We start from the raw sequence: 250,929 nt of genomic DNA on the forward strand, positions 1-250,929 counted from the left end.
TTTAATTACATTTTGGAACTAAGCATTCATCATAGATAGATTCTTAAGCAGCAAATCAGTATATTAGAATGATTTCTGAAGGATCATGCGACACTGAAGACTGGAGTAATGATGCTGAAAATTCAGCTTTGCATCACAGAAATAAATTACATGTTAAAATATATTAAAATAAGTTATTTTAAACTGTAATAATATTTCACAATATTAACGTTTTTACTACAGTTTGATCAAATGCATGCAGCCTTTGTGAGCATAAGAGACTTTTTTTTTTCAAAAACATTTCGAAATCTTACTAACCCCAAACATTTGAATGATACAGAGAGAGAGAGCAGATAGAAGGAAGGAATGAAGATGGTAGAGTAAAAAAGGAAGAAAAGGTGTAAGACATTGTACCGATGTTTTTTCCTCACTAAGAGCAGAGTACCCCGGGTTGCTCACTCTCTACCTTACTGCATATTCCTGTTCACCTGACATTAGGCTCCAGCTCAGTCCCAAAAGCAGCCTGCACCCCGCTGGGTCCATTCCATTAGATACTCCCTACACACTTTGTCTGTCATACTAAAAGCCAAGCCTGGGGAGTAAGGAGAGGTTAAAAGGTACGAAATGAGCCTCAGCCCGAATGAGCGAGTGGTTTAGGAAGCTGATTGCTCTGATCCGATTGGGCAGATGGTTGAATTGTGGTATCTCTCATCTCGCTCTACAGTATATGGTTAGATTGGATGATGAGGTTCAGGTCATTGTCTTTACTCTGAATGTAAGTCATTATGAGTCCATTTAGTTATTTCCTATTGTTATGGAGGTAATTAGCCTCCCTCAGTGTACCTGACTGCAACTAAAGGAAAATCCCATCAATGTCTAAAACCTGCTCTTTTTTTTAGGTGAAAAATCAATGTAGTGAAATTTTAAGCCCTGCTTTCTTTATTAGACTAATGGACATTCACACCTAATAAAAGGACTTTTCAGAAATCAAACATTTTAAACAGACAGAAATTCTGAAATGAGATGATGTTGATTTGCGTGTTTGTGGTGACAGTGCATAGTGCAAAATCAGTGATTAACATCCACTCAGTTCTTCAGAGTCCTTCTTCTGTGCTTCCATATTCTTCTGCTTCAACATCTCCACTGGTCAGAGCAATGAACCGAAGCATGGTGCCAAGGAAAAGACAGGAAGTAGGCTGAGAATGTTTTGCTTTTTATTTATTTACTTTTTGAAAGATGGAGAACTATGTAGATTCTTTCAGCAACCAAAAGCAATTTCCTCACGTAACATCAATACAGCAATGCTTTTCTCTCAACAGCGCTTTTCAAAGGACCTTGTGGATTGTTAAAAAGATAGTCATCTTGATTGCATCAGTGTTCTTAAAGTAACTTTAAGAATAAAACACAAATTAAAAGAACCGTTTTTTATTTGAATATATTTTAAAAATTAATTTATTCCTGATTTATTTTTTCCAGTGTCACATGATTTAAAACACATGTCTCCTTAAGTCAATGCCATTCATTTTCTTATCACAAACAGTACAGGACAAGTTACATTGTGAAGATGGTAAACATGTCTAACCATATAAATACTGATATTTGTCTAACTTCAACATCCATCTTCACATTTGAGCGCAGTGGTTAGATTCCTCCACTCATGCAGTACAGCACCTGGTGAATCACATGGGTGACAGAGAGGTCAGGGTCGGCTGTAGACAGAGGATTTTGTGTGGAGATGAAGGTGACTGTCTCTCACACAAAGACAAATACTGCTTTCCCTGTAAAACAGGCATATGAAATGGTTTTGCAGCCAGCCAAACTTCCTGAATCCTCTTCTATGGAGAGATGCCAAACCACAGAAGAGAGAATACGGGAAGCCAAGAAGAAGAGAAAGAAAGTGCTGAAAGAGAAAGATATTGAGACAGGTGAGGAGTGAAGAGAGACAGAGACTGTGTGTGTTTGGGTCTCTAAATTGTGTTATTCTGAGGTTGCACTTTCAAAGCTCCCGTAGCTTAATAGAGTTTACAGTTATAATTCATCTAGACATGAATTTTGTCAGATTTTTTTCCTACTTGCATCACTTAAGAAAATCTCTCTCTCTCTCTCTCTCTATGTATATATGTGTGTGTGTGTGTGCTTGAGATCTCTTCTGAACATTTAGAAGCATGGGATCACTAAAAGTCAGAAGGTGAAAGCTAAACTCTCCATTTGCACTGTATAATCTAATTGCTGTATAGAAGAAACAATAGAGATATTAATATAATCTCATGTGATGCTACTGTGTGTAAACACAGCACCAGTGTGTGACAAAAAAATAATGAGAATAAAAAGAACAGACATATCAGCTCTTCTAAAGAAAATCATAGGCTTAATGTTTCTGTCTGGATCCAGAGTTTTCAAACAGAGGGTCCCTTCAACTTCTCCAGGGGGTCTGTGAAGAACATTATCTTTAAAACATGCAGAATTTTGGAACATTTGACTTTCATAATACAGAGTTTCTGAGAAAATCTGGCCTGATAGACTGAAGACAGTTAAAAATGCTGTTCTGCATGGATTTGCTGTAGGTGATAAGGTAGCCTATATTTTGATGCATTAGAGCTGACAAGTAAATTAATAAACAAGTAACATCCAACAGGCTGTAAAAGTCTTTTCAACTGTATCGATATTTAAATAACACGAATATGAATAGCCTATTAGTGTCTGAACATTAAAAGTCAAGAATATGAAATGGCCATAAAAAAATAATAGCCGAAGTTTGAGAAATCTTCCACCGCCTGAAACACGTTGATTACCGAGAACGGAGGGCAGCCGCACGCAGAGTTCAATTAGTCAACCAATTAGCGCTGGTCCGAGCGCGGCGGGTGCGCGGCTCAGTGTGACCGACAGGTCTCGCCGAGCAGCCGTTACAGCGCTAGCGTCCGTAGCAAGCTTGATTTCTGGGGTTCCGGTGGGCAGTCAGGATGTTATTATCGAGGTCTGGAGTCAGCGGCTTAAAGTGGCGACCGTGGTTTAGATTCGAGACGCACGCAGCGCAGCGGTGAGGTGAGCGCGAGATCAACACCATTTATAGCGTGCGACAAATGTGGACTCTCGCGCACGCAGGGTGGGTCCAATGCCGCGTGACTTCTAAGAACAAAAGCACGGGTCAAATCTGCATTTAAAACACGTCATTTCTGAAAGTGGATTAGCCGTGATCTCTCATAAATTCATCGAGTTGTGTTATTTGTGTAAGCTAATAAAATCCCATAGGTGGGTCTTATAAAACATGTCCAGGTCACATACAGTCTTTCTTGGCATGTATGGTTTCACGAAGAACCGTTAACACCCATGGAACGTTTCAATTGCACAAAAGGTTCTTTAAAATGAAAAAAGGTTCTTTAGATGTTTATTTAAATATTCTAAAATGTTTTTTTTTTTAAGAACTGTCCACTGAAAGGTCCTTTGGGGAACCAAAAATGGTTCTTCTACATCACTGCGATTTTTTTTTTTTTTTCCAAAAGGAGGTTTTGGCAGTGATGCAGTGAAGAACCATTTCTTTAGTTCCCAACAAAACCTTTCAGTGAACAGTAATTAAAAGAACCTTTTTTTCTTAGTGTGAAGATTTCATAATCTAAAGAAACATTTTCCACATTTCCCACCTTTTTTTGCAATGTAGAGGTTCCATTATGGATGTTCTTCATGGAACCATCCATGCTAAAAAAAGAACGCTTAAATATTCCACATCAAATACTAAAAACAAATTAAGACTATTAGTGCCATAAAGATTATTTTAATGATAATTAATTATATTTTATTTTTTAGTTCTGTTTAATAAGCTACAGTAAAACATTCCAAAATTCTTGTCTTAAAAGACTTAATTTCTTAAAAGAAAAAAAAATCTTTCTTTTTTCTTTCATTTTGTGCCATTACTTTTTAAAATTTTTGTTTTATTAGATTCATGCCTTCGCTAACTTAAATATCAATATATTATTGCAGGCTAACAGGTGAATTTTATCTAGTGTTTTAACTACAAAACAACCAGTAGCAAAACAAACGGCTTTAAAACATGTGTACACACACTACTTTCAGAGTGCACTACTTTTTCTCCAACATGGCAGCTGACTCAATGGGAAAACAAAGGTCAGAACTTTTAGGAAATGTCACTCATTTCGTCTCATGCCACTTAGTGGCCTGTTTGGCAGGAGGGGGCTTGGCCTGCTCCCGGTCACTGGGGGCAACGGAATAATGAATCACCACGGCAGCGAGGCTCTGCTCTGCCTGAAAGCATGGAGGCAGCCGGAGCAGCACGGCGGGACACTATTGTAGCTCGGCCTGCACTATAGGCAAACCAAGCAGGCAGGAGGTCTGGAAATAGTTACAGTCAAATAGAGGCATACTGATCAAGAATACAAGAGGTCTGCTATCCCCACGGGCTAGAAGAGGGTTTTCTTTTGCTTTCCTCATCCCTCCCTCCCTCTCTCTCCTGGCCCCCCGATCAGATAAAACATACTGTAACAGCACTTAGTCTTTGGCAAATTGCCGATTGTCACAAATTTTAGAGATGTCAGTCATTGTATTGAGGCGGAAGCTTAAGCTTGCTGTTATACTGAGGCGGGTGACTGCTAGTGTATGGACGTGTATTAGTATTGCAGTAGTTCTGGTGTGGTGAAACAGTCAGTGGAGCAGTGACAATGATAGGGGAGCTGGGTTGTGCCAGTTCAGTGCTCTTACTGCCCCAGGTGAGGGCAGACTGATCAGATGATTATTTCTGAAGGGGTAAACAGCGTCTGAAATAGAGCTGCCGCAATTACCTGAGTTTCAGGTAATCAAGGTAGAGCTGAATAAAGGGCGCAGTCTGCGGTCTTCCACCTCGCCTCAGACTCCATTACCTGTTCTCTTTCAGACAGCATAATAAGAGCAGAGTAACCCTAACCAGACCCTCGGCAGGTAAATCTGGTTGTCTGTCAAGTTCATTGTGTGAAGCAGCACAGATATGGTTCCACTAGTCTGAAACAAGACTCCAGGTTTGGGGTTTTAAGAATCAAAGAGCTTCCAGATTGAGACTTGACCCCAGATCAGGGATAAACTGTCACTTGTGTGTCTGTGTCTGTGTGTGTGTGTGTGTGTGTGTGTGTGACCTGAACATCCCTTTAAAGCTTCATGATTGCAAATCCCTCTAAGTGTCTGTGTATTATGTGCATATACACTAACAGTGAAAAGTTTGGAATAATTATGATTTTTACTGCTTTTGAAAGACATCTCTTAAGCTTTTCAAGGGTGGGTGCATTTACAGTAATACAGTAATATTGTGAAATATTTACATACAGTCTTCAGTGTCATGTGATTCTTCAGAAATCATTCTAATGTGCTGATTTGGTGCTCAATTGTTATCACTTATTATTGGTGCTCAATTATTAACAATGGTTCTTTAAAACTTGTGTATCATGATTTCCACAAAGGTGGAATGCGACACTAAAGACTGGATTAATGTCTGCTGAAAATGTAGCTTTGCCATCGAATAATTTTAAATTGTAATAATACTTTACAATATTACTGTTTCCACTGCATTTTTTATTAAATAAATGCAGCCTTGGAGAGAATAGGAGACTTCTTTCAAAACCATTAAAAAAAGGTTATTATTACACACTTTTAGCCAGTAGTGTTTATTATTTATTTTTTATATTTCTTCTGATGCTTCTCTCAAGGTTGGAAACATTGAGGATGGACCTCAAGGATAACTGCTATTTACCTTTATTATTCCTTGGTCATGCACACTCTTTTAACACTCTTCCCTTTTCCTCTATTCCATTTGCCTTTGTTGTCTAATTTTTTCGATGGTCTTGAAAAGTTATCAAGCTTCCCTCATCTGCTCCAGTTCTGCTTAATCCCCACCCAAACCGTTTTTGCAATGCTTACCAATTGGATGCAAAAACAACGACTTATACTTCACCCGAAACACATTTAAAACATCATATTTCATCAGTTCAATCACTATTTTTAGTGTTTTACAGTATGCATGTTGGTTCATTTTAGTTAGGTCTTGAACATTTTTCACTGCTTAAACATTAGCGAGAAGAACTATAGCAGCATCTAGATTTAACTAGCACATCCTCTTATTTCCCTTAAATTATGCTTAATACCTTAAATTTGTAGATTGAACTAATTCACTAAATATGACTAATTTGGCACGAATCTGTTTTTTTTATCCAAAAATCTGGATCAGCTTGTGGGTTTGAATCTACAACCATTTTGTTAGTAGAACTTTAATCGTTAGGCTACATCAGGTCAGTTTAGATTAATTTCACTTTTCACAATATTGGCAGTGTGTCTGTGTGTGTGTCTTGTTCTCAACATGCATGTGGTTAAGTAAATCCAAGCTGAAGATTTACATATACTGTAGAAACCCATGAAAAATTCAATAAACATGCACACAACTACACCCACACAAATACTTACGGGCGTAATGCCCATTGGCCACAGTGGGGTGTGTGCCACCCTAAACTCCATTCCAACCAAGAAAGCACCAAATGGCACATACACAAGAGGAAGACTTTGACTTCATCTCATGATTAAGAGGTTATTATGTGCTAATGAACTGCCCCATGGGGCAACAGAATGTTCTGGCTGTTTTTTTGTACCCTCACCCCCTGGCACTTCATGGGAAGCATCACAGAATTACACACTAGGCATCATAAATTGGGCTAATTTACAGCCTTTTTATTTTTTGGCAGCTCTGACCAACCAAAGCCAAGAGCCAGAAGAGGTGAGGTTTTACCCACCGGCCAAAAGCAAATTGCAGTCAATTGCAAATGGTGGAAGGGTGATAGAGAAATAGAGTGAGAGAGAGAGAGCACTTAAAAAATGGTGAACAGAAAACTTACAAATATAACTTCAGGTTGCCCTTTGGTCAGCACTAAAAAAAGGCTGACATCCTTTAATTGCATATTTTGTGAAAATAATTACTTGATTTTATGCTCTAACCCTTACCAATAAATAAATAAATAAAGCTTTAGTAAAGCTATTTTGTGTGAATATGCGTATCTATAGCACGATTTACACCCAGAAACTGACTTTTTGCGTGCATATAATACGCACCTACCCCAGACCCCTAAGCCTACCAATTGCGTATCATATGCACGCCAGAGTCCATTTCTTTGTATACATAGTACGCCAAATAGAAACAGAAAATCGTGCTACTGAAACGCGCATTCATGAGATCGGGTTAGTACATTTAAAATAAGTGGAAGCGAATGACACCGGAAGCCACGCACATTCAAGTTACAAATGGCCCGCGCCCGCTCTTATGTTAAAAATAAGGTGGACACTGATAGGTGGAAAGAGTTGAAACAGTGTCTGTCTGTCCTGAATCACCGTTTGAGCTGATATTTGAAATATGTATATTCTGGTCACTCTGTATAATATTCTGCTGCTAGACTAAAAACATATTAGTAGCCTAGCAGACCAATGCTGTAAAGTAAAAGCTGGTGTAAGAAATCGTTTGTTGGATGTTTGACACATTTGTAAGCCACACCTTTCAGCATGTTGGATTTCAGCACCTGGACAGCTCCAGGCGCGCACTTACTGAATATTGGTCGGTATGACATTAAGTTTCGTTTTGCTTTAATCTTTTGCACTTTTCACATTTATGTATATTTAAATCTTTCCATTTGCTTATAAGCTCAAGTGTTTCAGATGCCTGTTTAGTTGAGACCTTTTAGGCTTCTGCTCGCGAATGCAAAACAGTATCCTGGGTAACTACAGAGATGCAGCTGCGCGCGGAAAGCTGTGAAATCCAAAGAACAATTGAGAGCACTGTTCGCCATCTTCTCGCCTTCTCCGGGCTATTTGCATAGTCCGTTCTGGTTGACTGGCTGCCATAGACCGTCCGGGAGACCTCTTTTGTCCGTTAATCAGCAAGTGACAGTAGGGTGACAACTCTCAGGTGACGGATCTCCCTTTGAGGAACGTGATGTAGAGGAGACATCGAGAGATTCCAATGATCCAGTGATCGCTCTCGGTTCATGTCGACACTTATGTGACTATCTAATTCTGCTCTGAAAACGTTTTAAAATCAATCGATATTTAAACCCACACGCACATAATTGTGGACATAAATGGCATTCTTAAGGATAGCAGTATACACTGCTGTCAGCTCTTGAAAAGTAGGGTAGATGCAAAATAATTAGCCTATAGACGTGAGGCTATTTAGACCTTGGCTTGCGGTTTAAAAAATCCATCATATTTTGAACTAAGGATGTCTGAGATAATTAAAAAAGATATGTATTTATTAAATCTAGTTATATAAAACACGTGCGACAAGTTCTAAAAATGTTATCTTTCTCAAAATTTCCAAACATATTTTTCAAGGTCAAATATTTTTGAATCACGAATAACCAAAAGTTTTCTTGGGTTACTCGATTTGATCTGATCAAAACGTAGTCCACTTTTTCTTATAGAGTAGAAATACATGACCTTCACACAGTAATTAAGACTTTTAATGATATTTATTTATTCTTGTCACATAATATTAAAATGGTTTCCTGCATGTTGGTTATACGCCACACGGACAAAGGTTTTTCCAATTAGACCTATTATTTATTTCTAAAACAAAAACTATTTTTATTTCAAGAATTCCACCATTATTTCAAGATTTTATCATTAACAGTCTCAGGAAAACTATTCCTAAAAAAATGATTACCTTTAAACTTATTTTAATTCGGATGTGTATTCAAATAATTCCTAATTCCAAAAAACGTTAACAAAGCAGCCAATGCTACAATGCTCTTTCTCCAATAGGCTATTGTAAGTCTCCCAATAAGAGAGAGAGAGAGAGAAAAAAAACGTTTATTTCAGAAATGGTAAATATTTAGTACTTAAGCGCCTCAGATGGACATCTCAAAGTCTTATTGGGTGAGGCTGTTTTGGGTGTTCACAACTTTCAACTTCATCCGCGAATGTTCCAACCAGGAACTTACCCTCTCGTGCACCTGCATCGCCTCTCATTGCCTTCAGGAATTCGCTGATGCTTGTAATCAGCTTTGTAAGGCCAATGAGTGCACGGATGAGCGACACTTCCCAACGGCACAGTGAGTCGCGCAGGCCCGCTGAATGACAGTCAGCGTGGGGCGCCGTTCCAAAGCCGCCACGTTGCCAAATTCCAACAGAGTCTCTCACAATCACTTCGCCGCAGGCCCCCGCACAGGCGGACACTGGTAACAGGGGAAAGTAAGAGTGTGTGCATGCGGGAAAAGAGACCGAGAGAAAGAGATAACTCGCTAAAAATGTCTGGGCTTCCCAAATGCGCTGAGCAGAACTTTAGTCGCACGTAGCAGCCCACTTAATCTCTACTGCACGTTTCCTATACGCGCATCGAAGAACGTAAATGCGTTCGTAAATTAACCAGAGCCTCGGACCACTCGTAAACCCATTACGTACTTAGAGGGATCCTTCTCCTTGCCTTCAATTTGTCAGAAACAAAGACACACTTAATAAATTATGCATTTAGCTCATTTTTCAGTCATTGCAACCTGCAAAGCCAATTTACACTGTACGAGTTGGTTAAACAAACCCATATTTAGACTATAAGATAAACGAAAGTATTATGTAGACCGGCTTTATTGAGATAGGCCTATTATATATTACCTAACAAAGGAAATTTGAGTGAGAGTGTGTTAAATGCCATCATCATCTTTCTCCCCGATGTCAGGTTTAGATCATGACAATCTCATGTTGTATATATTTGAGGGAACTTCCAAGTGTATAGTGCTTAGGTCTCAATGATCTTTATGAATGCACATGCACGAAGAATTTATATGGACACATTTAGTATGGCGTAAAGAAAGATTATCTTAAAAAGCAGCAATAGCAACTATTCACATACAGTAAACAGCACATTGGTTTGACAAACACGAAGATGTTTTGATAAAGCAGACGAAAATCAATACACTTTTGTTTCTGGTTATCTAAACGTGAGAGAATAATGTTGGAAAGAAAGCTGTCCCCTAAAATATAATATTTCGTGGAACGTGTTAGCACAGTTTTCAGGTTTTATTCAGTAAACATTTAACCACGTCTGAAACGACTGTAGCGCATAACGTCTCGTGCCTCTTGGAGGGTTTGTGGATTAGGAAAAAAGACCGCGAGATTGTTAAACATGTCAACGTGTAATTGCACGATAAGGCCCGCGCAAGGAATTTATTGGCCCAGTTGCTGTTTCTATTCCCCGCTAATCTGGCGCCGCACATTCGTCCTCTGCAATCTGTCTCCGTAATCTTCCGTAGCAGAACGGCAACCAGCTTTTTTTCTGAGGAGGCAAGAAAATATGCAGGGGTATGATAAACCCGATGCTAATTAGGAACATTTAGGACAGTGAGTGCAAAGGATCGCCGGTTTTACAAATGACAAAATACAAGCCCATTTTGACAATTTCACTTTAGAACATGGTGGTGTAAATGTGATAAAGGTCTGTTATAGATTTATTGGTGAGATTTGCGGATGTATTCTTTTTCTTCTGCCAGGAAACGGTGGAGGTGAATAGGGTGAGGTTTGCCAGTCTGCTGGACGGGTGCCCATACTGGGCTCACTCTTTTTGTTTCTGAATGCAAATCCGCGTTGCTATGAACAGCAATGTTGTGTATTGCCCTATGCTTGTGATGCGAGAACAGGGCTTAATGTATAAAAATAGCATTTATTTAAAATTGCATAAGGGAAAATGTGTATAAAAAGTATGTTTTACGCCTTAACCGTAAATTAAACGGATAAAAAAAACATGCAAATTAATGTTTCGCAAATAGGCTAGATGTCTTTCTTTAAAATAAGCGAGTTTCGTTATTTGTTCGTAAACTAACCTGTTTTTGCTAAAGACATTCATGTGAAACTTCGTCGACATTCTCACGGTCTTCTGCGAAGTAAAAAAAAAAAAAAAAGAGGTTCAAAGACCTCCCTGAATCCTGCTACTTGTTGCGAGAAAGCTCCCGCGTCACGTCACTCTTCCGGTGGGTGTCATTGTAAAGAATGAGACTTGTCGCTGACCCGGGGGTTCAGCTTTTAGGGTTGTTTAATCCTCCTCTCTCCCTGACACAAAACACTCTCTGCCACGCACTCTGCATTCATCTTAATCCCACTGACACCCCACGGAGGATACGACCAACATTTGCTTGACGGCCCACCAGTGATTCAATTATAAGAAAATTAGGTTGTCAAAAAAAAAAAAGCCAGAAGGCGAAAAAACTGAATTCTTCATAAACTGCATATCAAAAGTGGAAATAAACTAACATTTTTAATTCCATTCATGGGTTTAGAACGCAATTATTCCATATCCGGTAAATATAGTCATGAGTGGCTCGCGGGTTACCCAGGCGGATTTAATTGAAGTGGAGCGGATTTAAAGCATATGTCTGCACAATCCGGGGCTCACGGGGAAAAAAACAGGGGTTGGTCCATTGAACAATGAATAATGTAGTTCGCTCTCTATTTGCTGTTCGTCGTTTTTCATTGGATACTCTTTATTTTGAGAGGTCTTGAACTTTGACCTCCATCATATGCATCAGGACACAGCAACAACGTCACGGAAGTCTTCCTAAATTAAGAAAAGTACGGAAGGTTTCATTGCTGTAAAATAGCTTTGTAAGCTTTACCGCGATTAAAGCAGCTGATCACGCTTAACAAAAATAGTGGCATCAAATAAATAGTAATTATCCAACGATCTGAAGTAGTTTCATTTAGACAGACATAACCACGAGCTTCAAGCCTGAGTGGAGAGCTCACAAGTGTCTAAAACTCATTTAAAGAGACCATCACTCAAGTAAAATATTTTATATATTAGGCTTTCTTCCCGATTACTGTAAATGTTCCTTCATTTCTTTAAAAACGTTAAATGTCTAATCTAAATAATTTGCTAGAGTAAATGTTATAGCAATGTCATAATGTGATTTAAAAAAATAATAATAAAAACGTGATTTATAATAGTAATAATAATTATTATTATTATTAGGCCCTATTATAACAATATATCCGTAAAGTGTCTTATAAAATGTCAGTTTTCTTTTAGACTTAACTGATAGGATTTTCAGCAGATCTGACATAGATATTTCAGTTTCTATATTGGTTATATTTTTATATTTTATTTCGGACTGGCTTCATGCTAAAATACGTATTTATATTTACACCTATATAATTAAAATAATCATCTGCTCCAAAAATTTGTTCTTGCACACTGTTCTGTCCCAATGTATTAAAAAAAAAAAGACTTAAATTAGATGAAAGAGACATATAAAGGTTTTCACACTGGAACATGAACTGTTTCCATCTGCTTAATCGCGAGTCCCATGGGATGAAAAGCAAAACAACACAGCAAACTAACTTTCCAGAATCAGAGCAAAAGCAGTGAAATTTATTCTCACATCAACGCAAAACGTTTTCCTTTTATCCTGGCAAATCCGAATTATATTTACAAATGTGTATCAATCTTTCTCTGTAATATATTCACAATGTACAAGGAAAAATACAACAAACAAATAAGGAATAGTTCAAATACAGTAACTCACGTGTTGACAAATCAAAGTGGGATCGAGAAATCTTAGAAAACTTTAAAAACGTTGTCATTTGACTATATTTTACACTGTAACACCCACTCTTTTTCATGTCTTAAACAGTCTCTCTCACTAGCTTTCTCTCTCTCTCTCTCTCACAAACACACACACACACACACACAAAAGAAGAATTAATCCCTCGCAAATGTGTAAAGCTCACGCATAATGTGTAATTTCGGACAAATTATTCAGACAACATCCCTTCAGTTTAAGTATTATATTTAAATAATATCACCTTCAAAATTTACAAGAACAGACATTCTGTACAAAAAAGGTAGTTATGCTCTAAAAGAGGTAAATATTTGGTTATTTGAGTCTGAATGCGAAATCTGTTCATATGTGTGTCAGTGGAACGGTTCCGTTTACGCTCGTCGCGGAACTTTGATAGTGCTGCGGCACAGCGTGAAGTCTGCTCTGAACTGACGGGTCCCCTGCCTCCGCCGCCGGTAAATACATGCTTATCATCTCTCGCAAGTCTCCGGGACAAGGGGCTCGAGAGTGAGCTGTAACGGGAGGACTTACGCTCGGTTCCGATTTCACCAGCGAGCCCAGCGTGCCGATGGCCCCAGACGAAGCCACGCTGGAGTTTTGGTGTTGCGCGTAGGATATTCCCCCATAGGCTGATGGAGAGGCGCTCATGTAGCTTTGAGAGTTTGAGATGGGGCTGTACTGGAGAGCCGTCATTTCGTAGCGGTGCATAGGCTGGGGATTGTGTGGATGGTGGTGGTGGCCGTGGTGGTGATGCGCTCCGGCGCCTGGGTGCTGGCTGTAGGCGAGCTGAGCCTCCTGCATCATCGCGGCTGCAGCCGCGGCCGAGTACGCGCCGTTGGTCCAGCCGTTCATGTGCGCGTAGCTCGCCGCGGTTCCGCCGCCGTGACCCACCGGACTCTCCAACCTCTGGCCGACCCCCGCCGCACCCATTCCCAGCCCCACGCCGCCTCCGCCACCGGATCCGGCGAGCAGGCCACCCGCCAAAGAGTACTTGTCCTTCTTGAGCAGCGTCTTGGTCTTCCTCCGGGGTCGGTACTTGTAATCCGGATGCTCCTTCATGTGCATGGCGCGCAGTCTCTTCGCCTCGTCAATGAAGGGTCGCTTTTCCGCCTCGGACATGACTTTCCACTCCGCTCCGAGGCGCTTGCTGATCTCCGAGTTGTGCATCTTTGGGTTCTCCTGAGCCATTTTTCTGCGCTGACCCCGAGACCACACCATAAACGCGTTCATGGGTCTCTTGACGCGGTCTTGGTTAACTTTGCTGCCGCCGTTGGGTCCCGTGTGGCCCGTGTTTGTGTTAGTCTGGGGTCCCGGGGAATGCAAGTCCGTTTCCATCATCATGCTATACATTCACCTGGCTTTAACTAACTCAGCTCACACACAGAAACATTCACGCGTCCCCGTTCCCTGGCAGGCACACACGTGCAGAACCTCTTAATAACAAAAGAGGCCACTGGAACAGGATCGGTACAATCCAGACAGAGGATAGAGAGTAACTTTACGGCTGCTCGTCTCCCTTTGTTTTATTCTAACTTCCTCTCGGGGTGATTTTCACATCCAGTGCAGAATTGTCTTTGAGCTACTTTCGGCGGTGGGCTTGAAAAGTTAGTGGGAGAGCGGCCATGTGATGCGCGTTGACAGGGAATAAATGAGTGAGAGAGAGCCAATGGCGTTTGAGGACGGGGCAGATTTGCATATGGCTCGCGGTCAGGTGACGCAGCGCGCGCGCTACAGGCGCAGCTGAAGGGTCTTTCTGCGGCGCGCGGAAGGTAAACAGTTGGCTACAAACCACTGCTGACAAATGTTATTTGGGGTAAATGATCTCCAAATGATCATTTTCGCTGGAATAAACAATAAATCAGTGATTTTTTCCCGCGGAATTATTTGCCCCTTTTGAAACGCCGGAGCCTGGACTTTAAACAAGCAATGATTTTTATTGTCAAGTAGCATATATGGTTTTCTATCGGAAAAAAATATCGTTAAATAAAACACAGTAATTAAATTGATAAACCGTTTCAGTCATTTTAACCATGACAACACGTAAAAGTTTATTCATTAAAAAGTCCCAAATAGGAAAGAGATAAATGTCTCAGCAAACAGACGTCTTTATAGTATATTTTATATATAAATTTGTCCTCACACAGTTTCTCGGTATCTTTTCCAGTGTTTATCACAGTTTTCCAGTATTTATCACAAGTCCCTTTGAATAAATTGATGCCACAGGTGTTTTACTGTTGTGACGGTTGCTAAGAAACAGGTGCCTCACACCCAGTGCATGTACCATGTGTGCCCTTTTGTCATCAAGTGCAAAGTGGGGAACAGCTAAAATTGTTAGTGTGCAAAAAAAAAAAAAAAAAAACAGGTAATCGGTGTAACTTGCCATATTCTTTTCCAACACTGGAGTCAGCGCTTTTTTCATTGGTATCTGAAACGTTGTCTTACTGCAATATCACAAGTATGAAGTCTGAATTCATCCCAATTCATTAAACAATAACTATAAATCATGAAAAAAAAAAAAAATCCTCTATTCGATTCGACATTACTGGACAACAAGGTGACAAGATCGCCCACATTAATGAAGCCCATTTTATAAGCATTACACGTACTAAAACGCTCATTGCGCTTGTTTTGACTTGACTGTCAACAAAAGGTGCAGATAAAAAAGGCAAAATATAGTCACATCGTTCTCTACATTAATTTACAGACTGTGATCGCCGTCTACTGGACGCAAACATACGAAACCCCCAACAAGTTCCCTTTTCGTTGTACTGATTTTACAGTTTAATCACACTTTATACGTTCGAGTTTTCCTAGATAATTTATACAATAGTTATGGAAAATCAAAGGATCACAGAGAAACTTGGAAAACGTTGTGAGGTTCTTCAGAAACCCCGTTCAAACGTGAAAAGGTGCATGATATTGAACGGAGGCGTTGAGGGGGTTGCCGGCGCATCGCTCAGATTTCACAGAAGAGTTGCTCAGAATATCTCCATTAATTGTGAGCTGAGGCGAAAAATAAATATCGCGGAGTTAATGTGTTAATCATCATACCCATCAGAGAAAGTGGAAAAGGCGTTGCCATTTACTCAGTTATGCGTATTTGTAGGATTACACAACTGGTTTAACAATGGTCTCCAGATACTGACCATTTAAATCAATAAATGAAGGACTACCTGTAAGTGTCCATCGAAAAAGTGTGACTCAGGTCCAGATAAAATGAAAACATAAATTAGACTTTGTGTCTTATATATATATATATATATATATATATATATATATATATATATAAAAGAAAGAAAAGAAAAAATAAATTGAACACAACAGAATTATTATTGATTGATTATTAATTTAATAATGATCATTGCAATGCACATCAGATTTTCTACTTGTGTAATGATTTATTTTGAATCAGGATTGAGAACAACTGATATAGGAAGAACACAAAGTGTGAAGAGAAAACCTATGTAGAAATAGATAAATGCTAAATGAAATGATCATGGAAATCACACTATAAGCTTAGTGAACTGCAAGATGCCTCTACCCTGATCTGAGCTTCACAGCACTAAAATCCTCGTGTGTTGGTCTGTGCTCCAAAAGCTCAGTAAGTGGCGTTGCTCCGTTATGTCCCGACTGCAAAGTGAATTAGAGAGTCTCTTGAACTTGTGAGAGCGAGCAGGGTTTAAAAATGGTCAACATCTGTCAGGTGCGCCTGTTCTTGCTCTCCACCGCATTTTAAACATAATTGGACAGGAAGGGAGGGGAAACTCGAGCAAGGGCTGCGTGGGGGGAGAAGGGGCTGTCTCATGCACATATTTCCAGCTTCATTTTCAATTTTCAGACTTATTCCCGTATGATTTACACGTTGACACTGACACTCTGAGTGGAAGAGGAGGATAAAGGGATGGGGGGATGATAAGGTTGTGCTCAGGAAAAGAAGCATCTATTTTACACAATATCACAATCTCAGTTCATATTTATACAGGTTGTCCAGAAGATTTCCTAAATGCACGAGGGACTATCCTAGTACAAAACTACCGGAGTCCATAATAAAGCATAGAGGAAATGTGTATTAATCTCTAAACAGCAGTGAAGGAAGCCAAATACACTGAGGTAGACACTATATTACTCCATCTTAATCAGATTCTTTCACATAGTGCAAATAAGACTGGAGCACATTAGTGCTAATGGGTAATTATGTGTTTTCAGCAATAGTGCATGAGCTCAAATGTACCAAATCAATGCCTTGAGAGGTGGGTTTCATACTTACATATACTGTGAGATGCTCCTCTATGCTGCTTTAATGTTTATAACAATGCACCAGGTATAAGGATACCTGCTTACACTGTAAAAAAAAAGAAAAAGAAAAGTTGACCTAATGCTCACAACTTGTAGTTTACTCAGCTTAAAATGTGATTTCCATTATTCTTTATTTCAGCTTCCTTGCACTTTTTGTGTTCTTCTTATATCACTGGCTCTTCTCTAAATCTAAAGATCTCATTGATTTACATTACAAGCTATCAGAAGTTGATTGTGCTTTTAGGCTGTATAAATATCAGAAACTGCTCCAAATTGCATACTTTTGCATATTCTCACTATTTGATACTCAAAAAAAAAAGTGTCTTTCACACACATTCATGTCATATGACTTATTGAGATCATGACTTTATCCAGTGGAATGAAGAAGAAAAAAAAAACATTAAGAATGTTTTAACCATTTTTGTCCATACAATGGCAGTCAATGGGGTCCAAAACAAAGTAAAGAAATGCATACAGTTTTGGAACAACATGAGAGTGAGTAAACGATGATGGGTGAACTGTCCCTTTAAGAATTTAATTAATTAGTTATCATAAGCCATACATATGCTAAATGTGTTATAGAACATGACTCTTAGGGGGTACAACAGGATAAACAAATCAAGGGAAAAGATGGAAAGACGTTAAAACACACACATACTCAGTGTTGCTTACGGACTGGCCTTGAGACCAAATTAGCAGCTCATCAGAAGATCAAAGGTTGTGCAGATGAACACACACACACACACAGAGACTATGATCACTGTATGGTTTTCAGCCTGCATGCACACATCTCCCTGCTGTTAGCACAGGAATCTCTAAGCCCACAGTCATCTCCCACCACAGCCGGCTTCACAGGATCAGCTGAAGCTTCTAGAAACAACATGTTAGCGCGCCACGGGGGCTAATGGTATCAAAGGCATTCTTTTTACAGCAGATGGCTTGCTTAAGCTACCCGTCACAGCTGCTGTCAGCTCTACTGTATGGGCGGAAGGTAAAATCCCAACGCCTCAACTATAGTTAATAGTTCACCACATGGTGTCGGATACATGCCATGGCATAGCTGCATGAGCGCTTTAAGGATCTTTGAAAACCATAAAGAAAAATAACATAACATCGTAAGATGATGTTCAGTGGCCTCTATGAGAATATAATTTGCACACATGGAACGAATGGGTTCATATTCAGTGGCAGCACTCCAGCAGCGAGACATGTTGTTTGAGTAAAATCAGTTGTGTTTTAAGACTGATCTTGTAAAAGGGATCATTCAGTATGAGGAATGTGATGAATAGAGCATTCAAGGAATAGTTCACCCAAAAATGAAAACTTGCTGAATCCAAGGGATGTTAGATGAGTTTGTTTCTTCATCACAACAGATTTGGAGAAATTGTGCATTACATCACTTGCTCACCAATGGATCCTCTGCAGTGAATGGGTGCCGTCAGAATGAGAGTCCAAACAGCTGATAAAAACCTCACAATAATACAAAAGTAATCCACATGACTCCAGTCCAACAATTAACATCACATGAAGTGAAAAGCTGCATGTTTGTAAGAAACAAATCCATCATTAAGATGTTTTAATGTTAAAGCAGCTTCTGGCCAAAATCTTTCACAACACTTACTCCAGTGGAAAAAGTCCATCCTCTGTTGTCCTATCACATCAAAATACACCAACAAAATCTTTGTTTAGAACTGTTTTCGACTGTTTTCAACCTGTAAACGATGCTTAATCTGTGCAAATTTCTGATGAGATTACTTTTTCCCTGGAGAAAGCGTTATTATGGATATTTTAGGTTTGGTTTTAAGTTAAAAACGTCTTGATGGATTTGTTTGTTAAACACATGGCTTTTCATTTCACAAGATGTTAACTGATGGACTGGAGTCATGTGGATTTTTTGTGGATTCTTGTGATGTTTTTATCAGCTGTTGGACTCTCATTCTGACGGCACCCATTCACTGCAGAGGATCCATTGGAGAGCAAGTGATGTGATGATACATTTCTCCAAATCTGTTCCAATGAAGAAACAAACTCATTTACATCCATAAAAACATCAGACAAGAAGTTTGTGGTTTATGGATTATATTCCAAGTCTTCTAAGGCCATATAATGCGGCTTGGACTTGTGCTATAAATTGTGCTATAAATGACTCCTTTGGTGCTCCACCGAAGAAAGAAAATCAGTTGGGTTTAAAAGAAATGAGTATAAATAAATGATCAGTTTCTGGGTGAACTAGTCAGCCGACTTTGCAAATACACATTTGGTGTGGATAACGGAAGGTAATACGAAATGACTGATTAGTAAATTTATCCCAACAGAATGAACACATGAATACAAGAACACTACACAGATATTGCCACAACTATTTAAAATAACGTCTCATACTAGCAACAGTATGTTAACAGTAAAACTTAACATTGTGCAACATAAGTTTGTAGGCCTTGAGACAATTTACACAGTTTACATCTGTGGTTACGTAACATCTATGTTCAGATAGTAACCTAAGAACAATTTCTTTAATTGATCATGTCATTATTAAGGTTCTTTGGAATAATTGGAAAAATGCTTACTTTTCCGGGACAAAATGTCTACAATAATCCAGCACAAAAAGCCATTCAATAATTCACCAAGACATCAAATCTGTAAATCTATTTAAACAATTTTCTATTCTTCTTCACTCACCACTATTATTGATACCAATGAGCATAATGAGCAGTCAGCAGATTTCACTCAGGTTACTGTGTTAATGTCTACACTTACTGTATTCAACAATGTCAGCTTGCACCCAATTATGCCCAGGCATCACATGGTTCATTAGAGGGTTATGATGGTGTCATTCCAATGGGTGTTTGACAAAGCACAAGTGTCTTCATACAGGGGTTTTGTGGCTCACGCAGTAAAATAAAGAAAAGAACAGGCTTTTTGCTCTGCACAGTGGTTGCCATGCACCGGTAAAGAGAAAGAAAGGTATCTTTGGTTAACCACTTTGCAGCTGGGCCTTGTTAGCTGATGTACTTTCGTACGTTTTTGCCACTGGATGGGGTTCCAAAGGTGGATTAGAAATGAAATAAGGACTGCATTGTGTTGAGTTTTAGGGTTAAATGTCTGTAAACTTAACAGATAATGTCCTGCCAGAAAATTACAAGTACCTTCCGTTTTTTACAGCTTTCTTTCTTACAGTGGTCTGAATATACTCGCATTTGAATTGAAATGTATCTGGAGGTGAGAAGTAGCAGTGTTTCTTCAGTAGCAAACATCAAAGACGCCTCAGATCAATACCCCACTTCTCACAGCCATAGCGTGTTATTACCCATAATCCCTCTGTAATCCATGTACAAGGGTCACCCATCCTTGTCCAAATAGCTACAATCTCATTACGCCTCAAATAAAACTTTCCTATTTATCTACAGATTTCAAATGAAACTAATAAGGCTCTAATATACCCCTCACACCCCCTCCTTCTCTCTCCCCTCTCTCTGCCTTTCCAAAACCCTAATTATATTTCTCCCTATCTGAAAGCAATCAGTGATTGTGTGTGCCACGGTACGAAACGTGCTGACAATACCAGCCAATGGCGCAAGTGCCAGTGCAGCTGGACTAATTAAATTAAATGTGATGCTGCCCTGCCACTGCGCTGCTCAGTGAGAGAGAAAAGAGCCAGAGCAATAATGAGTACTGTAGTCGAGCAGGGAGGAGGGAGATATTGTACTGGAGTCCGGACACTTGCAGTGATTTTGAGATGTGCTTGGTAAAGTACCTTAGTAATATGCATGTATGATTTTGTTGTTGTCGTTGTTTCAGAAATGTATAGAAAAAATTTGCAGCATCGTATGTACTCTCTGTGTATGTGTATATATACAGAGAGAGAGAGAGAGAGATTTTCAATGCCCATTTATCTTAATGGTGACCCTTATTGGATTCTCATTACTATAAAAGAGTAACTTTTTATTTCAATCAGCAAACATTATTTGCAGTTTAACAAATACTACAATGATATACAGTTACTTCAAAAATATACACTACCGTTCAAAAGTTTGAGGGAAATAAGCTTTTTTCTTTCTTTTTCTTTTATAAATGAATACTTTTATTCAGTAAGAACACATTAACCCCTGGTTTCATAGACAAGGCTTAAGCCTAGTCCAAGACTAAAATGTATGTCTGGGCTATTTCAACTGTGAGTGATTTTAAAATGTGTCAGATTCATTGTTTTACAAAAAAAACAAGGCAAAAAATCCACACACCAAACGAAATGCAAAGTTCAAGGTCCTTTAAACAAGAGTTTAGATTTACATAGAGGTGACAACAAAAACTAAAGTGACTGTGCACACACAAACAAAAAGGCAAACGTTTCAGTCCAGATTCATTGTTTTGCCACAAGATGCACACCAGTAATGTTTTTATCTAAGGCATATTTTAAATATCCTAATTGAACTATGGCCAAATCCTGGCTTGACCTAAGCCCTGTCTGTGAAACCAGGCCTAAATTGATTAAATGTAACAGCAAAGATATTTATAATGTTACGGAAGATTTCTATATCAAATGAATGTTGTTGTTTTTTTACTTTTTAAGAATCCTGAAAAAAAAGGATCACTGTAAAAATATTTAAGTAGCACGACTGTTTTCAACATTTATATTAATAATAAATGTTTCTTGAGCAGAAAATCAACATATCAGAATGATTTCTGAAGGATCATGTGACAACTGGAATAATAATGCTGAAAACTTTCCAAAGAATATTAAAATTATTTAAAATAGTAATATTTCACAAATCACAAATTTAACTTGATGCACATAAGAGACTTTCAAAACCCCAAACTTTTGAACGGTTGTGTATTTCTATCATTATCATTCTTCTTATTATTATTATTTTATTATTATTATATTTGGTAGGTGAGTTATTTGTCATGTGCTTAAGTGACAAGAAAATAACACCATAATGCAACAAAAATCTTACAATTTCATGTTCATATTAATATATTCTTCATTTCAGTTTTTACCAACGTCCACCCTATAAATTAAAAACTCTCTAAAAATAAACAATGCATATAAAAGTCATTAGACAAAATGAAAGCAAAAAAACAAAAAAACAAATCAAAGCTAAACTTGTTTTTTGAGAGACCCCTGCTGAGAAGGAAAAAACCCAGCTAGACTATTAAACTATGATGAAACGCGGGCGGCAGCGGCGGTGGAATCTGGTAAACGTGTGTAAAGCTGCTAATCTTATTTAACCCTGCCCTGTAAACCCTGCAAATTGGACCTGACATGCTAACAACACTTGTAAAACAATCCTTAGCCTCAAATGTCAGACCTCAGAGGGAGCCCCTGACCTCAGCTCAGTCTCTCTCTATTACTCTCTCTTACTCATTTTCTCTTCTGCTCGTTCTCTGTATCTTTCAAGCATTTTGTACACTTGCCAAAGTCTCCCTCGCTCGAAAGCTCTCCCCTACCTGCCACCTCTCCCTACATCTTGAGCATTTGACCCTCAGTCCTCCCTCTCTTTTCTTCCCTACCAGCTGGAGTGGAACTTTCAGTGGACCTCTTTCTTTTCTCTTTCGGCAGAAAGGGCAGGGAGGAGACAACTAGACCCCCCGTCTGATGCTAGTTTGGGCCCTGATCGGATCCCAGCGGGGCTAAGTGTGAGCCGCTCAGCGGGACGGACCCTCTTCAAACTCTCCACCTCTTCCTTTTCCTCTTTTTAGTCTCCAGACATCGTAAATGAGGTCATCTCTCCTGGTCCATCCAGGCTGATGCCCAACGGTGCTCAAAGCCAACCTCTCACTACCTGGCCTTTCCTTCCCTTTGTTTTGTCTCTCTCAGAGGCTGTCCATTAGTCCCTTTAGTGTCTCTTTATCTCTCTACCTGTCCCTCTCTCTCTCTCTCTTCATAAATGATTTCCTATGTTACCACAACTAGGTGTAGAATCAAATGTAGAAAACGACCAGTAGATTTGAACAGTCCACTTGCATTTGATTAACAAGAGACTGTATTTATAAAAATTAGGCTTTGATAATACTAAATTAAGAAATGTAATAATATTTAAAACTTTAAATACAAATCCAGTCTAATCACAGATAATAATTGAACGCTGAATGCACTCTTAAAAATAAAGGTTCTTTACTGGCAAAGGTTCGATGAGGAAACTTTAACATCCATGGAACCTTTCCATTCCAAAAAAGGTTCCTTACACTGCCAGAAAAAAAAGGTACAAAAAGCTGTCACTGGGACAGCACCCCTTCAAAAGGTACTAATATATGTACCCTTTAGAGGTAAATAAGGTAAAAAAAGGTGTACCTTATGAAAAGATACTACCTTAGTGACAGTTTTTGAACCATTTTTTTTCTGAAAGTCTACAGTGGTAAAAGTTTTTTTTTTACCAAAAATGGTTCTTCAGTGGCATCACTGTGAAAACCCCGTTTGGGGTAAAAAACTTTTATTTTTAAGAGAGTACAGCCTCAACTAAAACCACATATCTCTGTACAGCTCAAGTTACATGACATCAAAACGCAAACAGTTATTCATAATTCATAAGCAGTTACTCCTAAAAATGAAGGTTGTGTGTTTAGGGGATCACTTCTAAGCTCCACTTGCACCTGTTGCTTCTACAACTGTATTCAAAAAAGAGAAACCATTGAAGGATGAAGAAAAAAGTTTGAGCCCACAATAAACTGGCTAACAGCTCCTATAAACAAAATCACATACACCTTGAAGTAGGGGTGTGCGATATATATCGTCTGCGTTAATATCATAATTGTTGTTTTAACGATGTGCAATTTGACATTATCGAGTATTTTGCAAAAACCAAACAAAACATCTATGGAGTGCACGCTTACATTACGTGATGAAGTCTAGACTAGTGCGCATGCGCATTTAGAGTGTGTTCTTTCACTGCATGATTCAGTCTAATTAAATGCATTAAGAATGATCACAAAAGTGTGTGTGTATATATATATATATATATATATATATATATATATATAATTTCATATAGTTAAAATCACAGGAAGAGTGCTGTTTTTTTCTTCAAAAATAAGCATGATATTAGCGTGATATTGATTTTATACAACAGTTCAATAAACTTACGTTTTAGACACCATATTGCCTGTTTTTGCTCTATTTCGCCAACAAAAATAATTCCAAACACAGCTACAGCACTGTTTTACGTCTCTGAGCAACATGACGGTGTTTCGTTCCTGAATGAATCAACCGTTTAAATGATTCGGTTCAATCGCAATGACACTTGTTAACATTGACTTGCTGCCACCTACTGGCGGATTTAATTTCACATTTAAAGTATCTTTTCATTTTTTAAATAATTTCAAATATCAGTATTCAATGTTTTATGTTTAAAATATCAAAACATTATGCATTTGTAACTGCAGGTTAAAGCACTCCATGTCCCCATGAGCTGCATTAAACAGTGTGTAAATACATCTAAATGCCACTTCAGGTGCAACTTCTGCAAAGATTAATTTTGTTGATACTGGTTTCATTTGTTTGGTAACAGCCTAAATGTCTTATTATTCTAATTGACTGATTAAATGTAACAATTTGACTCAACAGATGCACACTTTTAGAAAAAGTGGCTTTATTAAAGGTAAAATTGCCCATAAAAGGTAAAAATCAATTTAAACTTATATGAGAAGATTAATTTCTATCACTGATGTGAACTGACCACACAGAATATGAAGAATATCAAACACTGCAGCTGTCTATGATAGTCAGATATCAGCACAATAACACACTCAGCAAAATATTGTCTAATTATCGTTATCAAAAAAATCCCCCAAAAATTTCGAGATCTTTTTTTTTCAATATTGCACACCCCTACCTTGAAGACTGAAATCTTAAACACAAAGAAATTCCAGCACAATTCTCACAAAAACATCACCATAGCATAAACACTTCCTGTATTTCGTAACATTTGCATAAAACCGAGTCTGACAGTAACTCTCCCTCTTCCTCTGTCATGGCTGCCATGCACTTTTCTCCTGATATTTCTTCTTCCTTCTGAAAAGCCGGTTCACAATTAACCTATCCCCAGAAGAGGTCTTCAGATAAACCCCTTTTGTCCCCCCTACAACTGCCCCAGCATCCCACGACCCACCTCGGGGGAAAAAAAATCCATGCCCCGTACCTGCTGCCCTTTTGAGGAGGGGGGCCGGAGGAAGGAGAGAGCTCCTTTGTCCTTCTCCCCATCTCCACTGGAGACAGAGGGGTGGGTGGGGACCCTTCGCTACCCCCCATCCACTCCTCATCCTCCGCTTCGTCTCAAACCGTTTCAGCCTGAAGAACCACGAGCGAGGTGGAGTAAAGCCTAGCGAGGTGCGCTCTCTCCCAGCATGCACGCCTGCCTCGCTCCCCTGGTCCTCGCAAACTAGGCTGGTTCAGTCCGGGCCCCAGCCTCTTTAGGCAATGGAGTGGTTTATTTAATTTGCCGCTATAATGGAGAACTCTGAATGAGCGGCTGGGGAAAAACCGGTGAGAGAGAAGAGAGAATGCGGGGCGGGCGCGAAGCAAAAGAAAAAAAGAAAGAAAGAGAGCTAGACGAGTGAAAGAAAAGAGAGAGAGAGAGAAAACAAAAGCTAAAACCTACCACTATTTTGATTCACCCATCCCTTTTTTTAAAAATTACTTCCAAAGTGTGATATCTATTGTACGGGGAATAATGCGGAACAATGCAAGCGGGGGTCTTGGCAATATTCAAAGGGGCTTATTCAGAGCAGGGCCGGTGGCTGGCTGTACATTCAGGCCCAGAACACTCCCATACAAGCTTGTTCGGTGGGCACTATAGCGCTCATTGTGAGGGCAGTGTAAACAAAAAGGCGCCCCAGAGCACGGTGGGATGTGGGAAAAAGAGAGCAGCTTTATTCCCCAGAGGTCCTGCATTATTACGGGGTTAGGACATGTTGGTTTTGTCTGGTGTAGGTCCGACCCCTTGCAGTCACAGCGGCATTGGACTGCAAGAGTATTTAAACGGAGTCACAGGAGGGAAACCTTTCAGAGGGTTTGTGGTTGGTTTGGGCTAAAATCTAGACTCTACATCTGTATATGTTGAAATTTGAACAGATTAATGGGTTTTTGCAAAACTTCTGGAAAACAACCTGTAACAGTTAGGATCCATTTGTTGATATAAACTAACAGTGAAAAATATTTATTACTTCTTTATTAATCTTAGTTAATGTTAATTATAACAATTACTGATACATTATTTGAATCACAAGTGGTGTCTATTAAGAATATTTAAGATTTAGACCTGAGCTTATTAACAGTGAAGTGTTTTTAGCATAAACGTCCACAAATATACATTTCAAGAGATATTTCACAAGCAGCAAATTAGGAGTTTATTGAGACAAAAGTCGTATGGTTTGTTAATAGCAAGAATTGGACCTTAAAATAATGTGTGACCATCATTTACAATGACGTCTTTTTTTTAAAGAGTCGTGGAAAAAAAGTTTTCTAAATCTGTATGAGTTTCTTTCTTCTGCCGAACACAAAAGAAAAAGATATTTTGAAGAATGCTAGTAACCAAACCGTTGATGGTAGCCATTATCTCCATGGTCTGAACAAAATACTATGGCTACCATCAACTGTTTGGTTACCAACATTCTTCAAAATATCTTCTTTCGTGGTCAATAAGAAAGGTTTGGGACGAGTAAATGACAGAATTTTTATTTTTGGGTTAACTATCCCTTTAAGTGTTTATTTTATTATTTGTGTTTCTAGATATCTTTGGCCGTTTCCTCAGAATATGTTTTTTTCATGCACTGAGCCAGAAATCTCTACTTCAGCAGCAGTTACAAACATAACTTTCCAGGTTTATTCCTAACTATATTCTGAAGGTTTTTACAGAGGGGTTTGTTCTTACATCATTCTCCTGGTTTTGGACTTTTGACAGTATTTTCTGATTCGTGGATTCATGGATTTCCAAAATGCCCTCTGTAAAAACCTAAACTTTTAATGTCAACCAAATGAAACAAAAATGTTGAACCTGGCCAATGTTCAGATTTCTGTGTATGAATGTTAGTGCACATATATAATGCCTAATTTGCATAATTGAACATACCATTTCAGAAAAAAAACGTATAATACAAAACAACTGTCTTTATGCACTGTGAATAATCAACTGAAGAAGAACGGTGATATAGTTATTAGTTAAAACGATATCTATTAGTTAAAAAACTAATCACGTGTCTTGCCTTAACTAATAAACAGTAACAAATCCATTGCTTGTTGTTAGTTAGTTAATGAACAATAAATAATGGGGCTTTATTATAAAGTGTTACCAACCTAAATCAAATGCAGAGGAATGACTAAAGTTCAAAAGAAGTCAAAGGAAGATTCATAATTGTAACAGTCAGACTGTGGCTTTTTTGTGCAGCCTGAAAGGCTGGAGCTCCTGATTACAGCCTGTTTCCACAGATAGACTCTTCTCCATTCACGTGGACTGACACACACGGCTCTCTGAGACCTCACTGAGACTGTGTGTCTCATTCATACGACTCCACCTGAGAGACACGCTCGGTGTTTACACAAGATTATATTCCCCATGCTCAACACATATACAAACACACACACGCCAGCCAATGCGAGGGCTAAACAAACAGCCCCTATGTACATAGAGGAGCAGACATATCATTATGCCACATAATAGAGACGGGCCTTGAATATCAGAAGTCTGTCTGTCTGGGATGTCAATCAAAACAACTTACACGAGAGCTGAATGTTTACAGGCACTCTATAGCTTCTGTTTAGATAGATATTTATATCTAAATATACATATTAGATTTATAAAGAATTATACATAAAAAGATTCAAATGCTGATTTAAAAGAAGGATCAAGAAAACACTGTTTTGGGGAAGTTGCAAAATTAAGAGAAATAATAAATTCTAGTTTCAAAAACTAGATTGTTGAACATTTCTGCATTTTCAAAACATAGTGTAACATAAGACAAATTTATAGAAGAAATTTTCTGGACTTTCATTGCCACTTATTATCATTGTTGAAAACAGTATTTTGTTGCTTAATGCTTTCGTGAAAACTGATACGCTACCATTCAAAAGATTTTTTTAGCGATATTATTCAACAACGAAGCAGTAAATTTAATTAAATATTCATAATATTACAAAAGAATTCTATTTGAAATAAATATTTTTTTAACTTTATGTTCATCAAAGAATATGTTTATAATATTGTGATAACTGTTTATAATATTGATGATGTTTTTATGTGTTTATTGAGCATCAAATCAGCATATTATAATGATTTTTGAAGGATCATGTGACACTGAAGACTGAAATCACAGGAGTAATACAAATTTTAAATATATTCAAATAGAAAACACTTCTTTTTCATTTCTAATAATATTTCATAATATCACTGTTTTACTGTATTTTTGATCAAATAAATGCAGTCTTGGTGAGCAAAAGAGATATTCAAAAATCTTATGCTACAAACTCTTGAACAGCAGTAGTGTACATATTAACTGAAAAAATAAAATAATAACATATTTGAACAGAGAGCTCGTTAACGAATCTTGTGCATGGCCTTAAACACAATAGGTTGCTCATTCTGCTGAAAAAGGGCTGACCAGAGCCAAAGAATAGCCAGGATGTTTCCCTCCTACAGAATGGATTACGCAGGCAGTTCTATACAGGTTTCCAGCAGGCATTAGAACCAGAGCCTGCTCTCCAATAAAGAGAACAAAACATAGCGTGTGTCACAGTGCTGTCACAGCACACAGAAAGACAAACAGACAGACACAGAGAAAGTTCTTTGTCAGTCATCAGAATAGAGAATTCAACACTAAAAAAACAAAAATAAACGAGAATACTGGAATTTACCGGTGAGTTAAAAATGAAAAACCTATGGGTCAAGTTGATGCTCTCTCTCTCTCATACATACAGACAGACACATGCTGGATTATACTAGACAACTGTCAAGCCAAAGATGTTTTGTTCAGTTTTTTAGATTATTGTAAGTCAACGAAAAATGTCATGGACATTAGGTTTACAACAGCAACCCTGCCAAAGATGTGTCTAGTTTTTTGGGGTTTTTTGTGCCAAATTTTTAAACTGCTGAGAAAAGTTCAATTAAAATTTTCACAAAAGTTATTTGTATTACCCAACAGAATCCTGCATTCATATCTGGTGACTGCCTCAAATATTGTCTGTAGCCATTGAATTTCTACGATTCTCAGTGCCTCGCGCCTTGCCTGCGACAAAACAATTTCAGCCTTTTTTTTAAAGTTGGGTCAGAATAATGCTGTTTCATCCTGTGATTTTTAAGCACTGCTTAATTAGTCCTCCTTCCCTGCTGCTCCTTGCTCGCAGTTAATTAACTTGAAGGCGCGAGTAATTAGCTGGAGGCGCTGAGTGATTCACGCGCTGTCCCTCCTATTAAACGCCTCGCGAGAGCAGCATGCGAGCCTCACATGTGACAGAGTACAGCGTGAGATGTACAATGATAGAGGACAAACTCAGAATTTGCAACAATAAACTTGTGACACTGTCACACAAGACATGCAAATTTATAATGTTTCACTCCGACTTGCTCACACACACCTGTTTGGACAACACACTTGTAACTATTTCATGTTTTGGCAAATTGGTGGCTAATTTGTATGACCTGTTTAAGCCCCACTCACAGACTAGGCCTGTATCCGAATATGCAGACTTGTAGGTGAAAAACAGTATGTGAAAGAGTAGTATATCTGAATTTACAGTAGGTAAAAATATAGATTTTGGACCCCCAAAATCTGTTTCTGTCTAACAAATGGCAAGTACTTTTATTAGATGATATGCATATATGTACAACTTGCAGAGCAGGGATATAGAGTATGTGTGAGACAGACACTGTTTGTGTGTAAGAGAGATAATGCTGAGAGAATAGGGTCGTAATGGGGTCTCTATTCACAGTCTTTGAAGGTAAAACTGTGCTGTTATGGCATCAGAGGGTGAAGAGGAAGCAAAGGCTATAATCACTACAATTACCCACCACTCTCACCTAGACCAGCACTTCTCAGCTCGCACTTAAATACAGTCACTCACTCACTCACTCACTCACCCTCTCTGTCTTGTCATTCCGAAACACTCTTTACACACAATTTTGAACTAAAAGGTACCAGTTTCGCAAGTTCAAATCTTGTGAAACTGACATTTAGCAAAATAGAGGTTGTCTCGCTTAAAACGACCAGCAGAAATTGATAATGGGGAGCTGATAAATAAGAAACAGACACTCAAAAAAAAAAAAGAAAAAAAAGATGCTGCATACAGTGTTACATGCTATTGAAAACTAAGAGTAAACTGCAAAAAAAATACATATTCAATAACAACAGCAATAATAACAACATATTCAGTGGAGATGATTATCTTTATTAAAATCATACAGTAAATGAATGCTGTCATATTGGAACCTTACTTCTCCTATACACTGTAAAAAAAAAAAAAAGTTTAGCCAACTTAAAATTTTAAGGTAACCAGCTTCAGCAGATTTTTGAGCTTGCTGAACTTATTTTTGTGGGAGATTCTCAAATTTTTGTTGTATAAACTTAAAACGACAAGTTGAGAAAACTCAAAAATCTGCTGAAGCTGGTTGCCTTAAAATTTTAAGTTGGCTCAACTTTTTTTTTACAGTGTATCAGTAACACTGTACCTCTAACTGTACCTCATACTGAACCTGCTGATCGGTAAATGCGTTCTTGAAGGTCCAGGAAGGGATCAACAGTTTCACTCAATAGTTGAACACCACAGCCAATTTCAATTACACACCTATTAAATATCCGTTAAGCACTTTATTTCCACTCCAACACACCAAGTTTATATGTGACAGGAATAAGGTAAATAATGGGGCTGGAATGGGATTTATATACACATTTAAATTATACAGTTACGTTAAATAGATAAGCTTTTTGTCTTCTTCATCTGATGAAGCAGACACCGTTACATGCAGACATGGATGAAGTGTTACAATCTAAAAACACAGACAGTGATGACTTGCGCAGATAGTTGCATCGATCTTCAGTCTGCTGGTATTTCTGAAAGATTTCATCGCATCTGGAGGGAAAGCAGACAGTTTGATGTAAATGACAGATGATGTTTGGATTGAGTTTGACGTGTTTTCATGGAGATGGTTCTACAGGAAGTTCTACAGGAGCAATAGAAGGTGTTCCATGAATTTAAACCAAGTAAACATATTTTGGAATTAATATTTCAATTAAGGTAGGCTAATGGTTTAAAATAAGTCAAATAATTACTAACTATTAACACAGTCAAATAGGTCCCCCTTCATATTTAACTTGTTGGCAATTTAAATTTTTAGCACAACTATAGTACTTCTACAGTGAATATAAATCGTATGCTGTTTTTCTAAACACTTGGGTCCAGTTTCATACATTTTTTTCATCTCCAGTACTGTCAAGGAAAACATGGGACACAGGAAAAGGCATAGTATCCCTCACAATATAATATTTCATGAACCCTCCAGGATCAACGTTCCCCACCCCTGGTCTCGGCACAATGGATTACATCTCCTTCCAATGTCACGGACTGTGAAAGAACGCTTTGTTTCCCGTGTTCTCTCTTCAACATCTTCAACAGATGAGAACGGTATCTGTTCAATAATACAAAGCTATCGTACAGCATCAGAAGACTTCAAATATAGCACTTGATTTGTATGTACTTCTTATTTAGATATTTTTTAGTGGTGTAACAGTATACAAACATGACAGTTCGGTTTGGTTTCAGTACAGCAGGGGGAAAAACTAAACATAAAATTGCTTCATTTTCATTAAACAGTGGTTTACTGAACAAATTGCTTTCTTTAAATAAATTCAATCATAATAAAAATTTTCTTAGGGATAAAAATCTACCTCAGCTTATGTAGAGAGGCCTTTTACATTACTATAAGGTTACAGTTAACAACAGAGCCCAAACTTATTTAATTACTGTTTAATTTTAAACATAATAATCAACACTCAACTTAAAGAATTGTATGCAAACACGTAAATTGCACATAATGCAGTTTTTAAATGAAACAGTGGCTGTCATAACCTGTTTCGTAGCAGATTTATTTAAAGATAAATAATTAAGACACCACTAACAGGTAAAGTAACATATAATGAGTATATAGTCTAATATTTTGTGAAATTCTCTTCTTTAGATTTCATTTACTAACGAGCTAACAAACTAACGAGCTGTGGACACTGATGACTTGCTTGCCTCAGGTAAATGAAATGCTACGTGACATTTTGTTTTGATGTCATTCCGTGGTTGAAACACTGATTGAGTGATTACATGAGACATGAGATGTTCATTCATGTTTATTTCGCGTTAAAACTAGTAGTAAAGAGGAAGGGATGAGCGCACTTTGCACTGCTGTTGAACCGAGGCATTTATACAGCGATCTGTCGCGCCAAATCAAAAAGCTCCAAAACAGCATGCATTGTTTGAATTTCCTCAAAAAATGGACATAATTGAAAGATGAGACTTTGTTTCTTATCAAAAGTAACCATATAATACTGGAAGTTTCCAATGAAGTTGTGCACTCGTGCAGTGGGTAAAACAATGCTGTATTTGTTGTACACATGCGTACCGAACCAAAAGACACACTGAAAATGTTCGTCAGGCTACGAATACGTGTACCGTTACACCCCTAATATTTTAAGTGTTTTAAGTGTTCACATAAGTGTTTTTTGGTTCATTTTGAAACACGAGTTCCAGGAAATTTTCCTTGACATTCAATTCTCTGAATTCTTGCGTCATCATACACTCCACCATCTCTTCTTCCATCCTCCCTTTTATCTGCCACGCTCACCTTCTCCTCCGCTGTGTCTTACACAGTTCACACTTTGTCTCTCCAGTATTCTTTCTCTCTTAGCCCCTCTGCCACTCCAGGTTCACTCTCATCTCTTTCAAGGTCTGCAAGCACAATAGCCAAACAACATTAGCATTTTCTCCCTGACGTGCGTTTAACATTGTGCGAGGGAATGAGCGCCGCTTCTCTAGGCCACTAACCTTGCTATGCAAGGCTAATTATAGTCTTCACAATTAGCACGCTAATGCTAGTCGCAGCATGAATGTCATTCACCTTTGATAAAGTCCCGGCCTTGCGGCTACCCGCTTGTGAGCCAGTGCATTATCCCATATTATCCGTTCAAGCCATTTGAAGTTAATGAGCTTTGATTTATGTGGAATTCGATGTAAAAGGGATTTGGTAACCTGGTCAAGCAGGCTTGCCAAGTATGCCAGTGTAGACCTCCACTACTGGAGGCCCACCAGTCTGGGTCTGTCTCCAAATTCTGAAAAAGCACTCCACATATCAAAATTACAATCAAATGAAATTTCTGGGACCATCAGATAAGCACCACAGAGGGAAAAATTGGACTTCCTTTTGTGAGGAGAGATACCACACATGCACATCACACTCCTAAATGGGACCAGCTTTGACAATGGCATTACAAACTGGATGACAGTTGTGACCTAAACTATGACAGATAAAGGATTGATGGGCAAACCAAGTTATGTCTTGCTCCCTACGGGCTAATCTGTGTGAAACTGATTCAGTTAACCCTCTGTCAGCTGGACATTAGCTCAACACAACACAGCAGATTAGTGTTTCTCCCATACATCACACTTATCCAGAGACGAAAGTAGTTGAGTGCTTTGTAGTAACCTATTACTGTCTGGTCGGAAAACTGCTTTTCAGATTCCTGTGTTTTCTGTTATCTTTTTAAGCCTGTTAACTATATTTTTGCCAGCTGCTGAGGCCACAATGCCTTTTCATACCAAGAGCCAGTTAACATTCACACAAATTCTACAGAGCTGCTCCAATAACAGCTGTTCTCCTTAAAATTCAGTTAGACAATTCAGTTAACGTTTAAGTCATGGCAGACAAAATGCAACAATGGACTAACAACTGTTTGTATGGTTTCAATATTTTTTTTATATTATTCTTAACTTTTAATAATATATATTACTTTAATAGTACTATTATATTTTTCATTGTTATTGTACATATATGTATATGGTATGAAGAAATCACTTTTACTCAAGTGAGGATGCATTAAATTGAGTAAAGAAATTCTCAATGTTACAAAAGAGACCTATTTCAAATAAATGCTGTTCTTTTGAACTGTTTATTCATCAAAGAATCCTGAAATCAATTTCAGTTTCCACAAAAATATTAAGTAGAATTACAATATTCAACATTGATAATAATAAGTGTTTCTTGAGTAGCAGATCAGCAGGATCATTTGACAAGTCTGCAATAATTCAAAGAAATTCAGATAAAATTCAGCTTTGCATCACAGGAAAAAAAAAATCTGATTTTAATATATTTAAATAAAATAGAGTTATTTTAAATTGCAATAATATTTCACAATATTACTCTTAAATGTATTTTTGTATCAGCCTTGGTGAGCATAAGAGGCTTTTTTCAAAAACATAAAAATCTTACTGATCTCAAATTTTGAACTGTACTGTATAACATACATTTGAATAATTTCACTGTACATAATACATATTGATATTAAATTCTGTTTTAAAAGTTTATAGATAGATAGATCACAGTTCTAAAAGACAAACCCCACCTCTGATGTGACCTTCATTAAATGCAGAAATATAAGACGCTGGGAAAAAACATGGGTAAACAAATATTTCAGCTGCCCGAGAAACATCACAACTTTGCCTCCCCAGAGTGCAATCTGCTGACAAACAACTCTCTCATTTTGCAGAACATTTTAATTAGACAAGGGCTCTCTGGATGTAAAGAGAGGGTTATGTAAATCCAGTACGACTACAATGCTGTTAAATCAATTTCATTAAACAGTGGCACAGCAGCTGTACCTCTGAGGTCCTGCCTGATCTACCACAGTGCGGGACTGAAAAAACAGTGTGGCCTCGGAGGGACAAATGCAATCTCATGCAGTCCTAAAGCATCTCAACTTGAACTGCAGAAAATAATTGCTCGCCTTACAGTTTTATAAAAATAAAAAAAAAACAGCTTTAACTTATAAAACAAAAGGTTTAATCAATGAGACTTTCGCCCGATGTTTGATGTAAAAAAACCTAATTACAAATGACTCGTATTAGTGTCTGACAGGGTCAGCAGGCGGGTGTCCTCTTGCCCCTCTAATACGCCTCTCCACGCTTTCCCCCTGTTGCTCGCACTCCTCCGCAGATGTTTTCAGACATATTAAAACAGCATCAGTAAATCTGCCGAGCGGCCACCCTCGATCCTGCCGACACCACGAGTCGTTTCATCACCTCGCCTGTAATGAAACGACGGGCCAACGGAATCCGCTCAGCACGGCATTAATCAGAGTTTTCCTACTCCATGTGAAATATCAGACCTCTCCTGACAAAGGCCCCCCTCTGCATGAACAAGCCGATCATTATCTGCTCCTGTAGGAAATTAAATACGGGGCCCTCCGTCTGTAATATGCGGATATGCAGATTGGCAGACGGAATGGAGGGACGAAACTGGCCAACGCCAGGGCGACTTGATTAATATGCGCGGTATGAATACGAAATCAGACAGCATGTCTCATGTTGTTGGGGGGTGGTGGGGGCAGCAAGACGACGACACCCACATTAAAATGTCACCACTGTGGCCGCACTCACATGCTGATTTGGATGAAGAAGCTAAAATATTGCCTTTAAAAGGGCACGGGGGGGGGGGGGGGTGATTAAAAGAGCCTTGTTTGATTGTTTTAAGATGACGGGGGTCATGGTGAGATGATTTAACCCCTCTATTGTCTTCAGGTCAGTTTTGGCCCGAGCTCTAAATATCTAAATACCACAGTTTTGGTGTTTGGAACCAGGCTTTGTGAAATCTAAACAAACACAGTAAAACCAAACTTTACAACAAAGTACTATTAGTTAACTTAAGTAAATGCACTAACTAATATTAACTAACAATGAGCAATACCTTTGTTAACATTAGTTAGTAAAAAAAATACTTTTCATTGTTAGTTCATGCTAGCTCAGGTTCATTAAACAACTTTTGATATTAATAATGCATTACACTGTAAAAAGTGATAAGTTGACTTAACTTAAAAAAATTGAGGAAACCCGTTGCCTTAACATTTTGAAGTAAATGATAATTAAAAAAATAAGTTAAGTGAATTGTCAAGTTCACTTAACTTTTTTTTTAAATTATCATTTATTAATAATAACAACAGGTTTCCTCAATTTTTTTAAGTTAAGTCAACATCACTTTTTACAGTGTAGTAAATGTTAAAATTAACATTAACTATAAGATTAATAAATGCAAAAATTATTGAAAGGTGAGTTATTTTCTGTTAGCAATTTGCCAATCAGTATTTAATAGAAATGACATTTAAGTTTAAAAAAAAAATCTATTTGCACATATAATATATAATGATTTTTTTATTATAATAATTTCTAGAGCCCCAGAAAGGGTCTTCAAGGGAAAATTGAACCCTAACTGAATTTCTTAAATTTTTTCACGTGACAAATTTGACAAGCATCACAGGTTAGAACAATATGAGAAGTAAAAATAAGATTAACAGTTTGACAAGTGAACAGCTTCCATCAGGAAAGAAGTAGAAACAAACCAAAATGAATCATCGTATGGTGATGTGAAAATCTGAACTGTAAGCGATATGCATGTAATGTTCGAGAAGAAAACAAAAAAAAAAGATAAATTCATGAGACACTTCCCTTGTTTTTCTCTTGTACTAATCCTCTGCCCCCTCACATTGGGAGAGAGGAGCCAGAGTGATTTTGTATGAGAGGCCATTTCTCTCGTATTGTTATTAATAAGGACCTGCACTGACACCTTCGCCAGGCCTGATTGTGGGGCTCATCTGCATTGTATAGCGAAATAGGGGGGATTCTGCAATATTACCAAAGCTGTAATTTCCTGCAATATCATTTCACATTCGTCCTCTTTTCTAGTCTTTTTCCACCGCTTCTCTTCTGGCCATTTCTACCCTGTTGGAGTGTAATTAAGAGTCCTGACCCTGTGACCTCCTGGTTTTAACAAGCCATTTGGAAAATGCTCTGAAAAAGCAGATCTTTAACAAAATATCTCTCCCCCATCTCTCTCAGGGGGTTCAGCGATAGAATAACATGATTAATTCAGTAATTGTATGGCAGGCAGTAGTTGTATTTCTCTATCTGAGTGCTGGTTTTTCTCTTTCTGAGAGGATGATTACATGAGGAAGGGATGTCCCATGTTATCGGTTCTTCTGAACAAACTATCTGCCGGGGGCATGATTATATTATTCCAGCTCATACGTGAGCCACAAAACTCACAAATGTCAGAAAAGATGGGGGAAGAAAATAAAAAGCCAGAGGAAAGTAAAGGCATATAATGAACAATACTAGTATGTTTTTTTCTTCTTCTGCAGAAGACAAAAGAACACATTTCAAATACTCTTTCCGTGCATTTATAATACAATAAAAATCAAAATTACTATAAAAGCACCATAAAAGTGATTTGTACAGATTTGTTTCACATATTCTGAAACCACATGGTAATTTATTTCAGCAACCAACTGAAATGTAAGTTATTACGCAGAAGAAACACTAAAATCCCTATAGAGATGTAAATATTTGCTCAAATCTTTTCAGTGAATCATTTCATCCAGTGAGCAAATGACTGAATTTTCAATATTTGGGTGAACTACTTACACTAAACTCTGTCTTAACATCACAAAGAAACCATTCATCTAAACTAAAATCATGCTTATTATAAATCTAGAGATTTTAGTGTCTTTAAAAAAGCCTTTTACATTTTTACTACATAAGTAAAAAAAATAAAAATAAAAAAACCCCCACTGTACTACTAACTAATTTTGCATGTAATACCCACTTTTAAAGAATGACGAGCGCTGTCTTGGATGATTCTGCCAGTGCTGTGTTAGGACACCGGAGGCTGGCGTCAGGCAGAGTAAGCTGAGCAAGCAGCAGTGCGGAAGACAGCCTCTCTGGCATTCTGTGTTTTTAAAAAAGGGATTGAGGCAGAGACTTCCCTTATGACAACACGCTGACACCTCAAACGTCAATGCCAAAAACATGCACTAACTCTCTGTTCCTTTGCCCGTGTTTTGTAAAGCTAGCCTTTGTTTGATTGATGCACAGTACAAAAAAGGTACAAATGTGATTGCTGGGGCCATAACCTTTCAAAAGATACTAATATGTAGCATTTTGATACTAATATGTACTCTTAAGATACTAATATGCACCTTTTAAGGGTAAATAAGGTACAAAGGTACACCATTTAAAAAGACTCAGCCTCATTGACAGCTTTTGTCACTGACATGTTACCCAAATTTTTGGGCCATGAATATTCAGACTTGTGGAAAAATCATTTTTTTTTACACTACATTTATAAATATACTGTTGGGTTGAGTAACTTTTTTTAATTAGTTCTGCAAGGATGCATTAAATTGATCAAAAGTGACATTAAAGACATTATGTTACAAAGGATTGCAATTTCATATAAATGCTGTTCTTTTGAACTTTCCATTAATCAAAGAATCCTGAAGAAAAAAAAAACACACAAAAATATTAAGCAGACCAACTGTTTTCAACAATTATAATAATAAGAAATGTTTCTTGAGCAGCAAATCAGCATATTAGAATGATGGAGTAATGATGCTGAAAATTCAGCTTCAGAAAAACGGACTAAATATTTGAATATTTCAAATATTACTGTTTTTTTTAACTGTATTTTTGCTCAAATAAATGATGCCTTCACCTGCACAAGAGACTTTTTTTAAAAACCCTAACCCCAAACCTTTAAATGTTAGTGTATATATAGCGGTAATATAAAAATAATGAATAATGAGTCATATGCAAGGGATAATCCACAGCTAATTGGATGGACAGGTGGATGCATTTGAAGTAATATAGAGAGAGAAAGAGAGATTGTGCGTGTGTAAATGACCTGTGTCTGTGCAGCGTCTCTCTCTCCTAATAGTGAAGCTGTGAGTTTAATTACTTCAAAAACAGTGAAGTTTCCCCTCACTGCAGAGAAATACAATGTTTCTGTGCTCCTGAATGTTTATTTGTATGTGTGTGTGCTTCAATGAAAGCAGTGCATTAATATAGAACAGTGATTAAACTGACTGGAACTACCTGTGCATTAAACAGTTTTACAGCCAATCAGAATCGAGTTTTCTGATAGATCATGGTATTAATCAGTATAAATCAGGGGTGTTTGCACTGACATCCGCACCTGCAGATGGAAGATGGAAGATTTGAAATTACATTCTCATAGGGATGTGTGATATGATGATTTTTGATCGTGGACGATAAAAATGTCTCCACGATCTGCTTTGAAGAAATATCGTAGTATCGCGCCACAGCACACATTCTCTCAGCTGCAGTTTTGGCGCCTCCGTCTTTATATACTGTACCACGCCACATACATTCAGTGTTCACTCAGCGGTAGAGTTACTCTCACAGGACACTGCACTTACTCGCAATCAAAAGTACGTTATTTGCATATGCTTTAAAGCCTTTCATTCAGGTTTAAAACAACTTTTGAGTGAGTAAATGATAAAAATAAGTAGTATAAAAATAAAACACTATGACAGAATTAACAGACAGATGACAGAAGTTTTATTTTTGGGTGAACTATTCCTTTAATGTTAATAAAACAACAAAACACAATGAGAAAAATCACTCACTACTCTTGACTGAAAAACTTTAATAGAGTTGATTTAATAGGAATCAATCTATTTAGTGTTTTATTTTTATATTTTTTCATTAAATTTCTTGAATGCTCCTGCAGTACACCTATTGTAGCCTACCTGAAAATAAAACACTGTTTGTTTTATTTGTATATTATGTGTATTTGTAATGTGTATATTTGTTCTTGTTTTTTAATAACAAATCTTCGGCCATTCTTCAATATCCGCCATTCTTTTTTTATATATTGTTACCTTGAAAGGCTTTGTCTTTATAATAGTGAAATTAGTCTGACTGTAATAAAATCGTGAATCGTGATATGATATTTTTGCCATATCGCCCACCCCTACATTCTCATTGAAAACATATTTGCAATACATTACCACTCAAGACATTAAACTAAAGAAAGTTTTGTCATTAGTTTCAAGACATTTTAGCAATTAACAGCCAAATTCATTAAGATTATGAATTATAGGAATATTCATTTTGGTTCTCAAGATGACAATCAGATGCTGTAATCAGATGTATCTCGAGAGGATATCTCCATCACACCAGTCACCAATCCATCTTTATCTAGATTTATAGCAGTGTGTCGTTATGGCAATTGTAAACAGAATTGAACCCCATCCGATATCACATACTGTAACTCTTTGATGTGTGAGGCCTGCTTTGTCTTTCACAGTGCTCGAGTGATAAGCCTTCCTTCCAGCCAACATGCACTATAGACGCTTGCAGCTAGGACTCCCTATTAATGAGCACGCTTGTTTGGCTATGATAAGGAGCAGGCTGTGATCTAGTGGGCACAGCAGTGAGCAGTGTATGTATCTCTGTGTGTCAAAGGAACATGAGCTCATGCCTCCCAAGGCAAAGCACACTGCATGTTATTCCCACTCAACATACACAGATACACACACATTTACTGATCTTTATATAAAAACTAGTGCTGTCAAAATTAGCGCATTAACACAGGTGATTATTTTTTCCATTTTAACAGCGTTAAAATGATTTAATGCCGGGGCGGAGCTGGGGTGCTCGCCCCACTCACAGCTGTTGATTCCGTCTCTTTTTTCTTGTTAAGAATTACGTTTATTATTATGTACACCAGTCAAAAGGTTTTGAACAGTAGAGTTTTAATGGTTTTTTTAAAAGAAGTCTCTTCTGCTTTCCAAGCCTGCATTTATTTGATCCAGAGTACAGCAAAAACAGTAAAATTTTGAAATATTTTTACTATTTAAAATAACTGTTATCTATATTTGAATATATTTTAAAATGTAATTTATTTCTGTGATTTTCAAAGCTGATTTTTTTAGCATTATTACTCCAGTCACATGATCCTTCAGATATCATTCAAATATTCAGATTTGCTGCTCAAATTTTTAATCAATAATTTTATTATTATTATTATGTTGAAAACAGCTGAGTCTAATTTTTCAGGTTTCTTTGATGAATAGAAAGTTCAGAAGAACAGTATTTATCTGAAATAGAAATCTTTTTTAACATTATAAATGTCTTTATCATCACTTTTGATCAATTTAAAACATCCTTGCTAAATAAAAAAATTATACTGACTCTAGATGCTTTTGAACGGTATATTGTATAATGTTGCAAAAAGCTTTTTTTAATTTCAGATAAGTGCTGATCTTTGGATCTTTCTATTCATCAAAGAATCCTGAAAAAAAATGTACTCAACTGTTTTAAATATTGATAATAATAATAATAATAATAATAAGATGAAGAAATGTTTCTTGATCAGCAATTTAGCATATTAAAATGATTTCTGAAGGATCATGTGACACTGAAGACTGGAGTAATGATGCTAAACATTTAGCTTTGATCACTGAAATAAATTACATTTTAAAATACTGTATATTCAAATAGAAAGCAGTTCAAAGAACAAAAGAAAAAAGAGAAAATCAATAACTTTTGTAGCTTTAAGGATTCATCTACACTAAAAAAAATGGTGCTAAATAGCACTAAAAGTGTTTCTTTGACTCGTAATCATGGGGGAACCACTTTTAGTGCTATTTAGCACCTATCTTTAAAGGTGCTATGTAGAACCATAAGAGGTGCCATATAGCACTTTATTGCTTCAACAAAAATTATGCTCAACGGTTCTTTGGCTTTTTATCATAGGGGAACCTCTTTTGGTACTATATGGCACATATTCTTAAAGATAAGAAGCTTATTAGCACATTTGTCAAAATGTGTTACACAGAACCGTTAGAGGTGTCATATATGACTACCATAGATGAGCCAATATGCTTCTAAATGACACTTTTACTTAAGATGAATGATAACTAATCATTTCTTACCAAATTGCAGCTTTAAAGATTCAAATTCCTGTACTAAATGCTTACTGAGAAACAAAATACATCACACTTTCAAAACCTTTTAATTTATTTCTTTCAGCAGCAAATAAAATGAGTGCTGGCAAGCCAGGGAATATACATATACAACATCACAATATACGGGGAGTTGTTGTTTTATACACATACAAAATAATGCAACAAGCTTGAAATATGTACATTTTTGAAGAAGAGAGAGTCCTGGTTTACATAGACTATATATAGGCTACTGTAGAACTGTAATCAGGTAACTTTTTCGCCTACGGTCTTAGGCCTAGTTCTTAACTTCATTTGGAAAATCTAGTCTTTTTAACTGAAAATTAATAATACACAACCATGTGCAAACTAATGCCGAGTTCACACTGCACGATTTTCAAACTCATCGGATCGCGGTTGTTTTCACACTCACCGCGTGACTATCTGGGGTAGCATTCAGTCGCTGCTGTGTTCACATTGCACAACGGATCGGCGACAGGGGCTTTCACATTGCATGACTTTACAATAGGAAGAATTGCCGGCAACTCTGTCTGATCCGCAAACTACGTTTCACACCAAAACACACACGAGAAGTGATAAGGAAATAACGCGAGGACCTGCGTGCGTTCTCGCGCGAGACTGGAATTATTAAAAATATATAGCTCGCAAATTGTCTGTGCGCTGATTTCCAGCTACAAGGAGAAAAAGAAAAACAGATTATGCAGGAGGGAGATGCAGAGAACAGGGATTGTGTGTTCTGCAAAGAGAGGTGGAGGTAAATGATAATTTTGCAGTAACTGATATGCTGATATGTAACCGTTATGACCCCTTGACTCTAGGGGTCAAACAACTAAAAATCAAGTCAAAAATCTTGGGGTGATTCTGGAGACAGACCTTAGTTTCAGTAGTCATGTCAAAGCAGTAACTAAATCAGCATATTATCATCTCAAAAACATTGCAAGAATTAGATGTTTTGTGTCCAGTCAAGACTTGGAGAAACTTGTTCATGCCTTTATCACCAGCAGAGTGGATTATTGTAATGGTCTCCTTCCAAAGAAGACCATTAGACAGCTGCAGCTCATCCAGAACGCTGCTGCCAGGATTCTGACTAGAACCAGAAAATCTGAGCATATCACACCAGTCCTCAGGTCCTTACACTGGCTTCTAGTTACATTTAGGATTGAATTTAAAGTACTTTTACTCATTTACAAATCACTCAATGGCCTAGGACCTAAATACATTGCAGATATGCTCACTGAATATAAACCTAACAGACCACTCAGATCATTAGGATCGAGTCAGTCAGAAATACCAAGGGTTCACACAAAACAAGGGGAGTCCGCTTTTAGCTATTATGCTGCCCGCAGTTGGAACCAGCTTCCAGATGAGATCAGATGTGCTAAAACATTAGCCACATTTAAATCCAGACTCAAAACTCATCTGTTTAGCTGTGCATTTGTCAAATGAGCACTGTGCTACGTCCGAACTGATTGCACTATGTATAATCATTTTCTATTCTTAACTGTTTTAAATTCTTTTAAAAATAAATTTTTATATCTTGTTTTTATTATAATTTTTTTTTAATTCCTTGTTTTTATTGTTGTGACTTTTTTTTAATGACTTTTTCACTTCCTTTTATGTAATTGGCTGCAGGTCATCGCCGATGTAGGCTAGTCAGAAATCATTGCACACAGCGTGATTGTGAATTGCCGACAGCTCCAGATATTTAGCATGCCAAATATTTCACGGGCGTCGGCAATGCATCGGCGATTCCCTCAGACCGCGTCTTTGATAATTCACACTGCGCGATTGTCACTCGCATGAACGAGCACCGATTTGCCTCCGATTTCGGGCATTTGTTGGCGATTTATCAAAACCTGTAGGAGTGAAAAATCGTGCTAAAATCGTGCAGTGTGAATAGTTCACTAGTATAGTATCTTTCAAGTATAAATAGTATCTTTCACTCTTTCACTGTCAACAGTGTACTAACATTTCTTTTTTTGTTATCAACTTTTTATTGTTTTTTTGTTTGTTTTTTTTACACACATCACAACATCTATTCAAAACAACAACGACAAAAAAAAAAAAACAGTCAATACTTTAAAGAGTCCAGTCAAAAGGAAGAGAGAGAGGGAGGGATAAAAGAAAAAAACAAAACAAGTCATTCCTTTATATAATCAAGTATGTTAAAGGAAAAACCCTGCCCAGCATCAATAGTAGAGGGCTTGGCCCCATTAATTCGCGCTGTTGTACATTCACAAGTCACTATTTTCAGGAGGCTATGAATCCAATATGTTTTTGCACACATGTGCAGTGTAAACCAGTTCTGTATTATTGTCTTCTTCGCAGCCGTAAAACCAGCAAACAACATTCTCTTTTGTATTAAGCTTATACAGAGACCAGAATCAAGAAGACACAAACCTGGGTTAACAAAGCAATCAATTTGTAGTAAGGAGGATAAAACCAGGTTTACATGTGTCCATAGATTAATGACGATAGGACACTCCCAAAACATATGAAGAAAAGTACCTGATGATGCAGTATTACATACAGTATATAGCAGTTCAAATTTGGTTGTAGTTTCATTTTGAATCTTTTGTAAGGAGTTATGTATGCTCTATGACTCTATGACCAAGTTTTCAGATGTTAAGCTGAGGTTAGACCACACTTTCTCCCAGTCGACAGACAAATCAAGGTCAGATAATTCCCGATGCCAAATAGATTGAATAGAAAGAGGTTTTGTAATGCAATCAATAATTTTATTATATATTAAGGAAACAGATGGCCGACCAGAAGATGGTGCGATCCAGAATTTGTTGGTCCACATTAACACTGACGTGGTCTCACAGATCCAAAAAGAGCTTATGTTAAGAGGAAGGCAAAGGAGGAAAGACATGTATTAAAATATAGTCATAACTCATACAATTAAATAAGGAGGCAATTAACACACTACTGTACTGAGCATTTTGGCCAGTATGAAACACAAGAACTCAGAGAGAGTCTCCTCTGTGCTATGTTTGGACACAAAATTGTCCGATAGCATTTTAACAGCGCCATCCTTTCTTTGAGGAGCTCTACGTTTGGTCTAAGCTTCTCTGTTTCCTCCATTACACGCAGATGTTCCCTGATGCTTTGTTAATTGTCTCCAGCATCAACCTATTGGGGTAGTTAAATTGTCAAAAATCTTTAGTCGAGGGCAGCCCTACCAGAAAGAGTCCAGACTTCTAATTATTATTAGGCAAATAACAAATATTAATGATCAAAAAGTTATGCATGATAATCAATAATCTTAAATATGGAAATGTGGCTTAGCCATGTCTGTTGTATGTGTCCTAAAAATGTTAACAAGAGCTCTTTTCATCCAACTTGACAATGTACATAATTATATTTCCCCCCATTTCAAATTCTTATTATCCAATGAAAGGTTAGATTTTTGTGAATTTTTAAAATAAAACATCAAAAGGATTAACAATGCAGATTAATTTTCACAGCCTTCTTTGATCATATTTACCAAGGGTGCCGACATTTTTGGCCATGACTGTAAGTCATGTGTCATATCTTATGAGGTGACAAAATCGAAAATAGCACTCAAATCCAATAAATCGACACATCCAAAAAACTTAATTTACAAGCTTCACGATATGGTATGATATGATATGATATTTGGGCACAAGACATGCAAGTTTACAATGGTTTGATTTGTCAATATGATGTTACAAAAAGCATTGTAAATGAGGTATAACACTTACTTTAGGTCTCTTGTTGATAATTGTAACTTCTTTGCCGTGAATCAAAGCAAATGTCTCTCTGAGAAATGTTGAGGAGCGCACATCACATAAATGTCTTTATAAAACAATATGATGTTATAAATACATATTGTGAATGAGGTAAACCACTTACTTTTGGTGTTTTCCAAAAAGTCCAAAAACATCTGTCTTGTCAGTATCACGTCAAAGAAAATTATGTCTATGAGAAAGGTTTAAGACTGCACAGCACAAAAATATCGTTATAAAATAATATAACATCATAAAATACATACTGTATGTAAATGAGACTAAACACTTACTTTCAGTGTTCTCTGTTAAAACCTCCGTGTCTGCACCGCGAGTCAAAGGAAATGTCTTCTGAGAGAAAAGTTTCGCACCTTTAAATGCGCACAGCATATAAATATCACTATAAATCAATATGTTATAAAATACATATTGTAGATGAGATAAAACACTTACTTTCAGTGTTTTCCTGTTAAAAAGCAACCTCCTCGTCAACTCCGCACCGCAAGCCGCACACACAGCACATAAATATCGTTCTAAAACAATGTAATGTTATAACATTAATACTGTGTGAATAACATAAAACATTTCATCTCTGTATTTTCCGGCCTCGTTTGCTCCGCATCGCGATTCGTGGGTCAAAGAAAATGGCAACGGTGAGAAAAGTTTCAGCCCGTTTAGGCGCGCAAAGTACATAAATGTCCCTGATGTAACACCTTCGTCTTGTTTAATGGCGAATAACTCCTTAAGAGCATTATCGCCACCTATTGTACTGGAAGTCAAATTAAACTTACATAGGTGATGGGTCTGAAATTTGAGGGGGAAAAAACAAACTTGTGGATAATTCAACACCAGAGCTTTAACTCTTTACTGATTTTACTTTTATATGGTATGTGTAAATGAGTTACAGAGACATTTTATTTTGTGTGTGTTCATTAAAAAAAACAAAAAAAAGATTGTGTGTGTCTGTTTGTGTGTGTATGTGTGTTTATATATATATATATATATATATATATATATATATATATTAGGGCTGTCAATCGGTATTTTAATCGGCGATTAATCGCATGATTGCATGAGTTAACTCGTGATTAATCGCAACTTAATTGCACATTTTTATTTGTTCAAAATGTACCTTAAATTAATAATTTTCAAGTTTTTAATACTCTAATCAACATGGGCATGGACAAATATGGATGCTTTATGCAAATGTATGTTTATTATTATTGAAACCATAGTCAACATTGAAGAGTAGACATGTTTCAAAGATCATAGATGTTTTTCAAAGAACTTGTTCATGTCTATTAGACACATGAAAAAAGAAATTCCAGGTTCCCATTACTTCTCTTTCTTTGCGCTGAGCAATTTACTTACACAAACCCGTTTACATTACAGGGCAGCTCACTTCTCCTGAAAATGCAAAATGTACATTTATTATTTATTATTAGATTTGTTTGCCTCTCTGTGCCCACATACTGTATTTTGATGCAGCTAAATTCTCAATAAATCTCAATCTTTTCATTGGTATATTTTACTGTTTCTGTTGTCAGACAACGGAATGAATATGAAATAGTGACTGAAACGCGACCCATTAAGACTTCGCTACATAAGCAGCTCTCCATTCCAAGATGTTAATCTGCACAAAAATCCTGATAATCGAGCCGTCGTCTGATAAAATCAAATAGGCTACACATAAGATAATGACAATAGCTGTGCTGTGATTTCGGCTATACTTGCATGTAAAATTAGAGAAGCAATATAATATCTTTGTTTAACTGAAAGCCTCCGCTGCTCGCTGAACAGAGCAGACACACAGAGAGAGAAAGAGAGGGGTGTGCGCGCGCACTGGGACAGCAAGACCTCGTGCTCGCGCGGCAGTACCGGCAAGGGGGGTATGAAATGTTTTTCTCAAATACACATTGGACACAATTATTGGCACCCCTAGAAATTCTTATGAGTAAAATATCTCTGAAGTATATTCCCGTTCATATTCACAATTTTGAGCACTCCAGGGTGATTATGAACATGAAATTATCCAGCCATGGCTTCCTGTTTCACAGAAATATAAATAGGAGGGAAAACAAAGCCCAAATTCCCTTAATCATCCATCACAATGAGAAAAACCAAAGAATATATTTCTGATGTGCAGCAAAAGATAATCGAGCCTCACAAATTAGTGAAGTGGCTTTAAGAAAAGAGCTAGAGCAGTGAAAATTCCCATTTCCACCATCAGGGCAATAATTAAGAATTTCCAATCAACATAAAATGTTATGTATCTGCCTGGAAGAGGACGTGTGTCTATATCGTCCTAATGCACGGTGAGGAGGAGCGTTTGAGTGGCTAAAGACTCTCCAAGGACCACAGCTGGAGAATTGCAGAAAATAGTTGAGTCTCGGTGTCATAAAACCTTAAAAAAAAAAAAAAGTGTCAAACCCCTACATCACTAAATGTTGTTTCGGAGGGTTTCAAGAAAAATTATCCTTGCTCATCCAAAAACAAACTCCAGCATATTCAGTTATTAGACACGACTGGAACTTCAAATGGGACTGGCTTCTATGGTCAGATGAAACAAAAAAATTAGCTTTTTAGCAGCAAACACTCAAGAAGAGTTTGGTGAACACAGGGATAAAAAGTACCCCATGTGTACAATTAAATATACTGCTGTATTTTTGATGTTGTGAGTCTATATTTCTGTAGCCTGACTACGTCAGACTTCGTACTTCCGCTCAGTTTCATTTCGCTTCTGTACTCAGTCTGATATAGCAAACAATCTCCCAGTTTATCTCCGGCTCCGCAGCAGCCGGGCCAACCAACGAACAGAGGGCGGGCTGAGAGCCGTGACGTAGATGCTAAGCGCTGAATTTAAGATTGTAGTTTAGATGAGGGAACTCTAAAACGACAGCGGACATGGGGACACAGGAGACATTCGCTCTGTTGTGGAAAATATTCCCGGGATTTGCCAACTGAAGCCCGAACAAGAAGAGTGTTTGGTTCACATTTTGAATGGAGGTGATGTTGTGGCCCTACTCCCGACAGGTTTTGGGAAAAGTTTAATTTATCAACTGTTACCAATCGTCAGCGAGAAACTGGGGAGGCCAAAGTCCAGCAAGGCGATAATTGTGGATGCGTAGATTTACTTCACATAATCTGCAAAAGTCATTCACAGCCATCTTCACTCCAGTATTTCGCTCGATGGTTTTGTTTTCGCCGCATGCCTGTGTTTACAGCGGAAGTTCAAGCCGGCTGAGCCGTTATGTGATTGGCTTACGGGTACACCAATGATTTTAAACGTCAGACAAGCACCCCCCACAGTAAAGTAAATGCTTGTCAATTATGCCCTTCCAGACTCTGTCTACGAAGCAAAGCAAAGTAGCAGAGTTTGGTATTACCAGGCTAATATTTCTGCTGGAGGTCCTGGACATCTTGTTTAGACACATGGCATCATGGATTCTATCAAATATCAACAGATAAAAAATCAATAAGTGACTGACTCTGTTAGAAATCTTATAATGGACCATGTTTGGATCTTCCAGCCGTACAATAATCCAAACACAAACCTCAAAAACAACACAAAAATGGGTCACTGAGCACAAAACCAAGCTTCTGCTGGCCATTCCAGTCCTCTGACCTGAACCCTGTAGAAAATGAGTGATGAACTGAAGAGAAGAAGCACCAACATGGAGCTGTGAATCTAAAGGGTCTGGAGTGATTCTGGATGAAGGAATGGTCTCTGATCTCTTGTCAGGTGTTCTCTAACCTCATCAGGCATTATAGGAGAACATTTAGAGCTGTTAAACTGGCAAATGGAGGTTTCAAAAAGTATTGAATAAAAGGGTGCCGTTAATTGTGGCCAATGTGTATTAGAGAAAAACATTTATTTCATAATGATATTTATCCCCATTTTAAATTCTTATTATCCAATGAAAGGTTAGATTTTTCTAAATAAAAGATCAAAAGGATTAACAATGCAGATTAATTTTCACAGCCTTCTTTGATCATATTTACCAAGGGTGCCAATATTTTTGGCCATGACTGTATATATATATATATATATATATATATATATATATATATATATATATTATAAATTATAATCTGATGTACAATTAGTAAATTAAGTTTAATTTACTGCAATTACAAAATTTGGAGTATAATGAAGTGAGGTGTGGGCAAGTATAGTAACCCATACTTAGAATATGTGTTCTGCATTAATCCCATCCAAGTGCAAACACAGTTAAAAAACTGTGGCTGGCTTAATGGCTTCTTTATGTACAGCAGTGGTGCTATATAGCACCTCAACCTCCCCAAAGAACCGCTGAAGAATCACTGAAGAACCTTTTTTTTTTTTTTAAGAGTGTATATTTAATTTTGAATTTAGTGTTTGATAACTTTATTCAATTTCTGTATATTTCCTACCTGCTGAAGGGCACAGGTATAGCTAAATGTGACATTTATTATAATGGGTTTATCTGAAGATTGTTTTAAGTTCACTTAAATTAGTTGTTATTTTTTAAAGTGTAATAAATGTTCAGATTGATAGCTCTCAATTATACTGCATGGTTGAATGGCTATAGCCTAGTGAATGGCTAAATATTAGGGGGTAAAGAACAATTTCTTAGAGGCATCAGTAGTAATTGGTATCAGTACTGGCCTTTTGTCATAAAGACGCCACTAAACAAAAGGGAAATATATTTTATCAATAGTTTTTTAAGAATTAAGATATCCGAAAATACCCCTAAGAGACTTTGTTCCATGTATTTGTCAAAAATGTACTGTAATTGTCAAATGTTAGAGATATATATATATATATATATATATATATATATATAATACAAAACATTTTACATTGTAATTATAATATTATTACTGTTTTTCATTGAATTTCTGCTTAAATAAATGCAGCCTTGGCTTATTTCAGAAACATAATAGATTCATTTATCTGTAAGGGAATAAATGAGAAAATTTTTTCCATAAGCGGTCAGTCTGGAACTACAGGTATGGGTGTTTATAGGGCAATTACTGAGAAAATATGCTTTTATCTTAAGCATAAAACTATAATGTTCAGTCTTCTCCCTAGCGCTCCAGAAAATACAAAAGAATAAAAAAAGTAAATAAAATACAAATAAAAAACAAAAGATGAAAATGAAATGCATGAGCCATTTTCCATTTTCTGCGATGTGAGGTATTCTTTCTCTCTCCCTCGGCATCAGGCACGACGCCCCTCTTTTCTGACGGCTACTTGAGTCTGAATGCACTGTTATTATAGGCATTATATGAAATTGGGTGTTTTATGTGAAGGCGGATTATGGATCAATAACGGTGGTGGATGTGGTTGGGATAACTGGCCACTGTCATTTCTGCTCTATTGCTGCTGTCAGGGCTGATTTATAAAGTATGTGTGTTTGTATGTGTCCTGCTTCTTTCATTTATTCCACATCACTCACTTGAATGGTTGTTGCAGTGTGTCTCAATTTACCCTGGAAAAAAACCTGATTTGCAAGACGTAAATGCACCTACATGAGAAGGGACAATCTACATGTGCTCATAGAGGTAAGGAGAGTGATTGCCCGTGTGTGTGTGTGTGTGTGTGTGGAGGAAACATGAAAGTGAGTTTATGCACAGAATTTCTTGATTCCTAGGAGACATCATTCAAAAACATTAAGAAAGTGAAAATGGAATTTCCATTTTTGCGATTAAATGCCATAGAATTTCAGCATAATTAAAAGCATAGAATGCATACATCATTTTTTTCTGGACTTTTATATATTTCCTGTGGAACAGCATACAGGTAATAGATTTTATTTTTTACATTGTTCATTAGTTATCTAAATCCACTATCTATGTGTAATTGAATACATTCAATGTTAAATACCATACTCAGATTTATACTTGGTATTTGATGAACTTGTCATATATGCAAGGACACAATTGTAATGGCTCGTGGATCAATCCTCGCTAAGTTTGAACCTGAAATATTTCTTTACCTGTTACATGAAACCACTTTCAACAACAAAAGCAGCCATTTCACATTTACGTTCAAAAGGATGCAGTAATATCACTGGTTTCTTAATAATCTCATTAGTAGGAAATATTTGATCATAGTATTTTTATTACATTATTTTATGCCACTGTATTGTGGCATAACATTCTGGATACTGTCACAGTATATTCAAATCATAGTGTAGTTAATTCATATTTTGTCAAACCAATGTATGAAATTCAATAAAAAAATTAACTTAATTATGATTCTTTTTTTCATCATAAACAAAACAGTAGAATCTGTCCATATCTTATATGAATAAACCACATAGGGTTTTTTCTACAGTAAATTTCTACAGTAAAAAAAGTCCAAATATCTCATGTAAAATGCCACAGTGACCTGCATAATGAGTGAGTCTAAATGAGTCATTTAACAGGTCTGTTTAACGTGCATCTGTGTCTGTGTCAACGAGATGGGCAGATGGTGTGAGAGAGACCTGTGATAAACTACTGTTAAAAATGTCCATACATTTAAATAAACTTAAATAAGATTTGAAATAGTGTGAAGTGAAATCCTCCATCCTTCTCTCCTTCCAAGAGGAGTTCTGCCCCCCAGTGGCACAAACAGACAAAGGTAAGCTCCAGGTCTATGTGGAGCCTACAGAAGAAAATGCTTGTTCAGAAAGAAACTAAAATGTACATGATTCAGGCAAATGTGGGGTGTTTAAAACTTTGCCCAGATTTGTATTCTTTGATACTAACAGAATTCAACAATTTTCTGTTGTTGTTTTTTTTTCCCCCCAGAATGAAATTTTTGAAATTGTAATTAAAACAAACGTTAATTAAGTAGGTTTTACAAGAAAATAAATGTTTTGTCTTTCTAATTCAAAACCTACCATTTAATTCAAATTGTTACTTTCCGAGCCAACAGTTTTAAAGTAAATCCTACATCATTTTTTTTTTTTTTAGCACAACACAAGCTGTTATCACCATGCAAAACGGAAGATATGTGCAACCTCTTTACAACCTATTTAGTATCAACATTATTATCCCTACAACACAATGACCGAACGCTTCTGTTTTCAGAGGTTTTTATAAACATTATGAAATCCTGGATAGTTTACTCACTGATTAAAATGTTTAATGTTATCAACAGCAGCAATGATACCAAACTCACCAAAACCACCGAACACTATAGAAATGCATCTTGTTTTTCATGCAGCACAGCATTTAAAAAAAAAAAACATGCTAAAAACAGTTTGAATTTATCAATTAAAATGCGAGAATGAAAGAAAAGCAAAGTTGTGGCTTGATGTGGCTTCTGGAAGGAGCAGCGCATAAATTGCTGTTGAAATAAAGGGGAAGGCTTCTCTTTCTCTGGCTATGTCACTTTTACATAAGACCAAAATATAGGGGAACAATAGCAGCAATTCTTCTCTGAGTATATCGAGCCTGGTTGCCGCTTCCCGTTCGTTTCAGTCTAACAAATAGGAAACAACTAAATTATATGGCACACGAGGACAGTAGCGCCCATAATTTCAGGATCGACAAACCCTGCAATAGAATTACCCAAATTACCAGCACATGAACAGTGTGAAGTGGCGCAATCCTTTGATGTTACTGACACTGCTGACTGCACAAACGTCCAACTGCCCTGGATATTCTCTCTCTCTCTCTCTCTCTCTCTTGCTCTCTTCCCCTCCCTCGCTCGCTCAGTCTCTCAGTGCTGCACTGGTACCATCACTTTCATCTCCTAACCGCTCTCATTTTACATCTTTTAGAATCCATATCTTAATAACAGAGGTTGAATTCCAAATGATGCAGCTATTTTATGATGACATTAAGAATATTACAAGTCAGCCAAGATGGGTTTGACTGAAGTGTTTACCAGTTATTTAAATGAAGATATAAACTAAAACAATTAACTAAATGGTCATTCAAAGTGATCAAATGGAAAAATTAATTTAACTTTTAAAAAATATTTGAATTATATTTTTTCCCCCCTTTTCAACATTTATTTCCTTTTTGTAAACCAGGGCAATTATGGTGATGAATACTACTAGATTCTAAAAAAAGAAAGCTGGATGTTAGTATACAAAAAATAAAAAATTTATATATTTCAGCATTAGGATTTTCTGTAATAATAATTAATAATTACCTAAATCTATTTACAGTACATTTACATGCATCAATACAGTAACATCAAAACTATATTACTGCTCTATCTGCTGCAGCCCATTATATTTGGCTTTTAAGAGTACTACACTAGCAATTTTACACTTATTCCATATTAAAGTAATTTTGTGCATGATTTAAATGGAGCAATCCTGACCAAACTGAAAGTAGCAGGTATGTGATACTAATGCATTTGAGAAGTGTTTTAGTCAGTCAGATGGATTTCTAAATGTACTATGATTATTCATAATGAGACTTTATAAGAGATATTTTTTGCTTTAAAAATACCTTATAGATATACTTTTAAAAATCCTGCAAGGACAGTATATTTAATAGAACATTTTAAAATTCAGAGGGATGCTTTCTAAAGACATGCATAAATGCATTTTCATTACATTTGATTTTGGGACAACGGCGTTCCAAAAAATCTTGGCCTGCACCTGCAAAATACCTCCGTATATACAAATCAAGCTCAACAGACAACAATGGGAGCACAGCGCCTTTTATGAGCCGGAGTATCTCCTAGAGCAGCGACGCCTGGTTTCTTTTGAGGAAACGCCGCTGTGTAAACAATAACAGCTTGAAACAGCGAGGATTTCTGTTCAGCGCTCGCGGCTACTGCAGATATGCTCTCGCATCCTCCTACGGCAAGAGGGAGGGAAGTTTTAAATGACAAACATAGACAATAGAGGAGCATGAGAAAACAAATTAACCTGTCAGCCCCTAAACAACACGTCAGAACGCCACACTTGACATGTGATACTAATCTTTTCAGTCCCTGTGGGTGAAACAACAACAACAAATAAAATAAAATACAGAAGACATGATTCTCTTCTGGTGCTTTTTTGTGAGACATTGTGTCATATGCATAAAAGAGAGGATTGTGTGCTTCTGATGAGGATGTTTAGGGCTGTGGATGCTGGCGTGGACAGTGTTCTTACAGCTGAGCACTCGTTTCAAGAGTCCACAGATCAGCTTTCTTAAATGTCTTCAAATATGCAGGTAAAATAATCAATTTTCTTATCATTTATAAACACTGTTTTTATGCTTCAGGTTAAGAAAACAAACCACAGCAAATCGCTTCAACGCCAAAATGCAACTCTCAGCCAAAATCGCTTTGCACATGCTGTTATACTGGTGTGTTTTATTTAGGATGCTGGTGTTGAGTCAGAATCTAAATTCCATTGCTTGTGTTTTCAAAGGCTTAAGCGAATCTTCCCATTTCACTCCTCCGTCTTAAGACAAATGAAACATTTAAAGACGTCCCTTCTTAGAAAAGCAGACGCTGTAAGATTCTGATCAGAGGAAGAGAGAGCGCATAATGATAACACTGCTATCTTTTAGTCATTTCCGTCACGTAAACCCTGCCCCCATCTCACAATAAATATAAAGGGTCGCTTCAAGACAGCTGAAATTTAAGTAATTATCCGTGCATCAGATTATGGGTCAAACCCACTCGCTCTTAATCTTGCTTTGTTTCAGAGCACTTTCACTCACAGGTCACTTTTTATTCTGTCGGGCTACGTATTAACCAGAAATTCACTTTAGTTTCGCTTTTTTATAGAGGACTAGATGTCACACAGGGAAGTTGTCGACTTGGTCACTAAGGTTGTATCTCAAAAATCAAATGACTTATTCCCTAACAGTGTTTATATGTTGAATTCAAGCATTTAGTTATTAAAATGATAAAATTCTAAACGAATATGTTAAAATATAAATATTAAATCAGAATAAATTTCAAGAATTAAGAATCAAGAATTCAAGAATCCTCCAAACTCCACAAAACGTTTACGAATGAGCAATACATTTGTTACAGCATGTATTAGTTAAAACATCATGTTAGCTAATATTAAAAGATACAGCTTTTGATTTGAATAATGTATTAGTAAATGTTAACAAATGCAACCTTATTTTTAACTGTTATTAAGCCAGTATAATATAGGCAGATTTGAACCTAACAGACAAGCATATTTTTCATAAATATCACAAAAGTGGAGAGTTGTCGTGTTTTACATGCCGTAATTTTAATTTGATCTATTTATTACAATTTTTTTTTTTTTTGTTACTTTTATATTCTTCGTGAATTGTTTTGTATCATAAGAGTTTTACTGTTTAATATATAGACAGACTGTTTAATGGCAGGTCCTCTTGCATGTGACAGATTACATGGGGCATGTTGTCACAAACAAGCGATCAATGAACTATATATTCAATAGCTTTTTCTGTAACCATGTCATGTGTTTCTATATAGAATGAACTATTTAACATGAGAAATATTCACCCAAGTAAAACGTGTGACGACTAGGCCTGGTTTCTTTTCTTTATTTATATTAGGGACTTTTAAATTATTTTCTTTCGATGGAAACTCGAGCAGCATTTTTGCCACCTAATTAACCCAGATGCACCACATTAATGAGTTCTCTCTGGTGGCCTACCTTCTTTAAAGGGAGAAGCCTTGCCTGCGATCTCCACAGGGCCAAACCATCAGGACATTGTCAGGGCAAACAATAGCCTTATCTGGCTCCTATTCAAGCCACCTGATTAGCTGAGAAAAAGGGGAAGAGAAAGAAAAGGCCATGTCCTTGCCCAGAAGCTGTAAATGTCAGCAAAAGGCCAGGAGACCCACCGCTTCTTTATATACGTTAGCATATTTTACAGACGGTCAGTGGCACGAGGAGCTCTACCGCTATACGGACAACACACAGCTCTCCAGTGGTTCTCAATTGGCTTTATGTCAGGACCCAGATTTTGTATGGGATATCAAGTGGTGACCCATTCCAGTACCTAAACTGTTTATCATGCAAAAGACTGTACTGTATTCATATTGGACAATACTAGAATTAATTCAGTGGTAATTCATTTGTAAACTTTGTGCACATATTAATCAATTATTTTTATTAAAACCAAATCTATTGACCCAGTTTGGTCTGATTCATGCAGGGTTTTGTGAAAAGATTGACTGAAAACAATTGAACAAAAGAATTGAACATCGCTGAAATGCATAATTACTTATGTTTCCACCAAGGAATAAAAAAGGTAATTGTGATGTTATATCTCACAATTCTGAATTTATCTTGCAAGAATTTATTTGTATTTTTTAATCCCATGGTAGAATCAATGGTAGAAGGAACCATAATTATTAACAAGATAAGTTGAATTACCATTTTAGTTTGAAAATGTCTGGAAAATGGATATTTAGATTTTTTTTCATGCTTTTGTCAGAGAATAATTACTTTGCAAAAAAAAAATATATATATATATATATATATATATAATAAAAAAGGCAGGTTCAGCACAAATTATCTTTGCTGCAAATGAACTTGTATTTGATGCAGTTTTGCTCATAGTTTTAAATGATAAAAGCATGTGAAGCAACCTGTCCATGCTTGCACCTGTTTATTTCAATTAACTACTAACAAGTAACAGATACATTTGCATCAAAATACCACAGATTTTAATGGAAAGCTGAGCCTTTGATATCAACTACAAAAGCTATCTCCTTCCTTTAAGTCTGTTTAATAATGCACAATTATATGACTTTTAGAAGACCCTTCAGCCATTTGTAGGTTGCAATCCACCAGTTAAAACCCCCTGCCACACCAAGGCTTGAAAAAGACTGACTATCATACAGAAATCAGTGACTGAGAGTGAAGAAGCAAATTTAATGCAGAACAATTAGAACACATTACACTGAAAATGAATTTATTAATGTGCGTTCATACTTTAAGTGGTTTAACAAATCAAATTTTATTTTAAAAGGTTTTATGTGATTTCCAACCATTAACAGGTTACGTAAAAGTGTACACTGGTAAGTACTTTGTTAGAAAGAGTAGGTGTAACAGCTGAAGACAATCGAAACGGTATACTTTATTAACAGAATTAACTGTAGAAAAAAAAAGAGTGAGTGACCTGCATTAACCCATGACAGAGTGATCATCCCTTCCTATGATGGAACCTCAATTAACATAACAATTTAGGATAACAGGCCATTAGTAGGACACGAATTAGGGGATTATTAGCAGCTAATTTTCCACCAATTTAGCACATTAGAGTGTAATTAGAAGGCACTGGAGTTGTTCTAACTCGTCTGGAGGGAATTTCTGTACTGAGTTATGAGAGCAATAGGTCAGCACTTAAAGTCTCCAAGAGATGAATACAGTGTAGGTGTGACCCTATTGAAGTGGACTTAACAGTCAGCAACTTACTATTCCTACTTCCTCAGAATAAAAACGAAAGTAAATCCATCCAAAACCCCATCAAATCATGTTAGTGTCCTAACCTTTTACACATTTAGACTCAGAAAGTGGTATTTGTGTTTAGCTACAGCTGCTGTAACTCCAGGTTTCCACTGCCAAGCTCAAAGCTTCAATTCTCTGCACACTACATCCATTCACCGCCTAGTTAGCAGCTCAATTACTAGCGCTAGACTGAATTCCCAAGCTAAAGATGGGCCACCCACAAACCAGCAGCTAACAAAGACATCTCTGTCTGCCCCGTCCTCCCGGCATGAACCCCCTCGAGTGGACAGTCAACATTGGACGCCCCACAGAGATCATTCAAGCGCGGAGGACTCGCTACACGCTATACCATTAATTATTCCGCCAGATTAGAGAGACAATTATTATTGCACTTGTGCTAATTAGAAATAATTTGAAGCATTTGTAAATTAGTCCTTACAACCGCCGACGGACTGAAGAAACTCATTAATAAGACTAACGTAAAACAGGAGGGCTACCTGTTAACCACTGCTGGGCTCAGCACATTAAATAGCTATGCTGTAGAAAATAAGATTAAAATGTGTTATGGTGAGTATATGCAGTACTACCTGAGGACAGGGCTTTTGGAAGTTTGCAAAGTCAATGCAGTAAACTTATAAAATGCAGTAACAGTGTCAACATTGCAAGTGAGAAAAACCGGCTTCAAGGATTTCCAAATGATTTTTGATTGATTTGATAATCACATTTCTCTTTATAGATTAGCATAGTAGATCCACAGCAACTGATTTCAGTTATAACTTGACAACAATGCAGATTTGTCTTTGCAAGGCAGTACAGTCAAGCTACTGTTGACTACAATATGCTATAAACAACAAAAGTAGCTAACAACATTGCTATAGTATAATGATATAATTGATCAGAGCTGTACTTTCTGGTACAAAAAAAACAACAAAAAAAAACATACAAAAAGAAATACTAGAAATACTAGAAATAAACTCTAATTTACATATATGAGTTAAAAACACTGACAAACAGCAACAGTTAACTAAATGTTTTTCTATAGAGGTCTTCTGATTGCTAAATCATATTTTTGAATTGGGTCATTTGAACCAATTCAATACTTGACAGGTGATCTGACCAATCATATGGCAATTCCGCTAGTTTGTCCAACAAACAAATCAGACAGGAGAGTAATTAATGTTAGTGGACTTGAACTTGAAAATGGTGTGTATTGACATCTTTCCACAGTTGAAACGATACCTTCTGATGTTCATTCATGTTTCTTTCATGCTATAACTAGTAAAGAGGAAAAGATGATCGTTCACGTGCCGCTTGAAATGAGGTAATACAGTGATCTGTCATGACACATTAACTAAATGTTTTTTAAAAAACAAAACTAGCCCAATCGTGTTTCGGCGGGGATCCTCAGTAAAATTCGCATTCCAGGGGCTAAATATCACATTATTGGGGTCGGTTCGACCCGCGGCAACAGTGTAAAGTAGCCCAATTCCGCGGGAAAACTGCGGATTTGGCAACACCGGTAAAGGGTATTCACGGCAACCCGTCAAAATAAAAGTTTGGTTTAACTTGGAAGACACTGCGACAGAAATATATTAATATTGTTCAGCAGAATGTACATGCTGCTACTACTAGGCTGCTATTAAAATTATTAAAATTTTATTTTTTTAAGTAATGATCACACAACATTTCTTCCATGTTTTAATTTTAATAGTGAACCCCCTTTGTTTGCCAAAATAAATAAATAAAGTTTGATTTTCAATAATTTAAAGATAAATTAAATTAATGTTTTATGCCTTCATTTGAAAACCAGATACACAGAATTTCTGAGGAAAAAGAAAACATTTCATAAGGCTATTTTTGAATAAACTAAGAATAAATTTGAATAAACTAAGTTGCTTTTATGCATTCAAATAATTAGACATACTACAACAGAATTTAATAACAATAAAATATATGGTGAAAGAAAATAAAACACCCACTTATGAAAGTGGATAAAGATTTTCAATTTCTTGAAGTCTTTAACAACCTAGAATAAAAGAATAGAAATGATGATTCTGTCTGAGCTATGCATTTTAAATTGAACGCATTAGTGTAAATGTAGCCTAACAGATGTGTAAACTGAAAACTATTTTAACTTTATTAAAACTATTTGCACTGATTTATTGTGTTGAATATATTTTGTTCCTTTGTGCAGTGGCTCAGGAGATGAGGCTTTGAGTCTGTTTAAATGTCAACAAGCTGAAAAAATAAAACCAAAGTTTTTTGAGATAATATAATCTTGTTAAAACTGATTTCATAAAATTGGAATCGAAAAAAGTATCGTTCAGGAACCGGTATCGAACTCAAGGTATCGGTATCGGTATCGGTATATTTTGAACGATACCCAGCCCTAGTAGCTTGTTAATAGAAAAGATTCACTGTGGAAAACAGATGATCTACTATGAGTAGTTACAAGATTCACTCAAAAACAAAATTCCTGTCATTATTAACTCACCCTCATGTCATTCTAAACCTGTATGACTTTCTTTCTTTTTGCATTATTTTATATTATTATTTATTACAGGCTTGGTCTTATTTGCCGTTTTATAGCAAGATCTGGCAACATGGAGTCAAGCCGTAGCTCCTTTCCTGTGTTTTCTTGCACCATAACTCTAATACATGTTTAAATACATCATTAGTTGATCAGTTCTGTTCACATGGAGTAGAATTTCAGCAAATGCGGTTGTCACTACTGTAATTTACTAAACTGTGTGTGTACTGAATTGACAACCAAATTTAGCTGCAGTGTGAACATGGCTATAGTCCAAGGCAAAAATTATGATCATACACCAACCAGTTTTCTGTGAAATCTGTCAACTCTGACGGCCCAAAACCTGTAAACTGGCTCTCACTTTAGAGAACAAACGTCACCTCCTCCAGATTTCAAATCGGGGCAAATATCTGGGAATTTTTTGTGCAGTCTATTCCAGCATTAAAACTATTTTCACAAATGGTCAGATTGCTTGGTCTGAACCCAAGTTGGTTCCACCGCCCTCACTCTGTATAGCAAGAGATGTGAAGAATTTGACCTGAACTGCTTGGAACTTGTTTACTTGAAAACAATCAGCTACAAGAAATGCATTATACTATAATGATAAAGATTCACTTCTGCAATTTACGATTGGATTGCTTTAAAACTAACTGCGAACTGTACTTGGATGCATGCCAGCAAACCTTTCCTGGGTTTGGACAACTGCTTTCAGTCAAACCCAGCGAATCAAAACGAAAACGAACGGCACCAAAAGCTCTAGTGTGAAAGCACCATAAGACACTGTCTTTGTTTTGCAGCTTTTTAGCCCAGGCACTCTAGTTGTTCTCTGAATGAGGTAAGATTTCTTCTTTCTAAGCAGGATGTGAAGCAGGTGGCATGATCCCAAACGGTTTCTAACATACGGAAGGACTCTTAAACCTTTTCCACTGTATTCAGAGCCCAGCTGCCAATCACGGAATAGATTCTGGGTGCAGAGTGGCTGCTGAAGGGGCTTGAAGAAAAGAAGGGGGGGGGGGGCCTAGAGGAAAACCCTAGCAAGGCTGGAGATTTCTTTAGTAGCGTCCTTTATTACTACAAAAGGACTATGATTAGCGTGGCTACAATAAGGGCGGTCAGGAGAAGCATACCAATTAGGTTACTGTGAGCACTTTTGGTCGCAATTGCTATGGAAACCAGCCCCACTATCTCACAAACACACGCACACACCGCCTAAACACATCTCACATACACTCTTTGTGTAATTATTCAAGAGGAGGGTAGAGTGGTAAAATCAGAAGCTTGCAGTGTTGCCAAGCTCATAAACATAAGGGATATCAGACAGGAAATATTCAGTCAGTTGCATCTGTAGAAAAAACACAACCATGGAAACATTGTCAAGGTCAAGGTTCATCTTATAAGGGTCAAATATGAGAAAAGACCTTCTATAAATTATTTCATCATTAACTTTAGAATCAGCTGTTACCATGATTTTGGAAAACTTAAGTCAGTATTAACTTCAAAATGGTCACAATTATTATATTTTCTTAATGCATGAATTTAGCCTTGAACAAAAGAGTTATTTGTGAATGTGCGTGATTTAAAAATGCAAAAAAATAATTATAAATATAGCTGCAAGCAGCGATTACCGGGGTACAAGCACATTAAGGCATTTAAGGACATCAGTAAAGAGACATTACATAATATTTAGCCAGCCTGTAAACAGCTAAATCAGTGAGTAAAAACAGCATTTTTGGCAATTCCAGGTAATTTACCACACAAATATGACGTTTATTAACTGTCATGGCAGTTATAGCACCACCTATGATCCGATCTCCATGAAACTTTGCATGATTATTAAGAATCATCTAACACGTGTTTTTATCAAGTTTCGTAATTTTCGAGTTTTCATTTAGGTTTTATAGGCTTTTATCCCTTTTCTAAATGACCCCGTTAAAGGAAACCAAAGGACAAAATTCAACATTTTTTTGATAATTATTGATGTAGAGAGTCCAACGAATATTACTGCAGTGGTTTGATCGACTTCGCAAAAGAAGGTTTTTAATATATTTGTGCAAATTTAATGAACGATTTGATTACCAGCAATGGTTCTTGAGGCAAAGTTGCTCATTATGAGGAGATCTATCAAATGATATGCATATTGTGTGGATGTGTGAAACACCACGTGATTACTGATCCATAAAACTCGTTAGCGCCAACTAGTGGCAGATTTCTTTAAGAATTCTTACAGACCTTTAGGTCCATGAGTCGAACATGCCCATCGAGTTACATTCCGATCGACCTCTGTTAACCTTGTCAAATAGGTGCTCAAACTTAATTGGCCAATAGCAGCCATGTTTTTTGAGATACGCCAATGACCTCATACACACTTATGGCACATTGGACAAAGACACTGCACACCAATTTTCAGCTCAATTGGACTAATGCTTGCATAGTTACAGCTGTTTTTATATTTTTTTCCGTTTTATAGTGCCACCAAGTGGAACAGCTGCACAATTTTTTTTATTTAACCGAAGATTGAGCGCGTACACATGTGTGCCAAGTTTGGTGAAGATATCTCATTCCGTTCATGAGTTATAGTCATTTTAGTAAAAGTGGCCTTGCCCCTTACGAACTGTTTGGCATTCCTATGCGACGGTAAGTGGAAATTTAACCTTTTTTTTTTTTGATAATTATTGATATTCCTTGTCCATAGAATATTTCTGCACTGGTTTGGTTCCGATCGGGCAAAAAACCTAGGACTAGTTTGCAAAAGTAGGTTTTGGACAAATTTCAATATGGCGTAAAAATTTGCATAACGGAAATGAAATCGGAGATAGCCAATGATATAAGACACTTGAGTCTACGACAAACAGTCTAGGAGTTATGAGTGATTTCGCGTTTTTGTTCGCTGTAGCGCTCCCTATTGTCCGATTGGGGTGAGACTTTGATAGGTTCTCCCCAAATTGAGCTCTATCATTTGGCCAAATTTGAAGTTTCTAGTCCTTACAGTTTGTTCTGCACGATCAGTTTTATGGCAGAAAAAAATAAAAATAAAAATCCTAACAATTACAATAGGGTTTCAAAGCACTACGTGCTTGAACCCCTAATAATGTTACTTAAGCCTTGCGGGCTACTAGTTTGTATTTACCAATAGCCATATATCTAGAATTTATTCATAATTTGATCAAATTTGCATTCAAAATGTCACTGTTACAATACGTAACACTAACTTTTCACCATTCAAACAATTCGTATAGGACAAAACCAAGTCCTAGTGAAAAATAAATATACTAAAATGTATTTGAAAAACATTTATTTTATGCTAAGTATACTAAAAATACATTTACATATTTATGTACCTAATTAAAATACCCTGCAATTGTACTTTTGGTATACTAAAAGAATTTTATTATACTTAAAGTTTGCTAAACAACTAATTTTATGCATAATGCACATTTAATGTGTGGAAGTAGTGCTGAAGTCAAATTAAAAACATACTGGAGTAAATAAAGTTTAATTATAACTTTTATATCAGTAATGAAATGTTAATAGATTTGATCTATATTTAGTATGAAATAAGTGTATTTTAAATATATTACTTTTTTACTATAGGGAGCCCATCCAACATCTTTTCCCACCGAATGCAGTCAATGCACTGTCAAATATTTCAGATTATGGAAGTAAAATGGGCTGCAAACAGCAAATTTACGCTGACTTTAAATGACCCACATAAATTAATGTCATGGTACACCACTGTTCAGCACAGCCTCAGTTGAACGGTGTAAAGCCTTGTAATTATTGGTCAAGACTCCACTATTAGGAATATTTAAATCTCATTATTAGCATACAGGCGGGGTTTGACTGATTAATGCAGAGAGGAATTTTGTGTGCTATAATAAACAAACCCCTATTTCTCTCTCTCTTTTTTCTTTTGCTCCATCACCCCTTTGTGTTCTCAAAAAGGTGAAATGCTGAGCTAACATTGGTACTCCGTCACCTCACTATTAGTATCCCGTTTAATCACTTTAATTAATTTTCAGCCTCACAGTGGTAAACTAATCAAGTAGATGCCAAAAACAATGACAACCCTTTGAAGGATCACACTGAAGGACCAGTATTCCATTATATCAACGCTGAAGACAACATGTGCAGGGCAGACAGGGAATATAAAAAATACAACACCTAAATGATTTTAACAGTTTTTAAAAAAGTGTAAATATGTTTTATAATCTATTGTGTACAAAATAAATTCAGTTTTTAATCCATTTTTTGTCTTTTGTATTTTTTAACATTACTTAAAGTTTTGATTGAAACATATTTTTTTGGAAAAAAGCCTTACTGCATTTTGGGTTAATGTAAAACAACTTTCCCTTAATCGTGAAAATACAGCGACTAACATCATCATCTTCATCAAACACTGAATCCTAACTCCAGGATGCAGGTGGATTAAGGATTTTGGTCCATAATCTCTGGGCACTCCGGCTGTTAAACGGATGCATGCTTGGGCTTTGTGTGGTGAATATATTTAGCTCTCTGAATTTCATTCACTGCTGCTCCAAAAGCATCGATTCCTCCCTCTTCACCACCCTCAGCTGACTGCATTAGTGCCAGCACAAATAATACAGTTTTACCCTCCTCAGGGCAAAAGATTAAACCCTTCCACTCCTCAGAGGATCGGAACCATACACACTTCACAACACACACACACACACATACACACACACACCAAATAAAAGACAAAAACACACATTGCATCAGCAACATACTAGATATTTATACTCAAACACTGCCAGATTCACACATGCACACCACAAACAATTACACTTGATTCAGAAACAATTAAATTCACAGGGAGAATTTTCTCCAAACCTCACACTCAGTAAGTACTCAAGAATATTGTTAGAAACTGCAATTTACTCTAACTAATCATTTGTTTAATTTACCAAGAAATGGAGCGTTCAAGCCTCGTCAAAGTTTGGATTTGACCAAGATTTCACTAAGGTTGGCTTTACAGAGTGAAGTAATGGGCTTACTTGAGCTTGGCTGATCATGAGTTTAATTTTAGGTTACATAAAATCATGATCCAACTAGTCAGTGGAGACTAAAAGAAAGTTCTCTGAAAATTAAATCTAAGTCTGTTTTAATAAATAATATGTTGGTGACTGACTGATAACCAATTGAAAGTTTGACCCCCATAGGGACAATCCATGAAGTGACTAAAAATATAAAGAAAAGACATTAAAAATACAACTTAAACCTAACGTCATTCCATTTATGACAAATAAATATTTGATTATATTCCTCAAACCATGTTGTTCCAAAAAATACAGTTCACCCAAAAAATTTAATTCTGTCATTAATTACCTCATGTCGTTCCAAACCCATAAGACCTTCATTCATCTTCAGAGCACAAATTTTCTTTGTGCACAAAAAGTATTCTCATAGCTTCATAACATTACGGTTGAACAACTGATGTCACATGGACTATTTTAATGATGTCCTTACTACCTTTCTGGGCCTTGAACGTGATAGTTGCATTGCTGTCTATGGAGGGTCCGAAAGCTCTCAGATTTCATTAAAAATACTGGTTTGTAACAACATGCGGGTGAGCAATAAGTGACAGAATTTTCAATTTTGGGTGAACTATCCCTTTAACAATCACTGTACCATTTAGATTTCCATCCTATTTTCCCAACTGATGTATTCTTAACAGCAGAAAACGGTAAATAATTAAACACTTAGTTCATTTGATTACTCACAATGGCTTCCTTCAGAAGACAGTTGTTTAGTCTGGTCAGCTGGCTCACACTCATTCTGATTGAGAGGGTTCAACTTTGGAAATTGTGAACACTTGAACATATTTGCTTATAGTACAGCTGAAGTTTTATGAATAGTTATGTGAGAAACACTAAATGATATCTCAAGATTACAACAACACAGCTCAGCAATACATACCGATCAAACCCATTTAAAAAGCATACAACATTCTTTGAAGATGTACTTTAAAGTGAGTTCATTGCAAAAAAGGGTTCTGTCTGCATTTACTTTCTGCCTTTCTGTAACACAATAGTTTCAGTTATTTTATGTTGCTTTTTTATTTGAGCTTGACAGGCCCTTGACAGACATGTTCATTGTATGAACAACTAAACTAAACTTCTCCTTTTGTGTGTCAGGAGAGAAAGTCATAGGGGTTTGGTAGAACATGAGGGTGAGTAAATGTTCATTTTTGTCCCAATTATCCCTTTAATAATATTTACTGAATTTACTGAACCTGAGCACAAGAGAACTGTGAAAGTTGAGCGGGTGACAAAACTGTTCCCAGTGCCTCAGAATCACACATGGAATCATAATTTCTTTTCCATCACTCACATTTCTGAGAGCAAAACTCCCTTCATTATTTAATAGCTTTGTGAATTTGGCCCTAATTGTGCTGATGAGGCGGGGAGGAGAGACATCTCTCGATTGATTGCTGAGGATCAAAACAATGCTAATTGGGTTTCTGTAGAGTCTTTGATCATAATTCAATTGAGTGGTCGTCATTAATTTAATGAGAATGAGTCTGACTGTGACTGGAATTACAGCTGACAGTTTGATGAAGATGAGGATGATGAAGGGGGCAAAAGAAAGAAAGAGTGTGAGAAAGACGAGGTGTGCTGCAAAAGTGCTTGAATTTCTATTTTGCTTGACAAATAAAAATTTACTTGTTGGCTTTCCCCATTTATACAGAGAGATGCTTCTAAGGATATACATTGTCTGTTTACAAATTACTTTCACTTAAATGTGAAGTGTGCAATGCAGCATTTAAACAAAACTTCAAAGATAACAATATACGAGAACTGCAAACCATTTATTTTGCCAATTTTTCAGCAACAACTTGGTAATTGTGGTAAATGAGCTGTAAACATTACATTACATCTGCTTATCCACAAATTATATTCAAAAATTACCGTTCACACAGGCGGCTACAGAAGTTTGTTTCTGCCTCAGAGTAAAACATAAAACAGGTATTCAAAATAATGAGAAATAAAGTTGCAATTACAAGCAATAAAGTCATTTTGTGAGATATGAAGTCACATTGTAAGATACAGTTGCGCCTGAGAGACATAAAGTTGCGATTTATGAGGTAAAAAAGTCACAATTGAAAGAAACAATGTCACAACTGTGAGATATAAAGTCAAAATAAGAAGTCAAGTTGCAGCTAAAAGCTATAAAATGAAATTATATGAAGTCACACTGAGAAAAATATGTGCAACTGTGAGATATAAAGGCACGATTATGAAATACAAAGCTCTCAATTATGAGATCTATTCACAATGTGCCAAAGGAAATATTATGAGAAATAAAATTATAATTACAAGCAATAAAGCCATATTTTGAGATATGAAGTCACATTGTGAGATACAAAGTTGCAACTGAGAGTCGCAATTACGGGAAATAATGTCACACTGTGAGATTTAAAGTCGCATGCACTGAGAAACAAAGTCAAACTTATGAGAAATACAGTTGCAATTAAGCAATTCATATTTTAAAAATTCATATTTTAAGGTACGAAGTCACATTATGAGATACAAAGTTGCAACTGTGAGATATAAATGCGTGATTACAAGGTATAAAAGTCGTAATTGCAAGAAAAAAAATTGTAAATCCTAAATTTATTTGTTTTTTCTTTACTCTGAGGTGGAAACAGGCTTTGTACAGCACTGTCTGTTTAATTGAATTATCTGACCTTCTTCTAATTGAATGTTTAAATCTAGAACCACAGCAAACAACAAAACAACAAGAAAGTAAGTGGTCTTGCTGCATGGGAAATCTGTAAATGACAAATCCCCAGACGACATTACATCAAAACAACCCTGAATCCAAGAGAAAGTGATCCAGACTGTGTTTACCTCTGATACTGTCTGTTTATCTCCCTCTATTCCCTAATCTGGATATAAACAAGAGTCATGCAAAGTACTTAATAAAGGAGTTGGCTTGCTCCAATATGACAGGCCAAACTAATAGGATTTAATGACAGTCCATTTACATGTCAGTTTGTGATGTTGTGAAAGAATGAGAGGGATAGGGTTGGGGGGGAAGGGAGGAGCGAACGGGGATATTCTGGGCTGCTTTTGACGCTGACAAACGTAATTACATTAGACGGGTTGCGTCTTGGCGGAGTGTTGCAGCATGTATCTGTTTTTAAAAAGAGGGAGCCTCTTTACTCTGGATCTTGTCAAGTCTCATCTCTTGCATCTATCCTCTTAGGTAGAGAGAGCTCATCCGCTTTTGTGCACGTCTCACTCTCCCGCCCGCCCGCCCGCTCGCGCACACACCGCTAAGGCCGAACGCCAATTGGCTTCCATTTCTCGATTAGCTTTGATGTCGAAGACGCAGCTCATCTCCAAATGCTTCCATTACTGGTATCACATTAAAGAGCGAGTTCAGCGACGGATCTGAGCGTGATACACTTTCATGTGCATTCTCTTCATGTGGAATACTTCACCTCTCTCACCGCCACGTGTAATTTCACATCTCTTAGCGTACGCCATCCCTGCTGCTCTGGAGACTCGGTTCAAATGGAGCAAGTATACTGTGCTTGAGATGAGTGTGGAAGATTGTAAAAGCTGAGCTTCAGAGTCTGGCTGGAGAGCAGAGAGAGAGAAAGAAATGTGATTGGAAAAAAAAAAGAAAAGTCTAGATCATAAGACCTTCAACAGGGCTTTCTGATGATTAAATATGCAGATTCCCAGACAACTGCAACTACAACCTTGTCGTTCGTGTTTATTGTGCCTCAACATCACAGACTGAGCTTATCCTGTCAGGGTTTAGCTGGATGATACGGCGCTGTTCTACACTATCTGATTCTAAAAGCATCTTTCTGCATTGACAGTCATTCAAATTTACTTGAGCATTCCGTTGAGTAGTTTGAATTTGAACAGTTTTTTGAATAAGTGCAGAATAAGAGTTTTGTCTCATTTTTAAACCGATATGAAATTTGAAATCATACACTGGTTAAACAATAGGAATGTATTGATAATATTTAATAATCATTTATCTGTAATTAAATCTTCGGATTCTATTTAAAGTAAAAGGCAAGAAATAAAAAATAATCAATCGGCAGGACACGGTGGCTGCCACTGCTGTGGAGTATCTTTGTCACTAAAATCATAATTAAATACATTATTTCAAAATCGCATTTCCATAACAAATGCAGAAATGTGTTGCTGTGTCTCCAGCACTTTAATTAATTGACTTTTTAAACAGCTGAATTTCTCAGCAAATCATAGATTGCAAAAGTTTAAGACTCATCTATAATTTATCAACAAGACTTTCAAAAACACATCTGATAATCTGGCTCAAATACAGCAAAATTAAAAAGAGGTGTAATAAAGAGAGAGATGAATGATTCTGTCAGACAGGCAGACTATTTTGATTGGGAATATAAAGCCACATTTTTGACAAAGTGCTTCCAGACATCTGACATTAACACAACATGAAGGAGTACTGTCTGAGATTGCCATTAAAAAACACTAGTTTCTGGGCATTAAGAATGTACGCTATGATTCTGTATGTTTTTTCAGTTGTTTGTTTATTTTGTATTTGTAGCACTTTTATTCAGCAAGGATGTGTAAAGACTTTTACATTATTACAAATAATCTATATTGCAAATCCATGCTGTTCTTTTGAACTTCCTGTTCACCAAAGGACACTGGAAAATGTATAATGGTTTCCACAAAATATTAATCAGTTGTTTTCAACTTAATAATACAAAATCTCTTGATCGACAAATCAGCATATTAGAATGATTTCTGAAGGATCATGTGACACTGAAGACTGGAGTAATGGTGCTGAAAATTCAGCTTTGCCATCACAGAAATAAACAATGCTATCTCACGGCAAATTCATACGTATTTTACGAGAAATAGAGAAATATTCCCCTCTCAGCATAACATAACATTTATTGTTTTCCATCTCTCCTTCCCTCTTTTTAATTTCCATCACATGTTCTGTAATATAACCTTGATGAGTATACGTTAAAGGCCCTAAACTAATAGCGCTCCTAATACTGGAAAACGGAATTAGACTTGATCGCTCTAATATCATGACGAACATTCCCTCCTCCACCGTCTGTCAATTTTCCTCTGTCCGCTGTGATCGCTAAATTGTCGTTTAGAAGACAAGAAGGGGCTCTAGGGACGGCACAAAAGAAGCGTGGAGCTGACCAGCGCTCAGGTGGAATTGAATTGGAAATCTTCCACAGGGTTGTTAGCATAACAAAAGGCCTTGTTGCTTTAGACAAAAGCAGGCGGTTTAATGTAAAAAAAAATCAATCTCTCGGAGGAGGGAGGTATTGTGCAGGCAGACGTACAGGTGTTCTTCTACCGCTCCTTAATCAAAAGTGTCAAAACAAAGTTGGAAAGTTATCTTTCCTCATGCCAGCAGAAGTGGCATGTGTGCATGTGCAAAAGTGTTTGTCTATTGTTAGAAAGCACACAAGCTGGGTATAGGCACTAATCTGAACACCCAGGGGAATGTATGAATATACATTATGAATGTATAAACAGGAACTAAAAAGCAGCTTCAGCAAGGGCAGAAACTCTAGGGTTTTTCACCTTTTATAAAAAATGACTCTGTGGAATGGATTCGTAACACAGCTAAGTGTTAACAGCTGTGGTATATGCGCAACAGAGTGCCAATTTTTTCAGTGGCCTTGGGAAAGGCGTCATCGTTTTTTCAGTTTCCTCTATATGCATTTTAAAAACATTTTCAATAAAAGGTTGAATGAAGGCCTTCAGCAAAATAAAACAACTCTAAGATAAATCCCACTACCACATTTGATTCAAAAGCAAATAGAACAACAGTCTTTACTGCATATACAAAGCATGAAAAAACTTCATCAGCAAAGAAGAATACTGTGTGAAAATTGAAAGTGAATGACAGAAACTGTCGTTCACTAAGAAGGATTGTGTCCAAACAACAATAAGCTTTCCATTGATTTATGGTTTGTTAGGACAGTAGGACAATATTTGGCCGAGATACAACTATTTGAAAATCTGGAATCTGAGGGTGCAAAAAAATCAAAATATTGAGAAAATCGCCTTTAAAGTTGTCCAAATGAAGTTCTTAGCAATGCATATTACCAATCAAAAATGAAGTTTTGATATATTTACGGTAGGAAATTTACAAAATATCTTCATGGAACATGATCTTTACTTAATGTCCTATTGATTTTTGGCATAAAAGAAAAATCAATAATTTTGACCCATTCAATGTATTTTTGGCTATTGCTACAAATATACCCGTGCAACTTAAAACTGGTTTTGTGGTCCAGGGTCACATATCACGATATGAGTAACTTTATTTCACAGTAACAATATATCACGATATAGTTATTTTGACTAGCATAGAAATTTTAATAGCATAGAAATGTCATAATTCTTGTCACCAGTATATAGAACTCAAGCAAACAAGTAAACCGTCAGTGATTAAATAAGAATAAGAAACTAAAGCAATAGGACAGAAAAAAACTACAGTAGAACAAATAAATAAGAAATGTTACATATATTTTATAAAGTAATCAAATGTATAAAAACAGACAGACAGCGGGAATGTTAGACTGCTGTCACTTTAAGAGCTGCCCAGATCCAATATACTGTTACACATGTGTTTTCTTTCTCGGCTATTTGCTTTCAATTAAGACCTAAATTATGAGGAAACTTACAAAGATGGGCATTTTGACACAAAGTGTGTGTATTTAATCATTCAAGGCCTATAAAGCGGCAAAGATAACTCAATACTCCCGCGATCTATGAGCACCATCTTCACGTGAGCACGCTCAGAAACAGTCACTCAGACAGCGTGCGCATATAGCGAAATGTGTCCTCTTTCGCAGCTGATTGCATTTCAGTGGTTTAAAATCACTTGTTTTAAAACCGTAATGCTTAAAAACATGTGCAAACTTGAAGTTTTTGTGATCGCGTCTACTGGTATTATTGCCCACCCCAATGGAATCTGTATTTAAGGGCAAATGTTGGTTAAAAAAAAAAAAAATTGAGGGGAATGTAAAACATTAAATCACATGCACACAATACAAATATTGGGAAATCAAAGATGGAAAAAAGTAAGCAAGTGATCACTTTATGTAAAAAAATAAATCACTTCATGTAAAAAAAAATAATAAAATGTGCAAGGTTAAGAGGAAAATAATTATGTACATGAAAAAAACATCTTAATCATCCAATTTCACTTCAATCAAAATATACAGAGAATTTTTTGTCTCAAATAAAATAATTTAAAATAAAATTAAAAAAATTCTAAGGGGCATGTGAGCCTTGAATCACCATGCAGCTAATAATACAAATATGATGAAATCTAAGATGGGGAAAAGTTAGAGGAAGAAAATGAACGTCAAGTGGAAATTCCAGCGAGAGATCTGCACTTAAAGGTGTTTGTGAAGATAAGGTGAGTCTTCATTTATCAGCTCACACCCAGCTACGTATTATCATAAAAGTGATTTAAAGGCTCACTAATCCCCTCAAGTTAATGAACATCTTCATTTTTCCCAGCCAGGGAGAGAGGAAGTCGCTGGTGTTAATGCGTGTGTCTATCCACCAGGTCTGGCAAGCCGTCCCGGTGGGATTGTGTTGTGTGTGTGTGATACCCAGAGAATATGATGGGTAATTTTCCAAATTACGCCCTATCGTTCATCCCCATTCACGTTCCCACATTCAGTGCATCACCCTTTGCTATTGTCCCCACAGCCACACATGGATAATTTACCAGTGTTTATGGGCATTAACCTGCACACAAAAAGCTGACTATTCATGGTTTCCACCATCTATAATGCTTAACCACACCATAAATAGTTTGCTGGAAATCATTGTCGCTCCCAACTTCTTATAAAGTGTCGGAAAGCGTTAAATGCTAATGCTTTTGTGTTGAATCAAGCAAGAAGGTGAAGTTAACCGCCCTAGGGTCCCTCCTCCCATTCTGGCCACCCAGTCAGCTGTGTAGGAACCAATGCCCCCTTATTCTCTGGGGAAGTGACCCGTGGGGACTCCATATGCAAACCAGTTGATTAAAAAACAGTTAGCGAGACACTCAGCCAGAACGGTATGCAGCAGGATGGAGAGGGGTTGACGTGGAAACGGGTGTCAAATGACTCCATACCACAAATGTTTCATATCTCCTTACAGCTTAAAAGAATTTTAGCTGACTGATTAATGGGCCTGATGAAAATTTAATGATTTGGTATGATGACACTTTCTGAGCAAGTTGCAGCTTCACACAAGGGCTCCATAAACTTTAGGAAGGTCTAAATCCGAGGGATAATTCACCCAAAAATGAAAATTCTCCCATAATTTACTCTTATGTGATTTAAAACTTTCATGTAATAGCTGTTATTGTTCAAAAAGAAGATCAATAGTGCCCAAAACAACCCTGTACCCCATTGACTTTCATTGTTTGGACCAAAAACAAAAAAATATATTATTTTGTGTACCATAAAATGTAATGTTTGGGTCTCTATCTCTATCTAAACTGTATCTATTCTATATTTTTGTATATACTGTTAATACTTCAGCTACAACGGTAAAACTGCTCATTTTCAAAGTTTTTATTTATAGAAGCTAGGAGTGGCAATATTAAAATACTTAAATAAAATTATTATAAATAAGTCAAATTAATTCTATAATAAATTATATTAAAAATCCCAATAAATGAATGTTCTTCATGGTTTACACTTTTTATCACCAATGATTTTAAATTGATTTACATAGTTTGAAGTTTTAAAAATTATTTTAGTAACACTTTACAATAAGGTGTCATTTGTTAACATTAGTTAATGTATTAACTAACATGAACAAACGATAAACAATGCATTTATTACACTATTTATTATTCATTTGTTAATGTTAGTTAATGAAAATACAGTTTAGTTCACAGTGCATTAACTAATGCTAACAAACACAACTTGATTAACATTAACTAAGATTAATAAATGCTGTAGAAGTATTGTTCATTAGTTCATGTTTACTAATGTTGTTAACTAATGTTAACTAATGAACCTTATTGTAAAGTGTTACCATTATTTTTTACAAAAAAAAAGCATAAATAAATTATTAATTTTTAATAATAATAATAATAATAATAAATTATTAATATAAAGAAGTATTTTCAAATCACACGTTTAAAATTCCTCATATAGTATATTCAGGTTGTCCAAGATCGCGAGAAGCCTGTTTATTAAATAAAAAGTTTAGCTATTAAGGAAACATTAATTTGAATCAATTTAAGCCATCTTCTGGCACCCTTGTGAGTTACTAAAGTTCTTTAAACTTTAAAACACTATATCTCATTCATAATATTTGGCATGTGTCCCTCACTTGTCTTGCTTTCTCTAAAACTGCACCAAATGACCTATCAAACGAATTGATTTTTTTTCTTCCATTATTTTCCATCATATCAAAATAGGTGTATAACGCATATCACTAATATAGGGCATAATAATTCCCCACTTGAGATTCTGAAGCCACAGTGTTTGGATGACCATCCTGGTGTAGGGATTTGTAATTGCGTTGACTGGAACATTCAGTGGATTTTCAGGGTTTTAGCTTGGAATGATGAATGGCATTCCAGAATTCGTTGGCAAGGGCCCTTGCGCCATGTAAAAATAAACTTGGCTTGGGTGATGCAGGCTGGATTAAGGATTAGGTTTAATTGTTCATTTATGCCATGTAAAGTTGGAGAACCTTCAGCTCCGGCGACAAACACTTCACACGCCCAGGTTTACGGTTTCAAAGATCCCAACGTGAAAGATTCACATACAAACCGAGATTATCTTGTCACTTTGATTTGGTAAACCAAGTGAGGTTTAAAGATAGCCCCGCCAATTTGGATTCACGGATTACAATTTGATTTAATTAGAAGTACAGCGAAAACTGCGATTTAAACATCGAGAAAATGATTTAAAGTGTTTGCCGTCAAGAACAATGTCACCTTGCGTGCAGTATTAGCGAAATCTGTCCTTCAAATCCAGCAAAGCCTGCTCGGCGTGGTAGGCTATCTTTTGCTAGTGTGTAACCAGCGTCCTTGTCCAACTCAAACAAAGAAACAGACTGGCAGTACGGCCCTCTTTTGACATGATTCTTATGGAATCCATACTTCAAGGCCCATGCTTCATCATTGTAAACATACACAAAAGAATCACATCATACATTGGAGCTGCAAAATATAGCAGGCTTTCAACCTCAATTACCTCCTCAGGGTTTTTGACAGGGCCAGAGAACGAGAATCAATCGCTAATAAATTAACCGTGTTGTCTCACACAAAGACGGACCGTTTTTGACATGACAGAGGCCTCATTGGTTCGCCAACAGCTGTGGATGACAAGGGTGACTTTGCATTGGTCTCTATGTCCATCAAGAGCAGATGGCAAGCCACTTCTTAATTCAGTCTCATCTAAACTCTGATGCTGTGCATATAAATCAGGTTTCTGCCATCAAATAACTTACTTTACCTGGTTTAGCAGGTAAAGATCTTAATCCATGTCGGTCTAAACCATGTGACTTTCTTTCTTCCAAAGAACACAAAACAATCTGTATGGTTCCTTTGCTTATGAACTTTCAGCTTGAACGCATCAGTTCCCATTCATTGTGATTGCATGTAAGAAATAAACTAGTGTGGGTTTGAAAAGACCTGAGGGTAAGTAAATAAATGTCAGTTTTCATTTTTGGGAGAACTAATCCTCTATGGTAATCTCAATATCACCTGTTGAGAGAGGCCTCTCATAATATTGTAGAATGATATGCAAACAGAGTATAAATCACTTAATACGCAATGTTTCCCTGAAGACTATGCATTAATTGAGGGACAAGTAAATATTGACAAAGGGAAGAGCGGTCACGCCATCTCTCTTTCCTTGTTCCTCTCGCTCTGCTTTCTCTGTCTGTTTCTCTCGGCATTGGATAATCGGATGCTGACTCCACTCACATATTCCCTGGCAGGTGTGTGTGTTAAAGACAAATAGTGGTCTCTCCAAATGAGGTTCCAGCAAATGCTAAACAAACAGACCTCAGAGCACAGCATGGACAAGGCCTCCCGTTCACAATCAAACAAATATACAAGAAGAAGAGGATGCAAAGCTCTTCTTTCAAAATGTACTTAAAACGTCTTGCAATTATTTTCAAATTCTATCCTAATATGAAAGAAACTCTGAATTCGTGTTGGCTTATTTTTGGTTGAATTCATTTATTTTTTGCGAATTTAATTTATTTAGTGAAGTTGACATTATTTTCAGTTTAGGCCCACTTGAAAATTTAATTAAAGATTTAGATTTTCAATAAAATAATAAAATAAAGATGCATGACTTGTGTTGCTTAAAATTGCATGTTTTTAAAAGGACATTCACTAAAAAAAAAAGCATTTTTTCAGCATTATTAACTAAGAATCTTTCAATACAGTGAGTTGGTGACACTGGCTGACCAACATGGTACGGCCTTTCCAGTGAAACCAGTCGACCAAGTAAGTCTTGATGGTTAGGTTACAGTGAAAAACTACCACCACATGAGCATCCCAGCGTGGTGATGATTATCTATGAGATGTTATGAGTGTAATTTAGCTGTTCTCAATGGAAAAGGCACGACTAAGGAAGATAACTTTTAAAAAGACATATCCCCACCTAAAGCCATCCCCGAAAAAAAACAAAAAAAAAACAGAGACCAAGAAAGTGAAGGAGAAAGATACACAGAGATGACATTCCTCTTCATCACCTTTGATCTGTTAGTTCTCAAAGATCAGAGGGTAAAAGGTGTCAGATCAATCCCTCCTGTTGTAATAGAGCGCAGCAGAAACATGCTATTTTAGAGAGGGTTGACCACAAACCCAGAAAAAAGTAATTTACTCTGGGAGAAGAAAGATCAAAAAATGGGTGTGAACTCATCCGTGTCACAGAACTGGATTTTTTGTACCAGTATGTCTGAAAAAACCAACATGCATAAAGCAACATGCGTATGAAGAGTGTATGGTGCATAAAAATATAGAGAAAGCAAAAGCATGGAGAGAGTCTGTGATTGAACCACTCAGTAATAATAGGTTTCCCAATGACTAAATGCCAAAGCCGATTTGTTTCTGTCTCTCATTGCAGTGTGTTTGTATCTGTGCTGTTGATGCCTGGCATTTCCCAGCATTCTGTTTGTGATAATCAGTGCAATGGCACCAGCCAAAACGACCACAAACACACAAAGCCAAATAGAAAAATTACATATCAGGCTGAAAAAATTCAACCACGCATGACTGCCACCAAATATAGGCTATTAGTGAGAATATGTGTGTGTATGGACGTATGAGCAAATGTGAATGGTGAGAAATGAAGCATGCTTCCACATCATGTCTATTTATGAATGAATGGTTATTCTGTGCATCAAGATGAAATAATTGTACAAAACACACCTCCGAAGACAGAAATGTAGTTGTGATAAGTGAAAATTAGATGTATTAAACTTTTGCAAGACATTTAGAAAGCTAGAAAAGATTTCTATTTCAAATAAATAGTTCTACAAAACTATTAAGCAGCACAACTGTGTTCCACATTGATAATGACAAGAATTGTTTCTCAAGCAGCAAATCAGCATATTACAATGATTTCTGAAGGATCATGTTACACTGAAGACTGAGTAATGATGCTGGAAATTCAGCTTTGCCATCATAGGAATAAATTTAATTTGAATATATATAAAAAAAATAAACTTTTATTAAATCATAATAATATTTCACAATATTACTGTATTAAAATTATTAATGCAAAATATTACTGCATTTTTGTTTTAGATGGGTTTTGGCCACTTTTCAGCTAGTCAGACAAGTTAGCCAACAAGCTAAGCCACCTGAAAACCAGCACAGACATTTTGGGGGACAAGCTTAACCTAACTAAAACCAGCTTAAACCATTTTAGGCTGGATTTAAGATGGGTATATTCACGATAGAGCAACTGCAGTTTATGAAAATGCTGTTTTCAAAAATAATGCTTGTGTGTGATGTTGTGCAAGACACAAATGAAATTAGCCTTTAGCTCTTAGCTTTTCAAAGCTTTGTGTTTTTATGTTATTAATGTGCACATGAAACTACTCTGCCTCTAGCTAGCAGCTCTTAAATAAGTGCTAGTACATTAATTAGCCTGATGAAACACACTTTCAAATGGGTTCTGACACACAAGAGCACCACTGACCCTTCTGACTGTTGCCTTAGGCCTCATCAGCCATCTTTCTGAGACACACACACAAAATACCCCACCTCCGCCCTGGCATCATGCCATCCATATGCCCCAGGGGCTGCTGGGAGCTTAGCGATACTAAACACAGACGGAGCAAACAAAACACTGGCACCAGGTGGCGAGACCCGCGCTGATCCTGGATCAGCTCACTTTACCAAAACATTCTCTTGCCTTTAACCATAAAAACACAAGCTGACTTCAGAACAGCTTTAAAAACAGTAGTCTTCTCTTTCTTACCCAGCTGCAGCAGCTATTATACAGCATATTGAGTCATCAGCGTATTGCCGCTATGCTCTGGAAAGACAGAGAGGGCTCTGGGGAGGCACTGAAAGAGAGAGAGGCCTTCAAATGCTGATTATTTACCTCCTAATTGAAACGCTGATGGAGGGATGCCGATCTCCTCCTTCCCTGGAGCGTCTGCCCTAGTGATAGCTGGATAATTGATTTCAGTGAACGCAGGTTAAATGTGACACACGGGGGTTTTAATGAAAATCTGGAGACCGCAAGTCATTTATCATCTGCTGGTGAGAAAAAAAAAAATTGTGAGGAAAAGGAGGTGCAGGCTGTTGACAGTTTGGAGAGGATGAATGAAACAGTTTGAGGTTTTAGGGAAGCAAAAGAGGAAAGTAAAATGCACACAATTTTAAAAGTATGTACATATAAGGAACTTTAAGTTATACAACGATGTACAGAAATCAATGACATGACCATATGACCATCAATTGAGAACTGAAAAATTATCTTATCTGTAAAAGTGTGTTCATTTCTGAACTCAAATTTATTTTAATATTTTGTGGGTGTGGGGCTTACTAGTAACGATGTTATTATACAACATGTTTAAATAATTTTAATAAATAAATAAATAAAATCGACGTTGGCTGCATAATGTTTATATTTTATTTCTTGCAGTAAAGTGATTTGTTAAAATATTATTTCTATTTTGTCCACCAAATCAAAGTTAGGATGGCGTAACCAAGGTTATGGTTGAAAACCATAAAACAGAAACAGATTACAGAGAATATTGATAATAACAATAATGATCCACAAGAAAACATTATATTAATTTTCTATTTAAAAAGTTTAAAATACATTTTAAGTACTGTATGTTTGAAAACTTTTATTACTTGATGGTTACACCACCTTACATTTTTAAATCAAATTAAAACATTTAAAAAAAAATGTATGAGTACAAATATGTATTGGCACATTTTTAACTGTGCAATCATAATTAGCATGTCAACTTCTTGCGTTTATTAGAGGTTTAGAACCACTCACAGCTGCTTCACTCCTTTTAAAAACATGCAATTACTACGTATACATTTACACTCATTTAAACTACATTGACAGAGACAACAATGGTGATAACCAATAAATGAGCCTCTGTCCAGTCATTGTGCCACGGCATCACATATTTACAACAAACATGCACTGGCTCAGCTATCATGCCTTGCATGTGAACAGCACATGAATAATTATTGCATTTATCTTGAGAAATTCTGTATTTTTCTGTTCACTGTTTCTAATGTGAATAAAAGACACATTGAAAAAATAGACATACAATCCAGAAGGCCTTGAATTAATGAAAAGGTCCTTTACCTTCCTTTAGTTCATCGCTCTACCCCCTCCCTCTCTCTTTTCATTACATTAATTTTACATTAAAAATTTCAAGTGAAAGTGTCCTTCTTTTGGTTTTTAATGCACCAACACAACCAAAGATTCATTAAGATTTGACCAGTGGAATTTATGTTTTTCAATTTAAATAGTTTTTCATACATCTACCCTCAATGTTAGAGGTAGATAAATGAATGCCCTCAAAAATGTATTCAAGGGCAGTTACATTTTTTATCTCAACTGCTATATACTGAGTATCTAATGGATCTGCTATTTGAACTGTAAATGCAGGAATAAAAAAATAAAAAAATAAAAGTTTAAATCGACTTTATCTCATTTAGTTTTAAGTACTTATATGGATATGAATCCAAATATTTCTAAACCGAATTCTTTAATATATTAATGTATGCATTGGTAAACAGAATGTCAGTTCATTTTATGCAATGCAAAAGTGTCCATGAAGAGTTTGTAATTCATGAACTACGCATTTTACAATCGTAGAATATTTCAAAATGTAAAGAGATAAAAAGGATGAGAGATATGAAATAGAGCAAGAGAGAGAGAGTGTGAGCTGAGTCTCACAGATGGACTCATATTACACTGGATTGCCTGTGCTTCCATCAGGACACCTTAATTGGTGTGCAGCCTGCAGGGTTGCACTTGAAGTCTTTAAATTGTCCATTTTTTCTATTGGGGTCATGTTAAAGTGCACCCCCAGGCAAATGGGCAGGATGTCAATGGTTCCACGGCACAAGCCTGCTGTCTCGTTGCCTCTTGATAGACTTGCAATTACACACTGCATCGCTCACTGTCATTTCATGCCCTTTTACTCATTACTACATCATCCTTCACCGAATCATCATTAGTTAGTATGACTGCTGATTTCACCTCAGTTCTTCAATGACTGATTCCACAACCTGTTAGTGAGGATGCTTGAATATATAACTGTGAAAAACAAACAAACAAACAAACAAACAAAAGTAGAAACATCTTAATGGTGGAATAAATCATCGTTCTGTGTGTTTTAGTCATTACATGGCCTTGTTTCATTGTGTGTGTTCTGGACAATGACCCCCTGCGCAATCAATGGCCGCACCATTACCCATGATTCAGTTGCCTGCTGCCCCTGTGAAATCTGCATAATGGCTAGTCACAGTATGACAAAGGAAGTGTTGACCCCTCTCCATGGTTCTCACCCCTTTTGACCAAAGAATTTCCATGACTTTTCCAGTTGCTTATTAAATAAGGATTAAGTAAATAAATAATATTTTTGGGCCAATTAAAGTGCCCCTATTTTGGATTTTTGAAAATTACCTTTCATGCAGTGTGTTACAGCTCTAAGTGAATGAAAACATCCTGCAAAGTTTTAAATCTCAAAGTGCACCGTGTATAAAGTTATTGCCTCTCAAAAGAAAGAATCGACTCTTGAAACGAGTCATTTTTAAAACGAATCCCAAGCCGTTTCATGTTGATGTCAATATGAAACATTAGCATATTGCCTGCCCACTTTTTGCGCATGCAGACCTGGGAAAACTTGATTTTCACGTTGGTCCGAATGAAAATGCAAATTCATTCTTTGCCACTAGGTGCCGCTTTTGGAGCGGTAAAAGCTCACAAACACTGCTTAAATGTAATCGACCAATCATCACAGATTAGCGACACGCAAAGGAGGGGTTAGGAAAAATTCATCGAGCGAATCGTTTGGGAGTCGTTGAGCAAATAAGGTCAAAATAAATGTATATTATAAGAAAATGAAAGTGTTTTTTGACCTTGCATGCATGTCAACCTGTTGTTGGGGACTCCCAAAACCAAAATATGAACCTTTCATAAGCAATAATAGGGGCACTTTAAGTATTTTAGAGCTGAACATACCTAAATAAATAAATAAATATTAATCAAAACAAAAATGGTATGTACTATGGATTTTTAAAGATTTAATTAATTTCCATTACTTTTCTAGACCTGGAAATCACAATTAAAAATGTATTCATTTATTCAAGAGTTTATATCTCTTGCTCTCTCAAGCTATGACACATGACAATTTTTTATATTTTCTTCAACCAACATTGCCTGATACATCAATGCATACTTCATGATTTGCAGTCTCTTCATTGACACTTTTGCATTGCATTAAATGAACTGACATTCTGTTTATTAGTGCGTACATTTATTTTAAAAATTTGGTAGAAATATTTAGATTTATATCCATATAAGTCCTTAAAAGTAAATGAGATACAGTAGATTTAAACATTTTTTATTCCTGCATTTACAGTTCAAATATCAGATCCATTAGATATATAGCAGTTAAGATTTAAAAATGCATGCCCTTGAATGCATTTTTAAGGAAATTCATTTCTCTTCCTCTAATGTTGAGGGTAGAAGTATGAAAACAATTTGAATTGAAAAACTTATTAGAAATGATCAATGCTGATTAACAAATCAATAGATTATTTATCATTTATGAGAAGTTATTTATTATAATTTATGTTTGATTTTTGTGTGTGGCATTGACGGAAATCTAAACCGGGCTTTATGTGAACCAAGTTGAAATTTGCTGCTATCAAGCATCAGCAGGTGACAAACGTAGCCTTTCCGTATCCCTCACCATGATGCTGTGAGTAACAGTAATAAACATGGAATATTTAGCCAGTCCTCAGTGTTTGTACAACTGCCCCAGGTTGCCAGATCTCCATTAGCATATTTGGGCTTTGGTCTTTGTTTTACTTTGACCTGTATAATAAATGTCACATCCACAACACAACAAATCAAACGTTTGTTAATTTCCCTGGCTTTCCTCTGCAGCTGCGGGCTCCCATTGTGCCACCAGTTTTTAATTAATGTGATAAGTAATACTTGCAAGGCAGCAATGTGCTTTTTTTCTCCTCTTTTGCTTTTTAATTGGGTGGGCTGAGAGGAAGGAGGGGACACAAGGAGGGCTGAGGAGGGGGGCTCCGAGCAGTTTTTAGAAAGTAAACAAGAGTAAATCTAAGCCATCGAATGTTGTCCTTTTACCTGAGGAGGTAGAGATACGAAGACAATGAGGCTGACATGATTTCCTGTGGTATTGTGTAAACTGATACGCTTAGAATTATGTCTCATAATCTAGAGGCGTTTAAACAAGGGCTCAAAATGCTTACAAAGAGCACGGAAGCTCAGTCACAAACACACACATACACGCACACACACACACACACACACACATACACTCGCAGTCTTGAAGAGACAGCTGACATTTTCCCTCCCCTAAGAGGCTCTCTCCACAATACTCATCCTCATTGGATTTTATACACACACACACACACACACACACGGTTTGGCATATTTCACTCTGCACTTACTTTATGTAGCTTTGAAGGTTCTAAAGCGATTCTCAAGGGCAGAAAATGCACATACGCATGCATATATACAATTCATCTATCTGTCAGAGTAAAATAGGAATAATGATGATAAAATCCATTTAAAAACTTACATTTAATCTATGTTTAAATCAGTGGTCCTCAGCCTTTTTGACTCAAAGCTGCCCCATTATCCAACACAATATTCAAAGGCCCCCAATCAAGGTAAGGTATTTCTACTTTGACAAAGCTTTTTTTTTTTTTTTTTTTTTTTTACTTTGTTAATTAACAGAAACTGGGAGTGTTTATATATTAATAATCCACTATTCATTTTGCAATCTCAGAAATTAAAATAAAAAAAAAAAAAACCTTATTAACATTACTTATTGAGGGAGGACAAAAGTGTACAACCTTGTTTTAGCAATTCAATTTTAAAATCTAATTTAGTATCTAATATCTAATTATTTTAATTTCTAATAACATTAATATAAATTATGAAAATATATTAATTTAAATCATTTTAAGTCATTTTCTGACCCTGTTGGCAGTTTGCTGAGGGCCCCGGCTCCCTGGTTGAGAACCACTGGTTTAAATAATGAGGTAAAAGGTAGTGCCCTCTGGAGGCGAGTAAGAAATGTTTACTTCAGAAAAACCTCATGTCCTCTTAGACCAATGAAGCTGTTTTTATCAAACCCAAACGGTGATCTTGATTTCACCAAGTGCAACATGATCCGTGTTGATCCTGGAACAACATTCCAATCAACCAATCAGAATTGAAGGATACGTTTGAAGGAAATGACAATTTTAGCCTTTTCAACCAGAGTTAGGTGCTTCTACACCCTTGTTATTCAACCATCATTTCCCTCTGATTTTAAGGATAAATTATGGGTAGGGATAGGGTTAGGTCTATATCTTTGGACAATAATGTTGATCAAGGTCTTACTTGGCAAAATCACGATGACCAACAAAAATACTGAAGAATACTTCCTCAATGCACTATAATAGAGATAGAGGAAAAATAAAACAGAAACTAAATACATTATACAGCCCATATATATTTGGTGGTACGTTAAATAAACTGGTCCACTGTTTGAGTCCTGTTGAGAGCTCCTCTGTAATAACAGAAAAATGCCTCACCAAGAGTCACTCTATAGCTGGAATCACCACTTCTGACTAACAACGGCAATTATCAAACTCTACACAAACTACCACCGATCTCTCTTCAGGTAGGGTTAGAAACAAGTGTCACCCACTTATCAGGAGGGCTGTTGATCACAACCACAAACCATTGAAGAGGAAGAGGAGGACTCACCCAAACAACAGACCAGTGCTACAGAACTATACTGTAGGACCCATGCATTGGAAAGCCCAAACAATACAGGGGGAAAATCAGATTCGGTGGAATGGGTTTAAATGTGGTATAAATGTGTTAAATAGTGCCTGCGCTCATATTGGAAGATGAAAGCATAATCCAATTAGCCTAAATATTTAACAGATAAACATGCAAAGGACAGGGGATGTGGAGACCTTTTTGAATGACAGGCCTCTCGATTTTACACAAATCAAGTTCTGCAGACACATGTTAACTATGAAGTTCTGCTAGCGACAAGTCATTAAAAAACACCCAGTGAAACCTTATGTAATAATAATAATAGTCATAATAATATGTGACCCTCTTTTTCTAACCTCAACAGCACGTGAATGTAGCCAGTAACTATAGTAAATATTTAGCATAAATATCAAAGATTGCAACGCCCATAAGTCTTCTTACGCATATTTAATAACTGTTAAATCTTAATTAACGGACAGCGGCTTAAAAGCAACTGAGGAGCACCTGAGGAGGAAGACGGCGACTGGACAGGAAAATAATCTCTGTCTGAGAGTATTACCGGTGTTGATGAAACACAACGTGTGTATGTCGTGCACAGGAACTCTGGTATTGTACACTGTGTCCTTCACTTTACAGATAAATACTTTGAAACATTCAGACCTCAAACATTTTTACAGCTTAGCAGAAACAGACGAAATGCAGCTTTTACTGAGAGAAAATAGTTAAGGCTCAGTCACAACAAGAACGATAACTATAAAGATTATAACTATATTAGCATCCACACCAATGCACGATAATGTTCAGTTTATTTAAGCACACACTGCAATTGTTATCTGCCACTTTAAATATCAAATCGCTATAAAAGTCGCTATACTTTTTTCTGTAGCGCTATACAATACAGTGTCGCAGAGATAATAGCAGGAGCAATAATAGAAACTCAACTAGAGACAGTTCAGATTCTGCTGTAAAGCAGCTTTAAAAGACAATAGCGTCATCAAGTCAGTTCAGTGTTGGTTCAGTTCAGATCAATAACAGTGTGTAATGCTCAAGCTCTTTAAAGCAGGATGGATTCTGATTGGCTGTCAGTGTTTTTATCATTCATCAGCTGGAAAAAAGTTTTTTATTGTTTTTATTACCATTACTTTCATTGTATTTTTTGTTTTGTTTTGTCACTTTTTTTATTGTGTGTATTAATATGTTGGCTAGGGCCGTCACAAACAATTATTTTGGCAATAGAGTAATTGGTCAATTATTCTGATGATTAATCAAGTAATCAGATAATTATAATAAATTTTTGCAGTAATAAAAATAGACCTAGGCCTTTAAAATCACTGTAATTTCTTGAATATGTGGACATCTAAATGTGTAAACTCAGAGCGAGGGTGTAAACTTTTATTTTTAAATCGAGATGAACAGTTAGCATATTAAGAAATATATCGATGTATTCTCCTGTGTTTGCATAGCTTTATAAAGGATTTTCCTTACAAATCTGATGAAACGGCGCAAGTTGCACTCCCAGATGAATATTATAATAAACCCAAACTCACAGCAATATTCAGAGATGGAGTTTGAGACGCTCCACACATGTAAATGATAACAGTTTGTGTAGAGCAGCATTTACTGTGAATGGAGCCGCTCTGACACGCACATACGTAACCGACACACATGTAAAAAACTAATTAAAGCGCACATATTTAACCTGCATCACATATATTTACTTAATTGAATCGTAGCGTTTGTGAATTCCCAATAGCATTATGCTTCATTATGATTTTTAAATGGGATTAATATATCTTGCAGCCTTGGAAAACGGTCTAATAATGCGTTTCATGGATTCTCGTCCATGGAATGCGCCACTTTCGGCATTTTGCCAGTTATCGACATTTTAAATCGAGTACTCGAATTGAATCCAGGAATCGTGACAGCCTTAATGTTGGCATTATACTAGAATTTTGAGACTGAAATTTTGAATTTTGAATTTTGATTACACACAACTCAATATAGTTCAGTTTACACAGCACAGGTTTACAAAAGAAGCAGTTCTTTCATAAAAAGTGATTGTCACTCTGTGTGATTGTAAGCCTATGATACAGAACTGACACCTGTATTCTGCTGCTGTGTGAACGTGGCCTCAGAGCAATCTTATTGACAGCTCTCGTGCGAAAAACGTCTCATTCGTACAATTACAGCCGGCTCTGAAGCACTATCACATAGCATCTTTTAGCAGTCAGCAGATTGTCTGCCGACCCACCAATAATCAGCTCGGTCTATTCCATCTCTCCTCTTCAGACCCCATTGCCCTGGTGCGGCCACATCAATGGCAGGATCAGACTGCCGCGCTAATCACCACTGTCAGGATGAAAGAGGCAAGGTTAATGTCCTCTGACAGAGGCATGTACACCAGCGATCTTGATAAGAAAGAGGCTAGTATTATTGCCCCAAGGCTGCCCATTTCCTAGTCATGGATGGGGTATTGTGGAAGACAATCGATGTCACAGAGCCCTGGTCATGTGTCTTGTTCGTAACATGTATATCATGCCCTTCAGATCAGCCATTGAGGAAACGGTGAGATATACGGCTAGGGGTTGGGTCAAAGAAAGACAGAAATAACAGTGCTTTGTATCGCTGCCAAGACCTCTTCAGATTTATGATGCCCAATTACAAAGGAGTGTGCGGCCACCTATTTTCCATTAGCCTATCAAAATCTTTAGTGCTTGTTTGTGAATAGGTTATCAAGGCTTTCAGAGGAGACAATGAATTTATAGCCCCCTCGCATTCCTCAAAGTGAGACATTTAATACTGGGCCTTTGAAATGCATGTCTCTCTTTCCTATGTTGCACACACACACACACACACACATACTTAGAAGGACAGGTAATGTGCATTAGATGCCAAGCTTAATTATTTCAATTAAACCAGCAATGCAACCTTTAACTTTATCATTTGAGCTTCTATTCTCAGGCGAGCAAGGGAATAATTTGGGTTTTGTTTTTTGATCATTGCTTTTCAATGATTCTTACCACTGATGGGCTTTAGAGCCACAACCAACAGTTAAATCTAACCCTTTTAAACAAAGACTATCAGCCACTTAATCTGTTTTTCATTTCCTCTACCCCGTCTCAAGAGTAAGAATTGTTCTTGGCGACTGCAGTAGCGGATCTAACAGTCCATCCCGCTAAAAGAAGTCAAGCTGATCTTATTCTGTCATGTTTGCTGGCAAGTTGCCCTTGGTCTATGACAGCTAAATAACACAGCGGAGGAAAATAACCCAGAGAAGCGGCACCTGCTTCAGTGAGACAGATCCAGAGGGAGCAGAGCTTTACAATACAGTATGAACACGGTTTTCCAAGTTTCTTTATACGCTTTACTTTAAGATGTGCATTTTAGTTTAATGTCAAGAATAATATGTGACCCTGGACCACAAAACCAGTCTTAAGTGTCAATTTTTTGAAATTGAGATTTATACATTATCTGAAAGCTGAATAAATAAGCTTTCCATTGATTTGTTAGGATCAGACAATATTTGGCCGAGATACAACTATTTGAAAATCTGGAATCTGAGGGTGCAAAAAAATCTAAATATTGAGAAAATCGCCTTTAAAGTTGTCCAAATGAAGTTCTTAGCTATGCATATTACTAATCAAAAATGACGTTTTTATATATTTACAGTAAGAAATTGACAAAATATCTTCATGGAACATGATCTTTACTTAATATTCTAATGATTTTTGGCATAAAAGAAAAATCGATAATTTTGACCCATACAATGTATTTTTGGCTATTGCTACAAATATACCCCAGCGACTTAAGACTGGTTTTGTGGTCCAGGGTCACATATTAGTTTTCAAAAGAGAATCATTTACACACGTTTTCCAAACATATAATATAATAACATTTAAAATTGTAAATAATTGTGAAACATGTAAAGTTGTAAATAAAACAAAGATTATTGGAGTACATTTTAAAAGTAAATACTCTTTCAGAATTTCTACTTCAAAATTTCACATTTAATATAATATGACACTTTCCAATATTTTGTAATTATTTGTAGAATTTACTAGCAATTTCTGTGTGAAAAGGATTTTTTTCAGTGTAGTGAATTTTGGAGACCTAACTAAACAAGTGAAAACAAAAATACATTTTGGGGTTGATTAATAGTGACTAACTTTCAAGCAAAAATTACAAGAAATCAGAAACATTAGGTTGTTTTAAAAAACACATTTTGTCTAATTAATAAACAAATATAATATGTAGCAGGCCAAAACAAATCACACACATATAAATCTAAGTTTTCAAAAATAAATAAATAATTATTATATATATAATATGAGATAAAACTAGTGACTATAATAAGCCTTTGACATATAGATACCTGTCCCTCTTGCATTCACAAAATTGGGGGTGGGGCTGTACTTTTAAGCAGGAAGTGGAGGGGGGTGAAAAGGCAGAAGTGGGCACCAGTGGCTGTCATGGCAACCGATGGTGGAGTTTGGGGCATGCTGTGTCACGGCCATTTCTCCGACACGGTTTAAGAGGCTCAGTGGTTGGTCACATCTCAGTTTTAGGAGTTTCTTTCGTTCTCCTCTCCATTGTCCCTTTCTAACTGCCACGTGTTGTCAGGCAATCAAAAACCGAACAGGGAAAAGAGCCGAGATGGTGCAGGAATTCACAGGCGGTTCACAGACGGCACTTAAACTTTAGCAGGCCCGTCCATTCCTGCCTGTTTTAACCCTTCCAGTAAACCCATGGGGTGGATGTGGAAAACCCACACGGATCAGCTAATTGTGCTAGATCTATAGATAGGCTGTCCGCGGGGATAATTGTGCTAAAAGTACTGTGCTGTTTGCTCCCGCTATGGTCCGCTATGAAAGCACCTTTTTGCACATGCAATTCAAGCCAGAGCGTCTGTCGAAAACAAATACGCTCGGGTCGCATTGTGTCAGGGTTTCACCCACAGTAATAAAAACGTCTGACTCTGCTAGACAGCACCGGATGGCAGCAGTGGCATCGGACCAGTTGGAGACTTGTTTACAGTAATCTGTTTACAGCTCTTGCATTTGCGCACAATGTATAAAATAGTAGGACGTCTGATGGCAGCCAATTCTGCAGCATTCAATGGAGCGCTGCACGCGCTTCCCGCGCCTGTACTTTTTGTGCTGCATGTCACAATAGACGCCATGTAGCGCGTGCTGCAGTTAGTCGTGGTATTATTAGCATTGCATTTCAAATCTGCGCAGTGAGGTTCTGGTTATTTATTTGACTTTCTGTCTGCATGGGCCCATATAGAGCCCTGCTGCCAAATATTGAATTATTGATGGTGTACATACATGGTCTGCTTTAAACAGCCAATATCACCAAGAAGGAATTCTGCACAAGTGACAATTCCTGAGGAACATTCTAACAAAATTGTAATGTCTCTACACACAAGTTATTTTTTCAAAACAGCAGTCTATGTGGGATAAACACCGACTTTTTGGGTTCCCTGCAATGGTCTCCTTCTGGCTTGCTGAGTAGTGGTCTGGAACACTTAACTTTAAGTCAATTTTTAACTTTTAGTAATTTTGACTGCATTGGCTGAACTGAAGCTTAAGCTGGATGATGGCACTATCGCCTTCTGTAAATCTGCTTTACAACTGAATCACATCTTGCAACATCGACACTGGGATTTAACTGAACTGAATCAACACTGAACTGACTCAGGCTGAATAACAACATTGCTGCCTATTGTAGAACTGCCTATAGTTGCCTGATCAATTAACTTCACACTATTATTGATCTGAACCAACTTGAGCTAAGCTATGGCACTATTGTCTTATAATGCTGCTTTACAGCAGAATCTGAAGAACTGAGTTTCCATAATTGTTCTGCTATTTCCATTTATTTCTGCAAAACTGCTTTGGCACAATCTGTATTGTATAATGCACTATAGAAATAAAGATGACTTGACATGATTAAACAAAATGCATTCAATGACTACATCTTTCAAATTACAGGAATTCTTTTCTCAGTCAGGCACAAAGACCAAAACTCTATGTAACTAAATGGCTAATATGCATGTTTACTAAGATCCAAAACTAACAAAATACAAAAAGTCACCAACTTTCTACATTTCTACAGTAATACCATCTTGAAATATGTTGCAAATCTAAAAACAATTTGATGTAGTCTTTCAATTTCATTATGATCTTTACAAAAGGGGACAAATTATTAATAATTATTTTGTACTGTAATGTTGATATGGACCATATACTACAGTTAATTCAAACAATTTTTTTTTTTTACAAAAGAAAACACTGTGTAATGCTACCCGTTGTTACTGTTTTTAGGTCATTGTTTTATGAGTGACAAAGTATGTGTGTTGGTTGAAAACCTTTGCTATTGTTATGGAAGAATGACTTGCTGTGAGATGTATAAAGTGTTTGGTAGTTTTACAGTTTTTCTCAATCGATTTGACACTTTTCTCCAATGCAATGTACTTGTTCTCAAAACAATTAGCACAGCCACCCAAACACAAAATTATCTTAACCAAACAGTTCAACTTTACTGCAAAATGAAGCACTGCAATTTTTTTTCTAGTAATGCATTTATTAAAAGTAAATATTAACATTAAATCTATAGGTTTGTTCTCTAATGATTATAAAACATAGGCAGCTGTAGATGCACAAATACACTAATGAAAATACATGTTTATTGCAATTTTTCAACAGGGAGTTTTGTTTTATATATTTATATATATATATATATATATATATATATTGTGTACAGTGGGGGGATGATTTGACCCCCTGCTGATTTTGTACGTTTGCCCACTGACAAAGAAATGATCAGTCTATAATTTTAATGGTAGGTTTATTTGAACAGTGAGAGACAGAATAACAACAAAAAAATCAAGAAAAACGTATTTCAAAAAAGTTATAAATTGATTTGCATTTTAATGGGTGAAAAAAGTATTTGAATCAATCAGCAAGATTTCTGGCTCCCAGGTGTCTTTTATACAGGTAAGGAGCTGAGATTAGAGCACTCTCTTAAAGGGAGTAATCTCAGCTTGGTACCTGTGTAAAAGCAATCAATCAATCAGATTCCAAACTCTCCACCATGGCCAAGACCAAAGAGCTGTCCAAGGATGTCAGGGACAAGATTGTAGACCTACACAAGGCTGGAATGGGCTACAAAACCATCACCAAGCAGTTTGGTGAGAAGGTGACAACAGTTGGTGCGATTATTCACAAATGGAAGAAACACAAAAATACTGTCTATCTCCCTCGGACTGGGGCTCCATGCAAGATCTCATCTCATGGAGTTTCAATGATCATGAGAACGGTGAGGAATCAGCCCAGATCTACTCGGGATGATCTTGTCAATGATCTCAAGGCAGCTGGGACCATAGTCACCAAGAAAACAATTGGTAACACAGTATGCCGTAAAGGACTGGGAGAAAGTGTTGTGGTCAGATGAGACCAAAATCCAGCTCTTTGGTATCAACTCAACTCGCCGTGTTTGGAGGAGGAGGAAAGCTGCCTATGACCCCAAGAACACCATCCCCACCTTCAAACATGGAGGTGGAAACATTATGCTTTGGGGGTGTTTTTCTGCTAAGGGGACAGGACAACTGTACCGCATCAAAGGGACAATGGACGGGGCCATGTACCGTCAGGGCCAGGGCATTGAAAATGGGTCGTGGATGGGTATTCCAGCATGACAATGACCCAAAACACACGGCCAAGGCAACAAAGGAGTGTCTCAAGAAGAAGCACATTAAGGTCCTGGAGTGGCTTTGCCAGTCTCCAGACCTCAATCCCATAGAAAATCTGTGGAGGGAGCTGAAGGTTCGAGTTGCCAAACATCAGCCTCGAAACCTTAATGACTTGGAGAGGATCTGCAAAGAGGAGTGGGACAAAATCCCCCCTCGAGATGTGTGCAAACCTGGTGACCAGCTACAAGAAACATATGACCTCTGTGATTGCCAACAAGGGTTTTGCCACCAAGTACTAAGTCATGTTTTGTGAAGGGGTCAAATACTTATTTGACTCATTAAAATGCAAATCAACTTATAACTTTTTTGAAATGTGTTTTTCTGGATTTTTTTGTTGTTGTTATTCTGTCTCTCACTGTTAAAATAAACCATTAAAATAACAGACTGATCATTTCTTTGTCAGTGGGCAAATGTACAAAATCAGCAGGGGATCAAATAATTTTTTCCCCCACTGTATATCTAAACAAGCAAACAAACAAAAAAGTTGTAAAATGTCAAAAATAGTTCTCCAACTCCTATCACCCATCTGAAAAACGAATTGCCCCTTTAAACTTAAAATCTGTCTGTGCCAACTTCAGCAGCAAGAACTGCAAACAAACTTTTCAGATAACTACAGATAAGTCTTTTACAGCACAGTGGATATATATATATATATATATATATATATATATATATATATATATATCCTTTTATTATTATTTAGCAATTGTGATAAATGTGTAAATGATCAGGAAAACTGCATTTCCTGTGTTGAGTGTATGATTACCTGAGTAGTTATCAGTTTAGAGCCAATCGAAAATATACCATGTTCATTTGACAGAATGACAAATTACAGAGTTTTGTGCACTTTGTTTTTAGAAAATTATTTGCATGATTTGTCATTTGTATGAAATGAATGAAAACGTACAATCTGTTTAGGAAAATTACAAAGTGTTCAGATCACTGTGCTAACTGTTTTGAGAACAGTGAGTTTGGAGAAATGCGTCAAATCGATTGAGAAAAACTGTAAAGCATCTTGGACATGAAATTGACTTCTTTGCCAGGCTACTAAGCTACTACTCTCTGTGTTGAGAGTTTTGTAAAAGTGACCTATAAGCATTGAGAAATGTGTCCAAGCGATATAAACACCAGTTCTGCTGTCGGCTCTCAGCTGAAGGAATATTTGACAGAGCAAAGGCGCCCTCTTCTGGTTGGAAGACATGACGGTTTTTACAGGTTGTGACTGAAGACGAACACACCTTGTTGTCCACAGTCTGTCACACATAAAATGTTGACTAAAACACCAACACCCGATAGTACTATGGTTTCTTTTATTCTTTTATTCTCTACTGTTTAGAATTCACATGCTACACGGTCCACGTTTATACTGCAGTACGAAATTATTCATAAATTGTCCACTTTCATATAAATGGTAGTGAAAATGAAAGACTAACACTCGTGTTCAGCTACATCTAATTGTTTTGATAGTATTTCATTTTTTGGATTTGGAATATATTGTAATAGGCCTATAGCACTACTTTATAGAAAATTGGTGTCTTCTTCAGTTTTCAGTTTTTTTTTATTGTATTAGGTTTTGAACTTATAGAGCATGTAATCGTGTAGAGTGCGAGAAAAGTGAGAGAAGATTTCATTGAATGCACTGAATTCATGAAAGCAATGGAAAATGATCCACCGTTTGCCCACACAGACCGCTGTTGTGCTCACTGTGTGAAGAGTTTTGAAAAAGTGACCTATGTATTGAGAAATGGATCCCAGCAATCACATAAAACTGTAATGAACAAGGCAAACATTTACCCCTAGTGTGTGATAGTGCTTTGTGAGATCAGCCATTGAACTTTCAGAGCATAAACGTTGGTTTTGGCAACATGCTAAAACAGTCTTAAAAGGCTATTCTGATATTTTTAATGTTGTTATTAAATTGACCTTTTGAACTACTGATCTTCAGGTTTGCTTGCTTGTGCTTACTGAAAACACAACAGGATAAGTGTTTATATAAGTGTAGGCTATATATAATATTTGCTTATATACAGAACCAACAAGGATGAAAAAAAATCTGATTTGATTTAATTAACTACAAATATTTAATATTTAGCATTAAATTATAAAAAGAAGGCCTCAAGAGATTCAGTCTCTTTTTAAATATTTTCTCCTAATTCTGTCCTGATACTGAATATTAAACAGATGATTCCAGGCACACAACATTCATATCATGGAGGATACTGCCATCTTCTGGTCATTCGCTTAAGTCAAGTGCAGCAGTGCTTTACAGTTCATGAGGCTTTGAAACATTTAAATCTCATCCTTAAATTGAATAGATTTTGGGGGAAAGTTTTTATTATAACAAATCTCACTTAAAAAGGAGTTTAAGTATTATTAAAATGTTTATGTAATGTGTTTTGTTAAACCTCTTGCAGAGTTGACTTTTTAAATCTTGGCATATTCAATTTAAACACGTAATTAATTAATTTATAGATAGATAGATAGATAGATAGATAGATAGATAGATAGATAGATAGATAGATAGATAGATAGATAGATAGATAGATAGATAGATAGATAGATAGATGTTGTGTTCAATTCAGTGCCGTTACTTTAGAATTGTTTGTGAAATTTATTAGCAATTCCAGAGTGAAAATTATTTCTAGACTTTTTTTGTGTGTGTGTGTGTAGCCTATATGATCTGGTGAAGAGCACAGAAGTCCTGGATTGATTATATAAAATGAGCTGCAGTTGCACCAGATCAAACCAACAACCCTCTGACCACTTCTGCAGGCATTGCTCAGATGTCATTACTCCATGTATGTTTGCTGTAGAAGATTCACTGAACTATGTGATGCTCTGTTTACTTGCTGCCATTGCTATAAAATGTACCCACAAATGTCAATTTTCTTCTCACAACCACCCTCTCTCTCACGTCCACTGCTTCACACATGCATTTTCTCCATTCTCTCTGGGACAAGTGAAAAGATTACCTCTCTAATCCGTTTACACAGTCTCATCTGAGTATTTTGTTCCTTTTTCTTCTCTTTCATTCCCCACTGCCTGGACTTTTCTGTCTCTGTCCTTCTGTCTAATTCTGTTTTCCTCATCCCTACAACTTCCTGAGTCCTGACAAACACTGATCCTATTATAAAATGGAAACAAATGATCAGACAGCCCTGTCTAGAAACCAACGCTTTTTTTCTACTAAAAGGCCTGTCTTAAGAGAGTTCAGAACCAAAGCCATGATGGAAACCAGCTATTAAAGTAAAACAGAATGAAGCATTCCCATCAGATGTCACATCTGTTTGTAGGGTTTCTCTCAAACTGACTCTCACTTTGAGTTATTCACATTATTCACAGAGTCAAAAAAAAAAGAAAGCTGATGATTGTCATCCTTTGAATAGGCCACTTACCTCAAAATACACCTATGTGCCAATCTTTGCTCAATGAGGACTGTTGTATGAAACAGAGGTCTATTTGTAAATCTCATTTTAGAGATTACAAGTGCAAAATTTGGTCCAACATTCAGGTGTGATGTTTAATTGATGGAGAAAACCCTACACACTGCACATCACATTTTTGGAGATAAATATCAAACGCAAAGTCTGCAAATAACTCAAAACATAAGAACATTTTAAGGATAATTTGTTGCATTAATCATTTCCCTAATTGAAAAATGTATTTTGAAGTTTCTCATTTTATTATTAGTAAAAAATATATATATATCAACGTAAAAAAAAAAAAAAAAAATGAAAAGTACATCTGGGAAAATTAAATAAAGGAAACATTAAAAAAACATAAATACAGTGAGAAATGTGTAAAATGCTTCTTGTTATATGAGTTGTGTTAGTGGTTCACTAATACAGCAATGACAATTCTAGTCTAATCTAATCCGACAATTAATATCACTAGAGCATGTAATTAGAATAAAGAGTGTTATTTAATACAAATGAAAGATGCATGCACAACTGACACTATATATGTCCTACTTAAAATGCATTGCAAATAGATTGCATATGAAAGCATTTAGTCTAAAATAAGATCACAGAGCTTTCCATGCATGCATGTCAGACTGAACAGTGCAGCAAGTGAATCAGACTGGCCACCTGAACTTCCTCAGCATGACTTTTTCAAGCACCAAACAGAGTTAAGCCAAGGACAAGCCAAAACAGTTTGACATATTATATCACAGCAGCACAGAGAAAGATCAATTAGTTTTTGCAATATGCGTCTTTTCTGAAGTTACTGGTTTTATAATTGCAGCCCAGGATTCTGTTTGCGTTGTCAGACAGAATTGCTCATGAACTTCAGAGACGCGTAAACAGCTGTCAAAATCAGTTTCTACTCACCACTGGTCTCCGCAGAGATGAAGAAACTTTCTCATCTTCCCTTCCCAGGTGATCTGAAAAGTAAAATGTCTTGTCTGGAACATTATCCCACAGAAATGAACCTTCATTCCAGCGAATACATCCAATGTCCAAGTTTGCATGTTTTTATGAAGACCACTGATGCTCCACGCTGCCTCCAATCCAGCACTGAGCTCCTCTGCAGGTAATTCAGAGTTCATATGCCTCTCATTCGTTTTGAAGACCAACTACCTCCAGTCTCTGGTACTCCTGTCAAATACCAAAAGCCAGTGACAATGAAGTTATGGAGAGAGAGAAAGAGAGAGAGAGAGAGACTGTGAAAGAGAGAAAATGACAGTGTGAGACAGAACGAGAGAGGAGGTGACACAGAGTAACATCAGTTATTGCTCTGGCAGTAGTTGAGACGCATATAAGCCAAACCTCTGTAGCCCTGTATTCGCTGCCACACTGCCTCTCTTTCTCTCTCTCTCCTGTTCCTTCCTTTTCTCTGAGAGCATGAATATGTTATTATGCTCACAAAAGACTTACGTATTGTTTATGAATTACCAGCCTTCCAGTCAACAAAGGCTATTTTCATAAGAAACCTCCATTTCATTTCAGCTTCAATTTGATTACCAGCTAAAGAATAGAAGCCCTTCGGCCAAACCCCCAGCGGCTCCCCTCTGTTCTCCCTGGTTTTATTCATGCCCATTGAAAGACCTTTATTGCTTTCCTTTCATACTGACAGAGGGAAAAGCTTTTAGAGTAAACCATTGACAAAAAAATATTGCACAGCTATTTTGCACAATAACCAAATGAAAGACAGCACCGGTGTATGCAATGTGCCCTAGCTGCTCTACTTTCTTTCTGTTTTCTTTATATATTTCGATATTTTTAAAGCAGAAGAATGGGGAATGAATGGCAGTTTGTTCAGAGTGAGCAGATAAGGCATCTTGCAGTCCCACAGAACATGTCATTTTGAAATGATCACTAGTCTACTTATTGAATGGTCCAGGGCAGAGCGCAGGAGTTTGGCGTAGGGCAGCAGGTTTTGGAGCTGGTGAGTTAAGCTGTCTTGCTATGGAGAGTGTAGAAACAATTAACAATTGGTCCTTGGTGTTTTGGAACACAAATATTTGGTCCAAAAATAATTTTATTTATTCAAAGAACATTTTAATTAAAATTCCATAAAATATTTTTTTTCCTACCTACTGTTAAGATTAACCATCTAAAGAACCTTATGTGCAATGGAAAGGTTCCATGTTAAAGATTCCGTTACTTTACATTAGATTGCATTTAACGTTAAAGCAAGTACGTTTTTTACCTTGAAATAACAGTTTCAAAATCATTCTGGTGGTACATTGACTTCTAATAAAGCAAATGGCTTGCATTTCTTTACCACGCTCCCCATAAATATACCTTCTTGGACTGGGAATATGTCAATTTGAAGAAGAGCGGGTACGAAATTCCGCGAAAATGGCGGACTGCTTTACGGCAGCAACAAATATACATGAACTGCAATCCAAACAGTGATATATTTACGACAATGAATTCCACACACTTAACTGTAGGGGGCTTCAAAATCGAAAAATGCACAAAACTACATACAGATGCTTTAATAATGAGTAATACATTTGTTACGATAATAATAGGTAAATAATAAATGACATCAGGACATGCAGTGTTTGTACAGCTTAGTGAGGAAAAAACAAACAAAAACAAAAACACTGAAATTCATCTCCATCTGTCACAATTCTGTCTTTATATTTACCCTCATGTAGGCTAATTCCAAACCTGCATCATTTTTTTATTCTATGAAACACAAATGGAGATGTTCTGAAGAATGTTCACGCTGCTCTTTTCCGTAAAATGAAATTTATTTGTTGCACACAAAGCTATTGTTTGACTTCAGAATACAGCTCTTGAGTCAAATGAACTACTTTTGATGATCTGTCTCCATTCACTTTCATTGTATGGAAAAGAGAAGTGCAAATAGCAATTTCGCTTAACATCTCACTTTGTAATCCATGGCAGAAAATCAAATAAGTTCGGAACAACAGAGGTTTGACCAAACGTCCCTAAAAATCACCTCAGTCTTTCCTCAAAACCTCATGTGTGTGTGTGCATTGGACTCTGTATAGCCTTTCTCCTCTGTGTAAGTGTTAACGAAAACCAAGCGAAACACGTAAGACAGCAGTCAAGGCTAAATCCGACGTTTGTTCCAGACACAAGAGACAGGAGCGAGCACAAAGGTGTTCTTCATTTACCTGCCTGTCGTTAAGAAAAATGGACTGTGTGCCGAGTTATCGCACCGTTTGATCTCTGCGTTAAAAGATGAATTAGATGCTCTTTTATGTGTTTTATGAGTCTTTGTATTTATGTAAGAATATTCAGCAGTAGACAAAGGTGACTGATCCATTATTCATCCCTGTGCTAAGGCAGGTCTGGCAGTTTGAAAAGAGGCTGACATTTGAGCTTTTCCACCAACATCTGCAAAATTATATCCTTTCCATTGTAAGTCAATGAGGGGCAGTCAGTCCCCATAAAATAATGAAATTTGGCCTGTCACTTTCATAAAGGTGAAAGTATACGACCTCATGCGGTATAAATGGAAAGGAGACAGAGCTTTTGTCTTTCATCCAGTGTTGTTCAGTCAAATTGAATTTAAACAGTATTCTTAGTCAAGCAAGAATATAAAGTAGGTCATGCTACATAATCAACTTTTTAACCTGTGCTTGACATATTTAAACATGACTGGGAACAAATAAAGATTTTTTGGGTTTGTTCTTGTTCATTTAATACAAAATTAAGCAATTAACTCATATGAAAATAATTTCTGAAGGACCATGTGACAAAATATACTAAAAAAAACAGTTATCAATTATTTTTGATCAAATAAATGCAGCTGTAGTGAGCATAAGAGACTTCTTTCAAAAGCTAAACTTTTGAACGATGGCACACCCAGCAAAGCCTTGTTTTCATTCACACAATATTACATATGTAATATCACATCGTGACCAGTTTTTGGTGAGTTAAGGAAATTAATTGCCGGCTACTAATTACATCTTTAACAGTGTAATTAGATTACTTAATTACTCTCTCTAAATTATTATATTTACTAATTACTACATTTTTATGTTAAAACAATGTTTTATATGGAACTGTTCTATAGTCTATACAGTATTTAATGTGATTAAGTGTAATTAAATGGCAGAAAAAATAAGTGTAATCACTTTTGCAAGAGAAACTTAATCAATTACTTAGAAATGCATTACAACCAACGCTGAAGGTTGTGACAAGCATAATTACTTACATTATAGACTTGTGTGAATAGAAATTGAAGTGAAGTATGAAGATACCATGTGTGGAAATCGTCTTTAGTCCATTCATGACTGTCGAACAGTCCATGTACAGTCAGTGTAGCTGGAAATGTGATTTTGTTAACACAATTAAAACTTTTGAGACAGCACAGAGCAGCTCAATCAAGTGACATTTAACATTTTCTGTCTCTCTGTACCGTTCTCTAGGCTTTGTCCTTATGTAAATGTGTCCTAAACGTCAGTCTTTCTCAAAATGTCAAAGTCGCCTCAGTTCCTACACAAAAGAACAACCTGCCTCCTTCTGCACGAGCCTCAGCCAGTGATTAAATCTCCCACAATGCCTTGCTGTCCCTGAGGATTGTGAGTCTTTGGAAGCGTTTGGTGCAAGTCATTGTTTGCCATAATAGGGTTGAGGTGGAGGTAGCGATGTTGGAAAACAGATGTGAGACACACACAAGAAGGTTTGCCACACCTGAACCGCAGCCTCGTGGGTTGAGATATTACTGTGCCAGCATCTCTAACAAAACAAACAATGCTACACGAATGAGCAATCCAGTGACATTTTCATCATAATCCAGATAGTCTTTCATACAACTCGAAGAAATAAAAGAAACAGCATCAGGCCAGGAATTTAGATTGCCAATGAATATTGATTTTGGTTGAAGAGAGAGTACAGAAATACTGTATTTTGTGTCATTGCTTGATATGGAAAGGAGGAGAAACATTTGAACACCCATCACATTACTAGTTTACACTAAACACAAAAACAGTCCAAAATCCACCCACTTCTCTCGAGTTGCAGCCTGTTTGTTCGGCAGCTTCCATCTGCATCTGTTGCCATCTCAGTCCCGGATTACACAGACAATGAGAACCAAACAATGGAGGAATTAACAGGAAGACGGTTTGGCTTGTGTCACGTCTGAACGGGGCAGTGTATATGGGGCTTGGGCCAGATTTTATACATAAACAGCTTAAGTGTGTGAAATAACAGTGGTATATCAATCGACTAGCAGCATGTTTAATCTTTTGATTAAGATTTACATTGAATTTCATTTGAGACAGCAATTACTATTGAGGCCAAGTACAAGCTACAAGACAGAAATGTGTCACACTGATATTATGTTGTACTAAGTGAACAATTCACAGATTTATTGAGTGTGTAACAGCAAAATGTTGTTTTACTATGTTTTGTACTACATAAGACTTTAAAAGACTTTTAGGGTTGTTTGTGTGTCTTATTGTAAATTAACATGTTCAACCCAATTCACATCCTCATTGTTTGTGTAAATTATGTCATTTGATAATAGACCCTACTGTTAAAAAGTTTTATTTTTTAAAGAAATTGATACTTTTATTTAGCCATGTTACATTAATTTGTAGTATTGTTGATATTGTCATCATACAAGGACAGATCTGGCAACAGAAGAATGAATTTAACGATGCAAGAGAGGAATGAGACAAACACAAATCCCATTCGAAGAGTCACAGTAAGAATTTTTATTTATTCAATTCAATCAGCAAGAAAGAGAGCGTAAGACAGAGTGCGCTTTGGGAAGAGAAAGTAGATGAGGTTATCTGGAAATTTCACAATACACAGTCATTTAGCAATAGACAATATTTCATTTAAATACATAAATTAGACAGACAACATAGAAGACTCTTAATCTGTCAGTTTCTAACCACAGATTCAGTGTTAATTTAAAATCACTCTTGCATACATTTTTCTTAAAAAGGATCTTTGAAATGCTGACAGAGCTAGAAATGCTGACAAAATTCTGGAAATCTCCTTTTTTTCCAAAAAGGCACATTTCTGAGCATTAAATACAATAAAGGATTATTTCTGTACATAACAAAAAAGGTCTGTGAATGCACAATTAGTGTAGAGGATCATAATAAAAGTAAAAAAAAAGATACAAGCTGCAAGGTGCAAAAGAGCAACCGGACGAAATTAAAACTGAGGTTATTGTAAAAACAACTTTGAAATGACACCCCCAAAAAAAATCTCTAAAAAAAGACTAGTTCCCACAGAAATGTCTCTAGTATTGTATTGCAAGGTTTTCCATTGGAAAAATCCTGTTGAATGTCATCACTTATTGAACATATTGGCTAATGATTGAAAATGTCAAAGGACGCAGGCAGTGATGCAGGCCTGGCAACATTTGTAGGTACAGTGTGTCTATCATCCCTGAGACTCCCAGTTTTAGACTAGGAACCAATGACATCTGTGACGGTGAGCTAAATGGTCAAACTGCAATTTATTTTGGCAGCTTTGCCAGACCACACCTGATCCTGTAGAGACGTTTCTGATAGATGATGTCCAGGTTCAATACATTTCTTTATCATATCTGAAAATGAACTAGATACTTGGCACTGGCAAACAAAAAAGGCTTAAAAAGGATCAGGATTAAAAGGCGTAATACTGTGACTGCAGGGATCAAGTCCAGTTTTGTCACAATATTTACAAGTATTTTTGGTCAGGAGTTAAGACTGATACTACACTCAACACACAATTATCAGATGCAGTTTTCATAAATGTACAGATGGGCTCACAAATTCGTCTCATCCCAGGATGGGTCGTTCATACTCTTTAACACTTTCCTGACAATCTTCTCCAGCTCTTTCCGTGCCTTTTGTTCTTCCTCAAGAGTGCGCTTCATTCTCTTGTTGTCCTGGTGATGCAAAATCAGAGAATCCGGGTCACGGCACCAGATTTTTAATTTAAACAATACAGCAACATATTAAGTATAAACAATGTGGCATGTGCAGTGGCGGTTCTACATTGAATTACTCTCCGGGCGAGACCCCCTCTGAGCGCCCCCCACCCATCCAAGAAAAAAATAAAAATAAAAATTTTTGCACAAACAGCCATGTTTTACTATAACAATATAAGTGTAAGACAAGCTTATATTTCTCAATTGCACAAATCATTCAACAGAACATTTGAAAAACACAATTCTGCACAAAACAGTATAAGTTATCAGAACTTAAATAAATATACTCTATATACATAAAAGTAGCAAAAATATGTACAATCAGAATGTTTCACAATCAGGCTTTGACCTTTTTCTCTCCATCGCTGCGTTTATTTGGCACTCGACAATCAACAGATTTCCCATTCCCCAACACTGTCACTCACGACCAGAAGTCAAGACTAAACCAATTCACCTCCACATAATCGTTTTGTATTACCTATTTGTATTAGCCATTTCACACAATTCAGAAAAAACAAAAACATGCAAATTATAGGCCTGTGTTTTAATATTATGAATGAAATGTGCGTTATTCGGAAGAAAGTAAAGGTGTGACTTTAGCCCACTAAGTGGATCAAAATCATCGTCGCTGTATGTGGATACCCGGAGCTGTATGATACATCTTCGTACTTTTATAGAAACAGGAATAAAAAGGATCTTGCTTGGTGTGTTACTTTGTGCACAACATATTAAATCATAATTTACAGCCTATTTGTTACATAAAAATAATATTATTATTATTAATATGTTAAGACTAGAATAGGCTACTTATGGCAAACATTTGTACATTCATTCTAATCGTATCCTATTGCAAATACACTCACAATAGTATAGTAAAAAATAGTTATTTGTGATTGGACCAGTATACTGTAGTGTAATGAGAGGAGCCGCCTGGCAGAAGCCCCTCCTTGACACGAATTCGCGTCTGTTGTGAAGCAAATTTCAGGCGCGAATGAAGAGAGTAAACTCAAAATGTTCAAGCGTCCAACTACGCGCGAATAGCGCGATTTATTCGCGCAAGTCGCGTCTGGTGTGAACGCACAGTCACACAGCTTCTGTGCACGGCACCTTCTCAGCAAGCAGGGGCGCCAATTTGCAAATCCCCACACATTTATATGAATAGAAGACGGCTTAGCGGCGCAGATGATTTATTTATTTATTTATTTTTTTTTTCAAGTGCTTGTGCCGCCCCCCACGTGTCATGAAAAAATGCCGCCCCGGGCGGCTGCCCGGTTCGCCCATGCCTAAAACCGCCACTGGGCATGTGGACTAACCTGCTTAAGTTCTTGAACCTCATCCCTTAAGGCATAAACTGTATCCACCAGACTCCTGTAAAGGACATCCAGATGAAATCATCATGAACAACTACTGAGATGTTAAAGGGATAGTTCACCTTCAGCTGGTCCAAGCTGACTTGCATAGTGCTTTTTTCCATACTATGGAAGTCAATGGGGACCAGCAACTGGAGATGAACTCTCTCTTCAAACATTTTTTTTTAAATTCGCAATATCATAAGATTAATCATGATAAATAAATGCATAAACTGACAGCCCTAATAATAAATAGTAAATAAATAGGTGAATCAGATGCAGAAATCTGAGATCTAACCTTTCTTCGATTACAGTTTGGCCATTGCTCTTTGTCTCTTCCACAATGATTTTCTCCTCTTCAGGAAAAAGCATATGTGGCCCTGACTCCTTCCTTGATCCTGAAAAAAATGTAACATTGTTAATGGAGTAAAAATGGGACAATAACATGTTGAACAACTCACTTAAAGGTTATGTAATTCATACCAGTATTATTTCAGTATAATTGAGATACTATTATAGGTTTTATTAATATTTTTAATTATTTTTTTTATTTTCATGTTTACTTTGGTTAATATGTTAATAATTTTGTTGTGTATTTTTGTCATTTTTAGTATGTTTTGTCAATATATATATATATATATATATATATATTTTTTTTATTTTTATTTCAGTTTTAGTTAACTATAATAATCCTGAATTGTACAGAAACAAAATTTTAGGATGGTGTATTATTAAATGTGACTGTGTCTGTCCTATGAAAGCCATGGAGCAAAAGCACTGAAAACATCTTTCTTGCTTGTTCATGTCCATCCATGTCTTCAATATGTTCACGACCTTACACGTTAACTTCAAAAACTATATGCTTGCCACTTTCAATGCAAACAAAATGTATATACGAGCAGCAGCTCTTACGGGACATAGAACCCATTCTGTTAGTGTGAGTTATCCATATACTGTCATAGTCCGAGTCTTCAGATTGATCAGAGGAGGGAAATCCGCTGCTACGGCAACCCACAGCATCCACACACGATTGGTCAACATCAGCCAGCACATGATTATGCATCAAATCAGTGCCCTGCCATGCTAATTAGGGATGGGGATCAAACCAATCATATTGGAGAGGACGGGTGGGTTAAGAGGATGGACCAAACCAAGAGGAGTAAAGTGAGGGAGAGCCCAAGATGCCCAAAAAATTATATGTATAAATGACAGAATGAAAAAAATAAAATAAAAATAGTGGGACAACACAAGAGAGAAATGGATGAAAGAGAAATGAATGGAAGGAAAGAAGGAAGAGGAAAAGAGACAAATATTCATGTTAAAAAGAGCAGAAAATATTAAAAGAGTGATCAACGCAGTGGTTAAGAGTTTAGTCAACGTATATATATTATATAGCTAATGCCAATAAAATGCAGTAAAGATGTTGCAGTACGTCACAGACATATGTAAAAATGTTTGACAGAGACTTCAGGACAGATGAAGGCGTTTTGTAGGACTCAAAATATGGGCCTCATATTCCAAACACTACTCTTTTAAAGTTTAGGGTCAGTAAGATTTTTAATGTTTTTGAAAGAAGTCTCTTTCGTTCAAAAAGGCTGCATTTATTTGATCAAATACAGTAAAAACAGTAATATTGTAAAATATTACAATTTAAAATAACTCTTCTATTTGAATATATTTTAAAATGTAATTTATTCCAAAGCTGAATTTTTAGCATATAGAATTTTTTCTTTTTACTCCAGTCTTCAGTGTCACACGATCCTTCAGAAATCATTCTAAAATGCTTATTTGCTGCTCATTAAACATTGCCTATTATTATCAATGTTGAAAACAGTTGTGCTGCTTGATAGTTTTGTCGAAACAGTGATACATTTTTCAGGATTCACTGATTAATAGAAAATAAATTGTTTTTTAATTTGTGACAATGTAAAAGCCTTTGCACTTTCTTTCAAAGAAATCATACTGACCCGAAGCTTTCAAACCATGCAGTGTATTTTAGAAAGACCTTGGGGGAAAAAAATCTGTCAAAACTGCCAGTATTATGTGGGATCCACAGTTATATTGTCCTCACTCATTTACATGGATAAATCCCATCACAGAGTCTGGGACTGAAGCGGGATTTGAAAATAGCAAAGCAAATGAAAATCACAAGAAAATACATAAAGGTGTAGAGAGTACATACTTGAGTTTAGTGTTTGCCGTGTTTTAGCGCTTGTGCAGTATGCTTCAATCACTTTCAGGATCTGAGCATCCTCCTCCAGAGCTACGGTACCTGATGGAAAACAAGATGCCAGGGGTAAGGAAACATTGTAAGAATATAATAAAGTCACCATGTTTTATTACAAACAGTAAACACAGGAGCAATACATGTGATGAGTTTGTAACAAATACATCACATGCATATGTAGAAAGTAACAGAACTTTAATAAACTTCAATAAATCATTAGTGTCATACTTTTTCTCACAGCAAATTCCTCATCAGATGGCTTCCTCTCAGGTTTTCGTTTGGGCAGAAGCTTCTTCATACTTTTGGGACTTTTACTGAGATCCTGAAGGACATAAGAAAATTAGACACAAATAACCAAATTGAGTCTCATAGATAAGTTTATTTAATGCAGTGATTCTTCTTCTAGAGATGCTATTAATGTGTCAACATACAGTGGAAGTGTAACATGATACCTCTTTGTAACACAATGCCGCTGAGGGTTTTAGGGGTGGTGCAGGTCGGAGACAGCTGAGACTCCAGGGCTTCTGGGTTTTGGGGGGTTCGAGGGGCCCCCACATCATACCGCTGTGAGGGGTTCCTAGTGAAGAGAGGTGAGGAAGAGTGTGGTAGACTGGAGATCCACTCACACCTCGACTCTCTGAGTGTCTGGACGGGGTGAGAGGGTGAGACGGCAGCTGAACGGGAAGGAGACGAGAGACGGTGAGTGACACTGAATATCAGTCATTTTTAATATAGATATATCACAGACTCTTTTTGAAAGATGTTAATACTTTTATGCAGCAAGGACACATTAAATTGATTTTAATTATTTTTATTTAATAATATTACTGTTTTTACTGAATTTTTGAGCAGCACGATTTTCTTTCAAATTGTACTGACCCCAAACTTGAATGGTAGTGTATGTGTTTCTCACCGTATGGCAGGGAACATTCTGTGGTTTCAAGCTGCTGGTTGAAGTGCGTTTGGTTTGCCGGTGTAGATGATCCACCCAGTCCTGAAGATCTTGCTGGTTATTACAGATCACCTGGATCCGCTCGATCATATTTCCTGCACACACACACACACATTATTACTGCTCAAGCATATGTATTCTCAATATCTAGCAGTAATAACATTTGACATGAGGGCAACTGGGTGGGAGACTCACCAGATATTTCAAAAGCATTTTTTGTGGCGTCACTGTCCTCTATTTTATTTAAAGTCATTCCAGTCAGAGGCAGCTTCCCCTGTGTACGACAATCAACCAATCAGCTGTCAGCATTTTAGAGCGTTATTAATACAAGAACAACCAAACAAACAGCTGAGATCCATTCTGTGGTCATTCTAATAGAGTAGTGTAATAATAGAGTAATATGAAGTAATAATAGAATAATATGGAGCATGAAATTCACCCCTTTAAGGATTTTACTGCTCAGTTTTCAAAACATGAAATAATATATAATATAATAATAATAATATAAAACATGTAAAATGTACAGTATGTAATCAGTGACAGTGTGCAAGCAGCATCTACGTTTAACACAATTGTGCATTTTCGGTAATATTTATATTGTCACCCTTTGCTTTGTGCATGAGTGTGGGGGTGGTTTAGACTTCAGTAATTATACAAAAAAAAAAAAAAAAAACCTACAAACTGAAGGTAATCATATGCTTAATACCTACATACTAGTTACATATATACATAATGATTGTTGGTGGGTTTTCACTGCAACACACAAACATAAATAATGTAACCAAAAACATTACTACAATATTGGGAAAAACATCAACAAAGTCATTTTTGCTACAAAAAAAAACAAAAAAAAAAACAGAAAAAGTAGTGCAGTGAAACACTGATGGGACTGGAGAATGTATTTATACTACAGTGAAGACTTACCTGGTAGATGAAACCACTCATTCGAGGACTAGCAGACAACATGAGAAGTACATGAGGAAACAGCAAAAGGTATCGCTCATTCTTCTCCTGATGAAGCAGAATATTACAGATTTCATTTCAATTTCAGAAGATTTCATTTTTAAATGTATCATTTTAAAGTACACTAAATTCAAAACCAGTAAATTAAAATCTAAGACACAACATGTATAATAAAAATAACAAAAGATTGCTCTTTTTTTAACCAGGGGTCCATGGAGAACATTCTTGAAATTTTACATTTCTAACTATAAATTAATGCAAATTTAGCTTTTATTTTTAAATACTGGAAGTCCCTGATGGTTGGTTAAGTGCTGTAAACCACTGGACTATTTGGTAACGTTCACCTCAGCGCCGTGGTTCTGGATGAGGACTTGAGACATGTAGAGGACAGAGCCAAGGGTCTTAATGCCCTCCCCTTCCCAGCCCCGAATAGACTCCATCAGAATCTGCAGCTCAAGTTCCTTCCTCTTCCTCACTTCCTGACACTGCGCCTGAAGACACAACAACAAACACGCACAAATAAGCCCAGCATCCCATTCTGAAACATAACGTAACTCAGTCAAACAGCTCATCATCATTTCACACATCGTTCATATATACCAGTCACGTGAAAACAAAGAAAATCAATGATGTTGACCTATAATACTCACTGAGAGACTTTTAAATACTGTCATGCTCTTCTGAATGTCTGGATAATCTGGATGAAGCGCCTGAGCAGAACAAAGGAAGAATGGTATACTATATAAACACACACTGATATAGAGAGAGATTTTGTTTCAATTCACAACCAGAATACTTACACTACCATTAAATATTTGATGCCAGTAAGATTTTTTTAAAGGAAATTAATCATTTAATTCATAAAGGAGGCATTAAATTGCTTAAAAGTGACAGTAAAGACATTTATAATGCAATTATAACAAAACATTTCTATTTCTACTGTTCTGAACTTTTTGAACTTTCTATTCACCAAAGAATCCTGAAATTATCATGGTTGCAACAAAACTATTAAGCAGCACAACTGTTTTGAACATTGATAATAATAATGAAAACCAAATCACCATATTAGAATGATTTCTGAAGGATCATGTGACACTGAAAACTGGAGCAGTTTGTCATCACATGAATAATTTACATTTTAAAATGTATTAAAACAGAATAGCCTTGGTGAGCATTAGAGACTTCTTTCAAAATCATAAAAAATTCTGAAAAACCACCCCCAAGCTTTTGAATGGTAGTGTATATTTTGAGAAAGAGAGCGGTTGGGTACCTCCATGTGGCGCTCCATCTCTTTCAGTAGTGTGGGGTATTTCTCCAGTCTCAGGAAGGGTTTGCTCAGGCCCGTGGTGAGTGTGAGGATCCCTGGGCTGTTTGCACCTTTACTTTCCATAAACTCTCCTAATTCCTCACTGAAACATACACACAAACAAACAGACGCTGATAGACGGTGTTTCTGAAGCTTAATGGTTAAGAATGAATGAAAAAGCATCTGCCCAATGTCAACTGTCTATGCACTGTGTTTATTGTGTTGTTACGCACCTGTGTTGTGTGAGAATGTCAACCGCAGATGGATGGTTGGAGCAGTAGGTCACATACAGACTCCTCATCTGAGGAACGAGGGACAGGAAGAAGCCTCCTATTCTCTGCTGACTCTCTGGAACTCTGCACACAACACACACCAATTCATTTAGAAATTTACTAAAAATAAATAAATAAATAAATAAATGTTACAGTTGAACAGAGCTAAAACAAATCGCACACATCTTGAACGTCTAAAGTGTAAATCCAGATAAGAACTACAGTGCATTATTGGCAGCTGCCACTAGATGTCAAACTGTGAGCGAGTGAGTGAATGAAAAAAACAGGATGGGACTCTTACTTGACGCTTTCCTCCAGTGAATGCACCAGTGTCTGCTGAAATGAGCTGATCTCCTCTAGATTTCCCATGATGTGACTGATATCTGAGACGCTGAGCCTAGAAAGAGAGAGGGATGGGTACTGAACTACTATTATCTCTATGTTATGCTAGACTCTGGGCTTGTGCTCTTACCTGTCAGTGGGCTGTAATGCTCTCAGATACGATGAGAGGAGCGTCTGCAGCTCTTTACAGTACTCTGTCTCGGTTTGTACAATATTCTGAACCACCTGTGCATTTGACAAAAATGAACAACAGTTATGCATGTATGACAACTTAAAAGAATAATTTGCCATTTTAAACATTATTATTCGTTTTATTAGTATTAGTTTGCAACGGTGTAATGATATAACCGAACACACCAGACTCTGTGTTGTTTAAATGTCATGCATCTATATTGAATCATAGTTAGCATAAATGACATAGAACACAGTCTGAAATGCCTAAAGTCTCTTATTATCACACATACTCAACATTTAACAACCAGACAGTTAAAGAATACAGAATATGATGCAAATAGGAGAAGCACAGTGCTTTTGACCTGTTAGTTTTCCAAGCGCAAAGTGACTAGAATCTAGGGTCTGTTTTAATGTGTTCATTATCCTTGAGGACAAAACACTGCAGGCATACAGGAAAAGTGCTAGAGATGACAGAACTGGGCCAGTCCTTGCATGTCCTGATAAACTCGGATTTCAGTCTAACTTAAGATTTAAAGATGTCCCTGGTTGAACAAGGCTAGCTGAATACATCTTAGCAGCTAAAACCTCAAAATGCAACAATAAATCTTCAATCTGTCCTCAAACAGACAGCAGATGAACCTTGAAATGCAGCCATTACCTGGAAAAGCATATCAGTCATGTGGTTAATCTATTGGATCTTGTAAAAATGGCGGTGTGTGGGGCTGCTGGAAGTTTAGAAATTTAACGCTCAAGATTTTTTTCTGCCGGCCAAGTCCATTAAATAAATATTTTAATTTTAAAATTTAAGTGTTGAAAATGTACTTTTTTATATATTTATATTTTATACAAACACAAATATGGAGTTCAGAGGCCACTGGAAATATTATTTACAAAGCTCAAAATAAGTATTTTTTAATCCTGCTGTTCCGGTTGGTTAAATAAATACAATTAATTTTTTAATTTTATTTGTAGAAATTTATTTTTATAAATGTAATTTTTTTTTTTACATAAATATTAATTTTAGAAAACAAAATAAATCAATACTAATATTCCCCCATCAATTTACAGAATTATAAAGCAATTATAAAATTCTTCAGAGCTTTCTGAAGCGATCTGCTTCCACATATTTAAGGTTTGAAGACAGATCAATAACTAAAAATACAAGAAATACATTTTTATGGATACAGGATAGGTCTCATTTTAACAGTCTATACTTGAAAATGCAAACTTTTTTCCCCCTCCAGAATTAGCCAGGACCAAGAACAAAGTTTGTCTGTAAACACATGTATGCAAGCACCCCTGACATGAACAACAACCCTGGACGTCTGGACAGCCTGACAGTTACAGCCATTTCAAACTGTGTCCTTAAATTGAATGGGTCTCCTCCCCTAAAGCTGCTGTAAAAGACTGAACCCTGCCTGACCTCAAACTAGCGTCCTCCCTAAAACACACACACACACACTCTTCATCTTCAGCCGGTCTTCAGAGGAGTATAGGGTCAGTTACTGCACATTCTCATCAAACATGACACATAACCAACACAGACGCACAGACAGCGCAGGGCCCCAGGCACAGCTGTCCCCCGAGTCAATGAGATGGAAAAGATGACCTATATTATGGCACGACTGAGAGACAAACACACGCACACCAGTGAGAACAGATAACCAAATACAGACATTCATAACACATTTACATAAAAATATGCAAATACAGTCCCAGACACACACATTCCCTGTCAACAACTCTAAAAATACAAATGTTTGTTTTTCTATCATGGCGGGGACTTTATTGACTTCTACTGTTTTTATACTGAGCTAATGATATAATGATTTCTATCTCCTGCCCCTAAAGCCAACCTTCACAGACCTTTCTGCATTTTCATTAAGATTGTTTGTTTACCAAGCCGTTTTCCTCGAGCACAATGTAGGTGACTTCAATTTTAATATCCTTGTGGGGACATATGATCCACACAATGAAGGCAAAACCTGACCCACACAAACACATTAAATCAAACCCAAACCCGGAGCAGCATCTGCTGGTGGGTGTTTAAACTTGGATTATTAACTCTTAAGTAAATCTAGTTTGGCGAGGCTTTTAAACCCAGATTAAAACCTTATGACTGTAAATACAAGGATTAGTCCAAGGCTAAGTCTGAGAAAACCGGACACAGCGCTGCGTTATAAAAACCCTTACACAAATTGAATATCCTTGCAATGCACGTTTTAACCTCGATGTTACTCAAAAAAGAAAACGAGTGGCATTGCATTATCTTTAGCTGTGTGAACTGGTTCATGGATGCGTCTCGTCTACATTATCGTTTAAAAGTTTGGAGTCTATAAGATTTTTTATTTTTTTTAATGCATTTTAAAGTTAACTGCAAAAATACAGAAAAAAAAACAGTAAAAATGTTTGAAATGTTTTGTGGAAACCATGATACATTTTTGTCATGATGAACAACAAAAACTTTTATTATATTGCAAATGTTTTTACTGGTCACTTTTGCTTAATTTAGTGCATCCTTGCTGAATAAAAGTATTAATTTCTTTTCTTTTAAAATATCTTACAGCCCTACACTTCTGAATGGTAGCGTATATATTGACTTTGTAATAGGCCTATTGCTCTTTATGAGATTTACATTTTGTATTCACGCAAGTTGAATGTGCTCTTCATAGTTAAGTCTAAAATAACACGTTGAAAATTACAAAAATCGCAGTGTTTCATAACCCTCTAAAATGATTCATAATGCTGCTATCAAAATCACTCCTAACATCTTAAACCTTAGTCTTATCTGTCAAGTATAGGCAGGGTTGGTGGTGTGTGCTTGCTTGTTTGGTTAGGGAAATATCTGTGCAATTCAAACTCCCCAGAGGCACCACTTCCATCCCACGCACATCATAAATAATCAACGCGCTCCATGTGGGAGGTGTTACATGCCACTAACGCAACACTCCAGCACATCTCTCTTACCACATTATAGTACGTCTTGCAGTAGTTAGTGGTCTCAAAGCCTTTGGGTGGACTCTTCAGCGTTCCAGACTTAGGTGACACAGGTTTGTCTGCAGGAGAGAGCAAAAACAGAACAAAAGGTAAGGAGGTCACCTTAGACCAACATCTGGAAACATTTTGTTTCTGTTATTGCATATTGAAGTACATCTCTCCTGCAGTGAGCAGTCAGGACAGCAATATTAGATTTAGATACCTAGAGGGGGAGATCTGTGTTTACAGGAAAACATTATATTACTTCTTCAGCACGAAGACGGTTTGAACATTTCACTTAGCTCAATCCATTACGGTTCATTTACACTAACATCAGCAACGTAATGTGTGAACATCCTGGAATCATCAAAATGGAACATTTCTCGTCATGCTTTTCTACAAGAAAACATTCAGTTCATTGATTAAAACCATTACTCTCCACTTTTGTTCCTTCCCTTCCCTAAGTTCTCTCAGAGTTCAACACCGCAAACCAAACCAATCATTAGCGGTGCTTACTGAGCTAAGCATCATATTTAGGATTAGAGATTTGAAATAATCTAGTTTTAAAAGGAATAATTCACCCAAAAGTGTCATCATATTCACTCTCATGTTAATCCAAAAGTGTATCACTTTCTTTCTTCCTCTCCTTTTGCACACAACTGAAGTAAGTCACACAAGGTTTGAAGTAAATGAGAGAGTTTTCATTTTTAAATAAACTATCCCTTTAATCGTGTAATCTGAGCTCAAAGAAAACAATGCATCACAAACCCTACACTCTTCCCATCTTCCTAACTGCAGAGATGACGCATGAAATCAATATACTATTAATGTCTACTACAAGTAACGTTGGGCATGCATTTAACACAAGTAAATCCTATAAAAGAGTCTGGATCGCTAAGTGCTCAGAGAGTGGGATAAACTTGAGTGTGGAGCCATATTCAGAGGAAAGGGGGAGCGCTGTCTTCTGGCTGCTGCACTTCCTGTCTTTGTTGTTGGATGGTGTTTCCTTCCTGTTAAGCCCTGGATGTTCAAGCTCTGATGTCATCCTAAATGATTTCCATTCAAAGCTGGGTCGAATACACATTAGGGTCGTTTCCCCACACATGAGAGGGAAGCATCTGTTTGGCATCATGGGGTGTATATGCTATTTATGTTTGGACTGCAGAACAAGGGTCAGGGGTTGTGTTTATACTACAACGTGCATACAGTGAGATAAGGCTACGAAAAGCTGGTTATTTCAAATATACACTACCGTTTAAAAGTTTAGGTTCAGTAAGATAAAAAAAAAATACAAATAAAAATTAATACTTTTATTCAGTAAGGATGCATTAAACTGGTCAAAACTGACAGGCAGAATGTTACAAAAACATTTCAATTTCAAATAAATGCTGTTCTTCATACTTTCTATTTATCAAAGAATCCTAAAAAATGTATTATGGTTTACACAAAAATACTAAGCAGCACAACTGTTTTCAACATTGATAATAATAAGAAATGTTTCTTGAGCACCAAATCAGCACATTAGGATCACTTGAAAGGATCACAATGATGCTGAAAATTCAGCTTTGCATCACAGGAATAAATTATACCTTAAAATATATTCAAATAGAATACAGAACAACTCATTTTACATTGTAATAATATTGCCAATATTACTGTTTTTACTATATTTTGGGTCAAATGGTAACACTTTACAATAAGGCGTCATTTGTTAACATTAGTTAATGTATTAATTAACATGAACGAACAATGAACACTACATTTATTATACTCTTTATTAATCTTTGTTAATGTTAGTTAATATAAATACAGTTGTTCATTGTTTGTTCATGTTAGTTCACAGTGCATTAACTAATGTTAACAAACAAAACTTGTGATTTTAATAATGCATTAGTAAATGCTGAAATGAACATTAACTAAGATTAATAAAATGTTGTAGAAACATTGTTCATTCTTAGTTCATGTTAACTAATGTTGTTAACTAATGAACCTTATTGTAAAGTGTTACCGGTCAAATGAATGCCTTGGTGAGCATTTTTTTAAAGCCTTTTTATTAATTTATTTTTTTTTGGTGGCATGAAAATGTTTAAAGGGAAAATTAAAATTAAGTACTAGATTAGCAGATTTTCTTAAAAAACTAAACGAACACAAGGTTTTGTCATTACAAACAGTGTCTTCAGATGAAGTGTCCTAGCATTTACTCTTTTAATTCTTAGTTTGCAGCACCTGGTCCTGTACTCAAGCTGGGTTGAATAAGTGCACATTTTTCCCCTGTAAGCCTGTAATGGTCATATAATCCAGAGAACTGCCATTCAGTTCTCTTTTGGCACATTTTCATTAAGCCTGTAAGTCCTCTTTTAATCGCCTTTTTAATGGACCCGGGCAGATTTGACATTCTCATAGTGCCACAGTGCCTCGTAGGCTTTTTTAAAAAATATTTTAAGCGGTCTAAAGTGTTGACAGCCTAACATGCAGCTGCCACAGCAATTTTCTGATCTATACACATACTCAGCAGGTCTTTTATGAAAATATTATGGCAACACTAGGGCACAGAAGAAAGTCATCAGGTAAACGGGGTCTACAAAACATCTCTTCTGCTTTTCTTGGCAGTCTATGAGAGGAGCATGAGTAAGACCAAACCCTTTAGTTCACTTTGCTTGTCTGGTCCTGCAAGATCGGTTCTCTTCCTACAAGAGTCTGTCAGGGTTTAACTTCTGCAGCTACATTTTTCAAGGTTTAAAGTGGCAAATACTAACCAGAGCCTTTGATCTCTTTGACATAGTTGCTAGGAAACCAGCCGGTTTTGCCGTTGAGAGACCCCTCCCACCAGCCGCCCTCTTCCTGCCGTGTCACCTGGATGATATCTCCCTTATTGAAGGACAGCTCATCCTCATTGGTCTGCTGGAAGTTAAACCGCGATTTCACCAGCACCTGAGGGGCACTGTTTTCAGACATGTCCTACAGAGAAAGACAGAAAAAACACAGAGAGAATTTGTTCCAGCTTCTCTTTCATATTTGTCTGAGGACTCAAATTACAGGTGTGCCAAGTAGTTTTTGAACTCAGAAAGGTTTTACACACAAAGAACTGAATAGTACCTTTGACAATTATTCTTAAAATCACTTCAGTCTGTTTTCCAGTGGTTTAAAAGAAGCCATTTTATTCTACATCAGGGTGTTGAGTGATTGTGATGCTCACCAGACTGCGGTACTGGTTGTACTTGAGTCTGGATGATCTCCTCTGAGTGGACGAACAGTTGATCGAGTCAAAGGACTTGATCCGCAGAGAAGACGAGTGACGAGAACACACAGAATTACTCTCACCACCGGACTCTACAACCAGAAAACACTCATCAACAAATCAGACATTTGCTCCAAGTACACACATTTACTCAGCTATCTGAATTGGGACATTTCATTCTATTGGCTTCATATACAGCTAGACATAGATACTATAACCTAAGCCTAATCTTAAATGGATAAGTCATCCAAAAATGAAAAACTTGATAAACACAAAAGAAGATATTTTGAAGAATGTTGGGAAACAAACAGTTGTTTGTCAAAGATGACTGACAATTAGGGCTGCAACAATTAGTCGACACTATCTACAATAAAAAATTGTCTACAAATATTTTTGTTGTCGAGTAGTCGTTTGTACGTTGGCCGAGTGATCTCAACGCGCTGCAACTTCAGAAAACACATGCAAATAGAAAAAGCACCAGCAAATCAAGAAAACATCTTCATCAGTTTGACAGCAGGTGCTGCAAATGCTCACAACACAAACAAATTAAAAAAAACGCACTGCAAATGCTCACAAGAATTTTATTCGCAGCATGTTTCTTTATTTGGTTGTGTTGTGAGTATTTGCAGCGCGTGTGTTGTCGAAGTTGTTTTCTTAATTTGCAGGTGTTTTTTCTACTTGCAGCGTGTTGAGCTCTCTCAGCCACCGTACGTTTGATCTCACATGGCCTAATGTAAGAGCCTGCAGTAATGCGGTTTGACCAGCAGTGTGGCTCTGTAGCGCAAGGCTGTAATTCAGCTCTCCTGGATGCAATTCAAGAGAAGACAACAGCGCTTCAGAGCAAACGCTGCCGAATGAACCTGAAGCTGTTGAGCGGTGTTTGGATGAATATGTAAATATATACTGTGCGCTTTCCTCTCAGTAACGAAATAAACACAACAAAAACTGACAGCGGTGTGAAAGCAGCAGTTAATAACGCATCTGATTACAGCGATGTGGATGTTTGCACGAGCTCTGCAGTAAAGTCCAGTCACGTCACGTGTATTTATATAGTACTTTATGCAATAGATAGCCTTAAATCAAGCAGCTTTACAGTATTAAACATGAAAAACCAGAGTCAGTGTCGATTTCAGTTTGAATTACAACTTGATTTTCTGTTATAATGCAGCTCTCCAGTGTGGAGCTAGCTAGTGATAAAATATTTTTATTAATGAAAAAAAAAAAAATTACAAAAAAAAATATATATATATATCATTAAAGTGATAGTTTGGTTTGCAAAGATCTAAGTTTGATCTAGCTAAGGACTGTTTTGATTATCATAACCCTATAAGGTATTTTAAGAGAGATTATTTTGTGAATAAAACGTCTTATCGCTTACCTTTATTTTGTTTCTTATCCATATGACTTACAAAAGGAGACGTTAGGCAGAATGATGTGTCATTCAGTTACTTTTTCATATAGCTAATTACATGGTGAATGAGAGAGTTTCTCTGCCGGTCATCCATTTTGTGTGCCAAATATATATATTTGCATAAATTAATTGTATAATAATTGTAATTACATAATGACTTTCAAAAGCTGAAGTGATTACCGTTATATATTTGTTAAAATATGCATAACTCAACATTTTAACTAATTGCAAAAGCTGAATAATCAGTCAATGTCTACCGATTAATCAGTGAAATAACCGACGATTAGTCGATTAATCTATTTTAATAATCATTAGATTAATCGATTATCAAAATCGTTTGTTGCAGCCCTACTGACAATTAGCATACAGTTTGGATTGGCGGTATGGTTCTGTTCTGGGCAAGAACTCCCTGCGCATCCATGCAGCCTAGCATGGATGAGAGCAGGGAGAGTAGCAATAACCCCCCAGGGTAAACAGAACAGAACCAACATAAAATGTATTGCAGATATCATTAAAGTTCAATAATTTAATGTAACATTTTAGAGATTAGTCTGATTCAAAGGAGACTCAGAAAGCTGAATCCTGACTGACAGAGGAGGAGTTGGGGATGGAGGAGGGTAATTAGCTATTGAGCAACGTGAAGCTGGTGATAATACTGATGGACCTTATGAGTGCTGTGATTGGTGTCGCATCCCTATAGGTAGATTTGCTGGTAGCCACTGACTTACATGGTATAAAAATATTTAGAAGTCAATGGCTACCAGCAACATTTACATTTATTCATTTAGTGGATGCTTTTATCCAAAACGACTCACAATTGAGGAATACTGTTCAGTTACCAACATTCTTTTGTGGTCAACAGAAGAAAGAAAATCATACAGGTTTGGAACAAGTGGAGGGTGAGCAAATGATGACAAGATTTTCATTTTTGGGTGAACTATCACTTTTAAAATAAAAATATTTACAAAAAAAAAAGCATTTATTTTATATATCAGTGCTGTTTTTACAAATGATGACATCCCCCAAAAGGAGGCTTCAGGCAATTGACCCTTCGCAAAAGCTTAAATGAGCAATCATAACGCCAAATCCGCCATCTTGTCCAACAAACAAATCAGACAGGAGAGTAGATTAACTTTGGTGGACTTAAACTTGAAAATGGTGTGTACTGATGTCTTTCCGCGGTTGAAATAAATACCTTCTAATGTGTGTTCATGTTCATTTCGTGCTTTAAGTAAATATGAAAAGACGATCGGTTCATGTGTACCGCTTGAAATGAGGCACTACAGCGATCTGTCACGACACATTAAAGCAGCCCTATTATGGATTTTGGAAAATGATCTTTCATGCAGTGTGTTACAGCTCTAAGTGAATGAAAACATCCTGCAGTTTTAAATCTCAAAGTGCACCGTGTATAAAGTTATTTTCTCTCAAAAGAAATATTTGACTCTAAATCATTGAAACGAGTCGTTTTTAAAACGAATCCCAAGCCGTTTCATGTTGACATCAACCTGAAACATTAGCATATTGCCCATCCATTTTTGCACGCACAGACCTGAGAAAACCAAAATATGAACCTTTCATAACCCGTTATAGGGGCACTTTAAAGAGCCACAAAACAGTATTTATTGTTTGAATTTCTTTAAAAAATTTAAAAATGTATGTTTCATACCAAAAATAACCTGCTCTGTCTCGTCTGTCAGCATGTTGTCAGTTTCCTCTTTACTCCGCGATATATTTTTTACTCCATGAGAGCATGTGTAGTGTGAGAGCGGACGTAGCAACAGTAACTAAGGAGGGTGTGGTTTTACAAAGGGTCAATTATGTCAGGTTTAGCTCACTTCTGAGTAAATACTGTACTCAAGACAAATACAACTAGACCATGCTGGTAATAAACTAAATGCCTCTTTATGATCCTGTCAGACAGCACTGATAATACAGGTGTTTCAGATGTATCTCACCTGAAGTTGCTTTGTTGAGTGCAACCAAACAATTCAAGACCTTGGAGAAGTTCTGGCCCTGAAGCAAGTCATTGGCCTCAAATACCTGCAGAGGGACAAAAACAGAGACATGCATGAGCTCAAATATAAAGTGAGGAAAAAAAAATTGGATCTGCTACTCTCAGATAATCCTATACAAAAAGAAATTGCATTTTAGATTAGCATGTTTGATGCACAAGATCATAAATCATAAACCCTGATGCCTTAAGTGCAGTGGGTTCACAAGTCCCAAAAGGATAAATACTGTTTTTCAATCTGCAATACAAGATGGACTTGATTCATAACATACCATTCAAAGGTTTAGGGTCAAAAAGGTTTTTTTTAAGTACATGTAATTAATTATTATTGTAATTAATCATGTATGAAACTGATTAAAAGTGACAGTAAAGATTTTCAGGGCCAGATTTACTAAACAGGGCAAATTAGCATGAGAGCGCAATTCCAAAACAGTGCCGATGGGTGTGGAAATTTCTGTGGGTGACTTACTGACATTGAGCAAATTAAATATTGACCAATGCAATATAATATAATATAATATAATTAAATAAGCAGAGCTGATGCTAACCAGTTTCGGGTGATCTACTTACGACACAGGCGCAAAATAGTTTAAGATATGCTTTTTTGGGCATTAAATAATGGCGCAAATACCAGTAATTTGACGAGTACAAACGTTACTAAATCACATTGAGTGATTCATTTTAATACTCTCCTCCCATAAATTTTGCATCTGAAAGGGAAGCTCCCTACATATACAAATGCATATTCAATAAGGTCAGGCGCAAAAATAACTGTGTCCACACCTTTTCAGCGCTAATTCTTCATTGCGCATCTTCAGTAAATCCTGACAGTACTATTTTAAGGGCAAAAAATGTTTTGCGCTGTCACAAGCTGTTAGTAAATCTGGCCCTTAAAAATATTACAAAATAACTGCTGTTCTTTTAAACTTTCTATTCAAAAAAATTTAAAAATGCATCATGATTTCCACCAAAATATTAAGTAACAACTGTTTTCAACATTAATAATAATAAGAAATGTGTCAAATCAACATATTTAAATGTATGCATTGAAATGAAATGCATCAAGGGATCAAAATATGATGAGGGATGCGGACTCAAGCATTAAACATGGTGAAAGGTCTATATATTAAACCTGGATGGACAATTTCGGCAGAGGATGGATTGTAACTCAAGTCTAAATATGCAAATCCAGAGGCCATATGCAAAACAGCAGAACAGTAACAACCATTCATAAAAATATGGACATATTCTGCAGAATAAGCAACATTAGAGAGACTCTTGCACTAGGGTGAATTTGGCCAGATTTCTAGTCACAGAAACCTACAGAAATTTATGATGATCACAGATTCTCTATAAAATGAGTCTGCTTCACTGAGGGAATATCAGAAAGTAGTTTTGCTACGCTTGGGCAATGTTGTGTTTGTGTGTGTGGGTTTCTGGCTCTCAGACTCCCTGCTGCTCTCTAGGCCATCTGGACACATAAGCTCATCCCAAGTAAACCCAAACTGGCCTGATCTGACACCAGCTTAATTTGAACTCTTCAAACGATACAGGCAATGAGATAGAGTAAAGTGGTCCTGGATTTGTGTCTACACACCAAATGTCTCATGGTGGATCAGCTCATTTGCATTCATGATGATTATAATTTAGGAAACCATATATTTTGGGGAAATCAACATATAAATGGTTTACTTCTTGTTTCTCTGCACAGTTAGGAAGCAGGCTATTTTAACATTTAAAAAATGTGTCATTTTTGGAATGGTGTTTGCTATTTGCCATTTTACTGCCAAAACGAAGTATTTTCAAGCAAAACACTTGATTTTATCATGTATTCGGGAAGTAAGCTGTGAATGTCATGTTGTCTTAAAAGTAACCTATTATTTCTCATGCATACATACATACATACATTATAGAGAAATTGTGTTTATTTTTCATAAATAAATACACTTACATTACTGTTAAAAAGTTTAAGGTTGGTAAGATATTTCATTTTAAAAATAAATACTTTTATTTAGCAAGGACTCATTAAATTGATCCATAAAGGCATTTATAATCTTACAAAAGATTTCTATTTCAGATAAATGCCGTTCTTTTTGAACGTTCTATTCACCTAAATAAATAAATAATCCTGAAAATGTATCAGTGTTCCCCCAAAAAACCACAACTGTTTTTCACAATCATAAAAAAAGCTTCTTGAGCACAAAATCAGCATATTATAACGATTTCTGAAAAATCATGTGACACTGAAGACTAGAATTTGACATTTTTGCCCCATGGAAACGTAGCAATCTAAAAACCGTCAACAATGATTTTGAATTGATCAGGAACTGATGAAAGCAACTTTCTCCTTTCAGTGAATTAAGAGCACTGTGTTTATTTGCTCCAATGTACCTCTCAAAAAAGAGACACAAAGACATTTCATTAATATTCAGTACTTGATACAGGCCTAAAGTCCAGTCCTCAACACTCAAGCACCACCAACAATCATCACACACATCTAAGTCTACATTACATCATCTGCCATCACTGTAGTGGAATTAAATTCCCTCCTGCTCTCTCTCTTTAAACCAGTCATCCGAACATGCCATTTGAAAAAGCAGTTTTAGTGTGGAGTGCCTCTCTTCATTCTGGCCTGTGCCAAACCACAGCACCATTAATGAGCTGGCAGCTCTGCCCATTCAAACACACAACTCCATTCACCACAATAGAGGGCTTGTCTGAACCTCTCACAGCTGGCCAGAAGAACCGAAGACACTGGCACTCCTGAAACTCACAAACACACACACACACACACAGAACCGTAACCGTCCTACACAACAGAACTCATATAGAGCAACAAATGCCTCACAGAGCAACATACGCACACAGCACCCCTGTGGGCAGAGAGATCTCAGTTACACCATCATCCTGCCAAACGTTAAAAAGCACAGAACTGTTTGTGAAGAAAAATCACTCTCAGATTTCCCAAAAACACGCAAAAGTGACAAAAAATGTGACATTCAAAAATTAAAAACAGCTTTTACTGACAGAACAGCAGTTGTTGAGAAAAGCGTCCCTTTCAAAATAACATGCTGGTATCACATTAGATCTGAATGCAGTTCATTACACAGCCAGCGCTAGACTTTAGAGATTGCAGTAAATCAAAGGTCATGTGACAATTCATTGCACTATAACGTGAATAATTTATGGCTGCATACTGTGCAGTCTATTGCATGCTTTTTCCAAGAATCAACATGCAATTGCCTGTACAGACATATTGTTGATATCTGCAGGAAAAATGGGCAGAGCTGGATCTGAACACAAAATTTAGCCATAAAAGTAGGTTTAACAATAACACTGGCTCTAACGCCAATAAAAACACTGTGTGGGTGAGGGATCTGATTCAATCTCACACCAACACCTATTGGACTTGCGTGGAGACGGAGCTGCCAGAACACCATGTTTACAAACATATGAACTGTTAATAGCATATCAACAGTGTAAAGAAACTGTTACAATGCACTGCCGTTTTCAGAAAAGAAATTTTCTTGATAAACAAGTCTGGACGACTCTGAATGAATTTTACCTGGCGTTGAGAATTGTCAGGTGCAACGCCTGTTAACAACTGGCTACACCCTATAAATTACTGAAGTGAAAGTGTTTATTATGAAACGCTACACTAAATATCGGACATTCATGATTGTAATTCAGTAGTCGCCGTTTACAAATAACTTCACCAAGATCATGGTTCCCTTGCCATGTAAACTATATATTTTATGGCACAGCAGCTCCATTTAGAAGTTTGGGTCACACTTTATATTAGGTGGCCTTAACTACTATGTACATGCATCAAAAAATAAGTACAATGCACTTATTGTGTTCATATTGTATTGCAAAACACTTTTGCTGCTATTGAGGTGGGATACGGGGTCCCACTTTATATTAGGTGGCCTTAACTTCTATGTACTTACATTTAAATTAATCCTTTGGTACAATGCACTTATTGTGTACATACATGTTTTTACATTGTACTTATATTTTTAAAAATACCTATATGTAGTTACATACGTAATTAATTTCTGTAATTACATTTATAATTACACTGTTGACCCATCCCTTACACCTTAACCCACCCTTAAACCTACCCATACCACCAAACCTGTCCCTAACCTTACCCGTATACCACCTCAATAGCAGCAAAAGTGTTTTGCAATACAATATGAACACAATAAGTACATTGTACTTATTTTTTGATGCAAGTACATAGTAGTTAAGGCCACCTAATATAAAGTGGGACCGAAGTTTAATATACAAGTAAACCCAACGTTATCCATGTGGCACGTACATTCAGTATTCTCAGGTAAACCACTGTATACTACATAGCAAATCTCAACAGCTTGATTGCTTGTATTGTTGCAAAATGTAACCTATATTATCAACCAGCAACCAGCTAATTTGGTAAATGTGATTACAAGGCGTTAAGATATTATAAGCATCATGATTTTCTGTGAAGCTGCTTTGAAACAATGTGTATTGTGAAAAAGCAGTATAAAAATAAAATGCATGACTTACACACACATCATTTTCAGTTTAAGGCCCACATTCTGCTTTATTCTAGAAAAGACGCTTATTGGAATACATTGGAATAATATTCTGAATAAACTAAAATATATAGCCTACGTGTATATTCTTTTCCTGAAATACTTGCTCTTGGCATTTACGTCACATTTGTGTGTAATTTTGTACAGTCACGTTTCACTTAATTCTCATCCTTAGTGATTGATTGCATAATACAGTCATCAAGGCTCTTATAAATTGATTATTGATGGTGATATCGTGCCTTTAAAAGTTTTTATATTAAAATCTGTTTTCCACAGCTTGCCTTTTCCCTGTCTGTAAACATAAAATATACAGCAAGCTACCTGGACATCTACAAATGAGACATTGCAGAAAGAACAATAAAGCAATGTTGCATTAATCATTTAAGAAATTGTCATGGTAGAACAAGTCAAGATGCAGCAATAACACTCAATGCCATTGTTTCCAATGTAATAATAATAATAACTCAAAAAACCAAAACACACAGGATTAGTCTGTTCCCAACTCCAGCTGAGACTCAGTCTGGCGACCTGGTTTGCCTTCAAACCACACAAACAAGCCACTGAATCAGTGATCAGAAATATGAACGAGCATGCAAATGAAATGAACGACTAAAACAGGCGCTCAAAGATCATGCAGCACTCACCTCGATGTGATATAATGCACAGCCTTTCACAAACTCTCTGATATTACTCAGACACTCGTCTTTCCTCGGGTCCTGGTGGATCTGAAAATAAAGCGAACAGATAAATCCTCTTCCGAGCCGTATTTTTGAGCACGTTGGTCAAAGAATAAACAAAAACTTATGCGAATATGCCATTTGTTTATGTTACGGCTCATCGCCCCGTTCCTGCAAAAAGCCACTTATTCTTCATAGGGAAGTTGGCGGAGGAATAGCGGAAATGACGTGAGCTAATAGCTTGCGGTTGGGTTCAGAGAGAGGGGCATGCTGGCACAGGCAAACACTACCTGAGCTGTCCGAGCAAAGTCTAACATCTTCACGAAATGTTGTTTATACAGTAGAGCCTGTCAATGACACTGTGCATTGATCGCAGCATTCCGCTTTTCACAGTCTGTTTAGCATCAGACATTTTTATGAAAACAAATCAGCATCGATGATTTCGGACCATATTGTATTGCCTATAATAAATTAGAATCACTGATCTATATATTAGAATACATTCTACTACGCTGTCTGTCGAGACTGTGGTTGATAAAATGTTTATGAATTATTAATTAAATACATCCACCTTGTCGTTTATATCAAAGCGTATGTGGATATAAAAAAATTAACAAAAATAATACTTAACTCTATACATTTACAAATAAACACCCTACCTGCAAAGACTAAATAAATAAACAATTCAATGTTGTGTTGAAATGTGCTCAAATTCAATTACTCTGCTCTATTAGCAGATTTCTATTTATAATTAAAATGGTACTTTTTAGTTATAATTATAAAATAGTACTTTTTAATTATAAAAAGTAATGTAACACCGCTAGTAGAAATATTTCCAGTGATGAGAGGTTCAATTCATTTCCGCGAATCGGTTATTTCGAACAGTTCTGTTCGTTCCAATGAACCGGTTAAAAAACAACAACAACAACAACGGACCATCCGTCCCATGATGAGGAATATTTAGTTTGATTATTCACTGTAATTTAAAGTGTCCCGATTCAATCAGTGCAGCCACGATTCGGCTCATAAAAACGGAATTTAAGAAGAATTTGTTATTTATTCATTCACCAGTTTTTGGCTCATTATTGCGGTTCGGTTCAAAGAGTCCGATTCGCGAATGAATCATTCAGACAGGTGCTCCACTGATTCACTAAAAAGATCCAACCCTAAAACACTCCGTTCACAAACCGGACATCGTCGTTTCCTCTCTTTCTCTACAGTCAATGGCGGTCGACTCATACAGACGAATTAATTTTCCACGGTTAATTTCCGTTTATATATTTATGTACGGTCCCACATTCTGATCACTTTTCATTACGATTATTATTAAAAAAAAACACTCTTGCCCCGTCACCGCAGATTATACGAGATTTCCTCTACATAATTTCCTTTCACTCACAGTTAAATGAAATTAAGCTAAAAACCAAAAGGTAAAGAAAAACAGTATGTTAATCATGTACACACTGGTTAGCGCGCTCAGCGAACACAGAAGGCGCGCGCGGAGACGAATACAAAGGTCCTGTGTCCCCGATTCACAAAAACACCAGTGCTTTTGTGTCATTTATGTACTCTGTTATAGAACTGCTCGAGCTTATTGACCAACAGCTTACCGTGTGAACCGAACCGGGTCGCAGCCGCTCCAGCAATTTACACAAAACCACTCCATCTCTGAGAGATGCCTGTAAAAAGCCTTCAGGGTCCGATAGCGTCTTTTTGGGTGATTCCAGGACACCCAGCGTTATTAACCATGTGATGGTCTGTTCAGCCGAATTCATGGCCTCATATGCGTCTAAAGCTCAATAATCCATAAGCAAACGAGCATGCAGGCTTTGTGAAATGACAGATATCCTGAGCGGTGCACAGCGGCGGCGGCGGCAGGATGTTCGGAGCGAGGGCTCTGGTCCCTCCTTTTCCCTGGATGTTAGGGATGACGATTTGTTTAGGGTTATCTGGCAGGTCCGGTTTCTCTCTCCTCTTCTTTCATCTGGCAGGATGTCAGCTAGTGTTCAACCAAAATCAACAGCCTGCAATTGTTTCCCTTCACATGACACCCAATTCACGCCGCTCGGGTCACTGAATACTTTAAAGACTAAAGAAACAAACGCATTGCCATGTTAGGCGTTTAGCAGCCCTAGACTGGATACGAAAGACAATATTAGGTCGTATGTTATTAGTGAATCTAATATATTTAACATCACACGTCCACAGCTAGAGAAAAACAAACTATTTGAGGAAAATCTTGAGGAAAAAGTCAACTTGCATGATCTACAGACTAGACGCATCCATGAAAGCCTACACTTTGTTATGAGCGCGAGCAATGAGTCTCAATTTATTCAAAGAAAAAAAGGCGCTGATGCTAAATACTATTCCATTGAAATCCAAATGTACCCCCCTAGCGCCCCCTGCCGCTCCTAAAACCCCACAGATCAATGAAATGCATAAATACACTTTTTTCCCACAACGTTTGGTCACTGACTAGAATTCATTGTATTTCACATAAAAAAAAAACACATTTAAGAACCTTTAGGATTTTCATAAATCACATTTTCTCTGAAATTCTAATGTAATATAGCAATAAATAAATGAATCAATATACTACTAATATACATTCTATGTGCTGCAATGAAGTACTGAAAACCATTCTGTCAATACAATTTTTAATGATTAAAACCAGCATAAATTTAATCGCCTACAACTAAAACTACTATGTTGTATACTTAATTTCAGTCATTTTTTCCCCACACCAGAGTGATACAGATGAGTTTCCCCACATTATAACTGGCTGTTGACATTTAAGCAAAACTCAAAAATGGTCTCCTTTTCTTTACACAAAATATACTGCCTATTTCTTCTTTTGTAATATGAAGCGGTGTATTTACCATCACCAAAACTTAAGAAAGAACAACATCTATAAATAGGCCATCTCTTTATTGTTGATTTTCACGTGTCAATTTCTTTGATATTTCATATTCAAAATGAGGAAGGGAAGGGCCTTTCATCCAAGTTCACACACTCCGGGTGAAGGTGTCAGTGGGCACAAATTAAACCCGAGAGAAGGAGAGAGAGTCTGTTTCTGGCTGGGATAAGTTTTAAAAAGGACAATTTAAGAACTGCACTCCAGAAAGGAAAGAAAAAAGCAGGGCAAATGAAAATACTGTTAAGGTAAATGTTTTTTTCATATCTAAAATCCTGGCGAAAACTCCAGCAGTCATTCACGAAAGCCACGCTGACTTCACTTTTTGATGTAAATCTAAGGTCAGGCCTCAAGCAGCTCAAGTTTAATCCAGCCATACGGTGAACTTTGAGGAGAAAACCATGAAATGAAAGAAAAATAAAGTGGATTGATCAAGAGAGAACAGGCACGTTTGGAATAATTGAAAAGGTTGTCTAACATTTTCTAACATTTGTCACTGTTTAAAACAGTGGTAGTAGTTTCAGTTTCTCACAGAAAAACTTTTTTCCTTGCTTTTTTTTTTTTTTTTTGTCAGCAACACTCCCCACCACCCAAAAAGAGTTGGAGAGGAAAAGAGGAGTGTTGTGAGTTTTCGCCCATGCACAGGAGAAACTAGTCCTCGATACGGGACTGTGCTAGGCTGTGTCGGAGTACAAATGTCCTTAAATGTATGAGCAACACTGATGACTCCAGAATCACACGTGACCTTGAGGAGTGTACAACGTATAGCGTTTGTATGTGTGCACGGGGGGCGTTTGAGATCTAACGTCAGTCAGTCATAGTCACTGGTGTGTTCAGATGATTTCAAAGGTTTTCTTCAGTTCCATGATTAATTGCCAGTCTGATTTCTGCATCTCATCTCTGAACCAGTTCTTCAGAGCATCAATTGACTGACGGGTGATCTACAAGAGATAAAGGAAGGCATTTGAGTCATATTTGGATGGCATTTAAATATATGCTTTAACATTTGTATTAGGTTTTTTCCAACAAACTAGGCATCCTGTGAGCTCCAGTGGCTTTATTTCAGGATGCAGGGAGAGAGTATACCTTGCTAACAATGATGTCCACAGCTTCAAAGTGTCGGCCGTACATCTTGGGTGATTCTCCAGGAATTGGCTCTATTTTCACACAGATCTCCTGTCCTTTCTTAGCGCTATCTACAGACTTGTGATTCATTTCAATACTGGTCACAATGCCAATATCTACAAACTAAGAGAAAGAGAGAGAAAAGGTGGAGCAAATTAAATGCAAACAATACCAGTTTTTCCCATAAACTGTTCAAATGTAGGGGCAAAGAGTTGTTCTGCTTCTTTCATTGTTGATCTTAAAGTGTGCACTCTCTACATGTCTTACCCCTTTGCTGGGCACACACAGCGGAGTGCCCGTCCTCAGTACTCCAGCGTCCACAGTGATACCCATGACTATGGGATCTCTGGAGTTGAAGATGAACTGGGGCAATATACGCAGCTTACAGGGGAACACAGCTATGTGTCTGAAAAAGAGAGAAACTTTCAGATATTCAGACTGCAAACATTCAGGAGAAATGACCTGTTTCTCAAACAAACCACTGTAAACAAAGCCTTAAAGAATTTAGTCTTGTTTGTGACGTAAAATGACTCAATAGCCCAAAATGTTTTGGCTCAGGTGAGTTAATGATGAATTGTACACCATTCAAAAGTTTGGGGTTGGTTTTTGAAAGAATTCTCTAATTCACACCAAGGCTGCATTTATTTGATCCAAAATGCAGCAAAACAATATTGTAAAGTAATATTGTAAAACATTACAACTTGTTTTCTATTTGAATATATTTTAAAATGAAATTTATTCCTGTGACGCAAAGCTGAATATTCAGCACCGTTACTCCATTCTTCAGTGTCACATGATCCTTCAGAAATCATTCTAATTTCCTTATTTTCTGCTCAAGATTATCAATGTTGAAAACAATTGCTGTTTACATTTTTTTTTATACAAACTGACATTTTTCAGGATTCTGAAAACATTATAACGTCTTTACTGTCACTTTTGAATAATTCCGTGTTGAAAAAACATTCATTTCTAATATTTTTAGTATTTTCTAGTATTTTTTTTTAGGTTTCAACTTTTGAACGGTAGTGAATGTCAATGATGAAAAACAGAGGTGGATGAGGGCAGTAGATAACGCACTTGAATTCATCCTGTTTCTGTTTCTTGTAGTCTTCTCTGTATTTGGTGAAGGCGTCAAACAGATGGTAGATGATCTCAGCGCTGAAAATGCGCACACCGAGGCTGTCGGCCAGATCCTGAGAATCTCGCTCTATTTTCACATCAAAAGCCAGGATCACTGCATACCTATAGGATGAGAGAGCGAAAGATTAGGATAACAATCTCACAAGAGGAGATATATTATGTATCAATCAGAATACATACTGTGGATCATGCTCCAACATAGTGGAAGCTTTCATGACGTCCTTCTTGTGGACAGGACCAATGTTGATGCCAGCATACTGAGAGACGGAGAGAAAATTTAAGTGGGGATACAAACACCTGAAACACTACAGCTGATAAATGAAATGCTGATTATAAATATATTGCATATCATTTAATTCTTCAAAATATATGTGACCCTGGACCACAAAACCAGTCTTAAGTCTTAAATTTATATGTATCATCTGAAAGCTGAATAAATAAGCTTTCCATTGATGTATGGTTTGTTAGGATCTGACAATATTTGGCTGAGATACAACTATTTGAAAATCTGGAATCTGAGGGTGCAAAAAAATCTAAATATTGAGAAAATCGCCTTTAAAGTGGTCCAAATGAATTCTTAGCAATGCATATTACTAATAAAAAAACAACGTTTTGATATATTTACAGTAGTAAATTTACAAAATATCTTCATGGAATATGATCTTTACTTAATATACAAATTTTTGGCATAAAAGAAAAATCTATAATTTTGACCCATACAATGTATTTTTGGCTATTGCTACAAATATACCTCAGCGACTTAAAACTGGTTTTGTGGTCCAGGGTCAAATATAAAAAAATAAAATAAAAAAAAAAGTACAATCTAATTAAAAACTGACCAATATTTGTGCACTATGTATTTTTATGGAAAATGCTACCATTAAACTTGACTGGAATCAATAGTGAATCTGTGCTACATGTGGGGAGAGCTATTTGTGCTTCACACAGAGATGCCGAGATTTGTGGTGTCTCTTTCAGAGTAGCTCATAAATATAATTTCTTCAATTGTAGTTGACCGATATAGATTTTTGAAGGCTGAGATGCATAACAGTAGTTGAAAATAAATCTATTTTACATAATGTTTACTAAATTAGAAATAAATAATTTGAAAATTAATTAAAAATAATTTGAAGTGGATTAAAAAAAAAAAAAAAAAGTAGTAAACTTTAGATGGCAACTTCTTGATTCCATAATTCTATTATAATATTTGTCGAAAAAAAAAAAAGCACACCAATACAAATGGTATAAGCACTGTAATAATTTATTAAACAAAACTGTTAAACTAAAGCTAATGAGTAAACTAATGAAGATGTAGAATGGGAGGTCCATGCACTCAGACACTGGTTTTTTCAGTGCTGTCAAAATAAAAGTCCCACTTCTAACACATCAGCCAAACAGAAAAACTCAATTAGCCAGTGCTTATAAACAATGTTCCCTCTAATTTTTTTTTCTTGCTGAGCAAAACTTGGGCGGACATTTCGGCCATCTGAGCAAAAACATTGTTTACACCAGACCTGTACAGCGCGCACACAAAAAATGTGCTATTTATATTGGATTTGACTCTTGATGCAACTAAATGTACATTTTAGGTTACCTGAGAAAACATTTTTTACAGTATAATACACTGCCAGTCAAAGGTTTGGGATCACTAAAGTTTTTTGAGGAAGGTTCTTATGCTCATCAAGGCTGTATCTGTTTCGGGGGTGGGGAACGTTGATCCTGGAGGGCTGGTGTCCCTGCAGAGTTTAGCTCCAACCCTAATCAAACACACCTGAAGCAGCTAATCAAGGTCTTCAGGATGCAGTTAAGCTGGCTGCACACTAGACAATTTTAAAACCATGGGAGACCACAGACGTGAAGACAGTTCAACTGATTTTTAGCCTTATAATCCTCTGAACGCGCACACTAGATGATTCGAGTAGACCGCGAGATCACACACTTGAAGACTGTAGGAACGCTTTCACAGTGACACGAGATCTCACTGACACTCGCGAGATCAAATGTGACTAGAGAAGAAAAACAAATAGAAGACAATCAACGTTGTCAGCTGGCTCTCCAGACGCACGTTCTGTTTCACAATGAAAAACAAAGTATAGAAAAGAATATAGGTGATATTCTCTGCTTTCATGTCATGTTTGTGGCGGCCAAGTTTCAGCTGTAGAAGCACGCAACATCCGGTAGGTGATGCTTGCTTGCTCTCATTGGCTATCGTGGGTATTTGCGTCGTGTTGAGCTATTTCGTCCGCAACCATTAAAGTATTTGGTTTCTACAGCGACTCATTTGGCACACATCATTCTCTTTCTATGAAACCTGTAAACCGGTTTACTCGAGCATTGCAGTTCTTTTTTTTTTTTTTTAAGTTATATTTATGGGCGTTTTCTGCCTTTATTGGGACAGGACAGTAGAGAACTGACAGGAAAGCATTGGGTGGAGAGAGAGGGGGGCAGGATCGGCAAAGGACCACGAGGCTATTGGCGCCGACCGAGCATTGCAATTCTTTCATTTTTACTAGAATACAATCAAATGGCTTTCCCAACTGAATTTTTGCGTGAGCGCGGCACATTATTTCTTCTGCACGATCAAGGTGGAAGAAGTGCGCGGCCGTGCGTGTGCGCAGCTTAGAGGAAACATTGCTTATAAACTTAAAAATAGTGGCTGATATATCTATACGTCAATAATAGATTATAAAATGGGTTTTATGAGAGTGTGTGTGTGAGTGTCTGAAAGCTTACAGGCACTTTGGATGTACGCAAGAACTCCAGCAGAGCTTCCAGAGAGCCGAGTGTGGAGGCCTGCACATACACACCCTTCTCCTCTAGCTTTATGGCATTCAGAGTCTGTTTCAGCTCCCGGATCAACTCATCCTAGAAACAACCAACATCACCAATGTAGCAATAAGATTAACTGTTAATTCTGACTTTTGATTGATTAATGTAAGAGTGAGAAAAGGACGGAAAGACAAAGAAAAGCAGAATGTTCTTAGAGAGAGGGAGATGACTGATTGGTTTGTAATGTAACAGTTACCTTCAGCACTGGAATTTCATCCTCTTTATGAGCGACGAGGAGAGGCAGACCTGCCAGAGTCTTCTCCAGGTCTTTTCCCAGGATCTTGACTCCTTGAGCCGTACATACTTCTTTATGCTTCTCATACTGATTCTGTACCCAGAGAGCAGAAAAACATAAGTGAGTTACAAACAAGCTCAGAGTTTTATTGCAACACAGCGGATATGGCAAACTAAACATATAATTGTGCATAAGACCTTCACTCGGAGCTCTTTCAGGGGTGGTGGGAGGAGCAACCCTCTGATCTGGGTGATGATTGGTCCGTCCACACCTGGGACGATAATAGTCTCGCCTTCCCGCAGACAACCATTGATCAGGATGACGTCTATCGTCGTACCCATTCCAGGTAGAGCTTTTACCTAAGATATAGAAGATGGACAGCAGAGGTTATATTACAGCTGGGCTCCATGGGAAGAAAAAAATCCCAAACTATTGTGATTAAACATACTAAACCAGACTGTCATGATTCATTTAAGCTTGTTCTCTTACCTCCATGACCTGTGCCCGAAGTTCATCACAATGAGCCAGTCGGCGAGCCAGCATGGTCTGAGTGAGCTCAACCAGCAGGGCGATGAGGTTCCCCATCCCATCACCCGAGTGGGCCGAGGTGGGAACCAGGGACACAAATGTACGAGGGTCTTTGTTCTCGTAGAACAGGGCAGCGTTAAGTCCCTGAAGGTTGAACAAGATAGCACTTGTATGTAAAACTCAACAGTAAATGGGACGGTACTGTACAAGATTATGACAACAGACCTGCTGCGCAAACTCCACGATGACAGCTTTAGCCCTCTCATCAAACTCATCCTTGGTGTTTTTCTTCTGCTTCTTCAGTGTGGCCACCACGTCTGTGTCTGGACTCTTCTTCCAGTCGTACAGACGGTCAATCTGAGAAAAAAAACACATCAGTATTTAAAAAAAAATACTTGCTGCAATCATCAGTATCAGTATTCGGTAGTCAGTATCTGGTACCTTGTTAAGTGCTACTATGAAGGGGCATTTCTTCTCCTTCAGCAGGTTGATGGACTCGATCGTCTGTGGCTCTAAACCGTGCATGATATCCACCACCAGGATGGCAATGTCACACAGAGAACTACCCCTGTTCCTCAGATTACTGAAGGGTGGAGAAGAGTGCCATTAAACATACAAACACTATAAAAACAGAGTTTAAAAATCCATGGTTTAGTGCTTGACTGATATGGGTTTTCTACAGTATCTACACATTTTATAAACTTTATAACAGGCAAGTTAACGTTTAATACAAATTTTCATATAAAAAATAAATAACCATTAATAATAATTTTTGGAATTGTTAAAATTTGTTCAAGCAGTCTCTTAAGCTTACCAAGGCTGCATTTATTTGATCAAAAATACAGTAAAACAGTCATATTTATTAAATCATTTTTAGTCAATTTAATGTATTCTTGCTGAATTAAAGAGTTTTTTTTCTTTCATTAAAAAAAACTTAAAATGGTAGTGTATAAAATCTGTCTATTATCACAAAAATAAACTGCACGGTGTGTACCTGAAGGACTCGTGTCCAGGTGTGTCAATAATGAGCATGCCAGGAACCTTCACATTGTCCTTTTCAAACTAATGCAAATACACAAACACATGCCTTAATAACCTTGAAGAATCCCATGGGAAAACAGAATGAGACAATGTGCAAATGTGCATTACAGAAAGATACATACATTTTTCACCATCTTGATTTGTTCTAATATGGTTTCCAGGGGCACATTAGTGGCTCCGATCTGCTGTGTGATACCACCAGCCTCACCATCCTGAACATGTGTGTGTCTCAGCTGACAGACAGAAGAAAACAATATTTAAAAAAACCACACAGGTGCTGAAGTCCACATCAGGCACTTTGAAACGCACCTTATCCAAGATTTTGGTCTTCCCTGTGTCTACATGACCCAGTACACAAACCACAGGAGCTCGGAGCTTGTCCTGATTAATGTTCTTCAGGTTTTCTTGCCTTCGTTTCTAAACACAAAGAAAAACAGTTGATTCCGCTTTGTTTACTAAAATGTGTGTATATGTATGTATATATATTATATATGCATATGCGCAAAAGACAGTATGCGTACCTCTATGCGTCTCTTGGCCTTGTCATAAAGTTTCTCCTCTTTGCTTCGGTCATCGTCCGAATCGCTCTCGCTGCTCGACTCTGAACTCGGCTCTTTTCCTGCTTTATTTGTGGTCATCTTGTTTCTGCTGTCTTTGTTGTCCTCCTCATCCTCACTCTCCTCCTCTCCTTCCTCCTCTTCTTCCTCCTCTTCGTCTTCATCCTCCTCGTCATCATCCTCTTCTTCCTCACTGCCGTTCTCTTGGTCTTCAGCATGTTTGTGTGTTTCCTTCACCTCGATGTGAACCTTCTTCATCTCTGTGAACGCACAACAAACCACCACCAAATTACTTCATGATTTTAAAAGACATGCATCTGTGGCAAAGCATGCTTTACACTCACCTTTGTCCTCATCGCTGACCATGGCCTCCCAATCGTCCAGATCAGCAGCCTCTGCTTTTGGCTCCTTAACTGTTACAATGAAAATGTTACAATTTAGAGTTAGCTATCATCCTTGTTTACAGCTACAAATCATGAACAGACAAATCCTTATCCATGATCAGCTTTATAAGTCTATAGAAGCATTTTCACTTATTTACTTTTTTGACAATAAGCCATATAATTTGTAGGGCCCTATTATTTAGGTAAAGCAGAAAATGTGGCCAGAATTGTGGAATCCTGGCATTAAAATGGAATTTAGTGTATTGTGTGCAATGTCACAGAATTGGATCATTTTTGGATGAATAAATCAAAAGTAGATCTTAGATTCACATTGACATCTGTAATTAAACCGCTCATCAGCATGTCAAAAACTCAAAGAAACTCAAAGGTTTTTACAACAGACCGTCTGCCAACTTGAAATTGATGAAATATTACTATTGTACAGTAAATGTACATCAAAAAGTAGTAGTAATCATAACAGCAATAAAAATAAGCAATATTTTAGACATTTAATATGCATTTACGCTCAAGATTTGATAAAGTCAAGTTTTGTTGTGCAGCATTGCATATGACAAAATAATGACTAACGTTTCCTAATGGCTCAATTGTAATTATGATGTTAACTTGGAAATCCAGGAAAAAGGGACCTAAATTTGAGAAATTAAAGTAATTACCTTGCTCTGCTTCAGGTTTTTCCACTTCCATCTCTGTCGTGATTGGCTGAGGAGTCTCTGATGTGGGTGATGCCACTTCTGAAGTTTCTAATATAAGCAATGAAAATGTTAGGATGTCTTTAACCATCCTTGACTACTACAGGCAAATACACAGAGAAAGAAACAGGTCGGGTTCTAACCTTCAGGAGTTTGTGCGGTTGGCTTCTTTTTTCTCTTATCAGAGTAAACAGGCTTCTTCTTTGGCATCGCATCTTTGGATGGCACTTCAACACCTGAGAGGAAGCCAATGACACCATCAGCTCTAAAAATATTTACCATTTCTTTCATCAAAGCTGCTGTCAGTCATGTTCTCACCCTGAGCCTGCAGCGCTCGCAGCGTGGCTTCTGCTCTGGCTCGAGCCTCTTTCTGGGCCTTGGTAAGGAGCTTTCCCTCCTTCTTTAGCCTTTCTTTTCTCTCCTTGTCCTTTTGTTTCTTCTTCTCTTTCCTCTCGGCCTCTAGACGCTCCTGTGGATGACGGTTTCAGAGATGAAGGAACGATAACGATTTTGACAGCATGAGCTTGAATGACTGAGTCTTTCCACTGACCTGCTCCTGTCTCTGAGCCTCCAGCTCCTCCAGCCGTCGCTGTCTCTCCTCCTCTTCTCTTTTGGCTCGTTCCTCCTCCTCCTTCATTTTGGCCAGAGCCTCTTGCATTGCTTTCACTGTTGCTTTGCTGGGACCCTTTTTCTTCTCCTCCTTCACAACTTTCTTCTTCTTGTCCTTTTTCTTTTTGTCCCCCTCAGCCTCCTCTGTACAAAAACAGAGGAACATAAATTGGAGAATAAGCGTAGGACTTTCTGATGTATTGAATATTCACAATCATGCTGCTTTATATAGTGTGTTTGACTCATTTTTTTGTTTTTAGCACCCCTTGCCTCATGAGTATTAGAGCTTTAAGACTTCAGTAACATAAATGGCATTACAATTGGTAAGTTTGAATAATTTCCATGAAACAGTTAATTCAAAATTCTGTGATTCAAACAATCATGCCAAATTATTAAAGAAAGAGGAATAAATATTTACAAAATCGTGTCTGCGAGTTTGAATAAATGTTTTCCTTCATTTTAGAAAATACATGAATACATAAATATCAAAAGAGACACACACTAACATTCAACAGTTTGGGGTCAGTAGGGTTCTTTAATGTTTTTAAAGCAGTCTCTTATGCTCAGGCTGCATTTATTTGATAAAAAGAATAACATTAAGAAAAACTGTTACTACTTAAAATATCTCATTTTTAAAAATGCAATTTATTCCTTTGATTGTAAAGCTGAATTTTCAACATCATTACTCCAGTCTTCAGTGTCACATGATCTGTCAGAAATCATTCTAATATACTGATTTACTGCTCAAGAAACATTTCTTCTTATTCAAAACAGTTGTGCTGATCATATTTTAGTGAAACTAACATTTATTTGAGATAGAAATCTTATAGAGATAAAGAGATTGCTTATGGAGATTGTCATTGCTGTCCATTTTAATGCATTCTTGCAGAATAATAATAATAATAAAAGTTAAAAAAACAGCCACTGTCCTCTCAAGAGTGTTTATGTATGTGTATATGTACACTACCGTTTAAAGGGCAATGTACTGTGGACAATCTGACCTTCTCCCTGGACATCAGCTCCATCCTGCTCCACTGAAGCCTCTGCCTCTTCTGTTGAAGGTGTGGTAGCAGGTTTCCCGGTCTCCTTCTTTAAGGTCTCCTCTTCTTTCTCTTTCTTAGCTCTCTGCTTGGCCTTCTCCTCCTCTTTCTTCTTCTTCTCCCTCTCTTTTTTCTCTGCTTTCTTCTGCGCAGCTGTCTTCACCTTGAAGGCCGATTCTTCTCCTTCGTCTTCCTCACTGTCTGGTTTGGCTTTGGCTTTACTTTTCTTCTTTTTGCGTGCAGCTTGAGAATCATCATCTGATTCATCGTTGTCACCTGCTTCTTCACCCTTCTTCGCATCACCATCTTCATTGTCCTCCGATTCAGATGCACCCTTTCGGCCACCTTTCTTATTAGGCTTAGGTTTCTGCTGTGACCGCGAGCCCTCGTCCTCAGAGTCTGAAGCAGCAGCAGCAGGAGCGGGAGCCGCCACCGTCTCGCTGTCTTTTGCTCTGCGCTCGTTTTCCATGTCGTTCTGACCCTGATCTTCATCACCTTCCTCATCCTCTAGATTTGCCTTTTTACCCTTCTTGGCCTTCTTCTTGTCCGCTTTACTCAGAGCGGGCTCAGGTTCAGCGTCCACTACAGAATCGGATTTCTAAGACATGGAGAAAACACATGATGAAATTGCTGTCGATGGCACATGACTCAGCTTGTAAAATTGGCACTATCAGAAGAGAGAGCAAAACAAAAGACAATGCATGCTGACCGTGATTATCATCAGTTTATGTTAATGAAGAATACCTTTTCCTCTTCTTTAGATTTTCCTCCTTGGTTTTCTATTGACAGTGCCTCCAGTTCTTTCTGGATGTCATCCTCACTGCAAGTAAAAGAGATCATCATTAATTCCCGCACACTAACATTCATGTTCAAAAGTTTAATGTCAGTAAGATTAATTAAATTAATTAATAGTTTTAGCCCACAAGGATGTATTAAACTTAGTGCTGTCAAACAATGAATTGCAGCCAAAATAAAAGTCTTTGTTTATATATATACACACACACACATATACTATGTAAACAAAAACTTTTATTTTGGATGCGATTAATCATTTGACAGCACTAATTAAACTATTTAAAAGTGACAGTGAACATTTAAAATGTTATAAAAATCCTATAAAAAGGCTGTCCTTTTAGACCTTTTATTCATTAAAGAAACCTGAGAAAATGTGTCACAGTTTCCACAAAAATATCAAGCAGCACAACTGCTTAAAACATTGATGATGATAATAATAATAATAAAGAAATGTGTCTCGAGTAGCAAATCAGCATATTTAAATGTTTGTTGTAGGATCATGTGACACTGGAGACTGGAGTAATGATGCTTAAAATTCAGCTTTGCATCACAGAGATAAATAACATTTTAAAATGTATTACAGTATATTAAAAATAGTTATTTTTAGTGGAAACAATATTGTTTTTTTCTGTATGTATTTTTGATCAAATAGCAGCTTTGATGAGCATAAGAGACTTCTTTCAAAAACATTTAAAATCTTACCGACCCCAAACTTTTGAGCAGCACTGTATAGCAAGAGAAAATCTCTTTAGGCTTATTAACTGTGTCAGTGTTGGAGGAAAGAAGTAAGACCTACTCAAAGTCATCTTTCTTTACTTTCTTTTTCTTGCTCTTTGATTTGCTCTGCTCCTTGCCTGCTCCTGCACCTTCAATTTCAGCTGCAAGCGCGTCGATGTCAACTCCGTCGTCTTTGGCACTATGAAAAGCAGTAAAGAATACATTACATTTTTTACTGCTGAACTTTTTTAAAAACATATTTGCCATATTACAACCACTACATTGAGTTATACTCATAAACTGGGCCATTAGGTTTTTTTTTTTTTTTTTTTTTTACAGCACATTTAGATTTGAGGTCATCTACATGCTAGTGTACTTCCAAAAGTTGACTAAATTTTAATTACAAGTGACAAAATTACAGTTTTCTACTTCCAGGACAATGCACTAACAATGAGGACACATCTTGCATCACCAATTTTTCTCGAATCAAATGTACTCAAAAGACAACAAATATTTGATGAAATCTGGATAACATACATGTACAGTGCAGTAAAACAATTAACCTGAGAAAACACAGACCACCAGAAATGATTAACTAAACAACCAGCCAGGAAAACACTCACCTGTTACCAGAGATTTACAAACAACAACAGGATTACTGACTAAACGTGGCATTTTCACTAAAAGGACTTCCATTATTCAGTAGTGGTGTAGGATAATACATTTTTATGACAAACTAGCATTACAGCAGCAGCACAGATTACATATTACATCCCTAAACACCACTCTAGATAACCAATGAAAGCACACAGCAATATTTGCAACAATATATAAACAAAAACTGATAATACTAAACACCTAAGCTCATATACCTTACCAATCAAGTCAAACACAGCAATGATGAGGAAATGAACTTGTGCTGCTTATATAGTGGAGCATAAAGCCCTTCTTGCATGCTTGTTGCATCAGAAAGGGGAAATCACAGTCATCACGGGGCAGATCCCTCGCACACATAAACCTGCTGCCCTCAGCAAACACAGAACAGGTGATGAAACATCAGTTAATGCAAAGATGGACAAATTACTTGAATGAATGGAGAGGAGATGCAGGAATGTTTAATAAAAGGTGCATCTCAATAAATTAGAATGTTGTGGAAAAGTTCATTTATTTCAGTAATTCAACTCAAATTGTGAAATTTGTGTATTAAATAAATTCAATGCACACAGACTGAAGTAGTTTAAGTCTTTGGTTCTTTTAATTGTGATGATTTTGGCTCACATTTAACAAAACCCCAATTCACTTTCTCAACTAATTAGAATATGGTGACATGCCGATCAGCTAATCAACTCAAAACACCTGCAAAGGTTTCCTGAGCCTTCAAAATGGTCTCTCAGTTTGGTTCACTAGGCTACACAATCATGGGGAAGACTGCTGATCTGACAGTTGTCCAGAAGACAATCATTGACACCCTTCACAAGGAGGGTAAGCCACAAACATTCATTGCCAAAGAAGCTGGCTGTTCACAGAGTGCTGTATCCAAGCATGTTAACAGAAAGTTGAGTGGAAGGAAAAGTGTGGAAGAAAAAGACCAACCGAGAGAACCGCAGCCTTATGAGGATTGTCAAGCAAAATAGATTCAAGAATTTGGGTGAACTTCACAAGGAATGGACTGAGGCTGGGGTCAAGGCATCAAGAGCCACCACACACAGACGTGTCAAGGAATTTGGCTACAGTTGTCATATTCCTCTTGTTAAGCCACTCCTGAACCACAGACAACGTCAGAGGCGTCTTACCTGGGCTAAGGAGAAGAAGAACTGGACTGTTGCCCAGTGGTCCAAAGTCCTCTTTTCAGATGAGAGCAAGTTTTGTATTTCATTTGGAAACCAAGCTTTTTAAAGATGCTGATTTCATTTTCCAGCAGGATTTGGCACCTGCCCACACTGCCAAAAGCACCAAAAGTTGGTTAAATGACCATGGTGTTGGTGTGCTTGACTGGCCAGCAAACTCACCAGACCTGAACCCCAGAGAGAATCTATGGGGTATTGTCAAGAGGAAAATGAGAAACAAGAGACCAAAAAATGCAGATGAGCTGAAGGCCACTGTCAAAGAAACCTGGGCTTCCATACCACCTCAGCAGTGCCACAAACTGATCACCTCCATGCAACGCCGAATTGAGGCAGTAATTAAAGTAAAAGGAGCCCCTACCAAGTATTGAGTACATATACAGTAAATGAACATGCTTTCCAGAAGGCCAACAATTCACTAAAAATGTTTTTTTTTTTATTGGTCTTATGAAGTATTCTAATTTGTTGAGATGGTGAATTGGTGGGTTTTTGTTAAATGTGAGCCAAAATCATCACAATTAAAAGAACCAAAGACTTAAACTACTTCAGTCTGTGTGCATTGAATTTATTTAATACACGAGTTTCACAATTTGTGTTGAATTACTGAAATAAATTAACTTTTCCACGATATTCTAATTTATTGAGATGCACCTGTATGTTTTAGCATACCACTGTTCTTTGACACAATGTAAAGCCTTTATTCCAAAGGGCAGCAATGGTCTTTAAGTAACAGGTAATCTTGTTATGATGCTACACTCAATAATTCATGGCTGGATCGCATGACATCTTTTGAGATTATGGGAACAGGAAATGACATGGCAACCAGCACTTAAGGGTTAGCACAGGTTAACACCCTCATTAGGACGATAATCAACTTAACCATCTCCCAAAAGACCAAGAATCTGCTCAGCATCAGACCCAGACAGATTTAGCCATTCAAGCGACTGAGTTCAGAGAGGGAAAGAAAAACACATCAAACCAGGTGAAACTACTGTCCCACATTGGCCAGTATTACAGCAAAACCTAAAATCTACGTATTAAATTCAACCTAATAAACTAAAAACAAACCAAACCTTACAGAAGAAAATTTCTTTAACTAAACAAGTGGAACATAAAAGCAGACAATCAATCACTTTCAAGGTACAGATTTTTATATAATAATTATAATTAGGTACTGAATAACTTAACCCAATCTGAACCAGATCAAAAACAAGGTAAAAAAAATGATTCGCCAAAATAACTATGCCAAGTTTTACTCTTACCAGAAAAAGTATTTATATATGGATAATATATATGTACGTACACACACACACACACACACACATATATACATATATATATATATATATATATATATGTATGTGTGTGTGTGTGTGTATACACATATATAAAAAGAGAGAGAGACCCATTACTTAGCCTATGTCATCAACGAAACGTCAATAACTTCCCTAATTCCAGCCAAATATACTATATCAATTTACAAAATTCATGTAGTATCACACAGACAAGTACATTTTAGAAATTCCAGCAACCCTGACAGAACTCACACACAGTACAACTGAAAATTATAAATACAACCTGGACTGAATGATCAATAATCATAAGCCCTCAATATTGTCTAAGTTTGACAGGTGCAATTTAACATTTAACAATTACATCCCTTGATCTCAGTGGGACAGTTCATCTCGCCCAACTTCTGGTGACAGACTGCCACGGTCCTGGAAGAATTTGAATATTTTCACAAGCCGAGATTTGTGACTCTCACCGTTTCTACATGACCAAAGGTCGATGGCATCCCACAGAAGAGCGTTTTACTGAAGACAATGCGCCGAGCAGCACAATGGAAACGGATGAGGTTGCACTGCCAGGCGAGAAATTAGATACCGCGTGTAATACACAACTGCCCTTAAAAACTAAGGTCTTCTGTGCTCGGACAGCGTCTGATATGACAGCAGACCTGAAGTACAACTAATCTAACAGTAACAGCTGCTGGATCTAGACTCAGGGGGGCTAGCAAGACCTGCTCGTTTCTCATTTTAAAGCCGCCAACGCGAAAAATACGCAATGCTCATAATAAATGACCCAGTCAGCCCGGTGTCTAGACTTGCATCATTAAATGTCAGTGATCAGCTGATGATATTGCTCTGGTTAAACGGTCAGTATCGTGATGAGAAAGACAGGCCTAGTTACAGCGGCACATGAACTCATGTCCATCAGAAGCTAGCCAGGTGGCTAACAGTGTGTCTCTTCTCGCATTAACCTGTTAAGATTGTAAACAGCACAGTCTTTCTGCTGTTAACGGAGTCCGTGTTACGCATTCGCGAGTGTCCTAACTTACCCGTCATCTCCCTTATTTTTCTGTTTCTTTCCCATTATGTCTGTATGGCTGTAACCTCCTCGTTGCGGTGCAGTGTAGTCTGTGTTAGCACTTCAAGTTAGTCGTGCTCGCATTGCGCATGCGCACTTGACAATGAGTAATAGCGTACCGCGGCCTCAGCGCAGATCTTTAGCGCACATGGATAACGTTAGTCTATACAGTTACATATAAGAGAAAAGATGCAGTTTGAATGGCATTTTAGGGTGTTTGAGTGAAATATAATATCGTTTCTGTTGCTTCTTTTTAAATAAACCGCACAAACGACAAAGAAAAACCATATTTTTTCAAATATGAAGTAGGCCATCCATATGAAATACTAGTCCGTGTTAAACTGCGCTTTTACGTCAGGAAGAGCGCGACAAGAGCGCTGCGCATCGCAACCATGTCACCAGCTAAAAACCATACGATTCATATTTTTGAATAATTTTGTACACACACATACATGTATGTATATATAATTTACATATGTAACCCTGGACCACAAAACCAGTCATAAGGGTCAATTTTTCGAAATTGAGATTTATACATCATCTGAAAGCTGAAGCTTTCCATTGGGCTGAGATATAACTATTTGAAAATCTGGAATCTGAGGGTGCAAAAATAAATAAATAATAATAATAATAATAAAATATTGAGAAAATCGCCTTTAAAGTTGTCCAGATTAAGTTCTTAGCAATGCATATTACTAATCAAAAATTAAGTTTTGATGTATTTATGGTAGGAAATTTACAAAATATCTTCATGGAACATGAACTTTTCTTAATATCCTAATGATTTCTGGCATAAAAGAAAAATCGATAATTTTGACCCATACAGTGTATTGTTGGCTATTGCTACAAATATACAGGTGTTGGGAAGGTTACTTTGGAAATGTAACAGATTACAAGTTACCCTACTTAAAATGTAATAAGTAGTGTAACTTTTCAATTACTTTATTAAAGTAATGTAACTGATTACATTTGATTACTTTTCTAAATTTCTAATGTTTTCAACTGTTAATCATTTTCAAACATGTAAACCAGGCAGGGTTAACCTTACAGTAGTACTCAACACTGATAACTATCAGATTTTCAAAATCCTTCATCACTTCATCAAGGAGACATTGGATGTAAAATAAAATCTTCATTTGCATGCAAATGTGTCTTAGCAGTGTGTGGACACAACCACCCTGCAATGATAAAAATGCACTCCATTTTTTTTAATCCCCAAAAACCTAAACAGTCTCAATTATCAAGCCATTTTGATTTTGGAGTGAATACCTTCAGGACCACGATTGAGGTGAAGCCCTTGAGCAAGGCACCAAACCCAATATGGCTGCCCACTGCTCCGGGTGTGTGTTTACGGTGTGTGTGTTCACTGCTGTGTGTGTGCACTTGGATGGGTTAAATGCAGAGCACAAATTCTGAGTAGGGGTCAACATACTTGGCCACAAGTCACTTCACTTTCATTAAATTCGTTTATGTCTGGCTGCGTAAATCATTTTACCCCAGACTGCTTTCTGAATGAGGGACAATTCAAGGCAGGTTTTGTTAAAAAGTTAAAACTCAAGGATGGATCAATACCCATTGTTCATGATCCAGCTGCACCTCCAGAAGTAAGTCTCACACTTTTTCTTTTTTTTTTTGGATTATTTGCAAATCACATTTGCTCTTCCACAGAAGAGAGGGGCGGGGTGAGCAGAGCTCATTAGCATGTAAAGAAATATGCACCGAAACGAGTCGCTGTGAACAGAGCTGTTTTTGACAAGGTAAGAGGGGTGTTGTTTTACACGACCACTGATATCATTTCAAGAAGACCCTAAAGAACCATACCAACTTGTGGAAAATGGGCATCCGATGTTCCCTCTGAAGCACAGCCACCACAAAATCAGACTTACTTTAAAATAATTCTGAGGTTAAATACAGATTTAAAATCATAAAAATAGTTTAATAGCTATGATACTGTTATGATACATAGCTATGACAGGAAACACTGGAATCTAACAATGCCTTAGAAAAAAATAAAGCATACATAAACCCATATAGGAAATAAAAGAGTTATCGGATAAGCATGTTATAAACTTCTGAAACATCGGTGTTTCATCTTTTAGAGCAGTCACTGCAATTTATTAAAGAAATTAAATCTATATGTGGGAGTGTGTGTGAAAAAATCAGATGTAACCGCTTTGTAATTCTTAACGTTTTCATAAGTAACTGTAATTTAATTGCACATTTCTTCTTAGTAACTGATTACAATTACTTTTATTTTGTAATTAAATTACGTAATTACATTACATGTAACTAATTACTCCTCAACACTGGGGGTCACATATTCAATCTAGATAGATAGATAGACAATCAATTTTGAGGGATATTAATATTTAATTAACAACTATAATATTTAATTAATATTATTAACAACATAAAGCAATATATTTATATTAAAATACAAAGCAATATTTTAATATAATTTATCATGAAAATAATCTTTATATAATTGCTCTATTAATATTTGCAAGTATTTAATGGTTTAAATTACTTATATGTGAATTATGTCTACAGTAATGTCTTAAAATTTCAAAGTATTTCAAAAGTTTCATCGGAATTAGTAACATTATTTGAGTTTTTCATATCAAATCTCTATAAACTGTGACTATGCAGGAGACCACTTTAAAGATTTTGAAATTAAGTATCACACAATGTTCATTTCTGAGTTTTATTCACATCACTGAAACCACACCAGCACACAATCTATGAATCTTCTCAGCAACATCCGCAGTCATTGAAACGGTTCTCATGAACGCCGCCACCAGCACTGCGGTTTCATTCGGACAGTATTTGCTGCCGTTCAGAGCTGATGTAAACTCATTCACCATCTCTGAAGGAAGCCAGCCTTCTGGGATTTCCATAGCACATTGTTCTACAGCACCATTTTTGATGTCCATACCAAGCTTAATAGTCACATCATCCACCACTAAAGAAGTGCAAACACTGAATTTTGGAGTTCTGCCATAAATCCACTCCCACATCTGCAGATCCTGTGCCATCTTATGAATGCCGGGCATGAGAGCTTCATGAGTGGGGTCTACTGTGATGACTGGGCCGTCAAAGCCAAATTCATTATTGTACTGGGAAGCAATAGCATCCATGATAGTGTTAGAGTCAAGAGTGGGATCCACATCCAAAAGGTTCTTGACAGCGGAAGGAACGCTTGGGGTAGCATTGCTTTTGATAACTTCAGAAGTGTTACTCTTCAGGACGGAGGACAATATTGAACGGTCAACAGAACACAATAATGTACAGTGATGATAAGCACAGGTTCTGCCTAATTTCGCAGCAGTGCCTGATATTTTGTAATGGCCATTTATCAAAATATCAAATCTGTCTGTCGCTGCGACATCTAGATCGGGTCTCAGTGCTTTTAATGCGCTAGTAACGACTCTGAGGTTTCTGTGACGGTCGTATTTCTTCTTGGAGGTGAAGAAGGTCATGTTGATGTTTCCAAAATCATGGAAAACCGTCCCACCTCCACTGCGACGCCTCGCTAGCGGGATTCCCAAGCGTCTCATCAAGGGCAGGTTACACTCCTGCCAGGGGTTTTGATGCCTGCCTATGACAACCACGGGTGCGTTTCTCCATAATAACAGCATGCTTCTGTTTTGCAGATCGACGTGATCGTGAATCCAGTCTTCTAAGGCCAGGTTCTCAAATATACCAGTTGAAGCAGATTTTAGGATGATACCAGCCTTTCCCATCTCATCGAAGAAGGCTGACAAAGTGCTTTTGAGGCGAACTGACCCAGAGAGGACGCATGCCCTGTTTGACAGTCTGAAAATCATCGCTGACTTTTAAACTCTCCAAAAGTCTGCAAGGCACGAATACACCACAGATTATTAATTTCTGCGGCGTGTGGACAATAATGCACATGGGAAACCTATCTGCACAGTTTAGGCACTGTTTCTCCCACGCATGCAGCAGCGGACCTTTAACGTTGACAACCGGGTCGACAGGATCCCGTTTCCTGTCAAAGCATAATAAAAGTCCTGCACGAAGCAAAGTCGAATTTTAAATATATGCAATGTTAAGATGTATAAAAAAATGACATGTTCTTTACGCAGGCGTTTGATCTCTTGTTTTTCAAAGTGCTGTTCAAACGTGTTGGTCAAGTGTGTGTGTGTGTGTGTGTGTGTGTGTGTGTCTCACTCTAATTTTAATTAATTTTACTTAATAATATTATAATACTTTTACATTTGGAATCACAATAGAACCCTCAAATGCTAAAAAAAAGAGAGAAAAAAAGTGCTTGTTCACATTTGGTGTCTGTCTCACTGTAAGCAGTCTGTATATTTAAAGACCACCACTAGGTGGTACTAGATAATTTCTCATGCATTATACAGTTCGACGGCTGTAATGTGATCAAGATCCACGTTACTTCTCTCCAAGTAGTTAATGATTAAGATTCAGAATGAGATTAGGAAATTACTAAATTCAATCAGCATGAAAGAATTTTGTTAAATGATGCTCATTTTGATCAGTAAACTCTCCAGCTTACCCAAGTTAATATCTGACTATTCAGAGAATTTTATCTACCTTGAAACAAACTGCTCTTATCTAAGCTCGGTTCCTGGCATAGATCAGAGTTAGTGATATGTACCTTAAATTTAGATTTTGATTTGCTTACGCTTGCTTAAATGTAGGCACTAGCGACTTTGACCTTATTACTTCACAAAGTGTTGAAATATTGTATATTAGTTAACCCATGTGGTGTGGTTTGTATAGTCAAAAAAAAACTGCCTAATAAAAATCGTTTATCACTTCTTACATTTTCTTTTCAGGTGTTTCTGCAAAGACTAAATCATAAAACATATCAGTAGGCTAAAAACTAAGAAGAACGTTTGGTAAATAACAATGTGGGAGGGAATCAGTGAAAGTCATTTTCCTCCATTCTGATTGGTCGGTTTGTCATCCCTGATTGGTTGTTGCACTGACTGGGCGGAGCCTACGCAGAGCTCTGAACGGATGTTTCCGGTTTGCCCGTTGTTTGACAGATCGGGACGGACCGTCGCTTTCAGGTATGGTTATAAACCAAACATCACGCACAACTGACTGGTTCTCCGGATTATGTGAGAGAAGAGTGTATATACAGTGTTAGTTTACCGTGAGAGCTTCCCGGTGGAGGTCGCAGATGGTGCGCTGTGTTGATCCGCCGAGGTCACCGCACAGCATCACTTTACACAGCTCTGAATGCGGACAGAAAACATCAAGACCTCGCGGCTGAGTCATGGCTTTCAATAACACACACATATCTGCGATCAGTTTATTAGCGCTCGTTGGTTTAGCTGTCATCGAGGGCTTGTTTGCTGACATGTTTGAACCCATGATCAGCTGGTGAGACACATCCATGTGATGCTGTTTCATTACTCCATCATCTGAGGATGTGTTCTGCGTTTCATATCACATGCTGGTGAGCATAAATGATGTTTCACGGATTCTGGCTTCTCGGGTATATTATGCTATAGCAGCATGTGGCCTACAGCATGTGATAGTCTTCGGGAGATGCAAAGATCTGTATGCTGGACGAGCGAGCACTTTTAACGAATAGGAGACAATTTAGTGTCCCATTACTGAGCAGAGGTGCTAATTCCATTAGCTGTTCATTTACTATTAGACAAAGTATTTATAAAATTAATGTAGCGTGAAACGTTGCTAGTTTTAAAGACACCAATGTTAAAATGGTGGTTTGCGTTCATCCCACCTTAGAGAGCTTGACTGTATCTGTTAATTAAAATCATACAGAATTGTCACAATTTTGCCATAATAGGTTGAATTGATGTTTAATTAATTAATAATTAATTACTAAACTGATTTGAATGACAAAAACATGAGTCCCGCTAAAAATGTTTTTGAAATATTGTGTATATCGTGAAATTTGGCGTATCATTCGAAATTATTATTATTATTATTTATTTATTTTTTATGGCTAGAAAAACAGTTAACAACTATATTTAGGCATTTGCCAAATTTTAACTTATAAAAATTAGTGATGCACCGAAATTATTGTTTTACAGAGACACCAAAGTCAAAATTATCATTTCTTTTTAACTGATAAACCAAAATAAAATGTGGGTAATTGGGAGACTGGACTCTTACGCTGTTCAGGGTGTCATGTACAGCTGAACACATTTTGCATATCTCTACTCTGGCATTATTTGTGGTCATGGTGAAGTGTGTACAAGCTGCTGTTATGTTTTTACCTGTTGTAGCTTATACACCTTGTGTAGACAAAATATACTCTGACACAGTCAAAACACTTTATTAGAGTAGCATTCATTTTTCAGTCAGTGGTTTTGGCCCTCCGAACTATCTTGGCTGAAACTGGAAAATCATTTTTTTTCTCACTGTTTCGGCTGAACATTTTAGGTTACCAAAATCATTCAAGGTTAAAGGGATAGTTCACCTCACCCAAAAATGAAAATTCTGTCATCATTTACTCACCCTTCTTCTTTCTTCTGCTGAATATCATAAAAGAAGATATTTTGAAGAATGTGGGTAACCAAAAATTTGTCGGTCCCCACTTTGAATGGAAAAAAAAAAATACAATAGAAGTCAATGGGATCAGAAACTTTTTGGTTACCAACATTCTTCAAAATATCTTCATTGTGTTCAGCAGAAGAGAGAAAGGCATATAATTCTGGGTGATACATGATGATGGAATTTTCATTTTTGGGTGGACTATCCCTTTAAGCACCTCCTTTCACTGACTATTTATGGAAAAGAAAGAGTTTCAAGAACTATTTTGTAAGTAGAAGCAGTTGTTCCCATCAAAGTCATGCTTGAGTTTACGCATGAGTCATCTCTATCGCGCAGCAAAATCTGTATGCATAGAATTTGAAATTAAGGATGTTCACATTGTGTTTAGTCCGTCAGTCACACTTCTTGACCACTGAACATGTCTAATATCGTAACGGTCTCATCGTTGCAGCTTTTACGGTTCTTATTGAATTATGGAGTGTTGTATTTGTCAGTTGGGGGCTTTAAAACAAAACTGTGTCTGTAATTGTGTATGTGGCTGTCTTTTCTTCTTCTCTCATGCTTAAGGGTGCATAGTAAGAGCATTGTTAAACGAGGACAATGGCTATTAGAAGGTGCCCATTAGTGAGTAACGAATACTGGCGTTTCAGCTTTTCTTTCTCTTCCCCCTGTCATTATCGCCCAGTGGCTTTCATTCCCTCTCTTGTTATTCTATAAATACATCAACAATAAATCTCTCATAGTTGGCTTATATCTCCAGCCATTACCAGTGCATTTTATACACACTCAGAATCAGATGTGGATGAATCTGTGATCATCTCAGTAATCTGATCCTCTCTCTCCACCCCCAACGATTTCAGTTGTTAGCCTCTGGACGCTGTGATGTCATCAGTGAATGGCTTTAGATAGACTCAGTTTTTTAGGTGTAGATGGGAGGTGATCATGTGTTTTTGTCGGAGGTTGTGTTTATGTGTGTGCTGAACGTGAAGGGCTTGTGTTGTTTGCTGCAGAGGTCAGCAAAATCAGCATGTGTGTGGTTCAGTGTACATGCAGTCTGCTCGTGTAACCCTGGATGTCAAAGGAACAATGAAGTTATCAGTATACAAATCACTCACACTGTACAGCCATATGTGTGTGCTTTATTGAGCGTCTGTCAGGGATGATGACATCAGTTTGGGGAGGGCTTGTGATTGGATAGATTCCTCTGCTGATTGTGATGTTTGACCGACCTGTTTTTGAGCACTGTTTACATTAACATTACTATTATGAAAATAATGTTTACATATACTCTGTTTGCTGCCAAATGCAGTGAATCATTTCTGGCAGCAAACGTTTTTTTTTTTTTAATACTGGCTGTACTTGTTTGTGTGTGTTTGTATGGTACACATTAAGGTACTGAATGTTATTTTGTGTTATTTTATAGCTATTTATAGCTTTTATTTGTATATTTTTAGTTTTCATTTTAATTTCAGTTTAGGTTTTAGTAACTGTGTTAAATTGTGTTCAGCTATTTAATAAATGTGCTTTTGTCATTCAGTTTTAATTTGAGTAATTTTAGTAATTAAAGTGTAGTTGCCAAGGCAACATTTCTAATTATCATTTAAGATTTTTAAGTTTAAGTTTTTCATCTTATAGTTAGTTATTTTAATTTGAGCTTTATTTCAATAAATAAAAGACTAGGATAAAGTTGTAACAATAACAGCACTGTAAAATGGTTTATACATAATTAAAAATATTAATGACACATTTTTATTAAAGAAATATGTTTTATAAACAAATTACGTGGTATACTGTAGTTATTATTACTACATTGTGTATTTTAGCGTGGCTGAAAAGCTGTACTGTTCAGTCGTCATCTATGATCTGGTTAGGGCCCTATGAAATCGGTTTAATTTTTTCCCAAATTCCGTTTAAATTTTTCTGGATTCCGTTTTTCCACTTTCATTTTTGTGGACTAGACTGTTTTAATGGTTAAATTAAATTTTATTATTCAAAAGCATGTATATTTAATTGAAATCATGAAATGTATTTAACTGCAATTTATTAAAAAAATTACATTTTTAAGGCCCAATGAAAAGTGTTTTATTTTTTTTTCTCAAATTCTGTTTCATTAATTTTCTGAGTTACATTTTAATGGTTTCATTTAATTTGAATCAACTCTAATTGTTTTTATACAAAATAATGTATTATTATTTCAGAAATACTGTATTTACATTATTCTGCTAAATAAATTCTGGAAAAATAATTTTCTGGTAAATATTCCTTTAAAAATAATGTTTAATAATAACTTTATTAGCAGTAGTAATACTATCATTACATTAAGTAATGTATTTCTGTCACAGTTTCTTCAAGTTAAACCAAACTTTTATTCTGACTGGTTGCTGTGAAGAGCTTTAAGTTCTGTTTGTATATGATATGATGATAGTTTTTCTCAAAATAAATGGACAAATGCTCATGAAGCGACTCTCAGAGCAGTTCTAGAGATCATGTTCATATACTGAGGCGGCAGAGACTGAAATCACCGCAAGCGTCACGCACGCTTCAGCATGTGTGTGTAGAAAACGAAACCGCGCGTCTGTTTCATTCATTCACACAGAAACACGCAGAACATGCAAGATTCATATCTAAATAGTATTTTTGCAGCTTAACATTCACAGACACTAGTCCATATCGCGTTTTGATTTAAGTGTGCTACTACTTTTGATTCATCTATCCAAAATTTGGCAAATTCGGTGACATTCCGTGTTATACAGTAAATTCTGTTTTTATGACTGGAATCCGCGATTCCATCTGTGTTTTCCGCATCACTATTATAATAAAATGCATCCAGCTGATTCCTGTAATGTGCATGGACATAAATTGAATATGTTCATTCATAGCAAGCTTCTTCTTTTTTTTTTTTGTAGCATGCAGTGATTCTTATTGAATGTGTGTGTGATGCTGATCTGTGCATGTTGCAGCACCTGTTGTTGATGGCCCAGCTGTGTGTTGAGGTAGAATGGGACAGAGCACATCGGGCCCAGAGTCCGCAGAACCTCCACAGGTGAGCAGAACCACCTAATGCTTTACCTCACACACACATACACAAACCTGAACGCTCTCAGTCTGAGCGTTCACATGTTTCAACGTGAGTGCAATTTTGACTCCAAATTACACTGTGGCCCAATTCACGTTTGTGATTAATGTTCTCATTTACATATTCACACGGTTAGTACAGCACACAACAAGCGAGCTGCCTGTTTTGATAACAGTTTGTCGACCTGTGGAAAAGTCTGCTGTAAATCCTTTCCATTGTCTACTAAGTGCATGAATATTTATTGAGGCATTTATGAAAGGTTGTGTGTTGTTTAACCTTTCACAACTATAAAATGTTTCTCAGTCCTGCGTTAAAAAAGACAGTAACCCATAGAGAAGTATAGTGGGAAAATCCCTTAAGTTTTAACTAAGACTCTTTGCTGAATCTCCTTATTCGCTGACACAGATAAGCAGCTGCACTGCTTTCCCATCATGCACCTTGCAACTCATTTACATTCCTCCAGAAACCCCGCCCCTGCGTTCACCAATCAGTTAATTCGTCAATATCAGCAGCTATTCACTTTTGTTTTACCACCTTCTCTTCTCTCTTCTCTTACAAATCTTCTTTGTGTAGGTCATTGACAGCTGTGTTTTGTAGTTGGGCAGATTGTCTGCAGCTAATCTGATCATGTGACTTGTTTAGAAAGGTTTGTTGGTGTGATCTGTAATGCTGAACAGAGCAGTTGTTTGCTCTGTCAAGATGGGCAACGTGAGAGTTTAGTTAGAAGATGCAGCTAGATGCCATGGAGTAATCATGCAGAATTGCACAAATTCATATCTCGGTCCAAAGATTACAAATCGCAAGGCCGTATTTGTTTACGACACATCTGAATGTTGGACTGTCCATGCATTTTTCAGTCCATAAACAGTTTATATTAAGGTTTGATAAAAGTGCACTAAAATCTTTGGATAAAAGTTCATGAAATTAACAGTAATTTTTGGAAAATATGATTCAAATAATGTATATCCACATATGGCGGGTCTCTGTCATGTTGAGATCACACTACTTTATCTCTGAAACCCCAAATATGTAGTGCACCTTTAAGACAATGTGCAGATACTCCTGTAATGCAAATGTAAGTGACATTTGAGAGAGGTTTTAATCTAAATACACCCTGAATTCAAAAATTTGATGTTGTGATAAACTCAGAGGATGTGTAAACATCTACGTGTTTATGTGGTTTCCACCAGAGATACTGAAGATATGCCACCACTTCTGTTTTCAAGTACTTCTTCATTTTCAAGAATGTTGCACTCAGTGCATGCAATTCTTGAAATTGGCGAATAAAGCTCATTCTGAAGTTAAATTTCATCATTCCAAAAAAATTAAAAATTAAATAAACATCTTAATCATTACTGCAAAAACATTTACTGCTCAGTAGTATTTTTGATTATTTATAATAAAAAATAACTAAACATTCTCAAATCAAGGTTTACCTGAGAAGAAAAATTATTTAAGGTATTAAGTCTTCTAAATAAATGTCAAAATTAAGTGAGTTAAACAAGACTTTGTATCTTATGTCATTTTTTCTCAAGTAAATGTATCTTGTTTTAAAGATGTTGAGATATTTTACTAAAAACGGGACAAAAATGCTTTTAGAAAAAAAATGATATTTAAAATAAAAATAAAAAGTCTGTCATCTTTTACTAGGTTAGTTTTTCCAAACCTAGATATTTTTTACAGGAAAACAAGACAAACCTCTTAAGAAAATTATTTTCCAGTGCATTTATCGTGTCTGTGTAAGATTCATTATTATTTCATTTATAACTGATTCTCCATTTAGCACACTAAGCTACTATAGAAACAGTTCTGCTATTCATTTTAGAAACACTATGGGCTTTATTAACACTGCTTTATAGAAAATAAATGAGCTGAGAAAGAGAGAAGGAAGGAATGAGTGAGTAGGAGAGTGACAGAGTGGGAATGCTTGAAGGAATGAAGGCACAATGGAGAGAGAGGAAAGGTTTACAGAATTATGGGACAGAATAAAATGGTTGTGCTCCAGTAACAAATGCGTTTATCTTTTGCATATTTCTCTTCCTGTCCTTCACTTTTTCATTATTTCTTAGTTCCTGTGCCAGATCTATAGTCTTTTTTTCCCTCATGTTCTCATTTTTAACCCCAGTGTTGTGTTCTCATATCAAAGCTGGCTATATTAACATCCTGTGTGTTTTGTAGCTGGACAGATTTGGAAACATCAAGAGTTTAGTGGAGGATCAGCTGCAGACCAGCATGGTCAGTAAACTCTCATTTAACACTGTTACACTGAATCATAGCCTTTGCAGAATTGTGCAAATGTTTCATTTTTAATTATGAATTACAAATAAACATGATATTTGGAGTATTTTCGAAACATTAGATGATATGAATCAATTTCAGTGTCTGACATGTCACATTTAGACATTTGTATACAACAATATTGTGAAAATATTACTAAAATAAAACTGTTTTCTATTTTAATGTATTGTAAAATGTCATTTATACATGTGATGCAAAGCTGAATTTTCAGCTTCATTACTTCAGTCTTCGGTGTCACATGATCCTTCAGAAATCATTCTAATATGCTGATTTGTTGATCAAGAGATTTTGTATTATTATCAAAGTTGAAAACAGTTGTGCTGCTTAATATTTTTGTGGAAACTGTGATATATTTTTTCAGGATTTGAAAAAGTTCAAAAGAACAGCATTCAAATCTTATGTAACTTTATGAATGTCTTTACTGTCACTTTTGATCAATGTAATTTGCCCTTGCTGAATAAAAGTATTCATTTCTTTCAAAAGGAAAATGGTAAAATATCTTTTGAACCACAGTGTGTGTATATATATTAAATTAACTTTAATTTTTCAAATTTTCAAATTCAAATTTAAATTCATTACTTATTTTTAATGTAAATAAATGTTGCCATTATTTAAAATTCAAATCTGTTTTGAATGTTGCCCAACCTTGGCTTCATGACTCATCCTTTCACTCATACTCATGGATCTCACACTGGAACAAACTGATACAAACATTTTCCTGATTTCTCACTGTCTTGTTTCTGTACAGGTGGTGGGAATTATAATTGGCGCAGGAGTCGTTATCGTCCTCATCGCTGTCCTCATATTTTTTGTCCTGCGCAGGATGCAGCTCCGCAGTTAGTTCTCCAAAAATCATTTGTGAAATGAATGTTTCTTGCATTACTTTTTTCAATGTGAAATGATCAAGTAATCTAAATTTATAATAACGAAGTGCTGCTAATACTCTCTGTGTTCTCCTTAGACATTAGAGAATATTTAGAGAACATATAGACGCATTGTTCCCTTTAATTTATTCTTTGAATTTTCTTTTAGTCTTAAAATGTCTTAAATTTACCTTAATAAAACTTGCAGAAATTAATATATATATATAAAATTATTTGATCCCCTGCTGATTTTGTATGTTTGCCCACTGACAAAGAAATGATCAGTCTGTTATTTTAATGGTTTATTTTAACAGTGAGAGACAGAATAACAACAACAACAAAAAAAAAATCCAGAAAAACGCTTTCAAAAATGTTATGAATTGATTTGCATTTTAATGAGTGAAATAAGTATTTGACCTCTTCTCAAAACATGACTTAGTAATTGGTGGCAAAACCCTTGTTGGCAATCACAGAGGCCAGACATTTCTTTGTCAGTGGGCAAACGTACAAAATCAGCAGGGGATCAAATAATTTTTTTCCCCACTGTACATATTGTGTATATATACTGTGTAAATATATATTTGCTTGTTTTGTTTTTTTCCTCTCAGAACTTGAGGCCCAGGAAGCCCCGAAGTATCGTTTTCGTAAAAGAGACAAAGTCTTGTTTTATGGGAGGAAGATTATGAGGAAGGTGTCTCAGTCCACCTCTTCGTTAGTGGGCTCCGCTTCTTCCTCCAGGCCCCGCCTCAAAAAGAAACAGAAGATGCTGAATATTGCCAAAAAGTACGTTTCTGTAATGCCATTATGTGGTCATATTCACTGGCTCAGATGATAACAGTTTGTTTCTCAGGATCCTGCGCTTTAAGAAGGAAGTGCCCACTCTGCAGATGAAGGAACCTCCTCCGTCAGTGCTGGAGGCAGATCTCACAGAGTTTGACGTGGCCAATTCTCACCTGCCATCTGAGGTGCTCTACATGCTGAAGAATGTGCGGTACGCTCCCATCGTTTCTGAATTGATTCACATCGAGAGTGAAATGAAAGAGAACTTGACCACTCCCATGCGTTATGGAATGTAAAATATGATATATAATGTATGTTTTTGGTCTGGCGTGTCTCCTGCAGTGTGTTGGGTCACTTCGAGAAGCCGTTGTTTCTGGAGCTGTGTAAGCACATGGTGTTTCTGCAGTTCCAGCAGGGCGAATATGTCTTCAGACCCGGTCAGCCTGATAGCAGCATATATGTGGTACAGGATGGCAAGCTGGAGTTGTGTCTTACTGGACAGGTGTGTGAATCACTCATCCAATTTTATTTTAGTATCATTGAGGCACTATTATAGATGTTTTGAATTAGTTTTTATATTTTCTGTTTTCATTTTAAAAGGTTAGTTCACCAAAAAATGAAAATTCTGTCATTATTACTCACCCTCATGTCGTTCCAAACCTGTAAGACCTTCGTTCATCTTCGGAACACAAATTAAGATATTTTTGATGAAATCCAAGAGCTCTCTGACCCTCTCATAGACAGCAAGGATCCTTACACGATCAAGGCTCAGAAACGTAGCAAGGAGATCGTTAAAATAATCCATGTGACATCAGTGGTTCAACCATAATTTTACAAAGCTATGAGATTACTTTTTGTGCGCAAAGAAAACAAAAATAACGACTTTTTTCAACAATTCGTCTCCTCCGCGTCATCCTATAGCGCCATTTTGGAGAGTATCACGTATGTATTTACGCAGATACCTTGTTTACCACTGTTGTCACATGGACTATTTTCTAAGATATAAGATAGATATGTTTCTAAACCTTGATCGTGTTAGGCTCCTTGCTGTCTAGGGGAGGGTCAGAGAGCTCTTCGGAATGCATCAAAAATATCTTCATTTGTGTTCCGAAGATGAACGAAGGTCTTATAGGTTTGGAATGAAATGAGGGTAAGTAATTAATGACAGAATTTTCATTTTTGGGTGAACTAACCCTTCAATTTTAGTTAAAGTTTTAGTAATAAATGAAAATGGGAAATGCTTCCTTGGCAACTGCCAAAATTTGAAGCAACATTATTTTTTGATGGCTTTAGTTTTATTTAACGATAATAACCCTGGACTCGCCTCTCTCTCTCATAAGGATGGAAAGGATGGAGTGGTCAAAGAGGTTTACCCTGGAGACAGTGTTCACAGTCTGCTTAGCATCCTTGATGTCATCACAGTGAGTCACACCCACAATTCCATTCTCTGTGCGCTCATGCTGTTTAACAGCACAGGAAACCCAATTACTTAAGACAATGTTACGCAACATTTGTTTGCTTCTCATTATCTTTTCCTTTTCTCTGTTCCCATTCCTTATCCTGTACTTGTTCCTGTATTTTGTTCTCTTTCCTGTTTCTGTTTCTTCCACTTTTTCTTCCCTTTTCTTAGAAAATCCCCCGTAAGAAGGTCAAGTAGCAATTTTTGTGAAAACGCTCACAGGAAATTACATATTCTGGATATTATGAATAATTCACAGGTTTGAACGTTTGTGTATTTCAGGGGCACCAGAGACCATATAAAACTGTCTCAGCGAGAGCAGCAGAAGTGTCCACTGTCCTCAGACTGCCTGTCGATGCCTTTCTGTCCATCTTTGAGAAATACCCAGAGAGCCTTGTGCGGGTGGTTCAGGTCGGGAATTTTTAAATTGCTCAGAAGATTCTGTTGTTGCCTGTAAGGACACTGCACATAATTGAGAATATGTTTCCTGTTGTGTCCTCTCTGCAGATCATCATGGTCCGTCTTCAGAGGGTGACTGTTCTGGCCCTGCACAACTATCTGGGGCTCACCAACGAACTCTTCAGCCATGTGAGTGAACACACGTCTACACTCAATGCACACTCGATTTCTTTCTTATGATTGGTTGCTAGCACACACAAATTATAGTAGTTTTTATTTTATATTTTATACTATCCAAAATATTTACTATTTCCTTTCTGTCAATCTTCTCTTAGGACATGCAGGCTCGTCCCTCTCCTGTCTCTCCTCATCCAACACGCTCCAGTCCGGTACGACACAGCAAACGCTTTGGCAGTCTCACCGTTCCTGATAAACATCGTGAGGCCGCTGTTCAAAGTGCTTCTGGTGAGGCATAATATCATTATATCTGTTTATTTACTAGACGCCTCAAGTTGTTTATGTTGAGAGATGTTAGATTTTTGTTTAACAGTGAGTGTCTGCAGGTGGGGATCATGGGAAGGATGGTGGCACAACACCGACCCTCAGTAGGACCATATCCATGCCTGTAGACATTGCAGGTAGGTGCATACACTACTATTCAAATGTTTGGGGTCAGTAAGATTTTTGTTTTTTTTGAACAAATTAATAATTTTATTCAGCAAGGATGCATTCAATTTATCAAAAGCTTCAAATAAATGCTATTCTTTTTAACTATCTATTCATCAAAGAATCCTGAAAAAATATATCCATTTTCACAAAAAATGCATATTAGAATGATTTCAGAAGGATTGTGTGACCCTGAAGATTGCTTCAAGGCTGCTGAAAATTCAGCTTTGAGATTACAAGAAAAACAAATATATTAGAATAGAAAACAGTTATTTTAATTTGTAATAATATCTCACAGTATTACTGTTGTTACTGTTTTTTTAAATCAAATAAATGCAGCCTTGGTGAGCATAAGAGACTTCTTGTAAAAACCTACGGAAATCAAACAGAACCTAAATTTTAGAACAGTAGTGTACATTATAATATTATTAGAATGTGTACAATATATATTATACATAATATTATAGAATTTATACAATGTGTATATATATAAAACATAATTTATGCAATATAGAAATGTATGATGTATCATGCTTATGTTGGTGTCATGTTGTGATGATATTGCTGAACATGTTGTACAGGAATTCAGAAGAGTCTGCGTTCAGATTTCGACATGGCTTATGAGAGAGGCCGTATCTCTGTGTCTGCTGAGGATGGAGAGGAAAATCTGCTGAGGAAAGCTCCACCTGCTTTCACACGAGTGAGTTTTTACATACTAACATATTTTATATTACAGTAATTAAGAGTCTAACGAGAACAATCGTTAATAAGAATAAAAAAAAGACCTTTTGGTTTTACACTGAAATATGACGCACACAAAAAGTACCGAATCACGCCGCCTTTAAGTCTAAAGACATCGTGCTTGTTTTCTGTGACACAGGAGCAGCGGGAGAGGAAGGTGATAGTGGATGAGGTTCCTTCAAGTGTGTATTTGTATCCTGAGGAGGAGTCGGGAATGGAGAACATTTTTAGTCCATTTCAAGGACGACCTAATGCTACACTGTTCGAGGAGGCCCAGAAAGAGATTCTCAAACTCATGAAGATTGAGGTATCTTTCTGTATTTATGTGCTACAGTTAATTAAACCAAAGTTCATCGTCGCAGTTTCACATGCACTTTAGTTCTCCTCTGATTTCTGACGGTCACACCTGTCTCTCTTTTGCTGGACTGGAGTGATGCCCTTTCCTCATATGCCCTCTTTCATCATCAGGACCCTGCGCTGCTGAATGGGAGGGTGACGTTTCATCACGCTAAAGCTGGATCTGTGTTAGCGAGACAGGGAGACCAGGTGCTCATTCTCATTTCTTTTCTTCTGCCCAATTTAGTTGGCAAACCTTAGATCTCTTATACTGAAGAAACAAATATTGTAATCTTTGTAACACGGTTTTTCCCTCTTCTTTTCTATAGGATGTGAGTCTGCATTTCGTCCTGTCTGGTTGTCTTCATGTCTTTCAGAAGATGATTGACAAGCAGGAAGCAGTGTGTTTGTTTGTGACCCAGCCGGGTGAGATGGTTGGACAACTGGCTGTACTAACAGGAGAGCCGCTCATCTTCACCATCAAAGCTGAGCGTGATTGTACCTTCCTCAAGATCTCCAAATCTGACTTCTATGAGTGAGTGTTTCCATACAGTCCTACAGCTGATTTCACACAGACTCTCAAACTTTCAGTCTTTTGCAAATTTCACAGAAAAACTAAGAACAAATCTACATTAGTAGATAGCGGAGTCATATTGTCTGTGATCGTGCTGCCCCCTGTAGGATCATGCGTGAGCAGCCAAGTGTAGTTCTCAGTGCAGCTCACACCGTGGCTATCCGCATGTCCCCGTTTGTACGGCAGATGGATTTTGCCATTGACTGGATGGCTGTTGAAGCCGGGCGGGCCCTGTACAGGTACCATAACTCTCTCACATAAAATGTTTATTTATTTATTTATTTTTTATTCAGTTCATTGTAACATTTTCTTTAGCTGAAAGCATTCACAGGTAATAGTTCAAATATAACTTTGAATAAATGAGAATGTTGTTTGGATAATTAATTTAGATAAATCTTAAGAAATATTATTTTTATATATACTTGAAGTATATTTTATTTTTCTACACTAGTGTTCAAATGTTTGGGTTTGCAGTAAAATTTTAAAAAATATATTTTCTAAAATAAGTCTCTTATGCTGCATTTATATAATAAAAATACAGTAAAATAGTACACTTAAAATTTTAAAATAACTCTTTTCTATTGAAATATATTTTAAAAATGTAATTTATTCCTTATTACAAAGCTGAATTTGGGATTCTTTGATGAATAGAACAATTATTTGAAATCTAAATCTTTTTGTAACAATGTAAAAATCTTTGCAGTGTCATCAGTTAAAAGTGTCCCTTTTGAATAAATGTATTAATTTCTTTCAAAAAAATATTGATACATGTTCAGTCAATATGCAAGTAATTAATATCATTACATTTGTTGTGCTCCATAGGCAAGATGATCAGTCCGACTGTACCTATATTGTGCTGAATGGACGACTGCGTTCTGTCATCCGAAAAGCGAATGGCAAGAAGGAGCTGGTTGGAGAGTACGGCAGAGGAGACCTCATTGGTGTTGTGAGTCTAAAGCTCTGGAATGAAGGCCAAAGGGTCTAAACTAATCTCAACTTTTTTTAGGATCGCTGAACTGTTTATCTTTCTCTCAGGTGGAGGCTTTGACTCGGCAGCCTCGTGCCACAACAGTCCATGCAGTCAGAGACACTGAGCTGGTGAAGCTTCCAGAAGGAACGCTCAACAACATTAAGAGAAGATACCCGCAGGTGGTGACACGCTTGATCCATCTGCTGGGGCAGAAGATTCTGGGGAACCTCCAACAGCCCCGTGGACCTTTCTCAAGTATGTCGAGAAACCAAACATTAATCATTCACATCGCATTCAATGCTTCAGTAAAGTCCGTCTTGTTAGAAGAGACATCATCTTAGGAACAAAGAATAGGACGCTGAGTCTTTTCTATGTGTTTAATCAAAGAAAGAGTAAAGCAGTGAATCCTCTCTCTAGGCTCCGCTCTGGGTCTGCCAAGCGTGGCGTCGAGTCCGGACGTCACTAACCCAGCCAGTAATCTCTCCACTGTGGCCGTGCTTCCTGTTTGTGATGAGGTGTCAACCAATGCCTTCAATTTGGAGCTCAGCCATGCCCTCAGCGCCATAGGTACACTTAAGCAGTGATTGACAATTAAAGCCCATGATCTAGACCAGGGTTCCTCAAATCTTACCCTGGAGGTCCAATCCACTGCAGAGTTTAGCTCCAACCCTGATCAAACTCACCTTTCTGTGATTTTCTAATGATCTTGAAGACATTGATTAGCATGTTCAGGTGTGTTTGATTAGGGTTGGAGCTAAACTCTGCAGGAAAGTGGATCTCGAGGTCCAGATTTGAGGAGCCCTGATCTAGACGCATAATCTAACACACATTCATTCTTCAATCAGGACCAACCCTGCTGCTAACCAGTGAAATTATCAGAGAAAGACTTGGAGCTTCTGCTCTGGACAGGTAGGCCTATAAATGAGATCACAACAACAATACATAGTTATCGCATTGATTTTTAAAACTGCAATCTGAAACGCTTGTTTTTCTCTAGCATTCATGAGTACAGGTTATCAGGTTGGTTGGCTCAGCAGGAGGACATTAATCGTATAGTGCTGTATCAGACGGACAGCAGTATGACTCCATGGACTCAACGCTGTATCCGACAAGCTGACTGTATCCTCATTGTGGGGCTTGGAGACCAGGAACCTGCACTGGGAGAGGTATTTGTTTCAGGGTAGTGTTGTTTCTGTCCACACTCATGTGAAATGTGTGAGGTGGATCGAAGTGATTGAAGATCAGAGCTGAAACCCCACACGGAGAGATTAAAAATTTTTTACTTTTCACCTTAAGCAAGGCACAACTTTAGGTTAGCAATTATAAATTATGTTAATGCATATGAATTGATTTTGAAAAGTGGATTTTTATATCGTGAATCACTTTAAAGAATTGATTTAAAATGCTGAAAATTGAGTGACTCAGAAAAACTCATGGAAATCTTTTAAGCATAAATTGTTTTCAGCACATTGTACACTTTGTTATATTCCAAGTAGACTGTATGTACATGTATTTAAAGTAGGGTGGTAAGTGTTAATTTTTTGGAAAAAATTTAGATTTATACATCAATAAATAAGCTTTCCACTGATGTATGGTTTGTTAGGATCGGACAATATTTGGCTGAGATACAACTATTTGAAAATCTGGAATCTGAGGGTGCAAAAAAATCAAAATATTGAGAAAATCGCCTTTAAAGTTGTCCAAATTAAGTTCTTAGCAATGCATATTACATAAGTTTTTATACATTTACGGTAAGAAATTTACAAAATATCTTCATGGAACATGATCTTTACTTAATATCCTGATGATTTTTGGCATAAAAGATAATAATTTTGACCCATATAATGTATTTTTGGCTATTGCTACAAATATACCCCAGCGACTTAAGACTGGTTTTGTGGTCCAGGGTCACATTTATATGTAAAAATGGCCCATATGGTGGTCACCCTAATTTAATTAGTGTTTAATTTCAAGTTGCTTGGTGCAATAAGCATCTTAAGTAGTTTGTATTTTTGTACCTAAGACGCATTAGAAGTAGTTACGTAATCCTGTGAATGTACTTAAAAAAAATACAGAATCAAATTGAATGGAGTTAAAACGAATCTCATTGTGAATCAGATCAAATCAAAATCATTCCTGAAATTAAGAACTTCTCAATTCACTGTCTGTCCAAAGATTCACACCCCTAGCGGTTCGAATAACTTCAGATGGAGCTGATCCAATCACAATTCTGATTCAAACTTAATAGTAAAGAATTCTGTTTTGATTCTCCCATGTTCTTACCTTCTCAGTTGGAGCAGATGCTGGAGAACACAGCGGTACGGGCCCTGAAGCAGTTAATTCTGCTGCATCGTGAGGATGGGCCGGGTCCGTCGAGGACCGTTGAATGGCTGAACATGCGAAGCTGGTGCTCTGGACACCTTCACCTAAAGTGCCCTCGTAGAGTTTTCTCACGAAGAAGCCCCTCCAAACTGGTAACATGTAGCTTTCTGTTGATCCAAAGAACAAAGATTGTTAGTAACCCTCGTGTTTGATAAGGGATGTGTGGTTGTTGCCTTAAACAGCGAGAGGTATATGAAAAGGTTTTCGAGAAGACTGCAGATAGACACAGTGATTTCTCACGGCTGGCCAGAGTACTCACAGGAAACAGCATAGCACTTGTGCTGGGCGGAGGCGGAGCCAGGTCAGTGATTACAGTCGTAATACCAGAGATGGTCTTATTATTGGGAGATAATATGATCTGCAGCTCTACCTTTGTCTCCTTCCCTGCAGGATTGCGCGTAACAAATTTAATGTTTTTTTGCTAACCTTGGAGGCTTGCCTTAATGTGGCTTTTGTTAAACTACAGTTCACAATCACACTTTTAAAACTGGCTAAAGGGATTTTTTTTCAATTCACTTATTCTCAGATGTGTCTGTAGTATTTTAGTCTTATTTATATACAGTTTATATTTTTTTCAATACTTTGAATTTTCTTTTATTTTTAGCTATTTTTAGTGTTTTAGTGTTTTAAGTTGTTTTTTTTAAATAAATTTTAGTTTGAGTTCAGATTTAGTTTTTATTTATCCAGTTAGTAATTTTAGTGTTTTTTTAAACATACTTCAGTAAGTTGCTAAGGCAACATTTCTAATTTTTGTGTAGTTTGAGTTTTGATCTAATATGTGACCCTGGACCACAAAACCAGTCTTAAGTCGCTGGGGTATATTTGTAGCAATAGCCAAAAATACATTGTATGGGTCAAAATTATCCATTTTCCTTTTATGCCAAAAATCATTAGGATATTAAGTAAAGATCACGTTCCATGAAGATATTTTGTCAATTTCCTACTGTAAATATATTAAAACTTAATTTTTGATTAGTAATATGCATTGCTAAGAACTTCATTTGGACAGCTTTAAATGCAATTTTATCAGTATTTTGATTTTTTTGCACCCAATTTTTTTCAAATAGTTGTATCCTAACAAACCATACATCAATGGAAAGCTTATTTATTCAGCTTTCAGATGATGTATTAATCTCAATTTCGAAAATTTACACTTATGACTGGGTTTGTAGTCCAGGGTCACATATTTGTTTTATTTTATTTTTGTTTTTAAAAGTTCTAGTTAAAAATAATAACCCTGGTCTTTGTAAATGGTCAACATGATGTTCGATCTTGAAGGGGCTGCTCTCATGTTGGTGTAATCAAAGCCATGGAGGAAGCAGGAATTCCCATCGACATAGTGGGAGGAACTTCCATTGGCTCATTCATTGGTGCTCTGTATGCAGAGGAGAGAAGTGCTGTTAGGGTCAAGCAGAGGGCGAGAGAGTGGTCCAAGGTAATGTGACTCTATCCATTAACTGACACCCTTTACCTTGCTTTGAGCAATCAAATAAGATAAAAGATGTTTAGTTATTAATCACTGAAATTTAATTTCGTATCTCTTTTGCCTTCAGGCAATGAACTCTGTATTCAAAACAGTACTGGATCTTACTTATCCAATCACATCCATGTTTTCTGGCTCTGCCTTCAACACCAGCATCTCCAAAGTCTTTGAGGACAAACAAATCGAGGTAGGAAGTCACCAAAACTCTTTTGGAGGTGCACTTATTTCAGAAATCTAACCTAGTGCTCCTAAAAGATGCATTTTATCAGTTTTAATTGATCTGTATTACTACTTTATTTAACTGTTTTAATCTTCATAATAGTTAATGTAAATAGGAAGGGTGATTATCATATGTATGACACCATCTCGTGTTTTTCCTGCTTGTATTTGTAGGACTTGTGGCTGCCTTACTTTAACGTGACCACAGACATCACAGCTTCTGCTATGCGTGTTCATAAAGATGGTGAGTGATGACTGAACTTTGTCCTCTTAATGTGGGGTTCCTCAAGGTTCCATGTTAGGGGCATTTGACTTCTGGAATATACATATTTTTGGAATTATTAATAATTAAATACTTAATTTTGGTAAATGTCGTTGTTAATAACTGATATAAAAATAACACAAAAAAAAAAACGTTTACAGCAGTGATCGTTTGAATGCTATTAAAAATGAACATCGGTTCTTAAATGATAGATATTTGGGATGTTCAAGTTGTTTGGGGTTTGGTTATTATATATGTTCTCAATTTGTAGCGATCGAGAACGAGAAGCTAATGTTGCATGTGAGTTGAGCAATTTGCTGAAAAGTCTGAAATAACCGATGGCTTCTGAGAGAGATCTAGAAAATGGCCATTTCATTAATGCCTGTTAACTCGCATGAAATTGAGATCTTACTGAAGTGATTATTTCCTTAACTCTGTTTGTCAAATGCATGAATACACTTTGGGATTGACCAGTGGCATATCATGCATCTCTGAATTCTGGGTTTGGTCCCCAAATTCAGTTGAATGTATATCTGTTTCCTTATTAAAACAAGTTCATTCACACTGGCTAAATCAATGAATGATTATGTTTAAAACACTGACTACAGTTTAATGCTGAAAAATGCTGGACTTGGGGACCTTGTAATGGTCATGTGTTCACCTGTGTTTTCCTAGATGGATTATGGAATTGAATTTGCATGTCTCACTAACTGCAAGGACAAAGCTTGTATCTGTTTTCTTTCCCACTATGTTTCTCTCCCCTTTTTGTCAAAGTTTCTCTCTTCCTTCTGTCCTACCCTCTGTCCTAACCTGCTTTTGTGTCATAGAAAAGAGTAAGCTCTCATTCAATGTTGTCCTTTTCACACATCTTTACTCACCATTTTCTTTCTGTTATATTCTAAATGCCCATCATTTCAAGTATACACTATTAGTTGTGGTAGAAGGTAAAACCCCTCTTAGTGGTGTCTGTAGGATCCAGAATGCATCATCCATTTGCTTCCCCCTGCCCTCTTAATGCCGTTTCCTCTTCATTCTGCTGTTGCAGCATTGCTTATTCTCACACTGACTGCACAAATAAGACATAACAGGTCCAAAGACTTTACTGCAGCTTACAGTATGCCTTCACTCAGCTATGGATATTGGTCAGGTTGTGCTAATGTGTTATAATGTCTTCTTACATTCAAACAGTTTCACAATGCGAGAGTAACAAGTTCAAAGTCATTTCACTGATTTTCATTCAATAGTAGTTAAATGTGCGTTAGGCAATATGGCCAGAATGTTGTAAGTCTCATTACTAAATAAGAGACGTTTGTGAGCTACAAGATCTATTGCTTTGTCAATGGATAGTGCACATATTCTGGGTTTTTTCCCCCAGCAACTTTAAATGCATCTCATTTGCAAGTTTGTGGTCAGTAAGATTTTTATTTATTTATTTATTTTTGTTCACCAGGCAGCATTCATTTGTCAAAAACAGTAGTATTATAAAATATTATTACAATTTAATAATATTCCTATTTTATTATATGTCTGTGTATATATCTATTTTAATATATAATTTTTTTCTGTATACGTTGTCAAATATTTTTTTGAATTGATATGACGAATTGGTACTTAAGAAACAATTCTTCTTTTTTTATTAGTTTAATGCTTTGATGAACAAAGTTTGAAAGCGTTTTTAAAAATGAAATTTTTTGTAACATCATAAATGTCTTTACTGTCATGTGACCTTGTTGGAAGTATTATTTTGAATAATATTTAAATCCTATTATTTTATTTTTAATCTGTGATATTCAAATCTTAAAACTTATTGAAATTTCATAGTAAAATATATATATATATTTTTTTTCTCCCCCACTAGAAGCATAAATCACACTGTTGTAGTTTTGTCAGAGAAGATGCTGTGGTCAACGTGCTCTTGTCATTATTGTGTGCTATAACACTTAACAGCCTGCAGATCTCTCAATCTCACCCTCTTTGGTCCTTCCACCTCCCCTGCTTCCTTCCCTAACCTGTTTATTTGTCCATTATGGCATAGACTGTCATCGCTAATAAATGCAGTTTAGATTCATATATTCAGCATTCATCCTAGGGATGCATCGATCCGATACTCAGTATCGGTATCGGCTCCGATACGGTCATTTTCTGTGGATCAGGTATCGATCAGACGAGACGGATCCAAATCCGATATTGTGCGTATACTATTCTGTGTTATTGTTGAGCCCCACGAAAGGCACAAAAACATTATGAAGCACTATAAAGTTTTCGTGCAATATATTTCAAGTGTTCTAAAGCTGTTGCATAGTTTAATCTGAGGTACAGATGAATATTTAAGTCGTTAAATTCAAGTTCAGGTAAACTCTTCTCCCCGCTGCGGCTGTCTGTCATCCTCCATTCAGCGTTCAAACTGTGTGTTGCGTTCGGTTACTACAGTCAACCAGGGGCGGTTCTAGACCACAGTAACTGAGGGGGGCCAGACAGGGGCCACTTGTGCTTTTAGGGGGCACAATTTTAAAATTCATCCTAACCTACTTTAAGTATTATTCATTCAGTCATTTTTCACCATGTCATGTATCATTGCAATCTCTAGAAGTAATCTATAACAATTTCAACTAAAATTAATATTTCATCATATTTCATTTATTTTGACAAATAATATTGTATGTCAGGGGCATCATTTTTGAGGGGGCACGAGTGAGGAGGGGGCTCTCATGCTTGTCATATGACACACAGCTGCCACAATACCACTGTATAACTAATATAGGCTTATGTATTTTTTTTTTATTATTATTCGAAATATTCCCAAAATATATCATGAAATATCTCGATTCTCAAATATGTGTAAGTAAATGCATTTTGCACCTTTATAGATTGTTAGTTGATCTATAATGGGCGAAGTAGCCTAATACTGTAATATTAACTTTGCATAAAAATCCTTCTTTTTACTTTTTACTTAAGTACCAGATGTCATACCATAAAATGAGTATCATACCATAAACATATAATACGACTGACTTTGTATTTTATGTGGATTTAATAAAAACATTGTAAGTTACTAATTAGCCCATAGCACTTTCATTGTACAGGAAGAGCAAAGAACGTTTACATTATCAAAGAACATTTTCACTTCAGTCCAGTGAGTTCAAGCACTCTCAAAAACTCCCATAATAATCTCTAAAGCTGTTTACACTGTGAAATTAATACATCTTCACTTTGTTGTTTCTGAGGAGAGAATTCAGTCGGCGAGCGCGCACGGTGACGAAATAGCGGAGCTTCGGCGATGACTCATCTGAACGCTTCTGATTGGTCCTTGCATTCATAAACGCAGCAGAATCGTGTGTGATTGGTTATAATGCGCAGCGCTTTAAAAACGTGCGTCTCTGGCTCTGTGCCAGCCAGCGAACGCAGATTTGAATTTAACAGCTGTTTTTCTTTTTATATAGTTTACAGGACAAACTGCGCATTTCACCAAAAATTGTTTTATATCATTCCAAATTTAGGGGGGCCAAAAATGATATAAAACCATGATTTTTCTAGGGTATCTTTTGCTGCTAAACTATCCACTAACCTAGTTTATAATAGTATTTTTGTAATAGATTATGATTATATATTTTTTCATTTGTTATTTTTCATTAAAATGAAGTTATCTATATGTAGTAGATTGTGTTTAACACACAAAAGAGTGACGATCAGGTCAACACACAGAAGAACAGAAATTCTACATCGATTTAAAAACAAAAAAAACTGCGCTGGTATCGGATTGGATCGGATCGGTTCTGAAAAAATGGTATCGTTGCATCCCTAATTCTTTCCCTCTTTGTCTAGGTAAACAAGCTGTTGATTGTAGTTTCTCTCATTTCTAAATGTCAAATACCATCAAGTTTTGTTTTTTCGTTGTTTATGTTGAATGGAATAATGTAGTCTGATTGGCAAAGCCAGATCTCAGCATGATGTCCATGAAACTGCGGAGAACTACAGTCAGAGAATTTTGAGTCCCTTTCTCATTCTCACTCATCTGTTTCCTGTTGTATACTGTCCCTCCCTCCTCTGTCTCTCTCCACGTCTTGTCCAGTTTTGATTTACTCTCCATCTTCATTTTGCCAGGCTGTGTTTGGCGCTATGTTAGAGCCAGTGCCTCCTATACCCCTTATCTGCCTCCTCTCTGCGACCCCAAGGACGGCCACCTCCTCGTGGATGGTTGCTATGTTAACAATGTCCCAGGTCAGGATTCTGCCCCCTTTTCACCAAAGCCTTCTAGAAACCTAAAGGAGGTTTATAAAAACCTGCTACACCAGTATCCCTGCGACAACCAACCACTCAGTTACCCTTTGCTTTTTATTGTCTCTTGTCCTGTTTAAAACAAATTAACCCCCTGCTTTCATTGGGAACCCATGGCTTGGAAGGAACCCAGGATAGTATTCAGTGAGAGAAAGAATAGAGGAGAGAGACTGTGCTTTCATAACCAAGATAAACATTACATTCAGCTGAATCTGATGAAAAACATGTCCAGGTTTCATTCCATCCCAAAATCAAAAAAGGAAAGAAATTAGATTTTGCATTAATAAAATAAAGCCTAGATGTTTTTTTTTTTTTTTTTTTTTTATAGTGTGGTTATTTTTTATGGCAATTAAGCACAATTATTCCCCATATTCTCAATACCGTAATGTGTCCGGATGTATATAATTGTTTTTTTATGCTTAATTGCCATGAGAGGCTTAATGGAAGTAGCATAGGCTTCATTTTCTTGTTGCAATTTCTTTTTTAGGGTGAAATGTGACTCAGTCATGTTCTTTATCAGTTTTGTAAGATTCAGCCATTTACCCTCAGGACCACTAGGTGCACAATTTACATTCAGTTTTTCTATTCACACCCATTCTTCCCTGTTTGGCTCTTTTGTAAAGAACACTTTATGCACACATAGAGTCCAGTCATTGATTTCAAATCACCTGATGCTCAGTTTCCCTTTCCTTGTGCATTAGTGTAGAATTTAGCCGTTGTGTGGTTACAAATATGTGCATATACATTACATTATGTGCATATGTGCATTATTACAACGGCAGTACATGTAACAGTTCTGTCTGTTACTTTTGACTTTGTAATATGATGTTTCATTAGCATTTTAAATTTGATTAATCAACAGTAGGCTTTCGGAAAATAAGGCATTGATATGTTTAGTGATTTTTGCTGTTGTTGTCATTTACTGAGATGTGTTTTAATAAGGCCTCTGTGTATGGTTGGTGAATATTGTTTAGCAGGCTAGTGTCAGTTGCTCTAGTTAAACCGCATATGCTGATTTGCATGAAGCTATGAACAACACTGATGCTGTGATGTGACTTTCGGTATCGATAAAGTAAATGATGGCTGCTGATGCTTCTCTATATTTACGTTTTTGTTTTGCTGTTCAAGCTGAAGTATTTTCCCCATGCGCTGTTCACATCACATGCACTCTTCCCATCTACCTTGATTGTGGCTGTCACAAGCACACCATACACTCTGTGTGCATGCTGTTGCATGTTTATCTATTGTAGGCCATTATTCTTCATGTATGCAATATTTATAAGGATAAGAGTCACTGGGAGGTGTTGTTCTGGATCCTACAGCACACATTTTTAAACAGGCTCACAGACAGATCTTTTTATGTATAAGTGGGCACCATTTTTGCTTTAAATCAGTAGCTCACCCCAAAATTACAAATCTGTTATTATCCGCTTTATTAAACATGAGGGTAAGTAAACAGAGTGCTGCAGTGATGACATTTTTTGTAGGCCAACCCACATGTAAGCATCACCCCTGGATCAGTCAACAATAACAACAACAAAAAAACAGGATTTTATTATTCATACATTTTATTCATCACAATAATCATCGCAAATGAACACAGTGTATAATTTTTGAAGCCTAAATACAATCGCCAGAAGTGTAAACAAACTACACCACAGTCGCATAACTTCAAAGTTACCATCATTAAGCTTCCTGATTAAAAAAAATTTGGATATTTTTCAAGACCATGATTATAAATGGTGAAAGTTAACTGTTAGTGTTGTCAAACGATTAATCGCGATTAATCACAGTCAAAATAAAAGTTTCTGTTTACATAATATATGTGACCCTGGACCACAAAACCAGTCTTAAGTCGCTGGGGTATATTTGTAGCAATAGCCAACAATACATTGTATGGGTCAAAATTATCAATTTTTCTTTTATGCCAAAAATCATTAGGATATTAAGTAAAGATCATGTTCCATGAAGATATTTTGTAAATTTTTTACCGTAAATGTATCAACTTCATTTTTGGTTAGTAATATGCATTGCTAAGAACTTAATTTGGACAACTTTAAAGGCGATTTTTCTCACACCCTGATTCCAGATTTTCAATTGACACTTAAGACTGGTTTTGATGACCAGGGTCACATATGTATGTGTACTGTTTATTTATTATGTAAATATAAATACAAACACATGCATATATTTAAGAAAAATGTATGTTTATATATTAAATATATTTATATATAATAATATAAAATATAATAATATGAATGTGTAAATATTTTCAAAATATATACTGTATGTGTGTGTATTTATAATTACATAATTATAAACTGTAATAATACAGTACACACATATTATGTAAAAAAAACTTTTATTTTGGATGCAATTAATCGTTTGACAGCACTAGAATAGATAAGTTTTCCTGTTCGGTGCGATGATGTTTATTGTCCCAGTTAACTTTAACAGTCACATTTAGCCAAGCATAACATTTTAGTCACATTTAAGACAAGTAAAAGCTTTTTAAAAACCACAAGATGGTTAGTCTTGGGGGTAATACATTACAAGTAGTGTGAGTTACGTAATTACTTTTATGAAGTAACTAGTAAAGTAATGCGTTACTTTTAAATTTACAAGAAAATATCAGTTACTTTTTCAAATAAGGAACACCAGTTACTTTGTTTTCCGATTTATTCACCGACAGCTCTTCTGTCCCCATGTTAAGGGAAATCAGTGCAGAGGTGTTTCCTTCAGCCTGAGGCGTATTCATTTCACTTTTGGTGTGATAGAGCCTTTACAGTTGCCAAAAATACACCTTTTGCCCAGCTCAGGAGACAAAAAGTAATTCAAAAGTAACGCAATGCATAAAAAGTAACTAGGATGATGGAACTGAAAGTGCTAAAATGCTACTTCATTTTGGGGTTTCAGCCTACACTAATAATGCACCATGTTTGCAGCACTCTATTATGACAGAATGTTGAGTTTTGGGGGAACTATCACTTTAAGAGTGCCACATGCTGAATGCACCTGCCTCTCTGGATTTTTCTCTCTCCTTCCAACCCATGCCACTGTCATGCCTCTCCTGACACCTGATGGTCCAGTGGAGTACTGCAGGCCAGGACAGGCTGGCAGTGCCCAATATGTTCACTGACTGTTTTTCAACTCTGTCTCCCCTCTGCCTGAAAAATACATCATACTGATTTATAATGATGTATTTAAGTGAATGAACAGTAAGAATATTAGCACAATTTGTATCTTTTGCATAACAGAAAAAGGATCCATGATCATTTGAAATTTTTTGATTGAAAAAAGCCAGTGGGACAGGGTTGGAAGATAAGTCAGCCTTACCTCATGTGTGTTTACTCAACCTCTGTCAAGGTCGGGTTCACTGAATGAGGTAGGCCAAACTAAACCACCGCACACCGTCCTTGGGGTGACAGTCACTGTATCTCCCTGCTGGTCTGTGCGCTACTAACCAAAACTGTGACTTCAGGGTCACCTCCAAACTCTGCTGAGGCGTTACGTTGACGTACTTTAGAGGTTATTAAGAGGTTATTGTCCCCTCCTGGTGTGGTAGGCTCCCTGTGGCGCTATGTCAGGGCGAGCATGACCCTTTCCGGGTACCTGCCACCCCTCTGCGACCCTAAAGATGGAAACCTGCTCATGGATGGAGGATACATCAACAACCTGCCAGGCAAGTACGGCCCAGAGCAACTCCTCAGAGAGAGGGCTGCTGGGCCAGAAACACAATCTGGTTTGGTCAATCACTTAATTTTTGGTTTTAAAGAGCTTACATGGCTCTGAGTAAGTATACTGTGATTTTCTTCATCATTTTGAGGGTAGAATGAGTGGTTTTGCTTTATCCATTTGATCTCAGAATGTGTCTCTATTTTAATGTGTTAGTTAGTCAATTTGGCATCTTGGAGATTTCCAGCACATTTTAAATTCATTTCGAACGTTCACTCATTTCTGGTGTTTATCAGATTGGTTTATGATTTGTACAGAGACAAATGGATAAAGTTCTGCAGGGATTGGGTGGTGTGGACAAAGATGCTCTGTTGTTTGACCTCTTGTCCTCATCAGCCTTAAAAACATGAAATTTTATCAGATTGTAAATATTAATCATTGCAAGCTGCTGTTGTTGTTGTCTGGTGTACGGTTGGTCTTAAATTGTGATTATAAATATGCTGTATCTCTTCTTTACAATATAGGAAAGTGTGATTCAATGTAGTCAAATTTTAAATAATGAAAAATACATTCCAAAAAAACATATCACCAGACAGCAATAGCATAATGTCCCTCAGTTTGCAGTGCAACATATTGGGCAGAAAGATATAGTTCACGTAGTTCAGATGTTGCATTTCAACTGGGAACATCTTAATTCAGGGGGAAAAGACAAGATTTTGAAGATTACATTCCATGTTATAATTTGATTTAACAATTTAATTAATTAGTTCATCAAGCAGTTTGCACTGCTAAAGACACAATTATTTCTTGCATTGAAATCATCTGTGTTATTGCCAGAGCTGGGTAGAGTACTTACAAATTGCAATCCGTTACTGATTTCAAATTACATGACAAAAACTGTAGTCAGTAAAGTAATCCATTACATTACACGACACATTTTAGGTAGTATAATCAAGACTACTTTTGGATTACTTTTAGATTACTTTTAACCTAACTCGTTCATCACATCTATTTAAATAGGATTTGTATTTATATTATGTCAAGGTTTGCCAAACTGGGGTTCTTTTACGAACCGCAGGGTGTTTCAGAGTTTGAGCAGTCATGCTAATAAGCAACTAGTACATAGTGACATTGTCCCTATACTAAAGTGTTACGATTTAGGTCAAAGAGGTTCAGATGACAAAAAGGTTTGTGGATACCTGCATTACATATAAATAAGAAATAACACGAATTTGTGCATTTTAATGTGTTTGAAAGATTTTAAAATGTAATTTAAACTAATTACAAGTACTTAATTTTTGTAATCTGATTACGTAATCCAGATTACATGTAATCAATTACTACCCAGCTCTGGTTATTGCCTGTAAAGCAGATTGGATGTTAAAATTCCAGGGAATAGTTCTTAACTCCTTTTTTTTTTTTTTTTTTTGGTAATGCATCAATTTTTAAGCCTACATTGTTAGGTTTTAATTGCGTCTTGTCTTGTCATCATTGAATATAATTGTCTTTTTCCATCCTTTGTTTTTACTCATCACCTGCAAGGCTGTTTTACCTCAATTCTCAGCAAATGTTTTAAGAATCTACTTAATTCTAAAATTTTCATTCTTACTTTTAAACATTGATGTTTATTCAATTATATTACTGATGAAAATGGCAGCTTTTCAGTGAGGGGTTTGGTTAAACAGCGTTGATTGGTGATAAATTATTAATTGAAGAATGTTGTCTGAAATATTAACGGTACTTTGATTCTTCCTGCTACCTTGTGGATGTCTGTCTTTGTGTACGTGTGCATTTGTTTGCATTCAACTGGCGCGCTAACGCCTTGCAGCGGACATAGCTCGTAATATGGGCACAAAAACAGTCATCGCCATCGATGTGGGCAGCCAGGATGAGACTGATCTTTGTAACTACGGTGACTGTCTTTCTGGCTGGTGGCTGCTATGGAAACGAATCAACCCGTGGGCGGAGAAAGTGAAGGTGAGTCAATGTTGTGGGATGTTAGAACACTTCTTGTGGAGCCAATGCAGCCGATTCAATTTGAGATCCTCTAATGGAATTAAAATCTTAAGAAAATATTGTACAGTCTATGAAATTGATTGTGCTAGCTCTGAATAAATGGCTTAAAAATGTCCTGTATCTCTCAGGTGCCTGACATGGCTGAAATCCAGTCCCGTTTGGCCTATGTATCTTGTGTACGGCAGCTGGAACTTGTCAAGAAGAGTGCATACTGCGAGTACATTCGGCCACCCATCGACCGCTTTAAGACCATGGACTTTGGGAAATTTGATGAAATCTATGTGAGAACAAAAGCCCACATCTGCAGTAAACAGAGGGGGACAATTAATCTATGTAGTCTTGATACTATAAAATGAAATGAAAATTCTTCCAGATGGTAAATGACCTCTCAAAACTGGTATATTTAAAGTTTTTCTGTTTTCTCTAAGGATGTGGGTTATCAATATGGTAAACTAGTGTTTACTGAGTGGGCTCGTGGGGACATTATTGAAAATTTGCTGAAAGACCATCGCTCAGCGGACTACAATGACAGCAAGAAGACTGATGTGAGTTTAGTATCTCATTAAAACAAGCCACTATTCTATCACCCTTTTGACAATGAATATGAGAATCCTTTGATAAATAAAGTTCACAAAGAACAGTAATTATTTGAAATTGATTTTTTTGTAAAAATGTAAATATCTTTACTGTCACTTTTGATCAATTGAATGCATCCTTGCTGAATGAAAGCATAATTCTTTCTTTCAAAACAAAATTTTACCCCAAACTTTATAGATGAATGAATTTTGAGTAGTTTTTTCTTATTTCATTAAATTGCATATTAAGCTGTTGTGATTGTGTTTTGTTGCTATTTGTTTCAGTCGTGCACGTGTCCTAGCGCAGACTTCACTGATCTAGCTGAAATTGTGTCCAGGATTGAGCCGGTGCAGAGCTACTTAGGAGCTGATGGTCAGTTACTCAAAACAAAAACAAAAAATACTTCTTTACTAATTTACCCCATTACATGTATTTGAAGATTTAGCTTCTGAAATTTATGACAGAATTGACAAGGTATTTAAATTTACAACATTGGCCAGCAGAGTTGGTATTATATCATGTACTTGTGCTTAACTGATGTTTATGTGTCTAGCAGAGGAGTCTGACTATGCGACGGAGTATGAAGAGGACGGGATGGACACAGTGAGAGAGGAGGAGGGGGAGGGTGAGGAAGAGGAAGAGGAGGAGGCCGAAGACCCTGAGGACCAGTCTCCTGGAGAATGGGGACCAAATGGGATCTTCACATCAGTAAGTGTACACACACACAACCTTTTATATAGTGAAATTAAAGTCAGGTGACATTAAAAACTAAATCATTTGTGTAGGATGAAGAGAAGACAGTCCGTCAGAGGAAGAACATCACCAGGGACCCCAACTTGGACTTCTCTGGAGTGTCAGATTGCTGAAAAGGGAGTAATGCAGGGTCAAAGGGCACTGGAAAGAGATGCAGAGTCCCACCAGGGACTGAAGAGTGTAAAGACAAATACAGAAGAAAAGACTTCTGAATTAATAAGATTGTTGGAAAGTCACCAAAGATACTGTGATTTAGACCCTGTTACGACTACATTACCCACAACTTGTCACCAAAACTGTGACTCTGTTATGCCTTTGGGATTTTTTTTTTTGGCTCAAGACTCTACAACAACAGGGTCCAAAGTCTGTAGGGGCCCACCAAGGCAGAGGAACCACTCCTTGAGATACTTTGCCACTGAAATTAGGGGCTCTACATCTTTTGAGATGTTTTGGGAGTGGGAAAAGATGTCTACAGTAGCGGCCAGTATACGACTATCCTTAAGTCCTGGTTTCCCCATCTGTTTCCAGATGATACCAGTTCATTAGAGATAGTGTGTGGTGTGGCTGGTTTGTGATTTTAATTTAATTTAATTTTTTTGTGATTTTGTGTGTGTGTGTGTGTGTGTGTGTGTGTGTGTGTATGGCCACATCCTAAACATAAATTGGCAACTCCTCTCATAAGATGCCTTCTAGACTGAAAATGGCTTCCCAAGATGCATTGTTGTAGGTCTGACACTGAGAATAGACTGTATAGGTTTAGAAAGACTTCAAGAGGAAGTGATGCTGCTTAATAGAGACCTATTATTTCCTTTATAATGGTTAGATTGTGATTTGATGGTATTTGATGTAAGGTTGCAACGTATCACTGCAGATTTTTAGTAACACTGTTCCTGTTATCTAATATTATTTTAAAGAGGGTCAACAGAATGGAAAGCTATGTAGGTGGTCAAATGTGGAATGAATTATGATAGGAAAGATCTCAGTGGGAGTAAAAAAAAAAAAAGGATGACCAAATAGTGTAGAATACAGATGGATTGACTCCTGACATGAAAATGTGGACAGATGGATACACTAATGGGGAATGAAATCAAGAATGATGAAAAAAGTAGATTTTTTTTTTTTTAAAAGAGTAGTAGGAAAGAAAAACAGATAAATGTAGGGAGGTAGAGTAAGGTAGGTAAATAATAAAGTAGGGTGTGAAGAGGAAGTGAGAATGATATGCAGTAAGGAAACGAGTAAGCATGGAAGAGAGAGAGGAAGTGAGTGAGGAAGTGATTGCAGTAGTAAGCGAAAAAATGATTGCAGGAGTGAGCGAGAAAGTGGTTGCGGTAGAGAGCGAGGAAGTGGATATGTTAGCGAGTGAGAGCGGTAAGGAGTGGGAGGAAGTAAAGAGTGGTAGAGAGAGAGGGGGAGTGATTGTGGTAGTGAGTGAGAAAATGATAGCGGTAGTGAGCGAGGAAGTGAGAGCTGTAGAAAGGAAGTGGGTCGTGGGTGTGAGCGAGGAAGTGGGTGGAATAGAGTCAGGAAGTGGATATTTTAGAGAGCGAGAGCGGTAAGGAGTGTGAGGAAGTGAAGAGCGGTAGTGATTGTGGAAATGGTTGCAGTAGTGAGTGAGGAAGTGAGATCGGCAGAGAGTGAAAAATAAGTGACAGAGTGAATGAAGAAAGGGAAAGCAGAAGGCTTTCATGAGGAGTATCGTTAATGCCAAAAATATCTTATGTGGAATTGGATGTGTCTGTGTTTGTGTGTGTGTGTGTGTGTGTGTGTGTGTGTGTGTTTTCAGCCTTTAAGAAATGCAGAACTACTTGTGCTTCAGGTAGACGAGGTGGATGCCTTATTTTGTTATTGCACATTCACAAAGCAAAAAACAAAAGAGATGAACAAAAACACCTGTAATATAATCCCATGAAGATGTGGAGAGTTTAAATTGTTATATTGCTGAACGAGTGCCAGGTATGCAGTGTCCAGTACTGGAGCAGATCTTCCTTGCACTCCAAAGCCAAATGTCATCCTTCCCATATTCACCAACCTAAAACCTGTCCAGAATCAATGTATATTATCTCTGAAACCTCACTGAGATGTACAAATCCCTCAACCCTTGATGCTTTTGCTTTGTTTCGGTCTTTTATGCTGAAACGGTTTGTTTTATATGTTTATGAGAACTGAAAGAATTGCCAACTACTATTTAATTTATTTGTGTTACCACTGGCTTTTTAAATAGCTTTTTAAAACACTTTAGAGATTATAGAGAATAACAGTAAGCGGTTTCTTATTTTGCTTGATTAGCATTTTTGCACTGACGATAATGAAGAAAAAATAATGTTGATGTTGTCTTTACTGTCTAATTTAAAAGGTGGCTGAGGTACAGACGGGTCACGTGTGTGACCATTAGAAGCCTCCGAAGTAAATGCTGAATAATGAATAATAAAATCCTATTTAATGCCATGCTGACTAAATTGCTTTTTGAAATGAGGTATTATGTTCCCAAGTGAATATTTATGACAATTTGAAATGTAAAGCAACTTTATCCATGGGACCTAAATAAATCCTATTCTACTACATTCTTTGTCAATATACAGATAATTGTAGATTTAAACCTGACAGGTTTATTCACATCAACACCTGATGAAGGGAATGAAAACTCTCGCTGGGTCATCATTTGGATGCTCTTTTGATGCCTTCCTTCTGCTATTGGTATTAAAGGTTTGTGTGTTTGTGAAAGTTTGAATATAATCAAAATAGTAAACACAATGTAGTAAAACTCGAAAACAATCTTAATTCGTTAACATTAATTTAACATTATTATTAATCTGCATCCCACCTTAACTTAGTCTTCTGCTTCAACCAGTTCTTTGTTCTTTTGCTTTTCTTTCTTGATTTTTAACTGTAGATTACATTTAAGCATCAAATGTTCTTCGAGGCCGTTTTAACCCAGACAGTAACCGTTGGAAACGTTGGCGCCAGTTGCCTTTTTAAACGTGTTTGTGTGAAGAGCTCACGCGGAATAATACAAGAGCCATAAAAGTAGGACCGGTATGTTGTTATTAAATGAAACATCGGAGAACATGGCCACTGTAAGTTAACTAACTCGAACAATGAGTAGGCCTGTATTTAAATTATTAAATATTTCGTTGCACGTTTTAAGTATAGTCCTTATATTAACACTAAACTAAATTTCCTAATTAACGTTATTCCATTCTGACATTACCAGGACCTCAGAGGATAATACAGTATTTTATTAATATTGACTATGAAATAGGCCTACATCTGTACTAAACCAGCAAGCATTTCTCATGCTGTATAGCAAAAAGTAAACTTGACTCGGCCTGTTTTGATTAACAAAATGTTTGGAGAATTTTTAATAATCACTTGCAACCCATTGTGGCAGAAAACGGAGTCGTGTCTGATTGTAGTACATAAAAATAAACCACACAAACACTTTTTTTGTATTTTATTTGTTTTAGGTTTTTGAAAGTTTTTAATTTTTCCCAAAAGAAAAAAAAAATCCTGAGGTATTCACAATATAATGGCATTTCTTTCATTTGAAATGAGGAAACAACAAAAAAGTGGGGAAGGGGGCATTAAAACGATGATAAAACTCTGATGGCTGTCTCTCAATACAATACAACAGGTTGGGATACTTCTGCTCCATATATAATATTAAGATGGTACCCCAAAAAAAGCAAAATAAATAAAAGTAAAAAAAAAAAAAATTCACACAAGACAAGCTACATTATTCGTGCTTGGCTGTTGTAATTGAGTCTCATTTTTAACATACCACATCAAATATCTTAGATGAAATCAAACTAATCCCAAAACGTTAGCAAAAATGTTGCATCATATCTATATTCTATAACTTTCATATATCCATATACCAGAGAACATATAAGGTTGTCTAAATTTGTTGGCACAAAGCATTTCTAATTTTTGCAATATATTTTTCAAGCTGTTGAAATATGCCAACAAATGCTTCTTTTTTACTTGAACAGCACGTCAATGGCCGCACCAAACAGAATTAGCAGGTTTAAACAGTTCTAAACTTCAATAGAATTTGGTGAACTACACGGTTCTAAACTCCATCATGCCAATTAATAATAATAATAATAATAATAATTAAAACAAAAACCTCCAGTGCAACAGCAGCTAAAAATTGTGAGATTTCCACATTAAAAACACATTGTAACCATACAGCAAATCAGAGCTCTAATAACAGCTCTGGGGGGGAAAAAGACAATGCTCTACCAAAAAATAAAAAATAATAATAATAATTAAAAAATTAAAAGAACAATAAATGATTGCTTAGCTTCAACAGAAAAAGACACACCTTTGACGCACTATTCCCCAGAAACATTTTGAAACAACTCACAATCTGTCCCACTTTTCTCTTAATTTGGTGTGATCTTAACCCTGAAGATAATAGTAATAACAACTGTATTAAGAGCAAACAAAATGGTAATTGTATTCAAAGTTGAAAATAAATGGTTACAAAGGACCAAAATGCATACAAAATAACAGACTTTTGGTTTTCTAACAGCTGAAGACACAATGTCTTGCTAAAACCTCTTTCAGCACTCATTCATAGATCAATGGAACACAATTACAACATAGAAGAAAAACAAACAAAAGGTCAAGAATCGATACAAACGACAATGTCATTAACAGCTTGAAATCAGCCAACGATGATAAAAGTAAAAATTCTATAATGTATATTAAGATCAAAAAGTCAGACATAAAAAGGCAAAAGTGTGTCTTTTTCTAAAAACACAACGTTTTGGAAAAAAGTACAGTATTATATATGTCATAAATAAAGATAAAATATTTGTCCCCTCCCCCTTCCAACCCAAAACAAAATGTAAAATCAATGGCAGTTACTTCAGAGATCATAACATGCAATTGATATACTTACAGCACTGAACAAACTATTTCTCCAAACTACCATCCCCCTGATTCTGACCCCAAACACATCCCACCCACCCCGTCCCGTCCCAGTACAATCCTTAAATATGTCAGCTCATTGAAGAAAAGCAAAAGAAAACACTCTCTCTATTGATCGTAAATTCTCTCTCCGCTCTAGCTGAGGATGTGATATTCACTCGCTCTTCATGGAGACTCCAGTAGTTATGTGTGTGTGTGTGTGTGTATATAAAGGAAGTTCGGGGGAAAAACGCAAACGGACTTGATTTGAGTGACTGCATAGTGAGTATTTGGTTTAATTACAGATGGGGCATCAAAGATAATTTAACAAAATAATAACAATAACAATTCTAAAAAGTAATAAAGACTCAAACATCATGATGGCAAAGTACACGCCTGAGCACACACTCCAAAAATAACAGTGATGCTGCAACACACACACACACACACACACAATCATACACAGATAAACAAGAACTAATGAAACAGCAGCATACACTGGTTTAGTTAACAACATTTGGTGTTCGGGACGTGTACAACTACCGTCGGCAGACATGGGTTCAATATCTCTGTCCTATTCACAGAAATTGATCATTTCAGATAATCAAAACACACACACATATAAAGAACTGATGCTTTGATTTCAGAAAGCAAATAAAAAAATAATAATTACAAATTAAAATAGTGCCAGAAAACAGTGAATGGAAGTACACTTTAAACCAAGCATAAACCATATAGATTAGCATTTCAGATCATATTTCCAAAGAGGCGTGCGTGTGTGTGTGTGTGTGTGTCACCAAAATAAAACCCCAACAGTGAAGGATGACCCACCACTGTCTCACAGGAAATTACATCCATGAAGCTGTATATCCCTCATCCGAGGTCCTCAGAATAACAATCCAGCATCATCTAGTATAACAATAATCATCCTAATGACGACAACGCCACTGGTTTGAATTAGTTTTATTGATGACACCTTTGGTGTGTAATGCTGTGGTCGCATCTATAAGGTCTACTGAGAGAATGACGGACAGACAGACAGGCAGGCACCACAATATCTGTGATGAATATCAACGCCAAACAGGAAATCAGTGTTAAGTTGATGGCAAGAGTCCTGTTAAGAGATTCTATTTGGCATCTGAAAGGAGTGAAGAAACCACTGGGAGGTAAACGGTTACAGATCATTGCTATAGTATATAGTGTTAGGAAAAACAAAGCATTTGACATCTTTTGACTGATTTGTCAATCTGATTCAATGGAAATTTGCTGTAAAATCTACAGAACTCCTCGACTAAAAATGTGTTTAATATTTAAAGAGGAGAATGTATTCAAAACTCATGAATTCATCCACCGCAGGACGGACACAGGAGGACAATTACAAACGTATCTGCCTGCGTGACCCACAGCTAATGGTGCAACGAACGAAATCTAGCTCAAATATATATAGATATTACCAGCTGGTGTCTGTTATTTTGTACAAATAACTGGAAGTCATTCTTATTAGTTGCCTACAGTGAGCGGCGATGTTTGTGTGAGTGGTGTAGTTTCAAAAAACTATTTCGATATAAATATAGATATAGGTCTATATATTTCCTTCACTTCCTTGCTTGCTTTCTCTTTTCCTCTTAAAGGAACACATCAGGTAATTATTTTCGTATTTGGTAAATGTGTAGACATTGCAGTGTTTTATGCATTTGGTTCAGAAAAAAAAAACAAAGATTTTCCTTTGGGGAATATAATCATTGACAGCAGCATCTAAAGTAAACAGTAGCAGCAAGTAAGATAATAAATAAATATAATAATAGTAATAATAATAATAGCAAACAAAGTTTCAAGGATAATGAAAAACAACACAACCTAATCAACCCCTAAAAATAAAAATTGGTACATTGGTTCAAAACGATTGAAAGCTTTTATGCAACGTCCAGCTAGCGATCTAGAAAACAACCAACACCTGTTACCGTCAGCCCTGAAATCTCAGCAAACCTCAAAAAATCAGCCGATACTTTCTATAAGACTTCACTGGAGACTTTCTTTAATACTTCCTATACGCCTTCCTCCTATTTTCCACTCCTTATTTCCTCTGCTACGTCCTCTTTCTTCAATCCCTTATATAACTCCATACTTCCTGTCTCAACGTACCATTACCATCTAAATTTCTCTGTGCTGATTCGTTTAGTTATATTTTCTTTGTTCTCGCACACTTTCTCACTCAGTCTAGCAGTGATTTGGCTTTTTAAAGCAGTGAATCTCGAACTCTACAGCTTTGGTTGTGAAAGTCGCTGAACATCTTCAGCATGACCCACGAGCAGGTGCTGAAATCCTCTGAGAACAACAGCTTGGCAGAAAAAAAAGCAGTGCTGTGTCAAAAAAAAAGAAAAGAAACAAGCTTTGGTTTGCGGGAACTCAAATGCTCATGGGAAAACGAGAACGGTGAAGAGAATGAAATGAACGGTTGTCTGGGTAGATGAGTCGGGTGAATCAGAGCAGAAACGTTCCACTCACAAAACGAGCCGTTTTTTTATTCTTGTGGAGGACAGGCTTGAAAGAACCGCTCTCACAGCACAAACTCCAACTCCCCCGCTCGTCTCTCAACACCACTCTGAGTGATTACGACAACATCTCTCGTCTACACTTTTGGTGACTTGATTGCGGTTTCTTCCTCGCACTCTAAGACTGAAACACACAGCTAAATCTGGTTAAAATACCCATTTCTAACACTTGTCTTCCTGAGATTGTGTACAACTTTACACATTCTGAGCTAATTTTTTTGTGTTTTATCTAGTGATAGACCGATACATGAGATTATCGTTCTTGGCCGATGAACAATTGTTTCAAGATATCGTCATCAGTCAATGAAAGTGAAGTGTGTAATTTCTGAATGACTAGCGTAAATACCAATGACATTTAAAACGTTATGATAACATTTTTCACACATGTTTTCCTGAACATTTCCCCCATCCGCCATTGGTCAAAGCAGACAGTCCCACCCCAAATTGACACCATTGGTTTAACCAATATCGCTGAGTCAGGCTTCTCATACAAAGAAAAACTGGTCATTTGTAGTTGTCTCTGCATATTAAATTGGGATACACACTTCATCTTATCGGTCAACCACTAGTTTTATCTTAATATACAACCTTCTCTCTTAGCCAATATAGCTACTTCAATACATGAAATTCCAGACCAAACTAGTTATAACGATCTAAACACCAAGGATTAGAAGCTCTACGACTAAGAATCACTAACTCTTTAAGTACACGTTACAATTACTGAAATATCTGCTGATGCTTGCTAGCAAAAGAACACTTCTATAAAACATAGTTTTTGATATATCACACTGCTATTATCTCGCTAATTTCTATTCGCTTAGATTCACCTAATGGCTTAAACGGTACAAGAAAGAGAAGAGCTAGGACTGATAAACGGATAACACACACACACACACACACACACACACACACACACACATTGCACAGTGTTGTTCGACTACTCTGTTCAGTCCCTGAGTAAGGGGCTACGGAGGACTTTGTGACGTGTGGATTTGGATTTTGAAGTGAACGGACTGTATGTTTAATATGGCGGTCAGTGATCGTGGTTTGGTGAAACAGTGTGTTACTGTAAATGTGCGTGTGTGCGCGTGTGTCACAGTGACTGTGTTAGACTGCAACCTGTAATGGTCCATCCTGTTTGATGGGTGGATGAGAAGGATAAAAATATTGAAGATTTACATCAAACCTGCCCAGGATTGTCTGTCGATCAGTCAAACTCCCAAATGAACATTCTCTTTTGTTTCAGCCATTGCTTAAACGGTCCATTTCCACTCCATCCTGTCTTTCTCGTTTACATAATTTATATTTCAAGCCTGTCCATCTGTGTCTCTAAATCAACCTCTCACAATCGCATCATTCTTTCTCTCCCGCCATCCCTCCGTTTCTCTTGTTCTCCTCCTGGCTACCTGCTGAAGAGAGAGTGGAGCTGGTGATGGCTGAAGCACTGGCTGCTGCGAGGAGACTCTGTGCGCTCCATCACCGTCTGGAACCAGCCTGCCACGTCTACTTCTGACACCTCGTAACGACGGATAAAACTGTGTTCCTACGGAGAAAAGAGCACTAGTGTGAACACATGATCATAACAGGCTATACAAGATGTTTAATGTTAAGTTACATGGGAGATTGAGACTTACAAGCAGCTTGTGGTATTTTGGCCTTTTTCTGTGATCCTTTGTGAGGCTGTAGAAACAGAAAACTCACACGTAAACACAATAGATACTGGAGCTAAAATTTCATGTTTATGTAAATTCATGCGAGTGTACCAGTCTTTGACGAAGGACTGAAAGTCAGGGGAAAAGCCCATGCTGAGAGGAAGGACCGGCGGGTCCTCTTGCAGAACTTTGGTGAGGACCTCAAAGTCTGTCTTGCAGTTCTTGTAAGGAAACTGTCCCGTGGCTAGCTCCACCTACAGGTGAGGAGGAATAATTACTTACAGTTGCACATGTAGATCGTGTTGTGAAATACAGCTCTTTACTTACATTTACACAACCGTTCAAAAGTTTGGAGTCTGTATGATTTTTTTAATGTTTTTCAAAGAAATCTATATGCTCACCGAGACTGCATTTATTTAATCAAAATAACAATAAAAAATGAAATATTGCAAAATTTTACTACAACTTAAAATAACTGATTGCAGAGCTGAGTTTTTAAAATTCCTAGCTGAATAAAGTATTAATTTCTTTCGTGATCCCAAACATTTGGTGAAAATTAAATAAGAGTGATCGTAATTACACAAATCCAACTGCTGGTCTTAGCAAAGTAATCCAAGTAAACAAGTGTTGGCTCAACAAAATGTAGGGAGAACTCACCAGAGAAATGCCAAGACTCCAGACGTCAGCTCTGATGTCATAGTCAGGCTTACTGGGGTCTGGAGGGTCTATTCTCTCAGGCTAGAAAAAAAAATGTATGCACGATGCAAAATATTTCACTTCATAAGATTTAGTTATTTTACATTTTTCAAAATCCTGAAACTGAATGACTCTGAAACTCAAACTCTGGGACCATGTGCTTACCGCCATGTACGCAGCACAGCCAGCGCTGCGAGTCTTGGCCTTAGAATCTACCAGTCGGCCGCTGATGCCAAAATCACACAGTTTGATCTGCCCTTTGGCATCCAACAGGATATTAGATGGCTTCACGTCTCGGTGAATGACACCATGTTTCTCTTTTAGATAAAGCAGAGCCTTTACGATCTACATACGAAAAGAAGAACAGCAAGATGAAAAGATATCTGAGAGGTTCAACTTGGAAACAGATGCTATCAGCTGAATTTAAAGGAAGTCTTACGGCCACGGTCATCTTTCCCAGAATGGCCTCTGGTATGGGCCCCTGGATCCGCTTCTTCAGCTTCTCTGCACACGTCCCCATTAGTTCCATGGCGATGAACACATCCGTCTAAAGAGGAAGAGAGACACCACTGAATAATTCAGGTAATTCAGTACATTTGGCATAGAGCAGTGGTATTCAATTCAAGTTCAAGAGGTCCAATCTGTAAATTTCTTTGCAAGAAAAGTTCCTCAAAATATCAATTTGAGTACTTTAGGAGCACTAATGTGATATAAGGCTACAAAATGAAATAGATCATACAGATTTCAGAAGTAATTTCAGGTTGGCAGCTAAAACACAGTAATTAATGGAAAGTAGTCAAGGATTGATGATTTGCATTTTTCCTAAAAAATGAAAAAAATGAAATTTGGAACCTTTTCAAAGACATCAGACCACTTTTGCTATTTTCAACTGAAATACCAAATAAAACAAATCCGATTATTAAAGCAACACGTCACAGACCCTGTATGCAGTAACTTAGCACAGATCATGTGTGTGTGTTACTCACATTGGTGACTATTGCTCCATAGCACTGAATGATGTACGGACAGTCATGACTCTTCAACACAACATCCAGATCCATGAGGATTCTCTTATTCTCATCTTTATTACCCGTCCTCCTCATTTGCTGCAGGGAAAAACACACAAAGGAAACATGCTCACATAAACACTACTAGAACAACACAAACCAAGAGCAGTGATGGAATTAGTAAACAGTAATTACTGCTGCCTTAACTGCTGTTTTAATGACTCGGTAATTACAAGGAAAGTTCAAGACGACAAATACTTGGATACACAAACGCCTTCATCCAAAAATTTGATTGATTGGAATTTCTTTTGGCTTTAGTACAATGACTATGTAAACGCCACTTAGTTTAACATTTGATATCACACCTACTATTTTTCTTAGTATAAATCTTAAAGGGATTTATAACTTACTTTCTTCTGTGAAAAAAAACAAGATAATCTGAAGAATGTTGGTATATTATTGACAAAAAGTTAATGGGACACAAAACTGTTTGGTAACCAACATCCTTAAAAATATATTTTTGTGTTTCACAGAAGAATTTTTGTCATACAGGTTTGGAATGACATGAGGGAGAAAATAATGAGAGAATCCCTTTACGTCTGAGTACTAAAATATACTGTTGATTTTATAATTTAGGAATGAGTACCCTTGCAAGGTATTCATCATATTTAGGGGTTGCTGATCAAAGGTTTTTAAAACCCTGGTCCTATCCAAAAAAAAAAGAAAAGAAAAACAAACTGTTATCAGGGACAACAGACTGAGCAGAGAAACCAGGAGCTGAACCGACCTTGACTGCGATGACATGGCCAGTCTTCTTAAAGCGAACTTTAAACACCTGTCCACAGGTTCCACTGCCGATCTCCCCCTCACTGATCAGATCCGTCACCTCTGCAGGGTAACGCTGAAGAACATACACACACAAGAGGTCGGACTCTTTTCCCACATTTAATAACTAAAGCCTATGGGACAGTTTTACTAACAGCTTGTGCCAGCGCAAACCGTCTTTTGGCGTTAAAATTGTACTGTCAGGTTTTCCTAAAGTGACGAATTAGTGCTGAAAAGTCGTGGACAGTTATTTTTGCACCTGACCTTATTGAATATGCATTTGTAGGGGTTTCCCTTTCAGACTCGAAAGCTATGGGAAGAGAGTATTCAAATGAACCACCCAACGCGTTTTACTAACATTTGTGCTCATCAAACAGAGTGGTGGAACTATAATGTCACTTTGTAGGCAAAAACCCAGAAGCGAGTGCATTTTAGCACTTTCCGGTTTTTGAAAGGGATTTTGGTTAAATCCCTAAAATAAGGTACGTGGTTCACACAGGCTCAAGATACTTTCACGTTTTATTCTACGACATAAAACACACCAGTTACACCACACTCATGATTTTTTAAACTGTTATGTTTCTTAAAAAAGACGGTTGGTAACAAGCTGCTAAATGGGACTACAGGCGCTGTCTGAGACATTCAACGTCATCACGCCTAACAGTTTATTTTCCAATAGTAGTATAATTTGTAATACAATTAATTGTAGAATAACTAATGAATAGTTTCCTGCATTTTATATTGTTGTTCGACAATGTTTTTTTGCTTTGCCCCGAAATGCAACAAGTCTTCGGATGGAAGCAACTCGTTTTATCGCTTTCCTACTGATACAGAGACTCTGGGTTCATACTATAAGGTAAAATCAAATTACGATTATTACACCACATTGACCGGCTTTACGTGGTGAAAGTGGAACTTTAATGACACATAGTGCTTAAAGCCACGTTAAAATTAAATGTTTGCGGCCACATGAAGCTGTTAGAAAGCATAGATTGAGGATTTCCTAGAAGCAAGGATAAAATAACATTTTGTGTATCCACCCTAACAAAATGAGAGCTGAAATGTGATACTTTATTCACTAAAATAAGTTTAATCTTACCGTATCCAAAAACTCGCTCACTCTGCTGTTATTTAATAGATTAAATGCACTAGAACTTTATTGAATAGTACGTGGGGATATGTTTTTAATTAAAATATTCATATTAATCGAGGATTTATTGACTTTTAATGCACCTTATTTCGAAATGTACAGAAATACGTGGTTTCAAATGTCCTTTAGTTATGATTATTTCATTTATTCACTATACTATTTATTACTAATGTCTCATTTCAGCTTTAGTTTGGCTCTAGTTTTGTATTTATTACAGTTCATGTAGTGTGGATTTAAATTCATATACAGAGTAAATACGTTTCACTGAACATGTTAAAAATAAGTTTGAAACAGTTGTGGGGAGCGCGGTGGTGGTGACGCTGAAGGCGGGCGACCGTGGTGCTGTAGTTCGCTTATAGCCTAAGTTTAGCTTTTAAGTTCTGGAGCTTGTATTTATGCTTCAAAATTCGTCAAAGTTATATTTTTTTGTTAAGATTATCTTGATGGACAAAACGTGTAAGTTTCATGAACTATGACTGAACACAGAGCTTATTTTTGCGATAATCCAAAAGTCTATGGAAAAATCCCACTGGCTTTTTGTCGAGGAACCAGTTTCATGCTAACATCCGATCCGCCTACAAAGTGACCTCATAGTTCCCCCACTCTATTACTGCCATTTACACCATTTAACGGGCAAAAAAAGCTATTAAACTATTTTGCGCGTGGTAGAAAGTAGAGGATTTTTTTCCACACGTATCAATTTATTTTGAATGCTAAAAGAACACATTATCTGAACATATTGTATGCCAAGCCATGCTATTTTTAATTTGCTTCAGGAAATAAAAGACGACTTCGAACCCTCAACTAGGAGTCACGCAATACCAGCTCTATCAAAACTTCTAGCAAACCTTCATTTTTTGGCATCCGTTTTTTTCCAACGTACTGTGGCTTCTTTATTCTTTATTTGCGACTACTCAAATTTGTGCTGCGCTTGGTATATTATGTTGGTCGATATGTAAATGAGATGTTGCGTCTGTGTTCTTTAATTTGCGCATTGTTAGTAAATCACCTGAAGAAATTTATCCTCCCATCGGCGCTGTGTTGGAATTGCACTCTCGCGCTAATTTGCCCTGCTTAGTAAAACTGGCCCTATGACTGATGACTCACCTGTCCGTCAATCTTCAGATATCCTGTTTGTTTCATGATTTCCTGCAGCTTCTGATCAATTTCAGCACTGAAGATAAAGAATAAACAGATTAACACACCAAGACTGTTATATATAATGAAAACTCTGCAAACTACACTGCTGTGAGTGTGACATACTTCTCCAGGCTCTTCTGTAGGTTGTAGGGTGGGGTGGGAAGCGTAAGCATTTGTCGGGGTCTGCTAGGGTACGAGGGGTGTTGAGGAGAGCTTTCTGAGGAAGACGAGCGACTTCCTCCATCGTTGGCCAATGGTAACTGTAGAGCTGTAGAGAAAGACAAAAAGGTTGGAAGTCAGACTCAGAGAAAGGATAGAAGACAGGAAGCCAGAGACTGTCAATACACACTCATTACTGGGACAAATGTTAATGAATGTTCAAGGACCCTAAATTTCAGATCCTCAGGTCTGAGGATCCAGAATATGACAGCTGATCCAGATTCAATATGAGGTCTATTTTTCCCCTCGTAGTACAGCAGACTACTCAGAATTGTGGGTAACGTAACATGCAATAAAAAAAAAGTGCCACAATGAATCATTATCCTGAATCTCTTTCTTCATTTTCTTTACTGATAATATAATATAATATAAAAAATAAAAAAAGATTTGTTTTCTTTATTGAAAAATAAAAATATGATTGCTGTTGTTGTTATAATAATATCAAAACTAAATAAATTTGTTTTCTATCAACAATTATTGTTATTACTTTTATTCCATACAATAACAAAAATAAAATCAAACATTTATCTAAAATATTATTATTATTAAAATAATAAAATAGTTTATGATAAGACAATAATCATCATTATTATTAGTTTTGTAAAATATTTATATTATCTCCTATAATAACACAGATTTACGTTACAATAATAATAACTATTATTATTACTAGTAGTCTTTTGAAATATAGCCTAGACCAGGGGTCTCCAACCCTGCTCCTGGAGAGCTACCATCCTGAAGATTTCAGCTCCAACCCCAATCAAACACACCTGAACCAGCTAATCAAGGTGTTCAGGGCTACTTGATAATTACAGACAGGTGTGTTGCAGCAGGGTTGGAACTGAAGTCTGCAGGATGGTAGCTCTCCAGGAGCAGGGTTGGAGATCCCTGGTCTAGACATTACTTAACAGTTTTTAGTGAAATTCACTACATTCTATTAGTGAATTCCGGAGCACATTTTGTGTGAATGTTTAATTACTGAGTCAAAGTTTCAAAGGAACCCATTTTACCATCTTAGATGACATTTGTGACACTTTCAAGTCCTGAGGAAATTCAGTCAAATAAAGACAGTAATAAAAGTCCAAGTCATGCCAAGATCAGACACACTCACACACAGAAATGACAAGGGCTGCCACACTGTGAAAACCAGCCATTGGAGTTAGTGTTAGCATTCCCAGCATGCACCGGGACAAGCAGAAGTCACCACAGGGTGACATTTGACATTCGCTCACCAAACCGTGCAAAACAAAACATTTTACAGATTTTCTATATGTTGTTTGAGCATAGAAACAACACTGCTTTTTCAGGAGAAATGGATAACCGTCGAACTTCTGATTCCTCCTCAGGAAAACCTGTTCATGGGAGAGAATCGGTTAGCTTGGGTTAGTCAGTGAGGACAAGCAGTTTGGTGTAGAAACACCTGCTGAACACACAAACAGCCTACATGGCCGTAATCCACATCTGTGCAGAAAACAGAGCCGAAGCCGTCTCGTCTGGAAAGAACAGACAGAGAGCTGAGAGACAGGAGATGCCAGACAAGCTCAAACCCAAGTTACACCCTGTCGAGTGCAGCCATAGCTTTGTGTTTGTGTGTGGATGTGCTCGCTCACAGTCGGGCCATGCAGTTATAGCCACAACATGCACAACGTCTGATCTTCCAACAAAACACTTCATCCTACACACAGGTCTCACACTCTCACACACACACGCTTGCTGCTCCCTCTTCATGTTGAGGTGGAAAAGAGAATGAGAGAATGAATGAAAAGAAGAATATTTTAAAATAGACAAAGTGAACAAGGTGAAGGTAGGAGAATGCTTATGTTCCCCAAACAAACATCATGCATTTGATGAAAATATGAAAAATGTTAACGTAAGTGAGATGACAGAAAGCTGTATGAAATTAAACCAACATGAAATAAAAACGGACCCTATTCATCCACTTTTCAGGATTTATTTTGGATTTAAGGTTGGATCAATAGCAAACATTCTGCTTGATACCTTATAACAGCCTTGGCGATTAATATGGCTGTCAACAGATTCAATAATTCAAAGTTATTTCACATTCAATTCTGATCAGTTTTTTGGAGTGTACATGCATATGTTTGGCTATTTATCTGAAAGAAATTAACTATTATTCACTGAGGACGCATTCAATTGATCAAAAGTGATGGTAAATACATTTGTAATGATACAAAAGGTGTATTTTTATCATTTTTATAACGTTATTTCTATAAAAATATTAAGCAGCACAAGTTTTCAACATTGATAATAATAAATGTCTCTTGAGCAAATCAGCATATTAAAATGATTTCTTAAAGATCATGTGACACTGAAGAGTGATAGAGTAATGACTGAATAAAAACAGCTTTGCAATCACAGAAATAAATTACACTTACAGTAAAAACAGAAAGCAGGTCTTTACAGAAAACAATCCTTTTAAATTGTAATAAAATATTACAACTTTTACTGTATTTTTGATCAAAATAAATGCAGCCTTGGTGAGCATAAGAAACTTTTTACGAAAACAATCAAAAGATACAATACCAAATTGCAACCCTATTATTAACTATATATATGTACAGACTTATATGTAAGTGCACAATGCAGAGCATTCATGATCATTTTTCAAAATGTAGCAACGAGGCTCTGCTTCTGAAACAACTTTGCTTTTCAGCTGACATATCCAAACACCTCATATAGTGGTATACAACTCATATAAAACACCATTCCATATTGTGAAAGTAAAAATGGAAACAAATGTCATTTCATGTTGACTATTTGAAAAAGAAAGAAAAAGAATGAGAGGTGGTAGAATTTTTAAAATAGAGAAGAATGAGAAGAGAAAGAGAAGAGAGCAAACAGAGATGAAGAGGGTGATGTAGTGCATGTAACCTGCAAGGTAAAGAGAGAGAGAGAGAGAGAGAGGGAGGGTGATGCAGCGTGAGGTAGTGGTGATGATGATGATGATGATGGTGGTGATGGTACCTGCGCGCTGGGAGGGGGCTGGAGCTGGACTGAGCTGGATCACGATGACTAGATACAGAGGAGAGAAAATACACACACACTCATTACTAAAAGCCCACACACACCTACAGGAATCACTGCGTCCCTCTCTTCAAACGTCATGATTCACCTTCAGCACGATCACACTCCACCTAGCCTAAATAACACTGACACCATCTACAAAAAAAAAAAAACATCCGTCCAGCTAATGACAGAATATGATATAGGGGGAAATCTGTTAATTCAGCTTAATGTATTTAAATAATATTTGTTATACATGAGAAAATACTACATTTTAGTAGCTGAAACTACACTATATGGACAAAAGTATTGAACAGGTTTGACTACTTTAGTAATTTCCATGAGTACAGATCTTAATGTTTAAGCATATAATGATATTCTAGGGAACTGTGTGCTTCTAATTTTAAAGCAACAGTTTGGACAGGACCCTTTTCTATTCTAACATGACAATGCCTCTGTGTATAACGCAAGGTTCAAAAAGAAATGATTGATTTAGTCAGTGTGGAAGAACTTGACTGGTCTGCAGAAAGCCAAGTCCTAATCCAAGCTGAACACCTCTGGTGTGACTTTAAATGCAGATCTTGAGCCAAAAACTCTTTACCAAACACCAATGACTTGTACATACACTATATGGACAAACGTATTGGGACACCCCCTTCTTTAAAACAGAAAAAGGCACTTCCAAAAAGATGGAAACATAATTCATGTATTTAAAAACTGTATTTCCATCTCTGTTGCAACAGTTTTGGAAGTGTCTAAAATGACTCTACCCATATGTACAAGTCATTGGTGTTTGGTCATTATATGCTTAAACATTAAGATCTGTACTCATGGAAATTACTAAAGTAGTCAAACCTGTTCATTAGAAGGGGGTGACTCAATACTTTTGGCAATATAGTGTATGATCAATTAAAGGGAAAACTCACCCACAAAAAAAAAAAAAAAAATCTCAGTATTTTCTGAGATTTGATGATAACGACATTTAAACAATATTTTGCTTCTTCCATGGGAGAAAGTCAGTCATAGAGTTTTGGAACGGCATGAGGGTGTGTGAATTATGCCAGAATTTTCATTTTTGGGTGAACTATACATTTAAATTCAGCATTAAACAACTAAATAAATAAATACTAAATAACTAAAATAAAATAAATATTATTTAGTAAAAGAAATTACTAAATAATAAAAAATAAGTCAAACTCACATACACAACAATAAGGCTTAAACTAATTCTTGGATAAAATAAAATAAAAGCCAATCTCACACATCCAAAAAAAAAAAAAAGGTTTAAGAGATTAGTTCACCCTAAAACTTAAAACTGTCATCATTCACTCTAAAGTCATGTATGTGGAAAAAAAAAAGCATAAATTAAATACGTTTATCATATAAAATGATTGTGTCTCTTCAGAAGGTTTGGATTAAACCACTCAATTTGAGATTTACTTTTTCATCGCTTTATGAACATTTGAAGCGTCAAGAGTTTTGGGTGAAAAGCCTTTCAATGGAGTGACAGAGATTTTTCAGACTTCATTTTTGTTCTGAAGACGAACACATTTCTTCTTGGAACAACATTAGGGCGAGAAAATGATGACCGAATTTTCATTCTGGGTCGAAAAATCTTTTAAAAACTCATTCTCAGATAAAATGAAATCAAAGGCAATATCACACATTTAGCAATAACAGTTTAACTCTCGGATCTTTCACTTTTCACAGATGAAAAAGTAATAAAATGATGTTTCATGTATGTATATATATATATATATATATATATATATATATATATATATATATTCCTGCTCATTTACCATGTCCAGTGTGAATAATGGATAAGGAATCAGTTTGCACATGACTTCAATCACTGTCCACAAGCATGTAACAAAATCCAGATGCTCAAAATGCTTTCTGCATAACATAAACACAAAAAAAACTGACCATCTGAAAGTGTTTTTGATCAGAGTAAAAAAAGAGCCACCACAAGACAGAAACTGACACGAACACAGAGCATCCAGGAACATAATGTACTGAGACATCAGCACATCAATTCAAACACACTGAAGCTTTGAGACCAGACCTTACACTTCACTCATGCAGGAACAACCCCTGTCTAGTACATAAATACATTCATGTTAAAATACTTTCAATGATATGAAGTGTCACTCCTGATATGATCCCTTCATCATGGTCACTACAATGTGGCAGTGATCTCAAGACAGTCCTCTTTAGGGACAAAAAGCTTAAGACATTAAATCATTCATTTTCTCTAAATACAGACTACTGACAATCTCACAGAAAACCAAACCAGCAATTCACAACAATGCAAGTCTGTCATGACTGATGATTTTACAACACTAAACACCAACAGCCTTTCTAAATGAAAATATTCCCACACGAAGACTGACATTGTGTGAGAACAGACGTGGAAAAACGGACAGACAGATATGTGAGACTCAGACAGACAGACACATACAGTCAGACTGATGTGTGAGTATCAGGGCCTGCTAAACACAGCTAACTAGCCGCCAGGCTAACGCCAGGACTGCCAGGTCTTTTTATTATTTATTTATTTATTTACTTTAAAGAACAAATCTGTAGTGAACAATCTTGAGTACAAACCCTGATAAACAACCCCCGCCCCAGACCTTTAACAAAGAACCACGAGAGTCAATGTGAGTGAAGTGTCAGGATTTGATCGGTTTGTTTGTTTATATCATGTAGAATGTGTTTCATTGCTCCGCCGTTGTGCTCAATCACTCGTTCACTCTCTCACACACTCACTTGGCCTGGGACGCGACCGCTGCGGGCTCATGTCGATGTTCAGGTCGATTCGTTTGCGCGCTTCTTTATTTTCCTGCTTGAGTTTCTCCTCGATTCGGGAGAGTCTCTGCTCCAGCGACGACATCTTGAAAACTTCAGCAGCACCATCGAGCGCCGCAACTCACTGCCCTCTAGCGGCGACTGAGGGAAACACAGCGCCTTCGCTGCCCTCTAGCGGCGACTGAGGGAAACACAGCGCCTTCGCTGCCCTCTAGCGGCGACTGAGGGAAACACAGCGCCTTCGCTGCCCTCTAGCGGCCAATGAAAGAATAATTAGAAAAAAATTATTATTTTACAGCAAAATTAATATCTGAAACAAATACGCACCAGAATCATCATATGATTTGTCTAGGTATCCAGTAGAATCTTCTTAGCTGTTATTCACACCCCCGGGTTTCTCAGCAGCGGAAGTCGTTATTTTTGGCCAGGGACATGCCGAGAGTTCCTCAGGGGCTCAAATGTAAAAAAAAAAGGAGAAAAAACTATAGGTCAAAAGATTGGATACATTACTATTTTATATTTTTGCAAGAAGTCACTTATAGTCATCAAGCCTGCATTTATTTGATCAAAATGTTTAAATGCTTTATTAATTTACTTAATGCATTTTATACAATGTTGATTTATTAGCATTTACGTTGAAAACCTGTGATACTTTTTTCAGGATTTTTAGATGAATATAAAGTTAAATAAGAACAGCTGACCTCAAGCTTTTGAATAATATTGTTACAAAAGTCTTTTGTAACAATATTATTCAAAAGCTTGAGGTCAGTATTTTTATTTTATTTTTTTAAGAAATTAGTTTTTGTTCAGCAAGGATTTGTTAAATTGATAGAAACAGTGATAGTAAAGATTGATATTGTTAGAAAATATCTCTATTTTGAATAAATGCTGTTCTTTTTTAACTTTTTATTTATCAATGAACCCCCCAAAAGTATCACAGGTTCCAATAAATAAATAAATTAAATAAAATAAAAAATCAAGCAGCACAACTGTTTCCAACATTGATAATAAATCAGCATATTAGCATGATTTCTGAAGGACCATGCGTTGAAGAAAGGAGTAATGATGCTGAAAATTCAGCTTTGAATCACAGAAATAAATTATATTTTATTAAAATAGTATAAATGAATATTAAAATAGAAAAAACTTTCTTTTAAATTGTAATAATATTTCACAATATTAGGCTACAGTTTTTTCTGTATGTTTGATCAAATAAATGCAGGCTTGATGAGCATAAGACACTCATAATGCTGCATAATTATCAAAAATGGTAATATAATAAAGTCCTTTTACTCACCATCTCGCCAGCCTACACTTCACATAATAGGCCTGTAGGTGGCACTTGGGCTTAAATAACTATGAGCGTTTCATCAAATAGTAAACGGTGTATATCATACATAAATATAAGTGAATTGAATAACCTACTGATTACCATTATTGCGACTTTTGGCGCTGCACGGTTTTGTGCAGTGCTTTTGTAGTCATTTAGCATACATTTTCCCAGCGATGTAATTTGATTTATAAAATGAGACAAACCGCAGATCCAGATCGCTGCACAAAAAGCTCGTCATGCTCATGATTGGTTGGTGTATTATAGCTACATGACTTAACGGGCATTGATGGATTATGTAATATGCAGAGCCTTAGCTTAGAGAGCGGTTTAGTCAAAGACTATAGAATACCGAGACTTTGGTTTAGTTTATGAGGCTGTCACGTGATGAACGAACGACTCGAACCCGAAGACTCGAAACAGGTGAACTAACTCAGTGCAGAACCTATGGGATGTTGCGCATGCGCGACTGAACGAATCACTCCCCGAGACGACTCGTTCTTCCCGAGTCACATTAAAGATTCGTTCAAAATGAATGAATCATTCAAGAACGACCCATCACTCACTACCGCACAGGTAGTTCCAGGTCAGTTTAATCACGTTCTATATTAATGCGCTTCCTATAAACATTGGTAACCATAGTAACATACAGTTACAGTTGAATAGTAATACAGACGAAAATAACCGTCATTTTTATCGTTCCGGTCAAATATTGCAGCACAAATATTATTAACATCTTTAATATGTGAATTCTGGCAAAACTTCGCATCGGGTGGTTCTTCGCCTCCAAGTCGTGCTGCATTCAAATCGTTTAATGCACAGCTAGCCGTTGATTATCCCTTACATATATAATATATGGATTTTTAATTAAATCGACGCACTAGCTTTGATTATTGATGAAAGATGTTTAAAATATAGTTTGGTTTATTTTTTCCTTCAGTCGACCCACTCACTGAAAGAACCATATATGGCTCGAGAGCCTCAGTTTCCGAACAGACTGCAGAATATCAGTCAGTCGAGCAAAACACACGAAACCCATAGCAACGCCTCAGATTGACAGATATGTAAATATTAAACAGGAATTTTCCGACTTTTGAGCGATTAGTTACTGTTTTGTACAAATTGTCATGTTAACTAGAATTCAAATCCATCTTGTTTTATTGACCACAATATCATTGCTATTTGTCTGAGAGGGGCTCGAGCCCCCAAAGCCCCCCCTTCTGCACGTGCCAGCTTTTGGGTAAACTTCGAGAGCAGTGAATGGGAGAATATATTTGTTGCCTTCCCATTTGCTCAAATAGCAAAAGAAAAAAGACAATGTTTTCACGACTTTCAAAAAAGGGGGGCGAGAGAGACTGATAACGGCAGTCAGAAGAGAGAACGTGTCAAATTTAGCATAGATGCATTAGCTTTGACTCGTCAGTCTTGTGAAAAGTGTCTGTTTTTTTTTTTTTAAATGTTTGTTTTATTTTGATGTATTCTATATGTTGTCGTTATTATATTTATTACTGTTCCTGATTTTCTTTTCCTTTTTTTTCTTTTTTTATGTTTAGGCAATATTGTTTGTAAATTAAACAGCGCCACCCTCCTCTAGCGGCCACTGTGGGTAACAACACTAACTAGCGGAGCAAGTTCTTGTTTTGACAGGAAAAAAGTGCCTTGTTTAATTCAGGTAAGTCTGTAAAAATTTATAGACAACACAACAATACACACACGTGGTCATCTCAACAACAGCTTTATAAATACAACTTTGATGAATTGTATAACGGTACAGGACATGCATTAGTCTGCAGACAGTTTACCATTTCAGGAAAAAAAGGAGGAAAGGTTTTGTTATTAAATGATACACAAGCCTTTCATTTACAAATATTTTATAGATGTGTTTTGCAGTTTTGCTACACTTTGTTCACAGTGTGTGCGAGTGTATGAGTTTTATTTTTTAGCTTCATCCAATTGTGTGTGTGTGTGTGTGTGTGTGTGAAATCAAATGCTTAAAAACAATTTATTCATCTGCTCCTTGCAAGTAACAGATATGTGATGGTGTGCTGTTCGCACAAACTGTCTAATAAAAAACTGCACAAAATTATGTTTCAAAGGCATCAAAACAGCTCTGAGGTAATAAAGTGTGTGAAACCAGAACTAACACATAATAGTCACTAGTCGCCATTCATTTGTATCATGACTAAAATAAACAACAGATACCATTTTCTATTTAACAGATATCTTATTTTGTGAAAACAGATATCTATTTAAAAGCATTTATAAAATTAGAGACAAAGCATCTGCTATTTGAGGCCATCGAGTTTTTAAACAAGAAGTGGTTTTACACCCTTTCGCTCAGATTTATCATATCATCCAACTACTGTTAAAAAATGTTCGCAGATGTACTTTCAGTGGCCAAAAAAAAAAATCAATGATCGGACCTTGTGAAAATAATCAACAGACACATTCTTTATGCTTTACTCCAGTACAATAACCACTTGCAAAAGAGCAAATATTTGACTTCTCAAAGGTATGAATCAAAATAATCTGTCATTTTGTCACGACACTATCTTGATGTACTCTAGTTTTACATATGCTATTGTAAATGACACAAATTCATTTTTCAGACAAGACAGTTCTCCCACATGAGCTACTGCGCTCTCGGCCTGAGAACACAAAAAGAAACGTGATTCAGAAAAACAGAGCCTTAAAATGTATTTAAAACAAAACGCAGCAATGAAGTGACGAAATAATGCTGACATGCTCTCCTAGCTGTAATGTTTAAAATGTAAAACACATTCTTTTTGTTTAATGATTGTAGCCAATCAAGATGTAATTTTCTAGCTATTTGTTTCTCTCGCTGAGGTAAAAAAACAAACAGTAAAAACAAACACCAGGGCAGACAGGAACAATGTTTTAAGGCATTTTTTCTTCAAAACAACTTGATATACAAGGTTTCATTAAGGTAACTATGCTAAAAGTGCACTTAATGAACGGAGACCAAGCTGTCTTCAAAAAGGACTGCTCTACTATATTTCAATATGCTTGATTTTCACATGTAACATGTAAGAGATGAAGGGCTTGAAGATGTATGAGAAATACCTAGGATGAGCGAGTCTAAAGAGGTTTTAACTCATTAACCACTGAGAACTCCAAGAGCAAGTACACATTCATTAATGTTCAAGCCTAATTAAATAATCCTGCTTTCAGCGCAACTCTCAAATGTCCATCAAATGTCACAGTGTCTGCAGAAAAGCGTCTCTTAAACTAGTTCCTTAGGGAATGGCAATTATTCAGACAGCATCGTCTTGTTTGAATGGACATCTTATGAGAAATGGAAGGAAGATTTTGCAGTTGTTACCAGTTCCTCGGTGGTCATCAAAGATCATTTTTCCTTAAATGTGAGAATAAACAGAAATGCATTTCCTAACATGCTCTTGGTCGTATCTTTTACAAAAGTTCACTGAGATGCTTCTGTGTGACCTTTATTGATTTGCTTCAAGTTTTAAAATTTACCTTCACATTGCCTCTATTAAGACAAGGCGCATTTTTCAAAAGTAGAAATGACAAACCAAAATTTTCAACAAGTTTATCGGTGCACTCAATCATTTTTTTTCTTTATAAAAAAAAAAAAATGTTGTAGCCCTAAAGAAATAAATGGTACTTCTAAACAGTTTAAAAGTGTGACCGTTCACATGAGATGAAGACTCGATTCATATCAGTAGCCTGTATTATTCTACATGAAGAGGGCCCCCTCCTGATGGGGCCGCCATTTTGAGATCACATGACCAGGCGAATGCTACTCACTCCTTATTGGACACTTTCACTAGTTGAATAAATGAATCATAGCTGACTGTGAATAATGCTTTTCTAGGATTGGATCAGTAACTGACCACTTTAGTGTGATGCTTCATCCAAGCCACTAGGTGTCAGTCTTGAGTTGAAGCGCAAAAAAAATGATCAAATGCACCTTTAAACCTGCTGCCATTGCCGTCTTTAATCCGATTCTAACTGTTTTTTGGCCTCCTCTTTCTTCCATCACAGTGTTCACAGGTCCAGAATTGACGCGAAACACTCAGATTGGCCGCTCTTGTCCTCGTCGTCGCTGAGTCACGGAGCAGAAAGGTCTCTCTACAGCACTATCACAGTGAAGATGCTCTCAGCAGAGGTCAGAGACATAGTCAAAGTCACGGAAGCTGTCCTGATCCTTGCGCGATAGCACCCGGGGTTCACGAGGTGGCGTGAGAGCCGGCACTTCTGTTGTGAATTCCTCATCGAAGTTACTCACGTCTTCTTTGTTTCCGATAGTCGGAAGGAAGGGAGGAGGGAGTTTACGGAGGAGAAGAGCCTCCCAGTCCATACTCTGAAAAGTGAAAGTACAGTGTATGAGCATAAAATCTATTCAGTTGTGTTAGAATTGATGCCGTCATTCCACATGCAAAGCAAAAATGCAAATGCAACACTAAAAAAATAACTTCAACATTAAAAAGAGGGATGCACAGATATTGAAATTAGAACTTTATAAAACTTCAAACGAGTCAGTGCCAATAGCCTCGTGGTTAGTGCACCGACATATAGTGCAACTGTGCTCACAGCGACCCGAGTTCGAGTCCCGTCTCGAGGTCCTTTGCCGATCCCGCCCCCTCTCTCCACCCAGTGCTTTCCTGTCTGCTCTCTACTACTGTCCTATCTAATAAAGGCATAAAAAGCCCAAAAATATCTCTTAAAAAAACTTCAAACGATAACTGATAAAAAATAAATGGCTGATATTAAAATTCTGTTATAAATAATAATTTTAAAAAAACCTTTTAAATATTACAAATTAATACAGGATTCACAACATTATGTTTAGTAGGGGTTCCTAAGCTTTTCTGTCAGCCGAACCCCTTGGATATAAATATTAAATATAAATAATAAAGAATACAAATAAAACATTTTTCAATAATTTAATGATACATTTGCATGCTCACAGTTCTCTGATATCATTAATAATTATAATTATTATTAGTTTTTTTTTTTTATTTATAAAAATGAAGACAAAGATATTCCTGTTGTAAATTACAATTGTACTGTAAAATAACTTTTTTTTAATTTATTTAATTAAATTGCAGCTTTTAATTTGAATTTATTTATTTTTAGTTTTATATTTGATATATAATTAATAATTAGCTTTTCATCGACTGACGAACCCCCAAAGATCAATGAAACCCCATTTGGGAAACCATCATCAGATACTTTTTGAAAAAGATATTTGTTGAAGACTACATTTTTAATTATTAGTGTTTCACATAAAATTACATATTATTAGTGTTTAATAAAGTAAAGATCTCTCTTACCCTGAAGAAAGGCTGTTTCTTTACATCCTCTGCATCTTTCTCACTGGAACCCAGTCGTCTTTCTGGATTTCTCCTTAGTAACTGTTTAAAATAATACGTAAAATTTCAATTTATCTACACTTAATTTTTACATAAAATCATATGCAGCAAATCATGTGGGAAAGACGTTTAGCAGGACATGTCTGCTGCACTAGCTGAATAAAAGAAATATAGGAAGGCTCAAAAAATCAGTTTGAGATATTTACCCTTCTCATGATGCCAATGGCCTCCGAGGAGAGGAACCGTGGATAACGAACTTCATCATTCACTATGCTGTCAAAAACCTCCTCTTCATCATCACCTGGAAACGGAGACTAGAAAGACAGTTTTAGATCAGACAGATGCCAAAACTGTAAGAACGTTTCAAACATTTCAAATAAAAATGCTCAAATTTCTCACCTCTCCCACCAACATCTCGTATATAAGCACTCCGAGTCCCCACCAGTCCACGGCCCGTGTACGACGTGTCTGTTAGAACCTCTGGAGCCAGAAACTCGGGAGTCCCACAGAACGTACTGGTCCGGTCCCCAAAACCCATACCTGGGAAAGAGACAAAAACAGGTCTGACAAATGCTCCTGACTATATCAAGCACAATCAAAAGTAGGTGGAAGAGAGAGAAAAGGAAGAGTCATTACCTTCTTTACACAATCCAAAGTCAGCGATCTTCACATAACCCTCTGTGTCAAGCAGCAAGTTGTCCAATTTAAGATCTCTGGTGGGAAAACACACAAATATAAGCAATATGTATTTAAAACATCTTTAGACAAAGCCAGAACGTGTGCACACAATTGTTTGCATACTCACCGGTACACAATCTTGTTGTCATGTAAAAACTGAAGCCCTAAAACTACACAAGCAGCATAGAACCTGAAACAAACACAAATTAAAATAGTCAACAAAAAAGTGGGAATTTTCAATTTTTTATTATATTTATATATATATATATAAATATATATATAAACACACAATCATGGGCAAAAATATCGGCACCCTTGGTAAATATAATCAAAGAAGGCTGTGAAAATTAATCTGCATTCTTAATCCTTTTGATCTTTTATTTAAAAAATTCACAAAATCTAACCCTTCATTGGATAATAAGAATTTAAAATGGGGGGAAATATCATTATGAAATAAATGTTTTTCTCAAATACACGTTGGACACAATTATTGGCACCCCTAGAAATTCTTATGAGTAAAATATCTCTGAAGTATATTATCATTCATATTCACAAGTTTGAGCACTCCAGGGTGATTATGAACGTGAAATTATCCAGCCATGGCTTCCTGTTTCACAGAAATATAAATAGGAGGGAAAACAAAGCCCAAATTCCCTTAATCATCCATCACAATGAGAAAAACCAAAGAATATATTTCTGATGTGCAGCAAAAGATAATTGAGCTTCACAAATTAGTGAAGTGGCTTTAAGAAAAGAGCTAGAGCAGTGAAAATTCCCATTTCCACCATCAGGGCAATAATTAAGAATTTCCAATCAACATAAAATGTTAGGAAACTGCCTGGAAGAGGACATGTCTATATCGTCCTAATGCACAGTGAGAAGGAGAGTTTGAGTGGCTAAAGACTGTCCGAGGACCACAGCTGGAGAATTGCAGAAAATAGTTGAGTCTCGGGGTCAGAAAAGCTTAAAAGAAAATTGTCAAACAGCCCCTACATCACCACATGTTGTTTGGGAGGGTTTCAAGAAAAATTCTCCTCATTCATCCAAAAACAAACTCCAGCATATTCAGTTATCAGACACGACTGGAACTTCAAATGGGACTGGCTTCTATGGTCAGATGAAACAAAAAAAATGAGCTTTTTAGCAGCAAACACTCAAGATGGGTTTGGTGAACACAGGGATAAAAAGTACCCCATGTGTACAATGAAATATACTGCTGTATTTTTGATGTTGTGGGCCTATATTTCTGCTGGAGGTCCTGGACATCTTGTTTAGACACATGGCATCATGGATTCTATCAAATACCAACAGATAAAAAAATAAGTGATAAGTGACTGACTCTGTTAGAAATCTTATAATGGGCCATGTTTGGATCTTCCAGCCGTACAATAATCCAAACACAAACCTCAAAAACAACACAAAAATGGGTCACTGAGCACAAAACCAAGCTTCTGCTGGCCATTCCAGTCCTCTGACCTGAACCCTGTAGAAAATGAGTGGTGAACTGAAGAAATTCTGGATGAAGGAATGGTCTCTGATCTCTTGTCAGGTGTTCTCTAACCTCATCAGGCATTATAGGAGAAAATTTAGAGCTGTTAAACTGGCAAATGGAGGTTTCAAAAAGTATTGAATAAAAGGGTGCCGTTAATTGTGGCCAATGTGTATTAGAGAAAAACATTTATTTCATAATGATATTTTCCCCCATTTTAAATTCTTATCCAATGAAAGGTTAGATTTTTGTGAATCTTTTAAATAAAAGATCAAAAGGATTAACAATGCAGATTAATTTTCACAGCCTTCTTTGATCATATTTACCAAGGGTGCCGATATTTTTGGCCATGACTGTGTATACTACCCCTAAACCTAAATATCACACAACAAATTCTTAAGAGTAATTAATAAACAAAATGTTTTAAACTCTTTGTCCACGCAATATACACTACCGTTCAAAAGTTTATGGTCAGTAATAGTTTTTTTTAATTAGTACTATTTTTTTTTGTGCATTTTTTCTGTTGGAACAAAAGTGACAGACGCTTAAAATGTTACAAAATATTTCCATTTCAAATAAATTAACTTTCTATTCATCAAGGAATTCCAAATTTAAAAATGCATCATGGTTTCCACAAAAATATTAAGCATCAAAACCGTTTTGAACTGTTGTTATTGTTTGATAACAATAAGGAATGTTTTATAAGCACCACATTAGCATAACAGATCCTTCATTTCTGGTGGATCATGTGACAATGAAGACTGGAATAATGATGCTGAAAATTCAGCTTTGCATCACAAGAATAAATTACATTTTAATATATTTTAAAATAGAAAAAAATTACTTTAAATTGTAGTAATATTTCACAATATTACTGTTTTTACAGTATTTTCGATCAAATAAATGCAGTCTTGGTGAGCATAAGAGATTCTTTCAAAAATTAAAAAATCTTTTGAACAGTAATGTATGTAATTTTAGTTTCTTTGATTAAACAGTGTAGCAAAACCTGACAAAACAGTTTACATACACAGCCCGTGGCTCGGTGAAGACGTCTGCGTGTATGTGCATCATTAGATCGCCGCCTGCCGTGTACTCCATGACAAAACACACATGCTCTGGAGTCTGGAAACACGCAAACAGGTTCACGAGGAAGGGGTGTTGCGCACTGTTCACCGTCTCGAAAATGCGCTTCTCACACATCAAACTGAGGGAAAAACAGAGAGAGAAACAAGAAAAAATTAAAACATTTCATGAAAATAAAATAAAAACAACAAAGTTATTTTGTTTACCTTTCTACTTCATCTCTGGCCACAATGTCTCCTTTCTTCAGGGCTTTAATGGCGTACATATTGCCTGACTTCTTGTATTCCGCCAACAGCACCTGACAGACACAAATATGATATGATGAAAATTTCAGAGAGAAAGAGAGCTGGGAAGAAAGAAGTTGTAGGATCAAAGAAATGATTGAAGGCCAGGAAGCTTGAAGACTACCTTTCCAAAATGGCCTCTGCCAAGAACTGCTATCAGTTGGAAATCCTGCAGGCTCAAAGGAGTCTTCTTCTGCTTGCTGCACACACAAAGACACACACACACTTAGAAAGCACTAAAAAGACTCAGATGTACCTGGGAATCTTCATATTGTGTGTTTAAGTCTACCTGCTCAGTGAATGTGTTCTGATTTGGCGTTCAGGTGTGGTGACGTCCGGAGCAGAGACGGGTTCAGTGGCCGGCTGCCGCTCCTGTGCCAAGAAGCAGAGAGGGGAGGAGTTACAGAGAGATGGGCGTGGTTAAAGAGAAAGAGGAGGAGTTATAGAGAGTCTCTCACTGGAGTGCTTGTATCCGGCACATCTCGACGAATGTCCACCTTCATCGGTGAGTCATAGTCTAAACTCAACTTCTCCACCGATATCTCCCTGTAACACACAAACACAGATAAGTAACGGCAACAAAATTCACATTCCACCTTTTTTGACATTAGTACAAGAGCTAGTTAATCAAATCCACTTATTTTACAATACTAATACTATTGTTTATTAGATTAGTTGTACTCTAGTTGAGGTTCATGTATGCTGATTTAAAGAATAAATAAAAGCAAAAATGGAAGTATACAATATCCTGGTTATTCTTTCCCATATAATAAAAGTAAAATAAAAGTAAATATTTAATAATAATAATTCACACTGTTGCTTTTAAGGAACCCATTCAATTTGATTATACAACAACAACAATGATAATAATAATAATAATAATTATTATTATTTTATTATAGTAAATTATATAAATTAAACAAACCAATAAAGAAATATTACTATAGTAATAAGACTTTTGTAAGTACTGTAAAATGTAAAGAAGCACTTAATTATTATTATTATTATTATTTTACAGAACAACAGTAAAATTACAATACTAATATTAATCTTAAAAGCATTTATTTAGAATTGTACAAATTTGGGATGATTATACATGCTCAGCGGATGATCCTTTTAATTATTTTTACATATCTGTGAATACACATGTATTTTGTCTGAATAACATTAATAATAATACAAATAAAACTAATAAAATTATAAAAATTATAATTATTATTACTATATTATTAAAACTTTGTAAAAACTGTAAAATAAAAAAGTACATATTATTATTATTATTATAGCTTATCATTTTACAGAACAACAGTAAAATTACAATACTAATATTCATCTTAAAAGCATTTATTTGGGTGAATTGGGCAAATTTGGGAAGATTGTACATGCTCAGCAGATGATCCTTTGAATTATTTTGACATATCTGTGAATACACATGTACTGTAATGTCTGTTTCTGTGTGTGATTTACCCTGTCTGTACTGTGTGTGCGTGAGGGCTGTAGGTTCCTGTGTTGTTGACGGTTGGTATGGCATTCCTCAGTAACCTCACCCATGTGCCGATATCAACGTTCATCTGCCGAGCTCGCAAAAATGCTTTTCCTGCATGTGACCACAAACACACACACTGTTTGACCTCTGACCACTAGATGGAGCTCAACACCATTCAAGTCACATGTCATAAATTAAAGTCAACATGAAATGACATTCAGCTCCAGTAGCCCCTCACTGCAGAACAAAAGATCCAAGGGCGGGGTTGGATCCACATCCAGGGGGTGGAGATTGGTAGGTTTAGGGATCAGGGGGTGGAGACGGGTAAGTTTAGGTAAATGTAAGGTGGGAGGAGTTGGATCAAGATCCAACCACACCCCCTGGATCTTGTGTTCTGCAGTGAGGACCATCTCCAATTTTAAGTGCATTTGGATAAATGAATCAACAGATTCTTGCATTTATTGTAAACAGAGAAAACATTTATCTGTCTCTTACCCTGTTGTTTGGAGAACACTTTCTTCTGTCGTTTTAGCCGTGGAACCCTGTCGATCACGGGGTTAAAGAAGGTAACCTGAGGCAGACAGATGGTACACATATGTCATCCACATATTTCAATGCTGGCCAGTTTAGCACATCTCTTTGGTTTGGGTGCATTTCTAAAGTAAACTAAACAAAGCATTGAGGCAGAATTTTTTTGGGGACAAAACATATTTTTGAGTGCACATGTGTGTGTACCTCTGCCAGCAGCAGTCCCTGTGGCTCTAGCTCTAGTTGTACTCTGTGTTTCTGGTTGTCTAGGAAATCCTCCAACTTGAGAAATTTCAGCGCGCACAGAGATCGGTAATCTCTCCAGTACACTGCAATCTCCATCTCTCTAGACTGCACACATAAAGACACAATTTACATTTGATCAGTTCTTGAATATTATTTGTAATACATATTATTATAGTATTTATTCATATTTAATAATAGCTTTTGATTTTACATTTTACATTTTTAGTTTTTTATTTTCATTTTAGTTTACGTTTTAGTAATTTTGTTATGTGCTTTTGTCACTATTATTAGTTTATATATATATATATATATATATATATATGTATATATATATATATATAAATACACGTTTATTTACATGTTTCATTTTAGTAAATTAACACTAATAATTTCATTTAGTTGGCAAAGTAACATTTCTATTTTTCTAAGTTTAGGTTTTTTTATCAAACACTGAATTTATTTTATTTTAGCTTTATTTCAGTTGCAGAAAACTACTTTAAATTAGGGATGTGCGCTACAACTAATTTGACTGTCGTTTAAACGGAAGTTTTGTATCCGACTAGTCGACTAGTCTAAAAGCTAGAAACTCCCAAAAAATGGCAAAAGACAAAAAACTATGCGTGTCTATATAACAGCCTACACTTGAAATACTTAATCTTCGAATCACACTCTCAAATCCCTCAGTGAATTCTGCTAAAAATAGGTCACGATTATGGCATATAATATTTGTATAGGCTATTATTATTATTATTATTATTACATTAACTTATAGGGTTATATTTTTATATTTGTTATATATGCTTATTTCCCCTTTCAGTTTGTGTATGGCTTTACCTAGTTAACGTTTTGTGTAATTACGCTATATTTGCTAGCCTACCATATATTTTACAAATACTGTGAACGCTTGACAATTATGCAAATAAAGTTTTGATTTTATGATTGTATTTATGCCCGTGTGTGATGATAAATGAGCATGTTGTGTTTTCATTTACGAATGAAATTACGTGAATGATTAATTCCTCAACGAATCACAATATAGTATTTGTAATTATGGTCTATTACTTAGCAGAAACAAAATGAAATATAGCCTATGTTAAATTTAAACTGCATTCCAGTAAAAAATCCAGTCAGCATAATCAAAGCTTTATTGCATGTCGAGCATTTACAGTAGGCTGTTATTTACAATTCAGAACGTTAAGTAAAGAGATCGAAATGAAGAGAAAAAACCCCCGAATATAAACGAATATCAAAACATAACCAATAATACTAGGCTAAAAATAATAATAATAATATACAAATATTACGGGAAAAAGACGATCAGTTAATGGATTTACAAGACTGTGGGATGGATAAACATGTTTTCTTGTGGGCCTATTTTATTTTATGCACTTTATGTAACATTTCATGATAAACTTCATTTGAATGCTGACTATGGCACATAATACAGCCATGGTAATAATTTAATAATGCAATTTCTAAATAAATGTAATAATTTCTTAATTCTAAATAAAATATTAATGAATCCATCTCTGATAATTCTGGGTTTCTATGGTCACACAGGTTTGTTTACGCATTATTATTATATTCCCTCAACATAAGAAGTCATGGCCACGAGAAATGGATATCGTTCCCTCAACATAGCATCTTGAGACCACGACATAAGGATGTCATTACCTCGACAAAATGATCTCGTGGCCACGACATAAAATCACATTCCCACGAGAAATGGATGTGACCATAATGTGGCCATGTCACCTCGCGGGCATCGTACATAGCTTATTTATTCAGATCGGCTGGAGCAATGCAGAAATGGAAAATAGACTGACAGAATTCTTCATTTTCATATATAACGTTAGCCAACATATTAAAACACAAGTCAAAAACAATAGGAAAGTTTATCAAGGAATAGCATTAAAATGGCTTTTAAAAATTTACTTCATGTTGGCTATATTGTCTAAAAACAAAACAATGTTCGTTGTACTCAGACCATGCGCATTTGTTCAGTGAATTTAACATGTTAACGTGGTCTGGCGAAAGACAAGAGAATTCTGCACAAAAAAAAACCGCGCTTGGCAGGAACTGAATAATCCCACACCTTGCTGGTCTGTCACGTGGTCATTTCGAGCTCACCACAACTGACATGAAGAAAACGCATGCGAGGTAAAAATGTGGTTTCCGCCCAGATACGCTTTTAAAAATATTTATATATTTAAATATTTTGATATGTATTCTTTTTCAAAAGTTTTAAATGTAACGTTAAAATGATGGTAATTTGAATGATAAAATCATGGGGGTTTTTTCTCTCGTGTAATCGACTATTGTTTTCAGTGTCGACTAGCAGGAGCTGTACTGTTTAGTCAACTAGACCCGCACATCCCTACTTTAAATAGTTTCAGTTTTAGTTAACATTTCATCAGCATTTCAGCGTTGCTTCATTTATCAAATAACTGTATGGATATTATATCCTGAAAAAGACATAGAACCATGCATGTCCTAATTTGCATGGCTGTTAGTCATTCTGCGCGTGCAATTTGCTTTTTTCCCTAGATAAGAATAGCATGCCCTTGCTTGTGTAAGAGTTATTTGAGATGTTCCAGCAGTAAAGTCACTGATGTTACACAGCCAACGGATTTTGATTTTGTAATTATAATTACAGCCTTTTGCCTGGAGCTTTAATTAATGAAACAGACACTGAACTTCTAATCTGTGTAAATCTACTATTAACTCACTCGCTCCAGCTCTATGGTGAAGGTTTGATCCCAGCCCTGTTCTCCAACCATCTTCCATGCCGTTTGACCCACGACTGTGTTATCCAGCTTCAGTACCGCACTCACCTCCGCTGCGCACACACACACACACACACACACACACACACACACAGACATGAATACAAATGTGTCTTTTAAATGTGATCAAATGAAGGTCAATATTTTCAGATTTCTCGTACACTCTCTAAATTATTTTTGTGTCAGTAAGTTTGTTGAATACGTCAACCAGTCACTCGCCAGCATGATGATGCAACACCCCATGTGTTATAAGCTCAGATGCACTACATCCTGTTCTGTTCAATGTAAAGCTATCTTCACACATGACCGACACAACAGACTGAGTTATATCAAAACTCACACATCACCAAGGACTAATCACACTATGAATGTTACATCCTCCAAACACACACAAGTACTCACAGGAGAGTTCGTCTGTTTTGGGGGGTGTTTTTCCACTAACACTGCCACTGCGACTGTAAAGGCCTTTTCCACTCCGCATAAAGGACCGTCCTTCTCCCGGACTGTAACACGGCAATACTACCTGACTGCCACGGGAACGTCCGGGAACCACCTCTAGCACACCCATACAGCCCAGCAAAGTGACCTGCAGAGTGCCTACACACACACACACACACACAAATAAAAACAGGAAAATAATCAGATCTTAGAAGTCAGTACCTGATGATTTATTTTAAAGGGGTCATATGACGTTGCTAAAAAGAACATTATTTTGGTATATTTTCGTGCTGCGTAAATATTACCATGTCTGCATTCGTGATCAGAGAAACGACAAACAACAAGCACTACTCTACACAGCTCAAAACGCTTTTGAATCGTCTGTGGCAAATTCTTTAAATAAGAAAACATACTTACAGGCTGTGAGTCAGAAGCGCCAGACTGTCTTTGCAAAGTTGGAATTGCCCGACTTTATAGAAACAGCCTGTGCACAGCTGGCATTGTAGGCTACTCTCACAGGTTCAGGAAATAGTCATCCGTAAAATACGCTGCACACACTCTAATATTTGGGTTGAACTGTTCTGGAACAGTGATGTAAATACAACTTAACCACTGATTTCTAGTTGTGTCCTCTTTTGGAAGCCCAAACAAAGTACCTTCGCTTTCACATCGAATCACAGCATCTCCAGGACATGGTGCCGGTGGCAGCAACAATACTACAGCGAGAATAAAAGTCCCGCCTTCTTTCGTTGCGTAAACATTTGGGCGGTGTTATGCAAATCTCCCCACACCATGACATAGACATGTCTGGGCGTGTTTGAATGAGCCGTTTTAGGAGGGCATGGTCGAGTCTTAACTTTTATAAAGAATATCTGTTTGGTTTTGAGACTAGTCTTTGCAACTTCAGGGATCTTATCTATGCACAAACAGCTTGTAACACTCCAAAGAGAAAGGAAAACATGAAATCACATCATATGACCCCTTTAATCTAAATGAAATAAACAGGCATTTATCAGTGTAAAAGATGTTTTTGAATACCAGTGAGGGGAGAGGGTTTGGAGAGTGTGCTGTACTGGTTGTGCACGTAGGGGGCGCCGTGTCGAGAGCTGAACGCTGGTGAGGAGGCTAACACCAGCTCCTCTTTGATAACAGATGCTTTGGGATGATCTTCAGGAAGTTCTGCTAACCGCCGATCCAGTGAATCTCTCAGCAGATCCAACCTCTGAGACGACTCGCTCAGACGACACTGAGCCTGAAGAAGACGAGAGGAAGACATGAGGGATGATGTATTAAAAGAGTGCAGGGCCATCAAAAGTAGCAGTACTTCGGTATATAGTTGATACTACAATAATGATAAGTATTACTTACTGACTTACTGTATTAGACTTAATTATTGACTTAACTGGAAAAGCAGTGTTTACTTAATTGAGATGTAATTGAAAGCTAAGGTTTACGTATAATATAATGATAAAACGGGGTATGTAAGATTTTTTATGTTTTTAAAGAATTTATTAATATTTTATTTAATTATACAGAATTTTGAATTTATTAGAATAGAATTAGAATTGATTTGATATACACAAACAGAAATTTCAGATCGTTCAGAAATCATTCTAATATGCTGATTTGCTCAAGAAATATTATTTATTATTATCAATAGTAAAATCAGTTTTGCTGTTTAATATTTTTGTGGAAAAAGTGATACATTTTTTCACGATTCTTTGATGAATAGAACATTCAGAAGAACAGTATTTATTTGAAACAGAATTTACTGTCTTTACTGTCACTTTTGATCAGTTTAATGCATCCTTGCTGAATAAAAGTATTTCTAAGTTCTTAAAAGATACATAATATAATATAATATAATATAATAATACTGTATAATGGTGTCTGTATGATTTTTTAATGTTTTTAAAGTATTTATTAATATTTTATTTAATTATATAGAATTTATTAAGCATTTATTTGATATATGCAAAAAAGAGTAAAACTGCAATATTGTGAAAGAGTTCATATATTTTATAATATAATTTATTTCTGTGATGACAAAGCTGAATTTTCAGCATCATTACTCCAGTCTTCAGTGTCACATGATCCTTCAGAAATCATTCTAATATCCTGATTTGCTCAAGAAATATTGCTTATTATTATCAATAGTAAAATCTTGTGGAAACTGTGATACATTTTTCAGGATTCTTTAATGAATAGAGCATTCAGAATTTATTTGAAAGTTTTGGAACAATGTAAGTCTTTACTGTCACTTTTGATCAATTTAATGCATCTTTGCTCGATGAAAGTATTAATTTATATAAAAAAATAAAACTTATTGAGCCCAAATGATACAAGTATAAAAAAAACGACATTAGTATAATACCTCTGACATGGCCTTTTTGTCCAGTACTTTACTGGCTCCAAGAAGTCTAAGGACATTTTTTGCTCCCTCAGCGACGGCGTGCTCTACGCGGTAATGGTGTCTGAGCTCCTCGATCCGTAGCTCCATACCACATGGGTCAGGCTTTCCTGAAGAGACACACACAAACAGACATACCAGGCTATCAATATCACTCCCTCAGTGAATTACACAAGCTATTAGCCTGAATGGATCAGAGCCATTTCAAACCTCATAATTAAACAGCAAGGAAGAATATCATTTTAAGATAAATCCACACTATACAGAATTCAAACGGCAAACTACCACCTTTTTGAATGAATGAAAATGTATATATAAAGTACAAAAACTGCAAGCTGTTTAAAATGTTTTAGATAAAGACAAGCATCTCACACTGCAGGTCATTGCTGTCATTGCTTGAAATGTCAACTACCCATTAACCATAATGAAACTGAACCGAATGTGAACCCCATACAGACATCAAGTCTAAGATACAATAAATGGTACATGAGGTTGTGTGCATCTATCAGACTTTAAAGAGGATGAGGGATGATTTCGGATCAGGACAGTGCGTTTCCATATAGTAATTACTACACTTATGCAAACTGGGATAGATGATTGTAGATCAGCCGAGGTCCAACATGCTGCCAGCTACAGACTTTTAGAAATAAGAGGATTATTAAGGATTATAAACTGAAAGATTAAGATGCTGTGGTGTTATATTATTCTGTCATATCATCAAAAACATTGACATGCTGTTCCCGGGTTTTATATAAACATTTATTTTCATCTGTTTGGTTCTGTCTGAAATACAAGCAGTTCAAAGCATTCCAGTCAATAAATGAAAAGATCCTGAGTGCAGGGAATATTTTGAGTGTTTAAAACTTTCTCTCAATTTCCTAACATAATTGAGACTGCATGCTGTTTACTATTTCCAGATTTTCATATATTTTTAATCTAGCTGAGACTAGAAGAGCATGTGCTTGTGTATGAGCTAGTGGCTGCCTTAGGAATGTCCCAGTAAAATCATTTAGTGATACAGCACAGTATTTTCCCCATGAGCTGCTTCGAATGAAGACTCGGGGGCAAACAAAAACATGACAAAAGACAGAGTTGGAGGGAAAATATCACTTGAATGAGTGGACCTATAAAGAGGGATAATGAGACAGAGAAAAAAAACATGAGAAGTATTGAAGGGTCGACTGCAGAGGTTTTCGTGTCCTAATAAGGCATGAAGCCGAATGCAGTGACATAATTTCAGAAACACACTCTCGGGGAGTGTGTGTGTGTACATGTACACATTGAAGGTGTGTGTGTGTGTGTGTGTGTGTGTTTATACAGGAGTATTAAAGAATGCTAAAAGCTGCCTGTAACATTTTTGTTTCATATGATATGATACAGTCTCTGGTCTATCTGAATTATGATATAAGCTATAATTACTGCGAAAGCATGTTTGTTCTCTGTTTATTATCATAATGCAAGAGAATTTCAAATTTTACAGCAATAGCATTTTAAATTATATTTTGTACTGCAAAAACATAAACAAAATACTATATATACTGTGTGTGTATATATATATATATATATATATATATATATATATATAGTACACATATATGCACACATTTGCATAAAGGATGCATTTATTTATTTATTAAAACAGTAATATTGTGTTATATGATTACATTTATACTACATACTGTTGAAGAAATGTATTTATTAAACGGATTATTTAATGTTTACTGGGATACATTTGCTTTACATGAAAATGAACCACTTCAAAGTAAGTAAATACTGTATTTATATTTATTTGAATGTCTTTGTTCTGTGTTTTTATATATTACAGCTTTTTGTTGTAAACTGTTAATCAAAAGGTATGTGTGTTTGTGTGTGTGTGTGTGTGTGTGTGTGAGTGAGTGTGTGTATTAAGCATAAAGGAGATGGGAGAGTTGGAGTGGGAACTGACTGTCATCAGTTACCTGACCCTATGTTTGTGTCTATGTGTGCTTGATTCACTCCAAGCCAAACGGGGTCATAACACACACATTTATTGATCTGTATGACCTGCGCTCACTGCTTGTATATGTGTGTGTGTGTGTGTGTGCATGCTGTTCTCCAGACTGCATAAACACTGTACACTCCACACCCTGAAAACACACACCTCTCGTCTTCTGGGATTCATGTGGTTATTGATCTGTTTAGTTCTTTGCTCATCTATGAAATCAGACTCTAAAAGCAACAACGGAGTAGCACACACACACTCAGCCATACCCTGTATATCATCGTTGTGTTCGTAGGCCTGCACTGCTTTCCGGATCTGCATGCGAATGATGTCAATCTTTGTCTTGCTGTCCTGTAGCATCTGCTGAGCTGTCTGCAACATCTTCTTATCCTAAAAACCCACACAAACACACACCATTGTAGTTAGTAAACAGTGCGTAAACATCTTTTGACAGACTGGCTCCATTCCGAAATCTAGCGAGCTGCCTTGCTGCCTACATAACCTACAAATATTAGATAAAATACTTAATTTGTAATCACATTGAACTACTTGTATTTTCACTTTGAGTATCGAATGACATATTTAATGTCTTGCCTCATCTAGCATCTTCCCAGAACACCAAAGTGCATTCTGGGATTGCTTTCACCATGAATATGCGATGCTGCCTTTGATTTTGGAAGCAGCATAATTGAGTTGACTGCATTTACAGTGAGCACGCCAATGATGCCTCTGTAGATACACTACTGTTCAAAAGTACGGGGTCAGTAAGATTTTTTTTTTAAAGAAATGAATGCTTTCATTCAGCAAGGACGCATTAAACTGGCAGTAAAGACTTGCATTGTTATAAACAAATCCTATTTCTAATAAATGCTTTTCTTTTGAACTTCAAAGAAAGCCTCCTGAATAAAAATATTATGATTTCCACAAAACATTAAGCAGCACAACTGTTTTCAATATCGATAACAATAAGAAACACAATAGTATTATTTTTACTATATATTTCATCAAATAAATGGAACCTTATTCATAAACATAAAAGACTACCAACACCGATCACAAGTTTTGGAACAGAGCCTGTGTGTGTGCATGTGTATACCTTAGTGGAGCCATTGGCATATATGGGGATCATATTTTCGGCCCCCTGTTTAACTTTGAGTTCAATGTTTAACTGTCTTTCGAGGGCAGCGATTCTCTCCTTATGCGCCGAAGACCTGCTCTCTGCTCCCGGAGACTGAGGAGCATCATCTAGGCGTAAGAAGAAAAAAAAAGGTAGCCAAGGGATTTAAGAACGGCACTTGCCATGTTTAAAATCAGGGTTTTTGATATGAAAACATGAATTAATAATATTTCAGCCATCTATAATTTATGTCTTTAAATATATGTGACCCTGGACGACAAAACCAGTCTTAAGTGTCAATTTTTTTCGAAACTGAGATTTATACATCATCTGAAAGCTGACTAAATAAGCTTACCATTGATGTATGGTTTGTTAGGATCGGACAATATTTGGCTGAGATACAACTATTTGAATATCTGCAATCTGAGGGTGCAAAAAAATCAAAATATTGAGAAAATCGCCTTTAAAGTTGTCCAAATGAAGTTCTTAGCAATGCATATTACTAATAAAAAATTTAAAAAGTTTTGATACATTTACGGTAAGAAATTTACTAAATATATTCATGGAACATGATCTTTACTTAATATCCCAATGATTTTTGGCATAAAAGAAAAATCAATCATTTTGACCCATACAATGTATTATTGGCTATTGCTACAAATATACCCCAGCGACTTAAGACTGGTTTTGTGGTCCAGGGTCACATATGTGTTTTTTATTGTATTTAAATATTTATGAGTATTGGAATTATGCATGTGCATCCACTCGAAATCAAAACATTAATATATATATACTTTTTTTTGATTATCTTAATTAAATTTGAATTGATATTTTAATTGTTTTTAAAAAGTAATTATTGTAAAACAAAAATTAGACATTGTTTTTAACTTTAGGAAGCTTATTTTTCTTTCATGATATCACTGTCATCATCACTCAGTGTCCACTCACCACGTGAATCATCCGTCCCTTTGACGACGATATGAGCGTCCAGCTCTTGTAGCTGAGCGTGGAGCGAGTCCAGGCGTCGATTGGAGCTCCGCAACTGACTCTCCACCTGCTGTGCATTTCGTTTATCAGTAGTGGCTCTGCGGAGGTTCTCTGCTCCCTCTTTAATCTTCAGCTCCTTCCGGATTTCCCTACGGATTCGCTCTCGCTGTTCATCCAACCGCTGCTGAACACTCGAGTCAGAGAAATCGGAGCTGTGGTCCAAGCCTAGCTGCTCTAGTACTGACAACCCACCGGGATCACTCTGCAAAACAGAAAGATGAAGTTTAAAGATGAAGCACTCCCAGACTCAACTGCAGATCAAAGTCAAATTCAGCTTTAGATATCCTAAGAGATCTTAGTAATTCACTAAATGCACTCCATTGAGATCACTTCATTATCATCTTTAGTCTGACATAGCCAGACTTTTGAATGCTGGCAAGAAGTCTTATCCACATTGTGGCTTATCTGGCCAAGACGTGCCCACAGGAAAAGACCATCTGACCAACAAGCATGTTCTTGCTTTTAGATGCTGTTGGGTAAATTTGACCTACATAACTTAGAAAACAAATTTGGAATATATAATATTTTAGGATGTATTGTTTACTTACCACTTAAGATTACAATTTATTGTAGTGTCAGAGAAGATTGCAAACTGTCCCATTCCACCAATTAGCCTGCTTCTTTAAACAACTTTATTTCAGGGTGGATTGATATCAACTCAAACCAGTGCAACTTGACTCCTGGGAGTTGTGTAGAAGTCAGATTGGAAAAATATTTGTAATATACACCAGCCATCTTCTACGGTGGCCGAGAGTGCTCAACGAGCTGCAGATAGACTTCATCAATTTGACAACACACATGCTGAAAATACTCACAACACAACCAAACAAAGAAACGCACTGCAAATACTCACAACACAACCAAAGAAACGCAAAATTAGTTTGTGTTGTGAGCATTTGCACCACCTGCTGTCAAACTGATGAAGATGTTTTCTTGGTGCTTTTTCTATTTGCATGTGTTTTGCAGCGTGTTGAGCTCTCGGCCACCGTAATATTCTCTGTAACATAACACAAAAACTTGAGAATATCCCTTAAAATATCTTTCAGAAACTGTGGAGAATACACTTAGGATCTATGGCCCAAAGCACACTAAAAGCATACTAAAAACAAACTGAAAAGTGCCCATCACTGTACTTGAAGTTACTCACATTAGATTTACACAGCTCTGAAACCAACTAACTACAAATTAACGGTGGATTCCAGACATTTGGGGTCATTTTCCCTATTGTTTTCCATCCTGCTAGTCATGACTTCCACGTTGGGATACTATTCACTGCTCCAAAGATACCCCAGCCTGCCAGAAACAAATTGCCCAAAAATGTTTGCAAGATATCAGCTTTTATTGGTTTAACAAATGAAAACCTGCAACATTTGAAATCAGTCAGTTTAGAAACGTTATTTTATTACACTCCAGAAGCTTTTGAGAGAGAAAAAAACCCCTTTTTTTAAGTAAATATGCTTCAATTTGCCGAATTTAGAGAGATAATATAAACTCTTAGACAAAAGGGCTTTTTAAAAGCAACCGTCATTGATTACACATGAATGCAAACAGTCTGAAGAAGTTTACTTTGACAGTAAAAAATAAATAAATAATTCAATGCTGGGATGAGACAAAAAAAAAGAAAAAAAAGAAGCAAATATATCAGATGCAGAAGGACTAGGATGGATCTTTTACTAAGAACTGGCTGTTAAAATCTTATGTAAAAATGAAAAGTACAAAACAACCGCTTGCCAAAACTTCAAAAGAACACTGGAGATTTAGTTACACACTAAAACCACTTCATAAATCCTCAAACAAATATTTTACAGGTTACACGCGTTTGCACACTAGTTCCACCCACTAAACAATCAAGAACAGTCAGCCAACACATTTTTCCACAATTACTCAATTTTTTATATTGTTTTACTGTCTACAAGTCATAATTTGTGAAACTGAAAGTGATACAGAGTAATCTCTTATTGATTTGCTGTAGCAACTCTGTCCTGCACTCAACCTAAGGGAAATACATCCAATTGGCAAAAAAGCCCCTTTTCATCTGTTGAAATAATTTTGAAAACCAACAGTCCTGTCAATCATAAAATGTCACCTGTATTTCCAGATGTTCCCAGTGATCCCATTCACCAGACCAACACATTCTACTCTCTCCGGCAATGAGACCAATATCCAGTAGCATAGAAACAGAGAGACAGAGGGAGACGGAGGAAAAGAGAGCGAAAGAGATGAGGGAAGGGAAAGCTGTGGTCGAGGGGTCGCCCTCCCTGTGCAGGATATCCGGTTAAACCTCTGCACGCTCTCTTCCTGTTTTCTGCGACGCATGGCTTTACTAGATGACACCAGTATGGGGAATAAGGCTATTTTTTCCATGGACATGCATCTTTTCACTGTCAAGTAATAATACCCATATTTCAATAGCATACGATCTACAAGTGTTGTTAATATATCTGTTTATAAAAACTGTTCAGTGTGACAGAAGACCTCTAAGAAACTAAGGCAGGAAGGACCTTCATAAACAATTGAGAGGAACATGGAGAAAAGCATTAGTACATGTGTGTGAGAGAGGGAGATAGCGATATACCAAGATAAACTCTGTAGTGGGCGTGGGCAGAATAACCAAACGTACACGACTGTTCAAAGGTTTGTGGTCGGGAAGATTTTTCATGTTCAAGTCTCTCATTCTCACCAAAGCCACATTTATTTGGTCAAAAATACAGTAATACTGTGAAATATTATTATAATTTAAAATAGCTGCTCTTTTTAAATATATTTTAGTGTAATTTATTCCTGATCTGAGCCTTCGGTGTCACACTATCCTTCATAAATCATTCTAATGCCCTGATTTAGTGCTAAAAAAACATTTCTTGTTATTATCAGAGAACTTTTGAATGGTATATATCATTTAACATTACATATTATGATAAGATATATGGGTGGGCAATCTGAGGATTTTGTATTGTGATTTATCTTGAAGACGTCCACAATCAACTTTGTTAGTATGTAAGTATATCCACACAGCTTTCAGTTGGCAGGAAGAGCAAAAAATGGGAAAGTGAAGAGTGGGATATGTTGGACATTAAAAGGAGTTATTAAAAGTTCAATAAAGCCATGAAAGTGAATCGAATCTGGTAATGACTGACAGGATTTCTGTGCGCGCATTCCACGATGGAGAGGAACATAGACACGTGAAGTATATTTTAGGCATAAATAATCAGATGCACACAAAAAAATATCAAAATGTTCTCACCTGCTTGGTGTGTATTACGTAAACACAGTCGGTTTTGTTTTAAGTGAATATAATCAGTTTGTAAACAGAAAATAGGATGTGTGTCAGTATATTAGATCCATGTGTCTGATCCTTAAAGTGACAGCAGCACAATAAAGATTTAATGTTAATCAAACAACAAAAGAAAAAGAGAAAATCACTCACTGCTCATAACTGAATAACGTTTGTAGCTTTAATTAAAAAAAAAAAAATCTATATTTCATTGATATTGATGTTGCATTGTACATTTGATTACTTTATTTCAGTTTCTGCAATATTTCTTACCTGAAAAATGCTGTTAAATAGACTTACCTTTAACATAAAGCACTGTTTATTTCATTTGTATCTTTGTTCTGTTGTACATATTTATTTGTTCTATAGCTTGTCATTTGTTTCTTTGTTCTGACTTTACTTGTATTCAATAAGCTTAAGGACTTTTAACTAATTAGGCTTAGTTTCCATTGTTCAGTAACTTGCTAAATAGTAAAAGTAATAGTAAAAACCATATCATGATCTTGTCTGAGAAAATCATAATATGATATTTTTGCCATATGTCCACCCCATATGTCCAAAAAAAAAACACACTCCAAAAGGGTCTACACTAAAGTGTAGTAGCTATATTGCTATTGTTTCTCTGATTCGTTTGCATCAGATTTCTAACTCTCAGTTTCTTTTCTCCTTGTGTGATTTCAATATATCACACGTGCTGTATGACATCAACCTTGTTAATTATGAGTGGAAATTTACCCAAATTGCCAGTTTGAAATCAAAGAGCTTAAAGCAACTGCTCTGAAGTCTTTGATGCATTCAGCTATTGTGAAACTAAAACTCACAAACAGGTCACACATGCCCAAATTAAGCCGACAGATGCAAATTTGAATTCCAATACAGTTTTAATCCTCTAAACATCTTCTTTTTTTTCACAGCAGATACCCTGAAGATTAGCAGACCCTGTGATCAAACTGCTATCTGATAAAAGCAAGTGAACACGGAGAGCCTGAGGCTGATGCGGATAATTGCAAAAACACCATTTCAACACTAGCAGAGATTCAGCCTCAGATAAACTAGCTCACAATGACTAGACTGTGGCAGTTAAGTTTACCTTGCACAAAAACACATGAGTCATTTACAGTAACAGAAGCGATGAGTGTATTAGAAAGATTTCTGACTCAGTGGCATCAAAATAGCCCTTTACTACAAGACCAACTTACACATGGCTTTAGTTTACAAAATGTAAAAGTAACAAAATGGTAATGTATGTAAAATAATCTGGCTTCATATCTAAACTGCCAATGAAAGGTTTGGGGTTTGTAAGGTTATTTTTCTCTTATGCTCACCAAGTAAAAATACAATGAAACAATCAGTATCCTTTGATGAATAGACAATTCAAAAGCATTTATTTAAAACAGAAATCTTTTGTAAAACTATCAATGTCTTTACTGTCACTTTTGATCTATTTAATTCATCCTTACTATATTAATTTCTTTGCATTTTCTTCATCTGCATTAAAAATGGAGGCTTTTCTGAAATCAGACTTAATCTAAAACATCAAATGTGATCATTTAAACCCCAAAGGCCAGTTACAACATAACAGAGATATACAATAAATCTTTATCATATTGGTAATCGGATGATTTTTTAAAAATGATCTGTTGGCTGATTGTATATTTAACTGTGCATGCTCATTTTTCTTCTTCTTTTCTTTTTTCTTCTTTCTCTAACACTCACTGGAAATTAATATGTAGAAAACACTACATTTAATAATACTGTTAAATGTAATCTTTAGCAAATCTCAAAATTAATATGCTAAGACGCTTAAATACACTTCTTATAGGATTTAAAATATTAGTAATTTTTTTTTTTATTCAGAAAAAAAAGTAGTATAGAATTTTAATATCTCCCATTTATCAGGAAATTTATTAGCGGTTTTTTTTTTTTTTCGTCAGAATCTGGTGCAAATGTGTCCTGGACGTGTGTCTGAAGATGGACACACTTTATTTAAACAACCATGAGTACCATTAACAAATATCAAAACTTCAATCAAACTTGGACTAAAACTAGTTCACATTTCCAACATAAAAGTTCTGGCACCCAGAAGCTGACCGACCGTAGTACCAGATCACTCCAATAACAACCCTAAACACTCTTCTGTGGGACTCTTTCTGTGACACAACATCAGAGCTAATCGCTGTGGTTACAGTGATACAGTTTCAGCAACAATGGTTTAAGAGTACAACCACAGCATCCTTTCGACCATTCCACTCGAATGCAAGTCATCAGATCTCTACTGAGACAACATCTAAGGCCAGTTTGATGGGGCAGCTCTCATGCATCAGCTCTCACAAAGGACTAGAAATGACCTACGAGAGAGCAAGACAGGATATGAAGAGTGTCAAACAGAGGAAGAACATAAACAATGACAGAAAAGCACAAGGGACAGTCAGAAGAGGAAGAGGGGGATGAGAGGAAATGATGTGATGCAACTCGCAAAGATATCAAATGTTGGGGGAAGGACGGAGGACGCTGCCCACAAAGAAAACAAAAGTCAGTCCACACAGGAATAGTTTAACTCTTAGAAAAAAAGAAAAAAGAAAGAGGGAGAAATAGACAGGATCAAGAAAAAACTGGAAAGCCAAAGATGATGATAAAACAGCTGTTTTCTAAGGAAGTACAAATGGACAAGTAAAGGATTGCAGCATTGCATTTCCTATCAATATATTCAAAAAGAAATGTAAATAAATTGTAAACGTAACTTTTTTAATTAATAAAACATATTTATAAAGTTCACTAATATTTTGCAATGCTATACAATATATTCTAATTTATTACAGGTATAAATGGCATTAACATTGATTATATATTTTACACTTTTTCATTTAAAATGATTTTATGACTGGCGTGTAAAAAAATAATATTTATTTATTATATGTATTTTTTAATACAAATAATATTTATTTACATCATTTAATAATATAATTTATAACACAATATAGTCACAATACATTTCTTTAATAGAAAGACAAATACAATTGTTCTGTTTTTTAATAAATTGCAAACTGACATTAAGTATTGCAGCACTGCCTTTGTATCAATATATTAAAAAATAAAAATGTAAATAATTTGTAAATGCAATTAAAAAAAAAAATTCTAATACACTGTAATTATAGACTGTATTATTATTTAGCGATTTAATATTATATAAATTATTTTAAACTATATTTAAAATTTATAATCGCTACATTGATACTTTTGCATTTTGTATTTAAAATGATTTAAAGTGACGTAAAAATTGTTATATATTTATATTTAATAATGTTTTATTTTTTTAATACAAATAATAGATATTTATGCAATAATATAATACATTTATAATAGATTATGGTCACAATACACAAACAACAATTTGCATTCTTGCACAACACATTTCACACTACTGCAGCTATAGTGCACTGAATATGAACTCAGTTAAAGTTATCTGCATTCTACTGTCTATTCTAAAACTTTATTCTAGAGAATTCTTTACATAAGTACTCAGGATTTGGGGTGTCTTTAACAGGCCTACCCCTTGTGTAGCTGAAGTCTCTGGATGGGTGATGTTGTTGTCGTTGTTGTGCTGCTCTGTGAGGGATGTATGTCTTTCCTCCTCGTTAGCCATGTCACACCCACTATCTCCCTGCGTCTGCCCACCCGGTCGTGATAAAGACGGCTAATAAAATCTCCCACTGGAGCGGCGGTCAGTCCACCCACCCCCGACGAGACCCTCTTTATCAAACCCACTTCACAACAGAGACAGCTTCCTCCTCGACTAAAGAAAGGCGAAAAACGGAAGCGGTGTGGGGGTGAGCTGCAGGAAGGAGGAGAAAAAAGCAAAACGACAGATTAAGACACTGAGAGAAAGTGTGACTAAGCTCCACCCCTCAACTACACTTCAGCAAGCAAGACGATCTAAACTCTTTCCAGTCATGTGTTGCATTTCGTGTAGTCTACAGAGAAACAGATGCAAGCAGTTGCACTGAGACGCGATACAAAGATCACCATCGTCATCTAAACAGAACGCAAAAAGTATGTCACTGACAGTAACTGAGTCAGGACACAGGAAGAAATCAAAAAAGTAAAGTTGAGATTTTAGCATAATGTAGGTTTTGTGTCAGTTGTTGCATTTTTTCATGTGAACTATTCCTTTAATAATCATATGACACTTTATCCAGTATACCTAGAATCTATTGAGTAAGAAGAACTCCAAAACTGGGAAATGAATCATGAAAAGAGGAAAATAGGAAGACAAACAAAAAATGAGAACGAGCATGCAAGGGTTATGAAAAGGTAAAAGAATGAAGATAATAAATGCAGGGTCACTTTTACAGCATAACACTGTTTAGGGCTTTTCACAAAGTGCTTAACCCCGGGTTTTCGTCGTTGTAAACTCCAGTTTTAACCCTGGGTGTAGAGGAACGTTTAACAGCGCTTTTTACTTGGGAATATGAAATCCTTGCTCCGGAGCATGGTTAGCACTGCTTTTGTGGTGTTAACCCTTCATTACAATGTCAAACTCGGCCCTGTTTACACTAGTGCGTTTTTGTTTTAAAACAGCGATTTAAAATGAAAACGATCCTCGTCTACACTGGCATTTTCACTGCATTTCAGAAATGTTCTCCGTCCACACTACACAACCAAAAACGCATGTCACATGACCATTCATGCAGGTACAACAATGAGCATGATGTTATTGTTAACCCCGGTCGTCAAGGATACACAAACCCAATGTGAGCAGCCATGCCATCGTTTTCAAAAGTCTCCGTTTGGGTCCGTTTACACTGAAACGCAAACCCGGAGTTTTCAAACTAATCTGGAGTCTGCAGCATTTTCGAAAGTCCTCGAAAACACTGAAGTAGAGTAACCGTAGCAAAAGTTATGCGTTTTAAAACAAAAACACACTAGTGGTAAACGTAGCCTGTATGAAATGATGTGTGTCAAATCAAGCAACCGACAGCCTATCACCAGTGCTGGGAAAGTAACTTTGAAAATGTAATAAGTTACAGATTACAAGTTACCCTATTTAAAATGTAATAAGTAGTGTAATTATTTCAATTACTTTATTAAAATAATGTAACTGATTACATTTGATTACTTTTCTAAATTTCCAATGAATGTTTTCAACTGTTAATCATTTTCTAACATTTAAACCAAACAGGGTTAATCTTACAGTAGTGCTCAACACTGATTACTGTCAGACTTTCAAAATCCTTCGTCACTTTAATGTTATAATAATTAAATTTTCAAGCACAACCACCACAAAATCAGCCGTTTAGCACCTCTTGTACTTCGAGATAGTTCTGAGTTAAGTACAGATTTAAAATCACATAACAAGAAATACTTTATGATACTGTTTTGGAATCAAATCTTTGAATAGCTACGACAAGAAACACTGGCATCTAACAATGCCAAAAAACACTTAATCTTAAAAATATAAAGCATATACATAAATCAAAATAGGAAATAAAACGAATAAGCATGTGTCCTAAACTCATGAAGCATTGGTGTCGATCTAGACTACTACGGTGTCTCATAATGGATTACAGTTACATTTATTTTGTAAATTACGTAACGCCATTACATGTAATTAGTTACTCCCCACCACTGCCAATCACGTGCCTCATATTCACGTGCTCTGGACATTCACGGAAACACTGAACATTGTATAAACTAATTCTGAAAAGTCCATTTAGGAAAAACTCGATAGTATATTTGGCAATATACTAAGTCCAAACAATGACACTGACACCACAAATATGCAAATAAGAACATTAACCCAGGGTTAAGGAATGCACAGTGTGAAATGCCAATGTATGGATACCCTGGATTAATTGTTAACCATGGATACATTCTAAGCAGCGTGAAACGTGAAACAAGAGAATCCAGGATTCACTTTATCCAGGGTTAAGTATGACCCAGGCTTACCCATTTCAAGTGTGAAAAGCCCTTGTTTGTCCTAAATCATAACACACGATTGATGTTCATATTCATTGGTTTGTTGCAACAGTAACTGGTCAAGCACAGTGCCAGCAACATAATGGTCGTAGGTTCAATTCCCAAGGTGTAAAGAGCCCATGCACTGCATAAATGTAAATCATAGCATACAGTGCGCATATTTTGCGGGTTTATTATTACCCACAACCCCCAAATTCAGTGTATGATGGGACTGCCACAGCAAGAAGACTCACTGATTCCCATCTCCTGATATTCACTAAGCATTTAAGTAAAAATTATGTGTATCGGAAGAGTAGAGATTTATTAAGAAAAGAAACCCCAGGTGTTGAATACAGGTTGCACTACCATGCTTGAACTCCAGGGGGCGTTTGCTGTTTGAACAGAATTGTTAAACGAAATAAGATTAAAAGTGTCTATTTGATATCAGTTTGCAGGAGAGACCTTCGCTGACGTTACTTTGGAAGACTGTTGCTATAATAATAACAGACATTGTAAAAGACAGAATGCAGATGCATACAGAGTCAGAAGAAATATGTTAAGGGCAGATAAATAATTAGAGATATAAAGGTATAAAGATATTAGCAAGGGGTAAAATGTCGGGAAATGTCGAGTTCACTGTTAACAACCAGATCCCACTCGGTTTCACTTTAGATCTGGTCCCAGATGTCATTCCGTCACTTTCAGAGCGTGTCTAAAAGCCCTGGGTTTAATTAAGATTTAACGGCATGATGTAGCCAAACAAAAAATAGCCTGAACTCAGTATGTGTGAGGCGGGAAAGTTGTTTAGGGTGTGTACACTTCATTTCTGACTTAAGCAAGCCCCAAAACTAAACACACACTATATCATTAAAAAAAACATGTCTATCCTGTTTGCGAACTCTGTTATGCAAATACTTACACTTACACCCCATACACCATTTACATATGCATTTGGCAGATGCTTTCACCCAAAGCAATGTAATGTGCATGTAAAATGTACATATTTATTAGTTTGTGTTTTCTCTGGGAATTGAACCCATGATCTTGAGAGATGCTTGATGCCTTATAATCAACAAAGCTGTCTCTGCCAGTATACACTGAACCTACTTTTTGAGTGTCAGCTGATGTTTTTCACCACTTTTTCTCATAAGAGAGCACATAAGTGTCATGAATAAACATTTATGGTAATGAGGGGACAGGCATAAATCCGTGCACCTCTGAACAGCACTTGAAGAAAGTCGCCAAGACAACCCTAATATGAGCTCTTATGCTGTTCAGCCCAAACTATAACCGAGCAGTGCTCATTGTCAGGTCACGCTTACTCAAACACACACACACACACACACACACACACACACAAACACACACACAGAGGGAGCTCTATTCAGCTGCTGTAGCTCGTGAGAATGCCAGCAATTCTAAGCTCAGTCAAAGCCCTGCGGCCAAATGACTGTCCTTCCTTCTGTTTCGCGCTCTCTCTCTCTGCCCAGTCATGAGCTCTGGATTCATTTACCCTCATTTCATCTGTAGCTTGAACATTTGAAAAACGTTTACTATTTAAAGATGACAATGAACTTTAGAGAGAGAGAAATAAAAAAATCAGTATGCAATTGAGACAGAAACAGAGTGAAGGTATGACTGTGACAAATAGAGAGGACAACCAAGAATGTCTGCTTTAAAGTCGGCATGAAATGAAAATTCACCCAATTCTCTACATGCATGTTATTGATCTTAACAAGATTTTTTTCTTTTATTTTCTGATTTTTAATCAAACCGTTCTTCCGTAAAAAACTGCTGACATTCTAGATTTTTGCAATCATTAGTCTGCTTAAAATCACCCCTTTCCTGCAATCTACTGCAAGCTGATATTAAGATGCTTCCATCCAATCAACAACTGATGGACAGAACCAAGTCCCGCCCTTTTTACCATAATACTCAGAAGTATGTCACAATATGGAAAAACGATGTCACTACATCCGTTTCATCATGAATTTAAGGAAGTCCTTTATAATTAGAGAGGTTTTAAGTTCACTGACCTTGACGCCGTTTATAGAGGTGTTTACATAAAATGAAACACAAAGCACAACAATATGGATTTTAAAGGGGTCATATAATGCCCATTTTTTTCCCGCAAGTTGATATGATTCTTTAGGGTCTTAATGAAAAGTCGGTAATATAGTTTGGTTAAAATTTCTCAATGGTAGATTAAAAAAACACCTTTTTCACCCTGTCAAAAACAGCTCTTGTCAGAGCAAGCCGTTTTGTAGCATTTTCCTTTAAATGTTAATGAGCTCTGTTGACTCCGCCTCTCTCTTCCGAGCCATTCTCTGAGGCACTGTTTACCGCATTCATTGTGAAACGTGCTAATTAGCACATTATTAGGAAAGGTGATTTGCAAAGATTCATTAAAAACCCTTACACTCACTTCTTCTGTAGGTGAAGCTGGATCACGAATGATTCGTGCGAACATAGATGCATTTAGGTAAATCGGGATCGGCGCATTCCCTTCAAAAACAAACGTAATCCTCTGCGTCTTCAGTGGCTCAGATGCCGGGAGTAAATAAAGACTGCTATATTCATTATTACATCCAGCAACAGAATGCCTCAATCGCTTAATCAGAGACATCTTGTCTTCCCCTGCACCGGAGTCGACACAATGGCGGGTCTAAGGTAAGGCGGCCGTGTCAATCAACTGTCATGGGAGGGGCCTGTACAGAACTACATCATTTTGACAGTGCTCTCAGAACAGCCTGATTTGAGAAAGGGGATTTTAAAATAGGGATTTAAAAAAAAAACACTGGGTGAATTTGTATCATTATAGGATGGATGTGTACACACCAACACACATTTATGTTCAAACAACTTTTAAAGTGAATTTTGCATCCGATGACCCCTTTAAATATGTTTTAAAAAGTTTACTATTTTAGACTAAAAAACTTAACATACTAAAAAAAGAGAGAGAAAAAAATATTGGTGAACTAGCTGACCTCAGCGGCTCACCCCCCCCCATAAAAAAAAAAAAAAAAAGACTTGGAAGGAAAAGGAAAATTAAAAAAATAGTAAAAAGAAGAGAAATTTCCTGTGAAAAGCTTGCGGATGGGCTCTTTACTACATATACACATAAACACACACCGACACATCTGGAGCATTCTTGACATTCTCGTGTGGTGAGCGTTAGTGTTTAGTGTCAGATTGATGAATAGAGACAGACGCCCACAAACACAGGACTATATCTAGATATATCCAGACCTATGGAGATTTTGGAGCAAGTTCAAATTCTGACAGCATAGTGTGATAGGTCTGATTGATTATTTCCCAAACTAATGGCTTTTTCATTTGTTAACAATATTATCTGCAGATATTTAGCATATGCGTGTGTGTGTGTGTGCACATGCGGCGGAAAAGAGTTCCTTAGGAGGTCATTGTGCATTTCGCCATGGGTTTTCAGTGTGTTCATTATGGCCAGAAATGAATAGTGTGTGTGTGAGTGCACACTGAGTTCAGATGAATAGTTTCATTGTGGCATCGTCAGGAAAAAGCCCACTTAAAATCTCTATTGTACTCACTCAAACTATTAGACTGAGATATTATTGTGCCATGGTGGATTACACTCTTTAATACTCTCACAACTGTATCTAAACTATCATTTCAAATATCTAGATAATGGGTCCCTAAACTGATTATCTTGCAGTCGATACACAAGTTGACTGCCGGTGACTGCCATTTGAGAGGCTTTTATTTTACAAAAATAATATGAAGGAAGTGAGAGAAACTGAAGAGTCCAGGAAGTGGGTGTGAGATCAAGGGCGTCCTGACCACATTGGGTCTCCTCAAACTGCAAGGGAAAGATCTGAAAGAAGATCAGCCCAGGGCCAGTGGGTGAGAGGTGGCCCTGTTCTGCTGTACGCAATTTGAGAGCAGTTCTTTTCTGCACTAGCATATATTAAAATATTAAGAATAAAAAAAAAAGAAGAAGAAGAAAATTTTGAGAAAAAATACATATAAATTTTTCTAAAACTATTTCCAACATCTATTCGAAAAATAGTATAGATGTAGTTTAGTATATTTTATAGCATAGATTATCATTTTACATGTTTTAAACCCAATCAAAACCAAAATAAAATCTGTAGGAAACAGTAGCCGGGTTTCCATTACAGATTTGCGCAAACAGATTTGCGATATTTTATTAATGACAATAAAAAACTTGCAAAATGACGGCATTTCCATTAACCGTTTTTATGCGACTAAAATGGCATTTGTCCTCTTGCGATAAGTCATGGCGATAGATGTTCGTAGGTTTTTTTTTTTTCGATATGTGGGAGTTTTTGCGAAATTGACGCGTTTCCATTGGGCGTATTTTCAATTCGCAATTTCAATTTGCACAATTTGAAGGGTAATGGAAACATGGCTAGTGTCTTTAAGAGATCGTTCACCCAAAAATATTCACCCTCATGTCGTTTCAAACCTGTATGCATTTTGACACATTGAAGACAATTTGAAGTAACTTCAATTACATGGACAAAAAAGGTCATATAAGTTTAGAACGGCATGAGGAGGAGTCCAGGTTTACAGAAATGGTGAAAGCTTGCACCAGGTGTCTCTTATCATCTGTTCTGAGCAGAGTTCTTCACACTGCTTCTCTTGGCTGGCCTCCTATCACGAACCAAGTTGTGGGCTGACTTGATGATGATGATGATGGAACTGAGGCGGTTTCTTCTTCACAGCGTGAGTAAATCTTTTACCACAGGGAGATACAAGGCCTGGCTCAGTCAACAAATTTCACACTGCAATCATCAGATGTTTGAGAGGGTGGCAGATTAAACATAGTCCTACTCATCAGGACTTATGTTCCAGCATAACTCTTTTTAAAACAACATATTCCAGAATTAAAAAAAAAAAAAAAACATACAATGGTCCAAAAAGTTATTTTATTTCAGTTAAATTTTGATTCTTTTATTTATTTATTTATTATTATTTTTCTAATAAAAATATTAATATTATGTATTGAATAAAATTATTATTATTATTCAATTATTTGCTTGTGTGACAATGCCGAAAATGTAGCAGCCATATGCCATACCATATTTTACATTATTTAAAAAGAAACAAGGGATATTTTAGTTGTTTCCTGTTTTTGAAGGCATTTCTATTTCCTTTATTGTAGATGTAGGCTACAACTGTTTAAAAAAAAAAAAAAACGAATGCTTGAATGACTGATGCATATGAACTTCTCCAAAAAGTTTTTTACTCCAAAGTTTTAAAGTCTAAGATCTTAGCCACTGTTGATGAATTATTACGACAACTAGATTTCCCCTAACTATTGGCCTGAGCTAATTAAAAAGCGTTGTTCCTGTTCTTCCACCCTCCTGTGAGACAGTATCTTGTGACATCACTAATGGTTGCTATGGCAGCAGTTGTCCTGGAAACCAGTGTGCAAACACCTGTCTGTGACCACTCCCAATGTCTCACATTTATGACAACAAGGTGCATTTCAGACGCCAGAGCTGATCAAATCTATCTGACAGTATGCATGTCTAAGAAATGTCTAAAAATAACCAGGAAGAGGAATAAAACTGTCATGTTTGAAATACACTTAATGTTAATAATGCACAAGCCTTCCTTGTGCAAAACCAACTGATCCTATTGGAGAATAATGAATATGATCAGCAGAACAAAAGCCTATATGCCTCCGTTACTGTACTGCAATGCATCTCTCTTGTTATCTGTACTCAGCATATATGTGTGAATGAGGAAATCAGTCAATTTCTTCCTGGAGTGGATTATTTATGGCTGTGGTTTATCCCTTTGTTTAAAGGTTATCTTAGATGGGATGAATGATGGAATTGTTGAAAGAGTAGTAGCCGCTAGTGTATCTAACACAGACACAGTATTATGTAGAAGTAGCCTGTAAAACACTAGACCCACCCAGAGTCAGGGGACTGGGCCGAGACACACTAACCTGGAGAAGTTTTCTCTGTCTCAAATACACACATGAACACACATGAACACACACACACATGGTCATGTACACAAACACAGGAAGGTGTGTGCACATCCTCCTTTCTAAAGTGACAAATGAAAAAGAAGCAAAGCTTTTCTGTCACATAACTACTAACAAGCATTTTCAAAAATGTCGCTTCTCAATTTGCAGTCAAAAAGAAAGTCTGTGGTCTTGACAGGTAAATTACTTTTATAAGGAACAGAAACAGAAAATGACAAATACATAACCGAACTATACTGTACTCAGTTTCAAGAGGTCTCCTGGGAATGGCAAGCACCTAAATGTAACCTTGTTGTTAAATAAAACACTCTCGTGTAATATGCTTATCAACTGAGGTGTGACTAAAGTTGTAACGAATTCCTCCTTACCTAATAATATAAAAACAAATATTTGCAAAAAGTGTTTGTGTAAAAGTTCCAAAAGCTATTAAGAGCTTTGTCAATGTATAATGATCATTTTGCTGTTTTCAGATGTTTGTGTAAATGTCGGCGATTAGTGTTCATTGTGTAGGTCTAATGTGCTATCATTACATTTTTTTATTTGTAGGCATTAGATCAGCCATCTCCTAAATAGTCTGGGGTCAGCAATGGATGTCCTGATGACCCGGGGTGAGTTTAGGGCCAGCTGATGGAACGGTTAGTTGACCTATTGTGCCAATGCAGTTTACATTAATTGATCATGTGCTAGTTGTGACTTGCACACGTTTTTCTGTCATGTACTGACTATCGTTGTTGCACATTCTCATTTGAATATCAATCCAAGAACTGGTATCTTGCTTGTATTTTTAGACCAATTATATATATATATATGTGTGTGTGTTTATGGGACCAATTTTGACTAATTGTCATTTCTAAATAACACATTTTTATTTAAAATTCGGAAGAAATGTCATCAGTAGTTTAAAACAAAAAATATGTTTTACTCATTCATATATAACTCTAAATTTTAAATAAATTGTAAATTTATTTTTTCCATATAAAATAAAAATGAAAATATTTGAAAGGCAAGTACAAATCTGAAGTGCTGACCCAAACGAATGAATTGAAAAATCCTAACCATAAAACTGATCCATCAACCTTTACCTAATTTTCTCCATACATCCAACCATAAACAAAAACACAAGAGTGACACAATCATCCCTGCATTAACAGAATGATTCAGTAAACTACAATGCTGATCTTTTGTCAGGGACACAAGAGAGGGAAACCCCCCTAAATTCAGGCTCAAATTCAGCTTATTCTCTCAGAGCAATCCGATCTCCAAAGAGAGTGCCTGAATCCTAAATTGAGCCTGGAAATCTAAGAGAGGCGGGGGAGTGACGGAGAGCTGACCGGTATGATAAAGGGAGAGACAGACAGAGAGGGGAATTTTGGAGTGAAAGAGGGGGAGAAGCAGAGCAGCTGGTGTTTCACAAAGAGGAAGGGGGGAAGAGAGAGAGAGATAGAAGCAGAGAGAGAGATTACAACCGCTACTACACCCTGCGGATCAGTTTACAACACCCTAACTGTTGCATGCTCTCGCAGACAAAGAGCAACAGGCCAGTGTAGATGGGAGGGGAGGATGTGTCTTTCTGCAGAGTATGCTAGCTTTCACAGCATTAAATATTCATCGCTTTGGGATGTATTAACAGGACGGCTTCCAAATAAATGATTTCACGGGGCGAGTCAAATTGAAATTCCTGCATTGAACCAGGAAACGTGGTTTTTAAGTGCTTTATAAAAATCGGAGATTAACACACTGATAAACAATTAATTTAACACACACATAGAGGACAGATTTTGAAATTGCACATTAGTGACATTTCCTCCTGAATAACAAATCAAGCAATTAAACCACAATGAACAATTAGATGAAGAGAAGGAAAGAGAAAGAGAACATTTACTAAGTAATTGAGTACTTTACATCAAGATCAATGTATGGAGAACTAGCCCAAGGCATTGAAATAATGGAAGTGTAGTTTTAGTAATGGAACAGTTATGCAAGCTGCTCTAATGCTACAGAACGCTGGATAATGAGCAGAACCCATCGTGGCAACAGAACTGATGATGTTACGGAGGGGAGGAGCTGGAACGGAAACAAGGCTATGGAACACATGGCCAGAGTTTGCCTTCATGAGGTCATGAGAAAATGCAGCTGTTTTACACTTGAGGAAAAAATGGGGAGGGAAGCGATTGAGTTTCTAAGCCTCCAGTCAGAGTATTAAACCAGCTGCTGATTAGCTTAAAGTCATGAATACACTGGTACTCTCTTCACTGGAGATACAGGGATGCGCCGATGTACATGTTACACCACAGCAACAGTATCGGGAGATGGATGTTTAAAGAAACCATTGGGTAAATACAAGTTAGCCCGATCTGAGGCTTAAAGAATGACTTAAAGCTGCCCTAGGAGGTCAACACAAACATGACAGCAGTGAGTCACCGGCACACACACTAGCAGGGGTCAGTAAATAGGGTGAGGGTGTGGCGGTAGAGCACAACATGAAGTCAATGGTGAATACGATCTGGAGCTGTGGTAACACAATGGACTCCATTATGCCTGAGCATCAGTCTCATGCCCTCCTGATCCCCTCCAAAACTGCACCATCAGCCAAACACACCACAGCCAATCAGGGCTCAGCAATAACGTTTCTGGCCAGCAGAAAAGCAGACAAGATACTGACAAGTAAGCTCTTGACAGGCTCATCTTTGAGCATCCTCACCAAGTCAAATCCAAATTAACCATACTAAAAATTAGAACCAACAAAAAGTAAGTCTTTCTTACCACTCTTAAGAATTAGCATTGATAGTTCCATGAAGAACAATTAGTTGACCCAAAAATGAAAATTATATCATTAATTACTCACCCTCATGTTGTTCCAAACCCGTTAGACCTTCGTTCATCTTCGGAACACAAATTAAGATATTTTTGATGAAATCCGAGAGCTCTCTGACCCTCCCATAGACAGCAAGAGTGCTACCAAGGTCAAGGTACAGAAACATTGTTAGAACATCGTTAAAATAGTCCATGTGACATCAGTGGTTCAACCGGAATTTTACGAAGAGTATCACAACGCATGCGCATGCTATGATCTAAACGTAAACAACGTAAATTGTTTACGTTTAGATCATAGCATGCGCATACATCACGATACTCTCCGAAATGGCACCAGGGTGACACAGAGGAGACGATTGTTGAATAAAGTTGTTATTTTTTGTTCTTGTATCTTCGTAAAATTACGGTTGAACCACTGATGTCACGTGGACTATTTTAACGATGTTCTTACTGCGTTTCTGTGCCTTGACTGTGGTAGCACCCTTGCTGTCTATGGGAGGGTCAGAGAGCTCTCGAATTCCATCAAAAACACCTTAATTTGTGTTCCGAAGATGAACGAAGGTCTTACGGGTTTTGAACAACATGAGGGTGAGTAATTAATGACAGGATTTTCATTTTTGGGTGAACTAACCTTTTAACATTCATGGAAACTTTCCTTTGACTAAAGGGTTCTTTAGAGTGAAAAAAGCTTCTTTGAATTAACAAAAAGTTATTTAAATTAAGAAAATGATGGTTCTTTCACAAATTGTTCACTGAAAGGTTCTTTGGGGATCCCAAAATGATGCTTTTATGGCACTACTCCAAAAACTCACCTTTGGAACCTTCATTTACCACAAAAATACTGGAGTTTTTTGAGTTTCAGAGAGGAAGCATCCAATTAGTTCAAAGTGTTGTTTTTAGTTGGATTTGTTTGATTCAATTCACAAAACAAATGAGATTGATCCAGATCTCAAGCTTAACTTAGTGACTTAAAAGGATTGTTCACCCAAAAATGAAAATTCTGTCATTAATTGCTCACCCTCATGTCGTTCAAACCTTCGTTCATCTTCAGAACACAAATTCAGTTATTGAGATTAAGATGAACAAAGGTCTTACAGGTTTGGAACGACATGAGGGTGTAATTACTGACAGAATTTTCATTTTTGGGTGAACAAACCCTTTAACACAAACACAACAACTTACCAGAAAGAAGAATATACACATTTAGGAAAGAAAAAAAACATAAATTTAACGACATTAGGGTAAAAAAAAAAAAAGATGACAATTTCCATTTCTGGGTGAACTACTCCCTCAACCAAGAGTGTTCATTGCTTACTAGATAAAATGTACTGCCAATTTCCATCAACACAAAAAGACATAAAATGAAGCCAAATAGGTAGACTGTGAACCTAATTCTATAAACCCGCATACAGGCGCATCGATTTGCTGATGGTATGTACTGACAAAAACAATATGCAATTGTGTTAAAAGCCAGGGAAGTAAAGACAGGACAGGAAACAGGGAATTGGCATACTCTTCAAACCCCATTAAGCTGGCCTAATGCGTAGAGGGCTGGGAACTTACTTAATAAAACACACAGATACACACCAGGACATCTGAGTTCACAGGGATAAGGCTTTGCAGAACATGCTAGCCTAGCACATAACATTAAGTTCTGTCAGCTCCATCTGTGAACTAGTAATCTAGTGAGCAAATAAAGTGTTAGATTATGTCAGCAAGGAGGTTGTGAGATGCATCTGTGTACAGAATCTCCTACTGTGAGGATAAGAAAGATAAGATCATTGCATCCTTGAATTTGAAACTTGACAGAGCTCTAAACAAACCAAAAATATTATACTAATTATCTGAACCAGCTGTTGTCATTTAGTCGCTGACATAATCACATTCGCATTCCTGATGACTGTTCTTGCTTAGTCATCCCATGTGTGGACACGAGTGTGTGCATGTGGCAGTCCATACTGTGACTTGTAACTGTGTGGGAAGAGACACTTCATGTGAATTTGTGTATGACTACCACTTTGTTAGTGTTTTCCATGCTGTTTTGGTCACTTCTGGCAACAAACGGTCACATTCAGCAATATCATCTCGTACATCTATCTAATATACAGAATATTCGAACTGGGAAAACATTGGTGCCCAGTAGCATTCGGTCAGTTTCAGCAGATTATTCAAATAAACAAATTAGAAGGCTCTCCCTTGTGTCCATTTTAAAATCCACCAAAATTTTATCATTTTATGATTTCTAATTGAAATTAACTAAAGATTAATATTTTGTTATCATTTATTCACCATCATTTTGTTTTAAACCGGCATGACTTACTTTTTAAAAGAACATAAAAGAAGATATTCTGAAAAATGTCAGAATATCATTATAAAAATGCATTTTCATTTTAAAACGCATAACTTTTGCTACGGTTACACCTTGTCGTTTGCACTACTCTGGCATTTTCAACCCTCGAAAACAGAGATTTGCAGACCCCGGTTTAGTTTGGAAACTCCAAAATTTGGAATAACATGAAGGTGAGAGGTTTCATTTTGGGGTGAACTAAGCTCAATGTAAAATGCAAATAAATTTTTACTGTGAAAAATGTACTATACACAATATTTACTAAATTCAATACAGATTTTAAAAATGACAAGGGAGAACGCTTCTGTTAACTAGTGAAGTTGGTTGTTTGATTAATCTGCTGAAAATGACCAAATATTGGTGGATCAATCAGCCTTGGCTGATATATCGACTATAACTAGTCCAGTTAATGGTACTATACATTACTCTTTTTAAAAGCTTTTTGTTATACATGTGTTTTAAACTGCTTATGACATTTTCCCAAAGGATCTGGTCAGCGTATGTGCCCATGTTACATAACTCAAGTGTGCTGGCTTATATTTAATTGACAATAAATAGACCGACAGATAAACCTGTTCTTTAAACACGTTCCAGAAGTCATAAAAGTGTGAAGGTTATCTATACCAGGCCTAAACTTTGTCTTCATTTTATTCATGTTTCGGTTCAATAAGATTTCATACGAACAACATTCTGGCAAACCGCCATGATGAGTGTTCGAGAAAACATAAATATTGGTGTTTAACACAGAGCAGGTCACAAAACAACTCAAGCTATCAAGCTCAACAGGGCTTTCCAGACGAATTGCAGTATATTTAGTGTACAACCCAAACACTTTGGCTGTGTTTAGCCACCAATAATGTCCCTTTACACTATAATGGAAGAGAAATGACCCCTCAGATGAAGAAGGGTGGATGGGGGACTCCATCACTTTAGAGATAAACTCCATTCAGATGGGTTAAGTAAAAGTGAATGCGTCTGTTGGGTCTTAAAAGCAACTCTATTGTCTGTCTCCCAAATCCATGGGATTATTTTAGTATAATAAAACACGTGGTAGAATTTTAGGAACTAACTAGCAGGGTTTGTTCTGTAACAAGCAAGTCAACTTACTTGGATGGAGTCATTTGCCATTGTTGTATCTGGATTGTCGTTTGTGTCAGGACACCCAAATTGTCGTTCCCTCTCTTCCTAGATTCTCAGTGATCGACGACAAAGAGATCCTATTCTTCTGTCAGCTCTCAATGCAACAATTAAAGATCCAGCAGCGCTTGAACAGCTTATTAAAACTCTGTGCATGTAATAAATGCTGTTGCATCACGGTCAGACCAGATGCAGGTTGTCATCTGGACATAACCGAAGCTATTATGCGCTTTCCTTCTATGGAAAATAAAACAACTGCATGTAAAACATGACATAAAAGCATCAGCTATATAAATGACAACGTCCATTCAAACTATCCTCTGACATGTCGACAGCTTGCAGGAAAGTGGTGTGTATTTTTCCATGATATCGTCCTTAAGTAGTTCTTCTGGCGGAGCTCGATACAGCTGCATACACGCACCGCACTGGGCAGGGTAACTGGTCAAAGAGTTCAGCTTTTCTTCTCAATTCATCACCGGAAAACACCAACGCGTATATTCCGTTCAACCGCTGTCTGTTCATCAACCGAGGCCCGAGGAGTTCACATTCACAGCCGGTGAATAATACAGCAATCTGCTCCTCTGTAAGAGATACTGTCGCCGCTCGCCTCTGTGTGACTCGCGCCAATGATAATCGCTCGCCTCGCGCCGCGCGGGAGGGTCGTTCACTGTCCCCGGGCGCAAGCGTTGTGGACGGTCACGTGACCTCGTATTGTGTGTTCACAAGCAAATGAATTTGGTTTCATCACTCTCTCGTGGCAGACAGCATTTCAAACTGTTGATTCACACTGCAAAATATATGTTCAAAGGTTAGAGTGGTAAACAAATTAGTGTTTTTAAAATAAAATGTGTTATGTTATTTATTTAGCATACGCTTTTAAATGAGCAAATTAATCTAAGACCAAATTTATTAAAAACTAAGACTTATATTAACATCTTAAATATGATACTACTCTCATTGTATGTGAGTGCTCTTCATTTTCTCTTAAAGACCCCATGAAATCAAACTTAAAGGGATAGTTCACCCAAAAATGAAAATTACCTCATGATTTACTCACCCTCATGCCATCCTACTGTAGGTGTATATGACTTTCTTCTTTCAGACAAATACAGTCGGAGATATATTAAAGATTGTCCTGGCTCTTCCAAGCTTTATAATGGCAGTGAATCCATCATAAAAAGTGCTCAACATGTCTCCGGGGGTTAATAAAGACCTTCTGAAGTGAATCGATGTATTTGTGTAAGAATAATGTCTATATTTAAAACTTTATAAACCGTAGTCTCTAGCTTCCACTAACTCGTACGTGTGTACACAAAAGTGGCATTCAAGCTGATGATGTAGAATGTACCTTATAAAAATTAACTATGGTTTTACTACAAATAAAACCAAAAAAAACATGGTTACTAGTTAAGTTAAGTTAAAGCATGGTAACCACAAATTAACCATGGTTTTACTAGAATTGCCATAGTTTAATGGTATTTGTAGTAAAACTGTGGTTATACAAATGGCAATCACTATGCCAAAAAACCATGGTTACTACTGTCACGAATCCGGTCCATGGCCTTCTGTCTGATTGCCACCAGAGGTCACCCTTCCATCATATTGACTCTCACACCACACAGACTGTTTCACATTACCTTGGACTACATTTCCCATCAGCCATCTCACTAATAACACGCTCACCTGATCATATGCACACAGCTGTATCCAATCAGACATGCTTTATAAGCCCTGGACTTCCTCGTTCAGTCGCCGAGTATTGCACATATCGCTACCATAGCTGATAGTTACCTTACGGAGCCTGTCTTAGTTGTCTTAGTCTTAGTCTTGCCTGTTTCGGATTGTGTTTTCTCCTGCCTGGATTAACCCTTTGCCTTGCCCTGTTGGATACTGTTCGCCGATCGAAGACCCAAGCTTGCCCAAGGATTACTCTTTGTCTTGCCTGTGTTGTACCTGTTTGCCATTGTTGGACCCTGCCTGTATTTATGACCATGTTTTTAAATAAAACCCTGCAAATGGATCCGCTCGCCTCTTGTCTCGTCGGCTGTGTAACAACTACACTTTTACTGCAATGAAACCATAGTTAATTTTTCCACTTTACCACTTGTCTTTTTGTTTCCTAGTTTTATAGTGTGCGTGTATAACTTTTGATTACATGATATGGACAGTGTTGGGCAGTAACTAGTTACTAGTAATTTAGTTACTGTAATAATATTACTTTTTGCAGTAACTAGTAGTGTAACTAATTACTAATAAGATTTCAGTAATAATATTACAGTTACTTTCCATAAAACAGCTCAGTTACTTTTGATGCCTCAACCCCGCTGATTTAAAATCTAACAATCAAATAATTCCTAGATTTATTTTCATAATTTTCATGATTCGCACATGCATGTGATGTCCTCAGTGCAGCAGGCAAGCCTGGAATATGGAAAAGCTTACATTCAGCAGATAGAAATATTGCATTATATTGATTTTGTCAGGAAAAAAGATCTGTTGTGTAAGTTGTGGCTTTACTTTACTCTGGCGTTGCATCCCTCTGATCAGCATGTGGTACATTATATTAATATAATTAAAAATATTTTGGGAAAATTAAACAGTTTCTTACAAACTCATGTGATTTGATAAAATACATAACGAAATTTAATCGCATATGGGTAACGGAAAAATGACTTCAAGCTACACATGACAATTAATGAGATGAATACAACACTTCTACTTGAATGCCACTATCAGTCACTATTGAATGTTTGTAATAACTTCTGACTGCGATCAAATGTAGATTTTGGTCAAATGATGAGGCAGAAATATGTTGTTAGTAACATTCTTGAAGAATTTAATGTGGAAGATATACACTTACAACTTCTGTGGGTTGTGAAGAAAAAGTAATGTAACTAGTAGTGTAACTAATTACTGTTGCCAGAAAGTAATAAGTAAAGTAACAATATTACTTTTGAAAGGAGTAACTAGTAATGAGTAATATATTACATTCTTTGAGTAACTAGCCCAAAACTGGTTATGGAACACACTTCATGTTGCAAGAATTTTTTAATTTTTTAATTTTTACAGAGCTTTATTTACATGTCATAATACAACACATACTTGTCTGTGCACCAATAAAATAATTGAAACTTTACTTTTGACTACCAAATTGTAGGCTATGTAATGTTTGATTAATTTAGCTTAAACTGGAAAGTTTTCATTAAAATCTCTGGACCTTCCAGTGAAAATGATTGACTTCACTCTGGTGATTTGTGCAGGATTTTTCTAGTCCTGCACTCCACTCCAGAGTAGTGCAAAAGTTGACAAAGTTGTTGAGATTTTTAAACTTACGTGAACTAATTATTTAAACTATTTAAAACTACTCATATTTTCATATTAGATCTTGAGAGGGCTGCAACAGTACTGCATGCAAGATTTGAGTTTGCACACAAATTAAAATTTTCGGTTAAGGCTAGAAAGGTATTGCACACATCGATATAGCGGAATTTTGTCACACTGTACAACAATAATAACTGTTTTGCATTATTGTAAGGGGTAGGTTTAGGGTTGGGGTAAGTGTAGACATTAATAAAACACAATCTAATAGGTTGGAAATTTAATTTATTATTAGCCTCTGGTTTTAGCTGTATCCCTTCTAGCCACAACCCGGGTTTTCAAACTACCTTTGCAAACGCCTTAATAACAATTACAGCCTTGATTTAATTGAATTTCAGTCAGAGTTGTACGACACTCAATCGCCGTTTACGGATACCATAGGAATGAATGAGAAGTGCCGTAAACTGAATCCCACCTGTCGCAAAAAGTCAGTGACTTCTCTTATAAAACAAAATTTTTTTTTCTGTGTAAACTCTAAAAATAGTTCAATCCAATAATATTGTTTAGTTTAAAACATGTTGAAGGCTGCCGATTCATTAAATGATAAGCTGTTTCCTCTAAAAAGCTGTTTATTTTGCGTAGTGAAGCCTCTCCTCCACTGACATCCATTAAAAAAAAAATGGGCTCTGGTCTCCTTTCCCATGTACTGCCAGACCGAAAGCGTAAGCATTAGCCATTACACTTTTTGGGATAAAGGTTGCAGGCTTGCCTTCTAATGGCTTTGGTATATTCTCATATTTATGCTGAACACCCTCTGGCTCAGCCTGCCACAGTAGCCACGCCCCAAACTCTTGCTATTGGCTGCACAGAGGTATGCAAATACATAGGTTGACAGGACATTGCTATCATTGGATTCGGACCTAATGAAATGATTTTATAGTCCTGAGCCTTCCACAGAAGATGAAGAATGTATAAGAATATTTATATATTTTTATGTATTTATATTTATGCTGTGAAGAGACTTTCAACCAGTATAACAAAAATTACATACCCTACCTTTAATCCACCTTTTTCTTCCCGTAAAAATGGGCGCGGCCATTTGTAAATTTTATGGGACTGGCTTCTGGTCTCATCGCGTCCAGCTATTTTTAGCTGTACAAAGCAGTTAGTTTTACTGCTGATTGGTGTGTCTTACCATATTATTTTAATGTATTATCTTAATTATGAACACACTGGTTTGTAGTGCAAACAGTTTTACCGTTTACTGCACGTTGTTATTCTCGTTATTTCCCTGTAGCGGCTAATGAACCGGAAGTCTCACCCATAGGCTTACTTCCGCGTTGAAGAAAAAAAGGTAGTCCCACCAGGATCAGAATAGGAAATACAAATATGGTCATAAGGAGTGGTCTTCCAACGGTTGAGGAAATACAAATATGGTTATAGTAAGTAGGCCTACTTCACTCAGTCTTCTTAATCACCACAGTTTGGCGCAGTTAACCTTATTTTTTTGTTTATTAGGTTAGTCACTGGTAAAATACAGTGCACAGACTTACATTAATGGACAAAGTCAACAATTAGCCGTCAAAGTTTGTGAAATTACAGGTATGACATATTTAAAAAAAAACATAATATTGCTTATCTCTGTCACGTGTACGTTACTAGGCTAATTTACAGGCGATTATCGATTGTGTCGCAACGGTGCAGTTCTCAATCACTTTAAAATGTATTATTTTTACATACTTTTTTCTCACAGAGCTTATTTATTTCATGGCTTCGTGCTGGATTGATTAAGTCATGGATATCACAGAACATGCGACGTTGAAGTCTTCACTATCCGAAGAAAATGAAGCATCCCGGTCTCTGACAGAATTAGAAACGAATACACAGACTCTTGAAGGTAATGAAGGGGGGCAAATGTAATTATTCCCAAAACCCAGCACACTGATACACATTATATTGCTCTTGTTTACAGAAGGCAATGCAATGGCGCCCTCGTTCGGTGATGAGAGGTGTTTCTTAGTTGAAGGCGCAGAAGACGCAGAGACTCGGGATAAGAGAATTATGGATGAAAAAATCTCTCCCATTGAAAGGCAACTTGAGTACTTGCTGAACAAGGCGGATGAGTTTCAAACACAGCTTTTATGGAGGTGCTTTTAAGATCTAGAAAAAAAAAAAACATTTAGATTTTTTTTGGTCATTTTTTTAACAGTCAAATATTTTTTTGTGTTTTAGTCGAGAGTGCCTCCAGAATTATGGGTTTGCCCATATTGTCCCCATGTTTTTGCAAACTTGTCAGCCGTACTTCACTTACCTGGAGTCCACAGCCAGAAACTCCAACCCCTTCCGTCCACCTCTGTCCACATATATACGCGCACAAGTGAGAAACTGATTTATTCTGCACATCTTACGCCACAAACTGCAAGAATCCACATATTTACTGTATTTGTATCCCATCACAGCTTTTGCACTTTTCTCAGCAACTGTGTTCTCGTCTGGAACAGCTGGTGTTGCTGTACGCCTCCTTCAGTTTCTTCTCACTGGAGGAATCTGATCCACTGAGGTATAAACCGATTATAAATCACAGACAAAACTTAGGCAGGTATAGAAATGAAGGTGATCCTTTATTAGCACAAAAGGAAGGCCTGATTTTAGTATAAGTAGGATTCCACATTGGGATATTTCTATTACTATTATTATTTTACTTTGTTGCAGATTTTTACTATGTATCTTTTTTTACAGTATCTCTCACTTCTATATTGGCCAGTGTCAAATAGACAACATGAAGCTGTCAATCTTCCGGTACTGTTGCCCTACCCCCTTTCTCGCATCAGCCAGTACTGGCCTATACAAACGTATGCGCTGGAATGTGGAGCGACAGATAGATGGAGAAGGAGAAGGACAGACATATGACAGTGCAGAGTTGTAAGTGAGATTTAGTCAGAGAGAATCTTTTAGAAAGGAATTCTTCCATTTCTTTGTAAAAAAAAAAGGAAAAGGAGAATGCCCATTTTATTTATTTAGAATTTATTTATTATACACAATAATAATTGTTATTATTAGGTAATAACACAGCCCTGCTTCTTGAAAAAAGTTTCTGCTGATTTTGCACATACATATATATATATATATATATATATATATATATATATATATATATATATATGTGTGTGTGTATGTGTGTGTGTGACCCTGGACCACAAAACCAGTCTTAAGTGTCAGTTTTTCACAATTGAATCTGAAAGCTGAATACATAAGCTTTCCATTGATGTATGGTTTGTTAGGATCGGACAAAATTTGGCCGAGATACAACTATTTGAAAATCTGGAATCTGAGGGTGCAAAAAAAATCTAAATATTGAGAAAAACTTCTTTAAAGTTGTCCAAATGAAGTTCTTAGCAATGCATATTACTAATCGAAAATGAAGTTTTGATACATTTATAGTAAGAAATTTACTAAATATCTTCATGGAACATGATCTTTACTTAATATCTTAATGATTTTTGCCATAAAATGAAAATTTATAATTTTGACCCATACAATGTATTTTTGGCTATTGCTACAAATATACCCCAGCGACTTAAGACTGGTTTTGTGGTCCAGGGTCACACATATATATATCAGCCTTAATGCCCTGTCCAAATGACAAAAAGAAGCATTCAAAATGTATAATGTAACTTGCAGTCCTGCAAAGGAGTGGAAAAAAGGAGTCTTTGAAATCGTTCATGCATGTGAAAATGAGCTGAGAATTGAACAAATAATTATGACCTGGCTCAGAGGAAGTTTTTCTGGTGATTAAGGGATAATACGAGACTTCACCTTACAAATGGTTGTCTGAAGCAAAAATGCTACCAAAGGCACACCATATTTTGTGAGAAAGTATGATGTGCTAGAGTAAAACAGGCACTATTTTTGGAATCAGTGGCCCAAAATTAGTAAGAGACAAGTATTGGATTTTATTCAGCAAATATGACTCAGGGTGGTGTAATAATTAGCATATGCAGAGGGAAACTAAAATGACAGTGTAGAAATAAGAACAGCTTATGTATTACATCTTAGCTTATTGACACCAAGAAAGTAAAAGTACACTCTAAATGCCAATAAAACCTCAGGATAATCATGAAAACGAGAGCCTCATTTTGGCAGGGGATAATGCCATATCTATACCTTTACATCAACCATTTCCTACCTTCACAGTTACTTCCTGTGCTGCGAGGATGTCATTGAGGCAGCAGAAGATAAGGATGGAGACGGAAGGCGCAAGGGAGAAAATACAGAAACGGAGAGAGAGAGTAGAGTAGAGAGGATTTGGTCTATTGGCCGGTGGATTCAGACATACCCTGATCCAGACACAAAGGACATCACTGATTGGTAATGTATTTTTAACTACCTTCAGTTTAATAGGAAAAGATGGAGAAAACAACGATTTAATGAGTTACAGTTACTTATATTAGTATCTAACCATACACACTGTTGCTACAGTTTCTATTTTCCACAATAAGTCAAAAACCAAAGCTAATCCTATATAAGCACACATCCAATTAGAAATCATTTTGAGGTTAACTATTAGGCAATATGTAACTTAGAAATAACAATTAAACCTAGATGAAAAATTCATTCTGTGTATGTTTTGTAGGGTGCTGTGTTCAGTTCCTTGTGGTCAGCACGAGCAGCTGATGTGTCTGGGAAGTGAGGAGCCTTCTTCCTGCACTGCCACAGACTGCCTGCTGGGGGTGCTGCTGTCTCAGGAAACAGATGGGACATTTGGCATGAAAACATGAGGTGGTGCTCACTTAGGGCCTCACCCATTCTGGATAGAGCATTTGGTTTATTCATATCAGATGCGAGTACAGATCAAAGTTAAAATTTTTGCAACGTTTTTTAGTTCATGGCTGTTATTGTTGGTGGTGTTGTGCCATGTTTATTTGTTATGTGGTAAATCATTTACACTAGTGATGGGAAACTCGTTAAACAGAGTAAAAATTCCAAGATTAAATGTCAAACCAACTTTATTTTTCATTAAAACATTAAAATACAGTGGCCATCCAAGTAGTCCGTTACAAAATCCAGAAATAAAACC

General features: G+C 36.7%; 8 protein-coding genes and 4 long non-coding RNA genes across 24 annotated transcripts; 4 read left to right on the forward strand and 8 right to left on the reverse strand.

Annotated features, from left to right (window-relative positions):
- Positions 1-12,351: 12,351 nt before the first annotated feature.
- On the reverse strand, positions 12,352-14,397 carry sox1b (SRY-box transcription factor 1b). The gene has a single exon (XM_058790790.1). The coding sequence runs from the start codon at positions 13,887-13,889 to the stop codon at positions 12,882-12,884; it is 1,008 nt and encodes a 335-aa protein (XP_058646773.1). The 5' UTR covers positions 13,890-14,397; the 3' UTR covers positions 12,352-12,881.
- A 15,958-nt stretch (positions 14,398-30,355) lies between these two features.
- LOC131549032 (uncharacterized) lies at positions 30,356-46,396 on the reverse strand. Of its 2 annotated transcripts, none has more exons than XR_009273317.1 (6): positions 46,040-46,396; positions 45,880-45,937; positions 45,714-45,798; positions 45,563-45,620; positions 32,645-32,748; positions 30,356-30,885 (listed from the first exon to the last, which is right to left on the reverse strand). It is a non-coding gene; the product is annotated as an uncharacterized LOC131549032 (long non-coding RNA). The 2 variants fall into 2 exon arrangements; XR_009273316.1 differs by having other exon boundaries at positions 45,880-45,957.
- A 22,588-nt stretch (positions 46,397-68,984) lies between these two features.
- On the reverse strand, positions 68,985-98,557 carry LOC131549039 (uncharacterized). Its single transcript, XR_009273319.1, has 3 exons — positions 98,416-98,557; positions 97,095-97,361; positions 68,985-69,108 (listed from the first exon to the last, which is right to left on the reverse strand). It is a non-coding gene; the product is annotated as an uncharacterized LOC131549039 (long non-coding RNA).
- A 3,322-nt stretch (positions 98,558-101,879) lies between these two features.
- Positions 101,880-127,923, reverse strand: arhgef7b (Rho guanine nucleotide exchange factor (GEF) 7b). 3 transcript variants are annotated; one of them, XM_058779701.1, is made up of 22 exons: positions 127,214-127,923; positions 125,571-125,651; positions 120,291-120,375; positions 116,880-117,013; positions 116,440-116,641; positions 113,675-113,763; positions 110,664-110,758; positions 110,493-110,588; positions 110,153-110,275; positions 109,884-110,022; positions 109,264-109,323; positions 108,958-109,104; positions 108,575-108,661; positions 107,846-107,924; positions 107,612-107,745; positions 107,151-107,372; positions 106,927-107,020; positions 106,654-106,743; positions 105,384-105,554; positions 104,770-104,869; positions 104,436-104,490; positions 101,880-103,080 (listed from the first exon to the last, which is right to left on the reverse strand). In XM_058779701.1, the coding sequence occupies exons 1-22, from the start codon at positions 127,376-127,378 to the stop codon at positions 102,958-102,960; spliced, it is 2,571 nt and encodes an 856-aa protein (XP_058635684.1). In that variant the 5' UTR covers positions 127,379-127,923; the 3' UTR covers positions 101,880-102,957. The 3 variants fall into 3 exon arrangements, with proteins under 3 accessions (XP_058635684.1, XP_058635688.1, XP_058635697.1); XM_058779705.1 differs by lacking the exon at positions 105,384-105,554 and having other exon boundaries at positions 127,214-127,921; XM_058779714.1 differs by lacking the exons at positions 120,291-120,375; positions 125,571-125,651; positions 127,214-127,923 and having other exon boundaries at positions 116,780-116,918.
- Positions 127,924-128,514: 591 nt separating this feature from the next.
- Positions 128,515-144,564, reverse strand: eif5b (eukaryotic translation initiation factor 5B). The gene is made up of 24 exons (XM_058782490.1): positions 144,409-144,564; positions 140,306-140,425; positions 139,459-139,534; positions 138,676-139,312; positions 137,616-137,818; positions 137,384-137,534; positions 137,209-137,301; positions 137,030-137,116; positions 136,317-136,385; positions 135,937-136,232; positions 135,725-135,832; positions 135,538-135,648; positions 135,369-135,436; positions 134,816-134,957; positions 134,600-134,731; positions 134,336-134,518; positions 134,044-134,205; positions 133,808-133,939; positions 133,516-133,647; positions 130,963-131,039; positions 130,720-130,884; positions 129,910-130,048; positions 129,604-129,765; positions 128,515-129,458 (listed from the first exon to the last, which is right to left on the reverse strand). The coding sequence occupies exons 1-24, from the start codon at positions 144,441-144,443 to the stop codon at positions 129,351-129,353; spliced, it is 3,588 nt and encodes a 1,195-aa protein (XP_058638473.1). The 5' UTR covers positions 144,444-144,564; the 3' UTR covers positions 128,515-129,350.
- A 2,373-nt stretch (positions 144,565-146,937) lies between these two features.
- Positions 146,938-148,443, reverse strand: lipt1 (lipoyltransferase 1). Its single transcript, XM_058779486.1, has one exon. It carries the CDS (start codon positions 148,262-148,264, stop codon positions 147,146-147,148), a length of 1,119 nt encoding a protein of 372 aa, XP_058635469.1. The 5' UTR covers positions 148,265-148,443; the 3' UTR covers positions 146,938-147,145.
- A 979-nt stretch (positions 148,444-149,422) lies between these two features.
- Positions 149,423-181,204, forward strand: pnpla6 (patatin-like phospholipase domain containing 6). 7 transcript variants are annotated; one of them, XM_058771818.1, is made up of 35 exons: positions 149,423-149,497; positions 153,917-153,999; positions 156,211-156,267; positions 157,079-157,166; positions 157,802-157,976; positions 158,044-158,184; positions 158,316-158,475; positions 159,314-159,394; positions 159,715-159,843; positions 159,940-160,020; positions 160,167-160,296; positions 160,395-160,469; positions 161,079-161,197; positions 161,378-161,545; positions 161,707-161,784; positions 161,904-162,109; positions 162,256-162,387; positions 162,971-163,094; positions 163,184-163,373; positions 163,536-163,685; positions 163,964-164,027; positions 164,116-164,284; positions 165,410-165,592; positions 165,683-165,801; positions 166,779-166,935; positions 167,054-167,170; positions 167,377-167,446; positions 171,566-171,682; positions 175,305-175,421; positions 177,243-177,391; positions 177,559-177,711; positions 177,859-177,975; positions 178,291-178,378; positions 178,560-178,714; positions 178,792-181,204. In XM_058771818.1, exons 2-35 carry the CDS (start codon positions 153,955-153,957, stop codon positions 178,870-178,872), a joined length of 4,185 nt encoding a protein of 1,394 aa, XP_058627801.1. In that variant the 5' UTR covers positions 149,423-149,497; positions 153,917-153,954; the 3' UTR covers positions 178,873-181,204. The 7 variants fall into 7 exon arrangements, with proteins under 7 accessions (XP_058627801.1, XP_058627815.1, XP_058627830.1 ...); XM_058771832.1 differs by having other exon boundaries at positions 178,563-178,714; XM_058771826.1 differs by lacking the exon at positions 149,423-149,497 and adding an exon at positions 149,542-149,889.
- Positions 181,205-183,713: 2,509 nt separating this feature from the next.
- map2k7 (mitogen-activated protein kinase kinase 7) lies at positions 183,714-198,934 on the reverse strand. 2 transcript variants are annotated; one of them, XM_058777615.1, is made up of 12 exons: positions 198,711-198,934; positions 195,900-195,947; positions 192,819-192,963; positions 192,663-192,729; positions 190,368-190,481; positions 189,560-189,679; positions 189,013-189,120; positions 188,739-188,918; positions 188,535-188,615; positions 187,989-188,131; positions 187,860-187,905; positions 183,714-187,768 (listed from the first exon to the last, which is right to left on the reverse strand). In XM_058777615.1, the coding sequence occupies exons 1-12, from the start codon at positions 198,832-198,834 to the stop codon at positions 187,628-187,630; spliced, it is 1,317 nt and encodes a 438-aa protein (XP_058633598.1). In that variant the 5' UTR covers positions 198,835-198,934; the 3' UTR covers positions 183,714-187,627. The 2 variants fall into 2 exon arrangements, with proteins under 2 accessions (XP_058633598.1, XP_058633607.1); XM_058777624.1 differs by lacking the exon at positions 195,900-195,947 and having other exon boundaries at positions 198,711-198,927.
- Positions 198,935-200,617: 1,683 nt separating this feature from the next.
- On the forward strand, positions 200,618-204,231 carry LOC131541723 (uncharacterized). The gene is made up of 3 exons (XR_009271567.1): positions 200,618-200,665; positions 201,633-201,751; positions 204,106-204,231. It is a non-coding gene; the product is annotated as an uncharacterized LOC131541723 (long non-coding RNA).
- pkn1a (protein kinase N1a) lies at positions 201,799-228,174 on the reverse strand. The gene is given in 23 exon segments (XM_058777605.1): positions 201,799-204,424; positions 205,398-205,478; positions 205,643-205,750; positions 205,836-205,893; positions 205,895-205,976; positions 206,073-206,149; positions 206,242-206,304; positions 208,631-208,807; positions 208,893-208,984; positions 209,095-209,170; positions 209,260-209,342; positions 209,429-209,516; positions 210,438-210,567; positions 210,952-211,027; positions 211,192-211,335; positions 213,960-214,069; positions 214,419-214,613; positions 215,493-215,706; positions 216,829-216,974; positions 219,115-219,235; positions 219,942-220,090; positions 220,911-221,211; positions 227,831-228,174. Coding segments are annotated over 23 exon segments (2,868 nt in total). The 5' UTR covers positions 227,924-228,174; the 3' UTR covers positions 201,799-204,220.
- On the forward strand, positions 204,315-226,623 carry LOC131541730 (uncharacterized). Its single transcript, XR_009271568.1, has 4 exons — positions 204,315-204,444; positions 209,294-209,475; positions 223,108-223,397; positions 225,195-226,623. It is a non-coding gene; the product is annotated as an uncharacterized LOC131541730 (long non-coding RNA).
- Positions 228,175-247,137: 18,963 nt separating the features above from the next.
- c01h19orf67 (chromosome 01 C19orf67 homolog) lies at positions 247,138-250,635 on the forward strand. Of its 3 annotated transcripts, XM_058777643.1 has the most exons (9): positions 247,138-247,294; positions 247,371-247,454; positions 247,606-247,749; positions 247,825-247,999; positions 248,085-248,229; positions 248,312-248,412; positions 248,592-248,774; positions 250,047-250,220; positions 250,486-250,635. In XM_058777643.1, exons 3-9 carry the CDS (start codon positions 247,647-247,649, stop codon positions 250,628-250,630), a joined length of 1,026 nt encoding a protein of 341 aa, XP_058633626.1. In that variant the 5' UTR covers positions 247,138-247,294; positions 247,371-247,454; positions 247,606-247,646; the 3' UTR covers positions 250,631-250,635. The 3 variants fall into 3 exon arrangements, with proteins under 3 accessions (XP_058633626.1, XP_058633618.1, XP_058633634.1); XM_058777635.1 differs by lacking the exon at positions 247,138-247,294 and having other exon boundaries at positions 247,301-247,454; XM_058777651.1 differs by lacking the exon at positions 247,138-247,294 and having other exon boundaries at positions 247,301-247,454; positions 247,828-247,999.
- The last annotated feature ends 294 nt before the right edge of the window (positions 250,636-250,929 follow it).

Source organism: Onychostoma macrolepis, chromosome 01 (assembly GCF_012432095.1).
Source record: "Onychostoma macrolepis isolate SWU-2019 chromosome 01, ASM1243209v1, whole genome shotgun sequence".
Lineage (NCBI taxonomy): Eukaryota > Metazoa > Chordata > Actinopteri > Cypriniformes > Cyprinidae > Onychostoma > Onychostoma macrolepis.

Coding starts and splice junctions, on each gene's coding strand:
- lipt1 (XM_058779486.1), bottom strand. CDS start 148,264: ATGATTTTCAGACTGTCAAACAGGGCATGCGTCCTCTCTGGGTCAGTT.
- map2k7 (XM_058777615.1), bottom strand. CDS start 198,834: ATGTCGTCGCTGGAGCAGAGACTCTCCCGAATCGAGGAGAAACTCAAG. Junction 192,730..192,818: donor CTACAGAAGAGCCTGGAGAA/GTATGTCACACT, acceptor CTTTATCTTCAG/TGCTGAAATTGATCAGAAGC. Junction 189,121..189,559: donor ATGGAGCAATAGTCACCAAT/GTGAGTAACACA, acceptor CTTCCTCTTTAG/ACGGATGTGTTCATCGCCAT.
- sox1b (XM_058790790.1), bottom strand. CDS start 13,889: ATGTATAGCATGATGATGGAAACGGACTTGCATTCCCCGGGACCCCAG.
- pnpla6 (XM_058771818.1), top strand. CDS start 153,955: ATGGGACAGAGCACATCGGGCCCAGAGTCCGCAGAACCTCCACAG. Junction 160,021..160,166: donor CCAACGAACTCTTCAGCCAT/GTGAGTGAACAC, acceptor ATCTTCTCTTAG/GACATGCAGGCTCGTCCCTC. Junction 175,422..177,242: donor ATACATCAACAACCTGCCAG/GCAAGTACGGCC, acceptor AACGCCTTGCAG/CGGACATAGCTCGTAATATG.
- eif5b (XM_058782490.1), bottom strand. CDS start 144,443: ATGGGAAAGAAACAGAAAAATAAGGGAGATGACGG. Junction 133,940..134,043: donor TGAAAGAGCTCCGAGTGAAG/GTCTTATGCACA, acceptor CTCTGGGTACAG/AATCAGTATGAGAAGCATAA. Junction 133,648..133,807: donor ATGAAATTCCAGTGCTGAAG/GTAACTGTTACA, acceptor GGTTGTTTCTAG/GATGAGTTGATCCGGGAGCT.
- arhgef7b (XM_058779701.1), bottom strand. CDS start 127,378: ATGAATTCGGCTGAACAGACCATCACATGGTTAATAACGCTGGGTGTC. Junction 107,021..107,150: donor CGGCATTGTGTTACAAAGAG/GTATCATGTTAC, acceptor TATGTCCTTCAG/GATCTCAGTAAAAGTCCCAA. Junction 106,744..106,926: donor GGAATTTGCTGTGAGAAAAA/GTATGACACTAA, acceptor GTTTTCCATCAG/GTACCGTAGCTCTGGAGGAG.
- c01h19orf67 (XM_058777643.1), top strand. CDS start 247,647: ATGGATATCACAGAACATGCGACGTTGAAGTCTTCACTATCCGAAGAA. Junction 248,000..248,084: donor CAAACACAGCTTTTATGGAG/GTGCTTTTAAGA, acceptor TTTGTGTTTTAG/TCGAGAGTGCCTCCAGAATT. Junction 248,413..248,591: donor GAGGAATCTGATCCACTGAG/GTATAAACCGAT, acceptor CTTTTTTTACAG/TATCTCTCACTTCTATATTG.